Source organism: Anoplophora glabripennis, unplaced genomic scaffold (assembly GCF_000390285.2).
Source record: "Anoplophora glabripennis isolate ALB-LARVAE unplaced genomic scaffold, Agla_2.0 scaffold622, whole genome shotgun sequence".
Classification (NCBI taxonomy): domain Eukaryota; kingdom Metazoa; phylum Arthropoda; class Insecta; order Coleoptera; family Cerambycidae; genus Anoplophora; species Anoplophora glabripennis.
Window position 1 is genome coordinate 1 of NW_019416701.1, and position 278,917 is coordinate 278,917.

The 278,917-nt window shown below is 33.6% G+C and overlaps 10 protein-coding genes across 12 annotated transcripts; 5 read left to right on the forward strand and 5 right to left on the reverse strand.

Moving 5' to 3' along the window:
* The first annotated feature begins 66,081 nt into the window (after nucleotides 1-66,081).
* On the forward strand, nucleotides 66,082-69,317 carry LOC108914093 (ribonucleoside-diphosphate reductase large subunit). Its single transcript, XM_018719801.1, has 4 exons — nucleotides 66,082-66,217; nucleotides 66,275-66,363; nucleotides 66,437-66,614; nucleotides 66,967-69,317. The coding sequence occupies exons 1-4, from the start codon at nucleotides 66,169-66,171 to the stop codon at nucleotides 69,105-69,107; spliced, it is 2,457 nt and encodes an 818-aa protein (XP_018575317.1). The 5' UTR covers nucleotides 66,082-66,168; the 3' UTR covers nucleotides 69,108-69,317.
* Nucleotides 69,318-70,929: 1,612 nt separating this feature from the next.
* LOC108914094 (metallo-beta-lactamase domain-containing protein 1) lies at nucleotides 70,930-71,879 on the reverse strand. The gene has a single exon (XM_018719802.1). It carries the CDS (start codon nucleotides 71,824-71,826, stop codon nucleotides 71,224-71,226), a length of 603 nt encoding a protein of 200 aa, XP_018575318.1. The 5' UTR covers nucleotides 71,827-71,879; the 3' UTR covers nucleotides 70,930-71,223.
* A 2,762-nt stretch (nucleotides 71,880-74,641) lies between these two features.
* On the forward strand, nucleotides 74,642-103,856 carry LOC108914090 (protein bark beetle). Of its 2 annotated transcripts, XM_018719797.2 has the most exons (13): nucleotides 74,642-75,369; nucleotides 89,437-89,600; nucleotides 90,104-94,074; nucleotides 94,588-95,587; nucleotides 95,995-97,175; nucleotides 97,563-97,774; nucleotides 97,833-98,188; nucleotides 98,246-98,371; nucleotides 98,638-98,652; nucleotides 99,642-99,900; nucleotides 99,995-100,202; nucleotides 100,257-100,510; nucleotides 101,097-103,856. In XM_018719797.2, the coding sequence occupies exons 1-13, from the start codon at nucleotides 75,055-75,057 to the stop codon at nucleotides 101,910-101,912; spliced, it is 8,877 nt and encodes a 2,958-aa protein (XP_018575313.1). In that variant the 5' UTR covers nucleotides 74,642-75,054; the 3' UTR covers nucleotides 101,913-103,856. The 2 variants fall into 2 exon arrangements, with proteins under 2 accessions (XP_018575313.1, XP_018575314.1); XM_018719798.2 differs by lacking the exon at nucleotides 98,638-98,652.
* Nucleotides 103,857-107,091: 3,235 nt separating this feature from the next.
* Nucleotides 107,092-154,825, forward strand: LOC108914091. Its single transcript, XM_018719799.1, has 6 exons — nucleotides 107,092-107,377; nucleotides 107,731-107,800; nucleotides 137,135-137,354; nucleotides 138,967-139,099; nucleotides 139,573-139,791; nucleotides 148,420-154,825. The coding sequence occupies exons 1-6, from the start codon at nucleotides 107,312-107,314 to the stop codon at nucleotides 148,492-148,494; spliced, it is 783 nt and encodes a 260-aa protein (XP_018575315.1). The 5' UTR covers nucleotides 107,092-107,311; the 3' UTR covers nucleotides 148,495-154,825.
* Nucleotides 154,826-154,942: 117 nt separating this feature from the next.
* LOC108914089 lies at nucleotides 154,943-156,864 on the forward strand. Its single transcript, XM_018719796.2, has 2 exons — nucleotides 154,943-155,018; nucleotides 155,789-156,864. The coding sequence occupies exons 1-2, from the start codon at nucleotides 154,947-154,949 to the stop codon at nucleotides 156,794-156,796; spliced, it is 1,080 nt and encodes a 359-aa protein (XP_018575312.1). The 5' UTR covers nucleotides 154,943-154,946; the 3' UTR covers nucleotides 156,797-156,864.
* LOC108914084 (malate dehydrogenase-like) lies at nucleotides 156,844-160,972 on the reverse strand. The gene is made up of 5 exons (XM_018719790.2): nucleotides 160,673-160,972; nucleotides 159,235-159,420; nucleotides 158,726-158,921; nucleotides 157,890-158,117; nucleotides 156,844-157,084 (listed from the first exon to the last, which is right to left on the reverse strand). Exons 1-5 carry the CDS (start codon nucleotides 160,970-160,972, stop codon nucleotides 156,852-156,854), a joined length of 1,143 nt encoding a protein of 380 aa, XP_018575306.1. The 3' UTR covers nucleotides 156,844-156,851.
* Nucleotides 160,973-161,404: 432 nt separating this feature from the next.
* LOC108914088 (peroxiredoxin-5, mitochondrial) lies at nucleotides 161,405-162,584 on the reverse strand. The gene is made up of 3 exons (XM_018719794.1): nucleotides 162,397-162,584; nucleotides 162,132-162,266; nucleotides 161,405-161,865 (listed from the first exon to the last, which is right to left on the reverse strand). The coding sequence occupies exons 1-3, from the start codon at nucleotides 162,490-162,492 to the stop codon at nucleotides 161,542-161,544; spliced, it is 555 nt and encodes a 184-aa protein (XP_018575310.1). The 5' UTR covers nucleotides 162,493-162,584; the 3' UTR covers nucleotides 161,405-161,541.
* Nucleotides 162,585-163,849: 1,265 nt separating this feature from the next.
* LOC108914085 (RNA-binding protein Rsf1) lies at nucleotides 163,850-165,239 on the reverse strand. The gene is made up of 2 exons (XM_018719791.1): nucleotides 165,140-165,239; nucleotides 163,850-164,747 (listed from the first exon to the last, which is right to left on the reverse strand). Exon 2 carries the CDS (start codon nucleotides 164,741-164,743, stop codon nucleotides 164,138-164,140), a length of 606 nt encoding a protein of 201 aa, XP_018575307.1. The 5' UTR covers nucleotides 164,744-164,747; nucleotides 165,140-165,239; the 3' UTR covers nucleotides 163,850-164,137.
* A 1,943-nt stretch (nucleotides 165,240-167,182) lies between these two features.
* Nucleotides 167,183-170,488, reverse strand: LOC108914087 (mediator of RNA polymerase II transcription subunit 17). 2 transcript variants are annotated; one of them, XM_018719793.1, is made up of 6 exons: nucleotides 170,274-170,488; nucleotides 169,891-170,213; nucleotides 169,478-169,837; nucleotides 168,511-168,924; nucleotides 167,810-168,247; nucleotides 167,183-167,536 (listed from the first exon to the last, which is right to left on the reverse strand). In XM_018719793.1, the coding sequence occupies exons 1-6, from the start codon at nucleotides 170,360-170,362 to the stop codon at nucleotides 167,256-167,258; spliced, it is 1,905 nt and encodes a 634-aa protein (XP_018575309.1). In that variant the 5' UTR covers nucleotides 170,363-170,488; the 3' UTR covers nucleotides 167,183-167,255. The 2 variants fall into 2 exon arrangements, with proteins under 2 accessions (XP_018575309.1, XP_018575308.1); XM_018719792.1 differs by having other exon boundaries at nucleotides 168,511-168,933.
* A 77,344-nt stretch (nucleotides 170,489-247,832) lies between these two features.
* On the forward strand, nucleotides 247,833-252,921 carry LOC108914092 (transketolase-like). Its single transcript, XM_018719800.1, has 5 exons — nucleotides 247,833-247,991; nucleotides 250,579-250,914; nucleotides 251,012-251,777; nucleotides 251,830-252,096; nucleotides 252,483-252,921. Exons 1-5 carry the CDS (start codon nucleotides 247,897-247,899, stop codon nucleotides 252,891-252,893), a joined length of 1,875 nt encoding a protein of 624 aa, XP_018575316.1. The 5' UTR covers nucleotides 247,833-247,896; the 3' UTR covers nucleotides 252,894-252,921.
* Nucleotides 252,922-278,917: the final 25,996 nt, after the last annotated feature.

The window sequence follows — 278,917 nt, forward strand, 5'->3', positions numbered from 1 at the left end:
ACACATTTTATTTTAAAAACAAACTGAACCTCAACAGGCCACTTTTCAACACTAACAATTTTTATCTCTTTCAGGAATCCATAACAAACAAAATATAAAAATATTCCCATAAATAATCGTATATTTCTACCACCGCTAATACAAAAATTTCAACACAATGCCAAAGTCGAAATTATTCGCAGCCGTATTCAAATATAGGGAAATATGGGATGAATCACATCGAGACGGGGTAGTGCATACATTAACCCCCGATAATTAGTTAGGGTAGTGCGAGGGCGAAAACAAATACTGGAAGAAAGTAAATGTAAAGCCGCCCTACGAACATGCAGAAGTTGTTGGTGTACGCTGAGAGAACAGTTTACTTATGTTTATTTAATAGGATGGTTAGTGAAATATACTCGTAACACAAAAAAAAACAAGCAAAGGATCTGGTAATGATTATTTAGTACATAATATTTTTTATACACTTTAATGGAATAATTACTGGTACAGTTAAAATGTAGAAATAAGTAGGTATATAAAAGTGAGATTGGAAGGACTGCAATACTTATTGTAACTGCCTAATAGTTTAGAGTAAATGCTATTTAAAATTGATAAAAAACAAAGATGGGAAGAGAGAGCAAAGCATTACAAAGTTTCTTAGTTGATTTATTTATTTTCTCTTTTAAAGTTACTTAATCTCTCAATCGATCAAAAGTAATATGACTTCATGTAGTAACTGGTACAATTCTCTCTACACTAAACTATACACATTGCTGTAGTTCAAAGTTGCCATTGTTGTTCTTTCAAGTTTGAATTAAAATATCAAGTTGAAAATGTTGGATAATGGTTATAGGACGCAGATGAGTTTCAAAACACCAAACCAACATTGAAAACCAAGGAACCTTCAACTTTTACTATTGACGGTGAAATATGACGAACAACACATGAGGTTGGTAAAGGTAAAGACAACAAAAGTAAAAATTTAGTAATTCTATAAAGATACAATCATTTATTTAGATCAAAAAAGGTTTATTTATAAATTAATTCCTAGTTAAATTTGTGCGTACTACAATCATTTTTTCAGTTCTGTGTCAAATTTTGGTACTCTTTTTCCCACTGTTTTAAAAATGCATATTGGAACAAAAATACGTTTGTTTTATACTGTTTCCAATAGAAAATAGGTAACCAGGAATACAGTGGATTCGCGCCCTTAAATAACAAAAGACACTTTTCTCCGTGTAGAACGAAAGCTGCACTTTCCGCTGTTGCCCGGCACGGATGAATGGGGTGGCGGACAAGTAAGGGGGTGCAGTGCGTCCGCAGTGCACGGGGGTGGATGGGGGTGCGGAAGGGCCTCGAGAGTGAGAGTTGTCACGCACAGGGTTTGATTGGGCTGCTGCCGGCTGATCGATATTAAGAGATTCACCCCCGTCTGGCTGGACCAGTCGCTACTACTCGAGCTGCATATGTAGAACGGGCCTGCTGCCTACTTGCCATGCCGACGTTATTGCTTTGCCATTTCAATAATTGAATCGGCCGGTGCTCTTTTACGGCCGGGGGTGGCTTGTTTTTTTTATCAAAATTGCATTAATTATTGACGGGGATCGAGTCACGGTCGGGGCAGGCGGGAGGGTGCTTCCAATCGCGATCGGCGATTCAGAAGTCAGGAAAAAATTGAAGAAGTGCAGCCAACAGAGTAACCATAAATTCCTGTTCTGCTAGTTACTACAGTACTATCCTGGTTATTCCTACGATGGCCTCGAAAATGTTGATATACAAAAGGGGTTAAGTCGAAATAATATTCATTACGAAAATTTTTGAAAACACAGGTTTAGCTTAAATGTAACTCGGTGTAAAAATGCTTTAAACATATTTTATATTACTTGTATTTTGTAGAAATAACTTACAAAGTACAGCTAATAAACTCGCTGAAAAATATGGACATCGAGTGCTTCGTCTTCCCCGTTACCATTGTATTTTTAACCCAACTGAGCACATTTGGGGCATAACTAAAATTTATTATAGAGATCACTATTTCTAATCTCTAACTTATCACTCTATTCCTATAAGTTATCCCTATATTTATCTCTATAGCCCAGTCGCTGGAGGCCACAGAAACAAGTAACTAGCAATATGGTTGACTTTTTTTATAAGTACTTCAAAGTATGCAGATTAAAATAAGAAAAAGTTCAAAGGCCTATCAATTTCCCAAAATCCTAAAATATTTTGAAAAACATTTTGATTTTCAGAATTATTTAATATTTTGGACTGGGATGAAGTTGGAGAAAAATAAAAAATACCACCTTATAGGGTAAGTTTTTTCCAACAAAAAAGACACGTACTTTTTTCGTCCGAGCTATGGTTTGGCCGGAAAAAATTCAATATATTTTTTGAAGCCCGGCGTTCTACATTATACGTTATGGAGCATTAAATTAATAATTGTGATAGCCCATTTTCAAGTAGAAAGTCTAAACTTTTCAATGGTATAGTTAATTTTTTTTTTTTCAAATGAAAGATTAAATAAAAAATTTCGAAACATTTTTTTCAGCGTCGGGAATTGTTATTTAGGTGACTTCTTTCACAAATAAAATTTCCGGGTAATGGATTTTGTCTAATTACGAAATACGACCATTGTTATTTTAAACATTTTAGGAATCTTGCGTTTACGGCAAATTATATACAGGGTGGGCCATTAGTGTGACAAAGTTAAATAACTCCCTTGTTACTCATAATACAGAAAAAAAGTTTATATAAAAGTTGTACAGAATCAAAAAACCTAAACTACAAAATTAATTTGAAACATACAGGGCGATGAGTAAAAACGGGACACGCCAAAGATTACATTTTTAAATGGAACACCCTGTATATTTTAAAACATGTATTTCCGAGAAAATTCTATATATGGCAATAGAAACAGTTTATCATTTTAGTACGGGATTGCCAAGTTACGTAGAAAATTCTTCGAATTTTTGAAAAAACATGCCCTCGAACTAACACTTGGAACAAAATAATTAGACAGAGTTACAGGCAAATATAAGACAAAGGCTCCTATGTTAGCTAATATCGATATTTTGTACAGGGCATTTTTTATAATACGATCATTTTTAGAAAGTTTAAACTTGATTTTCTAAAATTTTTCAAATGAAACACCCTGTATTTTATTGTTCTATTTTATTCACATATCGGTTCACTTCAACTTTTATTAAGCATGTTCTATATATAAAATTGTTAGTTTTTTAGATACATCAACATTTCTAAAAAACTTAATTTATTACTTAACTTAATATAATTTTGCCCTTTGGGTTTTTTGATTCTGTACAACTTTTATATAAACTTTTTTTTTTGTATTATGAATAACAAGGGAGTTATTTTACTTTCTCACACTAATGGCCCACCCTGTATATTAGCCTCTGGAACTTTATTAAAACTAAACTAATTTGAATGAGACTTTTTTTAATGGGGGAATTACTCAGATTAAGAATCTCTAATCACAAATTCATTTGGTTATGAACGTTTTTCACTTTAATGATTCTTTGTAGATATTTATATTATAAGAAAATAGCAATTTTTCTGATTCCCTGTGCAAATCTCCTTTGGGCGTTTAATATAAAATTTGATACTGTTACAATATGAAGACGAATATTCAAAGAGTCGAATGTAAAGAGTCAACAGGTATTAAAATATCCATTTTGGAAAATTTTGAATTTTTTTTTAGTTTTGAATTTTTTTATTTTTTTTTCCATTGTATTAAGATCGAATATTCATTTCCACATATTAATGTATTCGATATTTGAGTGAAATTTGATAATTCTTATGTTTGAATAGTGAATTTATTGGCTTGTTTGCTCGCGGTAGATGACTTCATGGCTTTAATAATTTTTTCCAGACAAACCATGGCTCGGACGAAAAAGTGTAAAGCATCTTTTTTTGGAAAAAACTTCTTCTACAAGGTCGTATTTATTTTTCTATATCTTAAAGAATTTCGAAAATCAAAATGTTTTTCAAAATTTTTTTGAGCTTTGAGAAATTGATAGACCAGTGAACTTTTTCTTATATTAATCTGCATACTTTGAAGAAATAATAATCAGCCGTATTGATAATTACTTTTGCTTTGGTGCAAAATTACTTCCACCAACTTGGGCTACTAACTAATTGCTACAAGGTTCGAAGAAATTAAATAAAAACTCTTCTAAGTGTTGCACCTCCAAGGGACTGCAGCTCCCCTAGCAAGCATTTTCGGGCGTATGTTTATTTGAACTTTTTTCTTATTTTCGAATTTTCGAATCTGGTAATAAAAGTTCATATAGGGCAAAAGAAGCCATGAAACTTTTTCACTGACATTCCGCTGATTTTGTTTTACTCACTCTTTACACTAAAACAGTAAAATTTATTGCAATAAAATAATTGGCAGTATACGTGCTAGAACTATCAATTAATTTACTACATAGCATTTACGATTTTTATGAATAAGATCAAGATCTTCCTTTATACTTTGTAGCAGAGTTAACTCTAGGAAAAACGGTACTTCCGGCACTCATCCAAACAGAAGGAGCCTAATAATAAGCATTACACTAATAAGGAATAAAGCAATGCATAACAAATATTATAGGTGTTGCAGCGCGCTGATTATCAGAAGGAGAAACAAGAAACCACTCAATAGCCGAGCATACTCATCATCTATTCACTTGAATAATATTTTATATATAATTTAGGACGGGTTCCATAACTGGGACGTGCAAATCATCATTAGTTCTCTAATAAAAATGTATAAATTAACATTTTTTACCGACAACCGTAAGAACTGTTCTTGTGGAATTACTACAATTTATTCGAGGGGATCTCCTTAAGTGAACGTTACAGCCACGTGTTTAACATAATTAATTAATGGACTAGCTACAAATACATTTTAATTGCGTCATTAGTGTATTTTTTTCATATGTGATGCGTGAATTATCTGTTTTTTATGAAAATCGTGAGCTATGTAAATTGGCACACGGCACAAAGTGGTTCGGGATATTAATTTATTTAGATCCATCATAATTAAGTATTTATTCCTTCGACTGTTCTGTTCCAGTTTTACCGATGAAATATTAAGCTATGAAATCATGTAGGAAAATGATAATATTAATTTACTTTATAACAGAGATAAAGATTTATTGTTTTTTTTTAATTATTTATTGGGTACTTTGGCACCTGTGAAAAAAAAAATGATAAATTAATGGAATGAACCCTTCCCCAAAAGAATCGGTCTAGATTATTTTTATGAAAATATTTTTGGTTAACTAAAAATCTCACACTGAAAAATGCTCATTTTAAGATAGAAAGGCGTTAAAGTTATTTTTTTTAAGAAATTTTGCCGATATAATAATAATAATAAAGACATTTATTTCCAATAGGTATACATACACCCAATTACAGGAAACGCATGAATGCGAAAGATATACATTGAAAATAAAAAAATCATAAAAAAATACAAACACAAAAATACAAAAACAGATTTAAATTATTAATAGATGTCGATATGCTTAAACAAACATAACAGCAGTTAGTTATTAGTTACAGATTCAGAGAAATAATGACACAATGTTTAATTTTATAAAGACTGTATTAAAATTGTATCCAAAGGTTGTTGTGAGATGTATGCACCACAAGAAGACGCTCGCACCTCCTTTGAAATCTTGGAACTAAAAAATATAAATATGCCAGTAACCCACTGCAATCAATTCTATCATTCTTAACTCTAAAGAAAACATATTAAATCTGTTTAATAAAATAGTGTTATCAATTCCTCTTTAGAAGTTAAGTATTTTAAAAACCGTTTTTGAACTGATTCAATAACATCAATGTAACAGTTATATGCATAATGAGTACCAAACAAGAATACAATATTCTAGCTTAGACCTAACCAGAGAATAAAAAAGAATTTTTAAAGCATAAGTATTTCTAAATGATCTGGTATTTCTCATTATAAATCCAAGTGCCTTTAATGCAGAAATTGATAATGATACAGTGATAATTATACAGAATACGTGATTTTTTCCTAGTGTAGGATACTACATTACATTTTAAAACCTTGATATGAATGTGATATTTTTTGCACCACTGTAAAATTATAAGTCATGAATATTATTTATTTTACTGTCAAATTTAAGGTCATCGGCGAAAAAAGTTTGGGGCATTTAATTGAGTTGGCCAAATCATTAATGAAAATATCAAAAATAACAGAGGTCCCAAGTTTGACCCTGCAGAACTCCTGTATTTATGTTATGGCTAAGAGTCGTCAACAGCAGGACCATATTTTGACTGGTCCTAAAAGCGTTAATTTATAAGTTATACAGGGCGTTTATTATATTGCAAAGCAATTGCAAAGCAGGAATATCTTAAATAATAATTTTTTTGAAATTAGGATTTTGGAGCCTCAGTGCTTAATGAAAAAATAGACATGTCGCATTTTTATAGATATAGACTAACATAAAAAAGCAAATAAGAAATCTCAAAATGTGACCTAAATTATTTCTGCATGGTTGACGGCAAAAGTTAGAAATAATCATCAAGTGAAAATGTTTATGTTTCACAGTGATGCATATTAGTTTCAGTTTTAAAATATACCCTCCCCCCCACATATGCCCCCCCCCCAAATCCCCAAAACGTATCAAAGAACCTATTTAATAGAAATTATAATGATAGAGACCAATAAATCAAGTGTTCAGCAAAGATGAAATATACAAAAAACAAAGCATCAAATAATACATAGGTATTTAATGATAAAGGTTATTTTAATGACATAATTATTTTGAGTGGAATGATAGTAGATTTATCTAATTTAGATGTACATTTTGTTAAAAATGAGTAAATAATAAATTAATTGCACAAAACCTCCAAACTCAAACAATAGCAATAAACATATTAAATATTCTAAGTAAACACAAATATTTTTCAAAAACGTAGGAGGTCATCTTTTGAGTAACCATGTCCCGATGAGATGCAGGTATAACAGCACTATTAAAATCATCAGGACAGCTGATAACAGAGTAAATTGCCCATTAGTCAATGGAGGCCTTAACAACTTAATTCAGTATCTGTAAAATCGTTAAAAGGCTACACGTATAAATTCACCAATAGGCCATATGCCACCGACCGCTGGTATAAATAATTACGGAAATAAATTCTGCAGTGGCACGCCAGAGCTATTAGTAGAGCCCTGTCTCTAAATTAGGTGCCACATTTATCGTGAATATTTGAAATTAACAGGAAAATTAAATTTAGATTGGTCAGAGGGCGTATCTGCCAGGATCAGAAGTGGGATATCATTTTCAAAGGTGTGGTGGCTCCAAATATAGTCTAGTCTGCACGTGAACATTTTTTTATTTCAATATTGTCAGTTTGTAGGTCTAAATTGGCTACACATCGACTTTAGAGTTAAAAATTTATAAAATGAATGTTTAATTCTAAAATTTATGAATATATAATTAGGATGTTTACTGGTAAAGTTCTGCAGAATAAAAACGGCGATTATATAAATTTGTTTTCTTTCCATAAGATTATATACACAGAAACTAACGATTTTTAAATAAATATATTAAAGTTACTAAATCTTCTTGACATCGATTTTTTTTTAAACGTAATGCGAAGTGTTATTTACGTCTCACACTAATACCACACAACCTTTATTCAACATTAAAGTGTAAATACCTAAGCCTTTTTCTAACTAAACAAAAATTGTTAAATTGTAGCTGGTCACAGTCTGCACTTCGTGTGATAATTACAGGGTGTCGCGCTTTTTTGCGCCTCAATTTTCGCTACTTAACTTACAAATCTATTAAGAGGCGAAATTGCTTCTAGAGTGAGATGCCAATTTGTGGGATAATTACCTTCGCTAAGTAAATTTCGGCACGCAACGGTAACCCATAAACATGCAATTTAGCAATATACTCCAGTGACGTCAGCAATAATTAAACTATTAAGGAAGCCACCTAAAATGCTCTCTTTCCTTCCACTACTCCTAAAGAGCAAATAGAGATAATAACGGCGTGTGAACTGATCATCTTACAGACGCAAAAAGGATGCTTTCAAATGTCATATATCTGGACTAATCAATGTTTTTTTGAATAAAAAAAGTATATTTCAATAAACTCACTTTAATACAAACGTGCTGGGCGCTAGACCTAAAGTTTTGAATTGTTTTTTTGGCAAAACTATGATAAATATCAATCCTTATACGTAGAACAGGAGTGTTTTTGTAATTAAATGTTTCAAATTTCTGTGCCAATAGATAAAAAGGCCAATGGATTTTGGGGTTCTGAGAATGTTATGTGATCCTAATTTAAAAATCTTAACATTGATTGACTGATAATAAAAATAGGACAATGGGTGTTGTGATTCGAAATCATAGTGCAAAAAAAATATCAACTAATGCTGATAAGTCATGATAGAGATGCTACTGTAAATGTAGTGAAAATTTATAATTCTAAAGCTTCGTATAAAAACGTCATCGTTACAGTTTATCATCTAAGGTTTACGATAATTAACAAAACTTAACGATTTATATTTTAGAAACTAGAGATCCACCGCTTGTCCTTTAATGTCAAAGATGCCTTCAGTAAACAAGCAATGTTGTCGCGAAGTTGAATACAACTTTCGGTGGGTGTATCTGAAATAAGAAATGTATAAAAACAAACGACAAACCCTCTAGGCGCTGAAAAATAGCATCGGAAAAGAAATCCTGGGGATACCGATGGAAACTTTGATTACTGAAAATATTGTAGCCAGAATATGTCGCTGCAGAAGAGAAGTTAATTTTTATAAATACGTTTTTCGTGTATAAGAAACTGTCTATCTGATATTTATATATTGTAGCCGAACATCTATTGTTACATAATGACAAAATTAATTAGGAAAAGCTTTAGGATCGTATAGGAATTATTAGTAGGAGAGTGGATAATTATTTACAAAAACTATATTTATAGTACCAGGCAGATAAAGAGTTACCTACCTTAAATAAAACTGTCCTAGGACAAGACCAAAACACCTTCAATGGGTTTTAAGGGAATTTCCTAGGTATATTCTATTATGGAGCTGGAGGGTCAGTAAATAAATCAAAATAAGTATTATATAAACTATCCAAACGAATATATGAATATGAATTCGAAAATTTATATCAATTGAATAAACCAGTTTCTTTCTCTGAAAATTAATTTATGGCAAATAGAAGATTTTTATTGAAAAATTGCTCCAGGAGGACCATATTATGCATCTGCTGTTGCAATTTTTTGTTATGGAAACTTTTTAATTAATTTATCCTATACGACATAAAGGAGGTTATCGCTTAATGTTAAAAACTGTAATACACTTTCAGTAGCCGTTGAACGTTGGCTGTACATCCACCGTTGCCCCTGTCTGTTTCTCTCGGATGCCGCAATGCCCCGCCAGAGGCAAATGTCGATAAACGCCGTCCCGATGCGAAAATATCCTTAAAAATATATTTATTGTTCCCTGCCTTCTTGTATTCACTCCCCCCCGGTCACTCCGGTCGGTTCATCCGGTTTTTTTAAATCGTAGTTGGGGGAGAACGAGCCATTTCTGCCGCGAAAGCTCTATAAAACCATGAATTATGATTGCTTGATTCTCTGAAATAATTTAATTTATTTATGTGGGGGGGATCAAGCTCGTGGTTGGGTTTATTTTTCATCGTCAGGGTCGATGATTTTTAAATTTATTGCGACTGCCGCTGTTGTTACTCTGCTGGCTCTGTTTTGCGGCATAAATCACCTTAGTGTATTGCGCCAAATGCCGGAATACCGGAATAAAACTCGGGCATGCGAACTTTTTAATTTTATACTGAATATAACTGGCAAGACGGCTCACAACTGCGGGGAGAGGTCATGCGAAAAATACCCCAATTCTCCTATAAATTTCTGCGTTTTTAACTTTTTCTTTTAAGTATACTTTTCACAGATGACTCCATGCAGTGTTTCTACAACAAATTCAAATTTAACTGTTTTACTTTATGAAATGCCTTTGTTGCAAGAATTGGCAAACGACTGGTTTTTCAGTACCTAATGAAATGATTGTTAACATGTCCAAGACTGAAACGATGATCTTCAGTCTAGATAACTTGAATGACTGAAGTAAATATGCCAAATTTCTTGGCGTTTGCATAGATCCTAAACTATCCTGGAACTATCAGAAACCATCAGGTGCATACGCTTTTGCTAAATAACGTTTGGGAAACAGCAAATCATCAATGCTGATAACAAATTTGGTGTTCATAGAAAGCAAACTAGTTTCCAATCAGTTGGAAGTGATCAGAGTAATTGCCAACGATTCAAGAAATTTTTGGTTTTAGTACATGTGCATAAGTTTTGGATAGTAGAATTTGTAATATTTTTTTATCTTGTTAACCTATAACGTGAGTTAAGTTAAATACACGTTATGCATTGTTTAATTTAATTTAACTAAAAAAATGTATTTTTTTTTAATCAATCGTTTCAGAAAGATAAGTAATTGTATTAATTATCACAGCCACACAAAAAAAAAAGAAAAGTTGTCTGTACTTTTCATACGACATATGTTATACGTAGTATTTTTGCCTCCTGATCACGAATCCGGTGTCAGAATTGAGCTATCACATCAAAGGAATTTCCTAACCTCAAAAAAACAGGTCAAAAATAGCAAAAATTCACGAGAACGTAGGTACTAGGAAAAATAGAAAAAAATGTTTTCTATATTCAAATGTTCATTTGTATAGTTAAGACCCCGCCGAACGTGAATTAGCGGTCAGAACTGATGGTTCTTTTTCTAACCTCAAAAAACGGGCCAATAAAGGTCAGATATCACGAAGTTTCAAAAAATAACAAATTTGCGCCAAATTTGGTATACGGGGGTTTTCGGGGTCGCTGATCACAGATCCGAGGTCAATTTTGCAAAATTCAAGATGGCGGATCCAAGATGGCCGACCAAATTTTCAAAAAATAACAGATTCGCATCAAATTTGGTAGAAAGGGGTTTTCGGGGTCGCTGATCACGAATTCGAGGTCAATATTGCAAAATTCAAGATGGCGGCCGACTAAATTTTCAAAAAATAACACATTTGCGCCAAACTTGGTATACGGGGTATGGTATGGTATGGTATGAATTTCATTTTATTTGTAAATTGTAACTTTATTAATTGTATATTATTTGTATTCGATGATTTTTCTTTCCTTTGAACGTATGTAAACACTTTCGTGTAGTTAGCATGAATTTAAAATAAATATCAAAATTGTTAATTTACTTAACAAACGACTTAATTACTGGATAAGTAGGCTATGAGGACGCTCCCTCGCCTCGAAATTGAAACATAATTCTGTAATATCGGCAAATGGACATGAGAGATAAAAAAATAATAAAAATAAAACAGTGGATGGTCCTCAGTGCCATTAGTACTTGTGCGATAGAGGGTCACTACGAGTAACGTATGTAGACGTATAACTGGGGTGGCCACCTCTGTTTCAGGCCGGGTCACACTTCGAACGCACCGAGGAATTGTCACGTAGGCCATGAAGTAATAAATATTTACAACCATATTACGCTAGGTCATGTATTAGTCAGACGACTAAGGGGATTAGATCATGAAACCTCAAACTAAATGGAATAATTTGCAACTAATTAATGTGACAGGAATGTGTAAGTGAAAAAAATTGATCAACATCTGGCATCGGTCGTTCTGTCATCTTTAAATTTAAACATACATAAAGGATCGCGGTTATGAAAATGCATTTGTGTTGTTTGTTCGAAATCATCTCGAAAAATTTGGGGCGAAAGTATATTGGCCAGGTATTAATCCCTGGTTAATAAGCTGCAGGGTACTCAGATTGAACACACTTCAAACTGGGTCCGCAAGGGTTATCAACCTTTAAATAAATTTGGTGATTTATGATGCTTTGGTGCTGTCTCAGTCTGTATTTCGTAATATTTAAAGATGCTTTAATTTCCAAAAATTCCTAGTGAGTTGAAAATTTTCGGGAACTTTGGGAAAATTTCGAATCATCGGTAAAATTGCGGTTTTCCGCTCTACACCTTCCGATGTGCGTAGAGGATCCTCCGTGATCCCTTGTCTATAGCGTTGGAACGTTTCTTAAACTGAATTGGAAACTGGAGTGAATTTTCGATTCATGATTGATGATGATTGTATGACTAAAGTAGGTACCTACATTTCTGACCCACTCCTGATAAGGGCGCTACGACGCGGCCTGGAATGTATACGCGCTGAGAAACCTACAAAGACGTGGCGGACGGAATCCCCAGTTTACGCAGGGCTCCTTATCGCGCCCGGGCAGCTCTTTCCGGCCTAACCGGGCTCTCCTTCAGAGAGTCCTTTATTCCGATCGCCTCCTCGCATTATCCTACGCTGTGCATCCGCTGATAACGCGCCAGCGGGCCGGCTCGCTCCTTACTATCTCCTCTCCTTACAACCCTCGCTCCTCCCGCCCCGCAACCGCCAACAATCAAAGGACGATGTCCACCTCTACGTTAAGGTCTGAATAAGGTTTCTGAAGGACGATGATAGTAGCAACGAAGTCTGTGTGGTCCTAATAAAACTTCTAACGAATCTTCGTTTTCTAGCCATTACCAATTAAAATTATAAAGTCTTACCGCTTCGCTTGTGACGTCAGTGTACTGGTGACGTAAAGCAATGAAAGGAAACGCTGTGGACTACAATTCGTGATGTAGATAAATCACTGGAGTAATTTTAAAAAATTATATATATTTACGGAGACATACAAGATGTACAGGTTGATCTATAATTCTCTTTTTACTGCAATTTACCCTTTTTTAATATTTGAATGGGGAAAAATGTACACACATTTAAAAAAGTCTTGTAGAATGTGTATGTGAGGAAATGCTATCAGTAAAACAGTTGAACATCAATTTAAAAAAATATACCCGATAAATCGATTTTTTTAGAAAAAAACGTATATTTTTTTGCACAAAGTGATACAGGAACACATTAGAAATATTTCAGCGATAGTCCTTCATTTTTTGAGTGAAACTTTTCATTGCGATTGGATGATATTTTCACAGTGAAAGTCATGTATTTGTCGCGGAGAATCGGCAACGCCGACGACTGCAAACAATCAAACAGTCGGATGACGTCCACCTCGAGGCTAATGAGGGCTTCGTTAGTCAATTGTCCTGCTGACAACGCCGTCCGGACCTGAGCGGAATGCCAAACGGCCCAAAGAAGGCCGAACTGATCAGGCCGGGCTTCATTATCAGATTACCCGTACTGGTTTCACTTAAATAATTTGATTTTCGATTGTTTTAAATGGAGCAGTGTTTACCTTCTTATGGCCTGCGGAGTTAGGGCCCTGGTGGCACAAAAGATGCAAATAAAAAATCGGTCAACCAATATTCTGCTGTTATGTTGTATAATAAAATATGGAGTGTTTTAAATTTAACATGTTAATAATTATATATTTATACAGTCAAGAAAAACATAAATCATTACAATAATAACAAGATTGGACATAAATATGTACTAATATACAGGGTGTCCCGGTATTTGATACAAAAAAGTCGAGTACAAATGGATGAGGTCAAAATAATATCAGTTCTTCACATATTTTTTTGCCAACGATACCCTCGTGGTCCAACTCGCTAAAATTAACAGTTTAGGAAATATTTGTGATTTTATGTAAAAACAAGAAATGGTGGAGGCGCCGCTCGTTGTGTACTGTGACATAAAATTACAAATATTTCCTAAACTGTTAATTTTATCGAGTTGAACCAAGAGGGTATTATCGTTGGGAAATTCTTCAGTGAACTTATTTTTGATGCAGGCAGATTGCGATTGTCATCTATGTAAAAATACTGGGTTGTTAACCATTGGGCAGTCCGTCTCTGGCGTTCTGGGCATGAAGTTTCACTTACATCATCAGAAACAAGCTGTACGCATGTGGTATCGATCACCAAATTTGCATCATGTTGAAGTTAATAGTTTAGAGACTGTAAATAAATATAACTTTTTAATGTTTACTTTTGAGGGCCCGTAACTTGTTAACGAAGGTCCATATGTACAAAATTATATGAAGAACTCATTTGACCTCATCTATTCGTACTCGATCTTTTTATATCAAATACCGGGGCACCCTGTATAGTAAAATACTCGGTATAATACAAAGGAATTTAAAATATACCAAGAATACAAAAAAAAATAAAGAGAAAATGAAAGACTACATATAAAGATAGACCAGACCTTATCTTTTATTCGAATTACAGATTAACAAGAAACTGGATGAAAGTTGTATTTGTAAATGAAATAATTCATAGTATTGTCTTTATAACTTTCGAAATGAATTCACCATTTCATAACCTTGATGATTGCAATTCAAGCCGATGGTTTCTTTTCTGCACCCAAATCACTAAGAAGAAAATAAACAGACTACGATAGCAGCTATACAGAAAAGGCCTTCTGACAAATCAAATTTAAGTTACACAGGGCGATTCACAATTTATCTAAAAAAATTTGGAAATAGAAAAAAATTATTGAAGTTGTAGTACTTTCCACCTTAACATCGTTGGACAACTGTAGTCTCTAGAGTCATTCGCGTTGTGCGCTATACGCAATGCGAGTGGAGAGTCACATGGCCCAACGACTCCGAATACTGAAATCCAATTTTACAATTAATTATTAACGTCATTGCGATAGTATTTACAATAGTTTTTTTTGTAGTTAGTGTCAAAAATGGCTTTCGTGTATAGCATCTCGGAGTTGATGGATGATGTATATTATTTATGGTGAAGCAAGACAACATTTGTGTTATGGTGAAGCAAGCCAACAATTGTGTTAGTTCGTAGAACTGTGTAAGACGGGTCCAAATGTGTTTACACGTCGATGGACAAAATTTTGAACAATTGTTGTAACATCAAATATGTCAAATTATTTTATTAAGTAAAACCACAAATTAATTTCTTTAATTAATAATAACAATACCGGTAAAAGCAGTTGAATTTGCCGATAAAAAATAGGTGTTATAAAATTCTATTTATTTCTTTCCTTGCGAAATTCTTTCAAATTTTTGTCCGTCTTTTATTACACTTCGCCTTGTGTAAGGTCATTTTTAAACAATTTTCGAACTGCCCTTTTTGATTTTTTTTACAAAATTGTATTTGTATGAGTCCCCTGTACATCAAAAATTTTGTTTTGGATAAGTTCTGAATCTTCCTGTATATAATTTTTTATATAAAAACTTTTTATAGATTCCGCCTGCACTCGCCTTTCCTATCTTCAGCAATAAACTAAATAACGGATGTATCCACCTCATAAAATGTGAACACCAAAACTAAATATGTATAATAATTGTCATACTTCTTTCAAATTTACGTTTGCATATTAAATTGGCTAAAAAATTTTACCGCCTATGCACTTTTATCGCAAAGAATATGATTTTAACATATCCATCGTCTTCACTTAAATACACCATAATTCTCTAAAAATAAATACACTTAAAAGAGCAGCACTGTTCGTGAAAATAACAAATTGATATCGTCAACGTTGTCTTGTCCCTTCCAGTTCCCGCTCGATAAACAATGGTCGTAGAGTTCGGGAAACGCGGCTCTTAACAGAACCGGACTGAGTTTGCTCATGGAAATGTCCACACCGTGGTAGGATTGAGAATATAGTATAGTGTACTTACGCACATGTGGTGACGTCACTAACGAGATTCCGACGTAATACGCGATAGGACGATACTGAGCCAGCTGGCGAGCAAAACGTACTAAATTCTCATCATGGGTCACACAAGATAAATAGTATTAATAGTCTACGATGTTTAGACTTCAAACCAGGTCTCAATATCATATTGACTATGTCAAAAACATTCATTTACATCGATAATTTAACTCGCTCCCCCCAGTTAAAACACAGGGTGTTTTGCAACGAATGAGCCATGCTATAATGGGGGTCACATTGTGCAAAAATTAATAAAAATAAACATGCAGACATTCAAAGATGAAAAAAATTCTTTTTCCTCAATACTTTTTGGCACATGGTAGATTTTGTCCAATGTAGATTTATTCAAGTCAATAGATGGCGATCCAACGGCGTCGCTACCGGCGAAAAACCGCCCCGCTGAAGTGCTCACTGAAACACGGAGGAGAATGGGCATTGAGCATAATGTGATGGCGCCACAGATTGCAATCTCACCGTCCGAAATGGAGTAATTTTTCAGGAGCACCTAGATAAACGGCCAGATGCCGGCACTGCAACTGAATTTGCCTGGCCTCGTACGATCACCGTCCAGCTGCACTAAAACTCTCTTTCTCTTTATATTTATGAGGGTGTTGCTTCTTAACCCGATTAGATATTTACATTATAATGAGAATCGCAGAATAATCTTAGAGAATAACGTCAGAGAGACTACTATGTCAGAATTTTGGAACCTTTAATTTTGATATTATGTAATTATGATTGATTGTGAAATTACAATTTTTTTTTGTAATTTTAAGTATAATAATAATCAATAAATATACCAAAAATCATTGACGTAAATATTTTTTAAGTTTTCTGATGGCTAGCAGGAAGCAAATTTTTATATACTGGGTGATTCAGTCATAATGTCATTAATTTTAAGGAAAGATGAGTAGAATACGAAAACACGATTTAAAAAAATACAATACATATTTACGCTGAAAAAAATGTTTTCAAATTATTATTTAAACCCCTTTTCGAACAGTTTCTGAACGCTGACCCACAAAGCTTTATCGAGAGGTAATCTAGACCTTCCATAATATTCGGTCATTAATCTAGCTTTTAATGTGTTTTTAATCTGTAGTAAACGTCAAACGTCAATTAATTTTTCAGTTTATAGTAGGTATGTATACCTTATTGTGTGAATTATTGCTTTTCAAAGAGAAGTATGGTACCTACCTATTTAAAATGACAGTAAGGCTAAAAAATTAACTCACTCCTCTGTCTATAGCTCTTTGTTAATAAAGTTGAGATTCGCTGCACTTTAATTTTGAAATTTATTGCAAAATTCAAGACGACTGGGAAAATCAGCTGTTTCGCTTCAACGTTCAAACGCTCTATAGTCCGCTGGCGCGTTCCCTGTTGCGAAGTACGGCACCAAATTAAAGGGAGTTAAGGGGTAATTTGCTTAATTTTTTAAAAGGTCGAGTAAATTTTTTTTTCGAATTTCTGTCTTTATTAGGCATTCCGAATACGTGGTTAAAATTAATAATATTATCACTGAATCACTCCATAGATTTTTTTGAACTTTTAATTGTAATTGTATCTAAAATTGCATTCAGAACAACACATTGCTATATTTTTTTGCCTTCATCCCTAGAAATACGGGCAAAATATTGTATCAAATTGAATCTAGACAATGAAACCTTGCTACAATTTTAAAAATAATAATGTTACTTTCAATTACGTGGTTAAAGAAATAATAACCAGAAAATAGAAAAATATCGTCGGGTCTACCCAGTCATTTATTTTGCCTCAAATGTTTATTAATTTTGCTACCAGTGAAGATTGGCTAGACATATTTAGACATAGAGCTTATTTTCCTATTTCAATAAGTTTGTTAAGTCCAAAATTTTGTATTCATCAAAGTACCAGCAAGTGTTAAGACATAATACGTTAAAATTTTCATGCAGTCCGACTTTATTAGTTTTATATTACAATTTGATGAAAGTTGCATTATAAACGATTCTGCAACAACGAATGTAAAGTTTCAATGATGAATCGTCGACCGATTTGCAAAATTACTCTTCGCTTCACTTCTTGAAAAAAATCAATGGGAATGGCAGCCTTCTGGGTCCGAATAATAAATCTCTCGTCTTCCTCGCCTAATTAGCCCTCTCCCTCGCACTAGAGGAAAGCGCGCTTGTCAACTGTCACACATCCGTCAAGCCGGAGACGGAACGGTGCCCCCAGCCCTTCCCCTCACCGGCATCGTTTTGCATTCAAAGGAGCAGTTACGCAAATGTATTTTATTCGACACAGTCGGCTGAATTCCCCTACCGATTCATTTGTTTCAATTAACATTAGTCGCAGAATTTTAATTGATGCAGCGGAGGACTTGATTAAAGGTCGATTAAAAATTGGTAAGCAGCGATTTTTGTCCGAGAGGATTTAAGTCAGTATTTAAATATTTTTTTGTACATCACGATAGTAATATGTAAAATATGTAAATACCACATTTCCCGACATCCCGATAGAAAATTAGTACGACCCGCGGTAAGTCAATTTTCAATAAACTACTGGTGCGTATTGTGGAAATTAAAATTTCCGTGCGAGTAAAAATAGTTTGTAGCAGGGAAGCCTAGTCATTATTGAGAGATGATCTTGTTACAACTGAGTATATAGTAAAAAGTAACTACGCTTATGTGTGATTGCAATAAAACACTGCAAATAAGAATAATACTAACAATAATACACTAGGCTAGGCTAGAATTTTAGAAGTGCAAGGATGACAGTTAAGAAACAACTAATGTTAAGGATATGAACTATCGGTCCTAACGGACTTTTCTTCAGATCATTAACAATAAATAGCCAACAATATAAAATAACATTTATGGAAGAATTTAAAGAGGGAATAATTTCAAAGAGCAAAAAAACATGTACATCTAATCGAATTTGGAATAGTGATCCCTCGTTGCATTCTATTTCTATTTCCGTTCGACCGCGGCGTATCTACATTTTATTCGGGACAGGAGCCGCCGTCCGAACCGAGAATAATCCCCTGCCGAGTTGAGATAATGCCGGCCATTTTTCCGGACACCAGTGGCATTATTTTAAAAAGTTTTTATATCCCTCGGATGTTGCCAGTGCAGGGTTTATGGAGAAACCATCAATAACGCGACACGATCTTGACGACTACGGCTCACTCCCGGCATTAGCGCAGACAAAGGGAGACCGTAGAGGAAAACTTCATTCGATATATACGCAACTTGCATGAAAATATTATTTCTTTTAGAACTGCATTTTGTAGTCTGTAACCGACAACAATCAATAGTGGTAAAATAAAAGGTTTCTTTAATGCTAAATCAATTACAGATGTTTAAAAATTATGAAAAATGTTAATGTTGTCACGTGATCGAGTACCTACGCAGTGTGACGTCATTTAGTGCGAGAGAACACAATCTGCTTCTCGGCGCTACCTGGTAGTGAATGAATTATTTGGAAATTAGTCAATAACTTGTTTTATTTTTCAGATTTTTTTTCCAAATCTTATAGTAATTTGACTCATTGAACCCGAATATAAAGTCAGAACTCCTGGATCAGTTCGCGTTTTGAACTTAACATCAAGACACTCCAGTAGAAAGCGGTTTTCAAGATTTCAAACTTACCTGAGTACTCAGTGCAATTGCAATAACATTCGAACTCATAATCTCATGGTGCCATAACCCCATAACCCCGTAACCCTTAATCCAGGATATGTGAGAGCGCAGAACCATGAAACTCTGTAGAAACATGGATTTCATACATCAGGGGTCCGAACCTACATGACTGTGAGTTGACATGCTCCCATGACTCCATGACCCAATAACCCTATAACCTCAAAATCACGAAACTGAGAAATTGAGTCTATAGTCCTGTTCCATAATCAGTGATGGTGAGTTTTTGTGATCAAAATCGTTCAAATATTACGGTGCAACAGGTTATGGTGCAATGAGATCTTGATTTCCAATGTTTTTCCAATCACTGAATTCTGAATATTCATCTGTATTTCATTCTTCCATTCGCATCGTGCATCCCTAAATGATTTTAGAAGCTTCACGGTTCAATTAGAAAAGTAATCTGTATATCACTGTATAAAGCAAAAATAGTTGACATGTGAATAGTTTATCGTGAAACTGTTGTGTATATTCTCTTTTTTTTTTGGCAATAATCTTTGGCGTGGAAAAATGGAATTTTCATCGAAATTATTTAGGCTACTTTAAAATTTATGGACCTGTAACGGACCCCCGTAATCCCCGGCATTTTTTATTCATAAGCTTTGGACACCGGCGTGTGAAATGTGAATTTTATTCTAAAACCTGGGGATTTGCCCTTCTATATATGTCAAAAATTGTTCGCGGTTTATGGCCGATTTGATGAGGGTCCGTCGATCCTCCGTGAATTGAGACTCGAACTAAATTGAACTTGTATTTTATGTTCCTTCCATATTCCGGGAAAGTGTGCCCGGATATTTTTATTTAAGGACATTGTTATATTCCACTCGGTGTTGCCGGGCTACCGATAATATACAGTGTGTAAAACAGTAGATATATTTAAATACTAACAATAAGCAAATATTTGCAAATGCTTAGTTTTTAACACCTGGGGTGTTAATTTTTTATTTTTATTTAACTAAATTTCCGATTTCTACGATCGTTGTTTTTTTAACAGGAGAGGCGTTAACGGGGTGACGATTCGTTATTTTCACTGACGGTGTTTTTCTTTTAAGTACAGATGAATGTATTTAATCAATATTTAGTGAACTAAGGTCTCTTCAAGTGGAGTATGACTGCTTAAAAGAAAAGTAGACATGTTCAAAACATATTTTCTGTGCAACAAAAGTGCATATGCAAATTTTATTTGTGGATTTATACAAGGATAAAAGAAATATTCTAAATGAATTAAGTAAGTGGATAAATTCGTTAACATCTCAATTGTAGACAATCTGGCGCATTTGGTATACATTGCTACAAATATATCAAGAAAATGTGGCCAAATGAACATGTAAACTTGAGAAATTTTATTGATTACTGATTTAATTTGTACAGGGTGTTTGGAAAAGTTGGTACAAAATTTAAGGGGGTGAAATTAGAGCCAAAAATAGTAAAAAAGTTCCTATAAACATTGGTCCTCCGGAGCACCGTTACTGAGATATGGCCCTCCAAAGTTTTAAAATAACTTTCTTTCTGATTAAGATAACGGAATGAAAATTGTAGGTAATCGTACCATAAGGGTCTTTAACTACCATAAGTTTCATCAAAATCGGTTATAAATAAGGATAGTTTTGTAACTACCCTTAATAGAAATGTTTCGAATTTTTTTATTCCTTTGAATTATCAAGCAAGCAATATTATTTTTTAATGAATTAGACTTTTATGAAGAAAGAGCGATGGAATCAGGAGCCCTAACTCCTCCAAGATATCGTGAATGTGGTCGTCCAAGGAGGCGTAGGTATGATTTAGACGAAGTAATTTTAAGATTTTTTTAACGTAATCCTACCGAGAGTATAAGAAGAGCGTCTGCTCGCTTTAGAACAAACAATTCTTATGTATAGCAGTTGGTTAGGGAAAATTGATTATACCCTTACCATTTTATGGTAAGGGTATGATAAGGGCATGATCTTGAAGCATGGTATACTTCAAGATCATGCTGCCCGCCTTAGTTTTTGTCGGACAATTCTTGGTCGCCAACAAGATACTTAATTACACTTTCGTATCAGATATTTTATTTACCGATGAAGCTTACTTTGCACGGGATGGCGTTATCAATTTGCACAATCTTCATACGTGGTGTGATGAAAATCCTCATGCCACTCGTTATCAACGGGGATTTTCGGTGAATGTTTGGACCGGCATTGTTGGCAATCATCTTTTGGGACCATTCTTTCTACCGAATCGATTGGGAAGGTGTTGAATATCTAAGCTTTTTGGAAAATGATCTTCCAGACCTGCTAGACGAAATTCCTCTTGAACTACGAGTAAACATTTTGAAAGATGGAGCTCCTCCACATTTATGCTCAGCAAGTGCGGGATTTTTTTAATCGATCATTCCCGGGAAAATGGATTGGTCGTGAAATTGACGCTCCCACCATGGCCACCTCGTTCGCCGGATTTAAATGCGGATGATTTTTATTTGTGGGGCGACGTAAAAAGAATGGTATATGCTACGCATGTGACTATCACTGAAGAGTTGCGGCAACGTATTGGTGAAGCTTTCGATGCCATACGAATTCAACATGAAATTTTTCAGTGTGTTCGATTCAACTTCCTAAGAAGATTACGTGCCTGTACTTCGGTCCAGGGTGGACAATTTCAGTCATTGCTTCGCACTTGGAATTAAGATTTTTTATGTTTTTTATACATTTTAAAAAATTCAAAATAAAAATTTATTTAAAACATACATACCTACATTATCTAAAAAATAATTATTTCTGACTAAACTACGCACAATTCGAAAAAAAAATTAGAAGCATTTTTTCTTCAAAAAGTCTAATTCATTAAAAAATAATATTTGCTTGATAATTCAAAGGAATAAAAAAAAATCGAAAAATTTTTGTTAAGAGTAGTTACAAAACTATCCTTAATTATAACCGATTTTGATGAAACTTATGGTAGTTAAAGACCCTTATGGTATGATTATTACCTACAATTTTCATTCCGTTATCTTAATAAGAAAGAAAGTTATTTTAAAAAATATCCAAATGGAGGGCTATATCTCAATAACGGTGCTCCGGAGGACCAATGTTTATAGGAACTTTTTCACTATTTTTGGATCTACTTTCACCCACATAAATTTTGTACCAACTTTTCCAAACACCCTGTATAACAGCATTTTGGTTTTAGTGTACACATTGTGTAAGGTGCCTATCTCTCAGTACAAGTCCATTAGTAAATACTTCGACTCAAGCTAGGGGCCAATATGAAAAAAAATACACCCCTCTTCGTAATTTCCCTTTTTGCACAAAACCCCGAGTTATAAATTGTTCATGGCGTATAAAACGGCATAGTTTATAACAATTCCGAATATGAAGGTCCTTTTTTTTCGGAGTGGGCCGGCAACACTTTTATCTGATGTATCTAAAAGCTTTCCGGATGGCGGCACCGGAGCAATACACTAATGCGTGGGTGGGGTAAGCGACACCTTAAGCTGTCGCCGGGTGAGAATGGTTGATGGATGAGTCGGATGGCCCATAAGGAATGCGCCGCAAGGACAACCCTTTAGAGTTTGTTGCTCTGGAAACCGCGATGTGCCCGGATTAAGCACTCCTTTGGTGGTGCGCTCTTATAAATCGTCCCCGGAACAACGCATTTTCTTCTCGGTTTGATAAATAAAATCGTTCAGGTGGAAAAGGTGCCGGTCCTCGCTGAATGATGAATCTGATCGCAGTTTTTTTACTACAGATCAAATCATTTAATTAAGAAGTATTATCTTACAATTTTCGCGATATAAATTAAATTTCTATTTAAATATACAGAGTGAAACTTTCAATGGGGTTCGCTGATACAACTTACCACGCTAATCCGGATGTCCCGGTAAACAAAAATTCAAGTGCAGTTTGAAAAACCAATTATAACTCGGCTATTTATGTGATTAAAAAATATAATTTCAGATTTATATCCAGGGGAAGACGTACCCCTAAAAATCTAACCCCCACTTAAATTTACACCCTGCATTTGATTGATTGACAGTTCTGTCCTGATTCTATTAAATACAGGGTGGGCCATTAGTGTGAGGAAGTAAAATAACTCCCTTGTTATTCATAATACAGAAAAAAAGTTTATATAAAATTTGTACAGAATCAAAAAACCTGATGGACAAAATTAATTTGAAACATACAGGGCGATGAGTAAAAACGGGACACGCCAAATATTACATTTTTTAAATGGAACACCCTGTATATTTTTAAAAATATGGATTTCTGAGAAAATTCTATATATGGCAATATAAACAGTTTAATATTTTAGTGCGGGGTTGCCAAGTTATGTAGAAAATTCTTCGAATTTTGGGAAAAACACGACCTCGAAGAAGTTGTATTAACTTTATTAACTTAGTTAATTAGTTGTACTTACTTAGTTACTTAGTTGTATTAACTTGGAGTAAAAATATTTGACAGAGTTATAGGCAAATGTTAGGCAAAGACTCATATGTTAGCTAATATCGATATTTTATAAGACGATCATTTTTAGAAAGTTCGAACATGATTTTCAAAAAATTTTTAAATGGAACACCCTTTATTTTATTGTTCTGTTTTATTCAGTCCACTTCAACTTTTATTAAGTATGTATGTTCTACACCTAAAGTTGTTAGTTTTTAAGATATAGCAACATTTCTGGAAAAAAAACTAATTTTAATTATTTTCGGTCACACGAGATGACTTTGGAAAAAACTGTCACATTGTTAGTTCATAGTTTATCATTCCATTTTGAGTTAATTTTATTAGTTAATATTTATTTGTGGAATTCTCTAAATTAATAAAATTAAGTTTTTTTCAGAAATGTAGCTATATCTTAAAAACTAACAATTTTAGATATAGAACATGTTTAATAAAAGTTGAAGTGGGCCGATAAATGAATAAAATAGAATAATAAAATACATGGTGTTCTATTTGAAAAATTTTAGAAAATCAAGTTTAAACTTTCTAAAAATGATTCTATTATAAAAAATGTCCTGTATAAAATATCGATATTAGCTAATATGGGAGCCTTTGCCTAACATTTGCCTATAACTCTGTCTAATTATTTTGTTCCAAGTATTAGTAGCTGTAAGTTGATACAACTTCTTCGAGGCCATGTTTTTTAGAAAATTCAAAGAACCCCGCACTAAAATGATAAACTGTTTATATTGCCATATATAGAATTTTCTCGGAAATCCATATTTTTAAAAATATACAGGGTGTTCCATTTAATAAATGTAATATTTGGCGTGTTCCGTTTTTACTCATCGCCCTGTATGTTTCAAATTCATTTTGTGGTTTAGGTTTCTTGATTCTGCACAACTTTTATACAATTTTTCTTCTGTATTATGGGTAACAAGGGAGTTATTTTACTTTTTCACATTAATGGCCCACCCTGTATATCTTAAGTATTAAAAACAATTCCAACCTAAGAAAACAACGACCAGTCCATTTTATTTGAAGATAAATAATCCCTGCGCTATATTTTCGTTCCCTCGACATGTTTTTTAAAGGGATTTACAAATTCTCCGGCCGCGGAATTCACGAAACGTTGTTATTTTGGCGTATTAAATCCTCCTTATACACCATACATGTTTCCACGTTGTTATTTTAAATCCACCCCAACCGATACGGGGGTGGACACAATGCTGAGTAAATAACCTGAAGTTATTCGATTTTATACCGTAAACGTTTCCATTCGGAATTTTTAGCTCCCCTGCGTATTCATTTAAAAAACATCAAAAGAAATGTAAAAGCATCGGGCGACGCAACGTGGCGAGAGAATGGACGTTTTACGTATTCGGAGGGCGTTGCCTGTAATGTATTACAATTGACAAAAAGAACAGTGAATGTTCTGCCACATTTCTTTTGCTATAGAAGTTCTATAAACAGCACGAATTTTACATAAATAAGTATAAATTCCAAAAATAGAAACATTGATTTTTCGTTCTTATCTTAAAAATTTTAATTTTAATTTTAATTAATGTCTAGATCTGTAGAATGGCCACTTACAGTTTAAAAATACAAGTAAATTGAAATTCCGTTGCCACAAGTAAGCCTGTGTTTCTGACTCGGACAGAGATTGAGTCCTGTAAGTTTACAAATACACTTCTGGAACGTTTTCTTGCTATTTCTCAGACGCAAACTTATTTTTCGGTCTGTAGCTACAATATTCCACATATACTACAATATTCGTGTAGTAGATGATCCTATACAAAACACAAGGGGATGTTCTTTGTACAGGGTGGTTGATTTTCGATAGCTTTATAGGGTACCGCCAAAACGGTGATAGATACAAAAAATCTGATGTCGATGTCCCGTCCTCTTTTTTTTGAGTTTACCTAAGAGGACGGGACATCGATATCAGATTCTTTGTATCTATCACCGTTTTGGCTGTACCCTATAAAACTATCGAAAATCAACCACCCTGTACATTGGTAAATAAAAAGCTCTTGTTAATTTTCTAATAAATAATTCTAATAAACAGGAATCCATTGAGCTTTTTATTGATTTTTCAGAGGCATCGTGTAATTAACTTATTAATTAATTCTAACGGCAATTATATTGCCAGATTAATAAATTAGTATTTTATTATCTACCATGAATCATCGAAATTTGTCATCTCATCAATGTTTTTTATTTTTGACTTCAGGGAAAAAAATAATATCGGTAATGTCGATATGTTCTTACTTCAATTTACATATTTATAATTTTAGAATAGAAAAATTTATAAAGGAAACCATAGACAAAATTTTGTATGCAACCTTCAAAGCATCATATAACTTTTATGAGATTTTTTTTCCTAAAAATAAAAACAAAATAGGTAAATTTATTCATTCTTAGAATTCAAATCCGTATAAACGAAAACTAGATTGTTTAAAAAATTGAAAAAATTCTCAAAAAATTAAAATGCTTAGTTTCTTAACTGAATTAGATTTCATACTTTTTTCTATAATTTCATTTGTCATAAAATCTTTGATAAATGCTTAGAAAGAAAAAATACTTAACACTTATGGCAAAAAGTAGGTAGGTTATTTTTTACTAAAATTTTATATTGAACTTTTATTCAATAATCGAAAATTGTTTACTCAAATTAAACCTTAATGCACGGTCTTCACCGAAGTGACCAGTGGCGGTCCCCAAAAGGGATCCTGATACTGAAAAAATGTATATACGTAATTTCACAACCACTTTACCACTATAAAAATTTCTGTCTACTTTATGATTAACGAAATATAAAAAAAAACAATATTACTGACATCTCTTATTACTGAAAGAACTTTTGCGAATAAAATAACATTGGTAACCTAAAACATAACACAATTATAAACTGACGACAGAAGCAGAACTGATGGTAATTGATCTTGAAAGTCTTCCGATATTGATTAACTAGAATATTATCAGCAGTATTAGAGCAGATTTTGTTATTTTATGAAAATGACTGGCATTGCAAAATTAAAGGAATATCTTTAAAGCGGATAATATATGTGGTTTAAGTGTTTCTTTTAAAAACTTTCAATGCTGTAAACATGGGAAAAATGAAGGCCAGTTTGATGTGATAAACGTGCTTTCTCACAAGCCACAAACGCAAAAATTCATGTCCGATTTATTTTTTAGTCAGTTCTCACTCGCCTACCATCTTGAAAATTTATATGTGCTTGATGCGTATAATTACTGACTCGAAATTTGTGTTTATCGGTGTTTTGCCGAAACACCGCCAGTAGCGGAACCCTACCTTGCCCCCAGGTGGAAAATATTTGCAAATAATCCGAGTAAAAGTAGTACCAAGGCAATTTGCATCTATAACTAATCAATAAATGATTAATAGCACGTATTCACTTTCAATACTTTCACACTAGTCTTTACACATGATTAAAAAAAATGAATACCCGTTTTTATCTCATTTATTTAAAATAATCATTAACAAATTTACTTACCTTATCTACTGCGACAAAAATTGTACTATTCAAAATATTGCTGAATTACACAACTAGTGTGGTATAATTATTTTTTTTGTTAATTAACACTATACTACGCTGATTTAATCTATAACAAATGATGTTCGCAAAGAAATATTTCCACAAATAGTTAATGTTTAATGCTTTATCGATATCAGGGATAACATTTATTTTATGTTGTAAAATATTCTTGCTACGTCACTGTTTCCAGTGCTGCAAATTTTGGCAACGATAATTGCAGGTCTGAAGCTGAGAAGAAAAGATACTGTGCCGTTTATTCTTATCAAATACGCTTTTGTAATAAATAATAAGCCTGTACGCCCCCTTGCGATTGTTCCCGCAAACCTTATGAACCAGAACGTACTGTTTATTTTGATGAGAGGTTGTATCGAGTAAATGAAAGGTTGCTGAGAGAATTACTTTAAATTGTAACTGAGAAAATTAGTCTTTTATTCATATCTTTGGAAGGAAGGTCCCGATTTCCTCAAAATCCGTTCTTTGTTAATGTCGTGTCAGTTTTAAAGAAGCTTACATACACTAAGAAAAGGTCATCTCTAGTTGACAATTTTTTAATCACTTTACACCTCTTATGGTATCAGTTCGCCCCAATAAAATATTATCAATATTATGAGGGTGATGCAATTGTATTATGTTAAAAATTAAGAGGTTTTCGAAAAAAATATTAGATACAAATTATTGCTTTGATAAGTGCGTTGTAAAAGTTTTGCCACTCTTACCTCCATTTTTTTTTGTATTAAAATAATGCTTTTAGAAAAGAAATTTGGTAAACAGGCAAATATTGGTCAGGTAAAAAAACAATTTACATTAATCTACTCATACTGTCAACACCTGTGATTTGATTTTAATTTATCCAAAACAGACACTTCCATACTCACACTCGTGACCAGCTCAACTCCAACTTGAAACAGCCCGACTCCCACCTGCGCCCCAACCCCCTAAACTCATGTAAATTTATTCTGGCACGTCGATGAATAATACAAAGAGTTCGAAAAATAAGAGTAGTTCCCTGTCACGGGCGTAATTCTTTGCAGAATTTTCCTCCGACTCGAATTCCAGCATAAAGGCAAACTCCTAGACGCTCGCAACATTTCAGATATCTGGGATCTCAGCACGCGCCCTGAATAAAACCAAACTGAAAACTGGAAGCTGGCTTTCGTCACCGTCCCCGTCGAACGAGGAAATTTTTATGCCGGAAATAAAGAAATAGTACAAACAGAAAGCGTTAAAGAAGCGATACTTGATGGAAAATTTGATTTTTCAACGACGAATCTAGCAAAAATTACAATCCTGCTGTTAAAGATACCGAGTGATTTACTATTTCTGCCATGCCCAACAGAGAAATAAATAAACAACCCTTTGCGACAAGGGTTGATTCTATAAATTTAGTTTTACCTACTGAGAAATATTTCGCTCTGAGAAAATGGATAGATAATTCCTCATGCCACAATAATCACTATAACCTTAGAGTTAGAGCATTTATTATATGGAGGAAGTACGCTTACGGGGACAGTGGAGATGAGTTACAGAGAGAGAACGAGATAGTTTGGGTATTATCTTCCTCTCTCGCGCAGGCACGTGATTGACTAACGCTCGGGCGAAGGACGGGATCTCCCCACTCTTCCTAGACGATTAGAGAGATAGAGTACCTACACTAACCCTTTCTCTCTACCGCGTCTACACATTTTAACATGCTGTCTTCCTCCATGAAGTATATGCTCTTACAATTAGACTAAAACACATCACACAGTGTCGAAATGTTGCCAACATAATGTTGACAACACTCATAAGGTGCATATATCATTTTGCTGTCTAGTGTTTTTTTTTTAAATTGCTCTGAACGTACTGGATTGGAAAACTGTTCTAATATTAAAGCTATTACCGACTTCTTGTATATCTAGAAAATAGTAATCTCTTCCCAATCAGTTCCGCTTCAGAAGTAATATGTCAACTACACTTGCAATAGACAAGTTGACTTCATTTATAAACAGTGGGTTTGATGAGGGTAAGTATGTGTGCTCGATTTGTTGACCTCACCAAAGCCTTCGATTGCATCTGTCACAATATACTTATTGATAAATTATAATTTTATGGTACAACCATAAAATCGCGAAAGAATATCACTTATTCAGTCGTAACTCTGTCATAGACAACAATACGTGGTTCATAACAACTACAGATCAAAAACATTAAATTTGAATTACGGGGTACCTCAAGGTTCTGTTCTGGGACCACTATTATTCCTATTGTACATAAATGATTTCCCAACTTCTGTGAGAAACAGCGTGTACGCGATTCTTTTCGCTGATGACATTAACTTATCCATGGCCAATAATGTTCTGGATGATCTGACGGTGGACATTCCAATAATCGAGAATGACGCATTACATTGATTCACTTCAAATAACTTATTTATTTTTATTTATACCTACCTATTTATTTATTTCTTTACGATGAACACGACTATGACTAGCCGACGAAAACCCCGAACTCTAGTGATCAGCATCCCCGAAACCATGTAAACCAAATTTGGCGCGAATCTGTTATTTTTTTAATATTTGGTCGGCCATCTTGGATCCACAATCTTGAATTTTGCAAAATTGACCTGGGATCCATGATAAACGACCCCGAAAACCCCCGTATACCAAATTTGGCGCGAATCTTATTTTTTTAAAATTCACGAAAATTCAAGGTCTCATATACCGAAATAGATAATCGTTTCAAAGGAGAATCGTTTGCCGAAACTGATACTGAAGTTAGAATTTGTTTATCATTTTGCATTTAAGATCTCTAGATCATAAAATCCCGCTCATTGCGTGTCTGTACGTCCCATTATTTTCCAAACATGCTTTGCAACAATTGAGTTTGTTTTCATTACCTTAATCGAATCCGTGTAAAATATTACTTCGGTTTCGATTAGAATTTTAATCAAAGTGCCTGCGGAGTGCCCTGGCAGCGACGTTAACAGTAAAAATTCGAGATATTTAGTCGCTTTAATTTCCGTCTGAAGAGGATCGTATCACAAGAGAAAAAGGTGAGTGTGAAGCATCCAACTAATGAGTATTTTTCAATTTGTCGAATTGGAAGCTCGCTTTGATTCGGACACGTCATTGTGCGGTGCCCGATCCGAGCTTTTGGAAGGCAGGGGCGTGCGCGGAACTACTTTCAGAGGAGTAAAGCAATAGATAAAAAGAAAAAATGGAGTAACACAGAATCATGCACCTCGAAATGTTGAGATTCTTATTTTCAGTAGTTATTATTAAACTTATTTTAATAATTTTGTTATTACTTCATTATTTTTCTATTGTGTGCTAGAAAACGAACAAGTTGGAAGAAGTAGAAAAGATATAAAAATAAATACAATCTGAATATCATCAACTTCAATTAGAGACTACACAGAGCCTTTATAAATGATAACAAGCCACGTTACCACCGAGGTTAGGCAACCAACAGTGCACGGTTGATACTGTCGGCTACAAATCCCTAAATCTTAGCGTCGCCAACATTAATGATTCGTTTACAATCAACAATGACAAACCGTTACGTCTATGCTCGAGACAATGCGATCGCTGATTATTTGAACAAAATCTCCGTGAAAAATTACACCAATTTCTAATGTATGCACTGTATGTTGCAATATTAACACTTTGTATAAGAAGTCTTGTCAAAAATCTCTACATTTTTCAACAATATGCATTATTTTCAATATATTTTTTTACTGTTGTTCAAAATACAACTATCTCTAATATAATACTGTTGTTAAGTATCACGTTTTTTATTTTGTAACATTTTAGTGGAGAAGTCAAGTTATCCCTTGCACGCCGCTGGCCCGGAGGTAATTCCGGGCAGCGGGAGGGTGGGGGGGCGGTCGAGTGCGAGGTCGAGATTAGACTAGCGACTGCGACCCCTGGCAGGGGTTGAAATCCAATCTTGATTTGCTATTGCATTCCTACAATGACAGTCCGTCCGAGAGAGCCGTTCCAGCGTTTGTTTGTTACTCTTTGTTTAAGCGACAGATCGGAATAGCATTCCGGGAAGTAACGGGAACGACAGGGAAGAGAGGTTTTATGTATTTCAGCCTTATTTTCTGCCTTCGTCGTCAGCTCGCCGTAATATTATACATGAGGCTGATTCTGATGAGACCTATCCGGAAAATATCCATCTGGTAGAGACGAAATTATTTGTCGTAAATGCTTATAAAAGTTGTTTCTTCAAGAAAAAATGTAAGAAAAGCTTAACCACAATGTAAGTAAAGAAGAAATGATGAGAAAAACCGAAAAATGGAAAAAAAAATGTATACAGGGTGTAATGAAAAGTATGTTACATACTTCAGTAGCGGGATCCGAGGAGCAAACGAGAAGGATTTAATCACTTTTGTTCAAATAAAAAAGTTTTCAGAAAAATGTTATTGGCGTTCAAAATAAAATTTGTAATTTTTAATTTTTTTAATAACTTCATTATTATTTTGTCGATTGTAACAAAATTCGATGTAGTTGGGTTATTGTCGACGTAGAATAAAATAAACCTCAAAAAAGGAAAAATATACAGGGTGTCCCAGTACTTGATACAAAAATAATATCAGTTCTTCATATACATTTTTTTCATACGGGCCTTCGTTAACAAGTTACGGGCCCTCAAAGGTGAAAATTAAAAATGTTATTTTTATTTAGTCTCGAAACTATTAACTTCAGCACGATGCAAATTTAGTGATCGATAACACAGGTGTACAGCTTGTTTTTGATGTTAAAAGTGAAACTTCATTATGCCCAGGACGCCAGGGACGGACTATGCCCAATGGTTAACAACCCAGAATTTTTGCATAGATGTCGATCGCAATCTGCCTATATCAAAAATAAGTTGCCTGAAGAATTTGCCAACGATAATACCCTCTTGGTTCAATTCGGTAAAATTAACAGTTTATATACTTTTGAAATAAGACCCTAGAAAATCTTACTGTGTGCTAATGTAATTTTCACTAACAAAATTTGACACCCACTTTACACATAACAGAAAATAGAAAATAGAAAATTTTGAGGGCTCGTATGAAAAAAATTTATATGGAGAACTGATATTATTTTGACCCCATCTATTTGTACTCGACTTTTTTCAAGTACCGGGACACTGTGTATATATTCTAGGATTTTATTCACCCTAGTAAACAATGGTACATTTGAAATATTTTGGACAAGACAGAACATTAGTGATTAAGGNCTCTTGATTTTGATTTGTTTTTGTCTCCTTAATCAAATCCCAGAAGGACCGGTGTCACTTTTGTGACAATCTATACAGGGTGTCCCGGAACTTGATACAAAAAAGTCGAGTACAAATAGATGAGGTCAAAATAATATCAGTTCTTCATATAAATTTTTTTCATACGGGCCTTCGTTAACAAGTTACGGACCCTCAAAGATGAAAATTAAAAAGTTATTTTTATATACAGTCTCTAAACTATTAACTTCAGCATGATGCAAATTTGGTGATCGATAACACATGTGTACAGCTTGTTTTTTATGTTAAAAATGAAACTTCATTTTGCCCAGGACGCCAGGGACGGACTGTGCCCAATGGTTAACAACCCAGAATTTTTGCATAGATGTTGATTGCAATCTGCATGTGTCAAAAATAAGTTACCTGAAGAATTTGCCAACGACAATACCCTCTTGGTTCAATTCGGTAAAATTAACATTTTAGGAAATATTTGTGATTTTATGTCACAATGCACATCGAGCGGCGCCTCCACCATTTTTAACTTTAATTTTTAATTGGACGTAATTACTATGTTAGAACCGTATATACTTTTGAAATAAGACCCTAGAAAATCTTACTGTGTGCTAATGTAATTTCCACTAACAAAATTTGACACCCACTTTACACATACCGGAAAATAGAAAATATATATAGTAGTATGAAAAAAAAATTATATGGAGAACTGATATTATTTTGACCCCATCTATTTGTACTCGACTTTTTTCAGGTACCGGGACACTGTGTATATATTCTAGGATTTTAGTCACCCTAGTAAACAATGGTACATTTGAAATATTTTGAACAAGACAGAACATTAGTGATTAAGGAAGTAGTAGAACTAGAAACGATCGATAATTTTTTCTAATTTGTGGACGACCTACATTTTGAACACTTTCCCAGAATTCTTCCCTAGTACTAGAAACACCACCACCATAAATCAATTGTTTTATATGTTCCTTAATTAACAGTAAAAGTTCAGAGGATTTAAATCTGGTCAGCTTCAGGACTATGGAAATCCACTTCTTCCACGTATCCAACGTTGAGACACTCCTGAGTGAAATGGGCTCTGACAATATTATTATAATGGGACGCATCATCATGTAGGAACCACATTCCTTAGTGAGCCTGCAGTAAAGCTTCTCCTAAAAATTCTAAAAATTACAGCAGCTGAAAGTTCAAGTACCCTGGTCTATCTAGTCGAGCTGAAAATTGAACTTGGCCGAAAATATTGTTTTCAATTATTCAACAATACACGTTAATAGAGTACTGAAAGATTTACATTGCACTTCCTTAACCGTAGCTAGAAATCTTTAAACTCCTGTTGTTCTCAGACTAGGCTCTGTGGAAACAAGCCCTTAGGCCCGCCCTGATGTTCACTTTGGTTCTTGTCATTAGTACGGCGCGGCAAAGCTTGAGCGGTGTTACCACTACAGATGCCAACAGTGCCGATACGTTTGAAAGCATTGCATGCTACCAAACATTTCAGAGGACCACCATAGCCTGAGAAGCGGTTCCGTCAGTAGCGGCTTTAGACCCAATAAGAATCGAAATGAACATCAACTTGTAGCAAACTAGAGAACAGAACAGAATTGCCACTGCACAGTCATCTGTCACGACGTACGACAACCAGACACAGTCAGAAACAGCCGAAAAAAAGCCGTATGTGTGAAGCAGAGAACAGATTTAATAAAAAAAACGCTTGATTTGAAGCTAAAATGTACTACGTTGCTTAATTTTAAGAAAGTGTCAATTCAGTATGGGGCTCCCCGCACAAACACTATACCAAAGTCATTTGGAAGCGTTACGCCAGACCGATTCCTGCATAATCCAAACAGGCCGTACTCTCTCATTACGCCCTAATGCAGTCCCTTCGTCCGGGGTCCCGCCGCTTCCCCCCTCCCATCCCTTCCGGAGTTGGTCAAACGCTTTGATGTCGTCTGACGCGATTCCTAAGTAACAACTTTTATTGGACTGTAATATTTATAACCGCCAGCCGAGAAATTCGAATACGCCGACCGAGATCAAACGGAGACCGAATATCCAATTCCGCGCTTTACTTTTACAATGCTCCGGGATGGATGTGTCGACCGGAATGGGATTGGGGCCAGATTTGTGGGAGGAAGAAAAGTCGCAGGTCGTGGGTGAGTCGAAAGTTTGGATTTATTTTTAGAACTCTCTCCGGTGCGATATTTGATAGCTACGATGTTTACAGTGAGAAGTAACTGAAGTACCAGCTATGTGATGGGTATTTTGTAACTGAATATTAATTAATAGACTGAATGTTTCGTTAGCTATTAGTGATGGGTAAAACGGTTACATACTTGTAAAGTTACAAGTAATACCGCTCCAGAAAATTCCGTTACAAAATACCGTTAATGTTGAGACTGAACGCAGTTAAATACTCAAGGACGATACATTACCTAATCGAAATGTTTAAATCCTGTCCTATATTTATATACAGGGTGGTCCCGAGGTAATGGGCCAAAATTCATGGGTAGATTCCCCAAGCAAAAATATTGCGATTTAGCCGAACTTATCTTAGTCCTTAATGATAGTTAAAGAGATACAGGGTGTTAAATGTAAAATATTGTTTCAGTTTTTTTTTCATTTATTCCTTAACAAATGCAAAAATCCTGACAAAATTTTGGGGTTTGGAGTTCTTTGGGTAGAGGAATTGAAATCTGTTCACATTTTGGTTAAAGTTCATAGAGGGCGCTAACTGCAATAGATTGAATACTTTAGGGTTTGATACCAAAGATGAGATACTTTACAGTACAAAAAAGTTTCAACACATTCAATCTACGGCAGCTGGCGCCCTCTATGAATTATATTCAAAATGTGAACAAATTTCAGTTCCTCTACCCAAAGAACCCTAACCCCAAAATTTTGTGCAGATATATGCATTTATTAAGAAATAAATGGAAATAAACTGAAATAATATTTTACATTTAACACCCTGTATCTCTTTAACTATCAAATTTTGGCCCATTATCTCGGGATCACCCTGTATTTGCTTAAAAACTACTTTAATTAAATTCCCAAAACTTTTTTTAAATCTCAAACATAAGTCACGTATCACGTCACATCACGTCGTACGTCGCGTGTATTTATCAAATCCACAGTTATCAAATTACCCAAAGTAAATGATTAAATGGTTTAACTGTTTATTCATTAACTAATTTCTACCGGCACCTATTCCAAATCAACTGAACTAAATATTTTGCAAATTCCGATAGATGAATAAAAATATCTTAAATAACTTTATTCCAGTATAACTTAATAGGTATACAAGTATTAAACTTTGATTCCTATATTTATTTGAAGACAACAATTCAAAAACCTATTTCATTAAGTTCGTAAAAAATAATTTAATAAATACTTGATATCTAGTATCAAAATTAGTTGTTTCTTAACAGTCATCCCTCCGCATTGCGTTTCTTTAAAATTTTATTGAGCTTTTCCTTATCTTAAGCAAAGAAACGGAGGGGCTGAATGTGAACCTTGCCTAGTCCATTTTATGGATTTTACTACTAAACTGTACTCATTTTATATACCTATGAGATTGTACCACCAAAACAAACGTACAGTTTCTCTCGCTGCAAAACGCGTAGCATCAGAGGAATTATACGATTTCTTGGAAAACCGCTAAGAAAAGGAATATTATTCTGACAAGTTAAGAGGGAGAGCACGGGCCTTATGAAGGGTGACGATGAAGGGGAGGGATGCAGGATAACTGTCTGCTTGGCGCACATCGTGATTCAGGGCCTGAGCGCGGAATAAAAGGTTCATTTATTTAAGTCTGATTGACAAAAACACACCTTACATCATCCGCAGAATATAAAAACGTCACGTCACGTTATTTTCATTTTCCTCCCCGTCAGTCGGAAAATTCTCCAATGGAAATTTTGGGGTTTTATAAGCAACATCAAAATGTAGTTATATATTTTACCTAAACATAGACAAGGTAGTAATAAAATTAGTAATTAAATTCCGGAAGTTCTTTTTCACATTTTGAAAATACCTAACAAAATAGAAATATTTAAAATATTGTTTTTATTATCATTTTTACTACACTTTAGAAAATTTTGACAAAAATTTTCAATCAAAGCTTTGTCAATTATATTTGAATCATTTTCATCCGATTTGAATAAATTGCGACAACAAATTTTAATTAAAAGTTATGTCAACTAAATTTACCATTTTGTATTATTTGCATTGTTAAAAATCATCTAAAACTTATCTAAACATGCTTCTAAACCTTTTTTATGCACAATTGGGCGTAAAAGTGCGCTTTAAAATCAGGTTTCTCGGGTGTTAAGTGCTACTTTTTCGCCCACTGACGATAAAGTTACTAACATGAATGTTAACTAAACATTCTAATTGCAGCAGCCAAATTTACTGTTATCTTAAGAAATCATTTTTATTATGAGCGAATGTAAAAATGCACTTTAAGTGAAGATTTATAGGGCGTTTAATGCCACTTTATCGCCCACTGACGATAAAGTGATTGATACGAAAATTGACTAAAGTGTTTACCTAACGTTATCGCCACTTTATTGCCTACTGGCGATAAAGTAACTGATATGAACGTTGGCTAAAGTTTATACTTTATAAAAGCTTTAACATTTTTACTACATTTTAGTAACTTATGGGAAAATGTGTTAATTCAAAGTTGCAACAGCCATTGTTACATTATTACGAAATCATTATGTTAATGTCAAAAATATGAAAAACCTGCTTCTAAAACTTTTTGTGCACAACTAGGCATAAAAGTACCCTTTAAACGTATATTTATAAGGCTTGCCACTTTATCGCTCGCTGGCGATATGAAAATTTGCTATGTTTATTATAAAAGCATTAACATTTTTGCTACATTTTGATAAATTGTGACAAAAATGTTCCATCAAAAGCTTCAACAACTAATTTTGTCGTTATATTATTATAAACCGTAAAATATTAAAAAATGTCCACATCTGGATGCAAAAGTGCAGTTTAAGAACAAGTTTCTCCAGCGTTAAATGGCACTTTCTCGTTCATTGGCGATAAAGTGTCTGTCGGGCACTATAAAAGCGTTAACTTTTTTACCATATTTTTGTAAATTTTGACGAATCAACATCTTCGTTCCTTATTTCATCGGTACATTATTACATAACGATCATTTTAATGTTTTTACGTGCAACTGGGCACAAAACTGCACTTTATGAGCATGTTCCCAGATCATTAAATGACATTTATGAAGATTACAACTGAGCATTTTGTGAACATGTTTCACGAGCATTAAAGGACATTTTATCGCTAGTTGGCGATAAAGCGACTGATTTGAACTAGATATGAGTACCTTCCTGATAATATAAGAGCATTAAAGTTTTAGTAAATAGCGATACTGTAAATTAAAATTTGCTTTTACAAATTTTAAAATGATATTATTATGAAATCATTTTTAACATGAAAAATGTGTTTTAAAAATGCTGAAAACTGCATTTTATGAACAACGAACATGTTTCTCGGGTGCCACTTTATCACTCAGGAGCTTTAATATGGTTCATTGACGATAAAGTGTCTGGAAAGAACATTGACTGAAACGTCTGTGTGACATAAATTTAGCATCATCTCTTAACTTTGTCAGGAGAACCGTCTGAAAAGATCCCGACAAATTATTCTTTGATTTTTGCTACTAGCACCCCTAGGCCGTCCACCTAATACACTATTCAGCGTGGACTGTACCCACCCGCCCCTATTGCTCCGAATTCGGAATATGTATGGAACGGAATGCCACTGACCTGATCCCGGCCAAATTCGGATCGTAACTTAAGAATACATTGGGATATATCGACGGGAATTGGCGGTGGAAGATACTTTTACTGCCGCATAATGCGGCCCATCTATTTTCATAAATTTTCCTCTAAATCTAAATCAGAAGGTATAATAAAACCACGTGAAATATTGCGATGTGCTTTAGATGTAGAAATCTTAGGAGATTTAGTTATTTGAACGAATCTGTCTTACTGAGTTCCGTCCGAAAGTGCATGAAAAATTGATGGAAAAATGATCAGTAAGAAAAACAGTAGATNGAAATCATTTTTAACATGAAAAATGTGTTTTAAAAATGCTGAAAACTGCATTTTATGAACAACGAACATGTTTCTCGGGTGCCACTTTATCACTCAGGAGCTTTAATATGGTTCATTGTCGATAAAGTGTCTGGAAAGAACATTGACTGAAACGTCTGTGTGACATAAATTTAGCATCATCTCTTAACTTTGTCAGGAGAACCGTCTGAAAAGATCCCGACAAATTATTCTTTGATTTTTGCTACTAGCACCCCTAGGCCGTCCACCTAATACACTATTCAGCGTGGACTGTACCCACCCGCCCCTATTGCTCCGAATTCGGAATATGTATGGAACGGAATGCCACTGACCTGATCCCGGCCAAATTCGGATCGTAACTTAAGAATACATTGGGATATATCGACGGGAATTGGCGGTGGAAGATACTTTTACTGCCGCATAATGCGGCCCATCTATTTTCATAAATTTTCCTCTAAATCTAAATCAGAAGGTATAATAAAACCACGTGAAATATTGCGATGTGCTTTAGATGTAGAAATCTTAGGAGATTTAGTTATTTGAACGAATCTGTCTTACTGAGTTCCGTCCGAAAGTGCATGAAAAATTGATGGAAAAATGATCAGTAAGAAAAACAGTAGATTTACTTATATTTCTTTATTATCTTTAGTTTCCACTATTAATTTGAACCAATTTAACAAGTCGTACATGAAAATTTCACTATCACTTCTGAAATATACGAGGGTGGTCTGAAAAGTTTCCGACCTAACAAAGATACATTTTTTCAGAAAAAAATTTTTTATTTTTCAACATAGTCTCCTTGTAACTCTACACACTTCTCCCAGCGATGCTCCCATATCTGTAACCCGTCCAAATAGTACTCGGCGTTTTTCTCTGCAAAATAATTGTTCACGAAGTCTTCATTTGACGAAAATCTCTGTCCTCCGAGCGCAATTTTTAGATGAGGGACCAAAAAAAAGTCGCTTGGGGCTAGATCTGGTGAGTAAGGCGGATGGTCAAGCAGTTAAAACCGTAATTCGTAGATTTTCGCCATGGCAACCGCTGAGGTGTGAGACGGTGCGTTGTCTTGGTGAAACAGGATTTTCTTTTTTTGCAAATGTGGCCGTTTTTCCGCAAGTTCTGCCTTCAGCTTGTCAAGTAATGATGCTCCTGTAATGGTTTTTCCTTTTTGAAGATAATCGATTAAAATAACTCCATGACTATCCCAAAAAACAGTCGCCATCACTTTCCCAGCCGAAAAAACAGTTTTTGCTTTTTTTGGAGCCGGTTCCCCCTTTGCAGTCCACTGTTTGGACTGTATTTTTGTTTCGGGCGTATAATGGTGTATCCAAGTTTCATCTACAGTAATTAATCGGCGCCAAAACTCGGATTTATTGCGCCTAAACTGCGCCAACAGAGCGTTGGAAATGTTCATTCGAACATGTTTTTGGTCTAATGTGAGCAAACGCGGCACCCAACGCGCGGACAGCCTTCTCATGTTTAAATGTTGATTTAATATGTGACAAACACGTTCTTTTGACATGTTCATAACTTCTGCTATCTCTCTCACTTTAATTCGGCGGTCGTCTAGCACCATTTGGTGAACTTTGGCGATGTTTTCGTCGATAGTTGCAATTTTTGGACGTCCCGAACGTTCATCGTCTCCCAAGCTCTTACGGCCACATTTAAATTCAGCTGCCCAAAATTTCACTGTGGTAAATGATGGTGCAGAGTCCCCATACACAGAATCCAACCTCATCTTTGATTTGCGTAGGCGTATTGCCTTTCAAAAACAAATATTTAATGACAGCTCGATACTCGATTTTGTCCATTTTCATAAAAACACTCACATCAACTCACTGCGCGTCCAAAATGGCTGAAACTTTGTGAGTAACTGTGAACAGATGAACAACGAAATTCACTAGCTTTTATTTACGAGTGCTGCCATCTTCATGTTGAGGTCGGAAACTTTTCAGACCACCCTCGTATGAATGCATTGGAGAGTAATTGCACTTTGCTCTATAAACTTTTGTCTCAAGAGACTTTCTTTGGGAAATATCAAGCGACAGTTACATTAGATCGAATCGTAGAAAACGGCAATGCGAATATCTCAGTCTATTGACGAATTGTAAGCCAGAATTTTGTCTGTAGAGACCATATAATTTATTTTGTATTTGTATTTACATCATCTAACGAAGTAAGTTAAGGACACCATATTCTTGTCGGGGAATACTCGTAGGAAAATTGAGTTGCTAAATTTCAGTAGATAACCCCGTAGGTACCTATTTGAGTTTTTATAGGACACTGTTATGTTGAAATCAATTCGGTCGATCGATGTTCTTTCCTTACATACGTACTTCTTTTGGCCCTTAATATCTTTTTGCCACTTAAAATTATAGAGGGTGTCCCAAAAAGACCCATGCCCACCCCCCTTCCCCGATAACTTTTCAAAATTGTCATATCAAAATAAATGTTTCCGATAAAAGTTGTAAGATATCAAGAAACCAATATGTTGTTGACCTTGGACTTGACTCTGACAATCAGTGTTCAAGGTTAAATCAAGATGAACTTGAAAATATTAAATGGAATACACCTTATTTTTTTTTTGTCAGCAATTGATAGAGCGCATGCAATAATATTCTTCCGAAATCGCCAAAATTGGGACATTTGGCGTTCCGCCAGAGGAATGGTAAAGCGCAACTTGAAAATAATTTCCAAACATCGGAATATCCCACGGAGATGGCAACGGTTGGCAAACCATCGTTGTTATGATCATTAGATACAGGACAAGAGGGTCCGTTTAATTGTTGACATTGTTCACAGTGTTATGAGAAGTTAGGCCGTCGTAATAAAGTCAACGCCTTCAGATCTAAGAAAGCGTGCCTCAAAAAGAGGCAATTTGTGTAAGTAATAAGTGTAATAGATACTCATGATAAATTGGCAATTTGTCAGACTTCTCTGGATTTTGACGACCTACAGACGTCAAAATTTATAGGCAAGCATCAGTCATTAGTTTGACTTATCAGATAGTGTAACACACATATAATCAATGTTATGATCCGTATAACATAGTCGTAAATAATTATTTAAAAAATACGTTTTTGTTTTTGTCTTATTAGGAACTCTATGAGGGAAACCTTTTCGTAGCAGTTCATTAATTACACCGAATATGCTGCAGCCGGGAAAGTGGCACCCCGCTACACCGCGAGCGCCTGCCTAGTGACGGTGCGTGGGAGACGGAGTCGAAGAAATGCAGCGGGATGTGAATGCGAGCGTCGTCCTCGTCGGTCGCCGGCACGTCGTAGCTCAACCAATGCGCGGGGCGTGGTTTGCTAATCGATGCGATATTGCGATATCGATTGCCGAAGGTTTGCTTTACGTCGCCTTTGGCCGTGCTGCCAGATCGCCGCTTCTGACCCACATCTGCTGCAAAAGCTGTAGGGTCACTTCCGTGAGTAGATACATCGAAGCATTTGGTTCATAAAAGCATGCGCAGTTGGGTTAAAAAATGTGAAATGTTAGAAGAGATTAGGGTTTTAGTTATCTTTTTAATTGATAAAAAAGTTTTTAATACTATATAATACAGGGTCGGAAAGTCCCCATGGTTCATCGGCCGTTACGTGAGAGCGATAAAGCAAGTCATAGAAATCCGTGCGATAGAGAAAGAAGGCTATAATGAAGGCACCGCCCATTTCGCCCTTCCACAAATAAGAAGTAGATCTTATTTCTATGACTTCCTTTATCGCTCTCACGTAACGGCCGATGAACCATGGGAACTTTCCGACCCTGTATAAAGTAACTAGTAATGCGCATCGCATGTTTGAAAACAAGCTTTGGCGCTTAGCTTTAAACTTTTGTGGGTCCTACCACAAACAACAAAAGAAATATATACCCTTAGTAGTACAGGTTTTGTATGACACTATTTCGAAAAGTCTTTATTATTACTAAAGATGTTTTTGAGTAATGAGTAAGTATGCGATATTATCACTTTGTTGTCGTTGTATTCAAAACGAGTTCAAAAGGAAGCTACCAACTTTTTGTAGAATGCAAAAATAAATATTTTGTACCTCTTTTTCGTACAAAGCGAAATTCTAGACATCTTTTGAAATAGATTAGATATTACAGAACTCACTGTACTAGTAAGGTATGATCATGAACAACCAGTCCATCTTTTTTCCTCTCTGAGCTATGCTATACTTCGTTCTTTTTTCCGGAAGTAGTCGAAATACGCTATAGCTGACAATGCTCACATCAAGATATAACGATAATAACTTTTAAGAAAGAGTGTCTGATTTGAAATTATACAAATATTACCTTTCAAGGCAGTGCTCATGCATGGAAGAGACTGTGTATTTCTACTTATACGCCACAAAACATTTGAGAACTACTGATAACGAGAAAAACGTAGAACAAGTAGTTATTTTGTGTTATTTGCCAGTAAAGTAGATACCGAATCATTATTTGTTTTTCTAACAAAACTATTTTTCGTAATGTGCATTCATGCATTTTCTTTGAAACTATTCGTTATTTTCCGGTAGGTTTGGCAACGCTGCTTCCGAACAATATCTCTGGTATACGGAAATAAAATTTACGAGTATATGTATTGTAAATACTAGGAGTAGTGGTTTAGTCGTCTTAAAACTTTATTACCTTTCCGAATAGAGGAAAATCATAAGGAATTTTAGACAGTTAAGTTTATTACATTGGTATTACCTTTTTGGTTTCAGAAAGAGATGTTCGGAAACGTTTGCCATGTCTTGGATTTTTTCGCGTCCCTCTTTGTCCAAAACTATTTATCATAGTGTTTTTATTTTTAAAAGCACAATACTGAATTTGTCGGTAAGACATCTAAAACGATTCCAAGTTGTCTTCTTAGTATTGTTTTACAAAATTTTCTTACGGATTTTTTTAGACAAACAAATACATACAGTAAATTTATAAAATACTCCAGTAAGTTTCAAAATACCAAACTAGGTAAAGGTGTTTTGTTATATTTTTAGTAAATTCTGTAATAAAATATTATTCTTTTTCAATTATTATTTTTTTCAGATATAACTTTCAAAACGGAACACAAACCCCAGTTTTGGCGAGAATATCTGTTATACAGCCATAAAATGCAGAGAAAACATTAGACATTCTAGCAGGAGACACATATACGAGGGATATTCTACATTTATTCAACCTAAAGTTCATCTTTTTTCATTTTTCCATTTTAAGAAAAAGTTTAATATTTAGTTTGTTTTCTATGAAATGTTATTTCAGGGCATAACGTGATAAAATAAAAACATTATTACTACTGAAGGAAATGAACAAGTAACACTGCCGTCATCGAACTACCAACATGCATATGTGTAAGCTTCTGTCTCGCGTGACTGTTTCTGGAGGCGGTGCATATTTGACAATCGACTGTTTTGGCGTTGTAGATTATTCGTGCACGTTAAATGTGAATTATTGTACTAGTGAAAATGTAATTTAATTACTGCATATAACAGGTTGCTAGTAAATATATATTTTTGTTATAGGAAGCGCACCAAATTAACCAAAAAGACCTAAACTTCATACGGTCCAGTATAAAAAGATGGTTGCCATTTAAAAAAAGCAACCCTATCCCCCTCCCGCCGCCACTGGTTACATTTTTGAAAATTGAATTTCACCGAAAATCATGCCCCAAAAAAACGAAATTAACCTGTCCGAGCGATTTTTCCAAAAATTGCTAGTTTTCGAAATGCGCATAACTTTTGAGACACACTGCAGGTATGTAACCGATTGTTCAGGAAAAATAGTTTAACTGTTCATTTTTTGATTAATTTTTACAAGTGCGACGTCCAATTCAGATCAACAGAAAGGTCAAACTCACGGCAAGTTGAAAATTTATTAATTTACTTATTTAATACAAAATGTACATGGAAAGATGGAAAAAAGGATAATATTTATAAATTAATTGCTCGTTAAATATTTAGGTACTACATTTTTTTTACTTTGCTACTTTTTCCACTGTTTTTAAAAGATATATTGGAATAAAAAAGTCTGTTTTATACAGTTTTTAATAGGAAATAGGTTGATTTGCACCCTTAACAAGTAATTTGCTAATAATACTAAATACAAACTTAACTAAGATTCGATGTTTTCTATTGATCTTTCATAAATGTTCTCTACAAGTAAAATTTGATCTTCCCCTGTAAGACTGCGGCACTGAAGACATTTTAATGTGATGGCGGACAGTGCTCGGCGGGACACGCCGCTATGACGCACTCTCCCGATATTCCTCTGTTTTATGTGACATGATTATTATACTACGAGCGCAGGTGGCCGAGACCACGGGAATATATATGGGGATCCCTCAGGATAGAGATATATCGCAGGGTGGGGCGCCGACGCCCCGCAAACTGGATTTATATGGAAAATATCCACGCGGAATATAAAAAGGGATTCTAGCCTAGACGTGAAATCCTTCATAGAATATTTTCGTTATTGCTATCGCCGAGCTTTTTGTTACTCCAAGCTTCTACAGGAACAGTTTTTCAAGGAAATTACATTCTCTTTATAAATATTGATTAATATGCTAGTTTACAACCGACAATACAAATAGGTACTCTGAAAAGGCAGCTTCTGAAGACGATAGTGGCTTTTCTCGAAACGCTAATAAAAGTTAAGAAGAAACAACTAAACGCTAGTTATATACGAGTACCTATGGAAATTATTATCATTTTCAACAAAGAACAGAATCTTTAGCGATTTAAATACAGGGTGGTTCATTAATATGCTAAAGTATTCGAGTTGCAAAAAAATGTTTAACTAAAAGTTGGAGGGGACTAAAAATACAGTTTTAACTTGTTTTTCAAATATACAGGGCGATGTATGAAAGCATGGCGATTATAAAGTTAGTCTTTACAAATGGAACGGTCCACAGCATGTTCACGGTTAGAGTGAATGAAAGGAAAAACTGACATTTTTTTAATTCTTTTTTTCAGGAGGATTTACGCAGGAAGCTGTACAGACAGAAAGAGCAGCATTCGAAGATGTATGTTCCCAGTACCTAGGCGCTGAATAAATCGTCTGGTGCTGGGAGTATATTTTTGTTGTTGCTTAGATCAACGTGGCTACAAGAAAACGCAACGCACAAATTCATATGAAGAAACCAAATGCATTTGTGTCCCTCTTTTGTTACACTTATTACAGCGAGCACTTTTTTGTTAAGTAAATATAAAAAGTACCTTCTAGTTTAAATTTAATTTTAAGGGAAGCAAATTTTTTGCACCATTTTTTGTTAATTTTTAACAAAAATCAAAAGTAGAAATTTTATTTAAATTTTTGCGAAGAGCGGAGTTTTTTGTCAAATTTTTTGCTGCCTTTTTTGTTATAAAAAATTTCCCCTCCGCCTCTCCTCCGAATTTTTTGCTCCCTTTTTTGCTATAAAAAATTTCCCCTCCGCCTCCCCCCCGAATTTTTTGTCCCATTTTTTGTCAATTTTTAACAAAAAACAAAAGTACAAATTTCAATTAAATTTTAAGGAAAAGAGGGACGATTTTTTGTCAAATTTTTTGCTCCCTTTTTTGCTATAAAAAATTTCCCCTCCGCCTCTCCGCCGAATTTTTTGCTCCCTTTTTTGNAACGCACAAATTCATATGAAGAAACCAAATGCATTTGTGTCCCTCTTTTGTTACACTTATTACAGCGAGCACTTTTTTGTTAAGTAAATATAAAAAGTACCTTCTAGTTTAAATTTAATTTTAAGGGAAGCAAATTTTTTGCACCATTTTTTGTTAATTTTTAACAAAAATCAAAAGTAGAAATTTTATTTAAATTTTTGCGAAGAGCGGAGTTTTTTGTCAAATTTTTTGCTGCCTTTTTTGTTATAAAAAATTTCCCCTCCGCCTCTCCTCCGAATTTTTTGCTCCCTTTTTTGCTATAAAAAATTTCCCCTCCGCCTCCCCCCCGAATTTTTTGTCCCATTTTTTGTCAATTTTTAACAAAAAACAAAAGTACAAATTTCAATTAAATTTTAAGGAAAAGAGGGACGATTTTTTGTCAAATTTTTTGCTCCCTTTTTTGCTATAAAAAATTTCCCCTCCGCCTCTCCACCGAACTTTTTGCTCCCTTTTTTGCTATAAAAAATTTCCCCTCCGCCTCCCTACCGAATTTTTTGTTCCATTTTTTGACAACTTGTAACAAAAAATAGTCAAAAATTTCCGGTCACTACGGATTACAAATTTCAAATTAAAATTAAACTTCAAATAAAATAGTATTTTTTTGTGAATGTATCTACTCCCCTGCCATTCGAGACTAGACCGAGGGAAATTTTAATTTGAATTTTAGGATTTTAACGAAATGTTACTGTTTTAGTTTGATTTTACCAATGAACGTTTTAAATAAAACAGAAGTTAAGCCAAAATAAAATTTATTAAAAAAACATCGCAATATCTCTTTACCAATACACGGTGTTCCATTTAAAATTACGCCAAAAGTAGGGGACATTCTATGGTGACCCTGACCTTGACACAAAGATCAACCGTAGAGATCATTTGAAGGTCGACTTGGTTTTTTTGATATGATAGAATATTTCTGACCCTGGAAATGGATAGAGCGAAAAATTTTACGTTCAAATATGTCTATGTTATGAGTTAAAATTACCTTAAAGGATTATTTTAGGGTCAAGTAAGGATTTGAATAAAATTTTGTGATATTTTTCGGAAATACACTTACGACGTAAAATTTTCCGCTCTATCCATTTCCAGTGTCAGAAATATATTTATCTTACCTAAAAATTCAAGTTGACCTTCAAATGACCTTTACGGTTGACCTTTGTGCCAAGGTCACTATCGAATGTTCCCCTCACAACCCTACAACTTTTGTCTACAAAGTTTTTCTTGAAGGTGCTAACCTTAGAAGATATTGCAATGCATAATTTAAAATGAGACACCGTGTATACGACAATACAGTACATTATAATAATAACTGATATAAGATAAGGGTTGCCTAATAACTAGACTGTTCATGCTTCAAAGATACAGGGCGAATGCGACACACCGGCTTTTCGTCAGTTCTCGACTTGTTCTGTTGGTTCCGATTAAGAAACATATTTCACCGCCTTCAAGCATTCTGTAAAATGAAATAAAGGATTTTTACATACAGGGTATTTTGTACTATTATATATTAAGACATTGCATTGTGGTTTTTTGGTGACAGTCCTCTATAATTTTTTATAGGTATGTATTATTCACGCCAAATTTGACATCACGCAGTAAAAGAATATGCCAATCCGATGGCATCAATTACTTTGTTGCAAGACCATTATTTTTGCAGATATAATCCAAAAATGTATCTTTTCAGTGAAGTTAGATGTATATTATTAACATGTACATATATTATTACTTATTTGGATATATCCCTTGCTTGCGATTACAACAATATCCGCGAATGCAGCTAAGAGCTCGCCCTCTGGCGGTGACAAGTGATACTAGTGAAACAAGGTAAACATTTCTTGTGTGTGACATTTCGTTTTGTATTTTATTAAAACTGTGTATAGTGTTTGCTATTGAACATTGAACATATTAAAAAACTAGTGTGAGGAAAACTTCAGCAGTTATGGACATTATCTAGTTCATATAAACGTATTACGTAGGTCAAAATATGCTCCGTTTCCGAGATACAGAGTGTTCAACTTTTAATATTTTATTTATTTTTATTAATTATTTCAAAGAGTTTTAGAGACTCGTAATTTGATGGTTGTATTGTATTTAGAAATATTGACAGCAACCTACTAGATAATGTATCAATAGAAATTAAAAATGCACACACTTTGGACAAAAATTTGTTTTATATTTTCCTCAAAAATGGTGCATCCTACGAAAAAATTGTAAAAAACCAATTTCATTCAGGATGAAAAGGTTGTGGCATTCTCGCACGAACGCCACTAGTGCAAGTAGAAATATTCGGACCACACCAAAAAATGCACATTTAACCCTTCAAAGCGTTTTTCAAATTTCGTGTCAATATCATTAAAACTCTGAAATAATTAATAAAAATAAATAAAAAAATAAAATTTAAACACTTTGTATCTCGGAAACGAAGCATACTTCGACCTACATTTATATGAACTTTTTTTCTCAAAATAACTTCGGCAACCACCCCCTAAAATATTTCGCACTTATTTACAAACACCTTGTATATAATGATGTATAGTTTCTATTCGTCGGTATTTTTTCAGTGTTCATTTTTGGTTAAACTAAACTATTTTATTAAAAAATAACCCTTGCCCGATCTTTTTGGCACAAGGGTTTATTTTATTTTTTTTTTTCGTCCAGATAGAGAAAAAAATGTGTTGAGAATGCATAAGTATGACTCAGTATGATCATATTATTCGAAATGCCAAACAAGTTATGTATTTCATTTGATAGGGGTTTTAGAAAGAGTAGCTTCTCCAAATTGGGATTGTTTCAAAATATTAGCATGATTAGCACCTTATTTAGTCAGAAATTGTGTACTTTCGATCCTTTCAATTTGATACTGATTGAAAAAAGTTTTCTGTCTTAGATATATAATTATATCTACATATACCCATTCTTATTCTCTCAATTCCGCAGGACCGTAGTACGATTATTCTCTTAAAGTTGTAGGACAGTATTGTAATTTTTCTTTAAAAATAAAAATTTCGTTTATATTTGTTTTGCAGATAGACAGTTTAATTTTAACTACAGATGTTTATATAACCCCAGTTTAATAACAAAATTACTAATAATAATGGGAAATAAAACGAATGTTGTTCAAATGAATCTGTAAACACGAACGGCAATGTCAAAATTACCTTGTCTCGAAGCTTACCGCTTTCGCCGCTTGATGGGCTTGCATTTATAGCGATTTCCATTGGGGAAAACTGGGGTTGCACTCGGGCAGCACTGACACTCCACTGGTTGTATGAGAAATATGCTCTGGTGCAATCTCAATGGAATGACAATTTTTGCGTGGGTTTCTGACATTATAGGTTATGTTTATGTCTTGATTTTTATTCAGTCAAAGTAACAGTTGACCAGTTGAAGTTTTTCAAAGAGGGTAGTTACAATGAATCAAGAATTAAATTTGAAATTTAAAATAAACGACGAGGAAGTTACATTCAGTTATTCCTGTAGACGAAACGGATCACTTATTTAAGTTTGTAGATGACATATTCAATGAATCCTTCCAGTTTTGACAGTTGTTTGCGTATAACTGGTATAACATACATTTTATCATCATTACTACTACTTGATAAAAACAATAATAATGGAGCAACAACTTTGTCCATATTTACCACCATTTTTTCTTGCACCGACACCGGCACCAGCTCCAAGACCTCGTGCGAAATAATATGCACTCAGAGCAAGAACTGTTGCTCTAGTTTTCCAATGGAATTTGAAAATTTGCACCGACTTGACCAATGGAACGTCAATGGTGCACTCAGTGTGCACCAGTTTTCTCAATGGAAATCGCTATTAAAAATTATCGCGGATAGCGTTCAATTTGATGGGTATGTCTAATTATTGTAAGAAATATATCCACAAAAATTGTCATAAAAAACTATTATTAGTTGCCAGGCAACTCAGCGTTTCTAAACATATCTTCAATTCGTTTAATATTAAAAAAAAATATATTGTATTAAAAAAAAACTGGACCTGTTTTAGTTGTCCAAGAATGCGTTAAAATGTCCATTTTTAGTAAGATCATAGGGTCGTTGTAAATTCCCCCCTGTTTGACTATCTCGAAAGATTCCGGAGATTACACTTTTTTTGCAAACACCGGCCATGGCCATTATTTAGTTTTTGTTATCGGAGGATTCTGGCGGCTTCCATATCCCGGGGGACGTGCGGCCGCCGCGTTATCCTCGAAGGATAAAAAGTGCCGCATGCAAAGACAAACACTTGGGGGAGCCGATCAGGGGCATTAAAGAAATTGGAAAAATATTTTCGTACTGTGTTCCGGATGAAAGTGTGTCGGGTGGAGGGTCGTTTGGGAAATAGCTGAGAAGATTGCGAGATTCGGAGATGGGCTATTCTGTCGGTGCCATGGCTGTTTGCTGTTTCGAATCAAATTTGAATTACGCGAGAAAATTCAAATTCAAAAATTATTTATTCTTACGAGACATCGCGCAACGTATAAGAAAAGTTAAACACAGAAAAATTACAGTTGTAACACATGCACATGCATGTTTTGATAAGCTCCTTCGCGAGAAAGTATACAGGTATTTTTACAAGTATTCAATCCTTGTAAAAATAAATTAATTTGAAGTTATTTATTTTTATAGCGTCTATGTAGTACACAAGGGTCTACTGTCTGTACAATTTCATCTGTGACAATTTGTTGCGGGTTGCCTATACATGCCCACTTAAAGCTACAGGGTGTAGCCATTTAAGATTCACCCTGTTTAAAACGCTACTACATTTCCGATTTCTTAAAGAACCGGCATGAGCTACTTCAGCTAAAAATCCCGAAGAAAGAAACCCTCCGCGCTATGCACAACAAACGTAAAAGTAACGACGCGATATCAATCTCTCCGGGCGGGGGATGAATAGTGAATACATCGGCAGGACGGACGATGCGAGATAGCCGCGGGCCGGGAGGCATGGGGGATGATTTTTATGTCGCAATTTTCCGGCCCTCGAGCCGTCCCGTTGTTAGAGGAGATGACTGGGAGGTCGCAGGTTAAGTAACTTCTCGCTATCGCTATCCGCTGGTGTTTGTACGTCCCTGCTTTTGCATGGCTCTCCGGACACGTTTTATATTACAAACGAGAAATGCGAGAGCTGATCACGGTTTGGGACGCTTCCGAATGAAATATACCCAATGAGATTACAGGACAAAGATGATTTCCATTCATATTCTGAATAGAAAAAAAATACAAAACTCCATAAAACGATACTAATATGATAATAAAGATCCTTCTTTTCAGATTTATTTTTCTTCTACTTTTTTTTTGCACACACTGGGAGTATCAAAATTAAACTGGATTCTTCAAGGTTTCTTTCAATTATTAATTTTATTAGCATTCTTCAGATAATAAGTCTTAATAGTTTAATGAAATATTCAAAACGTTAACATTAGACATAATGACATGATAAACGTCAAATTTTGTTCATATTACTTCAGGTCTACCCCAGGGCTCTCATTTGGAACCTCTTTTCTTTGTTTATTAATGACATCGGCTCCTGTTTACGCTGCTCTAAGTATGCTCTTTATGCTGACGATCTGAAGAATATTCTCACGAATTTCATCTATTGCAATTGTCTGAATATTCAATCTGATCTCGACCAGTGGCGGTTTTACCATAAGAGCTGCGGAGCTGCAGAACACATAAAATTTTATGTATATAATCATATTAAATGTCAACAAAATATTTAAAGAATCCAAATGTACTCGCGCTAAAATAAATCTAGGAGCTTATATTATTATTTATTGCGACGCGAGCTACGCTCCTTAATATATGCAACCTCATATACACAATGTGTGGACAGCGAACAATTATATGCGTCCTTTGTTTTTATTGGCTGATCAGGCACGTGACCCAGTACACGGAGATAGGGGCTTTTGCGGCTGCAATAGTCACAGCGCTGCAGTCTGCACTCTGTAGTAAATGCAGTAATATTTCGTACGTGGTATGTGGTGGTTTATTTCTGCGAGCGGCACGTGTGAATATTTTCGTTTAGGCATCTACGGATATTATAGTTATTAAAATGAATAGCGTTTCGTTTAAAAAAAAACTTTGGTTCTCTGCCTTATGAGGATAAACTAAAAATAAAAGAAGTAAAAGTTATAAAAAAACAATAATGTATACACAAAAGCAGAGTGGGTGTGCGGGTGTGATTTAAAATATTCACTGTTTTGTTTTCCGTGCTTACTTTTCGGTGGGGATAAAGCATGGACAATATACAGTGTGAAAGATTTAAGTCATTAAGTCTTTAGGTAAAATAAACATAAGAAGTCAGTTAGATTCTGCATATTGGGATAATATACGGAAACATATGAACAGGTAATGAAAAATCGTCATGTATTATTTAAAATCATAGATTGCATAAAATTTTGCGGAGCTTTCGAATTAGCACTTCTCGGACACGACGAGACAGAAAATTCGGACAACCCTGATGTGTTTCGTGGACTCATAAATTTTAGTGTAGATCTTGACGACATTTTAAAAGAACATCTAGCCACATTGGTATGACCGGGATTTTCTGTGATTGTACCGGGAATTAGCTGTATGGTCCCGGATTTCGGATTTGCACGTATAACTCCCGGAATATAATATAATGTACATATATATAAAAAAAGATAAAGAAAAAATCATAACACGCCGAGGAAAATTAAAATTCGTTGAATCGTTGGTAAATTTCACAAACGATTTTTTTTTATAAACAATATTCAATAATTTAATAAAATATATTTAGTTTATTCCAATTTATTATACCATCAGTAGGTAATTCGTAAATGGATATTTCAAAAAGGTATCAATTTCAAAAATCATTCTTGTGAAAATCTGTATTTTTTTTATAAATTCATTGTTCCTTGAAATTCAGAAGTGCCAGGAAAACGCGTGACCTTGAAAATTTTAAAATTTTTCGCCTGCGGCGCTATTTAGAGACTCCGGGCACTTAATATCCCGGAATTCAATTCAACAAATGTAACAACCCTAAGCAGAACACATTCAATCAATGTTCACGCGCCGCCACTGCGACCGTTTCGCCAATTACTGTAACTTTAACAAATTGTTCTTGAATATTAATAAACGTAAGTTCATTAAATTCACCTTTCTAAAAAATAATATAGATTTTAATTATAAAATAAAAATCTTTCGAAATTCATGTTGAATATGTTGTGCATAAGGCTTTGCGTAATTTAGGATTTATTTTACGTGTAACTAAATCCTTTCGTGATCCCAGGTCCTTGATCTTATTATATAATTCCATGGTCCGATCTCATCTTGAGTTTGCGACTTTAGTGTGAAATCTTCAATATCTTAAATATATAGAAGTTATCGAACGTTTAGAAAAAGTCCAACAAAAGTTTATCTATCAATTAAACTATCGATTTAATAGGCACTTGCTACCACTAAGCTATGAATCGAATTTACAGCACTACGGACTGTTAAAATTATCCTCCAGGAGACATATCGCTTATGTTCTTTTTTTTTTTTGGTATAAATTATTTATCGGGAAAATTCACTGCAGCTACATTTTGAGTAGACTATCATTTAATTAATATTAAACCTTCGCGTTCCTCAAATTTATTCTATCACTCTGCGTATGCCTCCAATGCTGCAAATAACTCTCCATTTAGTATGTTACAAAAATCTTATAATTTGTTAATCATATCGATATTTTCAGCCTCTCTTTCAACTCGGTTAGACGCCAAGCTTGGTTTTCAATTGAATGGTTTTTCTTTTCTCTTTTTTCTTGTTATGCTCTGTTTTTTTTTGTTTGTTTTTCTTTCTTTTTTTTTTCTTTTACCCTCAATCATAGCATTATGTTAAAACTAGGTAATTACTTATTAATATTGATTGTTGTGTATTAGTGTATTATTGTAACTTGTTATTCTTATTTAATTTTAGTTTTGTACACGCACTGCCATTATTATATTACTATCTATAATGCACCCTGTAATTTGTATTGTATATCAATATGTTGGGCTGCCAAATCTGTAAATAAAATAAAATAAAAATTATCCTATTACGTTGCTAAATTGGCAGTGTGAACAATGGCCAATAATAGTGGCCAGTCAATTAAGTGTAAAACAATATATACCAATCGGCACTAATCGTAAGATAGAATTATTTTCGTCTATTTACGTGCATTTGTCTTTACAGTAGCTAGACAACTAGATTTAATGTGCAAACTCTCACAACTACATACATCATATGACGTGCTACTTCGAAAATAAATATTTGGTACCGTTTTTACCTTTTACACAAAATCCACAGAATAATAATAAAATTGAAAAACGATTTCTCCAACAGTTGCAGTTTTGTAGATACAGAGTCTTCATAAATTATTACAAGCCACGTGATCAGTCATTTTGTTTGGAATAATAATTTTATTTCCTTCAAGTTGGCAATTAAGTTTTAAATTATTGGAACAATAAGATCACGATTACATTAAAATACAAGATTCTATTTCACCGGCTGTTATTGGTGTAATTTTTCACGAGATTTTATTTAAACAACCAGCGATCGCATTATCTCGAGTGTAGACATAACGGTTTGTCATTGTTCATTGAAAACGGATCATTAATATTAGTGACGCCAAGATTTAGGGAATTTTCTTTACCAGTACCCCTGAAATCTGCAATGTTGGTTGCCTAAGCTGGGCGATCACGTGGGTTGTAAGCATTTAAAAAGGCTCTGTATTTCAAGCAGAAAGTTACTGACCCCCACATATAGTTACGCCCTGTATAACGTCGAAATTTGATAAATTATTCCTCGCCAATCTGTATAAAAATACTTCTTTTGAGTGCCTAAAACTTACATCAGTATTTATTTATTTATATTTTCCGCTTCACTACATCTAACCCTTTATTATGTTTGAAAAATCATACAACCCTCGCGTCATAAGATCTGACGTGTCACGTGTCGTGCATTATCGAACGTATTTTTTACCATACAAAATAAATATTATAACCCGATCGAGAGAGGTATTTGGCAGATGGGAATAGAAAGGGGTAAGGCGTTGTCAACGGTGGAAAGGGATGTTGAATGGGGTTGAGATTACTGCGCCCAGGGCTGGTTAAAAAAAACTCCAAATTGTTGGTCTCGTGCTCATCGCGTGTTACGTAGAAGTAAAAGAGTTGGAAAATTCTGATTGTGTGACGCACGTGCTAAGCATATATTAAAAATAAATAATACACAGGGTGTCCGGTAAGTATATACATATGTACCAATATCTAGTGAACGGGTAGGGGAGGTAAGAATAAGTTATAAGACTTCCTATATTTTTTATCCTAATGTCGCTCGGAGTATTAATTAAGCAAATTTTCCAAGATGTCACTTAAATAAAACGGAAATGGAAGAAAAATTGCTTCATTAAAGGCTATAATAATTTAATACAAATATACAAAAATAAATGAATTCTTAATTAACATTTTTTTCCGTGTAGTAGCCTTCCGTAAACGCTCCCGAGAGAAAAGTAGATATTTAAAATATTTAAATAAATATTTATTTAAATGAGATATTTTCAAAATAAAATGAAAAATGCCATAAAAATTCTAATACGTCTTCTTTCCAATGTCCCCGACAGAGGACATATTTGCAAATCAATTGAGTAACTTTTTGTCTTTAATTAATTATGATATGAGAGAAACTTTCATCAAACTAAGACAAACATTTTTTCTCTGTTTGAGTAATTTGCCGCTAATGAAAGAAAAATTAATCAGAAAATCATTGCGCCAAAAGGATCAGCCAGAAGTTATTTTATGAAAGTATGTTTGCTTAACTCACACTGAAAAGGCAGATAAAAAAATATATAAAAAAGAAATTTTATTCGTACTTTTGAGAATGAAAATAAATTGTTTTTAGAAACGTTAACCAACGCAATTTTTTTTATTTGTCTACTTTTTTAGTGTGGAAAAACTAAAAATATGTCAAATAAATTACTTTATACAATAAGCCAAACATCTTCAGAGGTATCTGAATAAATTTGATATATTCTTTTTTAATTTCAATGCCGTGTATCTCAAAAACTAATGACTTTATACACATTTCATTAGTTTTTTTTTTATTTGGTTATCCAAGAGACAAGTTTCTGAAGTTATGACAGAGACATAGAAAACACCCTATATAAACAAAAATTATTATCTTGGAATTTTCAAATTTAGCTGCTTTTTACTGTGACTTTCAAATACAGGGCCTATTAGGTCTGAGTAGTAATAAACTATTATTTCATTATTATACCTTAGGCAACCCATACTACAAACATTTTACAATTTGTTTAAATATAAATTCATAATTAACAAAATTCTAGATCCGATTTTTTTTTTAGTTAACTGATAATAAATTTAGATAAAAGCATTTTTTGAATACTACAAGCATTACAGAAACTTCATTAAAAAAATGTTTGGTTTGTGTTAAATTGTATTAATACTTTTATATAAAAAAAATTAGCAGAAAACCTTAATATTTCTTTTTATCATTAGACAGAATAAGACAAAATAAAGGTTTTATGATTTTTGAGAAGATAACTTACCTACATTACATAAATTCGGTTTCTTGAAGCTATCCGAAACAGAGTTGATGGTTATTCCAGAACACTGAAAAATTAACAAAATTCAATGTAAACACATTGCACTGCCATCAGTTGAAAAAAAATGTTAAAAAAATAAAATATTAACCAAAACAAATATTTTTTGAGCAAAAAATTATATCAAACGATTCACTCTCTTCGAAGGCCTATGCCAGTCTGACGAGACACTGAAATGTCTTCGAAAGAGAAGGGGTGCAGGACTTTTTTAAAGGGGTGGAGCATATGTAAAGCTCTCAAGGGTTTACGAAGGACTAAACAGGCTTCGACTGGAGTCCTTCGAATAAACTGCTCTGGAGGGGATCGCTGCTACGTAACCATGCCATGGCTTCGATGGCTCTACGCAGGGTCTCAACCCTTATTTTTTAAATTGATAACACTGTGAACCCTTTTTTAGAGGGGGACAACCCTTTTCACTTCAAGTGAATATTAAAACCCTTCGATACCACACACATTGGCATAAAATGGGTTTAATGTGCACAAAGTATACATTATAAGCTGAAGAGTAGTATTTAATAAAAAGAATCTTTTTAAAATTGGATAATGGAGATGTACAATGATAAGTACATTGAATATTTGGAATAAACAATACTAAAAAAAAAAATAATTTTTAAATTTTCAAATACATAAAAATAAATAAACATAAAACTATAATTGAAAATGCATCAAATACTTCAAATAATAAATAGCAATAAACACCACTGTAATTAAATCATGGTACAATTTAACCCTTCACTGGTAGGTGTTAGGTGATGGAAGGGTTGTAGTCATTTTTTAGCAGATGTTTTAAAAGGGTGAGTGAATTGACATTTCCTGGTGGGTAAATTGCTTATTAGCAACTTGTGCTGCATCATTAAAAAATGGGCTGCATCTGTTAACAGAGGTACTCAGTTGATAAATTAACTGTAAATTGTAAAGTGAAAGTAAAATCACTATTTAAGTTATTGATAGTCCTTAATAAAAAAAATCAGAATTATACAATAAAAATATGTAAAAATGTTTATATAGAAAAAGTAAAAAAACAATTTACTAAAATTTCTGTTAATGTCTGCTCACTAGATACCTTGTACAAGATATGCCTATTATACTTACATACATTTAATGTCTGAGGATCTCCACACTTATATTGGATATTGAAACTATCTATTTCATTATTTAAACAAACGTAGTTATTTATTAATTGTAGACCGTTTTACATAATTGATTGATACAAATATTATTTTGGTGCTATATTTTAAACTATATCACAAGAAGCAAAAATTTATTAAATTTTGACACTATTGACACTATCGATTTTAAAAGTATTTTTAGGTTAGATGTGGTTGTGGTGACAAACTGGTTTGACCAATAAAAGAAAAGAAAGGCAGAGGAAATTACCATAACTTCTGTCTGAAGGAGGCTACCAAGGAGCAACCAAGAGATGACGCTATTTTTGTCCAACATCGGTAGTCGATTCTTAGCAAAATAGTGGCAAAATAGTTATGTGGACTGAGAATGATATAATACGGTGTGTTTTTGTTCCGCCAGAGAACGGTTCAAATTAGTAGTTACATTCCTAAGAACATTTAAGTCAAGACATACTAATTATCCTAGATTAGAGAAGTATAATTACTAACAATACGATTGGGTTGAAAACTGTTTTGGATTGTTTTGGGAGCAAAGCAACAATGTATTAGCTATCCAATTTAATTGATAAACCTGTAGTTACATAGGTAACATATTGTATAATTTATTTGTAACAACATTTACATTATTGTTACTACAGAAAAGCTGTAAGGAGTTCATTTTTTCATGATCAAACACCTTGAAAGGGTGCTTCACAGCCGCCAAGCAGCTGTTTGGAATTAAGAGGTAAGGAAGGGTTGATCTTCAACGGCAAGGTGGCTCATGGCACGTGCCACGTCACGTACGAAGAATTCCGGTGATTGTTAGGCGAATGTTAATTGCCAAATGAAAAATACCCGGGAAGTAGGAAGTAATTTTACAAAGCATATCTCAACAAAAAATCGTCACGCATTGAAGTGATTATAACGGGGTTCTCTAGCCCCTTCAGAATTTTTGGTTTAATTAAAAAACTTTATAATCAGGTAATGAATACTTAAGGTTTTTCGGTAAGAAATGGACCCGGCTTAATGGGTGATTTGAAATTCATGAGGTCAAAATAAGGCGATTGAGTCAAAGGTACTTTAATCAAATGTTTTAATGTACAGGATGTATATTAAAAACAGAGTTTGCAAATATCAAGAATTATGTCACCAAACAATTTGACAATCTTAGCGCTTTAGAGTATTTCATTTTGTTCACATAAAGAGCGTTAATTACACTTTACAGTGATCTAATTTTCGAGTTTTCCCCATTTACTTACAATTAGTATGTTACTGTTAGGTACATGTTACAATGACTGTACAGTACTTACTCGTAGTTAAAGAAAGTGTTCAACGTGTCGTCTCTGTATCCGGATGCAGGCCTGTACTCGTCGTCGCATTGAGTTTCGAATTATTTCAAACATGCCTGGGTCATTTTGAAATTCTTGACAAGCATTTACGAGTCTCTGCTCTAATTATTCTTCAACCGTGTTAACCGGAGTATCGTACATTACACCTTTAAGGTGGCCCTAATCACAAAAATCCAAAGAGTTCAAATCAGGTGATCTTGGAGGTCCTTCTAGCCCAATCCATCTTTGGCCGTGCCGGCGCGTTAGATGTCCATTCACAATAGCAGCAAAATGTGCTAATTTTTTCACAAAATATTTACAGGATTAATAAGTATTTACGGAAAATATAAAGAAAGTTGCAAAATTAAATGTTACTGAATAAACCCATTGAACCCTAGGACTAGTTGGTGGAATGACATTTTCCTGAGAATTTCTTCTGTCAACTCAAGAATTGAGCTCCTTAAGCAGTGGCCCCATTTGCAATTAATAAATTTGTATAATATTTAAATTTGTATAACTTTAAACAAAACTTCAAATTCGACAGAAAAAAAAGTTATAGCAACGTCTTTTCTTTCTCAAATTTCTCCGGACAAAGAAAGACGCGGAGAGACTTGGGGGAGAGCAGCTGTCTTCCCAAATGATCGCCGGCTAATTTCCTAGCTGTAGTGTGTCTTTTATTTCATTATTCCGTTATTGATTGGCTCCCGCGGGCCGGCGAGGCGCGCTTTCAAACAATTAACCCTGCCAATAATGGCGGATCATATTTGCGCCCCGACCTCCACTGAAATATTAGACATCGGAGGCATTCCCCGTTTCTCTTGACGTTAAAAATTACCGCTGGGCCGGACATTAATTGTAGCTGATGTTCGCCGATATACCGGTCGATCAAAAAGTTCCACCCAAGTTTTATTCGTCAAGGTTCAGTTTATAAGCATATGAGGCATAATAAATTGTAAGTATTACCACTACCAGGGTAGCCAACTATTTCTATTGGTAACCGGTAATTTCTCTGGCAAAAACCGCCAAATTTAAATATCATCCAAATAATAGCATTAAATTATTGCTTATACAAGGTATTCAAAAAGTTTAGAACCCCCCCTCTACCTCAGAAAATACTGTTCAAACAAAAAAATGATTAGGACAAAGTTGCAGGGTTTTGAGTGGGCAATCCAACGGTGACCTTGATCATGACCTTGGCCATGACCTTCAAGGTCAAGTCGATTTTTAATAAATGACCCGATATTCTTGACTGCGGAAATTGAGTGAGCGTAAAATTCAAAAATGATCTATACCATGTCTTTGACCATGACCCAAAGGTAACTATAACATCAAACGTAAGCAAAGAACATAAGTTTAAGAATGCTCTTAGAAAAAAAATAAACGGTTCCATTTAAAATTTTCAGGTTGACCTCTAAATGACCTTGAAGGTCGTGGTCAAGGTCACATTCGAACGTAAAATTTTCCGCTCTTACCATTTCCGGGGTCAAAAGTATGCGGTTCCAATTAACATTTTCAACTTGACCTCTAAATGACCTTCAAGGTCACCGGTGGATTGCTCACTCAAAACCCTGCAACTTTTGTCCTAATCAATTTTGTGTTTGAGCAGTATTTTCTGAGACGGGGGGGATTCTAAACTTTTTGAACGCCCTGTATAAATACGGTTCTACATAAAAATATTTAGACTGTTATATAACATATCAGTAAACGCATCATATAGATAATATCTTAACTTAAAGTGGTTCAAAAACTCCATAATTTATAACATTGCCACTAAAAACCCGAATTAAACCCGTCAATAAATACTTTTTTTTCAAGGACGTTTCCATTTAAACGGTTCACACTGTATATAACCATTGACCTGCAATCTATTTGTTTACACTTCTCGTCGTTTAAAATTAATTTTTAGGTCTTTAAACCAGTTTAACATCTTGTTCGATACAAAAGCGATAAATAGAGGGCGATGGGGAAGAGCAAGAAAGCCCACTCCCTCAGACACGGGCCAGAGGACCGAAGTCACTGAGAAGCATTAAAAATCATAGCACCCCGCAGCGGTTTATGCTACATTACCCCGTCTGATGAGCACGCCCTTGTTCGCCGGCTGCTGCCGTTCCGACTGCATTTTTCTAAAATTCGCAGATTTAGCCAATTTACTGGAACCACTGGACCATGCATCCATGATAAAAACGCTCATATTCCACTCCTCTATTTGCACCGCGCATACACCAGATTGACACTGGTCGAAGACAGATATTACTTCTCCATATTCCAAAGAGGAGAAGAGGATATTTTACGAAGATACTAGGAAAGTTTTCTCCTTAAGATGAATTCCTTCAAATTAGGCATCAGTTGGATCAGTGGTGGAACTTTAAAATTTGCTTCGAGGCTCTCCGTATGCGCGTTTCTTTAAATTACTCGTGGGCATGGGAATTGTAAGCTAGACAGCAGACGGTCAAAAAGCAGGCTGTGTTCTCGGTCGCACTAAATGACGTAAGTGTAGAGAGCAGAGCGGTGTAGAACGTATCTGATACTGCTTCAAATCTATACACCTTTCATATTTGTTTATAGTATTAGTAGTAATTAATTATTGTTAATTTAATGGCAGTTGTTTACTTTAGTTGTGTAAAAATAAATCTCAAGTATGTATGTATACAGAGTGTGCAGAACAACGTGTATAATGGAAGACCACAGATTGGTGGATTCAAAATAGGCAAATTTAGGCTAATTCCCCTATAACCTGTAATCGATTGTTGATTATTTTTAGGATGTGGATTTTTGCTTTCAATCTACACATTTTGGTGTTATACAGAGTGTTTTTAAAACCTACAATCCTACAAAATTAATCCGTGATAATGATAATATCCGTTCATAACTTTTTCCTCTTTCGGACAATAATGACAACTATTTTTAATCTGACAGGTGATACCATTTGGAAATTTTTGGGTAGAATTTTGATCAAATGAGCGGTTTGAGCACAAAAAATATTTTTTAAATGTCTACATTATCTTGCCACCCATATTACAGTACTTAACAAAGTGCTAAAAGGTACTGATTTTGTAGGTTGACTGTAATTTCAGTCTGATCTTTAAGTCATTGTACCTGGTGTTTACGACGGTAAGATATACCACCTGTTACTTCATTTTTCGACATAGATAAACACACATACGACGAATTAGAGTTATTTGCAACGTGCCTAATTTTTTTGAAATAATTACAGAAAACAATCAGATACAACGCATTGATAGCATTATTATTGGCCCTGTTATTTTACGCAATAGACTGAATGGGGAATTTTATTAAACTTAAAGATCAAACTGAAATTACAGTTAACTTACAAAATCAGTGCCTACTAGTACTTTAAGTATTGTAATATGGGTAGCAAGATAATGTAGACAATCAAAACATAATATTTTGTTTCCAAACCGCTCATTTAATTAAATTCTACAAGAGTCCCAAAAACTCATCTATCAAATTAAAAATATAGTTGTCATTATTGCACGAAAGAGGAAAAAGTTATGAACGGATATTATCACCGCATACCAATTTTGTACGATTTGTAAGTTTTAAAAACACTCTGTATAACACTAGAATGTGTAAATCGAAAGCAAAAGTTCACACCCCAAAAATAATCAAAATCGATTAATACGTATTCGAGTTATTTACAAAATTCAAAAAAGTTTCACCAACTTTGAAGCCGTCTAGCGGCAAAACGAAGCGATTTAGGACGTATGTGAATTAGTCTAAATCTGCCTATTTTATAGAGTCCACGAATATGTGGTCTTCCTTTGTACACGTTATTCTGAGACACCCTGTATACTCAATGCCATATTATAAGATAACAAAGTTATTTTACACAGTTTTTAGGTAATTGATAAGTTTGTTTCTATATTATACATCGGATAAAAATAATCTCATTCCATCAAAGAGGAGATGTCGCTCTTTGATGATTCGCTGGTCTAAAAACTAGATATGTGCGTGTTAAGATTATTTTGTATGTACAATTAATACCCATCATTTTTTATTGAAAACAATAACTTTTATGCGATGCCACTTTTTAATGCCTTTTAAATTTACAGCGCTCTCTACTGGTTCGTGAATTACGCCAATGTTAATCACCTTAACCCCGCGACTAACGAAAAATCTCCAGTCCAAACAAAACACTGCCAATAAACATCCGAAAACCAATAAAGCGATATACATTAATCGCGAAATCTAACTTATCTTGTTCGGCTGGAGGAAATCCATCAGAAACTACCTGATACGTCGCCCGAGATAAATCTGACCCGAAAGAAAGACGGTGGGGCCGTAATTACAAAAATATAATTACAGCGGAAAGTTGCACAGAAGTTTCGCCCGCCTCATAATTGATCGCCTTATTAAAGATGAGTTAGCCGCCTTTGTCTAAGCGGGCCGGGGGTTGCTAGGAGACGCTTCTCAACTGTTTGCTTATTGCAGAACTCATATCCTAATTGGGTTAGCTTACATCTGCGTCATCGCCGTCTAGCGTTACAGGTGGAGGGTTCCCATTAAATTACGGGGAATAATGGCTGGATTAATCGAGAACTGTGGAGATACAAAGCTTTGGATTTTTATTTTTAAACTGGGAAAACTTATTCCTTTAGCATGTTGATGGATGATTACATCAGTTTATTAAACTATATATTTTCTGCATAGAGTAATCAATATAATACATATACAATGTGTCCTAGTTTTAATCTATCAGCAGTAGCGTCTATCGTCTATATGTTTATAATATTTTACTATATGTTAATTTAAACCCAAACATCACATGTTATATCCCCAGTGTAGCTATCCCGTTAATGTCCTAAGTTACATTGATAATTGTACTAGCAATCGCATGTAAAATTTTGGTTAACAAATCTGTCTTAATTATGAGAAGTTACAAGAGTAGGTATATTGTTCATCTACGAAAGATGATTAGGCTTAATCGCTCAGTATATCGATTCTGATCCAGTTTTGGTAGGATTTTTAGTGGCAAAGCATTCATTGCTCAACACATTGTATAGAAATGTTGTGCATGCTAGATTCTAGATTGAATGTATAGCAATTTTAGTTGACGTTTTATCTTAATAAACGACGGTGTTACGAGGAGTATATTGGTCATCGACGAAAGTTGAATAAACTTCATCGTTAATTAATTCCAATCTAAGCCTCTTGAGAAGCCGGTGACAGATTTTTTTATGGTAGTGCGTTCTTCTACATTATACTAACAGTGCCATGTATGATTTTGGATAACGCATCTATCTTAATTACGAAGTTGCAGGGGGTAGTCATAGCCATAGCTAGAACTTAGAACTGTACATGAATATCCCGTTATTGTTGAAAATCTGCATATTTAACAATAAAAACTGTATCTTCGTAATCAAGAAAAATTAGCCATAGTTTTATCTAAACCGTAAGCTTCAATGTAGAGTCCACTAAACACATAATACCTAGAGTTAGATTATTGTTTACAGCGACATCTGTTGCAAATTTTTATGACTTTCTGGTCTTATTAGTTTTATAAGTTACAGGTAACTGTAGGTAAAATTTTATTCATAACTAATTAACTGCTGGAAGGCACTGTGGGTTTTATGAACTAAGTGTACTCATGACTATACCTACTGTGACCACTGTAACTATAACTACATGGTACATGGTATATTTTCTGATATATTCAATTTTGTTTGCATTATAGATAACTGTTTTAATTTTTTTTAGGTTGAAGAAAGAATTGTTAGATGGACATAGTATTGTACTAACCATAGATCTATAATCCCATTGTTATTTATTGTTTCACTATCTGAAACTAAGATTAATGATCATAAAATGAAATCCGTCAGCCACATTATTTAACTTTCATATTTTAAATGAAAATTAACACCATTCCCAAATGGGTGTGATGCTATCTTCACGATATTGTTTGAATCGCATATTTGTACAGGAAACCAATAACCCAGATTACAGACAAATTTGTCTCTGTTCTGTGCCAATAATCAAAATTTTCTTATAGTAGATAATAGATAAGGTACATAAACATTACCACGAATGAATTCTGAAATAGGCTTGGCGGGAAAGTACAGCAGCTCTGTCCGTAATACCCTCCTTAGAGCATATACCACATGGAGGGGCACAGTGTAGACGAGTGATAGAGAGAGTTTGTGTACTATTTCTCTATCGCGCAGATACGTGATTGATTAACGCAACTCCTTCCCCAACGATTACAGACAGAGAGAACGAGTACTCAAACTATCGTTCTTTCTCTCAACAGCATGGATACTTCTTAATAAATTTATATAATCCTATATATAATAAATTTATCCTGTAATTGGATTTGTAATCTGTTGGGCAATAAACATATTATTATTATTATTAATACGCGGCGCTTCCTTCATGTAGTATATCTTCTAATGCTTATACCGTGCTTTGAACATTTATCTGTTCTGTGTTCTGTGGCTTTTTAGTTCTATAATCAAAATCCCATTGTATCGAACCATATAAAATTTAATTTATTCTGGAAACAAATTACAAATGTAATGACTATAAATATTAATTATATAATAAGTAATACAAGTATTATTTATCTTTGCACTGATATGTACCTGCGTATCAACTTTTCGTAATTTAGTTAAGCAAATTTATGTAGAGAAAATTTTCAACTGAATGTGATTATATTAAAAAAATATTTGATAAAGAGAGATTTGGAGGGAAATTCTCGCGCTATAAATTTGTGGTAACGGTAAAGTTAAGCATTGTAAGATAGAGTAGCCGATTTTATTGTTTTAATTTGTTCCTTATATTTTATTTTTGGTGATTAAACAAGCTGGTAAAATGGTTAACAAACCGAAACAAAATAGCAAGATGTACGTCATAAAAAGGGGTAAGAAAAAGAAAGATATGCAGTAAGGTTAAACTAAAATCCTCAATTTTTTCACAGATGGAAGAAAAGAACAAGTTCATGTGGACAAAATTACGTCCCGGATATCGAAACTATGTTACGGATTAAACATGGATTATGTAGACCCGGTAATTATAAAATTTTTCATTTCAAAATTTTATAACCTCATATCTACAGTTTTCTCAAATTATCGTTTTCCAGTTTTCCATAACACTAAAAGTGATCAATGGGCTGTACCCTGGGGTCACTACGGTAGAACTGGACACTCTAGCTGCCGAGACAGCTGCTATGATGACCATCGATCATCCCGATTATGCTACGTTGGCTGCGAGGATTGAAGTCTCGAATCTCCATAAGGAGACAAGAAAGCAGTTTAGTGGTATGTAAAGATTAGTATTTTCTGACCCGGTGTTTCTTATTGTAGTTTTTGTTTATAAGTATCGTTTTTAGTTTGATACTTTTACTTAGTCATAATCTTTAAATATACCTATAGACTTTTTTAATGTTGATATATTAAATTCAAAGATGACAAATTAGCATTCACAATTAATTTATTCGAGAATGTGTGCAGTTTTAGTTACTTTGAGTTATTTAATAATTGCACAATATTTCATTAGTTCTACTATTAATTACGTCACTACCATTTTCCATACTTTTTCTGAAGAAAAAAAGTCACTCATGCGGTACTAATTAAAAAATCACAATAATATAGACTCTTCTCAAAATTTCAGAGGTAATCGATGCATTGTACAACATGACAAACGAATACACCAAAAAACGCACCCCAATGATTGCCGAGGACATTCATAATATTATTATGAAAAATGCGGACCGTCTCAACTCATGCATCATATATGACAGGGACTTCTCCTACAATTACTTCGGTTTCAAAACTCTTGAGCGTTCCTATCTGCTCAAAATCAACGGGAAGATTGTTGAACGCCCTCAGCACATGCTCATGAGAGTCGCTGTGGGAATTCATGGGGAAGACATAGACGCCGCTATAGAAACTTATAATTTGTTATCGGAAAGATATTTCACACACGCAAGTCCAACTTTATTTTCCGCGGGTACTCCCAGACCTCAATTGTCTTCTTGTTTTCTTCTAATGATGCCAGACGATAGTATTGAGGGTATTTTCAACTGCCTGGCGCAATGCGCTTATATTTCTAAGTCAGCGGGAGGTATTGGTGTCAACGTTCACAATATCAGAGCCAAAGGAACATATATTGCAGGCACTAACGGTGTGTCGAACGGTCTAGTACCTATGCTGAAGGTTTTTAATAGCACGGCAAGGTATGTCGACCAAGGAGGCAATAAACGACCAGGAGCGTTTGCAATATACTTAGAACCGTGGCATGCTGATGTCTTCGAGTTCCTTAATTTAAAGAAGAACACTGGCAAGGAAGAATACCGAGCAAGAGATTTATTTTATGCATTGTGGATCCCAGATTTGTTCATGAAACGAGTAGATTCAAATGGTGTTTGGTCTCTTATGTGTCCTCACATGGCTCCGGGTCTTTCCGATTGTTGGGGAGAAGAATTTGAGAAACTCTACGAGAAGTATGAGAATGAGGGGAATTACATCAAACAAGTACAAGCTAGGGAACTTTGGAAAGCTATTATTGTATCCCAAGTTGAAACTGGCACTCCTTATATGTTGTACAAAGATGCCTGTAATAGAAAGAGCAACCAACAGAATCTTGGTACCATCAAAAGTAGTAATTTATGCACGGAAATCATCGAATATACTTCACCGGACGAAATCGCAGTATGCAATTTAGCTTCGATAGCCGTCAATATGTTCGTCAAGGCCGACAGGAAAACTTACGACTTTGATATGTTGAAAGACATCACCAAATTAGTAACGAGAAACCTCGATAAAATAATAGACGTGAACTACTATCCTGTTAAGGAAGCGGAAAATTCAAATAGTCGCCACAGACCCATAGGAATCGGGGTACAAGGTTTAGCAGATGCATTCATACTCCTACGGATGCCTTTTGACAGCGAAGAAGCAAGTTTGCTCAATAAACAGATATTCGAGACGATTTACTATGCTGCGCTCGAAGCAAGTTGTGAAATAGCAGAACAAAAGGGCACTTATTCGTCTTACAATGGTAGTCCCGTTAGCAAAGGGATCTTACAGTATGACATGTGGGACGTTACGCCTACCAGCCTTTGGGATTGGGCAGCACTGAAAGAAAAGATAGCGAAACACGGCGTTAGGAACTCGCTACTTTTAGCACCTATGCCGACAGCTTCCACTGCTCAGATCCTTGGAAACAATGAATCCATTGAACCTTACACCTCAAACATTTACACCCGTCGGGTCTTATCGGGCGAATTCCAAATAGTCAACCACCATTTGCTCAAAGACTTGACAGAGCGAGGCCTGTGGGATGAAACGATGAAAAATCAAATCTTAGCCAACTGCGGTTCTATCCAGAACGTCCCTGATATTCCTGAAGACCTCAAAGCTATTTACAAGACGGTCTGGGAGATTTCGCAGAAAGTGATCCTCAATATGGCCGCCGATCGTGGGGCCTTCATTGATCAGAGTCAGAGTTTGAACATTCACGTCGAAAAACCAACATATGGTGTCCTCTCGTCGATGCACTTCTACGGCTGGCGCAAGGGGCTTAAGACAGGCATGTACTATTTGAGAACAAAACCCGCTGCCAAACCGATCCAGTTTACCGTGGACAAAAGCAAGTTGCTCGTCAGAACAGAAGAGAATGGGACGAATGGCGTGCACAGTAATGGAGATTCAGACTTTATTCTGAAGAAGAAAGAGGAAGACGAGTTTAATATGGCATCGTTGGTTTGTTCGCTGCAAAATCCCGAGGCCTGTGATATGTGTGGGGCATAATGACACGAGATCGGTGCCTCAGAACTGAGCTTTATCTTAATTTTAAAAGTTAATATTAAAATTAGGTAAGTTGTGATTGTCATTTTTCTTCATCGCTCGTTATTGTATTTTAGTTTCATTTTAAATTTTCATTTAAAATTATCCTTATTTGGAAAGACTAATATGGTTGTCCTTCATGTTTCCTTTGTTAACTTCTTAGAAAATGGAAGGATAAATACTAAATGAAACCAAATATTATCTGATTTAAATATTTATGGGGTGTATATCACTCAAAAACTTGTAATTTTCAGGTAATTTATAGATTTGGAAAAATCACGAAATTTTTTTAAAAGTTTCATGGATTTTTTTAAAATTCTTTATACCTTTATACAATCTCTCACAGCTCGCTAAAATTAATGTGGTTATATTTTGATAATAGAACATGGGACCCATACTGCATTTTAAAGGATGATTTCTATGCCCACTTCTACAGAAAAAATTTGCAAAATAAACAATTAATATAGGGTCGTCAATTCTGAAATCTCGAAAAGGGTAAAAGGGTTATACATTATGTACTTGCAAAATATTAATATTTTTATTCATTATCAGCTAATACATAATCAGGTGTTTTTTTTTTATTTTTTGCGAAATGATCATAATACCAACATATATTTAAACTTGAATTTAATATTAATATTCGATTTCCAATTTTTTGTGCAAATTAAGGAAACATAATTCGCAATTACATGTGTAACCCTTTTCAAGATTTCAGGGTCACCCCTATTTGAATTTTTTACTTTGCAAATTTTAATTTGAATATTTTTCTTCATAAAGATCCAGAAATCATTTCCTAAAAATCAGTATGGGTAAATGCTTTGTTATCAATATATGATCATTTTAATTTTCACAAGTTGTCACTGCATTTAAATTAGTTCAAAGCGTAGTATAAATCGAATATTATAAATAGGTTTTTGAAAAATATTGGCATTTTTGACCAAATTCTAATATTATGTATTTTGACCCAATTTAAATTTCTGTATTAGTCAATAGTAAAGAAAACTGAAAGAATTCCATTTTTTGTGGTACTTTTAATTTTACCTTAGGCTCCTTACATATTTTTTTAATTCGAGAAATTTTAATTAAATTCATTATTTATTATATATGGAGGTAGTACTGTTTTTTCAATAATAAAGCTCTTAATAACTTGTACAGAATAACAATTTTTATAATTTTGGTGCAAAAGTATTTAACACAGTATTACAAACAAAAGTTACATTGTCTGGACTTTTTTAAACTGTCTGTCAAACTTGATTAATACTTTTAGATATAAGTGTATACTGTATATTATTTGAAAAAATCATTTGTTAAATATTATTCCTGAAAAAAAAAATTGGAAAATGGTGCTCCCTTAAAAACAAACTGATACATTTTCTCAACCTGGAAAATGTTTTAAATCTACCTAGATATCAGCAAATTTTTTGGTCAAAATTAGTATACACCTTATACTTTTACTGTACCTTTTTATTATTTTAGAGATTATTTACATAAATATAATTCACAGTTGGTAGGCTTTTTAAATGAATTGTTGTCATTGCAGCATTTTAACAATTACCTTCATATTCTAAGATTACCACTGTTAGAATTATTTAATTTTAATTTTATTTATGTTTATTACAATTTAGAATTTTTAAGAATTACAAAAATAAAATATATATTTCAATATGATTAATTATTTAATCCATTCTTAAACCAATTTAATCTTACCAGATTGAAATAAATAATTGTATTAATATTAAACGTAAAAAAATTATATCAAGCAGTATTTCTTTTTTTGAAGAAATTTAACAAGCAAGAGTTACCTAAAAGTTTTATAAACAAATTCCTTGTAAATAATCTATTTATTTTTTACATCTTCAGCAAAATTATTAACAGTCACTGAATTTAGCAAACTTCTAGTTCAACAAGGTTGATTTTCTTTAATAAATATCTGTTAAACTGCGCAACATATTTCAAATAATGTCTATAAAAAATTAGTCTAGTCAAAAAAAATTGCAAATACCCAACAAATAATTGATTTTACAGAGTAAGCAAATGGGGAAATTTTTTTCCTGTACACATAAATCATGTAATTAACTTTTTATCCTGGGTTCTTAAATCTTTGTGGAACTTTAAACATAGGTCCATGTCCTGGAATTATAAAATCAGACAATATCAAGATTTTCTGTCTATTAATCCTCTGCAACTCCTCAGAATCACTTCCCGCCTCCTTCCATATATTATCATCTGTTAAGTCCTCAAATTTCTCAAATAAATCTCCTGTGATTGCCGTTACTCCCCTAGATGAGTTCACTATTACACTAACATCCTGTAAAGTATGGCCAGGAGTAGGAGAAACTTTAATTCTATCGTTTATAATATATTCGTAGCTGCTCTTGAAGTCGTGATCAATTTCGTATTTGTTTTTATATGAAATACTATGACCTACGATATGTATTGCTTTTTGAAACAAATAATTACATCCTATATGATCGGAATGCCCATGTGTGCAAACCACATAATTTATATCGTCAGGAGCAAACGATTCTTTGTTTAACGCTTTTACTAGTTTATCTCCATCCCAAGCAGTCATGGTGTCTACAATTACATTTGGTGGGCCCTTGATTAAAACGCAAGAACAGTTGGCGTAGTAATTTCCGTTTTCAATTTTAGAATATCCATCAAAAAGCACTATGGGATCCATTTTTTAAATTCTAAATACTTTGTTTATATCATTTGTTAGGTTATGATTTGACATATCAGATCAGAAATCAGAATATAAATAGGTTATGTTTACAAGTACGCAGTGAACTAGTTTCAATTGGAATCAGATGGGTAGAATTAACGAGTGAGCGAACGAAGTAAGAAGATGAATTAGCTTGTTTTGGGACTGTAATTTTATTGGTGCACCTGGGGTTGTATTTTGTAATTTTCTTACAGTGTTCAATCTATATTTTCTGTTCGTCAATTCGCTATGAATATATTTTTGTTGCTGCTGTATTATCTGTATAAATAAATGTAGTTGCTGTATCTATTTTACATGAATGGTTGGCCAAAAATCAATTTCTCTAAGAAATTTAAAAATCCCAAAGCATTTAATCCACAGAACAGAGGAGAATTTACTACCTTTCAATATGGCTGACTTGCTCACGGTCAGAATTCGTTATCCTCATAAAATAAAATGAATTTATAAAGAAGTGCATGTCCTTACTGATCTGTGTCGTAATACTATTAAATAAAAATGCGAAAATATGAGAGTATAGTAGTTTCAAAATTTCATGAGCCGCGAAAGGCCGTATCCACATAATTCTTCTAATAAGCACGTTGTGAAAACATTGACTCAGAATTAGACCACGTGCCTCATTACAACCAGAAATGAACTATGGCGCTCGGGCATCAATAAAGTCAACTGGTGAACGTTCGTTATATATTTTTTTATTGCTTAAATTAAAATAATGAAGAATAGATCATTTTATTATATTTGTAATCGGTGCAAAGGCTCGTTTACGCTACGAGAGCTCGATAAAGACTGAATAATGGATGTAATGTTTTTAGGACGTAGAATAATTTAGGCGACCGTCGGAATTATGTTTCTGCGCATATCAAGGTCAAAGCTCATAAGATTTTGAGACAACTCTACTGAGAGAACTATACGATTTGATCTAGTGATTTATAGTGTTGGTGATACGTATTGATATTTTTCTGTATCGATACTTTATCGATGGATCGAGGTTTGAAAAGTACGTATCGGTGTAGCCTGGAAGAAGATCAAAAAATCATATCTAGACATCTAACTTTAATACACTATAGACGGACATCTTGAAACGATGTTTTTTTCTTTAATTGTTCTAAATGTCAGAAATTCTATTACAACTATAACATATTGCTGTTTTGATCATCAAACTAATTGCAAGAATATTTGGTAATAGCAAAACATAATTTTATAAATAACGTATTACAGTTATACTACTGATGTTAATATTGTAAAAACATTTACGATACAGGCAACCAATATTGCACGGCTGGTACTGACTAAATTTTAGCGTCACCAATGTTAATGATTCGTTTACAATGAACAATGACAAACCGTTACGTCTACGCTCGAGATAATACGATCGCTTATTGACTGAATAAAATCTCATGAGAAATTACACACTAAGCCAGTAAAACAGAATGTTGTGTTTTAATGTAATTGTGATCGCATAAAAAGGCATATACTCCCCACTCCACTACTTTATTACCACACTGTGCATCCCACTCTTAGGACTCAAATGAATTTGGTTTACACGTACTTTGATAACAGTGGTTATTTACTATACAGGGTGAGTCATTAATAATGGTACACAGCTTAATGGCAGATTGCATATTCGTATTTTTCCACCTTAACAAACGTTAAACTACAAATTTTCAAAACAATCGGTCCATATACATACTTAAAATATAGCAAAAAATCGAAAATATTTTTTCAAGTTTAACACCCTGTAGAACGAAAAGGAGCAACAATTGACTAAGGCATATTTTTTGGCTCAATCGCTATATTTTGACGTCAACAATCTGCCATTAAGCTGTGTGCCATTATTAATGACTCACCCTGTATAACTTATTTATGATATTTACATTTACTTATTATTTATAATTATATTTTATATTATATTTCTTCAAATATATGTACCTATGCATGTTTTACTACCGAATTTTGTTTTAAAACAATTCGAAACGTTATTTTTGTTCGATTTTATTTAGGTATATTTTTTAGTGTCGCTCAACCTCTATATCTCATAAATATGATTTTTCTGCGAAATTGAGCGTGCGTTTTAAATTTTTTTAACACCAATTAAATGTCCAAATCGCAGGTAACATTCCTTCTTTTTTGAAAAGTTATGTATTTTCTTAATTTAGTGACCGGAAATTTATTAAATTTTCAAAATAATTCTTTTCTAAACTGCTTTTTGTACCTGGGTCGTTTCATTCTATTTAATGAAAATTGCTAGTTTTTTCAGGATTTTGCCTCATCACTCATCCCTCTATCACAGGGAAGTTATCCACTCTCTGTCTCTTCTCTGTCGAATCATTATCTGTTTTTCGAGTATTCCAATGAAACATATGACTAACTTGAATAACTGGATTTATTGACTTTATTTTATAAATACTTTATATCGCATTTTGGATCGAATTTCATCAAAAGAATCTTTCCTATTACATTAAGAATTGCTACGTTAAAAATTTCTGTTTTGTGCACTTAGCGCAGTGGTCAAAAGAACCAAAAAAGTTCCCGCGTCCGCCCTGTATATTTTGTAATAATTACTTTATCAGTGAAACAAGCGCGATACCTTAGATAAAACAAAACAAATAAGATTATCAGAGATAATGTGACTAACAGCTCTAATCGACGACCTGCCTCTGTCCTGTCGCTAATAGCCATAATTACTCGGGACAATTATACCGTCTACCTACGCCAAATTACATCCAACGGACGCCGTCTCCATAACTCAGAAACTCACAGCGACCCCAGATTTCGAACTGACCAGTCCCGGTCCAGTAAACATCGCTATCTGGCGGAGAAACAATGTACGATCGCACCTGTTCTCTTACCTGAGACAGGTGAGTGGGGGTTACCTGGCCGTACGACGTCACGTGACTCATTTTACACGTAAAAAACGAGTATAACCGCACCTTCCGTCCTCCCCTAACGACAGTTAAAAAACAAGCGGAATCCAGTGCCTGCTTCGCGTGTGCTGCAGAACTTTAAACTTGTGCTTAGGTGGGTTGATTTTCTAGTGCAGTGCGCCCCTTCTAATTAACAATAGAATGCCAAGGCATCGCGAAAGCCTTTCATTGTCCTGTGATCGTTTTATCTCAGGCCGCTTTATCGATAAATAATTCCCAGAACGATCATTAGTGCGTACTGTGATGCGGCAGTGGAAAAAATAAGATGTGCAATTTCTTGAGGACGTTATTGGCCTTCTCCTCGTTCGTGGTGTTCTTCGACTTGGTCCTGCTGCAGGAAACAACGGATTACTATACGTACACAAAAGCGAATGACCCACAAATTCAAAATCAAGCTACGGAACACCCGGGGGGCACGATAGTCAACGACAAGTTTGTGTTTACCAAATCCAGGAGTCCGTACTGGTTAAGAAATGACCTCATCGTCGAGAGGAACGCCGAAGTCGTCATCGAACCTGGCGTGACGATAAAAGTGGAACCCCAAGTGGGTATAACCGTCAGGGGTGTTTTAACGGCACAGGTAAATAAAAAATATATAATTTTGGGTGGCCAGGATGTCCAAATTTGGATTTCATTAGTCATACACACACACTTTCACTTCTTGAAATAACGGTTGTTGATTGGGACAAAGTGAGGACGTAATCAATTGCTTTCTTTCTTTAGAGATGTAAACAAAGCCAAGGGTAGCTTTTAAAGAGTTCAAATTCAATGCAAAAGTCTGCGTATCAGTAAACGTTAAAAAGTAATAAACTACCTATAACAATTGGTATTTCCTCATAAGCTCCGCATAGCCAGGAACAAAGAAACTTGTAGGTCACGTTCTCCGAATGAACTCTAGTATTTAAATGGCTTGGAAATGATGATGGTGAACTAGAAATTGAAATAAATATACAATATTGCGATATTGCGACGAGAACAAATGTATATGTGCGTAGTTATTCCAGTTATTTTGTTTAAAATCGACCACTCTTGTGTACAAGTGTAGAAATGCTACCTTGGGGTCAACATATGATAATTAGGCCAAATTTGTTTCATTTGACATATACCACACCATACCTATATAGAGCTGAAATCTTATCATATTGTTATGCCTCATGTCGAACTTGGTTCAAAAGTATTACCTTAATTCCAATTTGAACTTCTCGTAACTCACAAATGAAACAACTTTTGACTTTTGATCGTTTGTAAACCTTCATTTAAATACACATCTCCAAATCAAGTACTTTTCAAAAGTTTTCTAACAAATGATCATATTTAAATGTTATTTAACGATAGGTAGAAAGTAAAACATTTATTACATGGATACCCACTCGTGGTAATTTCCCATCCAATTTCTTATTTAGGTACCTACATTTTAAGCAAAAGTGTATGCAAACAGTTTGGCATTTGGAAACACAAATTAATTAAGTGAAAGTTTTGCTTTTATTTCATTGTTTAAATTGAAAGAGCGTCATATTTCCTTCAGATCTGAATCCTTTTTGAAAAGTAGTGTTCCAGAAGTCGGAAATATTTGCTTCAGCTTGACAGCGATGACTAAAGACCTTCTGTACTAAATTAAAGAGAGACAAAAGGAACCTTTTGTTGTTTTAAATAGATACAGTAATCCAATCTAATAATTAAGAATAACTGGAATACCTCCATTTGAAGAATATTTATTAATTCTCCATAGAAAAATCAATATTTGATGACATTTACCAGGATTAATTCTTATCTATACCTAATAATAGGCAATATTGACAACTTATCATTTTTATTTATTACATCATTGATCGGCTTGTGTAGGTAGTTGTCATGTATGTGCCTTTTATAAATATGTACCTTTTTTGATCTAAAAGATTTATAAGTACCGAAGAAAAATAAAGAAATGCAAATATACATGCGCAAGTACATGTATACCCGATATATCGAATCTGTCTACGAAGTTATTAAACACTAAGTACATATATGTATTTTTCCAATTGTCGACAGAAAGATTTCATGTTGCAGAACAAAGATTTTTTAAATCTCAACGCAATAATATTGTTTAATATTATAATAATAATAAAATTAACATAACAATAGTTACATATTACCTAAATTCTCACGTGAAAGAAATCTGTGTCGATTGTTATCTAGTTTGTATTTCTTTTTAAATTAAATAATTACGTTATTAGATAATTAACATTACAAATTTGCATTTTGTAACTAGTAACTATCACAATATTGCTACAGTCATAATCAGTTCTTTGAATTGAATTTCTATGAACTTTTAAAGAGACTTTGAAAAAAAATTACTAACCAAATACATAAAATAAATAGGCAAACCTGATGTAAACCTGAAGAATATTATTTAATTAATTAAGTTTTTTGCAATTTGCAATAAATAATATATAAAATCGGTTACGAAATTTTCTTAGAAAATTTAATTCATAATCAATTTTGCATATCCCTATGCTGTAAATGAATCAGTTTAATACAAAAAAATCACCGCAATTTTCCAACAAAATGCACGTTTTCAGGGAAAGCTCTGAGTCAGTCAGAATCGTTGTTGAATGAGTCACCTTAATTAATAATATAATTTCTGACAAGTGTATTTATATAGTAGTAGTGATACGAGGAGTTAAAATGTATTTACAAAGTTTATCTTTGGATGATAACAGACGGTGTTATATTACATTTTTGGGTTTCATTAAATTTCTGTAATGAACATTAGAAAGCGTCAGATAATTTTTAGTATCTTCCCATTTTAACTACAATTCGATTTTCAGTCTTTTCATACTATTAAATCCAACTTTTCTTTATTTCAAACGGTTTTTCAATATACCTAACTGTGTTTAATTGTTTTGTCGTAACTCTTCTTAAAAATAAACAGAATTTAGCATTTGATTAATCTTTCCTGTAACTGAGTAGTAGAAATACTCTTCATGTATTTATACGTGTAAGTTGGGTCGAATCATTATTACAACCATGTATCTGACGATTGTAATTATTCGATCATTGTTATTCAGTAGTTGTGGTTCTTCCACAACACCAAAACTCGTGGAATTTCCCTTTCCGGTCATATAATACCCACATTAAGCTCGGCTGCATTCCAGGGATTAAAAGCCATAAAAGTGATACCTAATAGCCATTAGACTATCGTTTGAACTGAAGAGTATCGAATACCTGCACACAAAGGGTACAGGATACTGACATTTTTAAAGAAAAATAAAAGTAAAAAGATTAATCAGATTAACCAATAAATATCTGAAAAATTTGTCTCATTTGTTAAAAACAAGCAACCAAGAGATGGCATTATTTTCATAGAAAAAACTGTCAATTTATAGAGAAAACAAGATCATTAATCATTAGATTAATTATTAAAATGAATTCATAAATTGTTCATGTTGTGAGCTATGTGAATGTTGTGGATGTTCTTTCTTCATACTGGATCATACATTTATAAATTACCATCCTTAGTCTTCTAAATTTCAAAATTCAAATGATCTTTTAAGTATAGCTGTTTTTGTTATTAATAATTTATCATTGCACTATTACATTGTCAGTGACTGTAAAACATAGACTACAAAAGGATATGCTTTCCTCAAGCTTAGAGTTTTTAATACGGATAAGATTTTTTTATACAGGTTTAAGTTCAATTGTTTTTCATTTCAAGTGTTGTAAATCAACTTTTGTAAAAATGTGCACTTGTACTTTTTTTACAATAAAAGTATAACTATTATTATATAAAATTTTCAGTTATGTCAATTTTCTAATTTTGTTGTGACTCTCGCCTTAGGCCGGTCCTGCCCTGTCAGTCCCGTCGCCGTAATATTCTAGGGAGAGGCAAAATCAAAAAAGCCGCACGTGGCGCCTTTCGACCTCCAGCCTCAGGAGAGTGAATGGACTGATTCATGAACTAAATTAATTGAAAGCTACATCTTGACCTGTAGTCAAATAGCTGGATGCAATTAAAACTATGATTTAATGTAATCCTTTTATTGCCAATTTCCGCTCATTACGCCAACTCGTTCCTGACCAGTTCTCTGCGAACAAACAGAGAAATTAAAAATGAAGAGAGCCTTTCATTTCAGCTCATTTCCCTAGACACGGTTGACTGGTAGTTTGTGTTTGCAGTTTTATTTGCGGTGATCTTACCTCACAATTAGAGGAAGGTTCTTGATAATTTATACAGGACGTGTCAGCTTAAATGAAACACGAAGTATAATTGTTAGACTATATAATAATAAGACTCGAGGTCTCGAGGTAGATTTATAATTCGAAAGTGTATAGAAAAAATTAAATTTTTAAACGAAAGTGTAACAATCTTTATCCGTGATTATTATTAGCAAGAATTTTGTTAAACGACGTTGTTATTATCCTTTTGGGCTACGGTGTGCAATGTGCATTACGTTTTGCTTTACCGTTGTACAAAATTTCACAAAATGAGTCTAGTAATATCTTACGATATTTTTGTTTCAGCTCAAGTTCGCTGGTTACGATTGATTAAAAGTAATAAGATATTTATATTTTCTCTTTGATTTGCACAACATACAATCTTACTTAAGAGCTTCTCAGTTCACTTATACGAGGTGTGCCAACTTATATCAAACACGAGATGGTATTGGTAAACCAGTAGATTGAAAAGCATAAGAAATGTTTAAATTTGTAATTCGAAAGTTCAGCAAATTTTTAACAATTTCCTATAAATGTTATTTGCTACACTGACGGAAATCAAACAATAAGAAAGTTTTGCAAAGACAATCCGTGTTATAATAGTCTTTTTTATTAGTGTTACAATATCAAATGTCAAGCTTAGTCAAAATTATCTTGTTAACGTTTTTTCACTACCTATCTTAAGTCGATGCTTTACTAGTACAAGAGGGCACCTTCTTAGGTGAATAGGTACATTTTTTTAGCATTACTTCCCACTAAAGATAACTAGACAACTTGCTGCACTAGATAATTGACTTTAATTGACGTTTACATATCTTGCTAGTAGGGTAAAAATTGTATTCTAACTACCGTATTTAAAGCAGATAATTTGTTAGATTTAATCAATTTTTAGTTATGGCTAACAGATATTTCCCTCAGTGTAGATACTTACTTTTGAAATATGGTCTAGGTATACAGGCTGTTACAAATTCGTTTCTCACTACAGGGATCTCGGAAACGGTAAGAGGTAGTAGCTTAAATGGGGGTAAAGTTACGTAATCAGGGGACCAACATTATGCCTCTAAAAAAATCAAAGCTAACATGATTAGTTTTCGAAATATTTGAAAAAAAAACGAAATTTTGGAAATCCGTGTTTGTTTAATTTCAACCTTGTTTGAGGTGATATTAAAAAAAGAAGAACACTTTCTCATGGCCACTGTTTGCCCTCTATCGAATGGCATAATCAATTTTTATATGTAACGTTTCGTCTCTCCAGGACCATCATCAACTTCATTTTTTTAAATACGACCCTAGAAATTGTATTATATTTTTTGCAAGCTATCATGACCCCCAATACTGTACTGCCTCAGCCCGATCCAGATTCAGACGTTTTGTCTCGAAAAATTCACCTCCAGTGTATTCGTTCCAAATTTATCTAAATTTTTTATTTAGATTTTTGTTTATTGAATTATCGTACACTGTAAGTGTCGCTAAACCCTGTGAAATCCATCTAGTTATTTAAACTATTACCACCACGCATTAAAATAAAACATCATTATAGTTTTATTCCCGTGTCCATAGTTATTTCTAGGCTTCTCGAGTGCTCAAAATTCAAACAAATTCCGATCTATTTTTTTCAGAATATTCATACAAATACATCTGACATGCTCTTTCACAGTTGTGGTTACAGATATAATAAATTTCGATAATATTACGCTGATCTTCATTTTCAACCTTTGCCAAAACGAAAATATTTTTGAACACATACTGAAATTTTTTAAAGAATAATATTCTGTTGGCGTTTTGGTTGTTCATATGCATTTTTAAGAATTAATTTATCATAATAAAATTAAAATTGTAATAATGTTTTAATTTTAATGCAATAACTTATTGAGTTATGTATGATTAAGTGATGGTAATAGTTAATAATAATAAATGTTTTATTGTATCGCGTAGTGGTAATAGTTTAAAAACTAGATGGATTTCACAGGGTCTAACGACACTTACAGTGTACGATAATTCAATAAACAAAGAAATCTAAATAAAAAATTTAGATAAATTTGGAACGAATACACTGAAAGAGACAAAACGTCTGAATCTGGTTCGGGCTGAGGCAGGGGATCATGAAGGCTTGCAAAAGATGTAATAAAATTCCTAGGGTGGTTTAAAAAAAAATGAAGTTGATGTATGGTCCTGGAGAGACGAAACGTTACATACAAAAATTAATTATGCCATTCGGTAGAGGGCCAAAAAGTGGCCCTGAGAAAGTGTTCTTCTATTTCAATATCACCTCAAACAAGGCTGAAATGAAGCAAAAAACAGAGTTCCAAAATTTCGGTTTTTTCAAATATTTCGAAAACTAATCATGTTAGCCTTGATTTTTTAGAGGCATAATGTTGGTCCCGTGATTACGCAACTTTGCCCCCATTTAAGCTACTTCGTACCTCTTACCGTTTCCGAGATCCCTAGTGAGAAGCGAATTTATACCAGCCTGTATACAATGTTTTGCATAACCATTTCATAAAGTTTCTCAAAATGAGTCATAGGTAAAACCTACTATGTATAGTACCTTAAAAGATTTATTACAACGTCAATACTTATAGTCGTTCACATATAAGTAAATATATTGAACTGATAATTATTTTAAATTGTATGTCTCCACACTATAATGTTAGTCACATCGCAAGGGTTAACAAACTTAGGAATGCTCATCAGACTGATGTCGCACATACCTAAAAAATCGTTACTGCGTCAAACGTAACGAATATAGTTACATAACAACGAACTGTCGAAAGGAAAATGTGGTTTGTGGCTTTTCGAAAAGATATCGAAGATTCTTAAAAAAATGTTTAGAATGCATTTTTGCCAGTCGTCAAATTTTGTACACATAAAAAATTACAAATTCTAAACTCTTGTTTATTGATTTATTGTTTTATTTATATTTTAAAATGTGACAGACTTTTTTTAAGGTCTACAAAGTAGGACAATACTCACATTTGAAAACAAATATTTCACGCATAAAATAAAAGCTATTAAACATTATTTTACATACATATCATATTTATGTTTACTTGCTCCAAATTAAATAAGAAGCGGTCTACATTTTTCTTTTAATAATATTTACATTGCGATAATGAAAGTGGGGAATTAGGTATTAAGTGACATGTTCATGTGTCAATAATGTCTTTAATTGCTTATTGATACAAATTTCGAATATATTTATTTTAGAAAACTGTTTGATGGAAATAATAACTGAAACTGTCGCTGAAACTATGTTCTGTGTTAAAATATGTCTTCAGTTTTTTTGTCAGTGCAAACACTATTAAAAATAGTACTGTCCTTGTATCTACTTACAGTAATTGCCATTTTATTTCATTTAATACTATTTGTTTAATTGTTATCTTATCACAATCTTGATATTAGTAAGTAGTACATTATATTTATAAGCCCTAGGAAGACGTTCCTAAATTATGTACATATACAGTGTGTCCACGATAAGGATGGGATAGCATTAGGATCTAGGAAACGGTAAGAGATACGGGGTGGCTCAAATTAGAGAAAAGGTTTTTTTATTCCCAACAATATGCCGTTTAGAAAGTTTTAAAATTCCGGGTAGTTCCGGAGATATCCGGAAAAAAACAAAATTTTGCAAAATAGTTTTATTTTTTTCTGGCTTTATTTGAAACCGAATTTGAAAATAAATTGTACATTTACATTGCCACTTTTTTTCCTTCTATTCAATGGTATCAACATTTTTGCAATCCGACGTTTCGTTTTCGAGGGGCCATCATCAGATTCATTTTTTTAAATACGTCGCTGCTATGTTTATGACAAAATCCAAAGTCATTTTTAATTCTGAATTAGATGATATTACTATTGTAATCGTTTAAAAAGGTTTTTAGCTTGTTTTAACTATTATGTATACATATTTAAAATTTTTCCTGAGTACGACTCTGAACGCTTTCAAAATATCTATTGGAGGAAGTAATAACAGTATGAAAGTCAATACAGCACAAAATATTCAACAATTTTTTTAAATCAATAATTTAAAAAAGTTCTACCTAATAAAAAAATAATATGAATTCATGAAATGTTTTATTATTTTTAATTAGTATTGCTAATAGTAGTAAAAAAAATTGTTGGATATTTTGTACTGTATTGACTTTTATACTGTTATGACTTCCTCTAATATGTAGATATTTTGAAAGCGTTCAGAGCCGTACTCAGGAAAAATTTTAAATAATAGTTAAAACAAGCTTAAATCCTTTTTAAACGATTACAATAGTAATATCATCTAATTCAGAATTAAAAATGACTAGATTTTGTCATAAAAATAGCAGCGACGTATTTTAAAAAATGAACCAGATGATGGCCCCTCGAAGACGAAACGTCAGATTGCAAAAATGTTGACGCCATTAGATAGAGCGAAAAAGGTGGCAATGTAAATGTACAATTTATTTTAAAATTCGGTTTCAAATAAAGCCAGAAAAAAAATAAAACGATTTTGCAAAATTTCGTTTTTTTCCGGATATCTCCGGAATTACCCGGAATTTCAAAACTTTCTAAGCATATTGTTAGGTATAAAAAACACAACTTTTCCTAATTTGAGCCACCCCGTATCTCTTACCGTTTCCTAGAACCTAATGCTTATCCCATCTTTATCTTGGACACACTGTATATCTATATTTTTTTATTGAGATGTTGCACTGCAAATTAAGATGGTGCTAACATATCTTAAAATATTTTTATAACAGTATCAGAAACAGTCAATCTGTGGTATAATTTTATCGTAAAACATCTGTCGAAGCAATTGTACTAATTGACTTATCATTTTACATATGTTCACATTAGCAAGTTTTGGATAGTCCCGCTTTAGTTGTTTTATTATCAACTGCTTTATTTTTGTAATGTTCCAGTTACTGGTTCAGTGCAATTAAACATGTATTATTAGTTAACTCAAGTTTAATAACAACGATTTTAAAAATAGTGTGTATGAATTACAATGCAGTCATGTCCAGTAAGATGAAAACGTGTTTTAAAAAGAAAAAAATGGACTATGGACTATGGATATGGTACTGTATTGTATAAAATATCATGTAGAACATTACTACATTATCATTGTTGCCCCAGATAGAGTAATTTAATTACAACTCTGCGGAAATTTATTTTTATTTTATTTAATTAAAATGCACTGTCTGACAGTCAATTCTAATTATCCATAATTTTTTATATATATCTTGTTCTGACAAGACAAAAAAAAATGTACTGAAATAATTATATCTAAAACTGACGCCCTAAAATACTAAACTTAACATTACATTAGTACTAAATAAAAATGAAAACTCCCTGTGATCGGGACACATGGTATAACTTGATTATATGTAGCATTACATTGCTATGTGAAGTAGATAAATAAGATAAGAGCAAGAAAATAAAATACAGAATATAGAATGTTATATGGCACAGGATAATCTACGTTATCATTCAGTTGAGGAGTATATCTACCTAACAGTTGCATTATACAAAATACTATGGAAACTTCTTTAAGGTGCTTTATTATTTTGACACCGCCCTTGACAGATCTTTTGAAGTATAATACAGTTTTCAATAGATGTAACAGAAATATACCTAGATATATAATAGAACAATATGCCATTAATGGGCATAATTAATAATAGCGGGCCAACAACTGAACCGTGAGGTACTCGATGTAAATGAAATTTCAATGACGATTGAACAAAAATAATTGTCAAGAAAAATACAAGTTTCACAATTTTTTGTAAAAGAAATAATTTTACCATTTCTTATTGCTGCTCCTCAGAAAGCAGACAAACTTGAAATTTTTTAACATAAAGTGTGGTTCAGATCTTCAAATTAAATTCAAAACGTTAATGGAGAAAAATTAAATAAAAATTCCTATAGAAATATAATGTTTATTATTTATTTAAGAAATATTTTTTCTAAAATACGAAAATTTCATCAATAATCAAAAGTAACAGTAAATTGGACATCGGAGTGAGAGCATTGCACTTAACAGTTAGCAATATTTCCTTAACTCAACCGGTGCTTCTACAATATTCCATGCAATAGCTCAAGTGACTGACATTTAATACCAAGAACACTCCTTACTTCAATAACGCTTGATTTTTTTGTGTAAATAACAAAGGAAGTTCACTACAATTCCTTAACAACGTGAGAAAGACGTTAAATGATCTACACCTACACACTGCAGCTGATTCGGGTCAGTGTTAATTTGGCGGGTTATAGTTCAACTTTCTGTACGTCACTAAGAAAAAATGCATGCATATTCACTACTCCAAAGTTAAAAATATCCTAATCCTATGTTCGTAAAATTTCTAAAACCCAATTATCTATATTAGCGTCATGATATTCATAAGAAAATCGTTTTATCCGCATTAAAGAAAAACACGTTCATATTATAATGGGGTATTGACATTAGCTGTGCAGACGGATATTGAACCAAATGCAATTGTGACAATTAGAATTTTATTTTGTAAAGGTTGAACAAACTATAACTGATTGCCAGTGAGCGTGAAATTGGTAATAGTTAAATATAGTCAATATACCAGAGGAATTTGCAGAATAAAAAACTTAAAACAATCGTTTCAATAACACCAAATAAAAAAATGTTAACAATTTAAACATTTTTTTGTTGCATGTTTGTCAAATTGTCTTTGATTACTGTGCTTATGTACCGTGCAAAAGTTATTAATATTAAGACAAAGTTTGTTCAACTTTTTTATTACGCGAAACCACTGAAACCAGACATGTAAGGACTATTGCGGAAAAAGAAATGGTTCACTAAAAAAATTATCAGAGCGCGTAAACCAGAAGCTTGTGTGTTTGGTATGAAACATAAAAGGTAATTTGGAAAGCACCGGATGGTAGAATATTGTTCGCCATGCATAGAAACAGTACGGTACTTCCATGACAGGTTGGACAGGGCCGTAACAAGAATTTTGTCTCCGAGGGGGGTAGTTTTATTTAGCACAAACTGATCTAGATTTGGAAAACAGATATATTTATAGTTTAGGTGCAGTTTAAAAAGCAAATTATAACTGGACTTTTTATTTGATTTAAACAAATATATATTTTAGAATAGTATTCTAGAGAAAACGCACTTATTGTATCCCTAAAAAAACTGACCATCATTTAAAGTTACACTCTGTGTGTAATTATATTTACGTTTGACGTAGATGCTTTCAAAACACAAACTATTGTCGATTCAAGTTATGCGCTTGCCCTCTGGTAGAAATAAATTAAATAATTTGCTCTTTAAAAAAGTAGATAAAACGTATGTTTTTTTTATTTAAAGTTTATTATTTTAGTGAAAATGAAGTTTCGCCTAAGAAAAATTAGTAATGCTATAAATAATACATATATTAGCTTTGTTCCTAGTGCATTTTGAACAGTCAAGCGTAGTTGCATTTAATTCGAAACAATGAATTTTGAACCTTATGTAAATTATATCGAAATTCGTATGCATTTAACTGTTTGTAACTGTTTTGGACTGCTCTAGGAACAAAGCTATTGTAATGTTCCTAGATGCAAATCCAAAGCTAAGGTAATAGAGATTTAACAGTTTGTTAATAACATTCGCTTAGCATTCAAGACCGCCTTTCCTTGTTTTATATTTCACGATGAAAAATTTGAATTTGTGTACTTAAAGTACTCCTCAAGGAACAATCCCATAACTAATAAAAAAAACGAAAGTAGATAATTCAAATTTGTTTTAAGAATTCTGCTTGCGTTACAACTGTTTCAGCGATAAACTCCAGAAATGTCTTAAAAATCTTGCTTTATAGTTTATTTCTTGTACTACTCACATAGGTATTACTAACAAAATTTTATATTTTTATTTTATCACAAATAATGATAATAGCTACTAATAACGAATATAAAATTAAATAAAATCCCCCAGTATCTTGAAATACAAAATAATTAAAATCTAACCCAAAAAAATTATGCTTTATTTCCTGAAAATGGTGAGGAACCATTGCACAAAATCTTCCGTTTGAAACGCCAGTTTCAAATCACTTGTATAATTTTACAGATTCATTGATCTTGATAATGTCCGTTAGAAGGCAGCATCTTTCTAACAATTCGCGGCAATGAACATTCCGGGTTAGTAACGCTTCTGAATCACACGGGGCGTACACAAAACCAGGGTTATCCGTAGTTGTTGAATAACAATTATGAATAAACATTTTTCTAAGAAATCGCTATCGTTTCCTCGTTAAAATACGTCCTATTTTCATTCACTCACTAAAATCAGTCAACTGTTAATTGTAAAAAAAAGAACAAAAATGGGTTTAACTACCTATAGGTACATAGACGGAGATAGTCTAGTGTCTGTCTTTGGATTTCCAAGAAATGTAACCTTGTTTGTTTCATTTAACAGCCTTGGCATATTGCTTTCATAAATGTGATTCTCTACCGACCCTGAAGACGGAATATAACATCTTTGAGAAATATGACAAGAATAAATAAATGTCTAACAGATAATTACACTTTCTAACAATTTTGTTTTTACGTGTTTAGTGTCTAAGCGTTTCATCATACACTTTTTTTTATGCTATTTTAGGTAGAGTAAAAGCATTTATTAAATTTTTTGTCCCTTTTGGAACGCCACTGTTTCTTCGGTCAATGGCATTGTAGCTCACAAAGAGTAAACATGGCTTCACGTTCGCCTTCTTTTGCGGGAAAAAACACTCAGTTAAGTAGCGCGCCGCAGAAGACTGTGCCTATATAGTCATCGCCATCGAGTTGTTAGAAGATAGATACCTAGTTCAAAACTAACGGTGAACTTTGCATTTTTAATCGGTTGTTGGAGTGGAAGAAATGGGTCAGTTTATAATTTTTCCACAAAGGTTTTGCAGCTATAGTTTACACTTCCTCGCTTTTTAAAAAATGCAATATTCACAACTTGTGATTTGAAGACTGCAAAAACATAAATAACCTTGTAACTCTTGTCTCTTGTGGTATTTCACCATTCTGGTAAATGTTACGTGCCTTTCAAATAATAAAGATATTCTCCGTTAAAACTTTTTTACTCACAAACCTGATCTATCTAAAACTTGTATCACATTTGTCAACTTTTGACACAATATATTCAAGAAACTATCACAATTTTCTACATTTGTGGCAGCTTTTGCATTATACATCATTTATCTAGGGCATTATATTTATATCAAATTTGAGATACCAACTTTTAGAATAAAAATGAATCGTAACAGCAAACCACAATACAATTTTCATTTTTTACCTCTATTTTCTGTTTAAAAGAAAAAAGAATAAAATTGGGACAATTTTTACTCTTCACTGAATAAATTGCAATTACTGAAAGATTAAGAGATTAAAGTGTATACACACGTTGCAACAAAAAGTGAAAACCTGTCATAAAAATTTCTAAATACAGAAATCAATCAAAGCATAACATTGTTGTAAATTATTTACTGAATGAATAGGAACTTTCTTCCTGTTCATAAATGGTGATGCAACTGTGTAACTATTTATACTAGTCTACGTACGTAATATAAAGGCTTTTAATAAGTCATAAATAAAACAATGTTACTTTACAAAGCTGTAAAATTTTTTTTCTGAATTACATTAGCCAAATGTTGGTACAGTATTATACACATATAATCTGGGTATTAGACTTTCCTCTACATCTACATAATCGAGATTCTCAAAGTTTTTTTAATAAGCTACTAGTTTAGCAGAACCTAAATTCAAATATTGGACCATGGCGCAAATATAGATGCGCCATGTATTGAACCACCCTCTCAATCTAATGATACATTTATATTTATGATTTAGACATCTTTTAGATACTTTAGATCAAAGGTCGGCAACTGGCGGTACCGCGGTCCAGGTCCGGACCGCGGAAGGTAAAATACTGGACCGTCAAAAATTTTTTGAAAGTATAAATTACTCAAATATATTATTTAAAAAATGTTTTTTACGTTTAAGTGCCAATCTTATAATTTTTTCTAATATTTTACAATTGTGTGAGTGTTTTGAGTTCTTAATTAGTAAGCAGATTAAATTTGAGTCCAAATTAAAATAAAAAAAAATAAGAAATATGAATTTTTTTCTGGACCTCGTTAAAAATTTTCAAAAGTATCCGGACCGCACCTAAAATTACTTGCCGACCCCTGCTTTAGATGTTAAAAACTTGCAAGTCCATGAAACTTTAGTTGAGTATAGCCAATACAACAAAACTCCAAAAAAGTACATATATCCTGAAAAAAAAACTACATTAGATATACTTCAGAATAAAATACGTCAAAACAACCTTAGAATGCATAGTAATAATTTCAAGAATAATTATTTTTCATTTATTCAAGACCATTCACTTAGCCCCACATTGGGCGCCAAATTTATTTTGTTATATGTAATACGTAAAGATGTGGAATGCATACTTTAACCACTTGTGCCTGTAATTTTCCAGGGTAACCAAGACGAACGAATAATCCTTACGACCGCCGAGGACGCTTCGGCGAGGACGATAGACTTCCCGGACATCCGTCTCGTGGACGGGCCCACGATTCTTGCCGGGCGCGTGCAAATTCGACACAACGCCCAATGGCGGAGTGTTTGCACAAATTCCAAAAAGTAAGTGACAAGTTTTTTGTAATAGTTCAATCAACTTATTCTTCATCTATAGATTCGCCTATAAAATTAAAGGACAACCCAGCTCTACTAGCGCATTCACTTAATTTAAATAAAAATACAAATATTTTACATATAGATTCATTTACTAAAAAAAAATTAACGAATAAAACAACAACAGGCAAGTACCACTGAAACTTAATACATTCATTTATATAAAAACAAAAAGGGAATTCACTGAGTCAAATGGAAATTAAGAGATTCACTGGTAGATTTTAATCGTTGCCAATAGTCTGGAAAAAGAAAATAAATAAAATAATAAATTTAGGACTAATGGGATATTTTTTATTATATTTTATTTTAAATTAAGTTGATTTAAATGTACTGATAAATTATTTTGTTTTTAAAGAACAATTATTACCGTCACCGTCCTCTAAAAGGTCAAAGGACTGTTAACAACCCTATCAGCACATATACATAGAATAAATTGTATTTTTCTGTTTCAGCTGGACCAGCTTCGATATGGAAACAGCCTGCCGTCAGCTGGGCTTCCAAGGCGGCACCTTCTACGGCTGGTTCAACAGACAGATGCCTTTGAAGTCCCGTCTGCTCTACGAACAACCTATGTGCTCGGGAACAGAAAGCTCTCTCTTTGACTGTCAGTGGAGCACCAGGCAGCTGGGCTCTGGAGTCTGCGACTACCACCCGGACCTTGCCATCGAATGTCTGCCGAGACACGACAAGCCCTTGCCTTACTGGAGAGGTATCCGCTTCGAAAGAGCTAATCACGAGAAGGTGTTAAGTCTGCAGAATACTCTCTACATTCCAAGAAGTTTATCTTCCCTATACTACGTTAATATTTACCATGCTGGTGCAGGGAGAGACCAAAACACCACAAGTGCCTTACACATTGAAGGTGTTCCTCCAAATATGGAATATTTAGAAATCGTTAACTCAGCATACAACGGTATGAATATCACCAATCCTGAAGCACCGATTAACATCAACAACTGTACGATCAGAAACAATAGAGGTTATGGAGTCTTTATTAATTCCAGCTACGGTTCGGCCGAGATTTTCGGCTGTGTGATAAACGAAAATGGCGCAGACGGTATAAGATATGTCCACGCAGAGGAGAGACCGGATGAAAGACCTGACAGGCTTGGTTACAGCGATTTCTGCCAGCTGGCCGTGGCTTCTGGTCAAACCTATCCTGTGCAGATATTCGCAGAACAATCGATATTTCAAACGAGAGACCAAGAATGCAGTAAAGTGTTCACTACTAACATCGGCCACGTTTTAACGCTGCATTTCATCAGAGCCGCAACTGAAAGAAATGACAGTGCGTCCATAGAAATTTACGAAGGTTCGAACTTGAATAACAGACTCATCACTAAATTTTCCATAAGAAACAACACAAGACCTCAGTCGTTAACCAGCAATGGCAACCAAATGTTTATAATGTTCCGAGCTAGCGCAGGAACGGAGATGGTAATTTTTATGAGGATAATGTCGGGTCTGAGAAAATCCTTCGACGTTAACGTTAGTAATTCTGATGTATCAGAAAATGTTGGAAGAGGAATTTCGGTGGACAATTTACGATCGCAGATACATGTCTACAAGAGCTCCGTCTCCAAAAACGAGCATGTAGCAGGGGTCCATGTTACCAGCGGTGTCGGCGACGTTAATATCACGGAAAGTAGGGTATCATTCAACGAAGGTGATGGAATCAACGTTACGTACACCGGAGGCAGTAGAAATATCTCCAGATCTTCCATCAGCTCCAACAAAGGCTATGGAATAGCCATCTGGCTAAACGACACGATAGAAACGGAATATATTTTTGTTAACCAAACGACAGTCGTACAGTATTCGGAAATTTACAAAAACCTTGACATCGGCGTGTTGCATGGGAACTACTGCAGTGATGCCTTGTTTAATATCACCGGGAACTCTTTCACGAACTCCGTGAACGATGCACTGGAAATACTCTCGTGTTGGAAAGAAACGAACACCCCGACTAAATTACAAATCGGCCATAACAGATTTATAGGTAATGAAAGGATATCATTGAAAATATTCCCCGCAGTGAACCTAGAGGCTAACATAGAATATAACCACTTCCGACAAGGTTCATTCGGCGGTTTGCTAATCAAAAATAAACCTTTGGAGGAGTTTAACGTCCTCCAAAGTAACATTCTGATTCAACAGAATTATTTCATGAACAATACGGGCACTTACGTCGTCAACTTGGCACTTTCGCCATACTCTCAGAAACAGTACCTGCTCTTCACTAGAAATTTCGTCAAAAACAACAAAATCACCGAACCGTTCCTTTTAGAAGATGGCACAGCTTCTAATTTAGTACCCAGAAGTAGAGTGGCTGCACCCATTGTTGTCGGATCGAACAACGTTGAAGTGTATAGAAATATTATAGAAAATCCAGATTCGAAGTATGAAATCGGAAGTCACTTGGAAGACCAGAGCAAACTCATCAATTGTACTTACAACTGGCTGGGTTTCGGCAACGATGAATACATTTTTCCGAGGATTTTCCATCGGAATGACAGATACAACCTAGCAAAAGTAACTTTCATCCCGTTCCTTCTACACAATTCCAATCCTCTCACCACTAGGATCAACATAAACCAGCTGTACGTGCCCAAGTTCGCCGCGACTAACTCGGATAAAGTTGGAGGTGAAATCGAGGGGGAAGAGATTATTACGAAGGGGGAATATTTGGTAATGCGAGACATCAGCATCCGACCTGGCGGGAAACTTACAATAGAACCAGGCGTAACCCTATGGTTCCCCCCTTCCATTGGCATGATGATAGGGGGGAGACTAGACGCACATGGCATAGAACCCGACAGCATTCGTTTCACTCTAAAGGAAGAGTTGTTGCATTCTCCGGACAACACCACTCAGGAATCAGAAACTGAAAAATACAATTCGGATATCGAATTAGTTCAAGCAGAACCCATGGTGCCCATAAGACTGCTCGGAGGTAACACCGAAACAGAAGGAAGGCTGCAAGTGAAAATCAACAATGAATGGGGCACAGTTTGTAACTATGGATGGACGATAAAGAATGCTGCTCTAGTTTGCCAACAGTTGGGCTATGTTCTCAACCCAGATGATTGGAATCTGGAGAGGAGCGAGGTACCAGCAGCCGGTACAACAGAAAAAGTCATTCGTTCTAACGTCCAGTGCGACGATCATGATCTCGACATAACGCGTTGCAAAGCTGAAAGTGTTACCGACTTTGAAAACTCGTGCAATCACGATAATGATGTTGGCGTGAGATGTTACAAGACATCTTGGGCTGGTGTGAGGTTCAGTTCTTTAGCGGAACGAACGGACGTCCAGTTTCTAACCATAGAACAATCCGGTTTGCTCGATTACGCGACTAGCTCCTTTAAACCCGCCTTACAACTAGATTTTGCGAGACAGAACTTTGAGAATATCAAAGTGACAGGGAATTTCCATCACGGACTTGGTATTATGTACTCAGACATATTCTCCGAGTCTGTAAATATAATAAAGAATTCCGAATTCTCAAATAATAAAGGAGCGGGTATCCACCTCAAACAATTAGGTTTGAACTTGTACAACAACAAAATCGAAAACAATTTCATTGGTATCGAACACAACCCGATTCTGTCCGGACTGCAACAAAGAGAACTAGCTGGGTGGTTCATCAAAAACGAAGAGGACTCTCGTTACGAACCGTTCTTAATCCCGCACAGCTCAGATCAGAATGGTATAGACCTTCAAAGAGGGGAAATAAGATACCTTGTGACCTCCAAGGTTACTGGTGACAGTATTTCACGATCATACAGAATTCGATGCGATCCAGGTTGGGTACTCGGCATCCAACTAATAAATCCCATAGAAAATAGGAGTACCGAGAGCATAGTTATTGTCGATGCACCCACATACCACAACAATGCACAGATTTGGATTCTGAAGAGAGATCTGACAGTTTTTCCTACGACATCCAACAGCCACGGTGTAATCTTGGACTACGTAAGTGGTTCCAATGCCTTCGGAGGTGCTGCTTTAGTAATAACACCTGTGAAAGCGTCTGTGCAGAATATCCCCAACAGAATAGTTAAGGGGCCAGTTCCAACATTAAGTGCGGTCCGAACTACTATAAGAAATAACATGTTTGGCATGCACGCTTCGTATTATAACCGTTACTTAGACGAACTAGGCAATCACTTCTTGAGGAAAGCTAACGAGACTTTCAAATTTGTTAGTTGTGAGATTTCTTATAATTTGCACGAGGCAGTGTTTGTGCATTCGCCTTTTTGGGACTTGCATAGAAGCAATCTGTCAGAAATCACCATAATGGTGAACAAGACCACGATCGCCAATAACGGTAAAGGTTTCTACCAGTTCTCCAGGGATATGAGGGCTTCGAATAATTTGTTCCACTACATCCTTCAGGATAACACCATTGAGAATAACAAAGGTAAGTGGATTTGTCACTTTCCTCATTTTCTCCCTGATATTATTATGTCTTGATTTACATCTGCAAGAGTTACGCCAATACAAGGCTTTTTCCGTAATGAAAATATGCAATTTTAAATGTAATAATAAAATAATATAACAGACAAATTTCATCCATAACTTTCTCATGACTCACACAAGAACAACAGTGAATGAATTATTTGCCTTCCTTGTAGATTTAACAGTTTGCCTATGAAAAAGTGCTGTCTCTAGGTTGCTTGTTTTTGCTAAGCGTTTATCGTCCAAAAAAGACTTGTTTTTCGATTTTCACATCCATACCTCATTGCATTGTGTACCATTAATTTTACAATTTGTTTGAACTTTTACACTTAATGCGCACTGAGAATATTTCCATCCTTTATTATTTGAGTTGACGGTACAAATCGAGAAACCTGGTGTACACTGAGTGCAAAAGTGCAAATAAGTTGAAAACGTCAAGTTTCCAATTTTAATTTATGGAATGTTTCACTTCCAGCCGGTGGTTTTGATATAGCCCTTCCATATGTTTGGCAGTACAACGAAAACTTTACACATTCGGTATTCATTGACAACACCACCTGGGTGAACAACAGAAACTTTGATTTCACCGTTGATGGTCATTTTGCCCTCATCAACATCACCAACACAGTATTCAAAGAAAATAAGTGCAAAACGGGATTGTTAGCTATCAAGGGAATGGAAAAGAAAATGTTGATTACGAATAATGTGTTTATGAATAACAACGGCGAATATGTCATCGAGTTTAGCTTGAACAGCCAATCTGAAATCATAGGAGATGTACCTGCCATATTTGCTCGAAACGAACTCAAGAATAACAATTTCATCATGACGGGGCGAGGAATAGGGGTTCTGCAAAAAAACAAAAATCCAACATGTGTTATTGGTTTTAGAGGAATACAAAAAGTAAACGTGAACAGAAACCTATTTTCCGACAACACTTTAGATTATTTACTGTTGGCTGGCATCAAAACGGCGAAGATTGACAATTTCTTGAACGCTACAGAAAACTGGTGGGGGTCTAACAATGAAAGCAAAATTCGAGCGAAAATCTTTGATTTCGACGATTGGAACGATCACGCCATTGCAGACTTTAGGCCGTACTTGTTAGAAAATCATTTCGAATCTGAACTCTCAACATCGTTCGTTCTTAATTCAACAGTGGATTTAGACCATCTAGGAGGTAGAATATACGAAGACCTAACATTGAGCAATAGAGGAAGACCTTACATCATCCAGTCAGATATCACCATCATGCCTAATGTTACTTTAACCATTTATCCTAGTGTAGTTATGGAGTTTGAGCCAAACGTTGGAATATTAGTGCTAGGAACTCTAAATGCAAGAGGATTCAGAGGTAACGAGATCATTATGAGACCTGTAAGGAAATTTGGGAATATCGAAACCAATTCTATAGAAGAGTCAAGCTTGAGAGATAAACGAGAAATTGAGAGTTTTACAGGACAGGAGAGCATCAGGTATGTACATATTGGAGTCCATTATAATCTGCGCAAGTCGGGACTATACTAAGAAAATAAAATCTAAACTTATAAAGAGCTTACTTTAAGGAAGATGTTCAAAGTATTTGAAAATGTAAACCCTATTTTCGAGAATAATTTTCGTATTTAATCTGTCATATTATTAAAAATATATATATAATAAACAATCGCTTATCCAATAATTGAAAAATGAAGCACTTAAACAGTTAGTTTCTACAAAATATATTGGTCAACAATTTATCAAGCTCAATCGATTATCATAATCTTCCCATCCACTGTACATAACAATACAAGGTATTTTAAAAATCTCTTTAATCTTATGTCTAAAAAATGCTTATTTATTTAGCGTTTTCTTCCCGTAAAAAATTAAAAAATGTTCTTTGCAGGTTGTGTAAGACCCAGAGTTGCGTAGAAACTGAAGAGGAACTCCCAAATGAAGGCTTCCTCGAATATTTCAACAGGACCACCCTCCAGTGGATCCCCATGTGCGATACGAGATTTACCGAAAGAAACGCCCAAGTAGTGTGTAGAGAACTAGGCTTCAACCCTTTGAATGCCTATTTCGACTTTGATATCAGAATAGACTTCCACAGCAACTCCTTATCAAGGATCTGGACATGGCCTGAACCTTTACAGTGTAAAGGCACTGAAAACAAATATGAAGACTGTCCCATAAGACTCAATGGCCAGCAATATGGACATCGACACAGATGTGAATGGAACTCCAACTATGTTTTCATACATTGCGGCAAGGGATTTGTAGGGAGAGACAGGTATTGGGGCGGGATAAGGTTTACCGATGCCGAATTTGAGCAACGCTTGTACACACACAGGATTCACGACATTCACACCCATTCTACGATGCAAAGTCAAGAATCGGTATTGGAGTACGTTAGTATAAGTCAGGCAGGTATTCTTCACAATGAGAAGTCGCCGGCTATTCAGAGTATCATAAGAAGTCCGAGGATAAATTATGTCGAAGTGAACCGAAGCGCTTTTCATGGAATAGATTTGATTTCCCCTTCAAACACTATGAATTTGCTAAATAATAACGTCCAAGACTCTTTAGGTGTTGGCATTAATATAGTATCCTTGTCCGGCGAGGGCAGAGAATCGGACGAATCAAGCTTCACGCCTTTGAGAGAACTTAATATTCCCTACAATTTGTTCAGTTTGGTGGATATTTGCGATACTCACAAAGAAATAAGAATAGAGGAACGAGTGCTGGTTTATTACAAATATGACAATCATCCCGTGAACTGCATAAAGATCTTTAGAAGTGCCTACAACATTAAGCCACTTGGAATTAGATTCTTACAGTTTAATTTGTTTAACTCGACCATGTCCTACGTTGGGATACCAGATTTCATTCAGTTGTATGACGGGGATATCTATAATGTTTCTTCCAGAATTATCGATACTGTTACGATGATGTCCGGCAATTCTAAACAGTTATTCAGGTCAACTTATCCAAGCTTGAGCATCAAATTATTTTCGAATGGAGCCTCTTCGGACCATGGATTCATTGCAGAGGTGGTCACTCTTCCGATTTCTGCCATCGGATTCAGTAAGTTTATTATGATTTTTTTTATATTCAATTTTACTATTCTCAAATTTCGATATAAAAAATTTATAAAGAAATTGGCCAAGATACATTAAATTATAGAATATTTTCTTAAATTTAACATATTTGACACGTTGTAATGAGCAAAAATGTACCACAAGCCACAAATATAGTAAATCGTATCAATTTCTGTAACAGTTTATTGAGTAAACACTGGTAAATGTATAACAGAATTTTCAGATGATAAGATCTTTTATTACATGCCGTAACAAGGAAAAACTATCATTAGTATATTGATGCAAACAGAAGAGGGCTCAAACAGGCCCTAGAAACATCTACAACTTTCAGATCTTCCAAAACTTTTAATATGTTCTCTTTATTTTTTCTTAGATCGTGACGTTCAGCACAACATTACCCGAAGCGTGATAAACAATAACCAACAGGGGGCGTTGCTGTATATTTCTGCAGGAGAGGTCAATCCTGTGGTGACTATCGATAACAACCAGTTCAAAAGTAACTGTAAGAAACTATATGGTAACTTCACGAGTTGCAAATCGGCAATCCAAATGGATATACAGAACACACAGTCAATATACTTTAGGGTAAGTTTAGACAAAATTTTCTGATGTGTATCAAATAATTTGCGAATCTTATGTTCAGAGTAACCTAGTGGAACAAAACCAGGGAGGACTATACATCAAAGCTGATTCGAGAGGTTCTGCAACTTCTTTACGAGGGTGGATCCACAATAACTTATTTGTTAACAATTCCAATCTGCCTACTCTATATGTAGAAGGCAGACAGTCCTCCCCTTACCAGGAAGTCACGATTTATAGAAATTACTTCACTAGAAACCAAGCTCAGTACCACAACAATATCGTGTTACGCCAAGTCGTGTCTAACTTCACATATAACTATGTGAAGAGGAATACTGGATTACAAAATTTAGAAGTGTCTGGATTTGACAGGGTTAGGTTGAATATCTATCAAACTACAACACACAACGGATTCTACAAGTAATAAGCAATCATAGAAGGATTCATAGACAATTTAAAATATTTATTTTTTTTTAGTAATTACGCCACATATCGAGACAGCAAATCTACTATTTCAGCAGGTACAGCGGGGCAGCATTATGTCGACAACATATTTTTTGATCCAGATAATGATTACGAGATGATAACGGTGAACAGATCTTTGTAAGTACAATTCTTTATTTATATTTAACACTTACAGCAAATAGTGTAGCAAAAAAAATGTCAAATATACATCCGAGAAAGTAAAATTATAGTTTAATGAAAAATTTGAAGCGATTTATATTTTTTTGTAATAATAATAATGAGTATGAATTTCTAGTTCAAGCACAATATTATATTGTCTTTAAAAAGGTATTTCAACTAGTTTAGACTTTAGTCAGTGGTAGAATGATTTATTAATTTATTTTTTTGTTGCACGATGCATGCAGATTTGAATTCAACAGGTAAGAATATAGAATATAGCTAAACATTGTTGTAATATATTAGTTTGTTTGTTCACGTTGCGGTTTTGGTTAGAATGATGGCATAGCACACTTTATGCTTGGTAGGCCAATATGATGTAACGTTTTTCTACAACTATTTTTGTTTCATTGGGCGACAGTTAATAACTTGTCTTTTGTCATTTTGAATCACGTTTTCTATTTACCACTATGCAGAAAGAACTAATTTTATTAACAATTGTATATCAGTTAAAAAAAGTGTAAATAGTTTCCACTCCGATGTCAAAATAGTAAGCAGTGACCCATTCTAAATACGTGCAATGGGCAGGATGCTCGGAGAATGCTTTTCCATGGGCATATCATTTTAAGAATTCTCAAAATTGTTGTTTCTAAAAATTGACTTTTCCACTAACACCTGCATTCCATTTTTAATTAGATTTGAAAATAACTAAAATGTGACAATAAGGACACTCTCTTACTTGTACGCCTATGACAAGAACTGACATAGTGACACCTTAACCGAAAATTGAGATAAGGCGTTTAAAGAAGTCAAACAATGCACCTTCAGCTGTCTTTCTTATACCACGCGATAAGAAGAGATAGAAATAGATGCTCGTAACAATCACACAGACATATCGGAACGTCATGTGAAATGAACGACAAATTACAGTTTCCATGCAGAGAATACACAAAATTATTTTATGAGATTAAGAAGTAATACAAATTGTGGTTATAGTGTACTATTTTGACACAGGAGTATAACATATTTTGTTTCAACCAATGTCAAAATATACATTGAGAAAACATATTTGGTTGAACATTAAATTTTTTCTAATTCAATAATTGGTAAAACAGAAAAAGATTTCTGCTAAAATATTTTTATTTTACATCACGCTTATTTACCTATGCTTTTGTAAGTTCTTGTATGTCACACTACCACCAACTTCAATTCATGCATTTCATATAATATGAAAAATTATTTTCTTATTTAGCACACTTCAGTTGTGGGACACTAAAATCGATGCAGCGAATAACTATTGGGGTGTCAACACAACCCTTGCCGTTAGGGGGCGAATAAGAGACCAAAGAGACGATCCAAGACTTTTAGAGGTGTCATATGAACCATTTTATATGAACAACAGGTCTATTTTGAATGGAAAATGTCCACCTGGGTGGGATTTAGTCGGCGAGACCTGTTACATATATATCGGGGCTCCAATGACGTTTTGGGAAGCAAAAGCATTTTGCCAAGTAAGCAATCGATATTTTCTCTATATCTATGTTAATAGAACACTACTTTCAATAACATCTTATGGTAATATATTTAAAAATATTTCTGTTACAGGCTGATAATGCTTCCGTGCCATATTTAATAGGAAACATCCACTACTTGCCATTGTTCGACTTTTTGAGGAGACAACATCAATGGTACTTATATTCCGACAAGGTATGGGTCCAGCACATTGATAGAATCAACGAATGTACTATTTTTGTTTATCAAACTGTAGAGGTGGAAGACTGTAATAGACGTAGTCCATTCATTTGCGAAATAGGTATTATACAACAATTTTTTAAGCGTTCTAAGTTACTAATGTATTATTATTCAGACCCAAAGGTATCGATAAAGATTCTACCGTTAGCAGATGACATAGTGACGATTTCTGTGTTAAGCAGTTTGTCGTTGGCGATCTTGCTTATTATTCTAGTCATAGCGTGTTGGTGGACCAAGTCTAAGTACAGAAAAGCACAGAGATTGGAAAGACGGAACAGCATCAGGCAGAGCTTGCACTCTCTAAGGTCCGTCGGGTTGTCGCAAGGTAGCTTTGCCGATCCCGGTTATAGGAGAAAAGCGGCACAGCTGGTAAGTCACAAAAGTAGACAAGTTTTAATTAAATTAAACTATTTATTTGTTGTCAATTTTATCGAATTTGTTTTTAAGTTCATGTTGTAACCGGAAAAGGTTGTTCCTTATGTTATTTTACACCAAAAAGAACTGTTTTTTTGAAATATGACTTGGAATTTAAAAAAATACCACATTTCTCCACCACATTAGTCTAAGTTTCACATCACCTCATAGATTAGGACATTTTGTCACCCGAAGCAAATATTTGCTTACTGCCATAAGAAAAAATATATTTTTAGTACTATTTAAACAAATCTATTATAAAAAAGGTACAAAATATAAAAGATACATTCCAATAGAAAAAATATCAAATTAAATAATATTGTAACAGTAAAATTTAAAAAAGAAATGTTTTATGAAAACTAAAACAGATATTTCAATAAAACGTCAGACAATATACATATCATTTTATTGGCATAACAAAAATCTTCCGACCGACCTTGTATTAAGGTGTATTCTATCTAAAATGGTCCAGAGAACAATCTCCTAAAGTCATGGACATAGAAAACACCCTGTATATTAATTTTTCATTGGTATTTAACAGAGCACCCGCTCAACCGACACCCTGACTAAGAAAATGATAACCAACGGATCCATCGACAGCATGGAGAAGTCCTACACATCTTCCGTCGAAGACAACCAGTCGTATGACGTGTACGAAGCTCACAACCCCAACCCGCCTTCGTTTCCTTATCCTCCGACGATAGAATACCACAAGTCTCCCGCTAGGTTAGAAAACCAATATGCCAAACCAACGAATTTCGACTTGGCTTACAAGAATGAGGGATTCCGAGATAACTCAACGTTTGCTACAAACTCAAGAGCAGACAGCGTTCAGGACAGTTCCAGTGAAGAATCCCCCATAATGCAATCTGAGACCGGAATTTCCTACCCGCCAAGTGAATATTACAACGATGACACCCTACCATTGAACAGCGGCAAATCCGATTCCACTTTAGACCTGAAACGTGCGATCGAGGAAACGAATAAGAAATATGACAGACCGAACAATAATTTCTTACAAGAACTAAGGGGGAGGTTGCCTCAGATAGAGAAACCGCCCACACCGCCAAGAAAACACTCGCCTACCTACTCGGAACAATTAGATAACCTCCATTATACTCCGGATTACAACACCGTGAGTTTAGCACACCCTATAGGGGACCGTCCACACTCGGCGAACGTTTTAGAGACTGATTTCGATGAGATTATACCGCCCAAACCGAAAACAAGAGCAAAAAGTGAGGTGCTGCTGGAAACTAATTTCGATTATACTCCGCCGGAGGGCAGTCCGCAGTTAAATCACCCTATCACGGATGCAAGCAGGAGTCAAAGTCAACCATTAGAAACAGCGATGTAGAAAGTTTAAAGTGTGTTAAACAATAAAATTTGTGATATCGACATTGTAAGTAGAGATAGACTTATATTTTGAAAAGTTTTCTAATTTAATTATACCAAGTGTACCAAAAACAAATTATAGACACTATATTTGTTGAGCCAATGCATTAATTTTATATCGTGTACATAAAAGGACATTTTTTTAATTTGTATTTTGTTTGTGAATTTTTATAAACTGTTTTAAATCACATTCACATACATTCAGAGGGAATAGGGTCACCGCGCTAGTTATCTGATCAACACCGATTCTCGACTAGTTTTTGTAAAACTCGAACAGGGAACAGGAGTACAAAATTATGCAAATGCAATTGTGCAGTGGCGGTTTCTGTATAGAGTCATTTGGTCATTACTAGAAATCAACCAACATTTATATTTTTAATATATTTGTATTTTTATTGTAAAAAGTATACATATTAGTCATGAGGGTCAACTTCTAAATTGCCCCCTCTAGGGAACGTTTTAGAATGAAACATATACGTATAAAGTATGGAAATGAGAGAAAAAAAATTAAGCACCGGGACATTGTCTTTGCACATACAAATCACATACAAATGCTCACAACAGTGCAATATCAATAGTCGGTCGTTGATTTTGCCAAGTCTCTTCCTTATGTGCAGTATCAGTTGCAATGTTTATATTAAGCATTTAATCTTGAGGTACTCAGGTTCTGTGACTTGGCCATATTAATTCCTGGTTTGGTTTCAATTATTTCATGCAAATTGATTTAAAAACTAGAAAAAAGTTGTTCAAGGCATTTTCAATGAAACTAAAATGGAATATCCAGTCATAAACTAATTAAAACAAAACTGAATTAAAAAGCATTTTAAATCAGGGGAATTTTTATAATAGTTGAGTCAGCCGTTTATTAACAATAACCGTGTATTACTTTTCCTAAAGCGTGAAACTTAAGTGTAGAGCAGATAAGCAACTTCAACAGAAAAATCACTTCACATCTAAAAATGATTGTAAAAAAATTTGAAGTAAACTTAGTCAAAAAACAAACGGAAATATTGAACAATAATTTTTAAATAGGTTTGATTTTTATCGTTCATGTCTAATATTTAAACTACATATCGATAATTTTCTTCTTTCAAAATCTGGTAGTTTCTGGCGAGATTTCAAACAACTGATCGAGAATCGGGCAACCAACCTCAAATTTCTCTCGTGTTTATTTAATTTTAATTTGAAACGATAATCTGCAACATGGAATTCAGTTTTCGATCACTTTATTCGAATTCAATTTTCTTCTAGAAATTTGTAACCAGGTGTTCGAAAAATGGACCCTATTTCAACCAGCAGATTTTGTTTTTTATTTATTTAGTAGGCATTTTTTCTAATTTATTGAAATATGTCCTTTCAGTTGTAGAGTGCTTGCTAAAAGCTGAAAACTCTTACCAAATTAATAACAATTACAAAAAACTTTATGACCTTCAATTAAATTTTTTTTTTGTAGTTTTTGTAATATATAAAGTTACTGCACAATTTAAAAAATATTAAATACTTTACAATTTGTAGGTTTGAAATAAAAACGACCTACAAATTGTTAAAACAATTTATGTGATACTAGAATTGTTATACGATTTTTATAATTTTAAGCAAAGCTTAGCCCCAAGTGGATGTTATCACAAACTGTGTTCGTATTTAAGAAATTAAGGAAACTTGACAAAAATTCATTTATTTATTGTAAATATTTCATAATGGATTATGTGACTGTTAGTTAAGATGAGAAATCACCTAATATTTTTTTATACATATATCACTATTTGTCTAACTTGTATTGTAAAGTAAAATTTGAACGTTTAGATCTATTTTCTCTGCTTTCGGAGACTGACCGTTATGCCTTAAAAATTATATATAAAAGTTATGCATTAACTATTTATAGTTTTCAAATTTTGTACATATTAGAAATAAGATCTCATTTGTAAATAAAATGTATTAACAGTACGTCCTTGTATGATTAATGCATTAAAATATGAATCGATAGCATATACAATGGAGACTACACAAGGAGTATGAACTTCATGTAAACAAATATCTTACCAAATTAGAGGGCGCTAGTGTCCCATATACACCAAAATAGTAAAGGGGAGATAAAGAAAGCGGCAGTTTGAATTAAAAATCCGTCATGCCATTTTTGTGATGTGTTAAAAACTTTAAAATAAATAATGAATGCTACTTTAAATTAGATAAATAAATCTATAAATAATGAAAATATGTCGGTGTATAAGGAACACTAGCGACCCTAGCGGTAAAAACGATAAGTACCACTTTTTTCTCCACACACTGTGTACTCTTTTTTCTGTTTTGTGCTATTAGCTGTTATACATACCTGGCACGTTCGTCCAGATTCATGCGGCCTAATTCGCGCGAATTGAACAAAGTTTGTGGGCCCCTTTAAGTCAATGTTTCTATTCATCTTCGAACATACTGGAGGTAGCTGGCAATTGTTTAAATAATCGTAATGATAATCTGAAATGAGAGTAGCTTATTGGCAGAATTAAAATGTTGGCCATTAATTTTGTTCTAGATTTCCGATTCAAACCAAGCGCCATCTATCCTACATATGCAGAACAAGTGCGAGAAATTTTCTGTTAAAACGATTACCACCAGTCATTCAGGTGTAGCACCCCAAGAGAAGATGGCGCTAGTACAGAAATTAAACATCATGTCTATTATCTATTAAAATATATAAAAAGACATGAGTCAATTAACATTTTTGTTTAGTAAGAGAAGGATTTTGCAAATTAACACAACGAATTCGGTAACATATTTGTTGTACAGTTCTGCCTTTGATGGCATAAGTAATTAATCGGCGATATTTTCTTCTGTAAAAATAATGACACGCCAGGAAGTTAAAGATAATATTTGTATTGGCGGTACCTACTTTATTTCTTGTTTGGTTTACACCCTACGTCAACCTAAGTAAATGGAAGGTACATCAAAAGGGGTCGATAGTAATTTAGGGGTTGTTATTCAGGGCACACATATCTCGCCATAAAAAAATAGTAGGTGGCTCCGTGGCATCGTGCCCGTTACGGAATTGAACTGCATAAGAATTTTAAGTATGGAAAAACAGTCTACGAAATCCAGAGGCGTAACATACGAATTTTCAGACGCGTCATATATTGTACGTCCGTTATCGATATTAATCCAAAAGTAACATGATAATAGGAAACAAAGAGAGAATAGAAAGTTTGTCAAGTGGAAATATTTATTTGGTGATTTGATTGACTTATAAACTGTATTTGTAAGGACTTGTACGAAATACTATTTAGGAAACCCATGATAGGTAGGTAGGTGACTACAATTACAAAACACTATAAAACTAGTAGAAAAAAAACATTTTTTAAGAAATAAAAATACGTGTGTAGTATCTATTATTTGGGGCTCGTTTCAATCTAACATAAAACTCAAAAATACCTATGTAACCTCTAATGTAGCACATTTTAGTAACTTTAAATGTTGCAAAAAATTAATTGCATAAATTGCAATTGCAATTTGTACTATTGGTTGAGAATGTTGAGATATAACCTATAAAATGTGTTATATCTTAATTCCCAGTTTATCACTTGAAAATGTTACTCAAAGCCTACTAACATAAAGTACTGCTTTATAACTATGGTAAAAAACGGTCTACTAATTAGGTACGATAAAATTTTTTAACCAATGATATTATAGAAACTAGGTACTCTGTGAACTAAAGCACCTTTCATTATTTCCGTGATATTACATGTGTAATATCTATAGTAAATTAGGTATCAAGAAAAAGTATTTAATTTGATGGCTGAAAGGCTTTGTAAAATATTCTCAAATAATAAAGGATTCTATGATTCTAAGTTTTTCTATTTGTTGGTATCATTATACCTTACATCAAAATGTTAAAAAGGATGTATTAAACATTGAAAAAAACTCTCAAAAACTATTTTTATATCATGTTCCTTAAAATGTCTTGACATTAATACTTAGCAACTGTATTTTATCATCTTTAGAGTTTACAAGATTTTATTATTTTACAATTATCTTCAGTATGTTATTTACCAAATTAAAAAAAAATGTAATTGTGGGTACATATATTTTTTGCAAACTAAATGCAATAGGATCATTTATATAATTCCAAGATGAACTCTGTTGTGCAAAAAATATGGTCGGAAATGCTTTTTTGTGATAACTATTACCATTGTATAAGTAAATTTACTTATACAATGCTATTACGCAATGTAGTCTGAATGTTTAGAAAACGTTTTATAAAATGTAGGTGTTATAAATACTAGTAAAATATTTTTATTACCATATTTTTTAAAATATAAATACTTACATAGATTTATTTATTTTTATTTTTAAAGACTTAAATTACAACTGCAAGAAATATTTCTCCATGTTAGAGCTGTACGATTTCCAAACTTAAAATTTTTTAAATACCTACGTCTCTGTTTATTACAGACTGATGGTGAATATTGTGGATGGTCCTTGAAGATTTCCGCTCATCTGAATTTGTTCGTTGAAATTATATGCTGTGTGTTTGGTACGTCTTGGTGCAAAATCCTGCATATCCGATCCACTCCGAGCGCTGCCGCTTTTTCACTCCGCCCCGTAATCGCAGCACGCCAAAAATACCCCGCGCTGAAGGGGTATTTTTGGCGTGGGAATGGGGAAAAAATCCACTACGTGCGCTTCCTTGAATCACCTTGTAGCCAAAGTTACACTTGTTCGAGGCGACGAGTACTGCGCCATACGGTCACCAACCGGCTCGTTACGTTATGCAACTCTTTAGAGCGAGACGGGAGACGAGTATGTGGGCGAGAATGAATGCATAATAAAGCGATAGGGGCCAATCACAGACCGCTTGGGAATTAGACCTCCTTTGTCATCAATGGGTTATGGCCGAGTCCAACGTGTCGGCAGCGAGGGGATGTGGGGGCTGTCGAGGTAACAACGCCGGCTTTTTGAAGAGTGACGGGATGTCTTGCAAATATCACGCATTTGTTGATGCGAGGGTAATCTCGATTTCTTTCGTTTTTTCGGGGGTGAGACGTAATTACGGTCCAATTGTCGGGAGCTTCCAGCGTCCTCCCCCCGGTAGTAAGAATGGACCCGTCTGTTAACGTAGTGCAGCTGACTCCAGTAGTGGAAGAGCGAGTCCGAGTACGAGTAGTAGTACGCCCGCTGTCGACTAGGAACGACGGAACCGTACCCGGAAAGTAATGACAACCGGCAGGATCTGAATCTGTAGCTTTTCACCGGCTTCGTCGATAATGATATATTGCGGCGGGTTCGCGACGACCGTGATTTTCAGTGGGTAATATCGAACGCGAAAGCTCCAAAGTGGCGTCCAACACGGGACAAAGAATCCGGAAGGAAAATATGCTCAAGTTCCTCACGCATAAGCTGCGGACTCACTCCATAAACGAGGATAATTATGTGGAAAAGGTTAGTATTTAGACACGTAGAGGTTCGTTTTGTAATTTTTTTAACCTCGCTGAAGGTCACCCGTGTGAAAAATGGCTGCGCCTTCGGAAGCCAGAACAAAGGATCGTACGTTCCGGGCACGGTTTTTGCCAGATTCCGGCCATCCGAACCTGTAAAAATCTTCCAATCGCCCTCCCGGGGATTCGTGGTGGTTTTCGAAAAAAAATTCCGCGTATACGTCGAGTAGAGTTAGAGAAAACTATGCTCGCCGGTACAGAATAAATTAACATTTTAATGTCTGCCTTGTAGCAAATATGCTAGGGGGCCACGGTATTTGTTTTTATTAATTATCTGTTTTTTTCTTTGTGGTGCAGGCAGATGAGGATCATGATTCTGGAACTGAGTCCGACGAGGAAATCGACGGCCCGGACTTACCCTCTGCAGGTGAGTCCAGAAATTCACTTTCATCTCGCTTACAGGGCGTTCTCCCTAAGCTCGACAACACTTCAATGCAATCAAACATATCTCAGGCTTCGAGTTTTTTTACACTACAACTATTTCGTAGAAAATAAAGCTAAAATGGAGTTAGTTGAGAAACATTTTGTAGAGATTTAGTAAAAATCTCTCAAAAAAATAGTAGTCGATAAATAGTTTTTCGATATTCGCAAATGCGAATGTAAATATTTCAAGTTGATATTCCCGAATCCGAAAGCGATTACTATTAAGTACTATAATAAGTAACTAAACATTAGAGACTAAAAAATAATCAAGAACTTCTATTAATTAAAAATTGACAGTTGAGAAATAACTACAGGATGTAACTAAGTACATAAAATATTTTAGAAAGAGGTTGCTTAAATCATTTCCTAGAAGAAAAGTTCGTACGAACTATGTGTATGTTGTAAACGACTTTTCGCGATACTTATAGCGTATTAAAGTTAAAAACAAAACATTTATATTTCTTAGATCGAACTTTAGCTGTAATATTGGAGGGCATACCCCAGCGTATTTGATTTCTACTATTTTTTCATTTTATTTGGAAAACAGGCTATTTTCGTGTTAATATTTTTTTAAATTCAAAATAAACTTATCACGTTTAGGTATATAAATATTTTTGTAACAAATATATATTTTCATCTAAAAATAAAATTCGTTTCAAAATAAGTTTTTTTTTATAAATTTGCTTTCTTACGAATATTCCTTTTTTGTTTACATATTCACATTCGCTTTAGCAAATTCTAATAACTAATACTTTGGACAGTCCTAAAAGAGATATTTTTAGGAACAGAAATACTGATTTTTTAATACAAATATTTTCTAATACTTAAAAACAACTGATGAGGTAGGACATATTCATAAACATATGCAGACCGCAATGATAAACGTAAAGTATCAGGAAAGCGGATGTAAACTAGTTTTAAATTAATCACAAGAAATTTAATTAACTTTACTTTTCATATACATACTTAAAAGGTAATTTCTATCAGTACGCTGAAACATTTTGTAACGTGTATAAATTGATTCTAACATCATTCACATAAATCACTTGTAATTACTCCACCAATTTTTGCAATAACTTCAAGAAAGTTTTCATATTGATCAATTACTGTTAAATTGTAAATACATATACTTAATTTCTATTTTGAAAAACTGATAATTTTTAAACTTTTAACCAAGTTTTATGAATGAAATGAAAACAGATTTTCAGTGCAACATATAATTTTGTGTAATATCAACAACACGGTATACGGGTGTAACACAAGGGCGTTTGAAATTGACATTATGGATTCAATTAATATTCAATTACGGCCACACAAAATTTGAGTCCAATATCATTTGTTTAGAAGATATTTTGAGACATAACATTTTTGAACCGTAATGCGCTATATATTAAAAACGAGAGCTTTAAGGGCAAATGTTTAGGTATATGAGAAAGTATTCTTAAAATTTAACCAAAACGAAGTGCTTTTTCAAATTGAATACGTTGTTATGTTACACTCTGTATGTCAGATTTCAGTCTCTTTGAGATTTCTTTAGGTGCAGTTACATAAAAAATGTGTACCTACATGTTCTTTCTTTATTGTAAATTTCATATTTTAGGTTAAGAAGTTATTAGTTTAGAAACGAATACAATTTAGGCGAAATTGCAAAACTTTTGGCCAAGAAATTAAAAAAAAATCGTTAAAATTCCCGAGATGAGACGGATAGAGTGAGAAAGGAGTGAGTTGTGATAGAGATGTTCTACAGAGCACCACGCTGTACCAGCTGCAGTGAATTTAATGACAACGTCTCTCTAAATTATTCAACTATTTATACATTCTAGATTTGTCCAAATCCAGTGAAGATCTCTCAAATATTTTTGTATTACAAATAAACTGAACAAAAATAAATTCCATTTAAATACACTGACTTTGACATTTCAATTTACAACCTGTGCAATTTTGAAAGGTATAACATACATTAAAAATAGTGTTGACTGAGTTATAAATGTTCGAAATCGACTTCCAAAATCCGCTTTACAAATCTCCTGAAGATAATTTGTTTCGAAACCACCATCAATTTTCGTTTCCTTTGGCAAGTGAATCAAACCGTAACTCATCAGTCGCCACCGCCTGCTTCGAAATGTATTTTCATCGTCTACCTCCTGCTCCGGGTGACAAAAATATTTCGTAACTCTTGGATAATGCACATTTATTATGGTCAACATTCGCACACACCAAAAAATAAATTACGTTCAACGTAGATAATTCAAGGTCAGCCGGTATGTAATGCATTTATTATTATTCACCTGGCGGTAGGCTGATACTCGACTACAGTGGATATCTGTTACAAATAATTCGCGGCCTTAGCGCCTAATCGAATATTGTGTACAGTTTTATTATTTCCGTTTCGATATCTTGAGATAAATTTTGGCACGGAAGTTTGGAGCAATCTACAAATAAAGAGCTATCCTAAATTGAGTCATATTTGTTTTTATTATTTGTAAAGCTCGTTAAAATGAACATTTTTCCTACGAAAAAAACAACTTGCTTTATTAATTTCTGTTCTAATCGCGATAAAGATTTTCCCCTAACTCTAGCAAAGCCTCTCATATGCCGGCAATAATAATAATTCTTCCCTTGTGTTAACTGACGTTTTAAAAACTAAGTTTTCCATCTAGCCCCTTAAAAAGAAATCACATTGGTTAAGATCTGGCGACCTAGCTGGCCACGCAACTGGTCCCTCACGACCAACCCACTTACGAGAAATAATGTCTACGAGTTCTCGAGTTCCTGACGTTGAGAGGTACATCTAGAAAACCTGGAAGATGATTTAAAAACTACTAGCTAGTTTCCTCCCGTTAAACGATCTGGCAAAATAAAGGGCCCTATTGACAATAGCTGCTCACACATTGAAAATTTGTTTGTCTTTAACCATGTATTTATCAACTGACCAAACATGAGTATTGTGAAAGTTATTCGTTCGTGATAATGCTGGTAAATCCACACTTCGTCCATAATCAAAATGTTTTGGCAAAGTTTTGATTTGTACCATGTTGCTGTTAGAGTCAGAGCCACCAGCAACTGAACACTGTCGGACTGGTGGCTGTAAGGCATGATGTGGATATAATTGATTTGAACGCAATGTCCAAACTTTTTTTGGCTAAGTTCAACTTGGCGTGCAATTTTTCGACCACTTCGTCAAAAAGATTTATAAATTTCTCCCTTGCAAGTTTTCCGGTACTCTAGATCTTTCCTAATGCCTTTAACAATGTTCCCGGTGGCCACTGCCACAATTACAATTATGGAATACTGTTGCTGACTTATTTTGAAGAAAAATTCTCGTTTTCAGTAGTTCTACATACTGTTAATATGGCTCAATTTAGTATAGAAAAAATTGTGTACCTTTTATTTCATTTCAACAGGAAAATCCTTGTTTATTATGAAAATAATACTTAATATTAAATTCATACCTTGTGGGATGAAAAAAATGTCATATGTGACCGAAGTGGACACGAAAAATTTATAATATCACAATGTATAATCTGCTAAACTACCTACCTAGCTACTTCCACATTACATTATTTTAAAAGTAACTGCTACTTGACAAACATAAGTATTCAAATTATAAGCGTGCTGAAATTTTTTTGGCGCCATACCTATCTTTAATTTTTACCAAAGTATAGACGCAATGTCGAAAAGTGTATGGAATGTGACACAATGTCAATTGTGACAGTAATAACGAAAACTTAAAATGCATTTTATACGCATTGCAACATTTGCTAATGTAAATGACGAAACTGACATGTAAGATTTAGTTTTTGGACAATTAAAATTCTGCTTGTTGCTCAAAAGAAATACCTGTAATGTAGCGGTGACAATTTTGGCCTCGACACGTATTTTGATTTTAGGAAATTAAAAATAGTTTTCAATGTTTCTTAAAAAACGATATTCATTTCTTAATAATGTTTAAATAAATATAGATATATCTTACGTTTCTGGTTCGTTTATCGATGTTATCAACCTATCATGAGATGCCACAGGAACAACTCTCAGGCTTTGTTCTCTTGGTAGATTACCAATTTCAGTCAACGGCGTTATTGCTTGTTAATTTTTCATTAATTAACGTTTTCGTTAATCATAATTAAGTACATCTGAATGAGTTTGCACTAGGCTGAAGCTATTGTTTATTAGCAACTATAATTTCTACATTAGCAGTGTAGTATTTGGGCCTTATTTTATTGAGGGGGCAATTCAGAGCTATTAAGATAGCGGTGGGTTAATTGTGCTGTTATTGTTGTCATAAATTTATATCAACGCGAATCCAAATAATGATGTTTGATAAGGCATACATGACATGGTGTCCCAATATTCTGCGTACAGATTTAACTAACTTATTTCAATCCTAAGTTGCTTCGTTACGTTAGAGGGCACCAAATACGACAAAAAAATATTTTTTCAATTAATTTTGAAACGCCTTGTTATAGTACACCGCTTTTTTCTTATTAAACGTAATTTGTTTACGTGTGGTATAAAATTTTGTCGTCTACGTATTGTTTTTGTGTTTTTTACGATTTTGTTAAAGTTTAAATTAGACTAAAGACAGACTAACAGCACTTGCAATGCTATCCATTGAAAAATCAATTATGCGAGAAATACCAAACATTAATGAAAAAGTAATTGAAAAGATTATTTCGGACAAAAGTAGAATGGACTTTCACTATAAAAAGTAATGTTGAGATGAGCACGTTTTCCCTTATTTCAATAGTACTTAAAATAAAACTACCTTATTATATTCTTTTTCAATACTTTGTACCTAAATTTTTCCGCCCGCCCTGTTATGACAGTCAAGAGCCGCCACTGAGTTTAACCTATCAAAATAATTTTGGTGCATCAAATTCTTGCCTACTCTCCGACTCTCTCACTGCCTCTAATAATTTTAAATATGTGGCGAGGGCAACTGGCCGGTCGACTCTATTAAAATGCGCGCGCCTTGTAATGTACTCAGTGTGTGGGTGTCTAAAAATATACAAGCCTACTTTACTGTTTTATACACAATCACACGCAGAGTTCAGGGCATGCTGCGATCGGGGTTTACGAAGGGTCGTTTGGCCTGGCTCGATTATGATTGCGGCGTGTACGATGTGTCCAGTATTTCCGGTTCGTTGTATAAGACAATAAATTTCCGCGGAGTCTCACTGGAGAAAAGGTTTGCGTAAGACGCGATGCATCTGCAGCTTCTTGCTGGCATTCGCCGTAGATTAACACGATATTATTCATTGCTATCAGATATATAACCTTATCTAATTAGGTACGTTATAACACTGTTTCAATCACTACCACAACAACATTAGGCTTAGTTTCCAAACACCACGAACTTTTGTACATCAAGTTGGAGATTTTGATAATTTTTTTCTCGGAAATGGTTGAGTTTAGGACCCATGTCATATAAGTTTTTTTTTGCTTATTTTGATGTATTATATCGTCTGTTAAAATTAAGGAAGTCAAACTTCTAACACCCTGTATATTCCAAAATGTTATTTTTTCCATCGTGTCCAATGTATGCAGTATATGTGTCACAAAGTTATTTAATCAATCGGGTATATCGCAAGGTTCTATAGTTGGTCTTGTATATTCTCTTTTGCGCTTTTTTATTAACGATATCGCCCAAGATTTTAGTGTTGTGTATGCTGAACAGAATACTAAAAAAATCTTATTCTATTTTTTACTCTTTTTTATTAAAGATGTCGCCCGAGATTTTAGTGGCACCTATGAACAAAATAAAAATAATAATAAAATGAACCCCTCTACTAAATGGAACAACTGAGCTAATATGAAGAAACAAAAAATCAACGAATTGCTATTTATTCTAGCAGTCGACCGGGGTCAAGAGTTATTTTTTAGTTTTGACCTCAGTTTTGACTAACCAAAAATTGTACACTGAAAAAAGCAGATAAATACAAGATACACCTCACTATTTCTCCCACTTCAAAAAGTTTTCCTCTTTTAAACTGATAATGAATTTCCATCTTTAATTATTTTTGACAATTTAATTTTGTTTGTTTTTGCCTGTTTCCATATCTAGGTATATCATATGGTAGTTATTCTATTATTAATTATTTTAACTTTTAGTCAACAAGGACCGAGGTTCACAGAGAAAAAACCGTTTTTCCAAGCGCAAATTTCTAAACTTTTCGTTTCTTAACATAATCTTTGTGCTCGTCTATTTTAATACTTAAGAGATCGTGAGGTCTCTCCAATATAATGTTTATTGCTTTCACAATGTACACTGAATGCAATTTTTTAAATTTTGGATGTCATTATCTGCTGGACGTCTGCTCAAATGAAAAATTTGTTACCTAGGTATTCTTCTTAATTTCATTCATATCATTTATTGTGAATGTAATTTCCATTTTTTGTTTAACATAATTTGTTTTACTTTCGATATTCTTAAAACATTTCATCCTTCTTTGTGAACTTGGATCCTTATTGGCTGCAACTAAGTGCAACTACTGAAAGATGAAATAATAATAGAAAAAACATATGATCTGGATTCTGGAAACACCAAAAACAAACATAATTAAACATCAAAAACAATTAAAAACGAACAATCGTTATCAGTGAACAAAATCAAACAAACTGATATATCGTATTTTGTATTTGTCTATTTTTTTAGTGAGATTTTTGGTCCGGCAAAACTATTTTCATAAAATATAATCATTGACTGTTCATTTTGGCGTAAGGGTTTATTTCATTTAGTTTTTGAATTGCGACCACTTGTGGTAAAATACTCAAAATTGAAGAATAATTACAAAAAGTATGCCACAAATAATATCTAAAATTTGATCAATACATACTTCTACGTAAAATTTTTCATAAATGTAGAAATTTTTACTCCTTCGCTAATGTTAATATAACAATATTTTGGAAAAATTTTTGTTTTTTTAATCGCTAGAATAACCTAAAAATAAATAACTATAATAGTTTTGTTAGACCCAAATCAGAACATATCTCCGTAATTGGATGCCAAATTATAAATGTTATATAAAATCCGTAGAGAAGGTTCCTATAGAGATGCTTCATATTGCTAGAGCTAGAGAGTTTTCACAAGATCTATTGTTGAATAGATTTAAGACGAGCAGTCTTATTAAACGGAGAATTATGAATTCTGTAATATTCATGTAGTCTTGTTAACAACAGTATTGAATGCATTATGTTCACCTCACCTAGTAGCTAGGTACATCTTAGATCCTAGATTTAATAATTTGTTTTTTGTCTTGTATTCTCGCACAAACATTTTGCAGTCGTCTCCTTTACTACATACTGCAGACGTAAAGCGTACTCTCATAAACTAATGATAATATTGGATTCCACTGAAAAGTTAGCAGGAAAGGCCTTCGTCTTTGGTTCTTCCTGGCAGCAATTCGGAGGCGTGCAATCCGGCTACACTTTAAAAAGTGCAATTTTAGAAACCAAGTTGCAAGTACACAAAAACTGGTTCTAAGACTATTAGAGACCTGTTTGGTGGCCTGTCGATAGTGTAGACGTGACAACAGTTAGATACCATGCCACTTTTTCACCTCGAATTCCTCACTAAGTCGTTTCCACTTTTTAGGTGATAATAACTTGGCAGGCCTGCTCGTGAACGCATAAATAAATAAATTAGAAATTTGCAGGTGAATATTTAAATCTTATCCAGTCGGGGTTTGCGACAGATTTGCGTTCTGTAATAATTTATTCCGTTCCATTCATATAAAAATCATATACCTACTTTTTACAGTATAAACATTATATTATTTTAGGCATATGGAATAAAAATAATCTCAGTGTATACCAGTGGCGGCTCTTGACTTCCATACTAAGGAGAGCGGAAAAATTTAAGGTACAAAATACTGAAAAAAAATTAAATATACTTAATTAGGCAGTTTTATTTTAAGTAGTATTGAAATATAGGGAAAATGTGTTCAACATTATTTTGTATACTTAGTTAAAGTCCATTCTTTTGCTTTTGTCCGAAATAAACTTCTCAAGTACTTTTCCATTAAAGTTTGGTATTTCTCGCACCACTGATTTTTCATTACTGTTAGTCTGTGTTCACAATCAATTTGAACTTTTACAATGTTTTAAAAAAGACACAAGAAGCAATACGTAAGTATCAAAATGTTACACCACACCTGAACAAATTACGTTTAATAAGAAACAAGCCGTGATAGTTACTACTTGGTTACGGTTGGTCGGACTAAACGGAGCCCAAATTACACAGTAAATATGCGCAACTCCAATTCCGTATTTCAGTGCTGTCCGACTGTAACCATGACCACCGCTGTAAACACTTTACAATGTAGGAGAGAGCTACACGGACGCCACGTATAGTCTTTCCGAAGGCAGTTGAACATGTAAAAAAACGCCTGGCAATAAAATTTAATGATTTTCATAGGCGTCCCTAAAAAAGTTTTCTGCCAAAAGTAAAAAATTATAATTTGTATCCTATAATGTGTAGAAAATTTCTATTATACATGTTCATTTGGCCAACAACATATTTTAATTATTTATATCCTCAAACAATTTTATTATATTGATGGTAAATCTAGTTTTGTTCCGTTTCAAAAGGTCTCCAAAATGCCATGTTGTAATAATATTATTTCTCCTTTTCGCATTTGTAATATCAATGATTAATAGGAGGTGCCTATAATAAAATAAAATTACCTGAATTACACCAAATTCCGCATTGCTGCACTGCACTGCTGGGCAATTTGTCAACCACTTGTCAACAGCTGAGATTTATTGTCCAGTGGTCCAATGCAGCTGTGTTTGCATTTCGTTTGCCCGCGCTCGCATTCTTCAACTGGGCATATACATTTCTACCACCTCCACGTTTAGTTCGACCAGACCTGTATATGGGTATGGCTATATAAATATGGGAACAAGTTTTTCAAATATTCCAATGCCGAGTTGCTGCGTCAGCGACCGAACCTGGTACATACTGTCAACCTCTTGGTTCTTCAATTGATATAGTTTTTCTAACAACTTTTGCAAGTCGAGTTAAATTGCCTGCACATTACAAATTTAACATTTCCTTTTTCTGTTTCATAAAGCTAATCTATTTAATTATCCAGTTTTTAAATTAAATTTTTTTACTATGTCCCAGAGCTCCCACTAGAGAATCAGATGAAGAATTTGTCAGGTTAATTATGAGACCACCATATAAAACGTTATAAAGGGTCTCCCGGAAATGTTTGGAAAAATTAAATTGTGAAATTTTTGTTCAATTTTAAGGAAAAATTTCCTACGAACTCCCAAGTTTTGAAAAACATTTACGAGCAAATCTGAAAATGATGGACGCAAAATAATGAAAATTGAAACTTATTCGAACCTTTTTCCCCGAAGTGGCTGAATATTGGTTTGTTGGATCTCTATTTCTTTTTCCAAATTGTCATTTTAGCGTCATTATTTCTTACGTAATAAACTATTGCTAATAAAATATGGCAACAACAACGTATTCATTAACCGATTGTCTACCTTTACAGGTACTGAAAGAATGGTTCTAATGCGCACACTCTCCATATTGCGTCATCCGACGCGGTAAATTCAAAACGAAATATTTTGGGCCTCTTTTTTAGACAACTATTACCTACGAAATTCTACTAGATTTTCCTAACCTCTACGGTAAAAATGAAAAATTCCACACCAGTCTCGGACACCTCCCAGTGCCTAATAAAATAATAAAGGGCTATTAATAGCGTGTTCAACTGGTGCGGCTTCCTGTGCCGCTCACTTTCTATTCCGGCGCACACACGAGCGCCTCACCCTGCCCTATCTAAATATGGATTTCATTACCGAGGTCGTGACCCGCGAGCGGAGCATTCCCTCCTCCATTCATAGCGAGTGTTCCGGGCGGGACATTTGAAAAATGAGAGCGGCCGAATGGCAGAGATGCGCTGAGAAAATAATAAAAATTGAAATGAAATTGTGCGTGAGCTAAGAAACTTTTCGGTATTGACTGCACATTACAAACTTGACATTTTTTTTAAATGTGTTTATAAGGGTAATCTATTTAATTATCCAGATAACATTGTAAATTCAATTTTTTTTTACTACGAAAATTTCTAGGGGGGCGCCGCCCAAAGCCCGCCGCACCAGTCGCCACTGCATATAAACCATGGCGTTTGATAAAATGAAATTTGATATTGATCTGGTTTTGCGTCGGCAGATGTGAAAAAAAACTATTTCTATGAAGCGAACTTTAAAATAATCATCCACGTTAATTCTGGAACATAACTGGAAGAAGAGGCAGAATAAAAAACAAAAACGGTAATTCGCCCGGGGGGAGAACAACGTATCGCATAGAAATATAGAGAAATAAAAAGAGTAAATCAACCTGCAACATTCAGCATGCGGAAAAAAGTAAAGCGGCCCACTCCACCTAATGGAATATATTATGAGGTCCTTGGAGATTTCGCTTGGAATTAACAAAGCCGAGATGGAACTATCCTATCAAAAATATTAACCGTAGCGGCCGCAAAATATTCATGAGAGATGCACACAAAATTTAGTGATTTTCGCTGATTTTAATGGCGCACTCAAAATAAATTACTTTTTAAATTATTCACTGGCGTTCAACTGGAATTCTTGTTTTCTGGTAAAGTTCACATTATTTACGCGCTGAAAATGAGATTTATAACTTCAAAATTTTATCATTTTGATTATGTCGGAATTTGCCGTAATTTTTCCCGTTATTGTTTCAAAAACATTTGTTAAAAAAGAATTAGCTACGCCAGTGTAAAGAACACAAAAAAATACATCAGACTGGTTCAATCATTTTTTCAGTTGGACTACAAGATGAAATTACAGCTACATTTTAAAAAGATCGATATTAACTTTTCTCAATAAAATTCAAAGGATTTAGCTAAAAATTACTCTTATTTTTCGAAAAAAATATTTTTATTTAAGTTTAGTTTTATAGGAAAGACTCCCCTTAAAATTCACCAAAGAATACGAGGTTTCATTTTTGGTCACTATTTGTGAATCACCCTGTATATGTCCAAAGTAGAAAATTCTTTAAATCTTCCTGGAAACCCTAGAAATATCAAGGTTTGTTGGTTAAAATTTAATATATATCTTGTCAAATGATAAATTGATATAAAGTTTAAAGTTTATTTTACACCTTAAGGTGTTTAAATACCGCAATATCGTAGACACTGGCGTAACGACAAATTTGTACTTGAGTAAAAATATAAAATATAAAGAACCAATAATATGTACTCGACAAATTACGCTTAGATACCGTTTGGAACTCGAGATTGTATATACTACAGAAGGTATTTGAAATTTTTAAATAGTCCCGAGCAAAATTATATTCTCTACCTGTATCAGAAGTCGTATTTCATTGTGAAATACCAGCAATAACTTAAGGGCACTGATAGAATTAATGCCGAGTCGTAAAATTCATGCTTGCTTGAAACAAAATGTAATAAAACTTAGGCCTTATAGTTCTCGCCGGTAATAAAAATAGTGGAATATCGCAGCGGCAGGTGCTTTTTAGCATTTTTCATATTTTTTAAAACCGTTTTTATACGGGCTCTAAACAGCGGGAATGCTAACGACATAAACTATGGTCGGGGGCATACAATGTATATATTTTTGAGGCAAAACTTATAAAATCCGTTTTTTTTTTCATTGTATTTATTTTTTTTCCAACCTGCGGTAAAATATTGTAAGCTGTGTTGAGATACATGTGGCTGGTTGCTGTGGATATTAAGCACATCTATAGTTTAAATTTTTTCCACCTACTGGATCCAAACCATCATTGTCCAATTTGCCACTTTCTTTTGACGACCTAGCGACTGAACCGAGTGAGCTATTCAGTGCTCACATAATGTACAAGGTTATAAGAAGGAAGTATGTAAATAATTGCGTGGAAAAATATATTTAATAATACTGATATGTGAACATACATGTTTTATAATTTTTAATTCTTTGACGTTTAATAAGACATTTTCCGGACGTGTAAATTTAATAAAATTGCATTTGTTTATATTCAAGAACAATAATAAATAACCTTCCAGTTGTCAGCATATAATAAAATAATAAAGGGCTCAAATAAGACCCCTGTGGTATACCTGATGTAATTTTAACATGGTTTGAAGCAGAATGATTTACCATGACATACCCATTGGAGACGTATAACAGACACTGCGGCAAAAGGCAAAATGATCGTCAGGCCTGTAATTTTGCACCTAAATAACTTCCCCCGGCGATTAGAGGTATGGCCTGTGATTAGAGGCAAAAAAGAGGCAGGCCGAATAAAAAATGTCCTTTGCGGGGCTCTAGTCCTAGAACCCGTTAGTCGCAAAGCCCCCGGAATTAAAAGATTTGCAATCTGGCCCGCCGCGAAACGCCACTAAAGCGATTACAGCCGTTCCAGCTTTTCCGCTTTAGTCGACAGAAATTTTAAATCAAATAAATCAAGTCAATTTGGAGCGGAGGCCCTACTAATTCGATGCGGACTCTTCCCCCCACCCCCTCTTCTCTCTCTTTATTTCGCCGTCTCTCTGGCCGCGTACTAATCGTCATTTCGAACTGATTTAATTTAATATTCCCTAACTGGATAATGGGAGAAAGCTGTTATTCCACTCAAAAAGTTGACAACCGATGCGCGGATAATGGAACTTCCTGCAGGTGGGAAATGGCCGCCGCCGTCGAGTAGGACGGTGAATGCATACCTTGTCTTCTGATAGCCGTGTCCGGACAGAATGTCTACGAGGATGGGGATTACTTAGCTGTGACACACGTCGACCGACAAAGAACTCAATTGAAAAATAAGTACCAAATTTGATACACATTTTTGGCTGTTGATGGCTTGTATTTATGAAGGTGACAATTAAATGGGTTGCATGAAAACCACTTTTTTCAAAACCACCTTATTATATAAAATGTCGAATTTGTTTTGTCTCAAAAAATGCAATGTTCCCACCCGTTATATTATACTGAAAAACCTGGAAAAGTCAAGGAAATACATTTTAAACCCTGAAAGTTGGGGAATTTAGATTGAAAATCTATAAAAGTCAGGGATGTCAGAGAAAAATTCTGGCTTGCCATGGTAACCTTTCCGAAGTCAGTTGAACACGTATAAAAACACCTAGCAATAAAATTTAAAGTTTCATAGGCGCCCCTAAAAAAGTTTTCTGCTAAAGGTAAGAAACAACAAAAATTTGTATATAATGTGTAGAAAATTTCTATTATATGTGCATTTGGCCAACAACGTATTTTAATTATTTATGTGCTTCAATTTTCTTTATATAAATTATAAATTGTTCGGCGAATTACGTCTCTCGTCACGTCATTGATATTTTAACATTTTTGTTTTCGCTTCCTCTTTACGCAATGATCTATAACACCTTGTTTAATAATATCATCCACATTGTGTATTACTATGTAGGAAGTTGATTTTTTAGAATTCTTCGCATTGGTGGAAAATTGGGATGTCTCATTAAAAACTGTAAATGTTCTGCTTAGAATCCCATTGCAACGTCTGTGAATAAATAATAATAAATAACTGGTGACAGTTTAGTTGTTTGTTTTGAAGTTTAGCTAAAAATTCCACAGCTATCCTCGCAAGAAATTACATGATTTTAGGTGATTACACAAAAAATAGTAGATAACTTCACACCCGTGAAGAGATAGGTATAGGGAACCCTGATACCGTTCGAAAGATAACAAAATTGTGTATCAGAATATAGAAAAACATACAGGGTGTTCTATTTAAAAAAACGACTTATGAAGGTTTGAAGTTAACTAAACTCGGCAATAAATTTGTAGCACCCTGTACGCAATTAAGTCACTTTGAAAGTATGGATGGGAAGTTTAGGGGTCTAGCTATCCTCCCCTATAAATATTGTTGCTTCATCTTTTTTACTATAAAATACACATGGTTTGAAGCTAGTCACTGTTTCTCTCCATTTTTTTGAAAAAAATTAAATATCTAGGGAAACTTCATAAAAGTCCACCTAAAATAACACATAAAATCCAAAATTGTAATAATATATAGGGATAGGGTGTTCCTTTAAAAAAAGCAAGTTGATGGCGACTTCCGGTATAACCAGAAGTGGTACGTGAACGCCATTATTTTAGTTGAGAAGGGCATGCCCGAAAACCCGGTATCCCAAATTTTCAGAATTCAAATCGAAGTAGTGTCTGAAATAATTCTAATGACCCGTCACCGTGAGACACCCTGTATGCTCTTATTTTTAATTAAAACATCTGAAAAAGGTCTAAATATATTTTCTATACATTATTACAATTGTTACAGTTTTTGCACAAAATGGACGGTCACAATAATAAAATAATTTTTTTTACAAAGTATTTTGTACAATTTGAACTATTCATGGTCTATCTACTTATGATTGAGATATCACCTGCAAAGTGTGTTATATCTTAAATGGTTCTATCTATTAAATGTCTAGGCTTTCAATATTGTAAAATACAAGCATATGTTTATACTAAATTAAAAAAGTATAATTGGTCACATTTTTTGCAGAGTAAAAGCAGTAGGATATGATTCCAACATGAACTCTCATGAGCAGAAAATCCGGATGAAAATCCTTCGTTGTGAAAATTATTATGCAGTGTATTATCTGAATCGCTAGAAAACATTTTATTTTTAAAATGTATTGCAAATATCACTAAAAATATCTTTATTATCATGTACACCACAATTATAAATTTTTAAATGTAAATATATAGAACGATTTACGATTTTAGAGAATACATAGAAATTTATCTATTACTGTAAGAAATATTTGTTCATATTACAGCTGTATATTGTCTCTTTTCACCATTTGCAATCATTTCTATGTATCGATTACGATTTTCATACTGTAAAATTTTTAAATACAACTGGCGAAGTTTGTCCAGTCTGCAAACCAAAAACAAAGCGCGGTTTGCTATGCGCGTCTTACGATTTCCGCTCATCTGAATTTGCTGGTTCACATATGCTGTGATATATGCACACAATTAAGGTTCGCCCTGTATATTATTTTTGTGTATCGTTGGAGTTATTAGTGGACAGTCTAGTACGCTCTGCTTACATTCGACTTTTTCTTACGGAAATTGAAATTGAGCCCTCCCCTCCGCCTTCCTTCGAGGCCCACCCGGACTCGCCAGTTCGATGTTTTAAACATAATAAAAAGCGCAGACGTGCTCAAAGCCGAATGACGCGTTTAAAAAATCATGCTTTCGGGATTTGGTTTCGCGCGGCGTTTCCATTTAGCAAATGAGGCAGGAGCCCGGGATTTAAAAGCGATTTCAAAAGCGCTCTTTGTCCTTTTTCCCCGTGATCAATATGTCAGCGTACTAGTCGGACTGAAAATATTTACACCTGCCATGCAAATCGCGACGCCCGCCCGACAGTGCCACCCGATGCAGCCGCCCCACGTCGCTGATGGTCTCGTAAAAATGTCGGGACATGAATAATGGGGTATCGCAAGCCACTCAAATTAGAATTTTTGCAATTACTTGCTTTGAAGACATGTTTAAATGGGTGGATTAATAATTAATTAAACCTGACCTAACATAATTTTAGGTAATAAATACATTACTATATTTCTATATAAAGACAGTAAGGTTTTATATAATATACAGGGTGTCCCATCGGGAACTGCGTCGATCGATATCTAGGAGACTACTGCTCCGAAAAATTTGGCAATGTTCATGGGGCGAACATAACTAAAATATCTAGAACTTTCTAGCACTTACGGTTATACCGGAAGTCGACACAACCTAACACCCTATACAGGGTGGCCAAATGAAAACGTAACAGAGCCATTTTCAGGAACTGCATCAAGATTGTAGAAAAACGCTCGGATCCGTCGATTTTAGATTAAAGGGGGACATTCTTTGCTGGTATTTTGGACTCCGCCAAGCAAGGGTAAGCATCACCCCAAAATATTTAAATGGCATTGCGGGTTGAGTAATATTTCATTTGAAAGCTCTTACAATTCTCTTTACAACAGACTTTAAATTTTATAATTCCGCCCAATACTTTGAAAAAAATTTACATTTTAAAATTTAAATTATGTTTAGTTGCTTACTTACTACTTAGTTGATTAAATGTTCAAACTGATGACCGCCCGCTTCCATACAAGAATAAAGATTTTGTTCGAAACGTTCGCGCACATTCCGAAGCATTTCCGGAGTGATTCGACGGCATTCGTCGACGATTCTTTGACGCAAATCTTCCAGCGACGCTGGCTGTGTTTTATAGATTTTACTTTTTAGGTATCCCCACAAAAAGAAATCAAGGGGCGATAAATCCGGTGATCGTGGAGGCCACTCAATGCTGCCTCTTCTCCCAATCCAATTCCGTAGAAAACGTTGGTCCAAATACTGACGGACAATTAACGCATAATGCGGAGGAGCACCGTCCTGTTGAAAAATCAAATGATCTTCATCATACTCTGGAACATTTTCAATAATATCAGTCAAGGCAGGGTCAATAGCGTCTTCCAGTAATTGCAAATACATTTGGCCAGTCAAATTACCAGGTAGAAAAAAAGGACCCACCAGCCGGTCACCGAAAATTCCAGCCCATACATTTAATTTTTCCGGTTGCTGTGTATGCACCTCGTGAAAAACTCTTGGGTTTGAATCGGACCAATAGCGGCAATTGTGACGATTTACCGTCCCGTTCAAGAAAAAACTGCATTCATCAGAAAAACAGATGTTAAAAAGGAACTGTGGATCGTTCCCTGCTCGCTCACTCATTATTTCGCAAAATTGCAAACGGCGGTCATAATCATCCTCATGAAGTTCCTGGACTAAATGTATTTTGTATGGATGGAATTTATTCTTCTTCAAAATGGTTTGTATGCTAGTTCGATTGATCCCAGACACAGATGCCAGCTGCCTCGTACTTAATGTAGGATCAAGATGAACTTGTCCCAAAACTGCAACTTCACTAGCTTCATTAACTATAGGTTTTTCAATTTCTCGTTTTTTATTGGCTACGTTCCCTGTCTCTTGAAATTTTTTTACTAACTCTAGAACATACTTCCTCCTGACATGTCGATCTTGATGTTGTTCATTAAATAGCTGAGCTGTTCTATTCGCACATTTATTGTTCATAAAGTAAAGCGAAATGATATCTACCCTTTCCGCAATGGAATAAACCATAGTGTTTAATTTTCAAAAACACAATTAAATAAACTACCAACCAACGCTTCCAAATAATACTAGAAAATAATTTGGAATCCGCTAATTTTACGTTCATTGTGTGTATAGCATTCATTTCTGTTTTTTACAATTGTGTCTTTTTACGAAAATGATAACAAATCGCCAAAAACCAATGTAACGCAAGAAATAATAAATTTATACCATTGGCGTACTTAACTCGAATAACTGAAAGGTTTACCAATGCCATTTAAACATTTTGGGGTGATGCTTACCCTTGCTTGGGGGGTGAAAGTGGCGGAGTCAAAAATACCAGCAAGGAATGCCCCCTTTTAATATAAAATCGACGGGTCTGAGCGTTTTTCTACAATCTTGACGCAGTTCCTGAAAATGGCTCTGTTTCGTTTTCATTTGGCCACCCTGTATATTATTGCAATTTCAGATTCTACGTGAAATTTGAGGGTCACTTTGTTAAATATTCTCTATACCTAGGAGTTATAATTTGAGATATTAATATTTAAAGAAAAAATTTGACACATGCAAGGGTTCGCGGATATGATAGTAACTCTTTTCAGAAGCGTGATATGAAGTGGATTTTTAATACCTGTATAGGGCGTAGCACTAAATTATGGTATACCAACAAATTAACATTTAATACTACGTGTTTCATTTTTGCTATTACATTTTGATAACTCGAAACAGCTATAACTTTGTTAACTTAAATGGAACACCCCGTATTGTTTTACTCTGTATGCAAATTGAAATTTCCTTTCAAGCCATACAAGCATTGTTAGGGTTGCTGTTACTACTTTTAGAGATATTTGCAATTCTTTATTTTTCTAATATCAGAACTGTTGTCAAATTGGCCGTGACCAGAAACACTCCAAAAACAATTGAAATATCCTTTGGTCTATCAATCTACTATTGTACTTCTTTTCGAATCTTATGTAAGATATTGATTTAAGCATGTGCAATATCTCGGTTAAAATGACTCAACACCTTTCAGGTGTACCGCAAGGCTCCATCTTAGGATCCCTTCTTTTCATAATATTTATTAATGACTAAAAGTTCTCGGAAAAGTTAAAATATCAGAGCAGGGAGGTTTTCGAAACGTTGACAACTTTTTGAAGTAAGCGATATATTTTGATGTGTTTTTGCATTTGTCTGCTTTTTTCAGTGAAAATTTGGTTAGACAAAACCGTTTTCATAAAAATAACCTGATAATAAACTGATCCTGATTTAATTATTTTTGGAAATTGTGTTCACAGGTGTCGAAATAAAGAAAAAACATTTTTGTAAAACTTTTTCAGGAAGAAAACAAAACTTTTGTTCTCATTCGTTGGCTTGCAGGATCCAAAACAAAAAAAGAACAGCAAAACAGAAATTGACATTTTTCCAGTTTGGGTGGGTGGGTCGAATTTTAACATTCACTTCTCAAAACCATTATGACTTTTTATTTACCGCATAACGACGCTTACTGGCGTCCCTGACATTAAAAGTGCATTACCGCCAGAATAGAGATCTGTTAAGATCGCCTCTCGGTTCGCTCCGGGACGGCAGATGTTTCCTGTAAATAATCCGAATTAACAGAACTAGTTTTAGTTTTCTGAATTTATATTGCTGCATTAATAACCGATGAGACTTGCCAGGAATTTTAACGGTGACACGAAAGATTATTGTAACACTAGTTCAGCAGTGACGAAAGGCTCCAATTGGGCAATGATATGTTTGTGGAATATTCAAATTTATGCCAATCGCTGGTACGAATCAAGTGGAATGTGATAATCGCCGAACTTTTGTTGCTATACAAGGTAAATAATTTTAAAAGCAAAGAGAATAATAAGAAAGGGAAAGCTAGAAATGACAGGGAAATAATAAGGTTGCCAAATAACGAGAATGCGAAAGAATACGGAGAGGAATTGTCCAAGCAACTTTGTTCAATACAAGATCCTAATGAAACTACTCCGAAATAAGCAGTACAATAGGAAAGGCAGCGGAACAATATAAAGGGAGGAAATAGCTTTGAATAAAATAAATATTAAGAATGGAATCGTTAAGAACAGAACCGGAAGAGGTACAAAGGAAGTATAAGAACAAAAAAGGGAATGTAAGAAATGCATACAAGGAAAAAATAAGTATAGAACAGTATAAAATAATTTGTGAAAATATATAGGAACATATTCTTAGAGAATGATAATATAAGCGAGGATGAGGAAGAACAAGGTCAAGCAAGTCAAGATGTAGAAAAACTACCGACCTTGAGAGAAATAGGAGCAATAAAGAAAATATCGAATACCACGAAACTATAAAACAAATTAAGTTGAAAATTTTTAGAACAATAGGTTAGGTTAGATTTTCTGGCGAGTGGACCAAAAGCTAGCTCTCCACTGCGACCTTGTGGAATATTGTAGCTCATTTCTGAAGTTTTATTTCAGCCAACAGGTTTAGCTTCCTAAGATAGCCAATAACCTTGTTGGGTGAGGTTTGTTCAGATGCTTCGGCAAAAGCTGCGTCTTGCCAAATTTGATCCCTTCCTCCGCGGGAAAAACAAAGATTTGTAGAAATGCACGCGAGTAAAGTATGGACTTTGTGGAACCATGGAACAACAGTTATTAAATATTTGGGAAAAAATACTTATATATACGGAAGTAAGGGTACAATATGGATGTGAAAGAAGCCTTCTTTTGCACTATGGTTTATTTGCCACTGCGAGTAAGTCCACTCTTGTGTCTATTAACTTTCGTATGGCTTTGTCTGAACACTAAATGTTGTGACATGTAAACTTTTGGAAGGTTTTTGAAGACGTATGGAAACTGGTGTGAATTTTCCAAATTGGACAGTACCATTATGAAAGTGCAGAATTGTATGCCCCGTATGAGCACCAGTTGCACCAACATATGAAATAATTGGCCCGTTTAGTTCCTAGTTAGGTACCCACTTAGTCGTTTTTAATACTAGTTATTATAAACCAACTGTTGTCGGCCTCCTATGATAAACGTGTTATCGACGTGACGGCTAATTGTCCACAATTTTCCCTAAATCGTCGACGTGGTTATACTAGCGATGCACGGTAGAAATCGGTCGAAAGCGGCTGATTAGGTACGAGGGTAGTCGAAAATTGACATCGGAATTGGTTGTTTTATGATAAAATGGTATAAGTACAGGTATACCGTATACCAACTAGAGATGTATCTAATCCGTTAGGACCATATTTAGATTAAGTGTAAATGTGAATCTTGTACGAACTTAAAAACATTTTAATTGTTGCGAATGTTGCCAATAATAATTGCAGATATATAAGGACTAATAATATGAGCATAAAAATTTATAAGATAAGGTTTATCAGTTACCCACAATTTATATGATTGCGGGATATCATGAATTATTATTTATGTTATAATGAGTTTTTTTTCTCGAAATCGAATGTTGTCGAGTTGGAACAAAAGGACCTTTCTGTATCTTCTATAAGACGAACTTTAATTTACTGAAAAACCACACAATCAATTTTCTTGTAAATAAAAACCATTTAAACTCTTTAGAATTCAGAATTGGATTGATGATTTCATAAGTAACTACATTTACTGGAAAAAAGTTATACTTTTCAACTCGCGAAAGCTTTAATTCATAAAAATTTTAAAAATAATTACGTGGATTTTCCTTTTTGTCCAATATTTCTATTCGTCGACTATGGTAAGGCGTATTATCCATGACAATTAGGTACTGCACCAGGTTCGATGTGAGACAAAATAGATTCAATCCAGTTTTCAAATACTGTAGTTATCAATTTCTGTCCTTTCGCATGCATGTTTCGTCAAAGTAATGTGTTTTCGTTTTTGATGTACGACACTGTATACAGGGTGTCCAAAAAGTCTGAAATCAAATAATTTCCCAGGTAAATTATTTTTGAAAAATGTTGAGGTCATTCTTGTAGTAACTTTTGACGAGGAATTCAATGGTGGCCTTGGATTTGACCTTGACGATGATCTTGAAGGTTATTTCAAGGTCACCTCAATTGTTTTTAATGAAAATCCCCTTTTTCGACAATCGAAAGAGCGGAAAATTTTACGTTCAACAATTCTAAGGTCAGAAATCAGGGTTGACGTTCAAGGTCATTCAAAGGTTATTTAAATTTGAGGGCTGGATATCTCCGAAGGACCCGTTGATAAAAATAGTACAAAACTCACTTTAGTTATTTTGTTTAATTGCAATTAGTGGTGACCTCAAACTCGACCTTCTTGGTGTCATTCAAGGTTATTTTTTTTTTACTGAAAATCTCGTGACGTCGGCAATCAAAAGAGCGGAAGTGTTCATACTTTTACTTTTAGCGAACAACGACGTGGACGTAGTAATTTCTCTTCTCTCACGTTTGGGGTGCTTCATTATCGTGAAAAAAATGACATTGAAGGACACCAAGTAGGTCGAGTTTGAGGTCACCACTAATTGCAATTAAACAAAATAACTAAAGTGACCTTTGTACTATTTTCATCAATTGCGTCCTTTGGAGATATTTAGCCCTCAAATTTAAATAACCTTTGAATGGTCTTCAAGGTTAACCCTGATTTCTGGCCTTATAGTTTTTGGACGTAAAATTTTCCGCTTTTTCGATTGCCGACGTCGAAAAGGGGGGTGTCCATTTAAAAAATGGAGGTGACTAAAATAACCTTCAAGGTCAAATCCAAGGTCACCATTGAATTCTTCGTTAAAAGAATGACTAACATTTACAAAAATAGGTAAAAAATAGGAAATTATACAGGTGTTTCCAGACTTTTTGAACACCCGATATATATATTTGTAAATACTCTTGGCCATATTAGAATTTCCTTCTTTTCTATTAGCATATTTTTAAATAACAAAATTCATTTCATGCGCATATTACGCAGTAAATCTTTTTGGGACAATCTAAACCTTTGTCTTTTGTGATTGTAGTTTAATGTTGGAAGTTCCAATAGATCACATATTTAACGTCATTGTCAATTTAAATTTTTTTCTTGTCACGCTTTTTTACATTTTCACCACTTTATAACGCCCAATAAACATACACTTTTTTAAAGAACTGCACAATTGGAATCATTAAAACCCGAAAATAAAAACACATCTTTCGCACCTGTACGCTTATGTCACGAAATAATGCCATCACCAACAAACAAACCAGCTGGGATTTCAAGTAGTCAAACGATGCAGTTATTTCTTTTTGTACAAGATAAGCGTGCACAGGCTGGACATATCGGAGCACTATGCGAAATTAATGACACATTACAATTTCCATAGAGAGAATACACAAAATTATTTTACTATATTGAGAAATAGTGAAAATTGTGGTTCGATTTACTCCCTGTTTTTGTGACACTGGGGTATAGATTATGGAAACATGGAATTTTCCCAATTCCCTCGTATCTGGAACGTACGCTCTTGCGCGGGAATAAACATGTCGGTCCATATACGGCCGCTATAAATTTATAGTAATCGAGATAAAACCTCGGCTGTCATATGACCGCGGTTATGAAACCGAATGCGATGTATACGACGCTGGTTATCCTTGTCCCCTTCCCGACGTCCCGGCATTCATTCTTATCTGGAGACCTCGTAAATACTTGCGGCTATCCCCGCGACGGTCCCTATCTCTGGACAGATGGCGTCGCTATGTTTTCCGAAAATAGTACCCGGGTCCGATTTACCCCGTCAGAATAGCAATAAATACACTACTCTGTGATAATGGTAATTATGTAATGTGTTTAATACAGAGGATGCTTGCAGTTTTCCAAGGCAATGAGCCATATGCATAAAAGCTGTTGCCAAAAGGTACAGGTTTTTTCAGGATATCCAAGAACATTTAATTTTTTATTGCGAATCAGTTTAATAAAATCGTAGCCTAGAACCACAGATTATGCAGCGCAGTGCAGTGTAATTATTGAAGTTAATATTTTTTCTAGTTCAACAGTAAAAAAGGAGCAGTGGGCAATACAAAACAACATATATTTTTTACATTTATCTAATTTATTATTCAAAAGCCTACAAACTTTGCATGAAACATTTTTGGCGAGTTATCTCGAGAAAAATGAGTTTGGCCTCCACTCCAAATGACCCTACAGACACATACAGGAAAATTTTTTTCGGATGCAAAATTTGGGCCTCAGATTTCTAGCATGAAAAATAGGGAGTTCCATTTAATATGTTCAGGCTGAGCTTAGTGTAACTTTGAATCTTGAGGTCAGGGTCAACAGCATATTGGTTCCTGAATCTTGAAAAGTTATCGGGAAGTTGCGTTCTTCTTGGGAGACCCTATGTAACTAACCATAGGTGCTGAATCATCGGTGCTTCAGACACCATATACCTACCCTATATTTTTTATATTATGTATTTGCGCACCCACAGCGATTTATATGTTCGACGCCTATGGAACTAATGTTAATGTCATTTCACTGTGTAAGTTTTTTTATTTTCAGTTATTAATAAATTAAAAATCTCTTAACACTTTTTTCTATTATCATTCATGACTATTTGTTAATTTAAGAAACAAAGGTAATTTGTAAGTTTTAATGAAAAAATTCATTGCTCATAGTTTCCTCATACCGGCCTTTTCTATTTTATCCGTAATAATTATATTCTGGTTCTTTATGACTTGTCATTTATATATCCAGTATGTTAATATACGTTCCTAAGTAAAAATCTTTGATTTGACGCAGATATCACGTATCGCTAATGAATTTATGAACAGTAAAATACTAACGACTTCTTTTACTTGCACAGTATAATAAATAATACATGACAAGTATAATATGTCAGCTCAGTAGTGTTAATTTATGGTGAGATATCAACAGATCGCAATTAGGCAATAATGAAATATATACTGGGTGCTCCTAAAAAACAATTACTTTAGTTGTGACAATCTGTTAGTTCTAAATAATTAATATACGCTTGTGACGTGACTCCAATAAGCGAAAATTTCAAATCCAACGTTAAATGTAATTTTTATAATATTTTTGTATTTTGTGATTTTTACAGATATTCTAGAAATTTCAAAACAAATTTTAATTGCAGGCAATAGCTGATTTAAAGTACATATATAAACTATTTATTTACTCAACCAATTTAAATATTATAAATAATAATTATTATAAATGGCCTTTATTCATTGCCAGTAAGTGTACAATGAAAAGGTGAAGTATCAGCCAAAGGCTGCTTTTCAACTTAACCTTAAATTAATTTAAATTTATACAATAATTGTAGTTATAACAAAAATTACATAATAAAAAACAAAGAGAAACGTTACATAATAAAGAACAAATCAGAAAATACTAATTATACACCTTAACAATACATTAATAATAATAACAAAATACTAACAATAAATAAGTGAACCCAAGAGAAATCCGAAACCTGGCAGAATCCGTTTCCTGATAATTAGCTATCCGTATGACACAAATATTGTATTTTTTTTATGAGAAATTTGTTGATAAGCGAATTACTCAAGTATATATGAAATGGTCTGCTTTTTGAGAAATTCTGAAAAGCTGAATTTAATTAAGCCAGTAGTTAAAATTCGGCACAAAATAAAATGGAAACTGGATATTGCATCTTTCTCCGGTCACTACTTTCTACTTCATTATTATTCTGCTCAGAATGCAATCATTTGATTTCCAGTTCCTGGAAATTGTTGAGTGGTTGTGGTGGATACGTTGTGTTACTAAAAAATCAAATAGTGAATTTTGCATTTCCTTTTTTCCTGAACAAATATACACCCATTCAGTTATTTTAAAAAAGATTAATACCAACCGCAATTGAATAATTACACAACTATACAGATATGGATCGATCTTTACCAAACTCTCTGCATCATATCTCCTAGCTTCCACGTTTTCACGACTCTCTTTTTGGTCGAAAGAGAGTTCAGGACACTAGCCTCTGGGCTTGGGGGTTTATTGACTTTGATTTTTTCAAGGTCCAGTTTTAAATAAACAATAGTATACCTAGAAAAGGTTGGGAGCCGCTGTGTTTAATGTGAGACATGTCCCGCACAAAACAATGCGCACCTACAAGGATGGCTGTGCCGCGAATGGAGTAGACAATAAATTAAAAGACATCGATGTGCATGAACAATTCGTAGGGTGTGGCGCCGTACATCACTTGCATAACAAAAGACGAGCGGTGGAAAAAACAACACCGCCATCGACCAAAATCACGTCCTGGCGGCTGGTAGTTTTATTTGTTCGTTTAACCTCTTTTGGTACCAAAATACAGTTGTGGCCAGTCAAAAACAACTGGATACATTACCAGAAACATGCATAGGTACACGTATTGTTTTGAAATGTAAACAAAAATGATTATAGAACGCCTACTGATTTGTAAGGAACCCAGTTCAAGATCGTTAATGTACTTAGGCATTAATGTAGGACCCAAAACCTAACACTGTGGAACTGCCTAATAAAATGTTTATATCTAAAGTGTATACTGAGGATTCCTATTAATGATATTCGACTAGAAACTGTAAAAGCCTTTTTAGATTAAAAAATAAATCAAAACATTCAATTGATGAAAGAAGTTAAGTCATTTTCAAGAACTAGTTTCAAGGGCAACTTTTTTTTTTAGTAATTTGCAGTTGGGGTTGATAAGTATGAGATATTTTGAACAAAATATTTCAATTTGTTTCAGAAAAACTTGCACGCCTTAATTTTTTTTATAACCTCGCACATCTAGCCAACGTTGCAAAAAAGAAAGTAAAGAAATATAACTCATTTTAATGGAATGCTAATTTATTTCGGAAATTTTTTCGGTTGAAAAAAGACAACACAAGAGAATTTTTTGTACCAATACGTACTTTTTAAGTTTTTTAATTAAACCGTATAATTCAAATTTTTCCGGTGTTGCAATCAAACATAATCAAATACAACAATTTCTTGCAGAAATTCAATTCGTACAAAAAAAAACAGGCGTGACAGCTAAATGAACTGGTAACTTTCCAGGTGGCAAAAACTTGTCTGCTCGCGATATTTAATGGTTGATATATTTTAATAATGTTATATAACGAAATTTACATTGTCGAAATATCCATTTGACGTCATTTGCAATGATATAAGTTTTGTTCTATTAAATACCTAAGCAAAATTTTATTTTTCTACTTTTTTTGCTTAAGGGGTTCAACATATATCTAAAATTGAAGGGTTAAAGTAAAATTAAGGCAAAAAATTACAAATGTTAACGTAAAAAATGAGAAGGTTGTTGGAACAATTTTTTTAACAAAAATATTTCGGTTAGTTTTAAATTCCTACATTATTTATAGAATAACTCGAATAGGTAAATAAACAGAATAGTCTGCCAAAATGTTCTTAGATATTCTAATATTCAAGGACGAACCGAGTTTGGCAACGCTAGAACAATTTGTAAAAAATATGTTTGAGGTAAGTTTTTGTTTTTCAAAAACACATGTACGTTTTCAATTATCTTTGACGTATGGTAAAACCCCCTAATGTTCGCCTTGTTCTCTTTAAAAATATTAAATACGGATGTTCGAACTTTGAGCATCTTCGCGCTACTAAATAAATGATGAGTAGTAACATTATTTTCTCCTTCAAGGGAAAGGTTGGTTCCATTTTGAGCCAGAGGAAAACGCAATTTATACGGCGTGTGATGAAAAACTGTGTTCGTCGACCCTGTCGATTTACATTCTTCGCAAAACAAGTGTAATTGCCATTTCCTTGTCGAGGACGGCCGAATATTGGCCTTATAATTATTGATCAGCGTGTTACGTAATTGGATAGGGAATTGTTAGACGTAATAAACAATTACGGCCGGGGCGGTGGTAAAGGGCAGTAATTGCGTTAATAGAGAGTATCATCTTGGTCGTGGAACGTCTCGAGGCCGATTTCTGAGAGCACGGGTATCCGAACCAGATTACGGCCTAGTATGAAGAGACTCACCAGGAAAAGAGTCATCCTTACTATCACAGATACTTATAATTTATTTGTGTTACTATCAATGTACAGGGTGATCCGAACTGATGGTTGGCGGCCATTTCAAGAGAAATCTCGCGTGGGCTATGTATCGGGTTCGGACGCTGACGCAGCAACTCGGCATTTAAATATTTAAAAAACTTGTTCCCATATTTATTTAGCCATACCCATATACAGGTCACGTCAAACTAAACATGGAAGTGGTAGAAATGTATACGCCCAGTTGAAGAATGCGTACGCGGCAAACGGCGTATAACACAGCCGCACTGGGCGATTGGGCAATAAATCTCAGTTATTGACAAGTGGTTTGACAAATTGCCTAGCAGTGCAATGCAGCAATGCAGAATTTGGTGTGAATCAAGTAATTTTAATTTATTATAGGCACCTTCTATTAATCATTCATATTACAATTGCGAAGGGAGAAATAAGAGGGATATTTTGTTTACTAATATTACTACAATATGGCATTTTGAAGACCTTTTGGAACGAAATTTACTATCAATATAATAAAATTATTTGAGAACATAAATAATTAAAATATGTTGTTGGCCAAATGAACATATAATAGAAATTTTCTACACATTATATACAAATTATTATCATTTTTTACCTTTAGCAGATATATTTTTAGGGACGCTTATGAAACTCATTAAATTTTATTGCTAGGCATGTTCAACTGAGTTCGGCAAGACATAACATTTTACTTGTATGATACGACTGCGTTTACTAATGTTATTATAACGTTAACGAGATTCTCAAATAAAGCTCTCTAATAATTAGTACAATTACATTTTACATTAAAATGTTAAAGAGTTTGTATTAATATCGACAAAATCCTAGAAAATTATTGTTGTATCATAGCTCTTAAAAATTGCTATGCGCGTTTTATGATTACCGCTTATATGAATTCGCTGGTTTACATATACTGTGAGAAAACGAAAAGATCAAACAGGAAACCGCAAGCAGGGATCTTTGTAGCAAAATCATGAAGTATACGACTTAAAATTCTCTCTTGGTAAGTTTCCAGACCTAAGGGTAGTAACGTCATCGAAATTGTTCTCATTTTCATACATATATTATAGCATTATGGGAGAGTCCACTTTATATTCTACAAATTTCTTTAAAAAATTTTTCTATCTTCAACCTCTTCCAAAATATGAAACACTAGTTTTTTGCATAATTCTTAACAAAACATGAAAGGTACATTCCGATAGTTACATGGGTACTCATGTTTTAAGTGATCTTTCACTTTCAAAAATTGAAGTAATCCTTGTATTTCAAAATTTTAATAGTTTAGATGGATTTTTTGATCCATCATTGTCTTACTACAAGTGCGATTTCTTGCCAGCCTTAAGTATAGTCTTTTCGAAGTCAGTTGAACATGTAAAAAACGCCTGGCAATAAAATTTAATGACTCATAGGCGTCCCTAAAAAAGTTTTCTGCTAAAGGTAAAAACTTATAAGTTGTACATATTGTGTAGAAAATTTCTATTATATGCTCATTTGGCCAACAACATATTTTAAATATTTAAGTCCTCAAACAATTTTATTATATTGATGGTAAATTTCGTTTTATTCCGTCTCCAAAATGCCATGTTGTAATAATATTATTTCTCCCTTTCGAAATTGTAATATCAATGATTAATAGATGCCTATAAAAAATTAAAATTACCTGAATCACACCAAATTCCGCATTGCTGCACTGCACTGCTGGGCAATTTATCAACGCTTGTCAACAGCTGAGATTTATTGCCCAGTGGCCCAATACAGTTGTGTTAGATTTCGTTTGCCCGCGCTCGCATTCGTCAACTGGGCGTATACATTTCTACCACCTTCGGGTTTTAATTCGTCCAGACCGCTATATGGGTATGGTTAAATAAATATGGGAACAAGTTTTTCAAATATTTCAATGCCGAGTTGCTGCGTCAGCGACCAAACCTGGTACATACTGTCAACGTCTTTTGGTTCTTCAATTGATATCGGAAAGACTATACCATCAGTACTTAACTTTAAGTTAAATACAATTTTAACATCTTGCTACAACTTCCTTTTAGCGTTTTCCTGTGATGACAGCCAACCATCGGTTCTAGGGTCACCTTGTCAAATATTTGTCTCGTCATAGAAAGTATATTTTCATTATAAAATAGAGTAAATGTTCATAGACTTAAATATTTATTTATTTGCAGTGATTTCCGACCGAATGTGCAGCGTTTCCCCGGCAGATACAGGGTGTTCGATGGAGAGCCCAGCCCCCGATCAGCACGACCCCCACAGCTCCGAGGAAGAGTTGGAGGTCATAAACAGCAACAGCAAGGTGGAGAGGCCACCGAGGCCCCTGAGGGCGGCGTCGGTTTGTCTCGCCGAGAAAAGGAAGTGGTCTCAGATCGGGGAAGTTTATAGTCGGAGGTAAGGTAATGGAAGGCGTGCCAAACAACTTTGCTTTTCAAGAACATTTGATTTCCCCTATTTCCCTGAAAGATAATCTGTATTATAATTGAAATATTTCTTATTAGTGTGAAAATATGTTCCAAGCTTAATAAAAATTATTTTGCTAACACGATGTTACTACCTTCAAGCGATACTTTACTAGAACAAGAGGGCATTTTCTTACGGTGAATACTGAATAGGTACATTTTTTTTAGTAATTCTTAATAATAACTTACAATACACAATAAGTTACACTAGGTACCTGACTTTAGTTGATGTCTCTATTAACGATTAAAAATAATGTATCTACTCGTATAGTCACAAAGGGTATAGTAAAAATGTTATAACGGAAGCTAAATATCTTTTTTTTGAAAAACGCCATGTAAGCTAATTAAGGTATCGTAATGTGGATTTCGTTGTTCAACTTATTTTTGAAAATCGAGCTGGTGACATTTTAACTATTTTATTTCTATCTATGGGTGCTTCGAGTTCATCCAAAGAAAAACGCAACGTGTAACAATATAACTTTATTGAACGCTTCTTTACAGGACAGCACGACCGATCGGGAACAAGACTTAACCCATACTAATAATGTCGTTTCTTTGCCTGATCTAAGATAAATTTGCCCTCTCGGTCGTGTACCTACTTCTAACCCTGGTAAAACCCCACAACTAAATATAAAAATGTAATTGTAACATGCCGCCACATATCCTTTCGGGAAATAGAAATCTCCCAACAATGTCGAATATGACTCACCCCGTACATATGAATTTTTTTGGACTTTTTAAGTTTTGAAAAACTTACAAAACATAAACAACCAGCAATTAATTTAAACAATAGGTCAAAGCAATCTGTCTTAACCTCTTTATCATATTTTTTATTACAAAATTCGATAGTAACTTTAAACCAAAACTTAGGCAGATATAGATTTGTGTTTGTTGGAATTGTTGTCGAAATTACAACAAAAAATAAAGATTAATGTGGTATATCGGAATTTCCAAACGCTAGCAATAAAGAAATATAAATATTTTGCTATTAAAATGTTGCATATTAAAAAATATTTTTAGAGATTTTGTCATACATTTTATTTAAACATAGTATTATGTTTTCTTCGAGCGTCATTATTGAAATCTGTACGTCTGTAAAGAGAAACAGCACATAGCAAACGCCATTTTAAAGAAAAAGTTCACTATGAATATAACATAGAAAACTTGGTAAAAAAGTTGCAGATTGATTCTTTTACTGATACATTATAGAAGATAAAAATAGGAACAATTTTTTTCCACCACTGTGAGGAAAAGCTATTCTTCCATGATAGTATTCAGTGTCCCTTTTATAACCCTATTTTTTGTAATTAATTGTTTTCGGATCCATGTTCGTGTAGACTTTTTATATCTCCTTGTCTGTAGGAACAACCCTGTATATTGTACTTGACACCTTCCAGCAGACTCCTTCCGCCATACAGGCGATTACATGCTGAATTATTTCATTCCTTTTATAGAATCGGACACTTCCACATATCTTCATCGTTTTTTAAGAGAAAATCCAATAAAAACGACTCGGAATTCTAACGACAGCCCCACATTTTCAGGTATACTCCGGAAAACGAAGAGAACATGTCTCACTATGGCAACCTCAGTCCGTCTTCGCCTTGCTCACCGTACCTGAAGTGCTACGGCGAGGATGGGGTTCATATCGAACATTCCGGCTCATCGGACGACGAGGTAATTAAATACATCCTTAAGGATAGAGGATTATTAATTTTTTTCCTTTGTCCGGTACCGTCGAGACGCTCCACTCGTATTACCTCGACATCAAAGAGATGGGACGAGAGATATCCAAGGGTTGTCACGTTTTTTGTTAAGTGTCGTAACTTCTGTTCAAATTATGAGAGGCATATTGTTAAAATTGTACGCTTAAATTTTTTAAGAAGTTAGCAATAAAAGTTATTAATAAAAAAATATAAACTTGGATATAATGTCCCGTGTCTAGAAACTATGAGCAAGGTCTGTTTTCTACTGGTAAAAATAGCGATACAAGTTCCTATTCCCCTTTCCGAAAACACATAATTAAATAAGTGATATACCTTCAAGTTAATTTTTTAAATTAATATTCTGTCATAACTACTGTTTTGCTCATGGTTCCCGGATGTCCAGATTAGGTTGCAGTTGATTTTATGCGCGGTGGAAAATTGCAGGTCCACCTGTTGACCACCAGGACAACCCCCGTCCAGTTCAGGACGTCCCCGCCTCTGGAAGCCGTCAAGCCCGAGCGCAGAACGCTGCTGAATAAGGGCCGCTCCATGAGCCCCCCACCCAAGCTCCTCCACTACGAGGTGTCGCCCAGAAAACGCACCAAGCACGCACGACACGCACATATCCAGAGGCCATACCTCGATTTCGAGAAAATGCAACAGGTCAGTGATATTTGCAAACTTAATAGTCACTTAACTCTTGAGGTATAACGAGTTCAAAATACAACAATTTATAATAACCGTGGTGTGAAAATACGAGTAGTATGATGTGCCTAACAGCATGTGATGACGTCATTTGAGAGCAAGATTGTCGAAATTATGGTATACATAATACATATATTGAAATAATAATGCAGCCGTCTGTCGTTTTTCTAATAGTCTAGAGCTGTTGCAGACTGTTGCTTTAATCTTGATACAATATTTAAGATTGCGTTTACTTTTAGATTCTACATACTTCAACTGACTTTTTAAATACGATTTATACCATCTGTAAATGAGGAAATTCAACTTGTTGGACGTGGTCTCAGGTGACGTCATGTCAGAGAGGACCAAATTGAGCCGTCTGACGGACACCATAATATTTCCACACCACGAGACTAACTAACATATTTTTAACTAATTATATTGTGAGAAATAATACTTCACAGGCTGTGTGCCATAGGTGGCTTTGAATTACACTCCCCAATATGTAGTAAATAGCTAAAATCATTCGATATCATAAATTAAATTTTGGTGGTTCTGCAGCTCTGCAACACTGTCTGAAAAGATGTGCCAATATTAATTTTGTTACCTATTCTCCTTAATTTTTCTATAATATAGGAATATATAGATGTTTATTTTGGATATAATTTGCGCTATCCCTTGTAGACGGGTGTATGTCTGATGGCAGACGTTTCCGGTCAGCCTTACTTTTTTGGTAAAGAATCGCTCTTTAAACTTTTTCACAATAATGAAGAAACACCCTATATATACAATTTGTACATTTCTTTTATAGCGCGAATATTTTTTGTGTGTTAATATTAATATATATATAAACTAATGCAAAAAATTAAAGAGCCAAAAGAATTTCCAAAATTTTTTAGTAATTTTTTAGTCTTGTCTTCAAACATCGATATCTCGGCGGCAAATGGACGTACAAAGAATTGAAGGGCAGTTTCGAAAATTGGAATAATTTTCCTATAACACTGCCGCAACTTTTCGGAAAAAAAATTTTTTTCATCTTTTACACGAATTTTAAAAAACAGGAAAAAAGGGTAATGGTTTTTTAGAAACTTAGATTGACGGCTAAATTAGAAATATTCACGAAATGACTAATGTTAAGCATGACTTTTACAGTTCGATATACCCAGAAGAACCCTGTGAAGTTTCATCTCCATCTAGCGAACCGTTTCTTTGTTTCAAACAAACGTTTGAAAAAAATTAAAGGGTCAGGTTTTCTCACATTTTTAAACGATTAACGTTTAAATTGATGAAAAAAAATTAAATTTTTTTTTCAGAGAGAAAATGGGTAGGTTTGAAAAAAACTATTTCTTAAGTGATTACAGACTGCACAAAAATTAATTAGAAATTTGTCTCAAAAAACGGTATGAATCGGGGTCGAAATCTGGTTTGGGTCATCAACTTTAATTTTAATTTAATTAAAAGTTGATGAACAGAAGCATAGGACGAAAAAGCCGAATCTTGCTGGAAACAATTGGATTTTGTTTTCTTCAATGTCCGGAAGGTTTTCCAAAAAAAAAAAGACAAAAAAGAATTTCGAAAATTTTTCGATTTTCTTTTTTTTATTAATTTAAACGTTATTTGTGGTAAAAATGTGAGAAAACCTCAAGAAAAATATTTTTTCCCATTTTAAACCACGATTAAAAAGTGTTAAACTCAAAAAACGTGACCCTTTAATTTTTTTCAAAAGTTTGACTGTTTGAAACGAAGAAACGGTTCGCTAGATCGAAATGAAACTTCACAGGGTTCTTCTGGATATATCGAACTGTAAAAGTCATGCTTAACATTATTCATTTCGTGAATATTTCTAATTTAACCGTCAATTTTCTAAAAAAACGTAAATTATCCTATATTTCCTATTTTTTAAAATTCGTGTAAAAGAAAAAAAAAAATTCGAAAAGTTGCAGAAGCATGTTACAGGAAATTTATTCCAGAAACTGCCCTTCAATTCTCTGCACGACCATTTGTAGCCGAGATATCGATGATTGAAGACAAAAGGATCCTTTTCCATTAAAAGTATTATTTCGACGACAAATGGTCGTATCGAAATTAAAAAAAAAAGGAAATTGAAGCTGAATAAACAAGCTGTCTGATCCATGCAATGGCTTAGCTGAAAAAAATGTTTCCAAGTCCGTGGATTAAGGAAAAAAAAGAAAATTTGCAAAATTTTTTCGTCACGCTATTTCTTAAAATTGCATAACCGTAGCTCCTAAAAAATTTCGACCGAAAGATCTAAATACTAGAATCTTAGAGCTTCAAAATGTTTTTTTTTAATTCCCGATACGACCATTTTTCACCTAAATACAGTCTGTCAAAAATCACGGAAAAATTTCGGGAATTCTTTTGATCCTTTAATTTTTTGCATTAGTGTACAATGTATAAATGTATATTCCTCGTTATCTACTATTTTCCATCGATTTTTGCGGGGAAGCAACAAGTTTTCGTGAATATTTCATCCTCTTCCGCCCGGACTACATCAGTGCATCGATTTCTGCCTCACCTGCGAGTCATTTACCATAATAGGACGGTGCTTATTACAGGGTCTTACGTACGTACGAGGTACGCGGACCTCGGTGATGGCCAACCCCTGGTGCGAACTTGAGTCGAGGTATTTGCTAATGGATCGGGAATATTAAATATATTTTTTTTTGTTTGTTAACTGTGACAAACCCTTTTGCAAGCAGGCAACGTAACAGTATTACTTTGGGTCATTGCTACAGGGCGGTATTCCTTCCAGTGGCGGCGTTGGAAAAATAATTGTAAAAAATCGAATAATTGTAAAAAATGATGCTTTACCATATTATCATAGGGTGAATCTTAGGTGTGTACAGTTTACTGTCTAATAGTTTTTTTTTGTGAAAAAATTAGGAAAATTTAAAATAAATATAATAATTGTTTTTTTATATAAAACTTGTTGAGAGCTGCTGATTTCTCTATCTATCTATAAATAATATAATAATGATGCATAACATAGATCAGTTATGCAGTGTTGCCGGTGTTCCACACAACTCTTAGGCTTTAGCTTTTTATATGAAGTGGAAAGAAAAAAAGTTAAATAAGTATCTTTTTTATACAATATGTCAGAGAAACTATGAAATATCTTCACAAAATGTTTAAGGCCTTCTCCTGCCCGTGTCATTTCAATCTTTACTAGTAAATTATTTTTATGTACAGGCTAATTCAGATAACATAACCCCCTTTTATCTTTTTTACCTTTCTGTACAGGAAAAAATGGTAAACACCACAGTTTTAGGAAATTTTACGAAGCAATATATAGAAAAACAATTGACTTGCATTTCGAGGATAAAAACCAAACTTTTTTTTTTTTAATTGGAATACTCTATTTGCTGTTTTTATGATTTTCCCCTTTTTTTCTTACATGTCGTATATTTATTTTGATAGTTTGCATAATATTTTGTTTATTTATTGATCCTGCAAATAGTCAAGATTGTCATGCAATCACTGTGTGGGCATGTTTTCCGCTGTTAAATTTACTAAACCAATCCAAACGAATTAAATTAAAAAAAATATCTTATAAAATGTCTTTTATAATACCTTCATCCTGTTTTAAACAAAAAATATAAATGTATTCCTTGGAAGTTCCTTTTTTAATGAAAAATCTGCAACTCTGTTTAAATAGAAAGCTTTATAAAACATACATTTCTAATTGAATTTCAAAATATCCATTAAATGTTATACAGTTTTTTTATTCACATATCTTTATCAATATTTTAGCTACAGGTCGAAATTCATACAGAGTGACATTTTGTCACCAGTAAAGTTACGTCAGGTGAAGAGTTCAAGCTTTGTTTTCTACCTAAAACCGCTATATCTTTTCCATTGCGTCACAAGCAATATTCGTATGAACTAAGACGAAAAATCCTCGTCATATTAGTCACTGTTTTCATATAATTGAAATGTGAAATCTTGACAATTCCCAAATCTGGATATCTCGCAAATTTTAATACTGGTATTACTGGATACGAAAATATGCCAAAAAATCGATATTTCAACGCTCAGAAAATATATATACAACAGTTAGTACGAAGACACGATCAAAACAACTGTCAAACTTTTAATCTGAGTGTCAGTTCTGTTTTGTTTTAAATGCGCTAGTCAAACTACAGTCTAAAATTAATACCCGACAAACGTCCTCCATTTTCTTTCACTCTAATACACAAAAAATATTGGAACAGTTGTCTGTGATAGATTGAGATTATGAAGACATTTATATCATTATTGTATCTCTTTTTAGAGCGTTTAATAATGAATTCACGTCCGCAACGAGTGTCTTTGATATTAGGACACACTCGTGACGTAATGGCAATCTTAAAACGGTTCTAGTTAGATAATAATCGGCTTAATTTCATCCTGTCTGCTAATGACGTCACCTGAGACCAGCTCAAATATCTGATTTGTACTATATTGACACCGCGGTCGCTAATATACATATACTACTATACTATTATATAAACAGACAATTTAAGTTGATCGTATACGTAAAATCTGTAATTTCTGCATTTACATATGGTATGAGTCACATTTCAAAAATCAGTTTATGCATATAAAGTCTGAACGTAACCTTATATATTGTGTCAAAGAACAAACGTTACTGTTTTGCACAATAAAATGAATTATGTGAAGATGTTTAAGCAGCAACAGATCTGGATTATTAAAAAAATGACAGATAGTTGCATTTTCATGCCAACATATGATTTCGTCAGTCTTGCTCTCAAGTGACGTCACACCATTTGCATTATATGTATATTCACACCACGGTAGCATGGCTTTATCCTTGGATGTTTTAATTATTTTCCACTCCGTATATTAGATGATTTTTTAAATTTGCAAAAAAAATTTCTCAAATTAAACTTTTCCACTGTGCCAAAAAAAAATGAGAACGGAGTTGCTTTGTGTACCTACATGAAAAATAACGTTGAAGGTGTATGGCAACTCCTGGTTCATACATTGTGCCACTACCGAAACGAATTCTCAGAGAGTATGAAAAAAGTATTCGCTAAAAAAAGAACCGTGTAATTACTGCCTTTAAGGGTCATTTCGGCGTGAATTTTATGCAGACTTTGTGGAGTGCTTTTAAAATATTTCGAGGACTGCGCCTCTCCGGCTCACCGGTAATGACAAAAAAGATATAAAAAACCCCCTTGCGCGCCGGCTTCCTTATTCTTTTCACTTTGCGATACTACTAGTTACGGGGTGCGTCATATAAATCCAGAATCCCTTTTCCCTATAATTATTCAACCAACGTTTTCTTTAGATTTAATTTGGGGGCAATTGAAACACAAACGACCCCTTGAGAGGTGGAAAGGGCGGCTTGTTATTGTAATTTATAGGAGCGATTTCGGTTGGTGGATAATTATAAACTTTAGTTGTTTTTTTTTTCAAATTTAGTTTGGACGATGCTGCATTTTGAACTTGAAAATGTAAATATTTCGTGAATGCTACTCGAAATATATTATTCTGTTGTATTTCTTGGCAGCAGCATTATGTAGGTATAAACGTTTTTCTTGGCATAACTCGATGTATCTTAATAGTTTTTTTTCTAAATCCGTGTAGTTTTTTTTTAAATTTTGTCGATGATGATACTTAAAAATATCTGCAACAGCCATAAAAATTTAGTGTGATAATTTTTTTTCTCAGTGCTTATGGAGTTAGTCGTTAGCCCTGCTGGCCTGCCTCACACCGAAATCTAACTAAACTTTCGTTTATGCGGCTTGTGACTTCTAGCACATTGTATGTATGCAGTTACGTTTCTCAAAAGAAGCAATTTGTTACTTAAACTCTTACAACACAGTAACAAAAGTAATAAATGTAATAAATACTATTGACAAAATTTGTGAGATCTGAGGTCGTCGATCGCAATGCCCCCTGACGGCCTACAAACTTATACCTATACTTTGACTTATCTGGTAGTGTAATTTATAAAATCCACGCTGAAGTTGTTGGTAATAAACAAAAACTATCCAAAATAAACAATTAACGGGATACTGACTTGGGTCACCCTGTATCGTGTATCCGAAAATCGCGGGATTCTTTCTTGGCGTTTGTTGTACGAGTACACAAAGCCTGCGACGCGGAAAATTAAAAAGTGTATGTATTTAGAGTAAAATGAAATATTTTTTTCGGAGGTAGCAACATTTTAAAGGCAGACTATTTTGAATAACGAAATAAATTCTTATAGTGTGATGTCATAAACTTAGGCAACCTGCAATGAGCTTGTCACAATTGAAACTGCACAAACCGAATATTACCTTGTATATTATTTACAAAGATGCTAAGAAAATGTATACCATCAAATTAATTTATTTTTACAAGAATTTAGAAGCGATTACTAGAAATAGATACATTAATGTAAATGACAGTAAATGTAAATTTATTAAAGCTATAAAAAAATATTCCTAAATTTAAATAAAGTGAATATTTCATCTTCAGATGCAATTCCTCCTTTTCAATCAGCTTCTTTTCTTCAAAATATTCTATATATCCTAGACGTTATGATAGACTATCAAAAATTGTTAAACAACTAAAAGGTAAACACGGAAATCACATATACAGAACCATAACAAAACCTTTTTTGTGTAATACCTGTTGCGAGGATGCGTTGACTACAAATTTACATATATTTTTTTAGTTATAGAAAATTAATATTTTGCCTCTTTTCGTTGTTTATGAATAATTAAAATTGTGTTTCTTTTTGTCTTTTTAAATGAAAAATGATATTTACGTTTTGTTAATTGCTTGAGCATTACTAATTTAAGATTTCAGGGCATCCCTATCTTGAATATTTAAATTTTATTAAAATATGTTATTTCCATTCTCAGTGAAGTACTGCAGCAATTTTTACGATTTGCCGAATTGTTAAATCCTGTATCTTTTTAGTTTTTATATTTCTTACATAGTTGAATCGTGCTGTACGAGTACCTAGCATTTTCAATACCCCACATATTCCACACCTAAGAGATCATTATCTAGATGGCTGCGAGGCAGGCCTTCCGCTGTTTGTCCCGCAAAACAAAAGCGTAGAAATCCGTACCGAACTGCCGAAGAATTTGGCCCGTTTCCAGGAACATCTAAAAGCATTCAAAGTCGTAATAATAGAACGTATTATCGAAACTATTATAAACAAAAACCTGCCTCAACGCGCGCGCATGTTTCCTCGGTGTCGACCTTCACCTTCAAATGATAGATAATTGCGTTTCTACGTGTCTGTGAGCAGATTTCTTTTTTTTTTTTTGGCATAATTTGGCGGTTGCGTAACCGGGAAAGCGTGGGCGCCTTCGCCTGCTAGCTGCAGATGTTTCGGGACGTGGGTGATGCTCGGCATATCTGTTGATGATATTAGAGAGCGTTAACCCGCCACTTTTTTTGTCATGCCTCCTCAGATGGCTCGGGATACGCGGGGAAGTCATCTGAACATTGAGCAAAAATGCAAAAATTTTGGTACTATAGAAATATTCCATATTATTCACTGGAATAATTCGTCACTATATACAGGGTGAGCCACTTAATATTTTAAAACACTGCTAGCCTTTCTTTAATACTACGAAAAACTTTCAGGGACGATTCCTTGCTAAAAAGTAAGGAGGATCTTCTATATAAACTTATTTCCAAATACGTCTGCTAACGCAGGGGTAGGTTAAAATTCAGTTTTTACTTTATAAATTCAAAATAGTTATTAAAACCATATTTAAAAATTTTGATAACTAGAAACTTAATTAATATTTGATGGTTTTAACGACAATTGCCAAAATAACTTAATTTGTGTTGACATTTTGTACACATTTAAAAAACAATGTCCAAATTGATTAACAAATTCCTGCGTATTCGTAAAGATACAATAATGCTTTTTGATAATCCCAGGGATTCTGGTATTACCCTTCTTATTATGTGTAAAATTTTAGAACTGTATTGAACAATCATTGGATAAATTATTTTCAACAAAATTCAGTTTACGTATTTACTTTAATTTTAATAGATGTCCTAAAGTAACTGAATCGATCATAGTAAAAACCTGCTTTATATTTTTTATAGTTTTTATACCGTATCGTTCGAATAATTCAGAAAAATTATTTGTATAAAGGTGCGTTTATTTTAGTACCTACATGTTTTCGACACTGTCACCACATCGTATGTTTATTAAACTATTAAAAAACATACTAATAAATTACAAAGCATTCTATGAAATAGTGGTTTTGTATATTTATAGTATCATGGTTTTTCAGGTTGTTACATCATGGCTTATGAACCTGCTCACCACCAGTGTCGCCAGTTACAGATTTATAATGCACTGCCTTAGCTTTAGTTAGGAATCTTTGATCTGCCCTTGTTGCTCTCGGGCTAAGCTCTGTGGTGGTGGACCCCCTATTAGAACTTCTAGGCCTGCCCTGTTGTTTATGTCGGTTTTTGTTATTCGGTCCCTCAATGAATCATAATGATTTATATAACTTGCACGATTCATACAGATTTGATATATCTCTAGAGTAAATTGCATTATAACGAATTACTATAAACGTTTTATAAATCGCTATTCTTATCACTTCTTTCTGTTTCCAGTTGAAGACCAGGTCTGTGACGCCCTGGCAGCACACAGGGGACCACACCGGCGAGCTGTCCGTTTACTGCTGGTGAGACAAGCTAAAGGGGCGGTCCCCGTCGCCCTGCGAAATATCCATCTCACCCCTTGTGGGTAGTCTGCCATCAGTGTGGCCCGATCATCCCTCATCATCCACAGATTCATCTTAATCTAAACTAAAACTACTAAATCTACGGTTAAAAAAAAAGGTGGCAACGTGAGCAGTGGGAGTGGCTTGTGCTTAAGAGATTGGTTTTTTTATATCTCTCTCGATATTGTTTTAGATGAAATCACCTCGAGTTCAATGAGATCCATCGGCGAAATCTTCTACAACTTAATTTTGTATGCTTTGTATTATGAACTAAATCGATGTATAGGGTGTTTCGGAGAAATGTGGAATGGGTAATATAAAATCCAAAGTTGATCGAACATAAGTAGTAACAATTAGTGTATTATACAATAAGCATTTAATGATAACTATTAAGTTGTGAATATGAGAATTGCTATACTCGCCATAGGCAAGTATTCTAATGAATAAGAGGGTCATAATAGTCATTAAATGTGAGTTGCTCACACTATTTTTTTCTACAACTACTCATAATAATGAAAATTAAGCTCGTTATTAAATTTTCAATGAAACTAACGATAACTAACGAAATATCATGGAATCTTTATCATGAACAAAACATAAATGTTAGAATCATTATATTGTTATAGTTATATTCTAGATGGTAAAGTTACTAAAATGCAACTGCAACACTTCTTTTATAATTCTAAAGAACGCCATTATAGATGGTGCATATTAAATCGAATCAAAAATTGAATTGACTACATTGACTTTAATTTGAATTGGTTAGTCAATGCATTTTTCGGCCACTGCTGTGGATTTCCTTCGACAGTGGAGTTTTAATGAAGTGTTGTTACTACCAGTATCGGCTAATCTAATATTGTGGCAGAACTGCGGCAAAACCAGTGTCCCATATATAAATTACAATTCAGAAGATTAAAGTAAGTAACAATTTCTTTTCGCATCTCCAAATTTGTTTCTATATTTTGAATAGTGTAATTTCCAATTATGTAATTGATAAAAAAGTTAATGTTATATAATTAGGATTGGATTTGATATTTCATATTATTTTTCGGTAACAATGTCAAGTAATATCAAGCTTATTTCAAGCATAAGTAAATTTTTTTCAGAATACTGAAACACGTAGAAAATGAAAATATTCATTGTGCAAGTAGGTATATAAGTTTTCGCAATTATTCTTTGCTTAAAAAGTTTAATATTTGTGTTACATCTCTGGAACACCCTGTATGCGCTTACTAACAGTTCTGTTAAATGAAACACGATGTAACTAAAAAATTTGTTTCTTATTACGTACTTCTGAGGTTGAAATTTTTATATTCACTCGAAAGGCGAGGAACGATGGCCAATTGTAAATGTTTTATAAACGATATTAAAAATATTTCTTAGGATTATCAGATGGGGCGGAGCCCTTTCACAGACTGTTTAAAGTTTAAGAGATGCAAAATGTATATTTTGTCTACTTTGTAAGCATATTTGATTATGGAGTTTGACCTTTCCTCTTCCTGACGATGGGGGTTCTTGTGAAACGAACGGTTTGGACGGACATGGAAACGAAAAGAGTACAAACATTTGAATTTGTGTACAGTTTCTGTGTGAATCCAAAGCGAAACTCAATTTTTCAAATCTTAAGCTGTATATTTCATCGATTTAAAACTAGCTGCCTTGAGCGTACTAAGTTGGCAAGACTGGATAGACGTTTTGTTTATATCTGGAAATTTTTATTAATCTTTGTCTCCACACCCTTCAACTACATTCGAATTTTGGAAAGAAACTTTCACACTCCTGTCAACTTTACGCTTTAGGTTGGTAATCTTTCGACTAAATTTTGTGATTATGCATAAATTTGACATGTGGGGTAGTGCAAGTAGGTAGTTATTTTATTAAAAGATTTCTTGGTTTCAAAAGTAATGTTTCTGAGTTCAATTATATAACCACTTGAAACTGGATTGAATCCCTTCATATAGATTGCCAATAGTCACAATTTTTATATAAGCATTTCACACTGTAGTTTTCTTTTAAGTCTGAATAGTAGGTAAATATGTCTTGTAAAATTGAAATCATTGCACAATATCTAAAAATGTTTGGTAGTGCTGATTTAAGACTGAGTGATTCGAATAATATCTGAAAACTATTTGGAACTGTTGATATAAGATTGAGTGATTCGAATAATATCTGAAATATATTTAGAAGTGCTGATCTAAAATTGAGTGATTTGAATAATATCTGAAAAATGTTTGGAACTGCTGATATACGACTGAGTGATTTAAATAATGTGAAAAATTGTTGTAAGTGCTGACCTAAGATTGAGAGATTCAAACAATATCTGAAAGATTTAGTGATAACATCTGAACAATATTTGAAAGTGCTGATCTAGGAATCAGTGATTCCAATATCTGAAAAGTATTTGGAACTGCTGATGTAAAATTGATTGATTCAAATAATATCTGAAAGATACTTGGAATTGCTAACCTAAGATTTAGTGTTTCAAATATTTGGAAGTACCAATATAAGATTGAATGATTCGAAAAATATGTGATAGACATACGAAACTGCTGATCTAAGATTGAATGATTCATATGATATTTGAAAGATTTTGATACTGCTGATTAAGATCGAGCAAGTCAAATAAAATCAGAGATAATAATAATAACTGCTAATCTAAGATTGAGGGATCCAAATAACATCCAAAAAATATTTGGAGTTGCCGATCTAAGATCGAGTGATTCAAGTAATGCCCTAAAAAAATTGTGAAAATTGTGGCTGGCTATCATCTATGTGATACAATCCAGGCAGAACAAATTCACATTTACCGTAGCACGCGATCCTCATTTTCTCCACCGATTTGTCCAATAAATGTAAAAACGTAACCATAAATGGGCATTGTATGATATTAAAACTGATTGTAAACTTACATTTCGTAGACTAGTTCTGTGTCTTGGTAGACTTAGTTGACAGTTGTCTAATGTAGAGTCCTTACGTCGTTATTTTTGCCATACACTGTCACTCGTTGACGCACTTTCGGCCAAGTTCAAAACAAAACAACGCTGCCTCATACTGCCCTCGGTGTTTGACGATTTCGGAATTTCTAAAATTAAATTACTGCCCTTGAAACTGCTTAACTGTTATACCTTGGTTAATCAAAATGGGTGTTACTATATAAAGAAATATATTCGTAAAATGTTGTTTATAAAAAAATGTAGAAGAGAATATTACAGAGAATTTGTAGGAACTTTTTAACAAATTTAAAGACTTTTTAAAATTGCGTGAGAGTGGTTTTATTCAGATGTGAGCATACCTACTGTGTTTCTGTACTTGAAAATTCTTTGTCGTGAGAGGCTTTCTTTCATATTCAGATATCAATTTTTTAAATGAAGTTTTTAAAGTAAATATTTTTTTACAAATGTCAATCAAAACACTGTTGTTTCCTGTAATCTTTGTTTTTTTTTCTCTCAAATTTGATTTGTTCAATTTTAAAAAAACACATATCCTTTATATGAAAGAAATACTCCTCGGAAAGAACAAAAAAAACTTATATAACCAGAATCACAGATTAGATGTATAGTGCAAAGTATATATAATTTTTTTTATTTAAAGATACGTAGAGAAATAATATAATATTTTTATTTCAAGTATATTACCCATTTGTATAAAACTAAAATACTAACTAGATCACCGAATGTAATCGTTCGATTTGAAAATATTTACTAAACAACGGGAGTTCTAGCTTCTGTTGGAAACAGTCAAGGTTTGTTTGTTTGCTTTATTAAGTTGGTAATACAGGGTAACTTATTACCATGGTAATAAGTAGTAAACTAAGGTTATGTAATATCTAAAAATAAGATTAATATACTCGTACATTGTATCGGCGTTTCATGAAATTTTTTTAAAAATGGGTTTTTGTTTAAATATAAATATTTGTTAAAAAAACAAGTGCATAAAGACAATTGTGTTTATTTTTCCTAATTTTTCAGTCAGAAATTTATTCAATAAGCATTAAAATCCTTGTGAGAGACAAAACATTTTGTGATTTGTTTATTTTTTTAAAGGTATAACCTTACACTCTGTATATATGTGTCTTTAACATTTTTGGATATTCTAGAAAAATTGAAAAACGACTAAACTCGCAGAAATAAGAGAATCGTGAGAGTTTGGAATAACAAATCAATTAGTCATATGCAATGTTTTTCAATGTGTAGTTTAACACTGATTCAATCAGCTCACTAATGGCATTTTAGCAGCTACATTTGATTTTGTACTAAAAATAAGTTGCTAACTGAAGAAGTACTGTAAATATTATCGACCACCTAAAGTTTTTTGCAACAACTTTTTTTTTTTAATGAAAAATCAGATTACTGAATTGTATTAAAATTTTATCTGATATTGTTTTATCTCGGAGTACAGTTCATTAGCCATGTAGCAAATACGTTTGGTAGAGTGGATTTAGTGGTAACAATGCCAAATGAAGCGAATTCAACTTTTCGAATATAACTTGGGCCTCGAATAAAGATATAAGTGTTATGATTACGATTTACAATAGGTGTAAGTAATTAAGTTGTAAGGAATGAAATCTAAGTCACTCGTAAAGTAAAATTTTTACCTAATGGCCTAGTTCGGTACGAATGAAATAATATTTAGTGCCATTTAGATTTTTTCTAGGCCAGTGCCTATGTAAATAACAAACCTTGCACTTTTTTTAACTTTTTTTAAGTGGTGGATACAGTTGATACATTTCTTTTCTGATCAACTTAATAAATGAGTAGATTTTAAAACATCATCGAATCAAGCGAATTTTCAAGTCAGACGATTCGTTACCATATTTGTATCACACTTTTTATACACATGACCTTTACACTCGAATTTAGCATGTATGTACATAGGTATATTTAAAACTACCTAGTTTCTTATAAATATATGTATAAAATGGGTAATATGGTATATTAAACCAGTGATATAATTAAGTATTTTTGCACTTAAGTGCAGTTGTGAAAATATTGTTTAAAAACTATTTGTGATATAAATAACATGTAGTCATATAGAAATGGTATCTATCAGGTTAAGTTTGGGTTGCGCTTGAATTTTAACGAACCAAATCTGCCGGAAACATCTTTACTTAATATCACACTCCTAGTTTCGTTAAAAACTATTATACCGAAGGACCAAACAGTCCAAACATTGTATATAGCTCTTTGAATTATGTGAAGGAATTTTAGGTTATGCTTTTAGGAAACAAATCGTCAAACAGCATTATATATTACTACGTTGGTCTTTATAGGAATCTGTCAATTAAGTACAATTTTAAAACCTTGGGACCTTGCTTTATCGTTTGTAACCTAAAATTTCTCAAGATTGTAATGGAAAGGGAAAAATTTGCAAAGTGAGTTATCAATAATTAATATTCTTTACAAATTTCTTAGCAATATCATTGCAAATTTTTCCCTTCAAAATGATATTTATGGTGAATATCATGCGACAAAGTAGCTGGACTACCTATATCACATAAAGTAGCAACAGATTAACAATATAAAACTTACAGTACGACAAATGTTATTATACTCTCTTTAAGTGAAGATGTAATAATATTCAAAATACAGTTCATATCATGAACATAGTGCATACTTATATGTATATACATATATTATTTACCTGGATGAAATTCTAACTGTTACAGGAACAGAATCTTCTTTAACTTGCAAATTGTTTCACCAAAATTTTATGCACATAACATCACATATGTAAGTATATCAATTTAACTTTTATCTTGTATTTTATTTGTGAGGCAGAAAAACTCCAAGCAAAATCAGTGAAAACATTTATAAATTCAACAACCAACATTCTAGTGTGGATTGTTGTGCACAACCAATCAGAAATCAGAAATCTTCAAAAGACATAAGGAATGCCACCACAATAAAATGTTGCAATTGAAATACAAACCCTTAATTTATTTACCTTTAACAATCTGTTGATTAAAAAAAAATATGTGGATATAACCTCACATTTTAGCAACATAATATAAGGGGTGATTTACAAATTGATATGGTTAAAAATGAATATTCATCAGTATCAACAAGTAAATTCACCATTATATTTTGAAAATGTGAAGTTCATTGGTAGCATTTGCTCGGTAATAGAAGATTTATGATGTTCCCTTTCAAAATTCAAATTCTGAGCCCTCACCAAGGCTCGAGATATTTCTATATGCCTATTGTCGCACCCATTAATCTTAGTTGCAATACAAATGTTAAGTTTAAGTGATTTTTTTATTATTGAACATTTGACCCAATAAATATTTTATATCATTAGTGAGGAGTTTTATATTATCTAAGTCGCCTTATTTCAAACGTCACATTTTGATTTTTGTTTTTGACAAGTTAGGTGTTCTTCATGTAGGTAATAAATTTCGGATTTCAGAAAATTTGTGTGATGGCATATTCTTTGTACGAGGAGACACAGCTCAACAGTCCCAAGTCAGTTCAGTACTACCCAGAGGAATACGTAAGTACTATCTTAATGTATAATAATTATGAAACACTCTTTAATCTGTTAAATTTCTTTTTTAAAACTTACTCCATGAGCCTGATCAATCGTGTTTTGTACCAGAATAGATAATAGGTTGAAAAAATTTAATAGTCTAAATATCAAATGTTTGCATTTGCTTTCAAATCTAATATAATCTTGCAATTTTTTTAGTAAATAACTCATAAAAAAATTGAGTTAGTAATTATCTGTACAAACCTTAATTTTGATCACTATAATTTGAGTTTGAAATTATTTTATATCGGATAGTGCTTTTCAAAAAATTGCAAAATTTTCTAGAAAATCCTATAATGTGGATTCCAATGAAATAATAACCTTACCTAAACTAATACATTTTGAGTCTATATTTTAGTTGTATGCTTCTTTGGAAATAGTACCTGATAGCTGCATAATACTTACATTTGTTTTCATATTATAATGATATGCACTTAAAATTTTCACTGTCTGATTCTGCACCACCTTTACAAAATATTGGGTTATTTAATAATAAAATAGGTTATGTTAGGTTAGTTTTTAAATTATAATCAACTAAAATAAAATTCATGAATTGAATAAGTTTAAATATACTTGTCTCCAGAAAAGAGTATATTTGTACTTAAATTGTGCATTTTTTCAGAAATTGGTATCGAACTCTCAAAATAACTGATTTTATCTTGCTAAAGTTATCGAGATATGAAATTGTACCCATTCTATTTAAATACCAAAACCAACATGAGCTAATTTTTTAGGACTATTCTTCATATTACCAGAAAATATCTGAAGCAAAGGTGAATAGCTCTGCTGACCACTCCACCAAAAAAACAAAAAAGGCGACCTCGTCCATAAACTACGTCAATGAAAAGAAATGCCCTATTTATGTCCACCAGTACAATAATATTCAAAACGCCAGCACCTATAACAACTATTCTTACAAAGCTGCGACAAAATCGCCATTAGAAAAGAATTATTCAACAAAAACAAAGAAGATCCCTGGGTTTCCCACAACCAAGTCGGTACTGGATCAGCTGGAAGAGACTTACTGGGCGACATGGAAACCTAACAAAGAAAACGGAACTATGTCGAAGAAAAACAAGGTTCAAGACAACAGGTCCGGGAAAATGAAACCTTACGGAGATGTACCTGATAATATAGCTCACTATTTCACTAGTTCAGAATGTGATACGACTGACCTTTCTACGATGGAAGAAAGCGACTATGAAAAATACAACAAATATGAAACGGTTATGAACATGCATGATGTATGCGAGAAAATTTCGGTGAGGCCAAAAACTACCCAAACCCAAGAAATACAAACTGATAGTATTGCCTCGAACTTACCAAAGATTGAAGAGCGTGTCGAAAATGACGATGGGAGAAAAAAAGAACAAACCGAAGCTAAAGAAGAATCTGCCGACAAAAAGTCTGTAAAAAAAGATATTTCAACAGAGAAAAGCAGCGATGAGGACCCGGAAGATGCTACGAATAAAGACAAATCTAAACTCTTAAAGCATACAGATTCTTTTATAATCAACAAAAAGAAACAGGGCGAAGTGAAGGAGCGGTTCCAACAACCGAAATGCATTCGTTTGTACAGAAAACCAGGAATCAGCACCAGTAGTTTCATCAGAGGTGGATCCTACCCATTGAAATCATGTCTGAAACATGAACCGGTTCCCAAAGGAAACTTCAGACTGGGAGCCCCTGGCAGCCCACTTTTTGTATCTACCAGTTCATTCCATAGAAAATCCAGAAAGTGATCAAATCATTAAATTAATTAAAAAACCATCACACATATATGTTTTTATTTATATGTTACTGTACAGCTTTCGCCTCCTTGGTGACTGATAAATTTCTGTCGATGCACTGTTCTTTGTTTGATTGTTTTGATAGGTTCAAGCCAAACTTAATCGGTGGTCTGATTTCGCCCGTGACAAAGGACTCGCCTAAGCTGATGAGGTCTCTTATAAAGAAAGACGCCATTTTTAGGCGGTGCGCCTCGTCGCCATTCACTCTCGGCATGTGGCTGGACATTACACCCTGACGCCCTAAAGAATTAAAAAGATATTAATCTGACATTAGAATTCCGAAGCTGTGCTTTTATTTCCAGCAAAACGGTGGAACTGTCTTTGTATTATCGAGATATGGCAGTAATAGGTGTGTGTACAAGGGTAGTTCAAATATGAATGTGAATTTTATTCAATATAATCTTCTTGTAACTCTACACATTTTCATCAGTGCTCGAGAAGTCTTGAAATCCTTTCTTCATAAAAGGTTCTTGAGCATAAGTCTCTACGGCTTCGTTATTTTCAAATTTGCAATCACTTTAGTGCCTCCTTCGATGGTCCAAAATGATGGTAATCACAGAGACTAAGGTTGGGACTGTACGCTGGATTTTCTAACTTTTCCCAGTGAAGAAAAACGAGTGTAGCACTTGTCAGCTTCATAAAACTTGTTTATTTCTGTGTTTAGTGATGGTATGGTGTGTTTGTGTATCTTCATTGTTAAATTTCTGTGTGGTGACATGGTGCTAACAGAAAACTGAGGTTTGAAAGTAGTGCATGCTGTAGCTCCCAATTGTTTATGCACTCACGTTGAAAAAAAATCTGTTTTTATAAGGAAATTTGAGAAAATAAACTGATGATATATGTTTGTAATAGTAAAGTTTGTGAAGCTTCCTTATAAATATAACTCATTCAAAGTTACACTGTATAAACAAGTATAAAACCAATGAAAATATTCAAAACTAGTCTTCTTATAACGTGATTTTAGTGTGGTATGCGATTTTTTGAGAAATAAGTAAATTTATAAAGTTTTCTGTAAACAACTTTCGAAGAATTTTAATAACTTTACCTAATCGTACAATCGAAGCCATGTATGGCAAAAATTGTCCGATGTGCCCGGTTTGCCCGACAAAAGCACAATCTACACAATTCGTGTCTCCCATAAGGGCCCTTAACAATAAATTTATGAATCTTGAAATGGCGAGTGCCGGAGAAAAGCATATTGTTCCGCAATCTGCATACTGCCTCAAAACATCATCCTCACTATTCGCTAGGCTATTCTGAACTTTGATATGATCTCTCTAAAAAGAATACCATTAGAGAAAGTAAAACTCATATATTCTGTGTAAATATGTGATAGATATACAAGGTGTTCGGAAATAGTGGTACTTCACTTTGAGAATAGATTTGACGACTCAAAATAAGACAAAAATTTCATATAAACATGGGTCCGTAAATTCACCCTACGGGAGGTAGACGCGTTTGAAGATGACTTTAAATAAGTGGGGTTTTGCAAATAACTTTTAACTGCTTTGAAGGAGAGGGATAAGTTTTGAACGATAAGTTACTACTAAGAAACATGATTATTTGAGGGTATTAGTTGATCCAGGTTATAACCCATGGCGTGCAAACCGGAGGGATATGACCATGTTTTTATCAAAAAAAAAAAAAAATTGTTTAGTTAATTTCTTCATATTTTTGCACTACCAAATAATTCTTTGAACTTTAGTAATAACTTATCACCCAAAACTTATCCCTCTCCTTCAATGCAGTTAAAAGTTATTGGCAAAAACCCATTTATTTAAAGTCGTCTTCAAACGTGTCTACCTCCCGTAGTGAAGTACCACTATTTCCGAACACCCGGTATAATTTCAAAATATATTTTATTTTTTATATTTACCAAACTGTCTCCAAGGTTTGGTTTGGCTTGCGATAGGACACCCACTAAGCAGTTTGAGCTTACTCCCCCGACAATAGGACATAGAATATTGGCGGGGTTTTTACCACTAGCGGCAGCGACATAGTAATTTGCTTTCATGGTTGCCATTGAGGTGATTCCAATAATTTTTCTGCTGTCGTAAACACCAGCTTTCTTATACTCCTAGTAAATGAATTAATAGTTAGTATCAAATCAGATAAGTATACAATTTCTCAGAAATTCTTGAAAAAAAAAATATATCTGTTTTGTTCAATTTTATGTAGCCCTGGGAGGGTGGAAATAATGTCTTTTTCAATTTTTCTCAAAAATGACTAGCGTTAAAAAAATTAATTTTCGCATTAATATAATAGTAACGAATTGACTATATTTTTTGTTGCAAATTGTTTGCACATAACTATATGATTCAACTTATATAAGGAAAATTCTATATTGGGTACAAAAACAAATTACGAATAACCGTCTAAAATTTATTTACTTGTGATACTAGGGGTACCATCGCTTCAATTGGAGGTTTCGCCAAACAAAGTACAGCTTTTGGATTGAATTCAACCATGTGTAGAGTTATTAGCCTGACATCATCAGCATTTTTTTCAAACAGAAGCTTTGGCGTCTGGCTAAGAGAACTTCTGCAGCCTCCTACTGCCACAACTACATCCACATCCTTAAAACGAGATGTACAAGATATGTATTTATTGAAATGATAAATTAGAATAACAGTAAAACAAAAATCTTCAAAGAGAGTAATTCTGAAAATTATTGACTTGTTTACTTTCTTCAGAATTTTTTAAACTACCATGTGATATTTTTAAGAAATATGAAATTTTTTCCGAATATCAACAATGGTTCTAAAATTATATTGTATATAACAGCAACTTATGTCACATCACATTTTTGATATTCAAATTATGTCCACACGAATTTTATAGAGATCTATTTATCTACCTTCTTGTTCATCTCTAAACTCCACAGAAAAGTCAATTTTTTATATTTTTAGGCATATTAATCACTACTTGTATAATAGGTCTGTTTTTGCAGCAGTTGAAGACTGATTTGAAACTATCAGAGATATTTAACCAACTGATTCGTAACTTTATACTCACTGAAAGTATGTGACAACTTAATTGGCGGAGTATATCTGATAATTTGAAAACAGTTTGAGACTGCTGCAGAAACAAACCTATTGTTACCTAAAAAAAAAAAACAATAAATTTTGAGAAAATATCAAAGAAAATATATTTTCCCCAATTTTTTTTATTGCACTTGTTTTAACTCATATTCTTCATTACCTACAGTATATCATGAAATGGATAATCATTCTTCTAAATTACAGAAACTTTCCATGCTATATGTATAACCGCAACAACGCAAAAAGTAACATTTTTAAATAAATAACATTCTCTAATAGAAGATAGTGTTTAGATAGTATGGGAATATATAAGCTCGATTATGGAAACATTTTGAAAGTCCTGTTGTTGTTAATAAAATACAAGATATGTGCAATCTAAAACCCAATGTTAATTGAGTCAAAGTAATACCTAAATCTTGAAGTATGTTACCGAGCAAGTGGTGTGTCATTAATAGGAGAAATATGTTGGAAAACTTTCTGTTACATAAAAACATATATATTTAGTGGTTCTAAGGCTTTTACGGCTTGTGCTAATATTTAAAGTATGATAGTTTTTCTAGTTGTTAGTTACAGCCTCAGACTTACACAACTTCCTCAGCCTTAGCTGGGAATCTTTCATCTGTTCTTGTTGTTGTCGGGCTAGGCTCTGTGGGGGCAAACCCGCTGTCAGAACGCCTAAGCACACTCCGATGTTCATTCTAGTTCTAATTGTTGATTCTAAGCATATGACATTTATTCATATTGCATACATACATAACATTGTTCAGATTTATCCAGATTCACTTACCAATATTGCATGTTTCATAGCAGTTTTACCACCAAAAGACTTCACCTTTGCCTTGGTGTCTATGTGACTTAGATCTTCGGCTACGGCACACACATTGTTGTTAGTGTCGTGCAATCGCAGCTCCCCCACATAGGGGCTCTGCTTCAGTAACAGTGCTAGGTTTCTTCCGATTTTAGTAGAGGCATTGAGTATCGTTACTGTAGGTTCTTTTAACTGAGAACTACTGGCACAATTTCTTACAGTGGCATAATGTATTGATTTTAGACATTTTGTAACTAGGAAAAATGTTGAGGGATTCATATCACTGGAATTTTAGAGTTTTGGCATTTTGACACTGTCAAGATGAATTTTAAAAATATTGTAACGGCGTAGTTGGCTGAAATTAACTTTTTTTATACAGGGCATGTGGACATGGGTGTAACCAGCAATTTTCCTAGGGGCGCGACATAGAGTCAGTTTATTGAACAGAGAAAACATATAAATATATGAAAACATAATTTCAGAAATACCAAGAATGTATGGTTAAACCAATTTTGAAGATGGGTTTTTACTCCTCTACACCTACAAATTGGATCTCTGAACGTATTCCCTGAAATTATTTTAATATAGTGTATAACGGGATAAGTAAACTGTATAAACCCTGTATAATTTTTTAACATTTCAGTAAATCTTTCTGTTTTGGACTTATCCATACACTTTATTTTGGCAAAAGTAAGGTAGACAAACAGACCATTTCGAGTAAAACAGATTTATTAACCTCAGGAAATGTATTTAATGCAAAATATATACAATACATAAACTATTACGAATACCTCCTTATTGTACTAAACTAAAGACAAAAGCAAAGACACTGTCGTAAGTGAGATCTCTTATAACTTAATAGATTCGGCGAGTGAGCAGGACAAACCTGTGCCATCAGGTTCAACCTGCAAGGAAGTGATTTTGCCATTTTCTACCACCATGGAGTATCTCTTGCTGCGAACTCCACCTAGTGGGGCTATATCGACGGTTAGATCCAGAGCTTTGGCCAGGGCAGCTGAGGGGTCGGCTAAAAGGCGGATTTTTCCATCAGTTTTTTGGTCTTTGGCCCATGCGGCCATTACGAATGGGTCATTTACAGAAACGCAGACGATTTCGTTTATGCCTTGCTTTTTTAGATCGTCAGCTTTGTTTACATAGCCAGGCAAGTGAGTCTGCGATAAAAAAGTTTCTTGTTAATAGTATAAATACTACAAAAAGTAAAAAAAGGAAAAACTTCAGATATTCATTATGATTATAAACAACTTTTCCTGTTGCACAATATGATGAAAAGTAAACTTTTGAATGATTAACATAATAAATATTGTAACCAGAATCAAAACACTTCAACCAATGCCATAATGAAGTACCTACCATAATTATTATACAATTTATTTGTGTAATTAACTTTCAAGGATTAATTAATTAACTACTAACAAACCTTGGAACAACCTGGAGTGAAGGCCCCTGGTACAGCAAAGACAATGATTTTCTTCCCTGAAGCCAGTTGAGCAAGATTGACCTTATTTGTTGGTAAATCTTCATATAGGTCAACATTGGGTACTGAATCTCCTACCTAGAGTATAAAATTAAATTAAATATAAAAAAAAATTATAAACAACTTGATTATTTATATCGGTAAAAAACACTAACCCTAACCTCACAAACATTACATAAGCTACTTGATAAGCTTTATCTAGATTTACCTGCACCATTTTGGAAGAAGTAGTTTGGAAAAATCGCTGGAAGACGGAAGAAGTAGGTTTGTTTAATCCTCTTCGGACGATATTACTGACATTCATTTTATAGAACGCCGGTTTTATATAATTTTTTCACCTTCCTTTATCGACTTTTTCTTTGAGTTAGACAGAGACAGTGGGCAAGAATGGAATGACTGTGACATGACCTTGACTCTCCAATAGGAATACAGAGTGGTCAAAAATCCTTAAATATCAACTCCCAAGGAATACTTCTGTGGTGACATTTTTTACACCATAAATTAAAAAAATATATATAGCCTAGTCTGTCAAATATGGAACATGGCTTGGCCACATACTTCTATCTCTAGAAGTATGTGGGCTTGGCATGGTACCTAAAATTGACCGGTTTACCTACCAAACGCTTTCAGCCAACGTGATGTAAATGAAAAATTATTTGTCCACTCTTTGTTGGAATTTAAACAAACCCTGATTTAATAGATGCATTGCTATTTATTATAGAGTAGGCACCTATTTTCTTATTTTCTATTATATGGATTTTTGAGGATCATAAAATTAATAGTGTTACAAGTTCGACTTTTTTTCAAGATTGCCTTTGAATTTTTGTTTGTTTTTCAACAGTGACTGGTGAAAATTGTAGAGCTCATATTTTTATAAATATGGAACACATACCATTTATTAGGTGATGATTTTCTAGGCCCACATAAAAAAATTTCTCACAAAAGAATGTCTAATGAAATTTGCTCCATATATTTTACCCCTCCCACTCCCTATTTTAATTTCTTATTTTACAAATTATCTTAATAGGCCTAGAAATTAGAAATCATTTAAATAATAGTGTATGGGTCTTCTGCTTCTTTATGAAGATAATGATCAGATCAATTTTCACCAGCCGTCACGGTGTATGAATTATTTAAAAATGAAAACTGTGGAGGCATGTGCTAAATTTGAATTCTATTGTTTCAAGAAAAATTTAAAATCTAGCAAAATGTTATTGTCCATTAAAATTTTCCTTTTATTACTCAAGTTTCTTATTCTAAGGAACTTTTATGGTGAATATAGATTTTTCATTTCCAAAGCTTATTGGATTTTGTTTCAGATACAAGCGGGGCTAAATCTCAAAATATTTCTCAATTTTTTCTGCCCTTTGATAAGATTACATCCATCTGTAGACATGTATAACAAGTTTACGAAGTATTTGAAAATAAAAAATCAAACTAGAATATGTACTGCTACTCAGTAATTCATATATTTTAAATGTAAGCAATTCCGAGTACTTTTTAAATATGTACACAATTTTTTCACTGTAAACAAAATACTTGTAATTTTAGTTTTTTTAAACTATCATTTATTTTGTTTGTGATAACTGCAAAATTTAAAAATATTTCTTAGATGATTAAGCTTGTTTCCAAATCTTTACGATAAAGGAAAAGAAGAGACAATCAGTTTAATTTTTTATTTTGTGAACATTTTTGTATGACAAAAGAATAAGATACTAAAAAATATGTACATAACACGGTTACATACAACCTTTGTTCCTTAAATAACTTAAAGTGACTCATACAAAATAACACAATATAATAGATATGCAAATACTGCTCGTGTCGATTGTGGGGACGTAGCGAATACATTTTACATGAATATTACACTCCGTTATTCCATCAGTACTTAAGGTAAATACATATCATAAATTAAAAGTTAAAGGGAAAAATAAGTCTTATTATATTCTCTAGTGTCTCGGCATGCCGGCATTGGGGGACCTGGACCGATACCTGTCATCGAACCTGCGGCCTCCACCACCTGCACCGCCACCACCTCTGCCACCGAAATTATCCCGGCTGTAAGAGTCACTCCTCCTGTTGAAGTCCCTGCCACCAAACCGGCCGCCACCGCCGCCACCTCCACCTTCTCGTCTGCCACCTCCGTAGCTATCGAATCTGCCTCCACCAGGCCTGCTTCCTCGACTACCCCTGAAGCCACCGCCACCAGAGTAACCCCTGCTGCCGCCCCCTCTGTAACCACCTCCAGGAGGGCCACCACGGCTCCCCCCTCTGCTACCCCTAAAACCACCGCCCCTGCGAGATTTGCCCCGGGCAATTTCAACCCTCAGCTTGGACCCCAAGAAATCTGTACCGTTGAGGTTGTCACAAGCTGTTTCAGCATCGGTGAGGTTGTTAAATTCGATGAAAGCAAAACCGGGGGGGTTGAAAGCCACCCACACTGAATTTAACTTGCCATACTTCTCGAATTCGCCCTCTAAGTCTTCCTTCTTGATCGAGTCTGTTAGTCCTCCTACGTAAACTCTTGCCCCTCTATCACTAGATCGGTCACCCATGATTCTGTGGAACGTAGAATGTCGTAGGTAATAATGGTAAATTATCAATCGTTTGGGCGAATACGTACTTTGCAATAACTGATTGGGTACAACAAAGTAAAAATTAATGCGATGTTTAACGTGCAATTTACTGTTAATTTGGCAAGCATAGCTGTTTTGTGATTGATAATACTTAACTAAAATACGAAGGTACTGATATGTTAGACTCAATCGAGGTACTGACGCACTGTTTTATTTTGTAAAGCTAATCGAAACAAAATGTCGGAGAGGGCAGGGCGTCGTTTATAAGAATGCAATTATGTATGACAATATTCGCAGCCAAAACGGTGATTTGAACAATAAATATATAAATACGAAGGATGCGTAGGTCGTACGACTAGTTTTACAAGTAGTTACCCAATTTCGCAGCGTAGATCTGTGTTCGTTGGAAGATTTTTGACACAAACGAAGTACTTGATTGTTATAGTAACGAAGCGACGACGACGAATGAGGAAGATGCAGGCGCTCGATTTGCCAAGTGGGCAGCTATTGCCACGTTTCTCCTTCCTCTTTCCTCAGACTACCTCGTTCGAAAAACATCTTGTGTGAAATAAAAAATTACCTTTAATTCAGTAATTGGAAAAGCCGATGCCACTTGTATTCATTATATATGTATAAGTAATTAACTTTTTTCCACTGAACTTCTTTAAATTAATTAATCGTGATGTAATTAATTTGGCTATAATTAAAATTAAATACTTATCTATAAGCTACTAATACTAATAATGGAAATAAAAAAGTTGTTGTATTACTTTTCAGAGACCTGAGGTTTTTAGATGATATTTGAATTGAGAAAAATTTACTCCTTTCCCAGATTTAGGTAATTACCATTAAATATGGCAACGCTGCCTGTGTTTCCGGAAATGCTTTTTTATAATTTGACGTCAGAACCGGTCAAATCCAAACTATAAACAAATACTTCAACAATTTGTTTATAAACAATCAGCGTTTTAACTGTATTGCTAAAGCATTTGAATTTAGCACGTAGCTTTTGGTTGCTTCTATTTACAAAAAGATTATTACGTTGTAAGAAGGTTCCCTTATTGATTATCAAAATGAGGCTTAACTAATATTCTATTATGTAGGGATTATTTTTATAGTAGAAACAGATAACCATACCGTTTATAATAATGCTTACTCTGTTTTTTAAATAAGTTGTATTGGTTTTTGCTTAATAAAAGCAAATGGTGGTACTTAGGTTCATGTTTTAGTTTTTATGCTTTATATTTGGGAGAAAGTGGGGCAAATAAATACTGTCGTGTGACGTTTTTTTAGGGTAAGCAGACGGATATCCCAGATTGAAGAAGTTTTTTCATGTGAGAAAAACGCGAAACTTAGGCTAATGATTTATTCAATTAAAGAAAAAAATACACTGAATTTGGATATACATGCCAGAAATTAACAGAGATGGAGTCGCTCTCATTTTAAACATCAGAAATTTGGCGCTTCTGGATATTTTGAAACACTGCATGTACCTCTTGATACTGTGTCAAAGAAAAAAGATATATTCCATTCTATTTGAAAAACATTGTCAAACGCTCCACAAAAATATTATCATTTCTCTTTGTTTCTTTCCTAGAAACACAACTGTAAATACAAACTAATGACAAGTCTGAATAATTAGTGGGGTAAAAATTTTGCATTTATGTAACAAGGAGTATGGTGTGGAAAAAATTGCCCAATTATTTTCTTTGACTCTCTGTAACTATCTTGTATTTAAAATCACTTAAAAAGAAAAATCATACACATTTTTTTGCCAATTTGTTACTTCTAGTTACATTAGGTCTAGTAAATCGAAAGAGTTTAGAATTAGATTATAATGATTTAAAACCTTTTTTTCTCATAATTTCAGCTTCAAAAATAAAAAAATAATTTTTTGAACATTTTTATTGCTCACATTAAAATTAGCTGTTTCTTAACTATCATATTTGTGCATCTAAAAGTCTATTCTGCTGTGCTAAGGCAAAATAATGCCGATTTCTGTTTTTTTTTTTGTACATATTAGTTGTGGTAATATATAATAATGATAAAGGATATATTTTTTCCTTATAATCCTCCATATTTCACAACTGAAATAAAAAATTAAGATTTTTTTTCGACTTTAAAATTAGTTGTTTCCTAACTGTCATTTTTAACCTTTTAAAAGTCTATTCTGTTATATTATGGCAAAACCATGATAGTTTCCATTTCATAAAAGCAAATGTCGATGCTTAAAATCATTTGCTAATTTTTATGCATTATATTTGGAGAAAAGTGAGGCAAATGTTTATATTTGCCTATACTTTAGTTGCTTATTTATAATTTTTTTTCTAATGAGGTTGTCAGTTCAGTCATCTTCAGGAATTACTAAAAAGTTTACTCGTTCTTTGAATTTTTTAAAAAAATACAACACAAAACACGTCAACTTTCAATTTTAATTTAATTGCCGTTTAATAAAGAAAAAATATAAATTATTACAACACTTAACATAAATCTAAGAATTACTAGTCAGACTAGCCATGAGGAGCTCCATTTTGTGGAGGAAGTTCCTTCCCTCCATTTTGTCCAATCGTACATCTCTGAATTGACCTCCGAGGTGCTCCCACTTTCTTTCCGTCACTAATCGACTGGGAAAAAAGTCGGATCTGGGCGAATGTGCCACGGAAACTTGAGTGCCAGCCTGGGGTTCACATCGGACCGCTATGATCCTGTCTCCCGTGGGGGAAGACAACAGGCAGGAGCTCGCATTGCCGAGAGGTTCTACGCATCCTGTACCTGTAAAAGTTGATAATTTTATAATAACTCTATCATTTGGTTTGATATAACACGTCATGTTTAAAACAAAATTTCATGTTACTAGCGACTTTAAAAAAAATAAGTAATTTCGTATAGTCGTATTATTTATATCCTGTTAAGTTAAAATTTGATAATGTTGAAAAACATGTAAAAAATTAGAGCATTTTGTGTCAATTATTTTTACGATTTGTTTCCGTTACAAACAGCGAAATTCTATTAAGAATTGCAATGCCGATCGAATCCCACACTTACCCAAGTGATTCGAATTCCCCAAGGCCTGCCAACCCATCGTCTTAGCCAACGCCTGGACGGCCAGGATCTGATGCTGGTTTATGTGGCAAATAATGAGGTCTCTCAACTCCTGGGGTTCGTAGCTCATGTTCATCACCTTCCCGTCCCTGCAGATACATTTAAGACTCTTCTCTCCGACGTGGATAACCAATGGGGTGCGACATACTGCATCGTAGCCGTGCGTCGATATGTTGATTTTCACGCAGGACTGGGTGGGGCTGTTCAGGGTATTCCAGTGGGAACTGATCAAGGGATCCTTGATCTCTTTCGCTATGGTGTCGAGAACGTATTCAGTCCTCATCCGCATGATGAAATGCTGGGCTTGTTTCACGATCTGTTCTAGGAGGGTCTCGGTTTTGGTCATCTCGAGCAGCTCATACCTATCTGCAGCCATGGGGCCTAAATGAAGACAAGAATGTCAGTAACCGGGAAACGAGTAACGAAAATGTTAATAATCAACAATATAATTGTTTTTTCTAGAAAATTAAAAGAAAAAAAAGACTGAATTGACTTCACAGAAATTCATTTTTGAAGAAAGACAAGTACTCTTTGGTTAAAGACCAATTTTCATCATACTTTTCAAATTTGAAACAAACTTTATAAAAACAAATTTTAATAAGCTGACAACAAAATGACAAAGCTGTTGCTACACAAAAACTTACCAGCAATCATTCTTTTCTTCGAGGGACCCAACGGCCCCGTCGCGGGGTGCGGGAAAGGAATATGAGTATTCTTATGATGCACCTCCCTCAGGAGTTGATGCAAGGAGTGTTCCAGGACATGATCGTGATCGCTCTTCGACGGCGCTGGGTTCTGCTGCTTCTTATCATTAGTTGTGGAGTGGCAAAGCCCTATGATCAGCTGGATACCCGGCAATACGGTGGCCATGATCTGGTTCCCGACGACCATGTGCGGAATGGGCGCCTGGAGTTGGACGGCTTCTTTTGCCAGCTGGTTGAATAGTTCTTTGCAGAAGAGTACGTTCTGGGCGGCCTCCAGCTTCTGTTGCCAGTGCATGTCTGGGTTCGTTGCTGGCGGGCCGGAGCCCAACAGGTTTATGTTGGCACTACACAAATCTTCTTGGTCTGTAATTATTTATTTATTTACGAGCCAGAGCCCATTCTTTGTTTAATGTTAGTTAATCAACAAGTGGTTGCGAACTTCAAAGAGGGCAAATATGACAAAACTAAATTATGAAAGTGTAAAATAAATTAATTAAAGCATTTGCAACATAGTTCAAAATTACATAAGAATGACTGCTAACCACTGATGTGCATTGAACAAAAATTATAGACAGAAAAATATAAAATAAGAAATCTAAACTGGCAGATATAATGCTGGAAAAAACTTATACAAACACTAGTAATAGTAATATACAAACACTATAATATAATTTACCAAGACAAAAAGTGAAACACCCTGGAAAGATGAGATTTGACAATACATTCTGTAATTCTCAATATGGACATGCATTTACGTTTATTTAAGGTTACACTAGCTTGTTGTGGGAAATGAATATTATAAATAATAAAGATAAAAAAATTCAATTTTTCCATGGAAATTCAGATAATAATGGTAGGTAAAATATAATTAAATAAATTACAACCTATATAAAAATAAAAAGCTTACCTTTTTGACATAGCACTTCTATATAAGCAACGCCTTGAAGTTCTGACGGAATCAACACCCTCAAAGCACTATTTGGTTTGACGGGTGCAGGTCCTCCAGGCAAAGGGCTGCTTGGAGGACTGCTGAATCTTTCTTCGTCTTCGGCTTTTGTCACCTCAAATGTGCCGGTTTGAAGGTATTTCGAACCAGCCGTTCTGTAACTTAAATCACCTATAATAGTATTCGAAACTTTCTTCAGCCTCCAGTTCTGGCGCAATCGTAAAAGTTCTATATGAAAATCTAAACTTGTGCGGTTCCTCGCTGCTTCATTCTGTGAAGTTTTCAATTTCTCTGCACCAGCTAATAATACATTTGCTGCACCTATGACAGAATTATACAAATATACTGTTAGTTAATAACGTTATGTGTCTTACCAGCTAAAGCTTTCTTCCTTGCATATATCTGCACCATCGGTTTTGTTTCCAAAGGTTCCTGCTGAACAGGGTCCAAAACTAAGTACCGTTTTTCTTTTGCAATAACTAAAACGTCTGCTAATACACATACTTCTTGCAGTGTACTTCTTAATTTGTTTCTTACTTGGTCCCAAGGCCATAGGGATGATTGGAATGCATCCTTACTGTCTGAATCTGATTTTGCGTCTTCATTGGACTCTTCTTTTTTAACATCTACATCAGAGGTCTTGCTGAAGTCTATTTTCTGTGCATACTTTGCAAGACTTTCAGAAAGGGTCAGAGGGCTGAAATATATCGGATCGGTGAAATTTTAATTCAGCTGGATTTAGATTTAGTTTACTTACGGTTGATAAATCTCTGTGCCATCATAGGTTATTTCTTGGATTTGATTTTCGATTGGTGCCTCAACAGATATATCGACGCTGTATGACATTTTAATACATATGTTTTAATTTAAAATATACTTATTATATTTTTCCTTAAAATGTTAGCGGCTGAAAACAAATCATTTTTGACATTAACAAACCGCAACTGACATGACACATGACATTTTTTCAGCAGCCATTCAGGGACGTTCGATCTTTCGATTTTTATGATTGTCAACTAGTGTTGCAGTTTGCTACTGCACATTGCCAACATAAATATATACCAATATGACTATTATCCAATAGGTGGTGCCACAATCAATTCCCATAGAATAGAAATTTGGAAAGTTTAGTCAACAAGTTAATTATTAGTTGCAGGTAGTACCAAAAGATAACAGCATCTGCATTATTAGAGGAATGGAGTGTTTAGGGATTAAACGATACCATGTAGGTATCGATACTTTTATTTGGTACCTATAAGGATCGTATTCGATGCAAAGTAGAGCAAAAAGTTGTCGGTCTTTTATTAAAGGAAAATCGTTTCATCATTTTTAGGAGGCGTAAGATGAACCATTTCAAATTTAAAATGAAATTCAATGTTAAATCTGAAATACCGCTGCATACGCACTGTGTTCTGGTAGTAGCTATCGTCGCCCAGGTACATCGAGTGTACGAAGTGGTCGGTTATACGTCAAATACTAACCTGACGAGCTTGAGCGTAAAACAGAGAGCGCCTCCAAAAAACAAGTAAACAACAGTGGCGCGTACAGATGAAAAATGTAGTACATATGTGGAAATTAAAAAACAAATTGGATTTATAATAAATTACATTTAAAACAAATAGTTTATGAGAATAAAGGAATTTTTGTAGGAACAAGGGTGCCAGACGTGAACTGATCTCCTCGTCCCTTCATAATGTATAAAGAAATTATTCAATTTCTAAAACCCTTAAAAGCGGACTGCATTGGATCCCTTGACAGGCAATGATTTATTACTTTGCATCGAATATGAACCTACTATAGTTGTATGAAATGAAAGCATCGATACCTACTCGGTGTCGAATGGCAAGTATCGATACCTACTTGTATGGATATTTTTTGACATGCAGGATGTAGGTAGGATTAAATGATAAATAATGCACCATTACAAAGTAGTTGGAAATTTACTTTTTTATTTTGAGAAATTAACGAAAAACTACGCTTTTGTAGCACTGCCTAAAAATAATAATTTTTCAAGATCAAGATGCTTCCTTATAGGACCATTTCTTGTGATCTTGTGTGGTAATTAAAATGCATAGAATAGAACGATCGAATGGAAAGCTCAAGACTGCTAACTGCCAAAAAACTAAAGAAACATTCATGAATGTGACAAATAAGCGATCCAAGAAAAAAACTGTCTTTGAACCAACTCAGTACCAATACGAATACTCTTTATTCTTTATCGATACCTACTCAGTATTTGGTATAAAAAAATCAATACCAAAAGTACCTACTTGGTATCGACAAAAAAAGATATCGAGTAAGCACTCAGCACTCGTTTTGTCCCTAGGGACGTTTACCACCTTTTCAGATATTAACAGAAAAAGTATTTTACTATTTTAGTATTAAATCAATTTTGAAAGAAATTAAAGAAAATATAAAGCAAAAATGAATTTGGTAGACACTTGTAACGTACCAAACTATGCTTGAATTGCGCCGTCTATTAAAAAAAAATAGATTTGATGTCCAATATAGATCAATCTCCAACCAATAAAATGCTCAGTATTATAAATCAAAACTAAAATTCTCCACACCATACTTTGTGATAACCCCAAAACGTCGAAAAGTAAACTCTATAATGTGTCGTGAAGAATTACACAAATCAACAAAATGTGACTGACCAAACCAGACAGCAGATTATACTTCCCCGAATCGCACTGAATCTGAATCAGAAGTCATCAGAAGTCTGGAGGCACTAATCTCCTTATTCAAAGTCCATTTTAAATTGTTACAATATCTGTTTTTTTTTTCTCCGAGAAATCGTTTGCTGAAATTGTATAGTTTGGCGTAGGTACTCTTCGATATCCCGAAATTGAGTAGCATCAGGTGAAGCTTCAGAAAGAGATAAAAATCAAATTACAAACAAATAAATTCCACTGGTTCTTCAGGTTTTCATTATTTAGCGCATTATTCTTTTAATTTCCGAATTTTAAAATATTTTTGTTCGTTTTAATTCATCCACTGAAATTAAAAATTATTGTTTATTTTGGAACTGCACAATTAAGAACAACGTTTTATTTGTATATTTAATTTATTTATTACTTCATAGGTAGCTTTATTTTACCCCATTTAGGACATAATAAAACCTTTAATATTAATTTTATAGTGAACAATTTAATACAAACTACATCAAGACGGTGCAATTTTTGTCAAATCTGATTGCGAAACAGCAAAAAAATTTTGATAAAATTTTGATAACCGAAAATAAATTCAAATCTGATGTGATTTTTTAAACTCTGTCTTAAAAGAAAAACGAATAAAATTTGTTAATTCTATAAGGTTATTTCGTAGATCAAATAGATCAAAATGAACTCCAAAAAAAAAAAAAAAAAATAAAAAGTAAAACCATGTTAAATGTTACATAATAAAACCAATTAATTGATGATATCTAGTTACATACCGGCTGTATAATCTGAGAATTGAATTATTAATAAAGTAAATCCAAATCAGTAGTACTAGAGCTGTCTGATTATATTTGAAAATCAATTATTGTTGTTAGTTGTAATATTGACATGTCTTAAGTTGTTTTTATGTATTATTTAAACTCAAATATAATATTTGTATTTTTATAGTTTACGACTAGGTACCTCAACTTTATAAAGGCTTAATTTTCTAATAAAAATACTGTTAAATTAATGGAAAAAAAGTGATAATAGTGCTTTCTTTAAAGTGAGTAAAAACTAAAAACGAAGGCTTTGCAAAAATCGCGGGAGTGTTCCTCGCACAACAGTCAGCTGAGTTATGGATGGAGTCAGCAGATCCAAAAATGTTTCTTCGAACTATTGTGGTAAGTAAATAAGATCTTAAAAAATATTCTATTTGCAAAAAATGTGACTGCCAACCTAATTTTCGCACCTCGATTTTTGTGCTATTTAAATATTATCTCCAAGTTTGTACACACCGTGTGCACATATGTAACCCTTATCTATGTCGTGACCTAAAGAAATCACTTTATTGATAATAATTAAGAAAACTAGACGGATCGCATTGTTTTTTTCCCGTTTTTCCGGGTCACGTAAGAAACCAATAAATACGCAGGCCTCCCGGCAATTTCTGCGGCGGAGTTTACGACGTGGATGCTGGCGAGATTGCAAATGGAAAGCATCAATCTTACTCCTCGGCCCGCGTTCCGTTTTTTCCGGGAGGTACACAAATACTGACGATAAATCAATGTGGAAGAGCTGTCATTGGTTAGGAAGCCACACAGTTGTTGTGTGGAGTTTCACTTGATCCCGATACATTTTCCATCGGATCTCGTCGAGGAAAATTCCGTGGTTTTATTTGAAAGGATCGCGTGGGGCGGCGGGGCGGCGGGGAGTGGGTGGCGACTCGACCGACGGCGACGGTCCCGGTTTGTCGCCGAGCAGAGCGGTGTGATACGGGGTGTAAGCAAAATATTCGTGGACAATTGCTATTTATACGGAGCCTTCATAAATGATTACACGTCACCTGACAAGCAATTTTGTTTTATTTCCTTCATGTTGGCAATTAAATTTTAGTTACAAAAACATAACATTCTATTTCACCGGTTAGTGATTGCTGTAATCTTTCACGACACTCCATTAAACCAATGGGCGGTCGCATTATCTCAAACGTAGATGCAAAGGTTTGTCATTGTTCATTGTAAACGAATCATTATAAGTACGAGTCCAAGGTATTTCGTGCAATAGATCCAATTTGTGCCAACGTAAAAAATACTCGAAATGGTGTATTGGTTATTAGCTGTAAGAACTTAGGTAAATCTTCAAAATCGAAGTATCTTGTCACCCACCACCAAAATATGACGTTAAGTAACTACAGTCTTTGAATCCTCGAATACGAATAACCAACATGACTGAACAATTCAGTGAAGACGTCTTACTTAAGTATTTAAGAACACGAAATAAATCTTTTAATAAAATCCGAAATTTGTGAAATCGTCTACATTAGATTAAAAAAAACGAAAAATGTATCAATCTGTCTTCCAAGTGGATATAGATACCTACCATAGGGCTATAAACGTAGGTAAATTAGTATTGGTATAGATTTTTATTGTCAGGTATTTATTAGGTATAGGTATTGCGCTATAGCGCAATTGAAATAAGTCGTTGTTTTAAATATTGTGGTTATCATCACCTTGCTAAGATTTGTACAAATAAATGTCCAACTTTTCCAATATTTTGAACCACATTAATAATAATTGAAAGACCGTGGCTCACAGCAATAAAAATGTGCTCAATCTTCAAATTCAATTTCAATTCAATTTGAAGTCTCCTTGATGTTGATTCCCTTTTTCATATCCAGGTGCATTAAAATTTCAAGAAAATATAAAGTGGTGCGAAGTCACTCCAAACGTTAATAATATGGAAGCATTTATTAAGTAAATTGTACACATTATATACACCATACCAAAAATTATACAAATTTAATAAATTACAAATAAGTTAATACAAAATACCGATTTTCATCTCTTAACTTCAAGGGTTAATATATACTATCAAAAAAAAAAAAATAAAAATGTAGATTTGAGACATTATTTTTACAATCTCTCCTAATTTGAAAATTCATCATTTGCAGAACACACTGTATAGCGTCTAATTAATTTCAACACTAATTAATCATTTATGAGTGATTTAGTTTTGCCCTCTATATTTACTTAATTAAAAACCAAGTCTGAGTAAAAATGACTCAATAATAGTTAAATTTAAATCATATTAGAGAAAAAGTCAACTCTAAATTAGTTTTATATACTCAGAATAGAGTAAAAAATCACTCAATTGATAGTTAACAGTAACTCAATAAACTCACTCATTTCTGATGCAAAAGTTTCACTCAGTTGTACTCATACTAATAGTTAAAATTTCACTTAATCGGGTGTGGATAGAAATTGATACATTATTGAGTAAAATTGAGTGAAATTTGAGTGAAATTTTTTTACAGTGTATACAGATCAGTTAACCAAACCTTTTAATCGATGTTGTCTCTATAACAGATTTATGTAGAAATGACTTGGCAGCTTAGTAGTTTATGACTTGAATACAATGATATTTAAATTAAAATTTAAAGAGAATATAAACCAAGTCTGAGTAAAAAATTACTCAATAATAGTAAATTTAGAGAAAAAGTCAACTGTGAAATGGTTTTACATACTTAGAGTTAAAAGTCACTCACTTGATAGTTAGCAGAAACTCGGATTTGAGTAAAATTCACTAATTTCTGTTGCAATAGATTCATTCATAAAACTTTAGTTGTACTCATACTAATGTAGTGAATATTTCACTAAATCGTGTGTGGATAGAAATTGATACATTATTGAGTAAAACTGAGTGAAATTGAGTGAAATAGAGTGAAATATTTTTTACAGTGTACTAACACCTTTGGAGGAGTTCTCTTTGCAGTCAGTAATTCATTTAGGCCAGTAAAATTATATTTGAATGTTCCTCATATAATAATATTAACATTTTAACTGTAAAAATTAAACACATACAGGGTGCGTCATTAGTGTGAGAAAGTAAAGTAACTCTCTTGTTATTCATAATACAGAAAAAAAGTTTATGTAAAAGTTGTACAGAATCAAAAAATCTAAAAGACAATATTAATTTGAAACATACAGGGCGATTAGTAAAAACGGGACACGCCAAATATTACATTTTTTAAACGGAACACCCTGTATATTTTTAAACATGGATTTCTGAGAAAATTCTATATATGGCAATATAAACAGTATAACATTTTAGTGCGGGATTGCCAAGTTATGTAGAAAATTCTTCGAATTTTGGAAAAAACATGACCTCGAAGAAGTTGTATTAACTCAACTACTAACACTAGCAGCAAAAATATTTGACAGAGTTACAGACAAATGTTACGCAGAGACTCCTATATTAGCTAATATCGATATTTTATACAGAGCATTATTTATAATTCAATCATTTTTAGAAAGTTCAAACTTGGTTTTCTAAAATTTTTCAAATGGAACACCCTGTATTTTATTGTTCTATTTTATTCACATATCAGTCCATTTCAACTTTTATTAAGTCTGTTCTACACCTAAAGTTGTTAGTTTTTAAGGTATAGCAACATTTCTGGAAAAACCTAATTTTTATTATTTTCGGTCGCACGAAATGGCTTTGGAAAAAACTGTCACATTGTGTCAACTTGTCAGTTCATAATTATTTATCATTCCCTTTTGAGTTAATTTTATTTTTTAATATTTATTTGTGGTATTCTCTAAAATAAAAAAAATAAGTTTTTTCAGAAATGTTCCTATATCTTAAGAACTAACAATTGTAGATAAGAACATGCTTAATAATAGTTGAAGTGGACTGATAAGTGAATAAAATAGAACAATAAATTACAGGGTGTTCCATTTGAAAAATTTTAGAAAATCAAGATTAACTTTCTAATAATCGTATTAAAAAAATGCCCTGTATAAAATATCGATATTAGTTAATATAGAAGCCATTGTCTAATATTTGCCTGTAACCCTGTTTAATTATTTTGTTCCAAGTATTAGTAGCTGAAAGTTAATACAACTTCTTCGAGGTGATGTTTTTCCCAAATTTCGAAGAATTTTCTACATAATTTGGCAACCCCGCACTAAAATGATAAACTGTTTATATTGCCATATATAGAATTTTTTCGGAATTCCATATGTTTAAAAATATATAGGATGTTCCATTTAAAGAATGTAATCTGTGGCGTGTCCTGTTTTTACTCATCGTCCTGTATGTTTCAAATTAATTTTGTAGTTTAGGTTTCTTGATTATGTACAGGGTAGTTGATTTTCGATAGTTTTATATGGTACAGCCAAAACGGTGATAGATACAAAAAATCTGATATCGATGTCCCGTCCTCTTTTTTTGAGTTTACTTCGCTGGTCCCAAAAGATCTTGGCTAACTTGATTAGTTTTAGATATACAGGGATTTTTTTGAAAAATGGCCCATTTACATTAACCTCTCTATCCCCGTTGTCATTCAATTTAGAAGAAAAAAGTGTGCACAATATTTGTTCTATTTTTTATTAGGAAGCCAGTGGCGTACTCAGATTTTTTACAAATCGCACAGTTTTTCCGATATTACATAAACATAGGTTTTTTTAAATAGAACACCCTGTATTTGGCCATCCCGTTAAATAACATTTTTTTACATTTTCAGCCATATATAATAATAGATACTTTTTATTTGCCTAAATGAAGAAAAATATAAAAAATGTATAGATATTCTTTCAGTTGCCATGAGATTTGGGAATAGATGCGGCATGAGAAATGGAGTCAATATTGTAAAAAAAATTTTTGTAAAATCCTTATAGTTTCTGAGAAAAAAATTATTGAAGTTATAGCACATTAAACCACTACATAGCTGGACAACTGTAGTCTCTAGCGTCATTCGCAATACGCGTGGAGAGCCATGTGACTCCTAATACTGAAATCCGTCGTTGCGGTAGTTTTTACCTGTTATCTGTAATGTTTACAACAGTTTTTTAGTAGTTAGTGTCAAAAATGGTTTGCGTGTATAGCAACTCAGAGTTGATGGATATCGTTTTAATTTATGGTGAAGCAAGACAACATTTGTATTATGGTGAAGCATTTGTGTTATGGTGAAGCAAGACATCATTTGTGTTAGTTCGTAGAAAGTGAGTAAGACGGACTCAAATGTGTTTACACGTGAGTGGATAAAATTTTGAACAATTGCTGTTGCAGCATCGGGTATGTCAAATGATTTTATTATTTAAAAACTCAAATTAATTTTATTAATAATTAATAAAGGCAAAAGCATTTGAATTTGACGATATAAAATAGGTGCGATAAAATTCTATTTACATATTTCTTTCCTTGCGAAAATTTTTGTCCGTTTTTATCACGCTGCCATACCGGTCAGGTTTTACAGTGGACCAGTTTCCAGTGCCGTGCAGAAGTGCATTTTTAAATCAATTTCGAACTGACCTTTTTGATTTTTTACAAAATTGTATTTGTTAGGGTCCCCTGTACATCCAGAATTTTTTTTTTTTGGATAAGTTCTGAATCACCCTGTATATCTACATTTTTACATTTTTCTTCATTTAGGCAAATAAAAAGTATATATTATTATATATGGCTGAAAAGGTAAAAAAAATGCTACTCAACGGGATGGCCAAATACAGGGTGTTCTATTTAAAAAAACCTATGTTTATGTAATATCGGAAAAACTGTGGGATTTGTAAAAAATCTGAGTACGCCAATGACTTCCTAATAAAAAATAGAACAAATAATGTGCACACTTTTTTCTTCTAAATTGAATGAAAACGGAGATATAGCGGTTAATGTAAATGGACCATTTTTCAAAAAAACCCTGTATATCTAAAACTAATCAAGTTAGCCAAAACCTTTTGGTACCAGCGAAGTAAATTCAAAATAAGAGGACGGGACATCGATATCAGATTTTCTGTATCTATCACCGTTTTGGCTGTACCCTATAAAACTATCGAAAATCAACCACCCTGTACAACTGTTATATAAACTTTTTTCTGTATTATGAGTAACAAGGGAGTTATTTTACTTTCTCACACTAACGGCCCAACCTGTATATCGATATTTATATTTATTGTATAATTGTATGTTATATACCACATGTATGTGTAAATGATAACTATGAGTATTTACATAATATGTGAATTTTTAACTACTCTGCTTTGATTATACACTGCGAATTTACTTATATTGGGTGATTTTAATATCTCGAAATATTCAATGTACAAGGAAAATAACATCGACTCTCAATTTTAATATTTAATTTATGATAATCAAAATAAGCTATTAGATTTAATCCTATATACCTACTAAAAATTGTATGGTTGAAAAAGAAGCGACGTCATTCTGCAAGAGGGTGCATATCACCTGGCACTGTTGGTCAATGTAAACCTATGCATATTAACTAAGTTAATTTAACAAATGATTTTAACTTTAAAAGGACTAATTTTTCGGCATTGTATGAAGATATTGCAAATACTGATTGACGTTTTCTCAGAGACCACAGAGATCCAAATGGTGAAGTCGAGTAATTTAACAATAAATTGAAGGACAATATGATCCTATTGTTTACTTACGACTAGAAAAACATTCAGGGTTAACTTAATTAATTGTTGTATTTAATTTGGTAAACCTTGAGTTTTTCTTCCAGTGTACGGCGGAGCAAAGGAAGCGGAGTGTCCTCACGGCGAAAGTGCAGACAGTGGAGAGCTAGGAGGTAATCTTAGCTGAAAATTATACGGGAGATTTAAATCCTAGACTCGTGGGCGGGGACGGGGTGCGGGGCGGGCCGCCCGCTGCAGCAGTTGGAGACGTGGAGGCCCGCGGCGAGGAGGCCCGGAGCCTGGGGGGTAGCCGGAGGGACTCGAGTAGCATTGCGCTGAGTATTGAGAGCTCCGGGTAATGTCCTCATCCGGGCTCGGCGGGTCGATACCGGAGCAGGAACGCCGCCCAGCCGCCCCCCTCATGTGCTACTATTCTCGCCCGAGAACAACTTTTATTTGTCTCCCGGCGCCAGTGCCGGACCCCGCGGATTCTTACCGCGGACGAGCGTGGGATAACGTAAGGGAAAAAATACTTGTTAAAAGTTATATATTTATTTTTGACATTTTTACTTCAATTTTCATATACGCTCGGATAGCGCGGTTGTTAGTATAAGGAATACTACACTCATAGAAATTGTGGAAATTCACATTGGGTTTTTAAATATTTATTATGGTTTTTATACACGAAAAATGTAAATGAATTGAACATACATGATGCATAGTGTAAAATTACAGGTTTTAGCGTATATTTCCTTTTTGCGATATATTCTTACCTCTTACGTTGTGCTTTTACAATTTTGTTTGATGTAAATATACGAATAAAAGTGTGATCTGATTGATCTCGTGATCACCCGATGCGGTGTCAGTGTGCTAGTTGTTCAGTAGGCATGTTTACATTCATTTAGTAGTGTTTTAACGTCCTAAATATAATGTTCCAAATAACAGGTTAGTAAATAATATAACTTTGTGTAAATTATATCAATCTCTCGGTACCTATATCTTCATTTAAAGTTATTAAATAGTATATGAAACATCAATAATAATCTTATTGTATGCAGACATCCAGATTGTAGCCTACTATTTAAGACCTATTTTACTTATTGTTTTATTTTCACTATATTTTGTTTTCTGTTTAATGCTCTCAAAATGGTTCAAAGGTTCCAGAGGGCAAAATTTTCATCCGGAAAATATATATTTTTACTGATTTCGTTAATTTAAACCTGTTATACCAAGTTTTTCATTGCATCATTATTTTAAGAAAGCTGTTTAATTAATTCCTTTAAATAATATTCTGCATTATTTATCTTTAGGTATTATTCGAAAAATTTTATTTTACTCAAGAGAATATGTCATTTACTGCATTAATAAATCTTCTTAAGATTATTTAATGTTATTTTCCCTTCATTCTAAGTGGTAACCTGTCATGGAAAAATATTTAAGTATGTAAAAAAGGATATTCTTTCTAAAAATATACAAGATAAAAATGCCTAGGTTTTATTTTCTTTATAAAAATATTACATAGTTTTCGTATTTCTAGTAAAATTATACCTTAGGTGTCGTAAATATACCTACCTACATATGTCGATAAGGTATATTTACGTTTTGGGTGAATTATACAAAAATATATATAATAACTTTACTTGTATGATGTAATTCTATATTACCTATTGTGGCATCAAAGTAACCAATAATGATTTGATGTGTAATTTTACATAAAATTTTTATCAGTGTGGGTTCTTAGGTTGAATCGCTTCTCAGATTGTTTAAGTCTCAACGTTTCGGTTCCCATTTTGGAGCCATTTTCAAGAGTTTAAGTTGGTTAAATTTTGAGGGAAAAAGGATCCTACTCATCCTTTTCTTTACTTAGTTTCAATCAAGAATTGTTGAGTGAACATTATTACAACTCATTTGGGTGTGAACTAATTATTATGTTGAGTTTGAGAGAAAATTTACAAAATTTTTTATTATTTTTGAATTATTTGCGTTTTAAAAATGCAATATGCAAATTACTTTTTACGCAATTTTATCAAGTAAACTGTGAAAAGCACGAAGAAAATACAAGTTATCTAATTTGGAAAAGTAGGTTACGGACTAAAACAAAATTAGTGAAACAAAATATGTCAGCTTGTGTCAAGTCATTGTAATTTTGCTATTAATTTTGTATTGAAACACCAGGCAAAAAATATTTTTCTATTATAAAATGTCTGTAACCGCATGAACACTATCATCGAATGTATATAAGGAGGTGACATGCACTGGCTGTCTCCTTTGCCCGACCTGAATCCTCTTGATTTCTGTTTTTTAGGCTAACAGTTTTATTGTTCATAAGTAAGTTCAAAGGTATACCTTCTTTTTCAGGTAAATTATGTAAATTAAAAGGTATGTTTATATTTGTATATATTTATAGTCGAAATACCTGAATTAAACAAATACAAGTCCTGTAGAATAATTATTAAGTAAATAAGGAATTTTAGGCAATATTATTAGTTGGTGAAAAAGAGAGGAATTTAAAAAAAAATAAAATTTAGTATGTACCTACTTATATTGACAATGGCTGGAAGTTTAATTTTTCCATCTGTCGAAGCAACCAAACAATCAAGATTGTTATTATAACTTTTATTTAGTTGTTTTGTATTTAACAAGCGATTGCTTTCGATAGAACCTCAATTTTTTTTCTTATGTTATGTTACATAAAATTGTATATAATGGCGAAGGTGCCAGTGATAAAAAATTATATTTTAAATGGTTGTAATTCGGTTTGTTATTTGGTTGATTTAAAAAACTTTTATATAATCGATGTTTCTTTACAAATATGAGAAAGTAAAATGAGTAGTATGGTGACTAGCGTGATTGAGCAATAAATTATTAATGATTTCTTAAATTATAAGAAACATGAGTGAAAAATTTAAAGATAAATACAATTTCCATCGTTCTACTTCACGTTTAAGTTTGTTACAATTGCCTTGAATGGCTGCAGAAAACTAGAAATTCACCTGAAATATGAAAAAATTCATCTTTTAGTTAATTTATTCAATAACATATAAGTAATTTTAATAATAAAGCAGCTTTTGCTTAAACAGAATTACGTTACACGTGGAAAATTACTCAATAATATCTCCCTTTAAAAATATGTTATTTAAATTAAAACGTCTTTAAATAGTTCATAGAAATTATACCTAGATAGATGCTGTCCAAAATAAATAAATTATCAGTAGGTAATATTAATATTAAGCATGTCTACTGTTAGTGAAATGTGAAAACTTAGTCTACATGTAAGTAAATGGATTCTATTTTAAAAACGCTTAGGTAATAAAATAATAAAAATAGTATCCTATCTGAATCTTGATTGATCTTCGTTCCATATATAGAAAACAATTAATATTTAAGAAAAAAAAACGTTAAATGCTTTAGGTATATTTACTCAGAAATAGTATGATGACATCTTTTAAAATAATCGCGGTTGTAGCTTATCTAGACTTATTTTGGTTTATCATAAAGCATTCTTGAACTTCTGATAGATTTCATTCTAAAATTAAAATATAGTTAGTACCTACAGGAACGTACCTTTTTGTAGTAATTTTACAGTGTCGCCATATATTTATCCATAAATGTTTGCTATAACATTTTTTAAAATAATCACGCAAACATTGCCTTCGTCGTTTATCTAGACTTTCTTTTGTTTACCGTTTGCATCCTTGAATTTTTGCTGGATTTCGTTCTAAAATTAAGATATAGTTAGCATTTACTTACACGAATATATCTTTCTATAGTTATTTTCTACAAACGCGCATATTTGTTCAAAAATATATTTAGTAAGATGATATTTTCTATAATAAACACGTAGACATTGCCTTCGTCGTTTGTCCAGACTATTTTTTGTTTATCGTACAGCACTCTTCAACTTCTGTTGGATTTCTTTCCAAAATTAAGACATAGGTAGAAATTACTTACAGGAACATAACATTTTATAGTTATTTTCTAGAAATGCCCTATATTTTTCAGAAATGTGTTTACTGCGATTACATTCTTTAAAATAATCACGTAAACATTGCCCTCGTCATTTATCTAGACTCGACTTTCTTCTGTTCATCATAGTTTATCACTGATCTTCTAGTAGATTTTGTTCTAAACTTAAATTGTGGTTAGTACAAAAAATATGTTTCCTATGATATTTTTTAAAATGGTAAAAATTGCCTCCGTTATTTATCTAGACTTTTGTTTGTTTATCGCCTAGCATTCTTGAATTTTTGCTGGATTTGTCTCTAAAATTAAAATATAGTTAGTACCTTCTTACAGGAATATATGTTTTTGTAGTAATTTTATATATACGACTTATATTAATCCAGAAATATATTTGCTATGATTACATTCTTTAAAACAATCACGTAGACATTACCTTCGTTGTTTATCTGGACTATTATTTGTTTATCGCCTAACATCCTTGAATTTCTGCTGGATTTCATTCTAAAATTAGAGAAATATACATTTTTGCAGTAATTTTATACAGACGATCTACAGGTATATTCTTCCAGAAATATGTTTGCTATGATGACATTCTTTAAAATAATAATTTAGACATTACCTTCGTTGTTTATCTAGACTTCTCTTTGTTTATCGCCAAGCATTCTTGAATTTGATGACATTTTTTAAAATAATCACGTAGATATTGGCTTTGTCGTTTACTTAAACTTTTTTTGTTTATCGCAAAGCAGTGTTGAACTTTTTATAGACCTCGTTTTAAAATTAATATGTAGTTAGTAGCTGCTTTCAGAAACATACCTTTTTGTAGTAATTTTACACAAACGACCTATATTCATTAAGAAATATGTTTGCTGCGTAGATATTGTTTAAAATAATTGCGTAGGCGATGCGTCCGTCGTCTATCTAGACTTTCCTTTGTTTACAGTACGAGAGCCTCGCTCGCCTGCTGGATTTCGTCCTGGATCGACGAGAGAAAAAGCCCGGGACCATCGTAGGTGCGATCTGCGTGGGAATTCCGGCGAATTCGACGAATTCGGCGATTGCCCGATTGGGTTGGAAGCGCGTCGCCCACCCACACAGTCCAACCCGTGCAATGACAATAAGAGAAATTGGCGGGATTCGCGGATGCGGGCCGCCAATGGCGACAGTCGGCACGGCTCGAGTTTCTCGGAATGTGGATCTTATTGCCACCGGGGTGGGATTGGCGGCACGGCCGCCGCCGCCGACCCGCTGGATTGGAGGATTCCGGGCTTTTTTGTACGATTGTGTGATTGTACGATTGTTGTTTGTGCGCAGAACGGCCGGGAACGGCAGTTTTTCGGTGCTGGCGGCGGCGACCTGCATCCGGAATAATTTATTTACGCCCGAATTGTCGGTGGAGAGCCGGGCTTCTACAGGCCAGACCGTACGGAAGTCCGTAAAGTAAAAATATACCTACAAAAATCTTCTGCTAATGCTGCAATAAAATCACGAAAGCGATTTTTAATTTGCAATAACAAATAAACGTATATTCTTAGCCGTCTGTGACATTACTAAGCAGTAAAAGTTATTTCTGACTCAAATTATTTTGGTGTTGAATTTTGAGTGAATTTAATATTTTAACAAAGAAATGAGCATATATATCAACACAAATTTTGAGAATGAGACTATCTATTGCGTAAAAATCAGTCAATTCGTTGATTATATTACGCACTTGTAAGTAGGGGGACACAAAGTTGTGTACAAACAGATACCAACTCTCATTTTGTACTCTGCTTCAAATACGTTTACTCAGTTGTAGTCAATAATTGACTTTAGTTACTGTTAGGTGCGGTATATCTATATGAAAAGGTAAGTACATTTAACAAATTTTACTTTTTTCTACATTTAAATGCTATCTTCAACTAATATGACATCGAAACTTTCAATAAACGGTAAAACAAGCGACTAAACCCAGAAAAGTAAAGTTGTGGAACTTAAGAACAAAGGCACCATTTACAAATATAATAGATGTCCTAAAACAAGCTAATCCTATTTGTAATATACACTTTTATTTTAAAAAAATGGCAGAAACTGTAATTTATTTACTAGTTTATTAAAAAAAAAAACAGAAAACACTCACACAAATGAGACAACCAAATCCAAAGCAAAAGGGGGCTACTCTTGAAAAAACGCGGACAAACACCCATTATCCATCGACATTGCCAGTGCCGACGCCAGGGATCGAACCAGGACCAGAATAGGAAGTCTGTTCGAGAAATGCTTGCCACCGGATGCTCGACCGACTACACTACCGTGGTGAATGCTCATACAAATTATGTAACCAATCAATTAAATACCACTATTTTAAGTTTATTATAAAACTAAAATATCTAGTTAAACTAACTCAAAATGTATAGAATTTTATTAATTTCAACTGTTTATTGATATTGATTTAAATTTTATACATATAGTGAAAATCACAACGAAATGTTTGATAATGAATATACCTAACTCAATTTTGTGTTGTGTAAACCTAACTAATATTATCCATGTGAGATTTAGCTAACAAATAGCTTAATTGTGAGTGAACTTTACTCACCGAATAGTATTACTATTGCATTACAATTGGGTGTGAATTCGATTTAACAAAAAATTGTGTTGATTTCGAAAAGAAAAAATTAGTCAGTTTTTTTTGAGGTGTAGTATATTTTGAGATTTTTTGTTGGAAATTTTGTGCTGTATTGGCTTTTATACTGTTATGACTTCCTTCAATAGATATTTTGAAAGCGTTCAGAGCCATACTCTGGAAAAATTTTAAATGATAGCTAAAACAAGCTAAAAATATTTTTAAGCGACTGCAATAGTATCTAATATCATCTTATTCAGAATTAAAAATGACTTTAGATTTTCTCATAAAAATAGCAGCTACGTATTTAAAAAGATTAACCTGATGATGGCCTCTCGAAGACGAAACGTCAGATTGGGAAAATGTTGACGCCATTGGATAGAGCGAAAAAGTGGCATTGTAAATATGCAATTTATTTTAAAATTCGTTTCCAAATAAACCCAGAAAAAAAAAATAAAACGATTTTGCAAAATTTTGTTTTTTCCGGATATCTCCGGAACTACCTTGAATTTTAAAACTTTCTAAACGGTATATTGTAAGGTATAAAAAAATACAACTTTTTTCTAATTTGAGCCACTCCGTATATCTTACTGTTTCCTAGATCCTAATACTATCCCATCCTTATCTTGGACACACTGTATAATATATAGGGCGTCTTGAATTTTTACGTGAAAAGTCAGGAACCTATACAAGATAAAAAAAATAAAGCCGTTTGCTTTATAAATTTGTTTTCGAAAATTTCGCTGTCTTTGAGATATAGGGTGTCAAAAAAAGTTATACCCATATTTAAATATTTTCTGAATAAATATAAATATTGAAGCGAAATTTTATGTGAACAGTACATGAATTATATGACGCTAAATGCAAAAATTATGAGTCACAATTCAAACCAGATATGTGATATGCTGGTTAAATTTTTCGCAAAATTTATGGCATTTATTGGAAAATATATATATATATATATATTGGTTGTCAATTTTGGAATGCAAATTTTATTCCGTATGAAAATAGTCTCTTTTAATATAGCTTCTACCCCTTTAGCACATTTCTTTGGGGGGTAAATATCAATGTCTATGGTACTTTTAAATCCGCCATAACGGGTTAGCCACTTTGGATTTAAGAATTTCCGAATTAAAACCATCTATTCGTGATTGGCGGCTTTGAAAACCACCAACTAACAAGTTTCAGCAATAATCTTCAAATCTTTAATTCTTTTCCGATTTTCGCATCCGCCATATATCAGGTGTCTTTTATTTGGGAATTTTTGGATTCGGACTTCAGATTCGTAATCAGCGACCCCAAAAACCCGCGGGAACAAAATTCAGGCAAAAATATTTAATAGAAAAATGTGCGACTTGAAAGGGAAAGTGGGACCTTAGTCTGTAGGTGGTTTTCAGCACTTTGAAGTCTAAGTTATATTACATTTTTTTGGTATGTTCGGCATAAAAAATGTTGTTTTACTTCATTTGATAGGATCTGCTTAATACCTTAGTAATGCCATTTTATTGATGAAGACAGTTTTCTAAAAATTTTGAAATTTTCTAGAAATTATGTTGAAACTTAGAAAAATATATTATACAGGTATATTGTTACTAACCACTTTTATTTAAATTCCAAAAACAATACACATAATTATAGAAAGAAATTGATACAGTCTTGACATACAAAACAAGCAGTACTCAAGTGCAGTGAACAAATAAATTCAGCGAATGCTGTTGAATATAATTAATATGCCCATACATATCACATATAGCTAGCATTTTGAAGCTAACAGGTGCTAATAAATAACAAATCTGAACACCATATTATACACCTTTCAACAAATCCAATGATGTAATTTACTTTATACAAAATTATTCACATCCACGCAAAATACTTAACACGCCTCCGTGTATAACAGAACTAAAGCAAACTGCAAATATAATAAAGGCATAAACGTCACAGGTGTAATAAAGAATTCTTATTACACATTTATATCCCGATATTTTTTATAAACAAAAAAATGTGGTGAAATAATAAAATTTCTTACTAGGTATTTCTCTCCGTATACCCATCGTCGAATATTGTTTTCATAGAGCAACAATTCGAAGAAACAAGATACCTAAGCTCTTCCCAATTTATAATTTAATAAATAAGGCGCACATTCCCCACCCCGCGCCCGCCGCCGCGACTCGCGGGGCATATTTATACGAAATATGTTAAACCTAAACCCGATATGGTCGGCACATTACGGCCCCATAAAGTCAGTTAACACCTATTGTCGTATGAAAGAGAGCGTTTCGTTTTATTGACGTTTTTATAAGATATTATAATTCAGAAAGAAGGGTGGTGGTGGTTGGTGGGGCGGCGCCCAGTGGCGCGCCAAAGGGGTTGGCGTCCACCAAATATAACTATGACGGATTTCCAACAATTTTGATTTTTTTGATTTGTTGTTGCCTTAATGACAGGAAAACCTGAACGTCAACCGTGTCAAGAATCTGAACTCAAACTTGTTGAATGTCAGGTTAATTATAAAAAAATATATATTTTATTAACCTGTTTAAGAACAAATAAGATGAACATAAGCTATGAGGTTTTCATAGAAGTAATGAATTTTGGACATTCTAAAAGTATTATCGAAACACAAATCAATATAAAATTACATATTTGAAAAATAAACTGAAATCGAGCTACTTTTATTGAATACTTAAAAAAATATTATATGTATACGAGTGCTACATGACAAAATTTAATTCAAGTTATTCTAAATTGTTAATCGTTTACGTTCTCTGTACTCAAGAAACAAACTATCAAATTTAAAAAAATAAAATAAAAATATTACCATATTCCTTTTCTTTGTTTAAGATATAGGAATTATAAGCATTTAATTTATAATTGAAAAAGGTTAAATAAAAAAAATCTACAAGTTCATGAAATGTTATTATGTAGAGTTTTTTTGAATGTGCCATAAATTCTATCGGTAATAGATTAATAAAAATAGATATATAGGATAACGTCTTTGGTATTTAAATCACAGGGAATTAAAGTTAATTTTTTTAAACGAGTTTTGCCAGTATCTGCAAAATTAATAAAGGGTGTAAGAAGTTTGACTGCCATTATTTCAGCACGAGATAGAGTAATCATAAATGAACAAAAAAGTATACCTATTACAGGGGCGTAAGATAGTTTTCAAAATACAGCGAGTATTAATATTGGGGAGTTTCATCACAACGTGACAACAGCGCTTTACCTGCTGATGCACACCACGTGTACACGCGGCAGAGAAAATGTAGCTATTATTGTGAAACATTTAGTAAATTTTAAGACAATTGTTTTCCAGTTTTTAAATAAATAAAATTAAATGTAGTACGAAGATAATGTGCTTAAATTTTAGGTCGAACTTTTAATCAAATTACGTATTTGAAAAATATGTAACTAAAGTACCCAAATATTCACATAGTTCAAATAATCATACGTATTAAAAATAATTTATGTACTTACCAAAAAGCAAAATTCAGTAATTTTTAAACGCACAAGTACAAAACAAACTACAACATATGCTCAAAATGTTCACCACCATTTTCGATGCACGCACAACACCTCTGAATCAAATTTTCGCACACTCGCTGGAAGAAAAGGAAATAGTGGTACGTAAAAAACACTCCCACACGGTCGAATCCAGATACCAACTCAATTGCGTATTGGTGGTTGCTGATACCTCGTGTTAATAAACCGCCGCGCAGTTGTCACATTGCTCGACATGAATTTTATCGAATTTTAAATTTATTACAACGCTAATTATTTTTCAGAATTAAGCATAAAGAAGTTCAAAAAAGTGATGAACATTGTATTTTATGGTATTTTATGCACGCAGTTGTGTCAATATTCCTTAATTAATCGAACTTTTGTATATGAAGTTGGAGATTTTGATAATTTTTTTCTCGGAAATGGTTGAGTTTAGGACCCATATCATATAAGTTTTTTTTGTTTATTTTAATGTATTCTATCGTCTGTTACAATTAAGATAGTCAAACTTCTAACACCCTGTAGATTTGATTCGTTTTTTAATTAAGTTATAATGAGAGTTTATTACTCTGCAAACCAGAAATATATAAAATTACAACTTTTTTTATGCTACGATTTTGGGGTCCCATGCACTTTACTAATTAAACAAAACATTTTCTATTACAATAATTTAATGTACATTAAAGAAATGTTTGCAGGTACGAAGTAAATATTGTGGAAAACTCAAGAAGAAAAACAATAGTTAATGCTCTTAATGAATGGAAGAGACTGGTTTCGTTAGAAAATAAAAATTTTTATTGTTAACTGACAATTTCGTTAAGTCCATCTTTCAATTTATTTGTTTTCTGTTGTAAGAAAAAATTGTGAATGGTTTCAAAATGCGGCATGTGCATATTTCGCATGTTGAAGCAAAACGCGTGAAGTTCTCGACATTCGATAAACGATATCAAATAGCATAATCTGGTTAAAAACAGAAATGTGACTGTCCGCGGTAAAATTAAAAATAATTGTTGCAATTCTTAAATAAAAAAAGCCAGCAAAACAGTTTTCTAATTCCGTTGAACAATTTTATAAAATTCACATGTCGAATTTTGAAGGCACAACGACGATATCATTTTCTAAAGTCTAAAAATTAAACCCACATCTTCTGAAACAAGGAAACAAAACATAGAAAAATAATACCTGACAAATACGTCGTAGTTCATTTTGAATTTATTTTTGTACAGAATTAAAGAACATAGAAGACAATCGTGTTAAGAATTCCAAAATTTTTACGTCGAAAAAAATTGTAAAAAATCGTTCCTGGATGAAGAATAACAAACGCTCTGTACAGGTTATATGTATAGTAACTAATAAAATCAGGCTCTTTAGGACCTTTTTAAACATATCTACCATACGTCGGTACAATATTTAGACTACTTTTAGAAAAGTACAAAAATTGAGTTAAAAAAATTAACTTTAGTGTGTATTATTCTGGAACAAGCTGCAGATACGGCATATATACACTGCCTCATATACTGTTTTTAAAGCCTAAGGTTTAAGAACTATAAAATATAAAGGTGTATAAGAAGTGTTCGTAAGAAGCCACTGAGACTTATTTTTAATTGAAACAGTCTTCTGTAGGTACAACTATGGACAAAAAAGTTTTCTACATAAATCTCTTAAAGGGGTTAGAACAAACTCAATAAAATCCTGCTATTGAAAGAACCATGTGCAGTTCAGGTTGTAATTTTTTTATTACTCATAACTGTACATATGAATTTATGAGCGAATTTATTTTAAAAAAATGGCGGAGGAGCCGGTCAAAAAATATATAAATGAGAAATGTTTATTAACACTTAAGAGCATGAAATGTTTAAGCAGAATTTATAGGATTTTAAATGATAAATTAAATGGGGATGTTATATTTGACCCGGCACTTTCCAGAATGGTCTTATTATCACATTTTAATTATTAACCTAACAATAAAATTTCAAAAATGTTATCACCGTTATACTAATAATTTTAATTGAAAACATATATTAAATTCTATTAGTTTTATATCCATTATTTTCTGTGAGAAATGAGTTCAAATGAAATGCGAGAAATACTCGAAAAATTTTTTGAACACAGACTGCGACATACAATTTGACGCCGACTCAAAAATATAGAATGAATATTCCATTTGATATTGAATTGAGTTTAGTTTGACCTTGCAACTTGTGAGGGTCGAGTCCAAGGTCACCATATAATTCGCCATTCAAAAATGCTACAAATTTTGCCTAAAACATTTGCTTCTAGAGAGAGAATAATGAATTTGACGTCCCAATAACCTGCAAGAACATACAAAATAAAATTTCTGGCCCTATGCTGGGAGGTAAAATTTGGCACTATCGATTGGTATCAAACCAACCTTGGTTTGACCTTGAAATGATATTCTATAACTTTTATCAGAAACATTTCTTGATATGACTATGTTCTTGAGACGCCGTGTATAATAATAATATTACAAAAATAATTAAAATTTTTCCCAAAAATGAATGTGCCTTGATGTACAGCACCTTTTGAATCAAAATAATATTATGAATATTACTACGGAATTATCTAAATTGCGCATAAAATTAAATCCTCACTCCAAACTTTTCGGTACACTAAGATTTGTCGTATTCGCTTCAGTGATAGGATGCCAAATATATTCGCGGTGGTTATATGTTCATTATCATTCGTACTATTAAAACTAAACTAAAACTGAGTACTTTCACTCGAAATAAATAAATTCTCCACATAAACTCGCATTTGGTATACTTGTACTTAAATCAGAATAAATGTCGTCATTATTGAGTATCCCACTCCATTATATGGTTGTCGTGCGTTGTCTTTATCTATTCCCATCGTCCCCATTATGACACGTAGTGTTGAACAAGTATCCGTTTATACGGTTATTTTGGCAACAATTATGTTTAAATGCAGTGTTTGACTAAAATAATTAAAAACAATAACATATTGAGTCTCGATTAATATTTGGTTGAATAAATGGGTAGTTAGATTGTTACCTATACTTACTTACGTATCTGTAACGTACAATATAGGTTATGGCAATCTATTCGCCGGATTAGTTAACCAATTCTTTTAATCTAGACCTATAATATTGTCTCTAAAACATATACAATTATATTTAAATTAAAATTTAAAGAGAATACAAACCAAGTCGGAGTAAAAAATTAGTCAATAATAATTTAGAGAAAAAGTCGACTCTTATTGGTTTTACGTATTCAGAATAAAGTCAAAAGTCACCCACTTTATAGTTAACAGAAACACGGATGTGAGTAAAATTCACTCACTTACTGTTGCAATAGTTTCAGTCATCGTACTAATAGAGTGAATATTTACTCAATCGGATGGTGACATAAATTGATACATTATTGAGTAAAATTGAGTGAAATTTTTTTTACAGTGTATTTCAGTCAATATTCGTTTTCATCTCAAAATTCTAAACTTGATTACATTCTTAATTTTAAACTTTTAATATTGGTTTAAAGGAATAGAGGTCAAATATGGGTCATTTTGAAATACAATAACAGTTTTCTCCGTGTAGATATTTTTATGGTAAAAATATACAAGGTACTAACTGGTAGTGACAGCTTGTGTGAACGAATTTAGTGTTGTCAATTTTCAACGTTTTTAGGCAGATCCGAACAACTCTCAATTAAAGGGTTAGTTTTTTATAGTTTTGTTATCTTCTGAAGAATTTGTTTACTTTATATGATACGACGTTTAACTAGTTTACGTTGTTCTGGAACTGAATAGAATTATTACCTACATTTATTTATTTTTTTCTTCTATGTAGTTTTAGGTTATTAATAAAAATAAATGAATATGAATAATAACCAATGAGATTACTATTAAAAAATTGATAAAGGCCTAAATGAAATCGCAAACTTAATTATGAACTTGCGACAACATTTCACTCACTTTTTCTCGTACGGTTGGATTCTTCCTCGATAAATATTCACATTACCTGTCCCAAAATTGTTTAAACAATCCCGGCACGCCACTGGCGGTAGTCCTGCGAGCTCTTGGGCGCGGAGGGGCAAGACATGAAGCAGACTCGAAGTAGAATATCAATAATGTGACCGTGCGATTGCCAAGTCTCAACATGGCCGCGTTCTCTCTCCAGTTCCATTCCACCTCTTCCAGGATTCGACTCAAGACTCTGGATACGGGGTCTGGCCGATACGGAGAGCGTGGCGGGCTCACCATTGTCTTATCGCCGGCCNACTTACAACATTTCACTCACTTTTCCTAGTGCGGTTGGATTCTTCCTCGATAAATATTCACATTACCTGTCCCAAAATTGTTTAAACAATCCCGGCACGCCACTGGCGGTAGTCCTGCGAGCTCTTGGGCGCGGAGGGGCAAGACATGAAGCAGACTCGAAGTAGAATATCAATAATGTGACCGTGCGATTGCCAAGTCTCAACATGGCCGCGTTCTCTCTCCAGTTCCATTCCACCTCTTCCAGGATTCGACTCAAGACTCTGGATACGGGGTCTGGCCGATACGGAGAGCGTGGCGGGCTCACCATTGTCTTATCGCCGGCCTATAGGCATCGATGGGGCTGCTTAAAGTCGGAATTCGAAGTGTCACTCATTTGAATGAGTAAATGCCTCCAAATATTACTAGAAAATAGTTTGGAATCCACTAATTTTACGTTCATTGTGTGTGTATAGCATTCATTTCTGTTTTTTACAGTTACGTTTTTTTTACGAAAGTAATAACAAATCGCCAAAAACCAATGTAACGCAAGAAATACTAAACTTATACCATTGGGGTACTTAACTCGAATTACTGACATTTTTACCGTTACTAATTGTTTGTACATAAGGTTCAACTTTAAAATCAGAATTCTTAATAAGTATTGGGCGGAATTATAAAATTTAAAGTCTGTTGTAAAGAGAATTGTAAGAGCTTTCAAAAGAAATATTACTCAACCCCCAATGCCATTTAAATATTTTGGGGTGATGCATACCCTTGCTTGGGAGTGAAAGTGGCGGAGTCAAAAATACCAGCAAAGAATGTCCCCTTTTAATCTAAAATCGACGGGTCTGAGCGTTTTTCTACAATCTTCATGCAGTTCCTGAAAATGGCTTTGTTTCTTTTTCATTTGGCCACTCTGTATATATTTATGTTACTTGTTACGCTTATTCTCATAGACTCTTATTCAAGAGCGAATGCTATCTTTGAATATAAATTTTTCATTTTGTATCTATTTCAAATTAATATTTTTTTATTTTTGTTATTTATTTTGTTTAATTTTAATTGCAATACGATTTTTTTATATTTATAATTTTATTTAAAAAAAAACATTTAGGAAAATTTTGAATCGTCAATCAAAACCCATTTTCCCTAACCTCTAGCTAAACCTTATACTAATTTACAAATATTAATTCTTATCTTAACCCACTGTTATTAGTCTTCAATTTGCGTTCTAGTTTTTTCTTGAGCCGCTGGGTATATTGCTTTTCCTTGGTCCGTGTTTGAGTCACTGTGTATATTGCAATAATATCGTGTAATAGGAGTTCCCTACTCATTGTTTACAATTTTTAATTCCCGTCCAATCTTTGATAGCTGAGTGGAAGATTTTGTCCAGGTTTTTGCTTAATAAATTTCTTGATAACTTGGAATTGAACCTCATTTGACTTTCTCACCTTTTGTGGGTTCTACTAGATATTTCAGGTAAAACTTGTTCATTTATTTTATACTAGAATTAGGTACTTTGTTTTTATAAATTCACTACTTTTATAATTTAATAAAATTTACTGATTTAGTTTGTTTTAGAGCAACGTTTCAATTTAAACGGCTCCAAATCGTTGAAATTCGACTCAAATTCGATTCGTTTTTTAGCAGTCATTATATAGATTTATGCCAAACAAAATATGTACTACCAAGGACTTTTCTGGAAATTCCATAGTACATGGAATTTTTTTCACAAATTTTAGGTCTATACTAACACTGTTTTTAAATGTAATAATAGTTTCTCCCACTTTCACATCTTGCTAACATCTTACTAACACTTTCACAACTATTTTTCTTACATAAATACTGTTTTAATAAATACTTTTCTACAAATCTTACAACTATCTTGCAAAATTCTTTTATTTTAATAAAAATTTATATTTTTTAATATGCTACCGTCATTAAAATTTGTTTTCTTCATTACTTTAGAATATGTAAAGAGTACCAGTGTCGTACTCGTATTTCCTCAAATGATGTACTGAAAAACTAATTTAGTCTTTTTTGATATAGAAAGGAGGAGGGCCCCTAGGCCGGTTGTTGACCTAATTTATTTTTGGCTGAAAATATCTGAATTGTTTTTTTTTTAGTACCTACTGGCAATACTGAATCGTTTCCACCTTAAACGGACCAATCCCCTCACCCTTCTTTCCCCCTCCACCCCCCTTTAAATGAGATGATACACGTTTACATTGAATAAAACGAAAAAGAAAAAAAATCAATAATTATACATACATATTTGTACACATTTGATTAGCCACTTTGAGTTTCGTGATTCTGAATTCATAATTGTAATCAGTCATCCAAGAAAGTTTCTATAAACAAATATTTGAGGATTATGAAGATCTTTTTAATTTTTTGTCCGGCATATGGAATACGTCATTTCGAAATTTGTAATTCTGCCTTCAAATTCGTAATCAGAGACCCAAAAAACCTAACTACACAAAAATTCATGCATTTTAAAAACATTTTATTTTTTTTGTCCGCCATTTTAAATTTCGTGATTTAGTCCAGATTTGTAATCATAGACCCAAAAAACCCCATTACAAAAAAAATTCATGCATTTTGAAGACATTTCAATTTTCTTGTCCGCCATTTTGAATTTCGTGTTTCTGAGACCCAAAAAAGTCTTCATATGTAAGATTCATAGGAATTGAACGTCTTTCGCATCTCTAAGCTCTTTAAAGATTCCTCTAATAAGCGATGGTTTCCCCGACATATAACGGGGAGGAGGGGGAAAGGAGGGTGAGGGGGTTTGTCCGTTTAGGGTGGAAACGATTCAGTATGGCTAGTAGGTACTAAAAAAAATTTTTCATATTTTTTTAGCCTAAAATAAATTAGGCCAAAAACCGACCTTAGGGGTCCTCCTCCTTTTGGTTGCGTTACTATATGCTTGATTTTTAATGTTAATGTCAAATTCAAGGTCACCAGCATATCAATTTCATACATATTCTTAAATATCTAGTAATACTGAATGTACACACATTAATACCAAGTGGCATTGACCTCAAAAAAATATGGTGGCAACATTGTCACATTTGAATGACTCGTATTTTATCAAAAAAAGCCAGTTAAATATTTTCTTTGTTATTCGTATTCCTGAAGATGGCGTGACATTACCATAACGTCGCTATCTTCTACATTTCGCGATGCGCTACGTGAGCCACCAAACACTGCTGCCCCGTCTGGCCCTCGTGTTGCTTTGACCAAAGAAGCGCATTTTTGCGGCGCTATTTATTATTTAAACCGGGAAAAGCTTTCAGCAGAAGACGCGAGGGGCAGGTTAACGCGCGGGGTGTGAGTGCGGTCGAGAGCGAAATTGAGAACTGTTTTCTTGCATAATACATAACTTGGCGCTCTGCGATACGACAGAAATTAAATTACTGCCTGGCCGGCTCTTCTTCCTATTTCTAGGCGGGGCAATTCGGTTTTTAATGCATCACGCTCATTTTTCAGTGAACCATTTGAATGTCTCAAAATTCTTATTTTTTTAATATACCTACTCAGTTTTATAAGTATTTTCTAATACATTCTTCTGGTGGTTGTCATTGTGTTGTTTTCTTGTCTGGAAACTCTTAAGTCAGAATTAACTTAATATGAAAAGCTAGATGGAAAAACTGCCTTGTAAAAAATACTATATTATTATGACCCTCTATTTTTTGAAAAAAGTACCACAACACAGTATTTATGTGTAAAAAGCATTTTCGTATACTTCCAGAAAGAACCATATTAGTACTTTTATTACAGTAAAATTCCTATCCTATTGAATTATATAATTTATCACATGTGCAAGAATTTGTAATTTTGTAATTAATCGTACAAAAAAACATTTCAAATTAATTTTTCTCAGATATGTTATACTCTAGTCACTCAAGTCAAGAGTACCTCTTTAATCTAGAATACTCTAAAGTTTTCGAGTTTGATATTAAAAATACCAAAAAGTCGAAAAAAATATATAATTAAAGTTGACCCTCCCAAATGTGACGCCTATGGTTATAATTAAAAGATCATTCCTACATCAGGCTGTCCGTATAAGAATGAACACATAACATAAGTTTGATTCTTCTAGATAAAAAGCGATCTGAACAATTAAAAAAAATATGTCAAAGGACCATCTCCAAGGAACCTTACCTCCCTTAGGAAGCAATTTTGGATAAGACGACTTATGTTAAATGGATATGAAATCATCCCTAGAATTTGCTGTCTTCGTTTGTCCGTTTAATTTCCGGACACCCTGTATAGTATTGACGCCCCATTAATTATGGTTGTATTTAATAGTTAGTATTTGAACAATCTACTTTACATTTAAAGCCCTATATTATTAGAATTAAAAATTTTCAAAACATTAGCACTAATTTGCCATGAAAAGGACATTTGTCCATTTTTTGTTCTCAACCAGAAATTATTTATTGAATTTCACTACAAAAGTTTGATATTAACCCAGTGGTTATGTTGCTGCAAATCAATATGTTTTGTTAAGGAACCTGCTAGTTAGTTTCAAATGCAAAATAATTATAAAAAATGTTCAAAATGTTTAGGGAAAAATTAGAAGATTTAAATATTTTTATCCACAATCACGCTATAATCAGACTTTTATCCACACATATGAACCGTCTAAAGTGATACTTTATCCACTAGTGGAATAAAGTAACTTTATTTCACTAGTAGAATAATGAAAAAATAATAAACCTATAATTCAAATTTAATTTATTTACTTATTACATTAACATTTACATTTATGGAAATACACTTCGTTTTTTGTTTTATCATATTTAACTTCCTTTCCGTTAATAACAACCCTTGTTGCCATCAGTTTCGGAACGCATAACATCTGCCGCAATTTGTGAAGAATTTGCACAAGTTACGGGATCTCTCTTCTTGTAAGGAACAGCTATACTTGCAATATCAAATTTGTTAGATCCTTAACATAACTTTCTGCTACAGAGGAGCTCTTCTATCCACCATGCCGTTTGATGGTTGTAAGATCAGCACCTTTATTGGCCAATAAAGTTGTTGAAGTGCGCCTCATACAATAGCCACTATATGCTTCTGGATTTGCGATATTCAGGAATGAAGCAACTATTGAAGGTACCTTCACCAATGTGTTGATTCCAACAGGCGGAGAAGTACATTTTTGACTGATGTATCTTAAAAAGAATCTGTCTTATGTTTGGCGAATTGGGCGCAGAGAAATATATTTTCTGCATATTTCAACAACATTCGCGCAAAACCCCTCTTATGAAATTGTAAATTTTCTTGAAATGCCCGTCTTGGTGTCAGGTATTGAAACAAGCAGGTAACTGCCAATGTCCTGTATGTCACTAATTTTCAAATTTGTCATTTTGTGTATTTGGACTTACCAATAAACAAGAATTATTTTATTTGGATTTTTTCAGAATTTATACTCTTTTTTTATTTTTTATTGTTTTTGTAGCATATATTTTGGTGTATGTTTTTTCCAAATTGTGTATACTACTCAAGACTTACATGTTGCATTTTTGTTTTGTGACTTACATGTTTATTTTTAGTACCTACCTGACTATGTGTATCTGTTCCATTTTCCTGTTCCCTTTCAAATTTCTTTGAATTGAATTTTATTTTACCATTTTTATTTGTGCTATTTACTGCGTTTTTTCAAATTCATTCAATCATTTTTTTGTCATTTTTGATTAATTTTTTCCCACATTTACATTTGTCGCAATTTAATCTGTGTGTCTACATTTTCAGTCGATTGATACAGTAATAGCTGTATAGCTGATAACAATAACTAGATGGTTATTCTCGACTTTATGTGCTTACCCATACCGCGATAAAGGATTAAAACTCAGTTTCAAATGTAATATATTGCACTTGAGACCCCTTGTCGTCCAGCTTGTAAGATGGCATGTTTTACGCCTATTACATAAAAGATTGTTCTTATCCAGTGGAAACGCATGTGAACTCAACATCGAGCTCCCACCGACAAGATATGCCACGAAAACTGACTCGTTTCACCGCTAAACTTTCTTCCGAACAGACAGATATGCAAAATTTAATTGCGCAAAATTACGGCCCCACCTACCCTTAAGAATATCGCTTTTCCACGTTGATAACTTCGTCTATTTGCCAGCAGGGTGATTTATACCCCCGCGCAACGGAACATTGGTCGCCGTGGAAACATGGAAATTGAAATTATTCAAATTTCGCAACGATAAAAATTATGTAAGCTCTGTCGCGTGCGATAGTCGTATCGGCCGCAATTACAGCAATGAGTTAAGGGTACTACGATAGTGGGGTCTTTGAAAATGGTTTGAGTGTTATAAAAGTTAAGAGTTTTTTAAAATAACTGAGACCTTTACTAGGATAATGGACTCTTTGAAAATGGATGAAATTGAAATTTTATAAAGGCTGCCAGTTTACTAAAATTTCTGCTGTACTGAGATTTTGGTTTTTAAAGAAAAGGTTACTTGATTTTATTGTGGCTTTTGGCATTTTAAACCATTCAACTAATGCCAATATTTTTCTTCAAATCTTATTTAAGTCATCGAGTTCAGTCAGTGGTAACCAATTCAAACAGAACAGTATGTTTTCTTAAACAATAGTGCTTCAGGGCTTCATTCTTGGGCCATTGCGTTAGGAAGAATTGAGGAATTTTTCAATCATTAAATAACGAAATGATTCTTGTAGTTATTGAGGTAAACAAATAGGGGTTGGATAGATTCTGGACTAATATTCCAAACTTACGTAGCAATGAAAATAAATGCAGTCTTTGGTGACCTTAAGGCGCTTTATATAGTTATAAAAATTGTACTTTTTGATAGAAAGGCAAATAAGAAGTTATAACTAATGGCTATATTAAAACTCTACTGAGCAATACTTAATTTTTAATTATTTATTTATGTGAAGATCTATAACATTTTTTCAATAGCAAATAGTATAGTGTGCTTTATACAACTCAAAACAACAGAGCAAGTAGCATTTTAACGGAAAGGGTAAATAAAGTAACAGCAAGGGTAGGTAAAATGTTTTATTTTTTATTGTTATTTATTCATAAACAGTTTATTAAGTCTCGGATTAGGTACCCATAGAATCTAGCTCAAGATCAACAAGGGTAGGTTAAAGATTCCTCGCTAATGTTTTTTAAGCCTTCAATTTAGTTTCTTCATACAAACCAAGCACGAGCCGCCACTGATTAACAGTGCAAACTTTTAATATAATTTTTTATTCGTGGTAATTCCTCGCTTTACCTTAATCTTTACAAATTGTCAAAAATATTGCAATAGTTGTATTAGAGTTTTACCACACTTTTTATTCAAGTATATAAGTCTTTTGACCATTTGCTTTACACGCAGACCACCCTCTTGGGGGCCCAAAAATGGTCGAGTGCCCCCCCTGCCGCAAAAAGCTAACGCTCCATTGTCGAGTTGGCCGTGGCCCGACTGCAGAGATCATTAATTACAAATATCAAGAGAGCTGTGATTGTCGGCCTCAGCCGGTTCCTGCGAGCCCTGGCACAGCACTCTTCGCGATTTGACGGACGGAAAAGGAGCGGCAAAAACGGCCCCGTCGTCCGAATGTGCGCTGGGAAATTTCCTGGTGCAGGGGTTTAATTAAAATGTGGGGGAATGCGTGTTTTTATTTGGTGTTTTTGGGGGCTGCGAGCGAGTGGTTGTCCAGATATGTTTTTTGTTCGTTGCAGGAGTCTCTCCTTACACCATATGCAGCGTATCGACACGGTGGAGCGCCTAATTTTTAAGTTTTTTGGCGACTTTACACTTTCTGCCTTCAGACGTGCATATTTGGACCCGTTGAAGAGGTTGGTAGTGTCAGTTTTTGTCTACGTTTCACAGTTCGAGAGAAAATCGCACAAAAATTCATATTTTGCCGAGAACTATTAAATAAGTAATATTGAAATAAAATTATTAATAAATATCCATTCATAACTTTAGTTACGTTGATTTCAATTAGATGTTGCACCGGTAAAAATGAATTGAAAAATGAACGGTTTAGCTATTTTTTAAGTTATCAGTTATCAGTTATATATTATGGTTAAATATGGTAGGTACTAGGTTGATTGGTGCATGATCATTTTATTTTGTAAGATCTAATTTAAAACACACAAAAGTAAAATCAAACTTACCTACTAACGGAAGTGCAAGATGTGCAATTTGTTAAAGAAATATTATGCAAAAGTAAATAAAGAGTAGCAAATAATACTGTTTTAAATTATGTCTTTATTAAAGAAAATAAGAATAGATAAACGATGTCGAACAAAATGATTCGCCTGGATATTGTACATATTTTGTATAGGGTGACCCATTTTGGCTGGGATTGCAAAATACAGGCTAAAAAGTAATAAGCAGCAGAAATCCACAACCCATTAACAGTACACTGTATAAATTTAGCAGAATCCGATCCTTATCCGAACGTTTAGGAAAGGCAATGGAGGCTAGCCTCCACTACTTAGACCGCACAAATCTAGCGAAGCGAAGTCATGCACCGAATCGAATTCTGTGGCCATTATATACAAACGGTACGCTTCTCTAAACTCCGTTGTATTTTTGGTAAGTTTCATTCTGTTACATTTATTTTAGTTTCAAGTTTATCGGATTACGAGAAGGTGTTTGTGAAGTGTACTTGTATAGTGTAAGCGTATAACCTTAAAAGTTGTTCATTTTAATGTTTAGTGGCGGTACACTGTATTTTTGTGTTTTCATTTTCAGTTTTCTTTGTGATATTATGAAAAAGCATGAACACGAATCAAGAAATTGTTGATTGAAGGCATTATGGGAGCTTTGAATGCCAATAAGTTAATGTTGGACGGAAACAAACTCAGGGAGTAGATCCAGAAATGTTAAACATCGTGGACGAGGATCCTTGTCATGAAATATAATTCATTAGAGGTACAACTTTTACTTTGATGCAAAAGTGCATCTTAAAGCGACCTATTGCATCTCTAGTAACAACGTTGTCTGTGCCATAGTTACATCTTTGATTTAACAATTAAAAGTAAAGCTTGGCACCTCATTTGAAGTAGTTTAAAACAATCTATTAATGGAAGGAGTTTTGAACAAATTTTAATGCATACCAAATCTTAGCCTCAAAAACGCGCTGAGGAATTTTATGTGAAAAAACCTAATCGGCGGCGTTCGCAATTACTTCAGAAGTGTATAAATCGATGTTCGGCGCACGTGTTGGTCGAATTAATATGCAAACGAATTCACCAGTACGAAAAACATAATCTAAATTTGGTGTGTATTCAAATAAAGGCGTCAGAAGATGTTCCGGTGGCAATTTGCGTCTCACTTTTGATCGCTTTTCCGATGCCGGACACATTTTAAACCGGCTCCCAACTCAGTTATGATAATCGCGTTCCTATTCGACACAACTCAATTTTAATTACATTTTCTTTAATTAATATGCTAATGATTTTGCATAGTAATTATTGAGAGCAATCTAGCGCGAGCTGATGTCGCTTTGATGTGTCTATCTCGGCACCGGAGCGGCTCGGAGGACTACCTTGCGGCTTACCCCAATCGCAGGGATTCGCCTCGCCCGTCGACTTTGCGAGGGTAAGGTTCGATCTTGCGATGAATGCGACGATATGTCGGGTGGATTGTCGCTCTCATTGGCATTCCCACTAGGTACATTCGCAGAACATGTGTAGGATGCCTAATCCGACTATGAATTGTGGATCATATCCAAGTGGTCGCAATGTGTTTCGACACTAAGAGCAAGTTGGAGACATAGCCACTATTTTGAACAATAATTAGAGGTGGATATGAGCGTATAGAAAAACACAAATACAAAACAAATATAAATACAAATAAAATGCAAAGACAAATACAAATGCAACTGCATATACAAATGCAAATACAAATACAACTGCAAATACAAATACAAACACAAGTACAAATATACATACATATACAGATATGTGTAAATACGTATACAGATGCAGATATAGGTGTAGATACAGAAATATTATATAGATGCAGATAAAAATACAAATGCAAATACAAATACGAATGCAACTGAAAATACAAATGCAATTGCAAGTACAAATACAACTGCAAATACAAATACAAAGTTCAAATATAAATGTAAATACAGATATTTCATACAGATGCACATATAGATACACATACAGATGATACATATGCAGATGATACATATATACATGTGATACAGATACAGATACAGATACATACACAGATACAGAATACAGAATAGATACAAATACACATCCAAATACAGATATAGATACAGATACAGATAAAGATACAAATATAAATACAAATACAGTTACAAATACAAATACAAATACAAATACAAATACAAATATAAATATACATAAAAATACAAATAAAAATACAAATACAAACACAAGTACTAATATACATACAGATATATGTAAATACGTATACAGATGCAGATATAGGCAAATATACAGATACAAATATTATGTAAATACAAATACGAATGTAACTGCAAATGTAAATGCAAATGCAAGTACAAATACAACTGCAAATACAAATACAAACACAAGTACAAATGTAAATGTAAATACAGATATTTGATACAGATGCACATAATAGATACAGACACAGATACAGATAAAGATACAAATATAAATACAAATACAGTTACAAATACAAATACAAATGTAAATACAAATACAAATACAAATGAATGAAAATTATAGTTATAACGTTTTTTTGTGAACATTTACAGTTCTAAGTTAAATTTAAGGATTAATTTAATAAATTTAGATCTAGTCAATACCACTTTTATATCTATCTCTTTGAGAAAGAGTAGACGCATATACAAGGTGCCACATACCATTCATTTAATGTCGCATCAAAAGGAAAATCTGTCGGAATTTACCCGCGTGGGCAAAAAAAAATTAAAAGAGATCGCCATCAGTAATTAATTACCAGAAATCAATCAGTTTCGTAAATGAAGTCTGTTCCGCAGGCGACATATTAAAGGGAATTTGATGAAAATTACCACATAAACACGAGCGATTAATATTCATAATCCATTTCCTTTAATTATTAGATTTTCTATAACGGTCCCTTTCCCAATTCGGTGTCAGATCTGATCACGTCGGCCGCGATCGTTAGGATTAATCGAAAAGCGCGCTGCGAATTTAAGAAAATAACAATTGCAACGCTGAATGCCGAGGAAACAAGAAACACGCGGGCAATATCGCGCTTCAGTGGACGTCGAGACGCTCCGGTGCGGCCCCAATATGTAAATTTGATAAATTCTGGAAGGCAACAGTGTTTAGAACAATAATGTAATCATTGGTGTTTCGATTTAATAGTAATAGCGAGAAATTGAAATATTTAATATAATTAATAAAATACTTTACCTATTTAGATTTGCGCTCCCCTAAAAAATCCGAAGTTTCTACGTTAATGACTATTTTTTTTTTAACAGATTGCTTTTGTATGACTTAGCGACGTGTCATTTTGAAGTCACCATATTTGCTTGTTGTCAATGTGAACGAATCGCCGAACATCAAAAAAATATTGTACTGTTTTTAAAAAATTAAAATTTTTTAGCCGGGTCATTCGCCAGACATCAAGAGGGTATATGAAACAAATGTCAAAGTTACTGTTTTGTCAATAAAAACAAAGAAATAGGTAACTCACCTTGGGGGGGTTACACTCCCCCTAACCTTAGGATTCAAGGTATATCCTTCCATACGTTTCCATTATATTAATTAGCAAACATGTATCATTCTTTCTTCAACAACTGGCTAGTGTCATCTGAAATAAGTCGAGGCTCCCCCGGACGCCAACTAGTTAGCATCCCAACTACCGGGTGTGTGAGTCATACTATTATTATGGCACCTGCCTCAACACCACCCAGTATGTGTCAATCGAAGCGCATGTAAGACCCCGTAGAACTTACAAGGCACACTTCGAAGGAACCACATCCATTAAGACCGGGAACACGTGGCGCGTCCTGGAGTTTTCAAAAATATAAACGAGTATGGCATATTACTCACAAATTCACAAATCATCAAACAAATGTATTCAAGCTAGCACATGGATATAATGTCAACCTTATTTGGGAACTGGCGAGGCACCACTGTCGTAAAGAACAACCTTTCTTAGTTTCGGCATCCCGGGCTATATTATATACTCATCAATTACATTATCTCAAGGGCAAATAAACACTTGACTGGCACATTCCGTGTGAACAGCTGAGGTTTGATTCAAAGCAACCACGATAGTTTTCATTTCATAATAAAATATATATTCGTATTATTACAATACCTTAAAAATAAAAAGTGTTACAATAGTTGATATGGTGGGAGCCTACATTTCGTCAGGAGAAAACGACGCTGTTGCAAGAAAACGATATCAGATGGATTGTCCCCAGCAACAAGTACCAAATGAGAACATGTTTAATATGTTTATCTAAATCTATTTTGGCTGTACTTAGCAGATGAGTTGAGACACCCTGTATATCTATAAAGCAAGACACATGGACGTAAAAGGCAAAATATCGATAAAAGACTGCATCAGAACGAATCGTTTCCGTTTTATACTCGACATCCCCGACTTTCGTTCCACACTATATACCAGAAATCTAATAATCTTAAGTAACCACCTCGATAAGCCGGTCTCTCCGACTTCGATACCCGACAAACAGGCATATTAATGGACATTATCGGTATCGTATTCGCCGCCGCGTTCGCCGTAAGTAATTACATGTTTGTTTTTATTGGAGCAATCATCAAACTCATTAATCAAATGTGACGCGCGGCGGATGAGGAATTCGCGGGCTATTTCTGTACGCCCATTTCCACGTTAACGCCGCACAATTAGCAGAAATTTAATAACAAGTGAAAAGCGCAGCGTGGATAAAGGCAGAATTATCGGCAATAACTTCAAATTCTCGCTGTAACTTGGCTAGTAACCTTAAATGGAAGACGAAACAAAGAGGAGGAAGAAGAAGAGAAATAAAATGGAAAGAAGAAGAGGAAGATAATAAAGAAGAAGAGGAAGATAACCAGTGGCGGCTCGTGACATTGCGAATAGAATAGAATTTATTGATAGGGAGTAAGTAATATTATTTTTTTGTGTATCATGTGTCAAGCTTTCAAATAGCTTTTGAATATTTTTCGAAAAGAGCAGTACGGTTAGCAACAACAGAATTGTCAGCAACAACTTTTTTGTTGCAGTTGGGCTAATAATTTGACATGAAGAATAAAAAGTAGAAGTAAATGAAATGGAAGGTCAAAAAGAAGAAGATGATGAGGAAGATAAATAAAAGAAATAGCATATAAAGAAAGAAAAGTTTGATACTGTCTTAATGTAGTACCAGTAACCAATTAGTGAATCAATCAATCAGAATCTGTCTGTATCGATTGAAGTAAGGTTATTTTTGTTTTAGTCATTTGTATGTTTCCTAAATAAATTTTGAACATTTTTGAAGCAATGCGGATAATAGTAACTCAATATCAATGCAATTGGACCATAAACTTGACATACAAAGCAAAAAGTAGAACAGGAAGAAACAGTGACAAAATAAGAGAATGAAGATGAGGATCAAGGTAATGAAGAAGAAGAATAGAATATGGAGAATTAATGGATAAGAATTCGAAGGAGAAGAAAAATAATGGGCAGAAGTAATTTTTTTGAGGTCGAAAGCTTTGACTTTGACTTTTAATAAATTTAAAAAGTGGTAACATACAGGGTGGCCAAATGAAAACGAAACAGAGCCATTTTCAGGAACTGCGTCAAGATTGTAGAAAAACGCTCAGACCCATCGATTTTAGATTCAACTTTAAAATCAAAATTCTTAATAAGTTTTGGACGGAATTATAAAATTTAAAGTCTGTTGTAAAGAGAATTGTAAGAGCTTTCAAAAGAAATATTACTCAACCCCCAATGCCATTTAAATATTTTGAGGTGAAGAATGTCCCCCTTTATTCTAAAATCGACGGGTCTGAAGTTTTTCTACAATCTTGACGCAGTTCCTGAAAATGGCTCTGTTTCGTTTTCAATTGGCCACCCTGTATATTTCATACAAATGACCATATCCAATTATTAAAATGAAACTGCCTTAATATGGTAAACTTAACTTTTTTGCTGCAATTGAACATGAAACAAACAAATAAAAACAAAGAATAAATAAAAGGACCAAAGGAAGAAAAGAAAGAAGAAGATAATGAAAGAGATAAGAAACAATACTATGCAATTTCCTTGACGACTTTGATTTCAGCAACATTTAAAAGTTTTAATAATTTTCCTATCATGTAAAATATACATAGTTCATACAAATGGCCATACCTATTTCAATAAAGACATATTGATTCAATTTACAGAATAGTGGTTGCAGCAACATTTTGAATATGTCAATTGATAGAGAGCAAAGTACTGTTATTTTCGATTCAGTTATTTTTCATGCTGTCCATAATAGGTTTCGATCAATTTTTGAGTAAAGCGAACAGTAATCACAATGCGTTTTGCGAATTTCGCTGCTGCCATTTGCATAGATAATAAACCCCATGGTTCTCGCCATTAAAGTTACCTCCAAAGATATTTTTAAGCAAACAATTCAGCACTCCCAATCCGGGCAACGGTGTAATTTCCATGGAAGAATAAATAACAGATATACAGCCCCACGCAGCCGGGCTGATGATACGGTACGGCTCCGCAGAAATATATAAGTGGCAATATATTTTCCAGCATTATAAAGTAATTTGGTGATTGAACACAAACACGAGAAGAAAACGGGCGTAATAACAAAGCCGGCTACGACTGGTTGCTCTCTGAATACATTATTATTCAGACGATCAGAGATAGAAATTTTCCATACCGATTCCAGCTTAGCGTGTGACAGATTTGCATGCAAATTTCTTTTCAAGTATATATTAGAGATTTAAGGGGTGCGGGCGGGCGGTTTTATTTATTCGTGGCGATGGCTGAGCGGTTCCTCCTCCCACAGTTCTGCCCTTCAGATGTACGGGGTGGTCGAAACTTCAGATTTTTTTCAACAAATTTCAAGCTCTTAAAAGGCCACATAACTTTTATAGAAAAGTTTTTTTCTGAAGGCAAAAATAAAAGTGACTACTTTCAACCATCTGTACAGGGTGATTCACTATATTTTGACCCCCTCTTTTTGGTTTTAAGAGTTATAAAAAAATGTGAAATATAAAAATTTATAAAAAATCGTGCAACTTTTATACTTCACATTTTTTTTATCTCTTAAAACAAAAAAATAAAGGGGGGTCAAAATATAGTGAATCACCCTGTACATAACTACTAAAAAAGCTTGATGAATTTGGGACAAGAAGAACACTTTTGAAAGTATCTTATTTAGATTTTGATTAGGTTTTTATAATGTAAATACACTAACACATTTTCGCTTATATACAAAATAATTTTTGTGCAACAAACAAATTTTTAGTCATCAGAATTGTATGATAGATAATAATATTCAAGAAGTTCAAATAATATACTTTTGAGGATCACTTTGTAAGGTCAAAGGTAATTTATATTAAACAAAAGTTAAACAACCTTAAATAAAAATAAAACATTATCATCAAAATACTAGGAAAAATTTAAATTTCACGTTAATAACAAATTAAGATTGAGATAATAAGTAGGATTACATAACAAAATATTTACAATATCTAACTCCAAAATAATCAGTGCCAAAGTTTATCGGGATATAATTGTTTGAAAACATGATAGTCTAAGTACAAATAGTATGATAAGTAATAAAATTAAATTAGCGATTAAGATGCTTGTCGCCTTAAAAATAAACAACGTGACCAAAACGGGATGTTGTGGCCCACTCAATATTGTGAACCAAAATCTACCAATTGATGATCTACTTTTAGAAATGCATCATTAACATCATTATGAAACGCCTTACTGGAAATAAATTCAGGGGCCGCAGGAACATCAAAAAATAATTCGACATGGTTAACGATAACTTTTTAAAGAAGCTGATTAAGGCAACTTGACCTAAATCTGTTTATTTCAATTCAAATTAAGCTATCACAAGTGTGACCTATTCGTTTTTGCACACTGTGTATATTAAAGAATAAAAATTGCGTTTCTCTCAAAAAAACATTTTCAGTTATTTCAATTCTTACTTCTCACTTATATGTAAGATATAATTTTAATATGCAGGGTGTCCCACCGGGAACTGCGTCGATTGATATCTAAGAAAGCACAGCTCCGAAAAATTTAAAAATATGGCAACATGGCAATGTCCCTGTGGCAAATACAACTCAAATATTTAGAACTCTTCAGGACTTCCGGTTATACCGAAAGTCGACACCAACTTCGTTATTTTAAATGGGACACCCTATATATTATTACATTTTCGTATTCCACGTAAAGTTTTAGGGTCACTTTAATAAACATTTACTATATTTAGGAGTTATAGATTATGGGATATTAATTTTTAAAGAAAAAATTTGACAGATACAAGGGTTCGCGGAGATGTTAGTAACTTTTTGGTACCTGTAAAGGGCATAGGTAACATTACATTATGGTATACCAACAAATTAAAACATTTAACAGTAGGTGTTTCATATTTGCCGTTACATTCTGATAATTTCAAACAACTATAACTTTGTTAACTTAAATGGAAAACCCTGTATTTTTTTAATCTGACGTATGCAGATTGAAATTTCCTTTCAAGCCTTATAATCAATGTTATGGTTGTCGTTATTACTTTTAGAGATATTTGCTATTTTCTATTTTTTGAACAGTTTTTCTCGTATCAGACCTGCTGTCAAATTGGCCATGATCAGACACACTCCAAAAACAATTGAAATAACATGACATTTGTCAAATTAGTTGTCAAATTATTCTTGTCTGAATAGTTTTTGCCGAAAATTTAAATAAAAATGCCTGAGGATCGTTTAAATTATACTAATGGGGATTATTATAATTTGCTTACATTGTTTGTTTGCTAATAGTTCACTATGTACACAAGTACTCCGATACATTTGTCCAACCGTGTGTAAATAAATCGATATACAGAACATTTTATAAATTCGTCATAATTTCTGCAAATTCAAATTACAATACGAATTCAGGAAACACTTTTTATGGTTAGTTAGCAATAAATGTATGACCAAGTTTTTTGTTTTATTGCAACAACCGCCAAGCGCCGATAGCATCTTAGCGCGACGTGCTGAAGCAACTTTTTTCATAAAAATCTTCCGCAGGTAGTATGACGAATCGCCATTTAATTCAATGCGACCACAAATAAAGAAACAAGCCATAAACGGCTTCACACAACCCAGGATCGTCGAACAAAAGTCAAATCGATTCGTACAACAGATACTGTGGAAATTATATATAATTACGCTCTTAGTCTGTTTGGGTCACTTTGCCACAAAAAACGGTCCCAAGCTCATTGACGGACCATCTGTGTCGGGGTTAGATAAGCCATCTACAAATCGTCGTATTAGTGGAATTAAATTTTATTATAGATCCAATTTAATGGTCCCGGGCAGAGGAACGCGTTCCAGATACAGGATGGACCAAGAAAATCAGTATCTCGACAATGGGTTATTAATCGCTAAAACGTATGCATACATATTGCTGGCATTTTGCTTCTTTTTAATTAAAAAATCTGAGTCTGAATAAGAACAGTAATAATACAACAGGCAGTAGAAGAGGACTTTATAATCTGTGGTTCCAAGCTACAATTTTAATAAAGAGGATTCATTATCAAAAATTAATTTTCGTAAACTTCCATAAAAAATTTACAACCTGGCAACACTGTATCATTTCACACCGTGGCGTCATTGCAAACTTATCGTAACTTTTTGACGTCGTTGTAAGTTGTCTTATATTATAGATTTTTAAAGAATACGATACTTCACTTTCTGCGGCTTTCGATACATCAAAAGAGCTCCGTTTTTTATTACAAAAGCTATATTTCTTTACCTAGTATTAAAAATAACTACTTTTAAATTCACAATGAAATTTATTTGGGAAACAGTACTTTTTGACGCTGTTTATACTAATCGTTTGTCTGTTTTAATTGTTGTTTTAACTAGAGTTAATTTTTCCTTCACCCAGGGCTGCACCCTTGTTTTGTGCACATCCTGTACATCCGATTTAATCCTCTCAGAGTAAGACCGTGTTCTAAATATAATTTCCCACTCTTGGGCTTTCATAAATATTATACCTGCGAGGCATAATGACAGGTTATTTGTAGATTTAGTAATGATAGGTATTGATGGGTTATAGGAATGGGATTATTGTTATTTAGGGGGACTGTTAATGGGCCATGTTGTTATGGGTTTTAATCTGAATATTACCGGAGAATAATGACAGCATGATCGATCTGGAAGGTGTCTTCTGTGACAGATATAGTCTTTGAATCGGTTTGACAATCGTAGGACGAGTTGTAGAACTGTGTAGAAAATAATTAAGCCAGTCCAGTTGATTTTTTTTATCTACAAACCGAATCAGATACAGTGATATCAATAACCGAAAAACAGAAAACACCCATGAATAAATGTATAAATTAGAAACTGAATTTTTCAATTAAAATTTAAATCTATGTATAATGTTTGTTGAGGGACATTTACAAATAAATATTATTACAAACTCATTAAAAATTAAATAAATATTGTAACAAAAACAAGTGCTACTTTTTGTCTACCTTTTGATCTTATTGTTGAGTAGCGATTAATTATTTGATACAAAGGAGATCTTTTATAAATATTAGCTGTATGATTTTTAATATACAGCAAACAATTATTTCTATTATTGAGGTTAGGTGCAAGAAAATCAAATAAATATAACAAATATGACTACAACAGCCATATTTCTCCTATCTTCTAAACTCCTCGTGCTGAGGTGTCTCTCTCTGGATAAACGCCATCTAGCGTCAAGATAGCAGACTTAAAGAAATGCCTTTACACGTTCTCTATTGTTAAAACATGTATTGCATATTAGTGTTCCAAATCACAGCTGCATACTCAAGCCTCGACCTGACAGATGTTATGAAGAGTAAATTTAGTGTGTTAATATTCTTTCCTTATAATGAATAACGAATCTAAGGGTCTTGTATGCACCTGTAATATTTTTTTGTATGTGAGGCATGTTTAAATCTATATTCTATTAGTGAATACGATAAGTGATAGTGGACCAAAAGGAGATCCTTGCGGAATACTTGATTCAATAGACTGGTACCCATAGGAATTAAACAATGCTATAAGGTTATTATTCATTCCAATCTTATCAAGCTTACCCAACAGTAGATCATGGTCCAGAGGACCAAATGCCTTACAGAAGTTTCCCGAAGTTTTTCCATGCGTTGAGTCTGAATCCGAACTCAGAATTGCTATCATATCAAGATTTAGATACCTAAAAGTGCGAAAAATCTTTTTTTCACTATATTTGAGGCTATGTTACATCATCAGATAATTTTTCTCGACAAAACGTATTCAAAGTCTATTCCGAAGCGTTCGAATATTTCTTTTCGTTTCCGAGAAATGGTGTATTGGAATTAGCGTATTCGTCGATAATAGAAAATTGAGTATCATCAGGTGAAGACTGAAAAAGGAAGAAATTACGAACACCAAAGTTTCCATTGCTTCTTCAGGTTGTCGGAATCGGTGATTACGAAAAAGACAAGTTTTCCATTCGTCATATTAAATCCATGATTTTGAATTTTACAATTCTGACTTGAGATTCGTAATCAGCGACCACGAAAATCTGAAAAACCAGCGGGAAAGATTCAAAATGGCTTTTAAAGGGGAAAGTAGTATTTTCAGGTGACATAAAGCGTTTTGTGTGGAAAATTACCTAGTGATGTAACATAACCTCAAATATAACGAAAAACCGTGCATTTTTAGGTTAGAATATCTCGAAAACCCGACGTGATAAGCAATTGTCAGGTCGGATTCGGATTCGTTTAAAATTTTGTCAGTGTGTGTCGTACTCCAATACTGATTGTTTTGGAAATGATTGTCAAAACGAAATAAGTAGTAAGTATTTAATTAATTACTCCTTATTTATTTTATAATTACAAATATTGGACACAAAAATGTTTTATGGAATGATTTCGTTGGATCTGAGACAGTCCTCATCTCAACGGCGTCTGTCGGTAATGAACACCGAAGCCCGACCAAGAGGCAGTGCAGGTAGAAACAAAATCGATTATTGAAAATATTAATTTCATCGGCCGTCAATAGCCTTCTGCCGTGATCATCATTTTGTTTTAGGATTTAATTTATTCTTTTAAGTGCCGACAAGAAATTTTCGATTTCTTATTCGATGTAATAACATAATGTTATCGGAGGACGGTTTATACCGAAGAAAAAAACTGGTATAAGGCATAGCCGTAGTGCAGGTTCAGGAACAGTAAAGTAAACAATATAGAATACATAAAAGAGGAAGAACTAGAAGAAATCAAAATTAAGATACCTAATTAACAATTTTTTTATACAGCGTATCCATGGTAAATTTGTTGCATGTTCTACATGTAAGGCTGTCATCTTTTCCGTGGAAAAGCTTACATGTATTTTATTTCCGTTTATCATATTTATTTGAGTATCATATATGTATAATGTTCTATGGTTCTACATTTCCAGATAACATTGTAAACTAAGTTTTTAAATTAATTTTTTTTACTATGAAAATTTCTAGAGGGAGCGCCGCCCCAGGCCCGCCGCACCAGCCGCCGCTGCTTATACTGCAGACACTACACACTGTATAAGTACAGATACTTATACGGCGCCCAACAAAGAAAATACTAGGATTTCCTTTGAGCGCTTGTGTGGCTATCCCTCGGAACATCCAGTATACCATCCCGGCTCTCCATCAAACAATTTGCGATGCAATAAAGGCATGTTACAAGTCGGGCCCGTGTCCTGCCTAGTAATTACATCGCAACAATATCCGAACTTGGTAACTCCATTAGATCATGCTGACTTGGATTTAGTTTTGGCCGGAATTATTTGATCTCGATCAGCCAGTAACTTGCAGCGATTCGACGGCTGCCTCCTACCGAATTATTAGATTATAAACCGACCGCAAGTTTCCACGTCGGACAGTGTAGTAATTGGAATTGATGTGGGGTGGCGCTGTGCCGGTTGGGAGTCGATTTTGACCTAAAACGGAGTTTTAAGGTTGAGCATTGGGAAGTGTCATCTCAGGAAATTTAAGATTTTAATCATTTAGTTGGGAAATCTTTATTTTATTTTAATAGACAGATTCGAAAGTGTGGTGATTTTTTTATTTTTTTATAAAAAATAATTTTTTTATTAGTTTTTGCTTGCAAAACAAAGTCAGATGTATAGTACTCCTCAGTATCCCGATTTTTCCGCTTTCCATTAGAGAAAGCCGAAGAAAATTTATTCAGAATCCTCCGCTCCTTACATAAATATTGTTACTCCGGAATAAACTTAATCCGGAAACTTATGGATTTCCTGTAGAGTTTTAATTGTATTCAAAACACATTAAATTCCCTCAAACGGAAAGGGTACAAAGTCTTAAACTCAAAGTTATTCTAATTCGCTTTGAAGTAAGCTGACAATGAATAAGTAAGGTTTGGAACGAGTTTTGATAACGGGCGGATTAGGAAAGAAAGGCGGGCCGGGTACGGAATCCCCGCCGCCGCAGCACCACGCCGATGACCCGATACTGCGTTGCGTTGTGCCTTAATTTCCAGTTATTGTGTTTGGATTCGGAAACTCATTTGGAGCTGTCTGTAGGGCATAATGTAATTATTAATTAATTTTTCGCAGTCTGTGATTGCTTGTTTGCATTCTGGGATCGGAAGGAGCAGAACCGGGGAAGGAGAGGGTGGAGAATCGCGCAGGGCCGTACTCGGGGCGGATCGAGAATTCCTTAACCTGCGAAAATAACGACAAAATAGGCTGAGTAAAATTAACTAATTAATAGTTAAATTAACCTAACCCTTAATTGTTCTTACATGCTTATATCACCTACACAGTATGTATCGATACCAAAGCATAGGTATAAGTGACTACAAATTGCGGGGAAGTCTGACCACGCCTACTTTGAACAGATCCAGATTGAGCAATATTTTTACATATTAAACATTACGTTGTAACTTAGGTATGGTAAAATTCAAATTTTAAGTTTAGAATTCGGAAAATAATATATTTTAATGTCTAGCTCAAATAAAGTTACAAAATAACTTAAAATATATTTATTTTTTAAATAATGTTAGTTTTTTTAATATTTGTCTTTTGGTAGATTTCACTGAATTAAATATTTCAAATTCATGATTTATTCTCACATCAGTATCTTTTCACATACAGCCCTTACAAGTTCTATTAAATGATTACAATTGTTAGAGATATTATCAAATTGATATTCACGCAAATTTTCAAATATGTTTACAAGTTTTTTAATACACAATTTTATTTTTCTGTAGCTTGAGTGTAAGTATTGTTTTTATCGGTATTAAAAATTTTTATTAATTTTTCTTTTTGTTGGCATATTACCGACGTCTTGAGATTGTAACAAAAGTCGGGACGCGTAGTAATTTATTTATTAGTTCTCAGAACTGATGGGCCAAAAAAGTAAAATATTTTAGTCAACACTAATTACCGAAAGTTAAGGGCTCTCAAGTAGGTTTAGCGTCGTCCTTCGGAGAAATTTAATATTTTTTGAACGAGTTCACTTAGACCGTCGGGGCCATGTAACAGTCATCTGTCACGTCCGGGAGGCGCCAACCTATGCTGGGACAGAACAAAGAAACACATATTTTTATTAACGCGCGAAACCACGAGAAGAGCGTAGAGGTTCCAAATTAGAATTAGATCAAATTTGTTAAATTGATAATAATTGGAAAGGAAAGTAATGGATCAAACAGCTGGTTTTTAGGCGGATTTTCTAAGCTATTAGGAATATATTAAATGAGATTGACTAATCCGTCCCGTATTGCTACACGGAGTCACTAGAGGAAGGTTAGGGTTACTTGTAAGTTCAGTTAGTCACAGAATTATTTATATAAATGTAACTCAAGTGAATTACGTAATTATTAACATAGTAAAGTTATACCAAAGCGTTCCGATATTCAAGTTCCCGCCAATAAGATAAGAACAGAAACTTTTGGACCCAAGAAATGAGCGTGTCGAAGCGAGGTGTCGAATTCAGGAGAGATTCAAAAAACAGGCAATTTTTCCTTAGGTTCCACATTGAGCAGTCGACTTAGTTTTAGAGCCTCGGGTTAATTTAATAATGGACAAAGTCATTCCAAATTTTGCTATGGATCGCGCATTTCCTGAATCTCGGTACGCTGTCGCGTGTCGATAAATTAATTAATAATGTTGTTCGAGCCCGTTGTGTCGTTATTTTGTTTGTTTGTTTGTTTTATTTTATTGTTATTAAAACCCCTCCTGGAAAGTTTTGGTGTTTCTTTTTGTTTCTTCCAACTTCAGTGTCACCCTGTACAGCCAGTCACTGGATTACATTCTACGTAAGCAATAGGTGGTAAGTGCCTGAAATTAATTCTCTGAACGTACAACATTTCTAGGTTCCCACGTATTAATTAAAGTATAATGATAATTATTAACTTCCTTTCGAGAATTGAATAGTAAACTATTTTGAAATCCAGACTCGTTATGATACTGGTCATAACGATATATAGATAAATAAAGAAATAATCCCTCAGCTTACAAGATGGATATGTCAAACCACCATCATCTTTAGGAAAAATTAATTGACTATATAAAAACTGTGTATTTGATATTAAACTATTTACACACCCACATTTTCAACTAGGGAAAACCGTTCTGATCTCTTCACCAATTTGTTCACTTCTATTTATACAATGTCCTGCAATATACTTACTTGCCCATGATAAAATAACTAATTATTAAAATCACAGCAATGCGTACACGTGAAATTGCCAGACACGACTGACGCTGGGCTTCTGTTCAGGCTCCCAACTGCCTGCGTAATCACACTATCGTTCAGTCTAGGTGGTCTATGGCTTATACTAAAGTAAAAAGTAACTCATTGGGGAATTACAGAAACTGAGATTTAAGTAAAATTCGTCGATTCTCTCTTAATAGTTTCGCTAATAAAATTGCTACTAGACTCATATTAACAGAGTGAAAATTGCACTCTATCCTGAGTGGACATAAATTGATACATTATTGAGCGTAATGTGAATGAATTTTACTCATTTATTTACCGTGTAAATAAAACAAATCATAATAAATTTTATTTTTGTAAAGCCCCGCAATGATTAGAAAAATGATCGTATCTATAGTTTACGTTTACGTGGTAGATATTGTCGGGGCAAGTCCTGCCCTGTTAGGTGTAAGACGAAGAAGCAAAGGGTGAAATCTTCGAGGGGCAGATAATGGAATCAGACTTAGTCTAAATGGAAGCTTAACACTTCTAGCGGTTTCCGGATTGAATACTTAGTGCTCGGTTCATTGCTTTCTGAATACACATCGGCCACTTCAGTCAGGATGCCCTCATCCATATCTAATGCCCCATTAAATTATTTGTATTTGTTTTGTTTCCTCCTTAGGGAACTTCGAATACTATTACTAGTATTTGCGTAATGCCGGGAGGATGTTTTGCTTTCAGGCGGATTTCAGTGGCTGTCTGAATTTAATCTAAATGAGATTTGAGGAGAAAATTCATGAATTATGTCCCTATCTGTGGACGGTTGTGATATGCGCCAGGAGATTGTAAATAGCAGTAGATTCCTTTTCATAAGAGAAATTAACAAAAATGTATAAATATAAAATATTTACAAAATAATTATAACTTTTTTTTAAACGTATATTCTATTCGTTCTCGTGTTTTTCTACTGTTTTAAAAGTATTAGGCTAATTTAATAAAATTCAAATCTTTTTTTCTAAAAAACATAATAAAATAAAGTTAAACAATGCTTTTCGATACCAGAAATGGTATGTATGTAACACATTTTAGCTTAAGGAATAAAGAATTTGCATAACACAAATTATATTTCTTCGACGAATATCTTTAAAAACATTTTCTATTAGTCAACCTTTTGCAAATACAGTCAAGCATATCAATAAGAATTATTTGTGATTATTATTAGTGTCAGGAAAGATTTCAGAAGATTGCTACCTGCAGAATTGTAAAGAGTAAGACAAATTTCATCTGGATTCTTTGTGTTCCTCCACAGAGCCTTGCCCGAGAACAACAAAAACAGGACAAAGATTTCTAGCTAAGGCAACATGAGTATGTAATTGGCAGCAACCAGGTAGGCAGGCCCGGACATAACCCTAAAAACCGTCATACTTTAAGAAAGTAAAATTTACTTGGCGCAAAAAACAATTTGGTCACGTGGAACTCTAACACTGTTAAAAACTGGTAATATTAAATTATTATTATTGAGCAGTTATTATTCAGTTATTCTCTACTTGAACGGTTTATGAATAATTTGATTTGTATACAATGTTTCTGATCTACTTTTGTAATTTTTTAAGTAATGTGCATTTTTCCACGAGCTTAGACATATTTGCACGTAGAACCCAAATAACTAACCTGATGCTACGCTAGAGACTATCTCTATGTAAAATAGCCCAATATCAATCAAACAAAACCACTATGAATGAAATAACAATGCGTGTGCCCTCAATTTTTCTTAAACAACTTGGATAATACTATATCACGCCAAACTAAGTATACAAAACAGATTTAGTGACCGAGGCCGTGCTGCCCACTCGATCAGAATTCGACCCAATCAATAATTTTCTCCTCATCAATTTCAAACATCGGTGTGATGTTCATTCAATCCGGACATTAATATTTGTTGGCCGATAATCGGACTTGATCAATATTAATTATTGGCCGAGTGATGGGATGTACAACGCGATCTGTTAGTTGAGTGGAAGTGTAAACTAGCCTTCGGTCTCCCCGCGTGAGTCATACCAGTGGTAATAAATTATGAAAAATGTAGAAATTAAATAACAAAATGAGTAACTACATGAAGACAACTTAGAAGTGCGAGGTTAAGTGTAGAAAAGCTTCCATTTTAGCTGATTTTAATTATTCTACAGACAGCCAAAGCCACTTAAAACGGAAATATATTTTAAGTTATTAGTTTTTTTTTAATTATGTTTTAACTATTTCAAGTTCTCTAAGAACACCTCACACTACAAACTCCCACAGTATCCACAAACATTTAGTGCTCAGGCAAAGCCTTAAAGACAGTGATAGACACAAGAGTATCATACTCACAGTGCCAACAAACTACTGCGCAAAGTGCAAAAGAAGGCGCAGTTGAAAGCCTCAAAAACAATAGCATGTCGTGAATGTATACGTGTGTTTTAGGCAACAACAAGTCAGCATGAACCATTATCCTAAGGCCAAGCATCTCGTCATCGATGGAGGAAGAGCGACAAGCGTGACTTACTTTTACTCGAGAGTCCATTGACGTTTGACGTGAAGAGGGAGACGTTCCATCACCCCGTTCGCCTCTTCATTGGCCAGTAGGCCACTAACCTCCCGACACGGCAGGTCTCTGCAAAACTGTCGCTCAATAGAGGTATGGAGGTGCAAGACCACCTTAACTCACAGCCAAGGAATACAAACAATCAAAATCACGACAGTAAAGTTACCCCACAGTAGAATGTAAGAATCAGCGAATACAACCAAATAATGTTGTAAATGAAGAAACTCCAAAAAATTATTTACTATTGTGTTGCATCTTCAAGTACTAAATTAAATATATTAATGTAAATTATTAAAATTACATAATTACTTATATTTACACATTAAGCAGTTGTAAATGTAATGTAAATGAGGAGATTCGTACAGTGGAAAAGTATTTTACTATAAATGACGCATGGAATTCTCATCTCTCCATATATAGGGTGTCCTGAAAGGTCATGTCAAAAATGAAGGGGTATACAGGGGAGGTCAAAATAGATGTAGTTTTTCATAAAAAAATTTTCCTATCGAGCTTCGTTGTGAAGTTTATTCGCCCTCAAAGAAAGTAGTTTGAAAAACAAATTCTATTTATAACTTCTAACTCGTTACCAAAACAACAATGAAATTTGGGCAATTGAAGTAACTCATGGTAATGTTTATTTCCAAGTTTAAACTGACATTCAATATGCCTGGATTATACAGGAGCAGACGAAATTATCTATTTAAATTTATACATCTTAGACAGCGTTGCAAAATTTGGCATTCTTCTTTAATAGTTTTATTCCTCTCTCACTTTGCTTAAAAATAGTATCAGTCGATATCTTGTACCGTTTTTAAGAAAATCTAATTTTATTAACATACATGTAGGTATTGTATCAAAAATGTGAAATTAACATTTTTGTAAATATCTTGGTTTCTTAGGAAATCGAGTTGACTGTAAAATATGTATAATTAGCAGCTGGATATTTGTCATAAATCATTTTCACACTGTTTGTTGATTCATGGAGGATTTTAGCTATGAAGAATTTACAGATATTCATCTAATGTACGAACTTGCAGAATGTAATGCTTCTGAAGATGTTCGGATTTACGCCAACCGCTTTCCAAATAGAATTTGCATATTTCAAGTGACGAAAACCCCCATCAGACAAAACACCACAAAAATTTATTATTAATGTATGGATGGGATTAATTGGAAACTACTTTGTGGGACTACATATCATTGATAACATTTTAAATGGGGATAAATACCTACATTTACTGCAAGAACGTCTTAATCCGTTATTGGAAGACATCCCTTTAAATATTTGAAATAACATGTGGCTTATGCTCGATGGTGCACCACCCCATTTTAGGAGGGCAGTAAGGGCTTATTTAAATACCACTTTTCCAGATAGATGGATCGGTCGAGGTAGTCCTTTTCCGTGGCTGCCTCGGTCTCCCGATTTTAATCCTCTTGATTTTTTTCTTTGCGGCCACTTTAAAAGTCTTGTTTATTAAACTCCTATAAATAGTAGGGAAGAATTATTAAATCGCATAATGACATATGCCGACATCTTTTGAAATGATCACCACATGTTATTTCGAGTACAGCAGAGGTGATTGAGCCGGAAAATACATTGAAGTTCAAGACGTACATATTGAACATCTTTCTTAACAGTTCTTTTTTTCTTTTAATTCTATAGAAACGAAGATATTAGTATCACATTTTTGATACTATACATGTATGTTGTAATAATATTCGATTTTCCAAAAAACGAACGATACCTTTTTTAGAAAAATGAAAGAATAATCGAACTATGAAAGAAAAATGTTAAATTTGGCATTGCTGCAAAAGATATATATTTTTAAATGGATAAATATCTGGGGTTCTAATCAATATTTTGAAATGAAACAAAATGGAAATTATTTATTATAAATACAAACATTTCGCGATTCCGTGTTTGGGGGTTGCTACCCTTATTTTTTATTTTAGAAAAACTCTATTTTTTATTTATAAAAAATTCATATTTACTCAAAAAAGAATTAACAATATGATTTATGTAAGCAAATTGACAAAATTAAATTAACCTGTTTCGGGGTTTTCGTTAAAATCTTTGTTTAGGTTATAACTTTCTCATTAAAAATTAAAAGATATATCTATTTCTCTGAAAAGAGAGGTTACAATTTTTAGAGTAGATTGAAAAAAAATTACAAAATTCATTAATTTTTCTGTTTGTTATGATTTTTTAAAATTTCTGAAATCTTCCCTTAAATTCTAGCCTCCCTAACTCTGTTAATTTTAATAAAACAAGAAAAAGTCAAGAGGCCATTTTTATGTAGAATTGTATGCTTTACAACTTTTATAATAAACTTTTTGTCTAGCCCTTACCTCTTTTGAGTTATCTTGAAAAACCCCTTTGTTTTTTCTTTTTCCACCCTTGGCCGGAAGTTGAACAAAAAATTACTGTCACTTATTGTTATAATATACCTCAAACTCATATAAAAAATTCAGGCAAGTTGACCAAAATTTCGATTTAAAGGCTTATTTAATTGGACTATAATCTGTTATTAATAATTTTACTGTGCATAAATTTATTAAATATGTCATTGTAATATCTACTATGCAAATGTAGAAATGTAATTATTCAATTCAAATTATTTACGTTGTAAACACACATTAAAATGCAGTGCACTTAATTACAAGCCTTAATAAAATATATTGAAACCAAAATGTTTTATTTATTTAGTTTTCATTGAGAAAATGACTTATTTTTTATTAGAAAATGTTCAGTTCTATGATTCAACAGGAAATAGGCAGTTACATTTTTTAAATTATAATTTCATTTATTCAGCCTAATCCCCCATACTAATCAGCCAGAATATACGACCATACAAATAGGGAGTACTATATTTTACAACTATTTTTACGAATGTAATTTATATTTTTATATTTTACGAGTAGATACTAAAGGCATGCACACAATGAACGATAGTCACAAAGAATATTGTTTGTTCGGCTTTGGCATTGTAAATATTTAATTCTGTTCAAGACACTCAAAAAAGTCGACTGGAAAGTGGATCTACAAAAAAAGATTCGTCTGAAGCGAGTTTTCACAGCAAAAGCCTTTCTAGCCGGGTGATTTATATGATGTTCATTACTACCCAAATAGGTACTCAATATTTCATGCGCCTGCAAAGCCCACGAAGTAACTAGCTGTTAGAAAGGCTTTGTCGGGACTCAATGTTTGTGCGTAATATAGTTATTTAATAAGTTTTCACCTACGCTGCTTTAAATTCGGCGTCGCTGAAAGGAAACCGGAGTCGTTCCTGATGAATTCTAAATGATTTCTTAGCGACGCGGCGCAGCCAGAGCAACGGGCGGCTCATTCACAACGCATAATTAATTAAAATCTAATTGCACTGCGGGCCCGTTTTAAACTTTCGCGTTTTGTGCCATCGGGACATTCATCATCAGGTTGACAAAGAGGGCGCTAATCGCGCCGGTGGTAGCTGGGGACTCGCTCACCTTTTGTTCACGGGGAGATACATGAAACACCAATAAGGTGCAGATACCTTGGCCCAAATATAAGCTTTCACTGAAAAAATTGAAGACGTAACATTTGAAGTGACCGTGTTACTTGTTTAAACATAATAATCAACAAAATTTTCATCTTTCTTAACTTATTACCAGTTGGAAAAGTATTAAAGACCTCCACAAATAAGTTTGCGTCTGAAATAGCTCCGCCTACATATGCGTCCTGGACACAGTAATAGGATCGAGTACTTAGGGCTGTATTAAAGTTTCCAAAACGATGTCGCAATGGATTTTGTTTTGAAAAAATATGAAGTTAACGAGACAGTCACAACATGTGGTAGCAAATGTTACCGTTATATGCGTGAATCTGATGCAAATCAGCCTGTTAAAGAACTTAAAAAGTTGTTTTTGCAAATAAGAAGTGGATCTTATTTGTGGAAGGGCTAAATGGGCGGTGACTATTAGACGCCTTCATTATAGCCATCTTTCTCTATCGCACGGATTTCTACGACTTTCTTTATCGCTCTCACGTAACGGCCGATGAACCATGGGGACTTTCCGACCCTGTACAGTCTGTTTGATTGTAAAGGCTTTGAATATAACTCGGTTACCAACTTTCGAACACCCTGTAAAGTATATATACTTTTATCTGCTCCCACTATAGTAAAGAGACTATTAATACATTGTTTTTAAAGAGGTGAGAGGATTTTACTGTAGAAGTGGAAGTTGCTATGGACAACGCGACGTAAGTGAGGTACCTTACCTCCCTAGGGAAAAAAGCGATTTCGAGTTATAAATGAATAAATAATACAAATATTTGATGAACATTACATTTTATTAATTATTATGAATGCATATTTATAGTAATTGTACAATTATTACATTTAGTAACATTTATAAAATCTGGATAATTATTCTCCTCGCGTTTACTAATTGTCACATTTTTCTCAAAATGACTTGACCGCTCCATTTCAGTTACTGGAGGCTCAATATCATCTGACTGAACCATTAAAACAGCATGATGCGACATACTACTAGAACCTGGAGTTGAGGTGTCATTGTAAAGAATCCTGGCTATTGCCTATTTAATTTTTGTTACTTAAACTATCAGCAACATAACTTTCTGGAATTGTGGCTGATTTCCACCCCCATGTCTCTTGATTGCTAATACGTCTACTCATGTATTAGCCAGTAACGTTACCGATGTTCTTCGGAATGAATAGCCTGTATATGTTTCAGGATGTTCTGAAAACTGTGTAATCTTATTAGGAATCATAGAAAGGGTATTCTTGCCGACTGGTTGGTTGTAACATCTACATGCTTGATAGCTCATAAAAAAGCGTGAAATTTCAGTTTTAATTTCCAATATAATCTTAATATAAATCTTGAGAATTTCTAGGTGACAAACAGAACCCAAACGAGAAGTAATTGTAAACATACATGACATACTATTTTTAGAATCTGGAATTGTAACTACAATAATGTTATCGAAATTTTTGAAATTGACATCCAAAATAAGTTTGCATAACTCAGCAGAACGGCATGCTCCTGCAATGCCTAAGACCGTCACTATCTTCATTAGCAAATATGTCTTATCGGGTGCCTGAACGAGAAAATCGTTGACTTGTTTTCTTGTAAAAACGTTTAACTTTTTAGGTGTATAGCCCTCACGTTTTAAAAATGCTCTTGGGGTATTTTGATATATCCACGTTCTCCTCTATGAAAATAGTTGACTATTGAACTCGCTGGTGATTTTAAACTTCTTGACTTCTCCGTGGAATATGCTAGCAGTGACATTTCAGAAATACCAGTATTTTTGTTCTGGCACCATTCTTTGAAATTTCTATATGCTCGTCCGTAGCGTACTTTCGACTTCTCGTGCAATAAAAATTTGCAGGCAGTATTTGCTGCACTTTCTATTTGAAAATCGATCATTTAAAAATAATAATTCAAAACCAGCAAATTTGCAACTTTTATGTAGCTTTGTTTATAAACACCTTAGAAACAACAAAATCCAAACAACTAAGGCGACTTTGCAACTTAATTTTTATTTCATTAACCTTAAAGGACTGTGGGAGCAGATAAAATGTTATACACCACGAAGCAGTTAAGTATAATTTACCAGTCTCGGACTCTATTGCCAGCTCTCGCTCCGCTCGGGCACAAAATCGTCCTCGACTGATAAATACTCGAAATACTTACCTCATTTATGGTGCAAATAAGTATTAAATGGGATATTTTCTTTATACTGACGATTACATTTTTTTTTTCGTAATACGAGTGGTGACGTCATGTATATTTTTTTAAATGAATTTGTACAAACTTTTTTGCACGTTTTCAAGGGTTTTCTATTTTCTTTCCAACCATTATAAAAATTGTATGCCTTTGCATAACGAAATTTTTGAGAAAAATGAGGAGGAGTCTTTAACTTTAGTTTACGGTGTATGCTTTGTAAATCATATCAATAGAAGGCGCTCGAAAAACAATTCTGCATACTGCTGTCTGTCACATATCGGTTTGTTTGTAATTGTTGTCACCTGTCAAGTTTAACTTGTAACAATATGAACGATTTTAATGAAGAAGTTGATATGCTTCAGGTTTATTATGAATGTAGACAAAACAGTGCTGCAGCTTTACAATTATATCGACGTTATGCTAACAGAATCTTCTATAACAGAAGAAAGTTTAGTAAACTTGTAGCAAAGCTAACAAAGACAGTATGGAATGCCATAGAAGAAAAGAGTTTCTTTAGGATACACCTGCAATAAAAATCAAGAATTAAATTTACTATTAAGTGTGCAAGACAATCTGAATACTTCCATGAAAAATTACTTTGAACAAAGAATACAGTTTTGTCGTTGGTACTAAATAATACAAATAGTAATCTCAATTTTCCATTAATGAATTTATAGACAGATTAAAGTAATTTTTCTAACAACGCCATGTTTAACCGCAATACATCATACCATTGGAGCCAAGATAATTCTAGAATTATAAGAGAAAGACATTTTCAAAATGGATTTCATATGAATGTGTTGTGTGGTATGCTAGGTTCAAAAATAATAAGGCTACACTTATTTGATAGTACTTTAACTGGTGAATGGCATAACAATTTTTTGACGTAATTTCTGGGATCGATATGTATTATTAGACAGGGAGGTGTTTTAACAGCAAGGATTAGAAAGTCAAAACATATTTATTTAGAAAAGCACCACTTGTGCAAATTGGTGTGGCCGCCGTCCTCGCCCGGTGTAATTTCGAGGGAGATTTCCCGAGATAGGGAGGTAATAAAAATATTTCAGAACGCATCAAAATAAGAATATTTCGTATTCTGGTCTGGAGAGGAGCGATGCCATCAGAAGAGGCACGTAATGATAGGTTAGGAGTACTCATAATGGGTTACCTTAAATAGCGGGGCCCATTTTACGGAATTTAATTTGTTTTTATAGCTTTGATTACCGCTCGCTATAATTTGAAAACGTTTTAATAAAATAAGTCTCCCGTCTCAATGTACTTTTTGCAGCTTGCGTCCGTATACCCGAAATAAATTAAGAAAAAAATATGATTGATGTTCTGTCTAGGGGCCCAGAGCGGTTTCCCCCCTTATCTGATACGAAACGAAAAGATACAGGGCGTTTTAAGTGAAATGTATTAATATATTTAATTTAAACAATTATTACATTAATTAAAGATAGAAAAAGATAGATATGAATAATTTTACAATCTTTTCATGAAAAATGGACAGTGTTTTAATGCAGGCAACGTATAGACAACACTACCTCTCCTATAACAAACTACAAAATTATTTATAATCAGGATGATACCACGTTTAACACTTAACGCGTTTTTGTATGAGAGAAATAATATTTTTATTTATTTTGTACAAAAAAATATTTTTTTCGAAAACATGATAAATGTTAACATTTTAATTCTGTTTCCTATGTGTCAAATTAATGCTTCAATTAACGGGAAATTTGTTAATTTAAATGGAACACCCTGTATATTTTTACATATTTGGATAGAACGTTCCCTGTTGAGCATACAGCCATACAGGGTTTGTTAGGTCCATCTCTAACAATAAGCGAGATACTATAAAAAACGAAAAGAAGGTTTTATATTAAGAAAATAAGATTTCGTAATTGTTAGAGTTTTAGAATAACTATTTTCTGCCGAGGCATTAAAAAGAATAATTTGCCAACAGGACGGTGCGCCCCCACACAATGTCTTAGAAATTCGGGAGCATGGCCACCAAACAGCACCGATTTAACACTCTCAGATACATTTTTGCGAGCATTGTTAAAGAACAAAGTTAATAATAATTTTAATAAGAGCGTACAGATGATTAGAAATAAAATTAGAGAAACTATTTATGACTTAAACGATAATAATAATAACGCTGTTTTAAGTTGTTTGAATAATTCAAGTAGAATAGTTTTTGTAATTTATAATTTATAATTTGTAATTTAAGTATTATATATTTGTTAGCTGTAAAATTGTTGGGATTTTAATATTAATGTTGTCATAACATTATCTGAAACGTTTTACCATATCACGGCCTAATTAGTGAGATTTAGTTAAAAACCCTATACACATTTTGGACCGTATCAATCTCCGATATGTCAAAATATATTACAATTAAATCCTTACGTAACTGGAAAAAGGCAGAAATGGCTGAAAGAGGTCTAACAATTACAAGATATCTTATTTTCTTAATAAATAACCTTCTTTTCGTTTTTTAATAGTATCTACCTTATATAATTATACTCAACAGAAGAACCTTCTATCCAAATATGTAAAAATATATAGGGTGTTTCATTTAAATTATAAAGTTAATATCCGCGTCCGTTTTGTTTGGACTTCATTTGTTTTTCTACTATCATTTTCGAAATTTTCTTAAAAAATCGTATTTGTATTTCACATTTTTTATAACTCCAAAAACAAAAAAGTTAATGAGAGGAGGGGCGATGAATCACCCTGTACATGCCTTTTATAACCTTTCTCTTCGAAATATCTCATTTTTCACCGTATAATTACCTATCTGTTTGTTGTCTTCGGCCAGACACCTGTATTGATATCTTCTACGTATACTTTGAAAATATTTTCGGGTTTTATTGCATTTTCCACAGCCTGCTTCTTCAGCCCGAAATAAATTAAGAAAAAAGCATGATTGATGTTCCGCCTAACGGCCAAAATCGTTTTTTCCAGGTTATCTGATTCGGGAGTTGCACCTATAACTTTAATACAAATACATTTTATCGATTTCACGAATTATGTTGTAATTTCCTTATACGTATCGGAGGATGAATGATGTGGGCCCAACACGAACTTATTATTGAAAGCGTACTTTGACAAGCAATTTGTTTTACTTTGGTTTCATTTCAAAGAAAAATTCTTCCTATAATGTGGGAATCGATAGCCGGTCCGACAGCACGCCCGATGTACAGGGCGTTGCGCAACGCATCGCCAAATTTGAAGGCGATCCAAATTTTCTATAACTCCCTTATAACATAACACAATGACCAATATATAACTTGTTTTTTTTTTAATTCCTTATTTTCAATCCGTTAAAAACAGACACTCTCATTTTGTAATTTTTTATTTCGGCGTACCGTTTTTGAGCTAGCGGTGTTGAATTTAAGATTTTAAAAACGATATTTATTAATAATTCAGGTATTCAATTTGCAGAAACTAATAATTAAAAAATAACTGAAATATATGACACCGTTTTGGCAGCTGTCAACTGTCAAATTGTACTTTGACAACGTGTTTGTAATCAGCGACCCCGGNGAGATACTATAAAAAAACGAAAAGAAGGTTTTATATTAAGAAAATAAGATTTCGTAATTGTTAGAGTTTTAGAATAACTATTTTCTGCTGAGGAATTAGAAAGAATAATTTGCCAACAGGACGGTGCGCCCCCACACAATGTCTTAGAAATTCGGGAGCAAGGCCACCAAACAGCCCCGATTTAACACCCTCAGATACATTTTTGAGGGCATTTTTAAAGAACAAAGTTAATAATAATTTTAATAAGAGCGTACAGATGATTAGAAATAAAATTAGAGAACTATTTATGTATTAAACGATAATAATAATAACGCTGTTTTAAGTTGTTTAAATAATTTAAGTAGAATATATGAGTTTTTGTAATTTATAATTTGTAATTTAAGTATTATATATTTGTTAGCTGTAAAATTGTTGGGATTTTAATATTAATGTTGTCATAACATTATCTGAAACGTTTTACCATATCACGGCCTAATTAGTGAGATTTAGTTAAAAACCCTATACACATTTTGGACCGTATCAATCTCCGATATGTCAAAATATATTACAATTAAATCCTTACGTAACTGGAAAAAGGCAGAAATGGCTGAAAGAGGTCTAACAATTACAAGATATCTTATTTTCTTAATAAATAACCTTCTTTTCGTTTTTTAATAGTATCTACCTTATATAATTATACTCAACAGAAGAACCTTCTATCCAAATATGTAAAAATATATAGGGTGTTTCATTTAAATTATAAAGTTAATATCCGCGGCCGTTTTGTTTGGACTTCATTTGTTTTTCTACTATCATTTTCGAAATTTTCTTAAAAAATCGTATTTGTATTTCACATTTTTTATAACTCCAAAAACAAAAAAGTTAATGAGAGGAGGGGCGATGAATCACCCTGTACATGCCTTTTATAACCTTTCTCTTCGAAATATCTCATTTTTCACCGTATAATTACCTATCTGTTAGTTGTCTTCGGCCAAACACCTGTATTGATATCTTCTACGTATAATTTGAAAATCTTTTCGGGTTTTATTGTATTTTCCACAGCCTGCTTGTGCAGCCCGAAATAAATTAAGAAAAAAAGCATGATTGATGTTCCGCCTAACGGCCAAAATCGTTTTTTCCAGGTTATCTGATTCGGGAGTTGCACCTATAACTTTAATACAAATACATTTTATCGATTTCACGAATTATGTTGTAATTTCCTTATACGTATCGGAGGATGAATGATGTGGGCCCAACACGAACTTATTATTGAAAGCGTACTTTGACAAGCAATTTGTTTTACTTTGGTTTCATTTCAAAGAAAAATTCTTCCTATAATGTGGGAATCGATAGCCGGTCCGACAGCACGCCCGATGTACAGGGCGTTGCGCAACGCATCGCCAAATTTGAAGGCGATCCAAATTTTCTATAACTCCCTTATAACATAACACAATGACCAATATATAACTTGTTTTTTTTTTAATTCCTTATTTTCAATCCGTTAAAAACAGACACTCTCATTTTGTAATTTTTTATTTCGGCGTACCGTTTTTGAGCTAGCGGTGTTGAATTTAAGATTTTAAAAACGATATTTATTAATAATTCAGGTATTCAATTTGCAGAAACTAATAATTAAAAAATAACTGAAATAGGTATAGGTGTTCCACAAGGATCTATATCAGGTCCAGTATTATTTTTGTTGTGTATTAATGACAGATATTTTTTATCCGCTCAATTTACTATCTATGCTGATGATACATCTAAACACGTGAAGTTTTTAGGAACGTATACAAATACCTAACTTGAAAGACTCATTGTGAAAGTTTATTTTTCAATTTCAATTTTCAATATTATATTTCAGTTTAAAAAAAGAACTGTTCTGAAACTTGAACAGATGCTTAAATATATATTAAGTATTAAATATGATATGGATTATGTTTTTGGGGTGATTCTACTATATCATATCAAGTTTTCATATAACAAAAAAAGTAATTAGGACGATACTTAGCATACTATATACTAGTAGCTGTCCTTTTTAGACATATTTTGACATTTTTCATCATTTTCACGATGTGGCAGCTGCTATCCTATCAATGTCGACATTACAGCTGTCAACTGCCAAAAGACATTGCCGATGTCAAATTCGAGATCAGCAACTTCAAAAACCCCTTTGGGCATTATTATTTTGACAATATAGGTTCCTATTTATTTTGACAGTCTCGATATGACACCTGTAGGCTGTCAAGAGTTATTTTCAATGTCAAATTTGGAATTGCTACTCCCGAAAATCCTCGGAAATAACTTTTTCGAAAAACCAATTTATTCTGTCATTTTAACAGTTTCGATATGACAGCTGTCAACTGTCAAGGGGCAATCAAATTCGGAATCTGCGATGTCAAAAACCCTTTTATAAGCAACATTATCTAATATCTCGAGTCGCTTCGTCAATATGACACCGTTTTGGCAGCTGTCAACTGTCAAATTGTACTTTGACAACGTGTTCGTAATCAGCGACCCCGAAAACATAAGGATCCGCGTTCTCTGAAAAATGTGTGCTTAAAAGTTAAATCTGCTTATTTTGATGGCAAGAAACCGTGGTAGCTCCATGTATAGGAGGAAATATTGGTGTACCCTCTGAATATATTTCTGTTTTCAACTTCATGTATTTTGTTATACGTTAAGTTACCACCTAAATAAAGCCTTTTCGTTAAACTGTACTCAATTTAAAATAGATTAGGAAACGGTTTCTTACACGGGCGTATAACGAGCAACAGTTAATGCTATTATAAAGGGTTAAATCTACGTAGACGGTTATTATTACATCGATAACAAGTTTTGCTTCGAAACAGTGGAGTTTTTAATCTATAAGATGCAATTACTAGTTCATTTTCCCTTAAAGTGTGTTAGGTTTCGCATGCACTGGTCTTGGACCGCGTAAAATGGGGATTTTAATCGATTGACGTGTGGTGAGTTGTAATATTGTACTGATGACAATATTTCGTAGTCATAACTTCCTACAGATTTTGTATGATAGTATATGAGTGGGGAAAAGTACTAATTTCTCATGTTATTCAAACGAGTTTAAAATATACCGAAACATGATATAGGAAATAATAAGTTTTGAGTTGATAAATTGTAAAATAAAGTCACAGGGTGTTAAAGACGCGTTGCCAAAAACACATTTTGGCACTCAAAAATGGCTGATTGGATACATATAAAACATTACATAGGTCTTAGATTATCTGTTTTTTCTTTTTTTTCCTCAAATAAAGTGATGAAAATCTAAGAGATCTTTTAAAAATGTGTCAGGAGCAAACACCCTGTATAACACTTTAAAAAATGTAATCATCTTGTCTGAGTATTAATTGACAAGCATAATAACATAGTTCCTCACCCAGAACATTACATTTTCTCGTAAGAGGTAATCAATTAATTCTGCCCACTCATTGTTTATATTTCTAGTTTGGCTGTTAAGAAGAAATTGGAACCTCTGCGACTGTCAGCAAAGGCACGGTATTTACAAAGGGTTTGTCCGTTTCATTCGTCGATGATTTGAATTAGTCAAGGTGCCTCTGATGGCGCCAGACTTTTATTGATTGCGGGAGGAATATAGTTTTTATTTTGACTTACTTTCGGTATCGTATGAGTTAAAATAAGTGCCGGATGTTTGCTGTAGATACCTAGAAATCGGAATCGTACTACTGACTTTTTAAATAGTTTACCCTCAAAATTATATTTCTTTTTTATAATTTCTCTTTAACTAAAGATAAAACATCAACAAAAAGCTCAAAGGAGATTTCTTAAAACGGTAAGTTTTATTTTGGACGGAACTTATCCAAATTTTCCGCAGGATTTATTTTTGGATAGCCTTTTTAGAAGATGAATTTTGTACAATACAAGAACACTGATTGCAGTATGCTTACATCGCAAATTAAGACACATTAGATTAAATGTTAGAAACTTGTTTGTTTTTCCTTCTTCTCGCACTAAGATTTTGCAATGGTCACCTTTACACCAATTATTTATTAATTATTTAAAATTGGGAATATATTCACTTCTTCTTTAGAGGACATTAAAAGATTCTTCTATTTTATGAATTGAAAATTGTATCTATTTTTAACCTAATTGTTTGTCTCTTGACTCTTTTTTGTCGCTGCAACATTGTGTATAGATTTATTGTAATTTCTTTATGAATTATATTTATGTTTCTATTATTATTGTTCTGTTATTATTCCCTTTTATTTTACTTAATGTATATCCTCTTATCATCTCGTTTTGTCTTCATCTTTGTTTATTTCTCTTGTTTTTTCGGTTTTGTAGGTATTGTTTTCGTTGCAACTTACAAAGAAGAAAAACATTATTTAGTTGATGTGTGAATCAGAAGTTAAATTATCTAAAAATGCCAACATTAACATGTATAAATAACTATTTTTCATGTTTAGATACGATCGAGCATAAAATATTTCAAATATACCTACGAATAACCATTATAATTGCGTTTATTCACCATTTCCATTGTCACGTTGAAAAGAACACGATTATCTATGCCACCTACTTGAAGTCTGGCGCTATTTCCACAATTTTTCACGACGAGCAGGTCGCCGAACCCGGCCAACGTGTTTTCTTAATCAGAACCAGCGTACAGACACTACAATCAATAGCACATCGGAATAATATCGCTGGTAGTGTGACAATATTGGCGACGACATCGCAAAATGCTTCTAACTTACCACTGGAATATCGATTCGACAGTTAATAGAACTAACGGGGGTTCTATGAACTCTGTCTGAAATTGTGAGATTGTCACTTCGGCGCAACCTTTGATTTACGATGTACTTGTCCGTAAAGATTTCACATTGTACACATAATATTACTTGGTAAGAGTCTTATAGTATTGTTAGTTTTCAAGAACTTTTTGATATTTCCATATAAAAAATGCCCATCAAAAACTAGATTTGCTAATTTTTCGGTTACAGATTGATGTAACTGACCAAAAAAATACATTTTCTTAGGTATTTGTTCTTTTTATAAAAATTACTGTGAAAGTTATAAGACAAGACAAAATGTACATAAGAAAATGATCCACAATAAACAGGGTGTCCGAAATGAATGGGACACATAACAAAAGTATATTCCTGACGACATAATAATGTGATGTAGTCAAACTTACCTTAGTTTAAAAGTAGAAAAGGTACTGAAAATGTCAAAATTCTTAAAATTTTTAGGAAGTTCTCAATTAATTGTGTGGTAATATACTGTTATGTAATTAATTTTTATTGTTGTAGGTGTATTATATGGTATTATGTGTATGTATTCCTCAGAGAGCTGAGAATAACAACAAAAACAATCACTTATTCACTTACCTTCAATGCTTATATGTGAGCGCCAGCCAGTCTCAGAGAAAGTTTCGAGATTTCGACCTTCTCTCAGCTAAGACTAAATTAATTTTTTAATCAGTTTTAGCCAAAAGTTTGTGGGATGCAAAATTTTTAACAGTCTCTCGGTTCCAATTTCAAAATCAACAAACTTTTTGTTGCGTGGTCTGTTTCCTTGTAAGTGTATGTTTTAAATTTTCACTGCATTCTTCTTATAATGCTTTTGACAATAAGTTTTAGAACTAATGAAAAAATCAGTTTAATTTTCGTTATAACTTAATTTTTTTTAATATTCTCTTTAATTCATTTAAAGAGAATTCATTCATTCATTTCACGTGTTAATTTTTTATTTATTTTCAAAGTCCTTTCCCTTTCAATTGGACCCCCTATATGTAGGCAACTTACAGTGACATTGTACCTTGATAGCTGTCAGTGTTGGAATAAATTCCTTTATTTTCTCAATTTTATTTTCAATTCATATTATTATTATTACAATTTGCCAAGCTTTATGCATTCCTAAATAAGTACTTATTCTACTGAGTGGGCGGCGATTTTCATACATCTCAATATATGCGGGGGTTTTCTGAGTCGAGAAAAGCAAATCCACACTTGACTTTACTCTAGATCTAGACGTTAGAGTTAGAGGATGCTACAAAATGTACTTTTGATGGATAAAAATTGGTCAGAACTGTTTTTTCATTATATGTATTAAAGATATTTATTTTTATTAAAACTAGAAAACTTCGAAAAAGTATGAATTTGCATTGAAGGAAAATTTTGTATATATTTGAAAAATAATAATAATATTCATTATTTTCGTGGCTTAATATTTTTATCAAGCAAATTACTGACAAACTACCGAAAAATTATTAGGTGTATCTTTAGGTAGTATTATATTTATTGTGTTATAGTAGTTTCACTGTTATAGTGTTAAAGCCAAATTGTTGAACTACGTTTTCAACATTACCATTTTAAAGAAAAACACATTTCTAAAATCTATGTTTAGCTAAAGTTAAGAAGGATATATGTGCTTTTTTCCAAATTTCTTCTTATATCCCGAAAAATTCTTGTTTTAAAGACAGTCTACAGACAAATGCGACTTTGTCAACATGTCTAAGCTAAATTTTGTTAAAAATCCTCTCATTATTACAGTAAAACTCCATTATTAAGGGAAACATCAACAGACTATTCCTATAAAAAACTAATCTATTATTATACACCCTCCGGACTTCCCTATATCGAGGGTTTGACCAACAGTCCTATTGCCTGCTATCTCTGCGCGATGTATCGGTCCCATGTGGCTTTCATTTTTCAATATCCTAAAGCGTCCAGGATATGAAATTGACCGAAAAGGATATTGACGCTGATAAGGGCGTCTGGACAGTGGCCAGAATTACCGGAAAAAATAACAACTTAATGTGTTGTATTCATTAGAGATTCGTCGATTACGCCGAAAAAATGCCTTGTGCAAGATGTCAATATTGTTGTGGTTCCTATATTGTGCAAAAAATGTCATAATTGTAATTTTGTATAAAAAATTATTTTCGTATAATTTCACAAAAAATATATTACTTTTGTAGCAGTAAATTTTAGTAATATTGTCTTATTAAATTAGACACTGTATAAAACCTCTTTCTTTGTATTATGAGGTACTACATATTGTGAAAACATTTACAATAATAAAGGGTGTCCCAAAAATAACGCAGAATTTGAATTATGTGTTATTTTGGATGAGAGAGTGAATATTGTGAAAATTCATTAGAAGTATTGAGAGTGTGTAGCTGAGACTGTGTAAATTCCGGTAGAAGGAACTCCCCGAATGAAACAACAGTGAAAAGATTAGTTACCTACCAAATTTGAACAAACCGTTCAACCGAAAATATTGCTACTGTGAGTGACAGTGTAACAGAAATTCCCGTAACATTACAAGAACGGGATCTATTCCAACTTTAAAGGGCTGCAACTCCCTTGAGAAATATTTATTATTTAGATTTAGAGGTATAAATTGTAGTCAACAATGCTAGAACTGTGCCCATATCTTATATAGGGTGTCCCGGAACTTGACAAAGAGGGTATTATCGTTGGCAAATTCTTCAGCGAATTTATTTTTGATATAGGCAGATTGCGATCGTCATATGCAGAAATTCTGACTTATTAACCATTGGGCATAATCAGGACACCCTATATTGGTTTTCCGAGCATTATATGTTTTGGTACAGCTAAAACTGATATTTTACTCATTTTTCGTTGTCATAATTCCATTATAAACTTAACATCTACCGTTTCTTCGGGGACATCACCAATAACGTCCACGACAACAAACCCGTATCTAATATTTTTCTTATTGCCGGCGACTGTGGTAATATTGCGAGGCGTCCCATTTTCGACGGCGCTGTGTTTTCAATAACACACCGATTAATCATGTAACAGTTTAAGTGACAATGCGCGGTAATACTATTGTCAGCGACTGTCGAACTACAATCACCATTTTTCATAAAAAAAAAACATAGGGCCCCATTGTGCCGCTGACGGAGCAGCCTTGTGTGGTCGGTCGTGCCGTACTCTCCGAATTATATTCGATTACGGACTTTCGTCAGGCTCTATTATCGATTTGGGACTAATGGTTGGCGATTTAAATTATTTTTTAATTCGGGCCGTTGACTAATGGTTCCGCGCAGATTGGATAAAAAAATATATTTTTGCAGACTTTTGTTCCCCCCGTGTAAGCTATTATCGGCAAGATATAAATGAGGCCATTTATAAGATGCGTTTATTAATGTCGATTTTTTGAGACTACGGTTTTTAACATACAGGTCTGTAGTAGGGTTCTAATTCTTGAGAGGCAGGAGCGTACTTAGGTTTAATTTGGCATAAATGTGAACGGTAAGAGTAAAACGGTTATAAGCATAAAAATTTATAAGAGGGATTTATATATTAGGGCGCCGCTAAAAACGTATCGAATAAATCGATCGATGCGAAGCTTCAGATCAGGGGCAGACATGTACATGTTATTGTACAATGACGCGGATAATGTGGTTACTAAAGTGTGAAGTAGTTGACGCTTCGCCATCATTAGTAAAAATAACATCTATTAAAAACATCGACTATTTTAGATAAGCGCTTGTGACCTCGGTTAATGTTGAACGGTCATGTTGAACAGTTAAGTTAATTATTTTCCACAATCGCTTTGCATTTTTTTGTTGTTCCTTCCTTTATTACTTTTTGTACTTGTTAAATAAATAAATAAATAAACCCACCAGAGCACACCTACATATAAAAAAAGTCCGTACTCTCCCACATTTGCAATGAGAAACTAAATTAAGAGATGTTGGGGCGCGGGATTAGGGAATCAAACGCTATCACTGGAGATAATCTGAACTGTGCGGTTAAGATGTCTCTTATATACCCAGTAATGATGATGACTGCCGCGAAAAGCCTACTAACCGAACTTTTCTAACGCTCTTCATTCTTAATAACGGCATTTACGTCCAATAATTCCCCCCTAATAACTGCCTGGCGAGGACGAACAGGAGGGATCGATAGTAGTGGAATTGATGAGTGAACTTGTGACTGGGGACAAAAAACGAAATTTTTTTTATATCGAACGATTTTAAGTGCAAAGTTGATGGTTAGTTCTTTCTCATAAAGTGGTACTACAGGATGTTTAAAAATAACGTACCATAAATGCTGATATCAAGTTAGCGTGGTACAATTCTTTCCCTTAAACAGTTACGGATCTTTAAAAACCAGTTTTTCATTTAACTTCTTTATCAAAAGTCTAACCTAAAATAGTTTTGAATGCGCGAACCATAGCAAAATTTGGAATGACTTTATCCATTATTAAATTAATTCGAGACTCTAAAACTAAGTAGACTGCTCAATGTGAAACCCAAGCAAAAACTGCCTTTTTCGGAGATCTCTCCTGAATTCGACACTTCGCTTCGAGACGCCCATTTCTTGGGTCCAGACGTTTCTGTTCTTATCTTACTGGCTGGAACCCTGAAAATCGGGACGCTTTGGCATAACTATGCCATGTTAATAGTTATCTAATGGACTGAATTTACATTTATATAAATAATTCTGCGACTAACTGGACTTACAAGTAACTCTAGCCTTCCTCTAGTGACTCCGTGTAGCAAAACGGGACGGATTAGTCAATCTCATTTAATCTATTCTTATAGCTTGGAAAATCCGCCTAAAAAACAGCTAATTAATCTATTATTATTTTTCTAACAACATTCTAACAACTTTAAATATCTTATACCAACAATCGACAGTGTGCCAAATTTTACGTCTGAATATGGGTCAGAAAATTTTTCCTGTATGTCGTTGCAGGACATTTGGAGACCAAACTCATTGTTCTCTGAATAACTTGACAAAAATCTTACAAACAAAATTTGTAGGATTTTAAATGACAAATTAAATGGTTACCTTGGGTTTGACCTTAATCAACAATTGCAGTTTAGCACATTGTTAGGATAATAGTTAAAATTTGATGATAGGGTTATTATTATAATTTGAATAACATTGAGATGAAATTTTGTAATGATAACTGTAATGTTTTTTTTTCTATTTCAATTAAAATATTTAAAACGGTTGGCATTAGAGATATTAGCAAGGTATACCTTTTTTAAGCAGAAAAGTTGGGGGGAAATATTTTTCCAGTCCAAAGTGAAATACACCTTGGTACAAAAAAGTTCTGTCAGTTTAAATACGTCCTAATAGTCATTTGTGATGCCCTCTAGAAGATACAATGAATTCGAATTTTTCATCTCAAAAAACCCCTGGATACAAAGAAATTAGCTCGAAATAATCGAAAGACATTAAAGAAAATGTTATTTAGTCCGTTATTATCAATTTTTGGAGGCAAGTTTGGTTAAATCGAGTTATTTTAAGCCGAACTATACAGGTCGAGCGGTGTATAGACTCTTTAGGGACACCCTGTATATACTAAACTTTTGCAACCTATTTTGTGAGTATGGAGTAGTCAGCGAGAGCGGCAGTCCGCAATAATCTGAAAAATAGCGGAACGCGGCTCGGTCAGTGCCGGTGCGATACATCAGCGGCCAATCTTTCACCGCCTGTCAGCTGTCTTCGGCGCTTATCTGCGCTGTTTCTTTATTGTTCGCAATCCAGTTATCGATACGGTCTACCCCGCGCATAGATCCGCAGGGACTTGCCCGAGATGGATGGATTTTTTATAGACTACACCCGTATTCCAATTTCGTCTCGATGTTGCCTCAAATAAAATAAGTAACTATTCAGCGAGCGGGGAAACTTTATCTTCGGATGAGTTTTGGGGAATTTGGGGAATTGTTCCTCTATGAAAAATGGATTCGGATAAGGCCGAGTGAGGAGAAAAATTGATTTTGCAATTTGTTGTTGCCGGGAGGTGAAGGACGAGCGAAAAAATATTTTAGGAGAAGATCGTTATTGGAAATATTGGTGGATATTCACAAGATTATCTGGTCAGTAGAAGTTTGCTTAAAATATACAGAATTCAAATTATGAATGCCTATTCTGTAAAAGTTCTCATGATTATTATCAACACACTGTGCACTAATCAAACTGTTCCTTTTTTACCAACAGCATAAGTTATTTGTACAATTTAACAATTGTCCACCACTTGTTTCTAAGTAGAAGACTCCAGTTATGTCTCCCAGGTTCCATTTCATTTGTAGGGATCTTAAATATGTATAGGGTGTCCCAAAGTTCGCGTCTCGGGCCCATAACAGATAAACGAAAAACGACAGTAAAAAATCTGTTTAGACGACGTGAATCGGTACTCGCTAAGGTCCGTTTTGCAAATATGTCATCAACTTTTCATTCCACGAATATACCAATTTTTATGATAACTAAAATGATCTATTTTTTATGAACATTTTTTGTGCAGGAATTTTTCTCTATCTCTTTATACAATACAAAAATATGTTCTATGAACTTAATCAATATTACTGTAAAAACAATCGCTGTAATAAAAAATGGGTATGTTCATGGAAAAAAAAGTTGATGACGTAATTTTTTTATTTTCCGAATTTTGAAAAAAATGTTTTTTAAGTGCAAAACGGACCTTACCGAGTCCTGATTCACGTCATCGAAACAAATTTCTACTATCGTTTTTCGTTTGTCTGTTATGGGCCCGAGACGCGAACTTTGGGACACCCTGTACATTCGATAAATTTTATCTTCTTTCCTTAACCTGCATTTATGGCCAATGCATGCTATTAAATACATACAAACTTAAAACTATTTGATAATAATTATGCACTGCTTAATTAAAATTTTTTATCATTTACATTTGTCCAAATTATCAACTATCTGTATTCCATCTCCACGCTTTATTTCTAAGACTATCGTTTATACTGGCCGTAATTTCTTCGAATTTGTAGAGCGGGGTAATTTAGAGACACTAAACGTATCCACAACGCGTTATCTTTAAGTTATTGCTCGTAAGATATCCGCATCACAACAACCGTGAGCTTTTTGCTAGCGATATATAATAATTATTCGCTCTAGCAGCCGAAGAAGACATTTATATACTTAAATAACTGCGGGCGGCTCGGCACACGGAGGCCCCCCCGTAATCGCGATATGTTGAATATCCTAGACGCACGCCATGTCGATTTCAACGCTAGATTATTTATGGGCCAATCCTTGAAATGGTATTAAGAGGTTACGCTTTGATTTTTAGTAGATGTGTTCTTTATATCCAAGTGAAAACTAGAAATTCATAGCATTTATGTCCTTCAAAGCATTCGAAACGACAGTCAAACAACTAGAATGGTGAGATTTTGTTGAAGTTGTTTCCGTGAATTTTGGATGGAATTGGATTGGATGAATGAAGCACAAATAATACAGTACTAGATTCAAACAATATTGTTAATGACAGAAATATAGTTGTCATCAAATACAAAATTGCAGACCATGTCAAAATTCGTAACGTTTTTAAAGGCTCATTTGTTAAAATCATACAAATATTTAATAGTCCAACCAAATTACACTTGGAGGAAAAAAATTATTACCTGTACTTTTATAAGTGGAAATGGTAAAGGGGCTTATAGTAAACCTAAAAAAAATAAATGCGTGAGCAGGTGTGGCGGAGGGTTGATTTGGGGGGTTGAAAAGTTGTGAAAAATTGTATCATTGGGATTTTTGGCGCAAGTTGACGCCAAACAAAAAAGTATCCACTACAAAAGTTGTAGATCATGCAAAAATCAGGTCACTTATTTTTTTTCTAATTTTTCGTTTTTTATTTCTCATTTCCGCAAAAATAATTTAATTTTGACGAAACTTGATGAAAGTATACCTTTCTGTGTCTTAAATAACAACAATTTTTATTAGATAAACAAATTAGGAAGTTTTCAAGATATTCATTTTTTCCGGTCTGAAACACTTTCTTTTCAAAGAAAAATTCTACTTAGAAAAATAAAATTATCGTACAGAGATCTGCCGGTGAAAATTTATTTCGTTTTGACGTATACTTTTTGGTGAAATAAAAAGAATCTGTAATCACAGTTCAAAAATATGCTCAAAAACACAAAAAAAATTACATACAACAATAAATTTTTCAGTAATTCTTGATAATTTGTTTAAATTAAAAAAAAAATCAAAAACTTATACACCATTCAATTGTACGGAAAAAAATACAAAGAAACTGTGTCCATTGTTGGATAAAAATTTTAAATGATAGCTAAAAATTTTTTAAGCGATTACAATGTTAAAATAATATCGTCTAATTCAGGATTAAAAATGACTAGATTTTGTCATAAAAATTCCAGCGACGTATTTAAAAAAATTAACTTGATGATGAACCCTCGAAGACGAAATGTCGGACTGCAAAAATGTTGACGCCATTGGATATAGCGGAATGAGTAGCAATGTAAATATGCAATTTATTTTAAAATTCGTTTTCAAATAAAGCAGAAAAAATAATAAAACGATTTTACAAAATTTCGTGTTTTTCCGGATATCTCCGGAACTACCCGGAATTTTAAGACTTTCTAAACGACATATTATTAGGTATAAAAAACATAACTTTTTCTAATTTGAGCCACTCCGTATCTCTTATCATTTTCTAGATCCTAATGCTATCCCATCCTTATCTTGGACACACTGTATCTATGAATTCATCAAAATTAAAAAAAAAATAAGTACATGGAAAAAAATTATTATTTATTTTATTTATTCACTATTCGACTTAAAATGTTTATAGGAACACCGTACAATAGAATGGTGTAATCAGTTTTTGATTTTTTTTAAATTTAAACAAATTATCAACAATTACAAAAAAATTCATTGTTGCAAGTCATTTTTAATTTTTTTTGCCTTTTTGAGCATGTTTTTGAACTGTCACTACAGATTTTTTATTTCACCAAAAAGTATGTCAAAACGAAAAAAATGATCACCGGCAGACTCTGTACGATGATTTTTACGAAGTAGAATTTTCTTTGCAAAAAAGTGTTTCAGACCGGAAAAAATGAATATTTCGGAAACTTCTTGAATTTTTTATCTAAAAAAATTTGTGCTTATTTAAGACGCAGAAAGGTATACTTTCACCAGATTTTGTCAAAATTAAATTATTTTTGTGGAAATGAGAAATAAAAAACGAAAAATAAAAAAAAACCGTTTTTCACAATTTTCTCGGAAATTTTAAGGTTATCCTTAAAAAGTGACTTCTACTAAAGTTGTAGATTTTTGCATGATCTACAACTTTTCTTATATTGGATACTTTTTACAATTCAACTTTTCAACCCCCCAAATCAACCGTCCGCCACCCCTGCCCACGCATTTATTTTTTTTTCGTTTAATGTAAGCCCCTTTACCATTTCCACTTATAAAAGTCCAGGTAAGAATTTTCTTTTTTTTTCACTCTAAATGAGTTATTTCGATCGGTCTATAATAAATGCAGTGTTGTAGATAAAATATTGTAGATAATAAATACTTGGAGTTTTTACCATTTTACATACTATACTTAGTCTTGCAGTTCCTGTAGTGTATCTTTTGTCAGTTGTCAAAATGACATGANAAAAAAAAATCAAAAACTTATACACCATTCAATTGTACGGAAAAAAATACAAAGAAACTGTGTCCATTGTTGGATAAAAATTTTAAATGATAGCTAAAAATTTTTTAAGCGATTACAATGTTAAAATAATATCGTCTAATTCAGGATTAAAAATGACTAGATTTTGTCATAAAAATTCCAGCGACGTATTTAAAAAAATTAACTTGATGATGAACCCTCGAAGACGAAATGTCGGACTGCAAAAATGTTGACGCCATTGGATATAGCGGAATGAGTAGCAATGTAAATATGCAATTTATTTTAAAATTCGTTTTCAAATAAAGCAGAAAAAATAATAAAACACACTGTATCTATGGATTCATCAAAATTAAAAAAAAATAAGTACACGGAAAAAAAATATTATTTATTTTATTTATTCACTATTCGACTTAAAATGTTTATAGGAACACCGTACAATTGAATGGTGTAATCAGTTTTTGATTTTTTTTAAATTTAAACAAATTATCAACAATTACAAAAAAATTCATTGTTACAAGTCATTTTTAATTTTTTTTGCCTTTTTGAGCATGTTTTTGAACTGTGACTACAGATTTTTTATTTCACCAAAAAGTATGTCAAAACGAAAAAAATTATCACCGGTAGACTCTGTACGATGATTTTTACGAAGTAGAATTTTCTTTGAAAAAAAGTGTTTCAGACCGGAAAAAATGAATATCTCGGAAACTTCTTGAATTTTTTATCTAAAAAAATGTGTGGGTATTTAAGACACAGAAAGGTATACTTTCACCAGATTTTGTCAAAATTAAATTATTTTTGTGGAAATGAAAATAAAAAACGAAAAATAAAAAAACCCGTTTTTCACATTTTTCTCGGAAATTTTAAGGTTATCCTTAAAAAGTGACTTCTACAAACGTTGTAGATTTTTGCATGATCTACAACTTTTCTTATATTGGATACTTTTTTGTTTGACGTCAACTTTCGCCAGAAATCCCAATGATACAATTCAACTTTTCAACCCCCCAAATCAACCCTCTGCCACCCCTGCCCACGCATTTATTTTTTTTTTCGTTTAATATAAGCCCCTATACCATTTCCACTTATAAAAGTCCAGGTAAGAATTTTCTTTTTTTTCCCTCTAAATGAGTTATTTCGATCGGTCTATAATAAATGCAGTGTTGTAGATAAAATATTGTAGATAATAAATACTTGGAGTTTTTACCATTTTACATACTATACTTAGTCTTGCAGTTCCTGTAGTGTATCTTTTGTCAGTTGTCAAAATGACATGAGCAAAACGTCAAAATTCAGGTGTTCAAGTTCATACTGAAAATGTACCAGAAGAAATGGAGTTATGAAAATCAACAATCATAATGTAAAGCAAGAGCATATCTACAAGAGCAGGTCTATGTCTTTTAAATTCTAAACACAGAATTACTTCTTTCTTCAGAAGATGTTGATTTATATTAATTTTTAGATCAGTAAGGTAACGTTTTGAAAGAATAATTTGCCAATTCCAATACTTTAAAGTAATCGAAACTTCGTGGTTTAAAAATACTTGCACTGAATTCACCATGTATAGATATCTACATATAATAGCAAACAGTTGTTAATTAATATAACCTTGACCATCAACTGACCCTTTAGTTAAAATAATCACAAATATAATAGCGTAAAATATAGCACTATAACTGTACTCCTATTATAAATCATTTCTTTCTTCTCGAACGGTTGTACAGAAACAGTTTTTAGATAAATCTTGAAACCATACACCTAGAGTATAAAATAATATAAAACGCATCGTTCTCATGTATTAATTTATTTAAAAATATTCTAAACTATGATAGGAAAAACATATCTAGTCATATTTTTCGAAATTCAGCAGCTTTCATATTCATTTTTATAGAAATATTTTGTAGCATATTATATATAATAAACGGTGACCGAAAATGACACCGCGTATTTTTTGATGAATTGTAAGGGGAGTTTTTCGTATAAAATTTTTATCTAGGACGCTCCATTAAAAAGATACAGGGTGTTAAATTATTTAAAAAAAATAGTTTTAATTTTTTTTAAATAATTTAAAAACTAGTAAATGAAATAAATTGAAATTGGACACATGTATTTATGTAAAAATTGTCCAAAATCTGAGGACCTTTTTATAAAATTTAGTGCTACAGTGGTGGAGATACAGGGTATAGAAGGCATATTTTTCTAAATGAAATAGTACGCCACTGCTTTACGGTAACAATCAGGATATTTTAACATTCGTCTTTCAATTTTCTACAAATTACTGCTCTCTTATGTTACGAACTGAAAACTCCCCTTAAAATTCACCAAAGAATACGAGGTTCCATTTTTGGTCACCGGTTGTGAATCACTCTGTATAGCATACAGCCTACTTAGGGAGTTTTGGTGTATTAATAATACAAATTACAGAGAAACAAATAATTACAAACCACAGCGTTAGCTAAATTTAACAGATAAGGTTATCGCAGTTAAATGTATGTATTAACAATTACAGGGTGAATCATGTTTTATGTCAACTGCACTGATCTAAGATTGTTCTAAAACAGTTAAACGGTAGTAAAATTAACATGTCCTTTGGCGTTTTTCATAGTTTTTGGCTCATATTTCTCATTTCATCTTTTCATGACCTAACATTCAACTGTTGGATCAAAAAGAAGATTGTGGGATCAGAAGGAGTCCAAATGTCATGGTGGTTGATATAAAGATAAAGTACGTAACCAGCTTCACGAGTATGACAGAAACAGAGAATTTGATTGCTATCTAAATTAGTTCCTTCCATTTATAAAAATCGTCAATAATTTGTTTCCTGAATCAATTTATATAGGTAATTCCACCATCCTGCATCAACTGTGAAGAACCTCAGGATCTCATGGTCTTAGAATTCCCCATCTGTCTTTAGTTTTCTAATTAAATTTGGTAGTTTTGATACCGACTCATTCTCATAACTTCAGTTTCCAATTTTTCCTTTCCGAGAAACATATAGCGCACCATTATTAGATCTTTACATTCGTATAATACATTAACTACAGACTCAAATTCCTCCTAAAAGTATCTATCCAAGGCATGTTCTACCAGGTTATCGTTACTCAGATGTTCCCTGAGTATGCAATGCCCAGTTATTCTTATTGCAATTCGGGTTTAATTGGTCCATTTTCAACTTCTTGGTTCGCCTCTGTCCTGGAATTTCCTTTTGACCGTACCTTTCACTTATTCCATCTAACTCATCAGCTTTCTCGTTGCCTTGATATTTCCCAAGTCCTGCTACCCAAGCTAGGGGCACTTGGTTTTGATTTTCATGCCTTAGCAAAGCATCCAAACAACTTGATACCGGCTTGGATTTGACGTGGTATGAGTTGATATCCGTGCACGTATTTTTTTCTCACCCCGTTGCAAAGATTTTAAGGCCCATCACTTCTGCTTGGAAGACAGTGGCGTACTTTCCAAGATTAAGGGAGACTTGAACTTATTTGAAATCCAATAAATTTGTACATTTTAGCAACTCTGTATCTGAGACATCTTCAGCGCGTATTGAACTTGGGTCACCTTGTATATAATAGTTCCACGAACGGAAACAAACAACATTTACAGTACTGTGGATACAGAACGGAGTTATACGCTTCGAGTCGTCGTTAATTGACCTTCACAACCTTCGCGGCGAGGTACCATTCACGCTGGGGCGAATTCTTACCGACTTCTCTACAGATAACCTCACAAATTCGTGATATTTGTTTATAATAGAGATCAGCAGTCGACTGATAGCGTATCTTATTTGTGAACGTACGCGATAAGCGGGCGTCGATAAAAACCAGTGTATTTAAATAATTGTAGGTTAGCCGCAGCTTTACTTAGCAGTGTCGAGTCTCCGTGGACGGATAGACAGCCAAGATGCCTGGACCAGTGACGGACTATCAGACTTTGAAAGACCTGGCCACCAGGATCAGGATACACAGTGTGGAATCCACGTCGGCTGCCAATTCGGGGTGAGTGGTTTAGGAATATGTACAGAGTGAGCCAAGGAAAGCGCGACGTTTAGATTTGAAACGATTTAAAGATTTTTCGAAAGATAGGAGAAACTGGCGAAATATATATTTTTATACCAATTAGTGTATTTACTTTATTAGTTACATATACAGAGTACTCAGAAATAAGAGTAAGGATATTTAGAAATTCATAAAATTCCCTGTATAATCTTCAGAGAACAAATAAGTAAATGCAATAATTGAAAAATAGCTAGGAAATTATCTAATCTGAAGTAATTGAAAATAAGGTATGTTATCATTGAATCCTTTGATGGGTATGTTGGGAAAATATTTAATTAAACTGTGGTACAGTACAATGAATGAAAAAGGATATAATATTTCGTCTCAAGAAAGTGGTACAGCGTTTGATAACATTGATTTTTATGGATTTTGGTTCACTCTGTATAACACGTAAATTTGATAAATGTATAACACAAAATTGTATAACAAATAGTAAACCTTATATATTAGGATTCAATTATTGAGATTAAAAATGACAATTAGGAAAATTGATCGTAATCATGACTTGTCTATTTCATTTATTATTTTGTGCGTCACAATTCGCCTTGCGTATTATCTTCTTATATAACTTATATGAAGCGTTGGTTGATAAATTCGACACACAATTCAATGTCGATTTGAAAACAAATAGAAATTGCGATTCTCTAAAATAGGGTTGGTATGGACATTTACGATTTGGAAGAAAATTATCTTCACATTTTATTTGCAAAGATTTGTTTCTTTTCTTTATATGGATTTTAGGCCAATTGATTATAAGCAATATGTAAAAATATCTATGGAAATTCACAGGAAAATGCTGCTATTTCCCGAAATCATTCCCCACATTGCAATAATCTTTATCAGCAATAGATACAATCTTTATACATGTAATAATGTAATAAAATGTATTTATTTACATGATATGAAATAAAAATACTAATTTTTATTAATCTACTATACTTTTATTGTATTTTCATCAAATTTTTAGTGTACTTCGTATAATATTAAAGCAATTCAAATGATTAAGTTGTTATCAAAGTATTCGTAAATATGTTTTTTTTAGGTATTTATCTATTCCATAGTGTGTAATTTGAACAATCTTTAGTTGCGTTTATAGATAGAAATAGCCCACTAAAAATTGTTATTCAAATTGTAGATAATAATTTTATTCCTTGATAACCTTTATAAACAATATAAACTGAAACCTTACTTTTTATTAGTTTAAACAAACAATTGATTATGAATTATATAATAATAATAAACGCATTTTTGAAAGTCGTAATTTAATTTGAAATATGACTCCATAATTGTTCCTATACAAATGCTGCAAGAAGTTTTAGTTTATGATATATATGTTGACCAACTAAATGCATATATTTTTTCACTATATGTAACAATAGTCTTTACTTCCCAATTTCAATGGCAATTCAATTCTAACCTTAAAAAGAAGGTCGTAATGGTTTTGTTTTTTAATTATCGCTTCAAACAGCGGTTTAATTGCTTGATCGATTTCAATTATTATATTTTGCTGGTCCGCAAAGTGATCTTGACTTACAAATGGAACTGTGATACAAGGATTTGAAATGTATATTAAAAACACATTCATATTTTATATACAGTGTGTCCAACGACAATGTTTATTAATCATTTGTTAAACAGTTTCTGACATAATAATTATGAAAATCAATCAAGTTACCTAAGTGATATGAAATAAGGTAATTACTTTTTTGCAAAACAATTGATATTTCATATTCACAACCTTTTTGGAATTACTAACAATATCTTTTAATAATATCTTTTCATATTTCAAAGGATTGGAATATTTTGCTTGGGGTAATACTTACATTTTTCAAGGAATTGAACATCCTGTATATAAAATCAATAAAGTAGCAACAGTGTTAAGAGATTGAAAACAAGCAGGAATCTTTAAAAAGTATTACAATTAACAAAAAAGTTTCTCCACTTTGAGACATAATCATGGCACACACTGTATATTTAATTCTATAGTATGTTTGCACAAAATTAATTAATTACATCACTCGAACTGCATATATTTTTATTATTGTTTTGTAATTTTATGTAACATATTCTTGTTTTCAAATACGTCAGATATCGAAAAAATGCTACAAACTTTTGACCTTCCAAAATATTATTGTATACGTAGGACAAAATAAATTATTAGATCAACTTTTGTAAAACGTTACTTTCTAATACCTAAAAATAACGCATCATACGATTGTTGTTATCTAGACTTGACCTTAAAATTTCCAGTGTTATTTTTTTCATTATATAATTGCAGATAATGATATATTTTTATAATTGTAATTAACATTTCGTGTTTTAATTATAATTTTGCCATTCGATAAATTTCTAGCGTCTTCTAACAGGGTGTTAAGTTAAGCAAATACATCAAATAACTTATTTCAAAAATTCTATAAATGTTTCCACTTCTTACTTTATGTCATCTCTACATTTTTATGTTATTTGATACGTACTACAGACCCTGATGATGCACGCACCACGTATAATAACTGCTACCTCTTTTCAGCCATCCAACAACAAGCTCCTCCATTGCAGAGATCCTCTCTGTGCTTTTCTTCAACACAATGCGCTACAAAGTATGCGCTCCCAAAGACCCAGCCAGCGATAGGTTTGTCCTTTCCAAGGGTCACGCAGCACCAGCCCTGTATGGCGCGTGGGCAGAAACAGGGCTTTTCCCTGCTTCCGACTTGCTCAAATTGAGGCAGATTGGATGCGACCTGGAAGGTCATCCTACACCTCGCCTGAACTTTGTCGACGTCGGTACCGGTTCCCTAGGTCAAGGACTGGCCATTGCTGATGGTATGGCCTATGTTGGAAAGTACATCGACAAAGCCGATTACAGGTAGGTAGTTGTTCCTCCAACAACTACATAAAAATGGTTCCTACACATAGTTTTACTTAGCTCTAAATGACTCTAATATATTTCGTGCGTTCTTCAGGGTGTACTGTCTGATTGGTGACGGAGAAAGTGCCGAAGGATCCATCTGGGAATCCATTCATTTCGCCAGCTACTATAAACTGGACAACTTGGTGCTCATCCTCGACGCCAACCGCCTTGGACAAACACAAGCTACCCAAGTGGGCCATAACCTGGAGCTCTACAAACAGCGCTTGGAGGCTTTTGGATTCAACGCCATCATCGTGGATGGACATAACGTGGAAGATCTAGTCAAGGGTTTCGATGTAGCCGCTACTGTAAAAGGAAAACCCACAGCACTCATTGCTAAGACATTCAAGGGAAGAGACTTCCCTGGCATCGAAGACCAAGACAATTGGCATGGAAAACCTTTGGGCGCCGAGACCGATAGAGTTCTGAAACACCTCAAAACACTCTTGAAAAATCAAGGACAGTTAAAATTCACCATCCCAGCTCCAGTCGGCCAGGTCCCCAAGGTGGATATTTCAAATATCAAATTAGCTTCTCCTCCAAATTACAAGGTAGGAGACAAGTTGGCCACTAGATCAGCCTATGGAACAGCCCTGGTCAAGTTAGCCAAGAGCAACCCTAGGGTTATCGCTATGGATGGTGATATGAAGAACTCCACATTCTCTGAAGCTCTGAAGAAACACAACCCCGAAGAGTACATCGAATGTTTCATCGCCGAACAAAATCTAGTAGGTGTGGCCATGGGAGCAACTTGCAGGGACAGGACAGTTGCTTTTATTTCTACTTTCGCAGCTTTCTTGACCAGAGCGTACGATCAAGTAGGTCTTGGTCTGTTTAGTTGTAAACATTTACTGATCGTTAATTTTTTAGATTCGTATGGGTGCTATTTCTCAGTCTAACGTCAACTTTTGTGGATCCCACTGTGGTGTATCTATTGGTGAAGATGGTGCTAGCCAAATGGCTCTGGAAGACATCGCTATGTTCAGGTCTATCCCCGGCAGCACGGTCTTTTACCCTGCTGATGTTGTAGCCACTGAGAGAGCCGTAGAATTAGCAGCTAATACCAAAGGAATTACCTTCATCAGAACCAGCAGACCGCCTACAACTATCATTTATCCAAACGAGCAAGTTTTCCAAGTAAGGAACACGTACTTTTAGTAATAATTTGTCTGGTATCTATTTATCTTTCGAGATCACTTCAAACAGATTTGTTTCAAGTGAGCAGTAATCAAGATTTAGATAGCAAATATTGATTTGAGGGTTCATATTACGCAAATATCTTTATTTTATTACAACATTTTTGAAAAGAAAACGTCATAGCTCGCAAGGAACACTTTATGAGTACAACAACACTTTATTTTAGGTTTTAATTTTTAACTCAGAAGAGATATATTTAGAAGTATCGTGGCAATTATTAAGTTTTATGAGTATAACTTTATACTTTTATGGATTTTTAATATTTGAGGTTTTGAGGAGATCATCACCAAATGAGTTTTGTATTCATATACTAACACCTGTTGCAGATTGGAAAGGCCAACGTAGTCTTCTCCTCCAATAGCGATAAGGTCCTCATCATCGCAGGTGGCATCACCCTGCACGAATCGCTCATCGCGGCTAATCAGCTAGCCCAAGAGGGCGTCCAGGTGCGCGTCTTGGATCCCTTCACCATCAAGCCCATCGATAAGGCCGGTATCATCCAAAATGCTCGTCAAACTGCCAACAAGATCCTAGTGGTGGAAGATCACTACCCAGAGGGCGGCATTGGTGAGGCTGTCTTGTCTGCTCTCGCTGAAGAAACTGGAATATACGTGAAGCACATCGCTATTCCAAGGGTGCCGCGTTCTGGTACCACCGCCCAGGTGTTGAATTATTATGGTATCGACGCACCGCATATCGCTGGATACGTTAAGGCGTTGATTGCAAAGTCTATTTAAGGTGTTGAATAAAATGGTGTTTTTTTAATGGCGTTTTATTCTTTATTATGCACCTGATCATTGAGAAAATAACATACAGTGCAAATTTGGCTGCAAGGGTCCTAAACCTATCGATTTACGTGGAAAAAATTGTCAAAATGTCGCCGATTTCCGGATATATATTCCTGTACTAAAATTCAATGAATAAGAAAACATTTTAACAAAACTGTTATATGCGGGATGATTTCAAATCTCAAATTAATCGAGCTTAATAGCTGTTTTACATTGACAATTTATTCATCAATAAATTGACGAAGTTCTTCATCAATTAATTGATCAATAAATTGTCAATGTAAAACAGCTTGAAGAACTAAAGGGAAGTAGGTAAGTGAAATATTTTATTTAAGTTGATTACAATTAATCAAATTTTTGATGACTAAACAATGAAATGAAACAAAATATCAGCCTTCTATAACAATATACAAATAATATTTTGAATTGAGCTTTGAGAACATTATTTCGACAATCTTTGTCTGAGTCTGTCAGTCGTCTGACGTATTAGACTAGGCGGTATCTGTTTTGGTTTGGGTGATTCGTATATCCACGGAGATTTTTGGCTTTCAAATATCACTAGAAATTAAAATTTTTCTATGCGCAAAAAAAAACGTGGGCTTAACTTTTGGCGGCACAATATGTTATAAAAATTCCAAAAATGTCATATTTTTCTTCCTATTTAATTATGTATCTTTTCAAGAGTCGATTTTAGGCGAAAATGGAAGAGGAAAAAATGTTTGTAATTAATTTTTTCACAAAATATGACTAGTTACAAATCGAATGAATCATGATTATTATAGTAAAAATCGAAAAAATCGCCAAAAATGGGGTTAAAAGACATTACTTTTTAGGGATTTTTTTTTGGGATCTTCAAATTGGGTATAGGACCTTCACACTTGGCTCAAGAAAACTTCATGTTATGTAGAATCATCACACCAATTTTCATCAAAATCGGTTCGATAGATTTTACATAATAATTTTGCAATCCAGATTTTGAAAAAAAATTTGCAAATTTTTAAAATTTTGCACAGCAAAAACCAAATCCTTTAAATACTTGAAAATTTAATCGCATATAGAAGGGCCCTCAAGCTTTCAAACGCTTTTTGAAAAATTTGAATCTGTCAATTAGGGGAGCTCTGGCACTTGTTTAAACATTGGTCGAATTTTTGTACTTATAAACAATTAGAATAACTTTGTGCAATCAAAATCAAATTTTTTAAAGCAGGTTTTAAAAGTTATTGGAAAGACGGTTCTATTAAAAAAAAAACAGATCGATTGGTTAATTAGTTACGTACGACCAATGTTTAAACAAGCGCCAGAGCTCTCCTAATTGATGGACTCGAATTTTTCAAAAAGCGTTTTAAAACTTGAGAGCCCTTCTATATGTGATTAAATTTTCAAGTATCTAACGGACTTGGTTTTTGCTGTGCAAAATTTTGAAAATTTGCGAAATATTTTTCAAAATCTGGATTGCAAAATTATTATGCAAAATTTATTGAACCGATTTTGATGAAATTTGGTGTGATGATTCTACATAACATGAAGTTTTCTTGAGCTAAGTGTGAAGATCTTATACCCCAAACAAATTCCCTAAAAAGAAATGTTTTTAACCCCATTTTTGGCGATTTTTTCGATATTTACAATAACAATCATGATTCATTCGATTTGTAACTAGTCATATATTGTGGAAAATTTAATTACAAACCTCTTCCATTTTCCCCTAAAATCAATTCCTGAAAAGATACATAATTAAATAGGAAGAAACATTAATCCCACGTTTTTTTATGCGCATAGAAAAATTTTAATATCTAGTGATATCTGAAAGCCAAAAATCTCCGTGGATATACGATTCACCAAAATATGGACTTTTTGAAACAGATTCTGTCTGGACTATATATCTAATGCTTCTGAATCTTTTGATTCCAGAGCGACATGCTCTTGGTCATCCTGAATATATTCAAAATATGCATTTTCCTCAAAAACGAAGTCTGATAATTTAGTTTAGTATTAAAATAATTTCTAAAAGTAGATTAGATTTGATATTTATATTGATAAGCAATGTGGCTGTAACTATAAGTTCAGTTTTTGTGAGTTTTAGATATTTTTATATATATTTTTTATTTTTTATCTGTTTCACATTATATACTTGTTTTAAACGTTTCATTGTTAAAAAACCCTTACCTTTAAACACTTGCAGCATAAAATACATGTTTATTGAAATTGTGCTTAGAAATATTTTTATAAAATTTAAGTTCAACAAATACGATAATTCTAGTAGTACCAGACAATTCTAGTACTTATACCTATATTATTTTCTGTTTTGCGGTTTTCATAAATCCCATTCAAATAGTTTAAACAGCATACAGGATGGCATAGAAATTTTGATCAAAAATAGGATACTATTCTATTAAGGTGGCCATATCCCTGGCCGAGAAATGGTGAATTTTCTGGCATTTTTAGGTACTGAAATCTTGAAAAGTAAAACGTGTAGAACAAAAGTAAGCACAAAAATAAAATCCTTGATGTTTTGTTTATTCATTGTTACCATTTAAATTTACCCAAATAAAATAATAACTGAAAAAAAAGCGTTTGTAAAACATGCGTTTTCTGTTATCCTAACCCCACATTTTAAGAATTATTTTCACGTACTTATAAATAAAAGTAAACAATTTTATATGTAGGACTAAGCAAGTNCGCTTTTTAAAACGAAAATATTCAAATTGATAGCGGCGATATAGCGCTTTGACAGATGACGTTTAAGTTCATTTGCTATACGCTACGCCCTACGTCCAAATTTTCAGAACCAACTTGACCACGTTTTTATTTGAACGCTCATTATTTTCTGTATTGCGGTTTTCATAAATCCCATTCAAATAGTTTTAACAGCATACAGGGTGGCATGGAAATTTTGATCAAAAATAAGATGCTATTCTATTTAAAAAATTATTTAAATTTCTGTAGCACCTTTTCGAAAAGTCGATTATTAACCTAAAAATTATTTTTTTAAGTTTTTACTATAATTTTTTCAGTACAGTAGGTTCTTTTCAAGCTTGGTACATTTGTTGTTTGTGACAAACTATACATATGAAAAAGTCCATGGGCAATGTAGAAATTTCCTTTTTAATAAAATTCTCCACCTTTTCGTTAAATTATTAGATTTGACAACAATGCATACCATAGATCCCAAGTGTGTATGTGCTGAGATTAACACCCTTGTTTGAGGTCACACTAGTTTGTCCAGTGGCCGAAATTACGAAAAAACAGGTGAAAAAAGGAATTTCAGAAAACAAACTATGATATATCAAGGTCAAAGGTAGCGTAGTATAAATATAACTCCCATTCATATGAATATGTCATTGTAATCAGAAAAAGGAGAGAATTCCAAATAAGTAATAAATATACATAGTGTTTTATTTAAAAAACCATCAATTATTTGTTTTTTTATATATTTCTTCGATATCGCAACAAAAATTCTTATAATTTTGGTCTTTACATTGTTTTTCTAGATACAAAGGTAAAAAAAGTAAGGGTGGTAGAATGTTACGTCAATTACCCTGTATAATTGTAAGAATCTAATCTCTGCGAAGCAGAAATCAAATGCGATATAGATTTTCCCTTCCGCTGTGACCCGAAGCCAAATTCCGCTCGCAGAGACAAAAGAACTGCCTCCGATGCGATTTAAATATAATGATCATTTGTCCGCCACTTAAATTTAAATAAAACAAACATTTTTCTTCGACAGCCTCGCTCTAAGCTCCCGAAATCTTGTTACTTCAACGACGCAAGAATAAATCGGTTGCCAATAGCGTCACACATTTGAATAGCAATTTGGCATGGGGTGAAATTCTAATCAGTTTTTACGACAGCATTTTTATAATAACGCGCTGTCTGTATGCCTTTCGGTGTCCGCCCCATAACGGGGCGCCGCGCCGTCAGATATTTCAGTCACAATTGGGGTTAATATTCGTTCGGCTAATTTTTTAAATGGGCCCCGGGACTTTTTCCGATCGTTCTTTAAGGGCCAATATCGACTTTCTTTGTCGCCAGTCGAGCTTAATGCGTTTCAATTCTGTTGTTTGCATTTTAGGGTCTACACTGTGTTTTTGGTTAACCTGTACGTTCAAATATCTACAAAAAACTTCTTCAAAAAGTACAGGGCGTTTCCTGAGTACGTGCACGAAATCCTGGATAGTATTCTACGGCTAAAATGAAGGTGATTTGGTTAAATAAACATAGGCTGTCGTTTCTAAAGTAAAATAAATGCTGTGAGTAACGAATAATGATAAATAACGATTTCATTATTTTTCTTTGTCATTTTTCAAGTACTGTCAGTAATCTTTGTGTAAGCTTGGGATGCATTGTTACATTCATATTTTCTCCAGAGTACTCAGATATGTTTATAATACAAAAAAAAACACATATTTTATTATTAATTCTAGCATGTTTTGGTAAAAATGTGTTGCGACAAATGTCGCTTCGGTGGAGTTGCAGCTTTAGGAATACGAAATATTCGGTTATTCCCGGTAGATCGAGGGATTCTTCTGCTACAGGCTCATCTTGTTGGAGATGTCCCACGCGCGATAAGCGCCTCATTTAAAATATACAAAATTCCAATTAATTAGGGCCCCATAACCGGTAAATTCGGTATCGGGATCGGAAAATTCGTTGTCATCTCGGCGGAGGCAGGCTGAGGGATGAGCGCGATAATGCGCTAACGAGGATATGAACTAATTGGATCGCCGCTCCGTTGCCGTTAGTTATACTAGAACACGTCAGATTGCTGCCCAATCTAATTAGGACACAATTTGTTAATGTGTTTTATCTCGGCTGCGATTGGAGTCGGATAGAGGCCAGCGGCGGCGTGCGGACGTCTTCTTAAGAGGCATCTAGTCTACCTAAATCCCAAATAGAAAATATCGTAGATACTCAAATGAAGTATACAACAACAAATTTCTACCACAGTTTAAAATCTGTAATTGACATCGTGATTCAAATTGTCCTAATTAGACATTACTATTTATAAATATATGTACCTAGACATTAGTTGAGATGAGATTTTTTTAGGTCATGATGTAAATAACAGGGGCGTAGTCAATGTTACAAATGAAGTCAAATGGTGTTCTTCATTACCAAAAATCTAGGTTTGCAAAAATATATTTAACTTCATGACAAAACTGCTAATTGATTATTTTGCGGGAAACAATTGCTCTATGGACTACATGCATCAACTAGCATTGAATTATACAAGCAAGTAATCAGCAACAAAAAAAGCTTGTTAAAATATAATCATAATGTCCACAACAAGCTTACACTACCGTCTAAATTAACATCGTTCCAAGAAAAATTAAAACCTAAACTTAGAAACAAAGGCGATTATTAAAATGTCAAAGAACGACGACTGTGGTAGTACGAATATATGATACTTCATCTTCATCTTCATCTAGTGGTTGGTCCTTGAAAAGTCCCATAGCACTGCGGCCTAATTAGGCCTATTGTGCGTCCCACTACCAGTCCTATTCAGCAAGTAGTAGCAAGTTTGTCCTTTTTACAAAGTCCAAAAGCTTCCTTGCTGACACTTGTCTCAGTTCCTTGGGTTCCAAATAGGGTCTCCCAAGGAGCGCCATTCTGCTACGTGCAAATCCCGGGCACTCGCCCAGGATATGCAGAGAAGTTTCATCCGCCGATTCACATCCTCGGCAGACCGGACTGTCTACAAGCTTTAGCTTATGTAGATGTTTCCTAAAGTGACAGTGTCCCGTTATGAGTCCTGTCACTCTCCTGAGCCGGATTCTATTCAAGCTCAGTAACTCATTCGCTCTTCCATTCGAAGGATACTCCATAAGCTCCTTGGAATGGCTATGTCCTGGCCTTGAAGTCCAGTATTTCCTATGTTCTGTCTCTGTCCATTTGCCCAGAGCCCGCCTGACCACACTGGGAGATGTGCCACAGAAGGGCTCCGGGCCAATGAACACTGTCTCGGATCCCTTCCTCGCAAGTTCATCCGCTTTCTCATTTCCACAAATGCCTTTGTGCCCTGGCACCCAACACAGTCTGACTGTATTGTTGGTGGCCAGTTCAGTCAGCATTTGTAAACAGTCCCACACCAGTTTTGAACTTACCTTGTGTGCGGCTAAAGCTTTAATTGCAGCTTGACTATCAGAGAATATATATATGAGTTTACGTCTATAACCTCTACGTACATTCTCTGCCAGACACGCCATTATCGCGAAGATTTCTGCTTGGAATACAGTAGGGAACTCCCCCAGACTGTAGCTTGCACTCCATCTGGGTCTGAGTCCATATATTCCTGCACCCGTCCCTCTGGTCATTTTGGAGCCATCTGTAAACCATACTAGGCTCCACCTTTCCAGGGTATTAAACCTTTCCTCCCACTTGCTTTGATCCTCTATTCGAGTCTCAAATGGCTTGTGGAAGTGAAACCTTGGAACCATCTTGTCGGATACCATCCCTAAAGTTGGTTCCGACATAGATGTGTCTATGATCCTGGAGTGGGAACCACCCCTCCAGTCATTGTTATTCCTGAGTCGATATGCTGCTAGCCGCGCTTCTCTTTCCACCACTATATATGCAGCGGTGGCAGATTTAACATGACTTCTAGTGCAGCTGTCGGGGTCAATATATGATTAATAATGACAGAACCGTTTGTCAAAAATATCACTACCTTTAAATACAGGCTGTCTCCTAAAAAACGCCGCAAGCCATAACTCCGAAATGGCTCTAAATATACTATAGAGTGTGCCCACTGGAGCGTATTTATTTATTTTTGAAAAGCGATAGTCAACTTTCTTTTTCAAATGGCAATATAGATTTATTTTTATTTATTATTGTGCAGATTTCTATTCTGAATTCAACGATGTATATAAAGTTTACTTATGTGAAACATATATTACATAAAAAGCATATAAATATTAGTCAATACCTGCATTATTAGCGCCCGGTCTCTTAATTGACAACAAACATATTTGGACTAATCATGTATGCCTGGAAAACAAAAAATAATACTACAAAGCAAGTAAATGTCATTTTAGCGTTCGTGTCCCAGTTTTTTTACGCATTAGGTATACTCTTCCTGTGTCATTTACAGTTACAGTTATTATTTATTGAAATAAGCTCAACAGTGCAAAATATGAGTAGTAATAATCATTTGACGGACATGATTCAGGTATATTTTCGGTGTTCCAGAACCACGTAGATTTGTAAGACTTGAAGAAAATTTGAGAAACTATGGCGCTTTTAAGAAACCAAAGCAAGAAGAACGCCAATTTAATGAAAACATCAAGTTCAATGTTTTTCTAAACGTTGAAGAAAGCCCGTGAACTTCCATTAGGGAAATTTCTAATAATATTAGAGCACCAAAGAGCACAAATTCAAGCCATACAATCCTCAAAAAGTACAGGCCTTAGCGGAAAACGATAGACTACAATTTGTTTCTTTAGTTGTTTTGTGTTTGTTGTTCTTCGTTTAATGTGTTTTGTGTTCAATTAATGTTATTTCGTAATGAACTTTGTATAATAGTTAATGTATTTAATCAAATTGTTTTTCTTTTATTTAATATTCATTGTATTGTTTCTTTTGTGTTAACTACAAAATTCTCTTTTGAATTTTATTTGCTTTGGTGTATTATTTTTTGTTTTCCATGGCATAGATTATTAGTTAAAATACATTTGTTATGAATTAGTGGTCGGGCGCCGAATGTAGTATCGACTAATACTTTGTCGTCTGTTCAGTAATAAATCCTTTACAAAAGTCAAGTTCATATACATCGCTGGATTCAGAAAATAAATCAGCACAATAATAAATAACAAAAAACTATATTGCCATTTGAAAAAAAAGTTGACTATCGCTTTTCAGAAAAAAAAAATAATAAATACGCCCCAATAGGCTCACTCTATAGTGTATTTAGAGTCATTTCACATAATTCTTTGTTTTTTGAAATCAGACTATAAATAACGGAGTTATGGCTTGCGACGTTTTTTAGGAGACAGCCTGTATAAACATATCTGTTATTATAAAACTTTAACTAGAACGGCTTTTTATAATACATATAACCCCTTGAAATAAAACTCCATATTCTAAAACATCCTGTATATTAAAATATATATAATATTTGTAATTCCACAAAATTCTATAGTAATGGTTCAATATGATTTTTCTAGTTTCCTTGAGCTTGCTAATTTGATTAATTTTTGTTAATTTTCGTATCAAGACTAATGTTTCTTTTGCCATCTTGACTTTTCATCATGAACTTTCTTTTATCTATCTGGAAATAATATTGTCGCCTACCTATTATTTACAATGAAAGAAACAGAAAGAGTGCGGAGCAAATTTTTTTTATTTTAATTGTTGTAACAAATGATTTTATGAAATGAATTACATATTTATGTGTATCTTATTTCTGTAATAAATAAATTGTTATGCAAATAATTTTAATAATAATTAGTCTTTTTTTGTTCACATAGAGGGAGAAAACTGACTGTTTTCGAAATAAAGGTATCCAGAAAAAAAGAGTCAAGTTAAAAACAGTCAAAACAAGGGCAATAACAACCTCCGCCTACGACAATGGTCGCAGATGTTCTCACCCATCCGTTCACAACCCCACTTTAATTCGTATACGAATTATTAAATAACGAAATTATTAATCAATATGCTGCAAATGTAATTACCTTGCAATTTGTAATTTACACTGAATATCACAACAGCCGTTTTCCCATTTGAGAATGTTATTTACTAAATTTTAATCAAGTCCTCAATCTTGGCGATACGGTCTAGATGATGGGGTAGTATTAAATAAAAATTAAGTAATGTCTATTTGTTGCACTGCCTACAATACAGTAATTTATCATTTTTTCCATAATATTTAACTATCGTATTTAAAACGTATTTCGACGTTTCTCATCTTTGTTGGTTTTGTGCAATGAAACGAGTACAAAATATTTAATTTATTAATTCTTTTATCACTTGAGTTGTTGTGTTAGTGATTACAAAAACTGTATTTTGTATCATCTAACTGATTACTCTATTTTAAAGGTATTGAACTGATTAAAAAAAGATTAAAAAAAAATTAAAAAACTGCGCAAATTTCGAATTTTTACCCATGTTTTCGAAATAATTCAACAAACCTTCAAAAAGCCATTCTCGGAGCACAAATCTCGCCATTCTCGCCAAATGTACGAGACCATGGAGAAGAAACCACAGATGACCTAAGACGCATATCGGAAAGCGCAAAGCGAGAAAAAAATCACCAATGTTTCGAAATTTAATCAACATTTCCCTACGTACCACTAATGCCACCAAGGCACCATTAGCTGTAGCATATGTAGCTAATAGAGCATGCTTTCGATCGCTGAGCCATCGTCGCGAAAAATTTCACCACCAGTTCTGGATTTTTGGAAAATAAAACAATTCCTTAGGATTACCAATAACCAAAATCATTTTCGTATTATTAACCTACTTTGCATACCTAGATTTCTTGTACCGAAGAACGCTGTTTGACTATATTTCATAAGACGTTTGGAAAAAAAATTAAATCAGCTCGTATCCTTTAAAATTGAATAAAAAATACGAGAGCTAAAAAATAATATACATATGTTTTTTTAAAATGTATTAAATTATGTTGGTGATAGTTATCTATGAAAGGATCGTATCACAATATTCATGTTGATATGTGGTTAAATTACTGTGAATGTCAGCAAAACGCTGCAGATGTATCGCGTCTATATACAGAACGTTTTCCCATGAGATTTCTCCTTTTAATACGGTTTAATTACCCAATAAATAAACACTAAGTGGAAAATCCCACTTTTCTAAATCCTAATTTAATTATGTGAAAACGACACCATTTTTAACATTTTCACACAGCTTGATATAATAACTGAGTTATATTTTTATAAATTCCGGTCTAGTGGTTTCCACTCGCTATTCCAGACATTCATATAAAAAAATTACCACCTTTCACGTTGCACCAGCGTATGTAAATAGCCGCACAAAGTATCTGAAGTAATGCAATATTTTTTTATAATGAAGTGTTCATAGCTCTCTCTACAAGATAATGAGGCCCAATTATCTAAATTTATCAAAATGATGCATAATCCTCGGGCCCTAATTTTAAAACTTATAATTACGTAATATGTAATGCGCGCATCAGTCGTTTTGGTATGTAAATCGATCATTTTTTGTAATTATGTTAAAATTTTACGCATTTACATGCATAAGCAACAGAATGTTGCGCACAAGGCATGGTTGCGAGATAAGAAAGAAGGATGTATCTAGAAACCTAGCATTTATTATAAAACATATTTGAGGTTGTAAAAATTATTGCTTTAATTAATTTTGTAATTAGTTGATCATAAAAAATATAAGAGCGTACATAGCATGAAGATATGTTAAATAATGCTCTTTTATTTATACACTTTGGTGTTATTTACATGAGAAGTTTTCTGTATACAATGTGAGGATATAAGTTGATATAAAAAGTTGGAAAATAAATTGCTTCATTACGAAAACAGTAAATACAACTTTGAGGCTAAATAAATAATTTCCGCCTAGTGACTAGCAGTGATAGCAAATATATAAGGTGCGTTTCAAAAAATAGGTATTTCTAGTAAGGCCATCTATTGACGATTACATGCATCGGAAATATAGATCCTTCACTGATGTGCTGTCAAAATTTGATGACATTTGGATGAATAGAATATAAAAGAATATACACAGTTTGTTCCACACAAGTTGACTGACTACCAAAAATTGCTCAGAATTCAGTATTCGAAGGACATCATAATGGAGGCCAAAGAGGTCAAAAACTTCCTTTTACATTATCGTGAAAGGTGAGAAAACGTGGTATTTTCAATATTATCCAGAAACCAAACGCCAAAGTGACAAGTGGAAGGTGCCAGACAAGCCAAAACCCAAAAAATCTCGTTTGGGGAAGTCGAATTCATCTAATTAAAAAATATTTTTAGCTTATGAAATATTTTTGTCCTCCCAATTTTGTTTTCAAAACGTTTTCTCGTGACATAATAAAGTTCTTATCATTTGTTCAAGATCTAACAATTGCGATGTAACACAGAGTTAAATCAAAATTACCATTAAATAATTTTAAAGTTTCTAAAAACTTTTGATTACACATAAATTCATCGAAATATCTCAAACGTTATTTGAAACCCTTTAACATTTAGAGGTTCCAAAGAAACCATTCAAATGGATCAAAATGCCTTTAAAATACAGCGAAATATGTTAAAGTAGTTTTTAAACTATTGATATTGTGAGGAACAACAACTTTGCGCACGGATTCAAAGTAATGGTTACTAGTAACGGTATTAAACCAACGGTTCCAAGTAACGGTTATAAAATAGAGATTACAAAGTAGCAGTGACAAAGTGGCAATAGCAACTACTCAGTAACAGTAACAGTCTCTCTGTAGGCTAACCGTGTGGTCTGTATTTTAAGATTTTACGATCTTTTTCCATGTCTCTCTACATTTTGTTGTCCTGTCTTGTTGAGCTTGTTTTTTTGCCCTTTTATTTTATCTTTCTTCTGTCCGTCTTTCACCTTGTCTGTTCTACAGTCTTTTTCTTGTCTTTTGTCCACTCTACTCTCTCCACTCTACTTTCCTATCTTTTTGTGTTTTGTTTTGTCTCTCATCGCGTCTGTCGCCTTGATTTTTATTTTATTTGGCTTATCTATTTTTTGTTTTGACATTTGTCTTCTCTATCTGTTGTCTTGTCTTTTGTCGATTCCATTTACGATTATGATTTACGAAAATACCAGAATACCTTGAAAATTTCTTTGGATTAAGCAAGATTAAGAAAAGCTCTCTGCAATAATAATGCCGTTTATTTTCATACGCATTACATAGTTACATAGGAACAACATAAAAAAACATCAATAAAGTACAATATACAGAAAGTCGGCAGGAAAAACAAAATCAGTGAAAAGACAAATATATGTTTGATATTTTACTTAAATAATAAGTAAGTGCAGACATTAATATAATGTACTTTAACGCTTTTTTTTTTAATATACAAGGTCGGAAAGTCCCCATGGTTCATCGGCCGTTACGTGAGAGCGATAAAGAAAGTCATAGAAATCTGTGCAACAGAGAAAGATGGCTATAATGAAGGCGTCTAATAGTCACCGCCCATTTCGCCCTTCCACAAATAAGAGAATTAGACGCCTTCATTATAGCCATCTTTCTCTATCGCACGGATTTCTATGACTTACTCTATCGCTGTCACGTAACGGCCGACGAACCATGGGGACTTTCCGACTCTGTATGTACCTTATATTTAAAGAACATTTCAAATTCCGATTTCAGTAGAGTTGTATAATAGACAACAACCAAAGGTAAGTCATTTTCTGTTATAATGATGAATGATGAAATTAATTTTTCTGATTTTAGTCCGCCCAAATCAAATTTTCAAAAGTGATATCCTTTTTTCGGTTCCAAAATGCGATTTAACTAAAGAACATTAGCATTTTTTTTTCAAATTAATGATCCATTTGCATCATCCAAAATTAGCCCAGCAAATGCGGAGTAAACACAGGTGCACCCCCCGCAAACTCTCGGGAAACCGCCCGAGAGCTTTATGAATATTAATACCCAATAAAAATGCAACCCCAAAGACGTATTCGTCATCGGAGTGTAAGGAACGCCGAGGCGATCGCAGGGGTTAATATTGCGTTTCCGGTCGGAAAAATCATGAATATGTTTCATTTTTATTGGCCATTTATATCCGAATGTGTACCAGAGAGAGATATCAGTGGACGGTTGCGGGAGCGGCGGCGTTGTGGCAAAGGCGGCCGCAGATATGTAGTCGTGGGGCGGGTAATTCTCCATTTGGAGTATTTGCATTTTAATAGTTTCACTCGATATATCCGGAGCTTTTCACTTCTCTTTGTTTATTTGATGGAACGGTACAACCGAAATATTACTGCGGGATTACCGGCGGGCGTATTTATATTTGAATATGAGCAAATGGAATAAATTAGGAGGAAAAATGTAAGGCCTAGAGCGGAGCAAGAATAGGAGGTACACGTTGATGTTAACTCTCCACTATTTGCATAATTTGCTTAGTTCTTAACAATTTAGAAGATACTGTTAATGGCTTTGCTAGATTTTTACAAACTACCTACTTCTTATACGTACTACAAACTGAATAATTATTGAACAGAATACTAAAAATTCTTATTCAACTATAAAATATAATGAAAACGTTGACAATATTAAATTATAATAACCTAAAAAACCTTCCAAAACAACTATTACTCATATATTTTTTTATTAACAAATAAATAATACTTGTTAATATTTAAAATGTAAAGGAATATCTTATTCATTCAAAAAGATCTGTTTACTCGATGTCATTCTCTACGCATTAAAAACGCAGTAAAAACTAGGTTAATGACCGAATAATACGGTAGGTCAAGATTCACTCTCGATAAACCTTTCCGAGTAAGCGGTCAAGAGCGGTCCGAAAAAGGGTTTATCTTACCTTAAAATTAAAGACATTATGACTGAATCACCCTGTATATTGTCTGAATTAAAATTGATATTGCTGAATTACTTTTACTGGGTACAAAAAATTGAAAATTATCCAATTTTGACGGGACAGAAACAGCCCGTACGTCCTGTAGAAATGAAATAAAATAAACCCAAAAAAAAAGGAAACGCGAAATCAATCAGACTCGATCAGATCCGTTATGGTTGCAACTCCATTGTTCGTATTCATTTTGGCGCCAACGGACTGCTCCTACCGATTCAAATTTCGTCTACTGACCCACTTTAACAAACGGTTGGTTTTTGGGAGCGCTGCGTTAAAGAGGAAACGCTTTCAACTGTTCTTTGCTCAATCGCGACCGAGAAAAACGAGGCGTGACAGAATTTTGGCGCCGCGGCTATTGTTCAACGTCGAGAAGAAATAAATAGAGTTCTTACGCCGGTCCCACCACAATCCAGGTGGCCAAGAAACTCACAAATTACAGGGAGGCCAATATAATGATAATAAATTTTATTGGTCAGCAGAATTTCAATTTACAGGGCAAAATTTACATTAAGTTATATATGAGTATTAAGAGAAAAACAATATGCATCTAATTTTAGAATATACAAGGTGATTCTTTGAGTGTTGTCCATGGGCATGCGATAAAGTGACTTTTATTATTTTTTCCTCAAAAGGAAGCAAGATACGAAAAAAATTCAAGTGAAAAAAGTTGTATTTTTAGTTTCTTCATGCAAAAAAAATTATAAAAGTTTTAAAAAAGTCAGTGGAGCAAATTTTTTTTGTCAAAAATATTGGAGAACGTGCCCCGCGGGACGCCACTGGATTTAGTGTGGTCCAATACACCAACCCCGAATATCATTTGCCACATTGCAACCTTAAACAGTCATCAATGTTATCTTCATTTGATTAATTAATATTTAAAGTAAATAAAAGTGGTCCTGAGTTTGATCCCTGCGGAACCACTGATGTATATTGATCGCAATTGTAACCATTATATGATACTTTTTTATAAAGATGACCTAATGAAATTTGAATGGAAACCAAAACATTGAAATGAAAACAAAAATGACAGGGATTGGAAAATCGACTATCTACAGACTTTTAAAGGAAACAAAAAATGAACAAGATACTGTAAATCCCCCAAAATCATCTACAGGGAGGTCAAAAGTCGTTATAGATGATTTCTTCAAATATGTAATTCGCAGACAAGTACACTCGTTTTATTTTAAAAAAGAAATACCAACGCTAAACAAAATTTTAAGTGAACTTTCAGAGGACAACGATTTGCCAAAAATCAGTAGAAGCAAATTATGGGCCGTCTTATGAGAGTTGAATTTTTGCTGGGAAAAGCAGAACAGGAAGTCAGTTCTTATCGATAAAGATGAAATTATTTGTTGGCGAAGATCCTACTTAAGATCAATTAGAAAATTCCGTGACGAAGGGAGGAATATTTATTATCTAGACGAAACTTGGGTCAACGAGGGATATACTGTAACAAAAGTATGGCAAGATAAAAATGTAAAAAGTTTTCGACAAGCATTTTTGGATGGACTTTCAACAGGGTTCAAGGCACCTTCAGGTAAAGGGCGAAGATTAATAGTGACACATATAGGTAGTGCCAGTGGTTTTGTAGATGGCGGTTTACTTTTATTTGAATCTAAAAATACAGGTGACTATCACGAAGACATGAACGCAGATGTTTTCGAAGAGTATTTTACACAGATGTTGGATCTTATTCCTCCGGGGTCTGTAATTGTCATGGATAATGCCAGTTACCATTCACGGCAGACCGAGCGGACGCCTACGACTGCTTGGAGGAAAGCCGATATAATTCAATGGTTATCCGGAAAAAACATTTCTTTTGAAACAAATATGGTGAAAAAGGAACTTTTGACACTTGTCAATCTTAATAAAGATCAGAAAAAATATGTTATCGATGAAATGGCAACAAATCGCCAAATAACGGTACTACGGATCGAATTAGACGGATTGTCGGGGATTAAATTTTAGCTACCTGCTACAATTTAGTACAGTCCGATCACACAAAGTTTTTTTAAAAGTACACCTCATCTATACGGAAAATACATAATATAAAAATATTGAATATAAGCACCAGTACTACATTTATTTACGATTTGCATACATAATAAGCTTTTATTACTCTCTTTCATTTCTAAACAGACTATATTTAAAATTTCACGATCAATTTTATTGAATTTCGTTGAAAAATCTATGTAAGAGTTTAAAGGTAATGTACCACAAATGTAGGTTAATAATAATTGATAACTAACCTTTTGTAAAAATACTTCTTCCGAGTTTGTTTCTATTACATTTTCTGTCCTCCAAGCTTCGAATAACAAATATTTCTTGGAGATTTCTTTAAATTTTTTTTGAAAAGAGAATTTGTTATTTGTCAATAACTGTCCATGATGACCGACAATTAAGAATTGACTGCTTGGCTTTTTAAATATCGCTTCGAGTTTCTTTTTTTTTAAACTGTACTGTTGGATAAAACGTTATAATGACACTCGTTTCAGTGAAATGCCATTATAAGCTCGTGAGAATTTGGCACACTCATGCAAGCGCTCACGCGTGTTCATTCTTATACTTTTTTTTCAGGATCTTTATGGATTTTATGGGTTCGTAGGGTTTATATTCTAGGTGGCAATGCTCAGTTCCAAAAAATATTTAATTTAAATTCAGTACGTTCTATATCAGACGATGGCCTAAAGTTAAAAGAAACACGATACAAGCCGATTAGGGACACAAAGGCGAAACATTTATAACTGTTTGCACACAGCACAGTGATTTTCCCAGGACGGATTCCGGACTCATTTTTTAAACATTAGACGGTTTCAAATCGGGTTCCATTAGTCCGAAGGATGGGGTGGCCACCCTGTCAACAATGTACATTTATTGCGAAACCATGACCAAGCAGAATCCACTCTTTTTACTCTCACTCGAATCGTTGTTGTAATTCAATGAAATAATTGTCCTTTCGCATAAATAAAAAACCGTCGGGGTACAATGGAAACGTGGAGTCATCCCTGCTACTGTTTACGAAAGGGGAAGGGGGTGTTTAATCCAGAGCTTTGGTGTTCTGAGACTAGATACGCTAAACTGAAAATGATTAGAAAGTGAGGAATAGCGACATCAACCTCTATGACTGCTTGCAAAAATGATTAACTCAAAAGCTAGAGATTTAGGTGCGGATCCCATTTAGTACAAAAAGAGTCAGTATTCTGATTAGTATAAATTGAACTTTTCATATATTAATTATCATTCAGACGATTTTGGGTGAGTAGAAGAGTTCCATATCTCATTGATTGTTTCGAGAACAACAGTTCTAACTAATGATATAGTGGGAAATAACTACTCCGAGACTACAATTCCACCCAGGATTGAATTACATCCGCAATACCTATAAGCTAAGATCATTCTTTAGCAAAATTATGAGATGCCAATATTCAACGAATAACAGTAACAATAATTAAGATAAGATATATTTTGCAGCTATATCTTATCCACACTGCGAATAGTCCACTACACAAATAGTATCTGGTTATATATTTTTAAGAAAGAGGAGTTCTCATGAAAATTCCTCATGTCTATTTATTTTTTTTTTCAATAGTTAATCATGATCGGTAGCTTTAGAAGTTCTAAGATAATAATATGGGGTCCAAGAGACCTTCTCCATTAGCTATTTTGTTACCAGTTCAGATATCATTTTCAAATTGGTCAATAATCTTGACCACTGCCGATTATCGGTAAATATTGCCATTTACTTGCACACAGTACTGCATCGCAATTATTTCAGATTTAAAGAAATAATAAGATTAAATAACTATAGAAGAAATTTCTTTCAAATAATTTTTACAGTTGCTATCCAAATAAGAAATCTGCTTCCTGAAGACAGATGTTTCTCAGAAAGGTATTAGTATTCCAGAATGCAGTTGTGAAATTTTTTACTAGCTAGAAGAAAAATACTGCACTTTTGGAACAAACCAACTCTCTCTTAATTCCAATTAAAAGAGAAAATAATAACAAGAGTTCTAGTACTAATTTAATTCTTCAATCATTTGGAGACAGACTTATGATCTCATTTCAATAGTAGTTGTTAGCTTGGGATAGTCCTAGCAAGTTCTAGGACGGCACATAAGAGAGATGACGCCTTTCTTGAGGTATTTTTATCTTCGACATTGTCTTCTCTCATATCGGTTCCAATGCTATTCTCTTCAACTTTAGAAACACCTGACCATGTGTTAATATAACTATTTGGTTATTTCTAAAAGTGTAACTTTATCTTATTTGCATAAGACCATTACAATCGCCTAAAATTTGAAGGAAAACGAAGATGGTTGAAGATCTGAAGACTACTTTCCGAATCCAAATATTCTGTAAAGAAATTCAAGAGTAATGTCTCTTCCTCAGAAATGCCTCCATATGCAAGTATTCTGCATCAAATATCTTACAAAAAATATATTTTTCCAAAAATTGTCTTAAAATGTTGACGGTTTAATTCTGTTTCCTAAGTGTCAAAGCCAATCAAACCAAAAGGACATTTTGTTTTCCACGTTGTCTTCCAAGTTTTTAGTACTGAATATTGCTTGTCAATTTCTTTAGATTTTGGTGGAACTAATCTCAAAGCAGCTTCGACTTTAGTTGAATATTTTCTTACAAAGGCCCCGTCACCTACAGGTGCGTCAAAATAAAAATCAGTTTGTTATTTATCAACATCCATGACAATCGGCATTGACAACCCAGGCTTGACTGCTTGACTGCTTGACTTTTATTTATTTATTTGAATTGAAGAAATTTTACAATTTAAACTTATCAACAATCATTATTTTCTTTGTTCAAAAATTGCAAATTGAGTTTTCCAGATCAAGATTATTCTCCAAACGACGAGGAAGGTAATTTCTTAAAACCAATCTTGTTCTGAATATTGTATGTCGCTCTGGCATTATCGAATGGTGATTTTACTTGTCAGCAAAAACACATTTCATTGTTGAATACAAAACCGTAATTTCACAAATTAGAACCAAAAACAACTATTTTTGTAGACCTTTTCAATTTTCTCATAGTGACAGATGCAAATCCCATTACTTCCATATTATTAATTCGAATCGTTTCAACCAGACTGCCCAATCGCCACCTCCCCCTCCTAGGACCAACACGAAAATGAAACACGCATTCAGAAAACGTATCAGCACCCACTCCGGGATCCCCGGCACATTCCCAGTGACACCACATCGTGCTAGGTGACTTGCACTTTGCGGACACTCCAATCCCGCACACGCCACCGGTGATAGATGGAGCCACTGTTCCGCAGTCGAGTCAGTATCAAATCCGGCCCAGGAATGCCAATAGAGCCATGACGCGCGTTTCAATTGTTATTCATTTCTCATTCGATTCCGGAGTTTACAGCAGTAGGCACTACAATTAATGCCGCCGCGATGACTTCCACACAATGTAATTGATTTATTAGGGCCTGTAAACGGGTTGTCAGGAGTTGCTGTTTTCCGTTCTGATGGGAAAATCGTTTGTTGGCTGCAAACAGGAAGGTGCTCTGCGGATACGCCAGGGAAAACGAGAGATGCAAAAATTGGGCTATCGCCAATGTTGCTGATCTTTTATATTAAGGTTTATATGGAACAGGTGCTTTAGTATGTGTGAGATGTAACTTATGAAGTACATTATATCTTAATTTTTATGTTGCCCAAAATGTTCGTTTTCGACCGCATTTAGCTCAGAAACTGCGTCGTTGCTGATCTAGATGGGAAAGGAAGGGAGAGCTCGGCAAAGTAACATAAGAGCTCAGTCACTCATTACACAATAAGTGCATAAAATCCCGGCCATAATAAGTATTATGTACATTTTATAACCGTGCATTTTTTTTAAATGTTTGATTTTTAAAAATGAGCCTTTAAAAATGTTATGCTATTGTGATATGTAGTTTTGTATTTGGTGACAACTATCTCTATGTCATTAACAATAATAAAATCATTCTAACTTGTCCAGCCGAGTCAAAAACATACTTAAGTAGAAAATTTGTAGTTTGTACTCAAGTAAAGGAATATTTGACCAAATATGTGTCATTAAGGCCTTCGTATGTAACACACAATCAACTGTTTTCATTATATAGGAAAGAAAAGTGTACCTATCAACTTAATGAAATAATTTCCATTGGAAAAATACAAAGATAGTTTTCTATTTGAAATTACCAGGTCCTAGGTCCTAAAACCTACATAGGGCACTGTCCGCAACGCTATTGACAGACGTCGGTGAAGATCCCGTGTAGCCAATTCGATAAAAAAACTAAGATTGGAATAGCGAAGAAAACCAGCATGGTGAAAAACTATTGAAATCAATGGCAGCAGGATACTCGATGATCTTCTCTACTAAGACATCCTTTAGCGTATCTCTCTCATATATTAAAAAAAAAGAATGTTACTAATAGGTTACTGATTATAGGATTTTAAAAGGAACTACGACGTTCAAGATATTTTATTACGTGAATTGTTGAAATGGTAATTTTAGATAAAAAAAAAACGTGGAGTGCTATGAAATTAGAGGGTGGAAATTGGAGATAGGTGTGAAAATGCACCCTTTTCAGTTTTTTAATTGTAGCTCGAAAACGAAGCAAAATTTCGTCATATATTTGAATTTGCCAAAAATCGTTAATAAACAATTTGAAAAAAAAACAAAAATTTAATTTTTAAATTTTTTTTACTTTTTTGCCTCTAGTTTTTTTTTGAGTAAAAGTATAGGTATAGGCATTGCTTCATAAAAAAAGTAGATAAAATTTCCTTCAAAAAAAGAGGTTATACAGTATTTTTGGATGATAATTAACTGAAGACAGGGGTGGAAATGTACTTTTGCAGTTTTTTAAATATAGCACGAAAACGATGCAAAATTTCTGTATTGTTCATAGGAAAAATTTTGTAGAGACTTGAATTTCTCATCGAAATGGCTTATTTAAAAAATTTAAAAGAAAATTTTTATGCAAAAAATTTTTTCCGAAAAATATTTTCTAGAATATTTTTTTGGAAAAACTTTTCTAAGGTTTTCAAAATATGAAAGTGTCCGAAGTCCAAAACGTTTTTTTGTATTTTCTAATTTTCCTCTTCTGGAACTTTTTTGGACTTCCATAGTTTGCAAATAAAAATACAACAACCATTGTGCGAACAGATATAAACATTTGGAACGAATGGGAAAATAAAAGGGGAGAAACCGTATAATTTTCAAGATTACGAATACAAATAACATACAATATCGTTTGTGTCTCAAAGAGAGCGACTCGCTCGAGCGGCAGACTTTTATTGGAGTTATGAAAAGCATGAAATGCTGCTCAATCGGCATTCCGTCGTTCGGCTTCTGGAGATTCCAACTTAGGAGACGTTTCAGTCAATAATATGTGGAATAACTTCACCGCAAATATGTAATACTTAGAAGCTCACACAGAAGGAAAATAATTGTCTTTCTTAACCGCATTAGAAAATAACAGTGTTTTAATCTTTTCTTTTTTTAATGGAATAAAATATTTATTTATTTATTTAAAATTACATTGACATAGTCCAGAAGTAGCCACAATTTCAGTCGATGTAAAAAACTAAGATACAGAAAGCCTGAAACTTAAGACTCGAAAAATTTAAAAATTTGTATCGACATACCAAAATTTAATAATTTATGAAGAAGAATGCTGATCCAACTTGCCCAAAGGCTTTTGACGAATTCATGTAAACTATATCATTCTGTTCACAAATATCTGATGAATAGGTAATTTTATAATCTTCTAGCCATTAACTCAGATTAATAAATCGGAATATGAGATTTAGCATGAAAGTACAAAATGTTAAGTAGAATAACTTCAAACAAGTTGAAATAGTTTCACAAAATTGCAATAGGTACCTATGTAGTTTTCAAAAACTTTTGGCATGTTTCTTCAATATAGAGCAGATTTTGGATTTAATCCAAATATTAGGAAAATTTGACGCTTCAAGTGGCAAATAAAAAATGATTATCAAGAAAATTGAAAAAAGTATTGCATAATGTCTTGTAATTAGCTTTTAAACATAATGTCCTGTAATAATATTTAATATAGGACTATTATACTTATATTCAAAATATACTACATTAATTGGAGATGAAGATCTATAGGTAGAATGGAAAAAATTGGTAAAATCATTAATTATATCTACCGTGAGAATCAATAAGAATAACATCACTGATTCAGGAATTGAAGTTGTTGCTGAAAGACCAAAAATAGCGAACGGAGACGGTTTCGTCCAATTAAACGCAAAATCCTTATTCTTATTGTACAAAAACATAAAAACTTTCGCTATAAACGTACTTTAAAGAAGCTTTATACGTTATTGACAAGTAATCTTTGCATTTTCACTCCTTTCATCTCAGCACTGATAAAGTCGTGGTTGTTATTAAAAAAATTCATAACCATTAAGAAACCTACAGGTACTTGAAAACGGCTCAACGGATTGAGTTGAAATTTTCAGGATCGTCTAATCATCCGCAATACTTTGTGTATACAAAATAAAAACGTTTTTGAAAATTTACTGAATGACCCCATTGTGTAAATTTTGCTTTTCCTAAATTAAAAGTTGAAAAATGTATGTTTATAAACGTGTTTAATAATTAAAACTTGGACAAAGATGGACAATGACGATCTTAGGTGAGTCAAATTTGAGACTTATTGACAGTAATGTCTGATCTACCTCTAATAAGATGGAAGATTTCAATTTAGAGTATTGTACTGAGAAGGTAAAAAATAAACAAACATAAGTAGAAGTATCAAACAGAAATACTGGGAATATCAAATCGCACAATAGTACTAATTTGTCATCATTTAAAATATGAAAATTGAAAATGCAATCCTAATATGTAAATAACATCTAATTATTAGCTCTCGTATTTACTCTATTGTTATTACGATAATACAAACAAATTCAAAAATATTTTCCCTAAAAGATCTTATCAAATACAGTCAAGCAATGTTCTTCGATATCAGAAAGCTAGGTGTGCCAAAGATATTTAACCCCACAGACAAGGTTTTTAAATGTTGATATTGCCGAAAACAACTATGTAACTAGCATTGATTTATATAATATCTAAAAAAAACTAGTAATAAACAATTATCTAGAATAAAACCTAAAAATTGTATGTCTAAATAGAATTAATACAAAACACAAATATAATTAACACAAAACACCTGATAGATTGAAATTGTTACTTACATAATGTAATAGTTCAAACAAATATATTATATTTTTGTTGCTTTACTATCACATTCCAAATTATTCATAATTTAGTTATGATTACCGTGAAAAAATTCGTTATTAACTTCATATCTGATAGTTAAATCATATTAATGTAATTAGGTATTTTTTAATAAGCAAATTAAATTGTTTTGAAACATATTACGAGCATTTATTCCGAGCACCAACTGCCCCAGCGTTTTCAGGAGCAGTTGCTCCTCTCACTGACAAGCTGATATTCGCAATTTACTGCTATCGACAGCATTATCAGCTACTAATAAGTTTAATAAACTGCTGAAACAATTGAACTTCCTCCTTCAACGTGAACTTATCTTCTTATTAATTGTGTACGTGATTTTTTTACTAATTCATCGAGAATCGCCCTCATTACGTATTCATATTCGTTTAATGAGTAATCTATGGAGGTGGAGTATAAGTGAAAATTACATAGTATGGTTAGTTGAGGGGTTTAATCACTAGTTTCTTGCAAAAATATATGGTTTTAGCACGTCCCGTATTTTAATCGTGTGCTTAACGAGCTATTTTGGAAGATGCGTGATAATAACTAGGTAGTTAACGCTGTATGCTTTGTTTTTTGTTATATTATAAGCTGTATATTAAGTCAACTATAACTAATACATAGATAGGCAGTGTTTAGGCTTTTAAACCATTGTTCAAACATTGTGTAATCACTAAATCATTCTTCCACTGTAACAATTGGAGTAGACAATTACTGCAAGTGATTTCACTGATAAAAGTATATTGAAGTTAGATCGGGTGACCGAGGTGGCCACGGCACAGGACCAAAGTGTCCAATCCATCGCTGAGGAAACATTTCATTCAAAAGTCTCGTTACTTCTCGAGTACTGTATGGAGGAGTCCCATCTTGAAGATAAAACATGCGTGCCCAAATTTGTAATGCTACATCGTCCAATAATTCAGGCAACCGGTTCTCCAAAAAGTCAGCATATGTTGGTCCATTTAGTCGTCCTTCAAAGAAATAGGGACCCACAAGTACATCGCCTATTTTGCCAGCCCAAACATTTACCGAGAACCGATGTTGAAAATGAGTTTCCCTAATCGCGTGAGGATTTTCATCCGCCCATATGTGCATATTATGGAAATTCACTTCATCACGGGTAAATGTCTCCTCATCTGTGACACAAACATAAGCAGGAAGGTCTACTTGATTGGCACATTGCCGTAAAAACCATCTGAAAAAACGCATTCATTGATCACAATCAAGGGGTAAAATCTTTTGAACTGGTTGCAAATGATAGGGGTGCAACAGCTGGAGCCTTAAGATGCGATATACGGTACGAGATGAGGTTCCTACTTGCTGTGCGAGTTGTCAAGTAGTAATTGTGGGGTCTTTGTCAATATTTTCCAACACTGCATCTTCAACATTAAGGTTCACTTGCTGACTACGTCCTTCTCCTCGTGGAATAACACTTCCCGTATCTCGCAGCCGCTGAACGCACTGTAGGATTGTATTTGCACATGGGGGGGGACACGTTGTGGCCAANTGCCAGCCCAAACATTTACCGAGAACCGATGTTGAAAATGAGTTTACCTAATCGCGTGAGGATTTTCATCCGCCCATATGTGCATATTATGGAAATTCACTTCATCACGGGTAAATGTCTCCTCATCTGTTACACAAACATAAGCAGGAAAGTCTACTTGATTGGCACATTGCCGTAAAAACCATCTGCAAAAACACATTCGTTGAACACAATCTGGGGGTAAAATCTGTTGAACTGGTTGCAGATGATAGCAACAGCTGGCGCCTTAAGATGCGATATACGGTACGAGATGAGGTTCCTACTTGCTGTGCGAGTTGTAAAGTAGTAATTGTGGGGTCTTCGTCAATATTTTCCAACACTGCATCTTCAACATTAAGGTTCACTTGCTGACTACGTCCTTCTCCTCGTGGAATAACACTTCCCGTATCTCGCAGCCGCTGAACGCACTGTAGGATTGTATTTGCACATGGGGGGTGACGTTGTGGCCATCGTTCCCTGTACAACCTAGTCGCCGAGAGCGCATTTTCTCCGGCTGAACCATACACTAACACCATATCAACATGTTCGGAAATAGTAAATGCATTGTTTTCTCGATTCAGTGTAAAACTAGTTTGTGCACAAACTAAAAAAAAACAGAGTAAGACATAAGAATCTCCTTTTTAATGTAATCGGCACGCTATTCTCATTTTTTACTTCTTTATAAAAATTACACTGTCACTATCGTGGAACTGCAAAATAAAAACTTTTGTCTGGAATCTTTCACTTTTTAAGACAGATGGCTCGATGGACGATGCTTAATATTTAATAATTAAGTGAATAATGAATTCAATATAAATACAAAATCAGTTGACTGTACAAATTTTTTGCGTAAATAGAACTTTTTCGTATAAGAGTTTTCTATTACAAATAACATCAGGAAGCTGTAATTTAATTTACATACATAATGGAGAACAATATATTACATTTAACGATTTTAAATCCAAGACGTATGATCTACATCGGGGTTCCACAGGGTTCGAGCTTGGGCCGCTTCTCTTTCTCTTGTTCATTAACGACCTTGATAATATCCTAAATCTTAGAGGCTATTATATGCTAGTATCTCTTCAATGAATCAGGTGCACAATCTTCAGGGGTTAATTTCATTTCAAACCGTTTGTCGTTTGAAAATTTTGAAATTACCAACATCTTTTAGTCTGCATTCTACAAACATACTGAAACTTTATAAATTATTTTTATTATCCACCGCATATACAGGGTGTTAAAAAAGAGGGTAAAATATTTAAGGAGGTAATAGTATGAACCAAAATAAGCAGAAAAATATTAATAAACATGGGTCAGCAAAGTAACGGTTGCGGAGATATGGAATGTTTTATGTTTTTTAGCCCCTTTTTTTATTTGCAAAAACGTTGTGTATTTTCTTATAATAGTTGGTTGATGTTTAGTGAAATAAACAGTACGTATTTGACAGTTGTTCTCAGTGCACAAGTTTTCTTTCGCTATGGCTGGTTACTCTAACGCAGAATTAACAGACATGCATTTCATGTATGGTCGTGCTAATGGGAACGCCACCGAAGCGCGACGTCTTTATGTTGACGCTTATCCAAATCGCCAGATTCCTTCACAACGCATGTTTGGAAGAATTCACCAAAGATTGCGTGATACCGGTTCCTTGA

What these genes read in the sequence shown, in the direction of transcription:
- LOC108914091 (XM_018719799.1), top strand. Translation starts at nt 107,312, where the DNA reads ATGCTCAAGTTCCTCACGCATAAGCTGCGGACTCACTCCATAAACGAG. An exon ending in CCGGCTCATCGGACGACGAG is followed by an intron (nt 139,100 to 139,572) that starts GTAATTAAATAC and finishes GGAAAATTGCAG; the next exon opens with GTCCACCTGTTGACCACCAG. An exon ending in ATTTCGAGAAAATGCAACAG is followed by an intron (nt 139,792 to 148,419) that starts GTCAGTGATATT and finishes TTCTGTTTCCAG; the next exon opens with TTGAAGACCAGGTCTGTGAC.
- LOC108914094 (XM_018719802.1), bottom strand. Translation starts at nt 71,826, where the DNA reads ATGGATCCCATAGTGCTTTTTGATGGATATTCTAAAATTGAAAACGGA.
- LOC108914093 (XM_018719801.1), top strand. Translation starts at nt 66,169, where the DNA reads ATGGTTAACAAACCGAAACAAAATAGCAAGATGTACGTCATAAAAAGG. An exon ending in ACATGGATTATGTAGACCCG is followed by an intron (nt 66,364 to 66,436) that starts GTAATTATAAAA and finishes ATCGTTTTCCAG; the next exon opens with TTTTCCATAACACTAAAAGT. An exon ending in GACAAGAAAGCAGTTTAGTG is followed by an intron (nt 66,615 to 66,966) that starts GTATGTAAAGAT and finishes TCAAAATTTCAG; the next exon opens with AGGTAATCGATGCATTGTAC.
- LOC108914089 (XM_018719796.2), top strand. Translation starts at nt 154,947, where the DNA reads ATGGCATATTCTTTGTACGAGGAGACACAGCTCAACAGTCCCAAGTCA. An exon ending in AGTACTACCCAGAGGAATAC is followed by an intron (nt 155,019 to 155,788) that starts GTAAGTACTATC and finishes CTAATTTTTTAG; the next exon opens with GACTATTCTTCATATTACCA.
- LOC108914088 (XM_018719794.1), bottom strand. Translation starts at nt 162,492, where the DNA reads ATGAATGTCAGTAATATCGTCCGAAGAGGATTAAACAAACCTACTTCT. An exon ending in CTTCTTCCAAAATGGTGCAG is followed by an intron (nt 162,267 to 162,396) that starts GTAAATCTAGAT and finishes TTTATACTCTAG; the next exon opens with GTAGGAGATTCAGTACCCAA. An exon ending in TCACTCCAGGTTGTTCCAAG is followed by an intron (nt 161,866 to 162,131) that starts GTTTGTTAGTAG and finishes TTTTTATCGCAG; the next exon opens with ACTCACTTGCCTGGCTATGT.
- LOC108914084 (XM_018719790.2), bottom strand. Translation starts at nt 160,972, where the DNA reads ATGAATCCCTCAACATTTTTCCTAGTTACAAAATGTCTAAAATCAATA. An exon ending in CTATGAAACATGCAATATTG is followed by an intron (nt 159,421 to 160,672) that starts GTAAGTGAATCT and finishes TCTCGTTTTAAG; the next exon opens with GATGTGGATGTAGTTGTGGC. An exon ending in CAAACCAAACCTTGGAGACA is followed by an intron (nt 158,118 to 158,725) that starts GTTTGGTAAATA and finishes CTTTTTAGAGAG; the next exon opens with ATCATATCAAAGTTCAGAAT.
- LOC108914085 (XM_018719791.1), bottom strand. Translation starts at nt 164,743, where the DNA reads ATGGGTGACCGATCTAGTGATAGAGGGGCAAGAGTTTACGTAGGAGGA.
- LOC108914090 (XM_018719797.2), top strand. Translation starts at nt 75,055, where the DNA reads ATGTGCAATTTCTTGAGGACGTTATTGGCCTTCTCCTCGTTCGTGGTG. An exon ending in GTTTGCACAAATTCCAAAAA is followed by an intron (nt 89,601 to 90,103) that starts GTAAGTGACAAG and finishes TTTCTGTTTCAG; the next exon opens with CTGGACCAGCTTCGATATGG. An exon ending in CACCATTGAGAATAACAAAG is followed by an intron (nt 94,075 to 94,587) that starts GTAAGTGGATTT and finishes TTTCACTTCCAG; the next exon opens with CCGGTGGTTTTGATATAGCC.
- LOC108914087 (XM_018719792.1), bottom strand. Translation starts at nt 170,362, where the DNA reads ATGTCATACAGCGTCGATATATCTGTTGAGGCACCAATCGAAAATCAA. An exon ending in GGCACAGAGATTTATCAACC is followed by an intron (nt 170,214 to 170,273) that starts GTAAGTAAACTA and finishes GATATATTTCAG; the next exon opens with CCCTCTGACCCTTTCTGAAA. An exon ending in AAGGAAGAAAGCTTTAGCTG is followed by an intron (nt 169,838 to 169,890) that starts GTAAGACACATA and finishes ATTCTGTCATAG; the next exon opens with GTGCAGCAAATGTATTATTA.
- LOC108914092 (XM_018719800.1), top strand. Translation starts at nt 247,897, where the DNA reads ATGCCTGGACCAGTGACGGACTATCAGACTTTGAAAGACCTGGCCACC. An exon ending in TGACCAGAGCGTACGATCAA is followed by an intron (nt 251,778 to 251,829) that starts GTAGGTCTTGGT and finishes TTAATTTTTTAG; the next exon opens with ATTCGTATGGGTGCTATTTC. An exon ending in CAAACGAGCAAGTTTTCCAA is followed by an intron (nt 252,097 to 252,482) that starts GTAAGGAACACG and finishes CACCTGTTGCAG; the next exon opens with ATTGGAAAGGCCAACGTAGT.